This window comes from Schistocerca cancellata, chromosome 1, assembly GCF_023864275.1.
Source record: "Schistocerca cancellata isolate TAMUIC-IGC-003103 chromosome 1, iqSchCanc2.1, whole genome shotgun sequence".
Lineage (NCBI taxonomy): Eukaryota > Metazoa > Arthropoda > Insecta > Orthoptera > Acrididae > Schistocerca > Schistocerca cancellata.
The window spans coordinates 880,475,041-880,763,398 of NC_064626.1; the positions used below are offsets into that span (position 1 = coordinate 880,475,041).

The 288,358-nt window shown below is 42.7% G+C and overlaps 3 protein-coding genes and 6 non-coding genes across 9 annotated transcripts; 2 read left to right on the forward strand and 7 right to left on the reverse strand.

Annotated features, from left to right (window-relative positions):
• The first annotated feature begins 53,735 nt into the window (after positions 1–53,735).
• LOC126190496 (phosphopantothenoylcysteine decarboxylase) lies at positions 53,736–64,271 on the forward strand. The gene is made up of 2 exons (XM_049931025.1): positions 53,736–54,228; positions 63,401–64,271. The coding sequence occupies exons 1-2, from the start codon at positions 53,878–53,880 to the stop codon at positions 63,674–63,676; spliced, it is 627 nt and encodes a 208-aa protein (XP_049786982.1). The 5' UTR covers positions 53,736–53,877; the 3' UTR covers positions 63,677–64,271.
• A 15,612-nt stretch (positions 64,272–79,883) lies between these two features.
• LOC126110888 (beta-glucuronidase-like) lies at positions 79,884–217,927 on the reverse strand. The gene is made up of 12 exons (XM_049915002.1): positions 217,736–217,927; positions 188,017–188,199; positions 156,269–156,435; positions 146,005–146,150; positions 126,201–126,394; positions 119,733–119,879; positions 119,325–119,497; positions 119,052–119,195; positions 107,494–107,578; positions 103,432–103,608; positions 89,056–89,194; positions 79,884–84,122 (listed from the first exon to the last, which is right to left on the reverse strand). The coding sequence occupies exons 1-12, from the start codon at positions 217,925–217,927 to the stop codon at positions 83,959–83,961; spliced, it is 1,911 nt and encodes a 636-aa protein (XP_049770959.1). The 3' UTR covers positions 79,884–83,958.
• Positions 217,928–257,187: 39,260 nt separating this feature from the next.
• On the reverse strand, positions 257,188–257,350 carry LOC126095710 (U1 spliceosomal RNA). Its single transcript, XR_007521967.1, has one exon. It is a non-coding gene; the product is annotated as a U1 spliceosomal RNA (small nuclear RNA).
• Positions 257,351–266,959: 9,609 nt separating this feature from the next.
• On the forward strand, positions 266,960–273,909 carry LOC126162583 (uncharacterized). The gene is made up of 2 exons (XM_049919182.1): positions 266,960–267,247; positions 272,819–273,909. Exons 1-2 carry the CDS (start codon positions 267,116–267,118, stop codon positions 273,560–273,562), a joined length of 876 nt encoding a protein of 291 aa, XP_049775139.1. The 5' UTR covers positions 266,960–267,115; the 3' UTR covers positions 273,563–273,909.
• A 4,994-nt stretch (positions 273,910–278,903) lies between these two features.
• On the reverse strand, positions 278,904–279,066 carry LOC126095717 (U1 spliceosomal RNA). The gene has a single exon (XR_007521969.1). It is a non-coding gene; the product is annotated as a U1 spliceosomal RNA (small nuclear RNA).
• Positions 279,067–281,208: 2,142 nt separating this feature from the next.
• LOC126095722 (U1 spliceosomal RNA) lies at positions 281,209–281,371 on the reverse strand. The gene has a single exon (XR_007521970.1). It is a non-coding gene; the product is annotated as a U1 spliceosomal RNA (small nuclear RNA).
• A 2,142-nt stretch (positions 281,372–283,513) lies between these two features.
• LOC126095727 (U1 spliceosomal RNA) lies at positions 283,514–283,676 on the reverse strand. The gene has a single exon (XR_007521972.1). It is a non-coding gene; the product is annotated as a U1 spliceosomal RNA (small nuclear RNA).
• Positions 283,677–285,818: 2,142 nt separating this feature from the next.
• On the reverse strand, positions 285,819–285,981 carry LOC126095729 (U1 spliceosomal RNA). Its single transcript, XR_007521973.1, has one exon. It is a non-coding gene; the product is annotated as a U1 spliceosomal RNA (small nuclear RNA).
• A 2,142-nt stretch (positions 285,982–288,123) lies between these two features.
• Positions 288,124–288,286, reverse strand: LOC126095733 (U1 spliceosomal RNA). Its single transcript, XR_007521974.1, has one exon. It is a non-coding gene; the product is annotated as a U1 spliceosomal RNA (small nuclear RNA).
• Positions 288,287–288,358: the final 72 nt, after the last annotated feature.

The following is a 288,358-nucleotide window of genomic DNA, read 5'->3' on the forward strand; positions in this document are numbered from 1 at the left end:
AAAAGTAGAAAATTCGATTTTTATAGTATTTTTGAAAGGTGTATGTGTCTAGAATGTTACGACAAAAAGGTTTTTTTAATCTGCGCGTTACAAAAGTTCCTACAGCCCATTGTTCGAAGGAGCAGCGTCACGCTCGCCGAGGGACGCTCTCAGCGGAGACGCCCGGTGCAGGTAAAAAACTTGTGCCGTGACGCACGTTCACAAAATGATTTATATTGCATAAAGATTTTTTAAAATTGTGTGCAGCATAAAATAAAAACGGCTGAACCTGTTAGCTCCTACCTTTAACATCCGAAAGGTAAACACTTTTCTTAGGATCTTATATGTATAATATACGAGGGTCACTCCAAAAGAAATAAACACTATTTTTTTAAAACTTATCTCTTATTCTACATGTTTGAAAGTTTTACAGTGTGTAGATACATCCTTTAGGAACAATATTTTCATTTCTCCACATAATTTCCATCCCTATCAACTGCCTTACGCCATCTTGGAACCATCGCCTGTATACTCGCACGGTAAAATTCTGGACCAACCTGTTGGAGCCACTGTTTGGCAGCGTGCACAAGGGAGTCATCATCTTCAAACCTTGTTCCACGAAGAGAGTATTTCAGTTTCCCAAAGAGATGATAGTCACATGGAGCCAGGTCAGGACTATAAGTCGGGTGTTTCAGTGTTGTCCATCCGAGTTTTGAGATCGCTTCCATGGTTTTTTGACTGACATGTGGCCGTGCATTGTCGTACAACAGCAAAACATCCTGCTTTTGCCGATGGGGACGAACACGACTCAATCGAGCTTGAAGTTTCTTCAGTGTCGTCACATATGCATCAGAATTTATGGTGGTTCCACTTGGCATGATGTCCACAAGTAAGAGTCCTTCGGAATCGAGAAACACCGTAGCCATAACTTTTCCAACAGAAGGTGTGGTCTTGAATTTTTTTTCCTTGGGTGAATTTACATGATGCCACTCCATTGATTGCCTCTTCATCTCTGGTGAAAAATGATGGAGCTATGTTTCATCGCCTGTCACAATTCTTCCAAGAAATTCATCTCCACCATTCTTGTACTCTTCCAAAGTTCACTGCATACCTTTTTTCTTGTTTCTTTCTGAGCCACTGTCAACAACCTGGGAACCCACCTGGCACAAACCTTTTATAACGCCAACACTTTCAGTATTCTGCAAATACTTCCTTCCCCTATCCCAACGTAGCGTGACAATTCGTTGACTGTGATGCGTCTGTCAGCAGTCACCAATTCGTTAACTCTCTGCACATTGTCTGGAGTGTGTACAGTACGAGGCCTGCCGCTATGATAACAATCCTCAATATTGTCGTGTCTGCTTTCATCACGTAACGTGCTTGCCCACTGACTAACTGTACTGCGATCGACAGCATCTCCATACACTTTTTTCAACCTCTTGTGGATGTTTCCCACTGTCTCGTTTTCACAGCACAGGAATTCTATGACAGCACGTTGCTTCTGACGAACGCCAAGTGTAGCAGCCATTTTGAAGACATGCTGCGACGGCGCTACTCACGGAAACAGGTTGAACTAAGTTTGAAAACAAGCAGGAAGAATGCATCTACACACTGTAAAACTTTCGCACATGCAGAATGAAAACCGTATTTTTACAAAAATAATGTGCATTTCTTTTGGAGTGACCCTTGTATGAAATTTGTTAATATCAACTGTTTTTTGTAAAGCCATAAAGAATGAAAAAACCCAAAAAATCGAACTCAAAGTTCGAGTTAGCACCATATCGTGGAATTTAAGGTTATTTCGTTGTGGTTAGGCATACGCTCCCATAAATTTAATGTAGTATCGACTGATGTTATCCATTTTTGATTTCATGTAACTGCTGAGGGGCTAAACTGCACGCAGTCTGCGTACTACAGGCTCGCAGTCCTTCGATCGAACCATAATTATGGGCGCCATTTTGATTTGTCTGTTTTGTAAATCTAAAATGAAGTTCAAAGCATGATTAAACATATTCCCCAAACAGTTTGTTTGTATGTCTTTTCATCGTGTCAAAAAATTTCCTAACTTTGCCTATTTTTTGCTCGTTTGAATGAGAATCTGGCCTTAAAGCCAAACTTCACATCACTCTCCAAACAGGTACGTTCGTAGTACATCCCACATTGATTTTTGCGGTTATTTCACGCAGTGTCGCTTGCCTGTTAGCACTGATGACGCTACACAAATGCCGTTGTTGTCGGTCGTTAAGTGAAGGCCGTTGGCCACTGACTTTTCCATGGTGAGAGGTAATGTCTGAAATCTGGTATTCTAGGCACACTCTTGATACTGTGTATTGGGATATTGAATCCCGTAACGTTATCCGAAATGGAATTCCCCATGCGTCTAGCTCTAACTATAATTCCGCGTTCAAAGTCTGTTCATTCACGTTGGACATCTTTTCACACAAATTACCTGAGTACAAATGACAGCTCCGCCAATACACTGCCCTTTGGTCCTTGTGTACGCGATACTATCACCACCTGCATATTTGTACATCGCTATCCAAACAGTTGAAAGCAGAGGAGTGCGTGATTTTTCGTACTTCTGCGTAAGGGCGGATTCAAGGGGTCCCCTACAATAGTTTGTAGGGGTTGGGTAGCTAGACCTGGGAATATAGAGTATTTCTAATATTTCGGAAGACAATGGCGATTTGTAATTAGCTGTTACTAAGTTCCAGTTCCGACTTTGTCAAAAACCTACGTAATACCGACTTCTAAATAATTTTTTTCAAAGAAAACCGCCCGACTACACTATATTTTCCTTACCCCTGAGAGCTACGCCCTTGGGCGAGTTGACTGCAATCTCCACATCACTGTGAAATGCTCCAGCGCTTTGAAAATACTCTTGAAACAACCCGTACACTTCAGAGAATGCAATTCAGTACAGAGTGTATTTTGCATAGCATTCAGGCAAGGTCGCAGGCTGAAAAGTTATTCAGAGAGCTGTAAATGTCAGACATAAAAACACGAATGAAACTTGAATGGGCCTGAGTTACGCAGTGGTACACAAAAAAACTATGTAAGCGGCTCTGGGTGATGGTGAACAGGCAAAACGCAGTTCTTATTGGTCTGGCACGCCCATATATGCAAATGCTGACCTCACTGCTCATGTGGGATACCTAACATGTGTGGCAGTTACAAACGGCGTCTTTCGAGGTCAGCGAGAGTTTGTACTCGGAAGATAATTCGAAACGGTGTCACGAAACAGCTGCCACATTCCATGCACAACAAAATATCGCTATATACTGGCAGGAAAGGAAGTTACTCACGGGCATCTTGACTTAACACTTCCAAACTGATGGTCCATTCTTTCCGAGTCGGCGGGGTGCATTGATTAAAGTTTTATCCTCATGTGAACTTATTTGCAGTACAGAGAAAAACCTATTCCTGCAAAAGAAGAATGCTGTGAGTGCATGATGACTATTGGTTGCGTTTAAAGTTACTGGAACTTTTCAGATGGGCTTTTAAGAGGATGTGCAAGTAAACCTAGTCGCCGTCTTTCAGACTTTATGAAACGTCGATCCATTGTCGTGAGCGACACGGGCTATGGACATGTTTATCGTCATTATATATAGAAATTTTTAAATGATAGTGTAATGAGAGGCAAAGCTATCACAACCCATGCGTTACGTATTCATTTATTTGCAAGCCCGGTAACACTAATGTATAGTTCTAGTTTTACGTATGCCACATCAATCGATACGTTAAAATAGTCAACCATTATTAGTCGAATTTTCACTTGTTAGAAAAATGGTTCTGGATGAAAATAAATTTAATGTCACTGTCTTAAAACACATATAATAGTTATTTTTGTTGTGAACAATGAAGTTCAGTCCTAGATTTTGAATATTATCCAATGCAATCGTAGGCTCGATTCTTGGGCGTTGTCCTTGATTCTCAGTGTCATGGTTCTCTCACATTAACCATGTAATTAGTGACTATCAGGCAGCTTGAAATATTATCCGATCAGTCTCTCGAGTTTGGTGGAGCTCTCCTCCCACCAGTTTATTGAACTTGTACAGACCTCAATTCGATCAATACTTGACTACAGTAGTATGGTGTTCCAACCTGGGCGAAAGGACATCCTGTTGAGATTGGATAAATTTCACTTTATATGTATCCGACAGAGCTTGGGCTCTACCCCTATGAACGTCCTCTTAACTTGAGCCCATGAAATGCCCTTACATATCAGACGGCAATTGCTGACGGACAGATTTTTACTAACTAGGATGTCCTTCTTAAACAATCCCTTGCATTTCAAACTGGAGGCCCTCTTCTTCATTTAGCGCAATAGCGCCTTCTCACTTCTCTCCCCCCCCCCCCCCTCCTTACTGCACTAGTGATTAGCTGTAGAGCATGGAGTCACCTTTCAACAAAATTCCTCAGGCAAGTTCGCTCCCTATCTACACGCACAATTCTTCAGTTCTCTCCCATGAAGTGCATACGCATTTAGGCAACATGTTACTAACGGAAACCATTGATCTGTCGTGATACGAGGGTTGGAACTTAAATAGTGGCAAGTATTTATTTACAGCTCGTACAAAATAGATACGTGTATCAAAGTTTTACTGACTTTCAAAGTACTCAATAGCTTTGTGTATAACCCGTTGCAGCGATGGTCGTAGGATACTCTTAGCAGCGCCAGTTGTGTTGACAGTTCGAGCTGGGCGGTCTATTCAAAAATGGCTCTGAGCACTATAGGACTTAACATCTATGGTCATAAGTCCCCTAGAACTTAGAACTACTTAAACCTAACTAACCTAAGGATATCACACACATCCATGCCCGAGGGAGGATTCGAACCTGCGACCGTAGCGGTCACGCGGTTCCAGACTGAAGCGCCTAGAACCGCACGGCCACACCGGTCGGCCGCGGTCTATTGCCTGACGAATTTGTAGCAGTTCTGAAGCGAATGCCGTGAAGTGTTTCATTCAGTTTAGAAATCGAGTTGAGAAAACGAGGGCGTAAGTCAGGGGAGTGCAGTAGGTGGTATAGCACTTAGCAGCCCCATCAGTCAAACTAATCAGTAACAGCTTGTACTGTACGTACTTGAACATTGTCCTGCAAAATGATGGTCAGGTCCTGCAGAAAGTGTCATCACTTCTGTCTATAAGTTGCTCATAGGTTGTGTTCAAAAAATGAACAGCATAGAGGCAGAAGTGATGACAATTTCTGTAGGACCAGACCATCATTTTGCAGGACAATGCTCAAGAACGTACAGTGCAAGGTGTTACTGACTTGTTTGACTGATGGGCTGCTAAGTGCTGTACCACCTACTGCACTCCCCTGACTTAAGCCCTCGTAAGTTCAACTTGATTTCTAAACTGAAAGAAACACTTCACGGAATTCGCTTCAGAACTGCTACAAATTCGTCGAGCAATAGACCACGCCGCTCGAACTGTCAACACAACTAGCACTGCTAAGAGTATCCTACGACTTCCACATCGCTGGCAACGGGTTATACACAAAGCTGGTGACTACTTTGAAGGTCAGTAAAAGTTTGAAACACGTATCTATTTTGTACGAGCTGTAAATAAATAGTTCCCACTATTAAAGTTCCAACCCTCGTTAATGTGCCTTGTGTACCAGAAATGGTCGGACCTTTTGTACATATATACTTTAAGGTTCCAAATTAAGAAAGAGGGGTGGGGGCGGGAGGAGGGGTAGTGTGGGATGTGCCTTTCTCTGTCCACAAACATATGTCTCAAAATTGTTACAACTGCCGAAGGAAACGTCGATTTTTTTCTGTGGAAGCTGTAGGGATACTACGAGAGCTGTTCAATAAAGAATGATCATAGTTTTTTATGGTCATAATTTCTCGCACGAAAATTTAATCATATTATATTCTGTTAGCTTAATGTGCAACAAACACGCCTTAGTTGTTTCATTGTTGGGACTCCCGGTTCCCGCCTGTGAGAGGCAGGCAAGGTCAGACATGTTCAGTATTGCCTCCCGCTGCAATGAAGGTAACTCACGAGGAACAATATGCGACTTTGAAATTCTGCTTTCGTCTCAACAAATCTTCAGCTGAGGCCTACACAATGTTACAGGAGGCCTATGGAGAGTCTGTTCTTCCCTACAGCACAGCTCGAAGGTGGTTTAAAATGTAAAAGAGGGGAGACAATCAATTTCAAAGGAAGGTGGACCCGGTGCTCCAGTTTCTGCTCTTACGGAAGAAAACATCAACACTGCTTCTGTCATCGACAGAGAGGATCGACAAATTACCTTAAGATCACTTTCTGAAATACTGAACATTTCATTGGGTGCCACCCATACGTTGGAGACAGAAAAATTACACATGACTTGTTTGTGCACGATGGGTTCCATGACTGTTGATTCCCGAACAAAAGGACATTCACGTGCAGGTCTGCATGCAGTTAAAGTTGATGTTACAGAAAGATCCAGAGTTTCTTTCAAATGTAATCACTGCTGATGAAACATGGCTACATCATTTTGATCCTGAGAACAAACAGCAAAGCTCAATGTGGAAATCTCCTTCATCACCAGCCTCCAAAGAAGCAAAAATGGTTGCTTTTGCTGGGAAAGTTATGGTCATCTTATTCTTTGATATTCATGAAATGGTTTATCAGCATGTTGTACCTGCGCACACATCAGTAACTGGACGATACTACAGGGATGTCCTGAAAACATTGCAAGTCCATATCAGGCGCAAAGACCACATTTCCGTGAAGCAGGATGGATGCTGCGCCACGATAATGCGCGGCCGCATATTGCCAATGTTGTTGCTGAATGTTGTCCTCTCTATAGACCGGATTTAGCCCCATGTAACTTTTTTCTGTTCCCTAACACGCAGAAACGTCTTCGTCGGAGTCATTATCAATTATCAGAAGCAGTGGTGAAGGCTGCGGAGGCTATTTTGAAGGACCTCTCAAAAATGGTTTCCAGCATGTATTTGAAGACAGGCAGAAACTCTGGGACAAGTGCATCGCATTCATGGGAGACTACTTTGAAAAGGACCATCAAAATTATCAGGATGTGTAAAGGTATGTTGTCAAAAAAATTATGATCATTCTTTATAGAATAGCCCTCATAGAAGCCATAAAATATATCAGCTGCCTTTATGTTACCAATCTCTTCATTTTATCTGATTCTACGTCCGTTTCACAATGTCTAAGGTATAAGAAGGAGAATTCTAAAACCAGAAAGCTCTTCTTGGCAATGCATCCTGTGTGAAATCTATAGACAGACGGTAGAATTCCTTCGGGTTAAACCTCACTGCGACATAATTCGTAACGATGAAGTCGATAATATTGCTAAAAAAAAAAAGCCACAGACCTTAGAGATTTCATCGGACCTCAAGCTTTGGCCCTCTGAACTGTCCTGTCTGACCACACAGAATGCCTTTCAACAACGGCAAGAGGACTGTAACGTATCTCAACTACTCTTGGGAGGATATTACGCCTGTATTCAGCCTGATATCCCACGTAGACCCTGGTTCCGCTATGTTCGCTCACCCAGATGGCTGATATCTACAGTCTTCAGTATGAGATTCAACCACAAAAACCGATGTATCTCTATCGCTCCAATCCCGCTCTGTGACTATAATGACACTACAGAAGATGACACGAATCGCAGATCCTCTTTGCATGTGCAAAATGGGAGAGACACAGACAATCCTTTTTGCAACAATTACGTCTGAAAGTAGAGTTTCCTACGAGTGCCACCATTCTACTTTCTTTTAATAGAGCTGCATACAGCGAAGACTTTTCAAATTTTTGTAAGCTGCCAAGATAGCTTCGTAATAATAACCGAGCACTAGGAACTATGTTAACTGTTACATTAATCTGTATCTTATACGTATAGTTATTTTAATTTAGGCTGTGAACAATTGTATTTCTACTGCTCCTATTTTTTTCGCATTATGCGTTAACTTGTGTTATTAATCGGTAATGTTGTTATATTTCTGTCACTGTTATGTTATCAATGTGTGGGTTGTATTAAACGTCTCTTATTTAACGTTTAGCTGGCTGAATGGCCGTTAGCTGCCGGAGGCCAAATAAGTATTACTTTTGCTCTTCGTATTTATGCTAGTCTCAAAAACAAAAGAATCAAGATCCTGACATATTTTGCATATTTCCGCTCAGTAAGGTTTATAGAATAATTTTGAGGTAACTCATCGCTTAGAAAGAACATGCTGATTGCACAAAAGCAATCAAGAAGAATTAGACTTGATGTTCACCCGTGGTCGTCACCTACGTACCTCGTCGAGGAGTTGCACATTTTAACTCCACCTTCGCAATACATATACCATAATGCGACACTAATAATCCATCACAGTTTGAGAAGAGTAGTGATATTCATACATACAACACTACACTGCGTTCATCGTAAGAATAAACCCAATGTAAATACTACAGTATGTACTCCGCGTTTGCTGGAATCTCATTGGATTTCGTTACTTGTGGAGCGGAAGCCCAGCTGTCTCGAGAACAGTCAAATACGATAATAAGAATATTTTTTATGCTGCACGTTACGCAACAATCGACTAAGCGATAATAAGGGACCACAGTTTCACTGGCAGCACAGGCCAGCCAGCTGGTCCGACTGCCCTGCAGTGACGTGAACAATTGCACTTACGACGTAGAAAGAGACGAGCAGAGAAACAATATAGCTTCCAATATCACTTAATTCTTCAACAGTATGAAATAATTTATGGCAAAATTACGGCAATATGCTTCTTAGATAACCAGTCGGAAAACATAGCATGCTCTTGCACTTAGCTAACATAGTAATGCAATAAAAAACAAGTCTGATGAAAATCCTAACTTCAGCACAAGGTAATTTTTCTGCGTGCGACATAAAGCGTATTGCAAGGATTTCACAATATAGTTGAATACTGAAGCCACTGAAAGTACAGGTGTTAGAGTTAGTCGTTGGTAATCTCTGAGCTCCTCTCCTATCCGACTCCAAGTAATGCATTGAATTACTGGAACTGTCATCTCCTACATCGGTAACGAGACGATTAACAATAGAAGCCATCCAAAAACCGACATTTTTTCCGTCTTCTTTTATGACATGTTGGTCTGCAATTCGCTAGCATTCGGCAGTGACGTACATTAGTTCCAGTACGTCTGGCAGCTTAGATGTATTGTTATTTCTTGCGATAGATCCATATCAATTTCATCGGTTTCAGATTGCAGTGCTGCGGGGTCAAGAGTATAACATACATCTTTTGTTCGCCATTTTTAATGGTGTGCCGCGTGTGTTTCGCTACGAGGCAGAAAGGAGTGTGAGCCATTTTCACAGTACATATCAACTGCGCGACAACCAGAGACAAGTAACGTTTACAGAGACGCGATTTATGAAACAAAAACAACGTAACTAATGAACGATTAAGAAAAACGTTGATGACTGTTAACATTTCAGAATATCTTAAAGTTTCATTTACAGAGACGTAATAATGAGATATCAGATACATAATTCTTCCCGCAGTGTAACAACACTAGTGTTAAGTGTGACGGCGGTTGACCAATCATGGCGTTTCTGTTTGTTTACATGACATTTATTACTTAATATTTAAGCTGTCAATGGATCAGATGGAGTTCAATATGCAGCAACAAAAATTTGCCCAGTACCATAAAATGTTTCACTGATAGCAAAGCAAGTTTTAAATCTAACATAAAATCATTTCTCTTAGACACCAATTATTCTTTAAGTGTGGTGGCATGAATAGGACTAATAACTTATGTCTTCATCTTTACCTGTAAATTGACTGGTCCCATATCATTTCGATAAAGTAATCCTCAAATATTCTATGGAACATGTAACTAACTTAGTTAAGTAAAAGCACGAACCTGGTTCTCGATTTTATGTTGACGGTACGTCGTACGTGTAAAGTCAGAGTTAGCAGATGAATGAAATTACGTTCCAGTATGAAACTTGCGATAACGGCCAGAAAAAACACATTTCCCGGTGTCGTACGAATTCTCAAATCCTGTCGGTATTTACTGTTTCATCCAAAGAAGAAAATAGACTAATTTGTGACTAAGAGCGTGAAAAAATGAGTAGTTCAGATTAACTGAAGATTGGATGGACATCATTAAAACAAAGACGTTTTTCGCTGCGGAGCAATCTTCTCAGGAAATTCCAATCACCATCTTTCTCCTTCGAATGCTAAAATATTTTGTTCACGCCGGCCTACAGAGGGAGAGACGATCACCATGATAAAACAAGGAAAATCAGAGCTCGTACGGAAAGATGTGGGTTTTCGTTCTTTCTGCGCGCTGTACGAGATTGGAATAATAGAGAATTATTTCGATGAACCCTCTGCCAGACACTTAAATGTGATAGGCAGAGTATCGATGTAAATCTAGGTGAACTTATGGTTAGTTACTGACAGTGCCCTGTAAGAAGCTTGGACACCGTCATTCCGCATCTTCTTGCCTTTTGCCCATCGGTTAACAAAGGCCTCATGACTCAATCTCGGATGAAAGAGTAAAATTAATTATTTAATCTTACATCTCGATTTGGTTCATGATTAAGTCTCAGGAGAAAGTGACTATTTCATCTTCCTACAGCTAGATATATGAATACATTTACAAACAGGGGCGGATTCAGAATATTTTTCTGGGGGAGCGAGGGGGAGGGGCACAAGCTTTCACGTTAATAATTATCCATGTCGCAGCGAAGCACATTGTAGGGTATTTACACTGACGAGCCAAAACGTTGTGACCACCAGCTTTATAGCTTTTTGGCCCATCTTTTGAACGCAATACAGCGCCAATTCTGTGTACCATCGATTCTACAATTTGTTGGTGGGTTATGTAATTTATGTAATTCCCGCAATTGATAGCTCCCGACAGCGGCCCAGAAGGGTTCCATCGGATTCACGTAAGGCGAATTTGGTGGCCAAGACATCAAAGTGATTTCACTCTCATACTCTATACTCTTCAAACCAGTGTAGCATGGTTGTGGCTTCTTGAACACGGACGGCTATACTGTTGAAAGATGACATCGCCGTCAGGGAAGACATCAAGCACGAAGGGCTGCAAGTCGTCCGCAGCTGAAATGATGTCTCCGACTGTTACCCCAGATTCCATGCAAGCGCAGGAGAATGTTTTCCATAACATAATACTTCTCCCAGCAGCCTGCGCCCATGGCGAGGTGTATGTTTGGAGCCGCCGTTTACTTCGATCACGGCATTTGTCGAGACGACAATCGACCTGGTGTAACAACAAACATGATTCATCCGAAACGCTGACACGTTTCCAGTGATCAACATCGAATCCTGATGGTCCCGTGTCCACTGCAGTTCTAAATGTCGATGTCGCTGGGTCAACATGGATATACGTAGGAGTCGTCTGCTGCGGAGTTCCACGTTCAACAATGTACGATGAACAGTGTGTGCTCCGAAACACTTGTGCGTGCCACAGCATTGTGCTCTTTCGACAGAGATACCACAGATAATTATTTATCCTACTTTACAGAGCAGACAAGCCTCCGAATCCCACGTTCTGTGAAGAGTCCTGGACGTCCACCCATTTCACTGTTCGGGTACCACTTTCATAGATGCTCACGACAGTAGCACGTGAACATTCGACCAGCTTCGCCGTTTTCGATAGACTCATTCACAGGCTCTACGTGATAATAATCTGCCCTTTGTCAGAGTCGCTTATCTCAGTGTATTTCGCCATTTGCAGCCCGTATCTTTGCTAGAGTGATCCCCCATCTGACTCTAGTCGTATTAAATGAGATGACGCTAATAGAATTAGCTGAGTGTTGCTATATGGGCAGCAAAATAACTAATGATGGCCGAAGTAGAGAAGACATAAAAAACGCCCTGAGAATAGTGTTTCTGAAAGAGACAGTTGTTAACAACGAATTTAAATTGAAGAGCTAGGAAGTCTTTTCGCAGGGTATTCGTATCAATGTGTCCTTGTACGGAAGTGAAACGTGGACAATAAACATTTCAGACAATAAGAGAATAGAAGCTAAAAATGGTTCAAATGGCTCTGAGCACTATGGGACTTAACTTCTGAGGTCATCAGTCCCCTAGAACTTAGAACTACTTAAATCTAATTAACCTAAGGACATTACACACACCCATGCCCGAGGCAGGATACAAACCTTTGACCGTAGCGATCGCGCGGTTCGAGACTGATGCGCCTAGAACCGCTAGGCCACACCGGCCGGCGGGCTCAGCATACACGATACTTTTGAGATGGCCCCACAATCAGAAATCGCACAGGTTGAGATGCGGTGAACGAGCAGGCCATGGAAGTGGACCCCACCTCGTCCGATCCATGGACCAGAGAAGAACGATTGAGATACGTCCGGACGTTAACGGTGAAGTGGGCTGGAACATCATCATATAGCAGCCACATAACCTTTCGAATAGTCAGTGGCACTTCTTCCAGCAGGGGAGCCAAAGTCACCCTCAAGAAACGCCGATAGTTCCGGCCTGTTAGGCGACCTGGAAGGAAGACTGGTCCCAAAATACGGGCGCCAATTATCCCGGCCCACACATTCCGGTTGAACTGATGCTAATGTTGTGCTGGCACAATACCAGGGGCGTTCTGCATACTCTCCCCCAGATGACTCTTATGAAGGCTGAAGACATCACTTGGCATAGAGGAGGCCTGATTTGTCAATAGGATAGATGACACAACTCCCGGAATCGTGGTTGCCTTGTAAAGAAGCCAGTGACAAAACTGCTCCCGAAGTGGAAAGTGTGTCGCTAGGAAGCGCTGCAGGCGCTCTCAGTGATACGGGTAGTAACAGTTATGGAGAATGTTCCACACGGTCGTCTGGGCCGGCCGCGGTGGCCGTGCGGTTCTGGCGCTGCAGTCCGGAACCGCGGGACTGCTACGGTCGCAGGTTCGAAACCTGCCTCGGGCGTGGGTGTTTGTGATGTCCTTAGGTTAGTTAGGTTTAAGTAGTTCTAAGTTCTAGGGGACTTATGACCTAAGATGTTGAGTCCCATAGTGCTCAGAGCCATTTAAACGGTCGTCTGGCTTACTCTGTAGTGGCGGGTCAACTTCCTCAACTTCCTGGTACTGACACTACGGTCGCCTTCCACAGTGTTCACCACATTTACCTCCAAGTCTAGTGTCCGAACATTTCTGGTACGTTCTTCATGATTTCCTGCTTCATGGAACGACCCTGTCTCAAACGACGAAACACTATTACAAACATTGAATACTGTGGTTGTTGTCGGCGCGAATAGGTCTCCTGATACAACCTTGTTACCCGCCGCCCGTTGCCATTTGCCTTTCCGTAAGTAGACACCATGTCGCCAAGCTCTCGATTCGAATACGGAACCATTGTGTACAATGCAGTATGACGTACACTACAAGGTGAGTCAGCAAGAGAAGTGTATCGGACACAACATTACCAATTAATGTGGCAGGAGATGGCAGTAGGGTATGACGTATGAGGAACAGTACCACCCTGTGGGAGAAAATCACGCACACTGCAACTGTGGCAGCGTGGTACAGCACGTATTAGACAGCAGACTCTGTGGCAATATATGATTCAATAAATGATCTAGCATGGAACCATGTATTTCGGACGTTAGTTAGACTTTTTTGGTCCGTATCCTCTCATCGATCAATCCCTAGAGTTTGTACACGATGTAAAAAATCACCATGTATAGTTACATCATAAGATACCCTCTGTGAAATAATGCACTCTCAAAAATACTGCAAGTTCACTCTTCTCTTAAATTTTCGACAGAAGACTTCCAGCACTTTTTCTGCTATAAATTTAATGTTCCTGTCAATGCGCATCGAAGCTAAGCCCTCCAGTCGGTTTTCTGCCATGGTGGTACGAAGTTAGGATTTTATGCATCGCAGCGGAGAAAATTATCTTTCTACGGTGCTAGTAATGACGGGCAGGATCGGTAGGAGCTGATGGAGGACTGCGATGTTTGGAGCACATGTCTCTGCTGGAGAGGTTGGCTTGTGGTCTCGCTTTTTCCACAACTGATTCCAGATCATCAGTTCCCCTTCCAAAGTCGCGGAACATGGCGAATAATTTTTGCGTATTTCAGCGCATTTCAACTCTTCCTCAGCGTACACGTCAAAAATGTATTTTGGTAATAGCTTCTTCAAATGACTATCGGCTTCATGGAGTGCTTTGGGGAATCTATAGGCCAGTTCATTACACAGAAAACCTAGAAAAAGAATCCAGATTGCCAGTGTAAACAATTCCTCGTGTGACTCAACTCGGGCATCCGTTGGATTCTTCTGTAGGGTAGTTGTCCTAGGAGTTTTTATTTCAGTGCCAAACATCTCAGCGAGTTCCTCTGCCGCGCGGGACTAGCCGAGCGGTCTTAGGCGCTCGTGTGTGTGTTTGTCCTTAGGATAATTTAGGTTAAGTAGTGTGTAAGCTTAGGGACTGATGACCTCAGTTGCATGGAACAGATCAATTTCCTTGTCTTGTCGAGCAAGTGGCAATGTTAAGCCAAGCACTTTGGCAAGTACACATGAACTTACAATAAATTCTGATGACTGCATAGCATGAAGTAAGGAAAATGCTGTCGTTGCATTACTGCTTCCACTGCGAATGTTATATAGTTTCTGCAGCGCTATAGTTAGGATAGGAGCGATGTCTCGAAAATGTAGGAAGCACCATGCCTCTCTACCCAATGTGTTTCACGGTTTCTTAATTTTGTGAAACTTTTCTGCTGGGAGAGATGACTCCGTTTCTTCCTCCAGTAAGTGTCGTCGTTGAGCAGATTCCCTGGTGAAGTTCGGCACTGAATCAATTATACCCATAGCACTTAGTCCACTGCTTAGAGTACAGGCTTTACTTTGTGTAAGATTGAGCCTGTGACTAGCACGGTGACTGTAAATTGCTAATGGCTGTTCCTGTGATGAAACTGCTTGAACTCCTTTATATTTACCACTCACATTCGCGCCTCTCTCATAGGATTGTCATCGGCAATAAGCACATCGACGTCATTGGCTACATCAGTGCCATCCCGCAGGATGGTGTTTGCTAAGTTTTCACACGTCAGGTCAGTAACAGCAATGAATTTAGAAATTCTTCCCTTGCAGTGCTACTCTCAACATCAAAGAAACGTTGTTGTTGTGGTCTTCAGTCCTGAGACTGGTTTGATGCAGCTCTCCATGTTACTCTATCAAGTGCAAGCTTCATCTCCCAGTACTCACTGCAACCTACATCCTTCTGAATTTTCTTAGTGTATTCATCTCTTGGTCTCCCTCTACGATTTTTACCCTCCACGCTGCCCTCCAATGCTAAATTTGTGATCCCTTGATGCCTCAGAACATGTCCTACCAATCGATCCCTTCTTCTTGTCAAGTTGTGCCACAAACTCCTCTTCTCCCCAATTCTATTCAGTACCTCCTCATTAGTTATGTGATCTACCCATCTAATCTTCAGCATTCTTCTGTAGCACCACATTTCGAAAGCTTCTATTCTCTTCTTGTCCAAACTATTTATCGTCCATGTTTCACTGCCCTACATGGCTACACTCCATACTTTCAGAAACGACTTCCTGACACTTAAATCAATACTCGATGTTAACAAATTTCTCTTCTTCAGAAACGCTGTCCTTGCCATTGCCAGTCTACATTTTATATCCTCTCTACTTCGGCCATCATCAGTTATTTTGCTCCCCAAATAGCAAAACTCCTTTACTACTTTAAGTGTCTCATTTCCTAATCTAATTCCCTCAGCATCACCCGACTTAATTCGACTACATTCCATTATCCTTGTTTTGCTTTTGTTGATGTTCATCTTATATCCTTCTGTCAAGACACTGTCCATTCCGTTCAACTGCTCTTCCAAGTCCTTTGCTGTCTCTGACAGAATTACAATGTCATCGGCGACCCTCAAAGTTTTTATTCCTTCTCTATGGATTTTAATTCCTACTCCGAATTTTTCTTTTGTTTCCTTTACTGCTTGCTCAATATACAGATTGAATAACATCGGGGACAGGCTACAACCCTGTCTCACTCCCATCCCAACCACTGCTTCCCTTTTATGCCACTTCACTCTTATAACTGCCATCTGGTTTCTGTACAAATTGTAAATAGCCTTTTGCTCCCTGCATTTTACCGCTGCCACCTTCAGAATTTGAAAGAGAGTATTCCAGTCAACATTGTCAAAAGCTTTCTCTAAGTCTACAAATGGTAGAAACGTAGGTTTGCTTTTCCATGTTAGGTACTATCTTCTTTTTAAACTCCTTGTATAAGATTTCGCAGAATAGTCTTGAAAGCTGTACGTTTCACTCCTATGGACAAACATTTTTCAAAATGAAGAGTGAAATATGCCTCGTGAAATCACCACAATGAAAATTTTGAGAACTTACAGCTAAACAAAGGTTTACCAACAATCATTTGTCCCAAGTGCTACTCGCGAATGAAACAGGGAAGGAGGACATTCAGATAGTGGAACCAGAAGTACCTTCCGCCAAACACCGAAAATTCGCTTGCGAAGTATAGATATGGATATAGGTGTGGTTCGATGCAGGCGGACATGTAAATTATCTGTAATGGTAACATCTTGTAGATAACTTAGCTGACCCAATGGCCTCGACATCTACATAAAACCATCTCTTGAAAAGCACCCAGACATCCTTGTGTGACGCGGAATTGACCACTACATCTCATGAGAGGCTGATCTGCCAGTGTAAAAGGTAGTGAGAAGTTCTGTGTTGTCAGTAGAGAAGCAGTAGCAGGATGAGTCTGTCAGGTGAGCTCAGGGACGTCGAACGTGGCTGGATGTCACCTGAGTATCAAATCCATCGGGGGCATTTCAACCCTACTAAAGCTGTTTTAATCGACTGGTTGATGGTGTGACTGAAGTGGAAATGCGAACGGACAATGACAGCTAAACCCAGACCAAGTACTCCTCAAGTACTGACAGAGAGGGACGCCGAGCATTGCGGAGGGTTGCAAAAAGTCGCATGAAATCTACGAAAGGAATCTTTCGTGAGTTCCAAAGTGTTCCAGCTGTTCAGCTTCAACAATGTCAACCACGTTTCTGAAGCCAGTCGCAAGCGGCGCTTGAGGTGGTGTAAAGAGCGATGCCCATGGCTAGTTAAGGACTGGAAACAAGTGATAAATCACGCTATGCCCTGTGGCAATCGGATGGAAGTGTTTGGGTTTGCGAATGCTTGAAGAACTTCTGCCATCATGTGTAGTGCCAACAGTGAAGTATGGAGGAAGTGGTGATACAGTAGGGGGGTGGGGGGGGGGGGTGGGGGGGTGGGGTTCCGTGGCTAGGGTGTGCTCACCTTATCGTGCTTAGGAAAATTCTAAATATGGAAGGATATGAATTACGTTTTACAGCGTTATAGACTGTTTACAGTACATGAACAGTTCTGAGATGATGATTATTTGTATCATCTCCATGATTATGCAACAAGAGATAGACTCAACTTACATTTACCAAGGAAAAATAAACATAAAACTCAAAACAGCATTTTCTATTAAGGAATAAAACTGTACAATAAATTACCAAAAGAGATTAAATAAATTGCCAAAATACACTTATTTAAAAAGGCAGCTAAAAAGTACCTGTTATGCAATACTTTTTATATGTTGAAGGATTACTTGGCTAAAACAGAGTAGGGGCTTGATAAAACAAGTTATACAAATAAATAATAATAATAATGATTATAAAATATCCAACATTCCACATACCACCTTAACTTCATGTTTTTTTCCTTCTTTTTTCCTTTCTAGAAATACTTACCCCCAAGTTAATGCATAGCACAATACTAATACCTCTTCCTCTTTCAGAGCTCAACATCTCACTGATTATGGAGGGATGCTGACTCAGTTTTTTCAGGATAGCCAATGTGAAGTTGCGGTACAGAAAATGGCCCCGAGATCACCAGTGTGTGTGTGTGTGTGTGTGTGTGTGTGTGTGTGTAGTGAGTGAAGTGTTATGAAACAATGTGTGTATAGTGTGTGCAGTGACTGATTGTGAGATACGAGTGAACAATGTAGCATTACATTATTTAATAAATTATTTGTAAAAAAAGTATTGTATACCAGGAGTAAATCTAATGATTGTCTCTAACTAGAAGTCTGTAAATATATGTGTATACGAATTAGCTTATTTTCAATTGATCTAATTATTGCAAATACTTTGACATGTCCTATATCCTTCTAAAAAGAGATCTACGGATGAATAAAGCTACTACTACTACTATCAGCATGACAATGCTCTCAGTCGTAAAGCAGAGGCAATACTTTGTGGTTTTGTGGGCGATAACATTACTGAAAGGACCTGACCTGCCCAAGGTCCAGAGTTAAACCCAATTTATACCTTTGGGAAAGTTATTACGTTGACTTCACTCCAGGCCCCAGCATCCAACATCACTGCCTTCTCTGGTTCAGTTCTTGAGGAATAATGGACTTCTCTCCATCCACCGACATTCAGATACCTCACTGAAACTGTCCCCAACAGAGTTCACGCCGTCATAAAAGTGAAGGGTGGACACACTTCATGTCAATGCCCGCTAATATGTGTCCATGTTTTTTTGATCAGACAGTTTAGGTACTTCACAAGCCACAGTACAATGCATGGCAGAGGGTATTTCGTACCAGTATTACTGACTTTCATTCCTACCCCATTACGACGTATAATGAGGGGAAAATCATAGCAACACATCTCTGAATTCATTCGATGTCTGTTGCGATGCCTAGTTGATAGGGACTCCAAATGCTGGAGCATTACTTTAAAACTGCATGCACTAGCGTCTTGTATGAGGTTTCATTTACAGATGCACTTAGTTTCCCAGGACCTTACCAACAAATCAAAGCCTTCCATACTCCTGGTTTTAAATGTTCGTCCCATTTCATATTGCTCCTTAGTATTACCCATAAATATTTAAATATTATGGCTGACTTCAAAATTTAGCACTGATCTAATTATGTTTTGATAGTTTATACATATAAACAGAAGCAATATCTTACTACTTGTTTAGTTAATACTCCAATTAGCTATTTTGATCTTTGCCATGTACAGAAAAACGCGAGTTACGCAGACGCCATTCTTGTGATGTTATCTACTATTGTTGTCCTACTCATATTCCAGAGTTAATAAAGAATATATATTACTTCCGTAGCGGAATTGACCTCGGAACACAGCACTCATCAATACCCTGCGGGTCGGTGCAGGAACCTAGCACTGCAACCTGCTAAAATTTCAGTGTTTTTCCTTTTTTTTTTAATTCTCCGATCTGATAAAGAAGTGTCAGGTGTGAAACTATGTGGCGTGGTGGACGTCGACAGCGCGTGCTAGTTCAATGTTTTGTTACGACCGAGTGGCTTAGGATGATGAGAAATGGACCAGTGCTGACAGAAAGAAAGAAAGCGGTCATCAGGCGTGTCGTGATGAATAGGGTGCCCCAGAAATGTTGTGACAAAATTCGAGGGCTTGTAGATGGTGTCTTGAGGAACAAATCGAGGATAGAATCCGGTGTCCGGAAACGTCATCCAACTACGCTACAGAGCGTCTTTTACAGGCGTCGGCACCTGTCACTAGGCAGCAAACAAGTGGAACGTCGCATTGTTTGTTATTCAGTGACCGCGACTGGCTGACACAGTCGCCAGCGGAGAAGATGGCACTGGCTGCTGCGTAGAAAGGCCTTGTCTCCTATGAATGGGATCCTCTGTTGCCTCAGTGGATGACGGTTTTGGACATGCGTTTCCATCCGAAATTTATTTTTCTTTCTCCTCAAACCCGTAAAATCTCTGAAGTTTTTCGGTGTACAGGAGAAAAATAAACTGAAGATTGAAACCCGTGTCCGAAACCGTCATCCACCAAGGAGGCAACAGAGCATCGCATTCATGAGAGATAAGAACTGTCTATGCAGCTTCTAGCACCATCTTCTCCGCTGGCAATCGTGGCAATCAGTCGCGATCACTGAATAACGAACAAAAGTGCGAGACCTTCCACCAACAGTCTCTCAATGTACTGAGTCACGTTTTCTGCCGAAGGGGTGGCCTAGCTGCAGGCGCTGATGCCTGTAACTTCGACTGCACTCAAGTGGCGCAACATTTCTGGGACACACTGTATACTCAAGACACAGAAACGGGGAGTGGGGTGGGTGACAGGGGGAGAGTTTCAGCCACTCTAATTTGGAAGTACATTCAGGAGACTTGTGTACTTTAATGTGCAGGGTGTTTTGGAAAGATACACCCAAGATTGCATCTGCTACATCAATTTTAACTTACACATAAGACTACAAAGTTTTTACTTTCGAAAGAACTAACCGATTTTAAAAGGGTATATCTTCCTCATGCATGCACACACAACCTTAAAGTACCTTCTGCGATGATGTTTAGTATCAAAGTTAACTATTAAAAACCTAGGTACATGGTACTAATGTTCCAACATAATATTTATAGTTTGTTGTGAACTAGCTTTCGGCTTTGTTGTCCATCATCAAACAATGCAAGACTATATAGATAATTCACAGAACATCACTGAGAGTTTATATCTGTACACAGATTGTTTCTCTAAAGATATGTGACTCCAGTTATTATTTCCATATCTTCTCTGATTCAATGGGCACCCGTCTATGTTCTTATTGTGGAATCTGCCCTGGCTGTTAAAATGTCGTTTGGACTACAAGTTATTTGTCCGATAGGGTTGGTATGCGAATTCTTGTCTATTACTTTCCTGACGTGACCATTAAATTGTCGCTGCACTTCCAGTTATTTGACTGAACAGGCTATGGTCGGAATTCTTGTCTGTTATTGTCCTGATTGTTGTTCCTTGGTGGGAGATCAATTTTGTCAATTCAAGTTCTTGTAAAAGTATTTGAAAAGCTTCAGTGTCATACTACGACTATATATCCATACGAAAAACACAAGCGCAATGAAATACACAAAGAATCTGTGAACAAATAAACCTATTACATTATAGGCATAGATTAAAAGTATAAGCATGTACAAGACAAAACAGTGAATACTGGCAAAGACTACCACATTATATGAAAATGCTAGCTTGTGAATGTGATGCACAGGCAAAAAAGGGTGGGGGCGGGAGGAGGGAGAGGGGAGAGGCGAGAAAGGAGTCAATGGAATGTGGCTGAGGAACAGCTATATTATTTACAACAATTTGTTATGGCGAGAAAAATATTAACTGACTTCTGCTAGTTTACCAAGGTTGAGTAGTGGACCTGTATTTGATCATTAAGAATTAAGTCACGATTCTTTGATTACCTATTAATAAACACAACGAAGACACAGAAATTGTTGTTTCACTACAATCACAGTTTTGTATCAGTAGTCGTTTGGCTGTGGATCAAAGCACACAACAATGACTTCGAAAATCGTTGCTCCCACCAGTTACAAAATGGCTACTGGAATTAAATTATTTTAGTGTTAAAGAATATACCACCAGGTGATCAAAAAGTCAGCATAAATTTGAAAACTTAATAAACCATGGAATAACGTAGATAGAGAGGTAAGAATTGACACACATGCTTGCAATGACATGGGGTTTTATTAGAACAAAAAAAAGTTCACAAAATGTCCGACGGATGGCGCTGGATAGCAAAACTACTACCGTGACGGGTGAGAGGTACGCCGATATGTTACAGAATCGCATCATCCCCAGCCTGCTGGACCGTACGATGTTTATGCAGGATGGCGCTCCACGCCATATTGCTAGACGCGTGAAAGACCTCTTGCGCGCGTCGTTTGGTGATGATTGTGTGCTCAGCCGCCACTTTCGTCATGCTTGGCTCCCCAGGTCCCCAGACTGAGATCCATACGATTATTGGCTTTGGCGTTACCTGACGTCGCAAGTGTATCGTGATCGACCGACATTTCTAGGGATGCTGAAAGACAACATCCGACGCCAATGCCTCACCATAACTCCGGACTTGCTCTGCACTGCTGTTCAAAACATTATTCCTCTACTACAGCTATTGTTGAGGAATGATGGTGGACATATTGAGCATTGCCTGTAAAGAACATCATCTTTGCTTTGTCTTACTTTGTTATGCTAATTATTGCTATTCTGATCAGATGAAGCGCCACCCGTCGGACATTTTTTGAACTTTTGTATTTTTTTTGTTCTAATAAAACCCCATGTCATTCCAAGCATGTGTGTCAATTTGTACCTCTGTATCTACATTATTCCGTGATTTATTCAGTTTTCAAATTTATACTGACTTTTTCATCACCCGGTACATACGTTCAGATTCATTAGGAGTTGACCTAGTTTATGGTCATGTAGTAGTAAACGCAGGAGACGTTAAACAATAGCGTCAAGATTTCAAAAGTGGCCGTAAGAATGAGCATGGGGAAGAGGTGCAGTGGCAGGCTCAGTTTCAAGGCCAATCAAATCGTGCACAAAGTGAAGTGAAAACCGTAATCTGAAAGTTGATTACTGATTAATGCTCTAACTGCCTCATGTTGGACGCACCACTATTTTAATGATTGCCGCGGAAAGGCTCAGGTATCACAAATTTTGCGCAAAGTGGGATTCGACAATCCTTACCGACAAACACAAAGAGCAGAGAATGTCAACTGGCCGAGCGCTTTTCGACACATATCACGAAAAGCTTAACACATACCTGGCATTTAAAACCGACGGTGTGGCAACTGTAGTCCTGAGTAGCCTGTCTCCCTGACAATGCAGCGCTAAGGCAATTCTTCCCGCACTCGGCGTCAGGGGTAGTAGGTGAAGTGGCACTTCATTTATATCTTTATCTTGCCACACTTAAAAAAAAAAGTTTACTTAACTTACCACGTATACTGGTTTTTACTGCTGAGAACTTTCTTACAGAAGTAAGGGCGTGATTCTGACCAGGAGGAGTGAAGTAGCCTTCTTTTCTTGCAGGTCAGCCTCAGCCAGTGGGCGGAGCTACGGGTTAAGCATAACCGCTATAGTAACCGTCATGTCACCCGCGTGAGTTTGTCACAGTTGTTCGCGACTGGTCTGAAGGACATTCTGGACAATTCGAGTGAAAGATTTGGCCACCCAGATCGCGCGACATGAATCCAATCGGACATTTGTAGGACATAATCGAGAAATCGGTTTGCACACAAAATGCTGCAACGGCAACACCTTCCCAATTATGGACGGCTATAGAGGCAACGTGGCTCAGTATTTCTGCATGGGACTTCCAACGACTTGAATCCATACCACATCGAGCTGCTACGCTACGCCGGGCGAAAGGCGGTCCGTCGCGTTATTGGGAGGTATCCCATGACTTTTATCACCTCAGTACAAGTTGCAGACTATAAAGCACTGGTTGTCGTTTGCGTGGAGCACACATAGTGCGTTTAGTGTTGCATGTTTTAAATATGAATCCCACTCATGATATAGTGTATATTTTATCAGAAACACCCTTTTCACGTTAGAGAGACGGAAACAGGAAAGATAAGCCTTGTATTACGGAATTCTAGATCACTTATCGATCGAAATTTCAAAATAGATTGTTTGCCTTGCCCATACCACGGCAGTTAAAGAATACCACACACGTTTTGCTTCTAGCGCACTTGCAAAAGTTGTCTGGGCCAGTTTTCTCCAAAAAGCCGATGGAAAGTGCATAAATATTTGGTTCAAAATGGTTCAAATGGCTCTGAGCACTATGGGACTTAACATCTGTGGTCATCAGTCCCCTAGAACTTAGAACTACTTAAACCTAACTAACCTAAGGACAACACACACATCCATGCCCGAGGCAGGATTCGAACCTGCGACCGTAGCAGTCGCGACAGAAATATTTCCATCGTAACGATGTTAGTAATGCTTATTCAAGGTAAGGACATTTTTACGGATGCTTATAAACTGTTCTTCCTTACTCTGTACATCTCTTCTGCTCCAGCATCTGTGAAACGAAGCTTTTCTCAGCTGAAACGTGTAAAAACATACCTGATGAACGCAATTTCAGAAGGAACTTCTAGCGCAATTAATAAAAACACAGCCATTCAGTGAAGACATCACCGGCCCATTTGCAGCCTTGAAGGACCGAAGGATTGACTTGGTGTACGAGAAACAGGTAGGTTCAGTTATTAAGATAAGATAGTGTAAATATAGGTATATTTTTCTTTCCTACTAGCTCCTCACCTAACTTCCCAGCCACGAGCCGCCACTGCTCAACGTATCTGTTGCACTCTATTTGATAAACCATTTTACGGTTCCTATCTCTCAATCAACGACTATTTCCTTTTCTTGCACTTGAAACAATGGCTTCATGGACAATAGTTTGAAGACGACGAAGAACTCACAACTTCGTCCAGACACTCGTTGCCCCTAGTTTTAGTGTATATCTGTGTGATTAGAGGTACGTCACTGGGAATTTTCAGAAGTTTACGCTTTTCGTGTATAGTGTGGTTCGTAGTAAATCGACGGTTCTGAGTAACAGCTGTGTATTCTATACTCTTTGGCAGCCTCATCTTATTCGTAAAATCGTTTACCTATAATCACAGCAGACAATTACGTGGTTAGTAAAAAACTTCCACTTTTTCTCACTCGTTGGCCAGTTTATTCTAAGGAAGTGTTCGATAGAAGTGTTAGATAGAAGTAAACATATTTAATACTAAATCGACTGCTGTGACGTAACGTTATGGTTGTGCATATTATAACTGTCATACCATGTAACAGTTAATTTTGTTTATTAAGGGTAGTGTGTATTGTCTGCATTTGTCGTAAAATTCTCGTACTTACAGATTTGTTAAGCGAGTCTGTTAATGAGCATAACCTCGACAAAACAAAATTTCCAGACATAAACTTTCAAATTGCCTTAGAGTATCAGTAAACTTTATCCCAGGTTCTTCTCCCGTTACGAAATGAACCACGCTCTTGAGTGTTGATGTTTCGATTTTTAAATAGAAATTTTAGTCCCTGTTAACAGATCCCGCAGTTAAAAAGTAATTAACAAGACTAATTTCAAATTCAGAATGCAGTCGCATTGTGAACACTGTTCTCGGGCTACTGTTTGTAAGCAGTAGACTCGGCCACTGTTTCTATGTTTCGATACAGTGTATCGATACGTGGAACTGTTTCAGTGTTTCAGAACGGCTGTGGTTCACTGTTTCGAAATAGTGGTGTTTCATTCCGTCCCTGTCTTGGATAACCGAACCAGATTCGATCTCGAGCCAGACACAGAAACTGTATCGTTGTTTCAAAATAAGGCTGTTTCAGTCCACCTGTGCTTGGAACGGACTAATTGTATCGAAACAGTGATGTTTCTATTCCGCTCTGTGTCGGGCGAGGTTCGAGCTCGCCACAGGTACTGGAACACAACATACCACTTCGTGAAACACTTTCAAGAGTGTCGAAATCTTTTTGACAAGCAATAGCATGAACCTTAAGATATCCGAAAATAAAGCTTCGTTTCTAGCTGACTGTCCTATGCCGAAATGGCGTAACATCTGCTTTATAAACACTAACCAAACAATAAAACAACGCATACTATTCACATTCAAAATAATAAATAGGTGAAAATCATTCAGTTAAATTACACTTTTTTTATAACATACGCTTCTCTGTTCATGTACAGTAATCATAGTAAGAAACGCAAGTAAGCCTACAACATTTCGAATAAAAAAGGCGTAGAGTGACAGTTATTAGACATATACATAAATTTGATATAGGTATAATTGCAAGCAATCTGTTTGACATATCACTGATAGTGTAATGGTGAACGGGAAGGGCTGGCAAGCATGGTGAATTTATAGTAACGGTTCGAAACACCTTGAAAGACAAAATTTTTTCTATTATATTTTGTTGTTTATTCGAATTTTTTGGCATTATTTGTGAGACTATAGTCACTGTGCCTATTATCCACAATGATTCCCTTAGAGTGCATGGAAATTATCAGGATAGGTATATTACCCATACTAACGGAAAGTGGGAATCCCAGTAGCATATCCGTTGTGTCTGCAGTTTGCTCCCACCTCCAGTTCCGTTCGTGGTGGTTCTTCTGTCTTAGGCTATGGCTGTCCTCAGCCAATTGAAAAGTATGAAAGTCACACGACACGAAAGCAGCGCATTTGCTGCAGGAAATACGAAACTGCCAAGACGCCTAAGTGATAGTTTCATACTTTCTGCGATATGATTAGCTCTCTCGCACCTCATTTGTGTTTATATGGACAAACTTATACAGTAGACATTCAAGATGATAAAATGTGTAGGTTTATTAGATAACAAAACACAAACTGTTTCACTGTTTCGAAACAGCGTATCGAAACATTACATTGTACTGTTTCATTTGTTTCGAAACAGTTACGTCAGTTTGCCCATCTCTAGTAAGCAGTTGGTTTGATGCGGCCCAGCACGAATTCCTCTCTTGTGCCAACATTTTCGTCTCAGAGTAGCACTTGCAACATATGTCCTCAATTATTTGCTGGATGTACGAGGCCTGTTCAAAAAATTCCGGAAATTTGTCCACAAAATTTTTCTACGCTACCTTTTACTTATTGTGCATGGTCTTCTTTGAAATGCCCTCCTCCACAATTGATACACCGCTCCCAACGCCGTTTCCACTTCCTGAAGAAGCCTTGGTACGGCTCTATCGGATAGCGCGAATTTTCTTGTATCTTGTATGTCGTTACAAATCTACGTCCTTTCAGCGGGGTTTTCAACTTTGGAAATAAAAAAGAAGTCTTCAGGGGCTAGGACTGAAGAGTACAGAGGCTGAGGCAGCACAGTGATTTCGTTTATTGCGCAATAGTCTCGCACAAACATGGATAAATGTGCGGGTGCGTCATCATGACGCAAGAGTCATGAGTTGTTCCGCCACATTTCAGGGCGTTTCCTTCTCATATATTCTCGCAGGCGTCCCGATAACACCATCGATTAACGGTTTGTCCCTGTGGCACGAATTCATGATGAACTAAAGCTTCAGAGTCAAAGAAGCTTGGCTTTGGCAGTTCACCTGACGTGACGAGCTTTTTTTAGTCTTGGACAACCTTACTCGACTAATTGTAAAGACTGAACCTTGGTCTCAGCATCAAAACCGTAGACGCACGTCTCACACCTGTTACGATTCTCTTAAGAAATATCTCGTTCTCATTCGCGCGATGCAAAAGCTCTTCAAAATGTATGAGGCGAAGGTCATTCTGGTCTTGACTCAAGGGCCGTGGGACGAACTGCATTCCAAGATGCTGTTTCAGGATTTCATGACATGATCCAGCCGAAATGTTACATTCTTCTGTAATCTCTTGGGCAGTCAGTCTTAGACTGGCACACATAATTTCATTGATGTTCCTGGCATGAGCGTCGTCGGATAGAAATCGAAGGCCGTCCAGATCGAGGGTCACTGTTAACTTCCGTCTACCCATTTTTAAGCCGTTTGAACCATTCGGAACACCGAACATGGCTTAAACATTCACATCTCTAGGCTGCCTTCGTCATTTGGTGTGTCTCTGTAACGGTTTCCCTGAGTTTCACGCACGCACAATTTAATGCCGGCGCGTTGTTCCTCTAACTCCGCCATCTCAATATTCGCGAACTGTGCGACACAACGTTCTACTCGATACAGCACTGAACAATAACTAACAGACAAACAACAATGAAACTTCCGGAAGTTACACATTAAACACAGGCGTGTGCAGCGATACCAACCGCATTCCGTTCCATCACACTATTGGCGCGAAATTACGAATGTTCCGGAATTGGGTCTTCCCCTACAGTTTTTACTCGTGAACAAGCAGGACCTATCACTGCTCAACAACTAGAGAGTGACTGGCGAGTCAGTAGTAGCTCTACTGGTGCAGTACAGGGAAGACAGCAGGTACTGCACTCATCCTCCCTACCAACATGCCTGTGATTTCTGTTTCCAGCTGAAACTCAAACTGTGACACTGTGATACACTTCACCTGTTGGGAAGTCTGCAGGGTTAATGTCAGGGGCAAGCAGACACCAAAGGGTAGGAGGACTGGCAATCATCGGCACTTCAAAGGTACTGTATGGCGAATAACAGTACCCCTCAGGACAGAGACAGATAAGAAAAAATCTTGTGCACTCAGTCACTGGGAGAGCAGTATACAACCAGCTGAAGGTAATGGCACACATTGGAACTAAAAATTCATGTTGTCTTAGTTCTGAGGCCATACTTGAACCATTCCAACAACTGGTAAATAAAGTTGAGAAGACAAGCCCTGCTCATGGAAATTCAACGAAGCACACAAACTGCGACATTATGAAACTTCCTGGCAAATTAAAACTGTGTGCCCGACTCGAGTCTCGGGCGGGCACACAGTTTTAATCTGCCAGGAAGTTTCAATCAGCGCACACTCCGCTGCAGAGTGAAAATCTCATTCTGGAAACATCCCCCAGGCTGTGGCTAAGCCATGTCTCCGCAGTATCCTTTCTTTCAGGAGTGCTAGTTCTGCAAGGTTCACAGGAGAGCTTCTGTAAAGTTTGGAGGGTAGGAGACGAGATACTGGCAGAAGTAAAGCTGTGAGACCGGGCGTGAGTCGTGCTTTGGTAGCTCAGATGGTAGAGCACTTGCCCGCGAAAGGCAAAGGTCCCGAGCTCGAGTCTCGGTCGGGCAGACAGTTTTAATCTGCCAGGAAGTTTCATATCAGCGCACACTCCGCTGGAGAGTGAAAATCTCATTCTGGAAACTGCAACCTGCAACATTGTCCCCAAACCTGAAAGTGGAACGCTCGTTGTAAGTAGTGTGGAAGTCTTGCACCAGAGACTATGTGACAAGCTAGGCTGTGAGTTCATTGATTTGCGTCGAGGAATTAGGAATTGTAGGGCCCTCTATATGGGTTAGGGGAGCAGTACACAGCAGAGGCTGACACCCAGCTGACTATGTGTGGGTTACACACAAGGGGTCTTTAGGTAGGCAACTTTTCATCCTGTGCAGACAATGACCATGAAGTGTTGGTGTAAGACCGAAAGAAACGCCCCTTACACATATCCATGTAATACAGAGTTCCAGGGTTTGAAGCGGTCATAAAAAAAGTGGAGCTCAGACAATACTGGATATAGACACCATTATGATTTTTGGAGTAAATCTTACTGTCTGTCGAAAGCGTAGGCTAATGGTAAATGGAAGTGTCATATTTCTCTCAGTAGATAAGAAAATCAAATCCACTGAAATAGAAATTGGAGCTACTTGCAGTACCTGTATTGCTTGGGCAGCACTCAGTATCAAGGTAAGACGTAAATTTAGAGTAGAGCCCTCCTACTGACCTAGATCTCACTCCCAACCGTAAATGAAAACATTAACCACTGTCTCAACTCGCAGCTACGTATGCTCCCCTTTATACTGGTAACAGTGGTGGAGACTTTAACCATCCAACAATCGAGTGGAATAATTACAAGTTCATACATAATGGGAGTGACAAAACATCCTGTGAAACAATACTAATTATTTCTCTGAAAATCAATTGAAACAGATAGTTCGGAATCCTCCTCATGAAGGGAAAATAATAGGTCTGACGGCAATAGATAACCCTCAACTCTTTGAAGAAGTTCACATTGAAAGTCGTGGGTCAAGGCACTTCAGCGCGAATAGTAAGTCTTGCCAAATGCATTTGACCCACTACCACCCCAAAGCTTATCATAAAAAAATGCAATTATGTGGGGTATCAGACGAAATTTGTGGCCTAATTTCTTGGTAGGAAGCGTGTTAACTTGGGTGGAGAGTCATAGACAGATAAAGAACTAGGTTCATTTGTTACTGTCGGGTCGAAAACATACAAAGGGTCGGGAGCAACAGTAAATGAGGTACAGCTTTGGTTGCAAAGTGCAGTTTCTCTAGGTGTTTCAGGTGGAGATATGAGCAGAGGAGAATTTACATGGATGCTACAAAGATCGCAGCATCTGCGTTCTTTCAAGCAACCAAACAGCTCTGAAAGCCCTGTCAGCCCATGCTGTGAGATCAAAGTTCGTTGCAGAATTGCATGGATGTATTTGCTGTGAGGCTATGGCAAAGCAACCGAGTGTACTTGCAGTGGGTTGCTGGCCACTCAATAATATGTGGTATTGAACAAGCTGATGGGCTGGTCAGGTCAGGTGCGATGATTCCATTTTTTGGACGGTAATCTGTTTTAGCTATCGCTAAGGTGACGGGTAAAATCTAAACCACATGGCCTACATAAAACTGAAATGTGTATGATAAATTGTTCAGGAAAGAAGAGAATAAAAGCTTTTGGAATGTGGGACTACAGAAGAATGTTGAAGATTATATAGGTAAATCAAATGACTAATGAGGAGGTACCTAAAGAAATTGAGCAAAAAAAGAAATTTAAGGAACTACTTGACGAAAAGAGGGAATTGGTTGACAGGACACACACTGAAGCGTGTATATGGTAATGCAGGGAATTGTGGAGGGTAAAAATTGTAGATGGAGGACGAAGCCTGAGTATAGTAACCAGGTTCAAATAGATGTACACTGTAGTAGCTATCCAGGGATGAAGTGATTTGTGTAGTATGAAGTTGCATAGAGAGCTGCATCAAACCAATTTTCAGACAAAAATAACAGCAGACAACAAAAACAACAACAACCACCTTCCATCATATGAAAGCAGCTGTACACTTTTGTTTATCCAGACCATTTGGCATTCTTATATCATGCTGCAACATGATACCTTTTTCCTTTTATTCCAAGATTTCTATGATAACCATTGGCCTCATATTCTGCGTTTTCATTAGGAAACAACTGTTAAATTTGTGTGAAAATTAACTTTGAAATGCATTAAATTTATACTTTGTAAACACAGCCTTTCATTATTTTCTCCAACTGATACTTTCTTTGTTTGTCCTGAGGAACTTTGAGTTGTCATATTCTCTCTCATTTCTAATTGACCATCAACAGCTGAGAACATGCTGAAAAATTGGATTAATATTAACTTTGTTGACTATGTGCTTACATATAATATTATAATATGTTAAGGTCCACTGTCACATGCAACACTGGTGAGAAATTGCACAACAGAGCTTGGACTGAACGTTTTAATTAATGTTTACATGCAATGTTTTTCTCAGATGCATTAAAAATTAATATTAAAAACATTAAAAATTACTGTTTCCCTTTTTATCTACTATGTGACAATGGTTCTTCAAATTTTTCTATAACCTTGAAAGATTCCCATTTTAGATATGAAAAGTGTAATGATTATAACTGTGGTGTTAAATGCCATCACTTCATATGAAAGTGCTTCTATATGTTGTTCTGTAAACAATCCTTGTCTCTGTTGTTTCAAATTTATAACTGTTTTTTACAATGTGATGACTCCCCTTTCTTCTAAATTCTTATGCACTGGAAAGCCATTAATTTAAGTCTGAAACATCAGACAGTTCTATTCCTGTTTTTAAATTCTGCTCAAATACAATACTTCCACTTCTTACGTCTTATAAAGAAACAATAGGCATATTTACTTCTTATTTTCAGATACAAATATTTTGGAGTGTGACACTTAATACATTCTTCTATTTGTCCTTCTTTACTGCATTCCAAACATAGATTAATTTAATCTCCCCCAGTGCAGTCTTCAGACTCCAGCAATTGTGTTTAAGATTAGATGGATAGATCAGACAAATAATGAGATGCTATTCAATCAAAGTATGAGGAGGAAGAAATTTGTGGTATACCCTAACTAGAAGACAGTTCACCATTTGCTGCAGCTTATCAAGGGTATTACATATTCTTCGCTAGATAAAGTAGAATGTTGTCACAAGTGTACTACAGCACTGCTCCTCTTATTTTACAGTTTATGACTGTGTTCTTTTTAAAGAGTTGTGACTTTTGTCACGATTTGTGATTAATCTAATCTGAAGATGATAATTAAATCTAATCAAATCTAGTTCTCAAATGTGACTAACTGCAACTGTGACCATTACAATAATTAGTTTAAAAATTTGCAAACTTGTGGTATATATCATGACAGTATGTCGCCCATTATTAATAAAGCTTCAGCCCGTCCTATCAACTCCATGGAACATCTCAATAAAAGTGATTTGTGAAGCATCCAGCATATCCACTCCTGAGTGAAGCTCCATGTATAAACTTAATAAGGTTTTTTTTAAGTTTCTTCAAAGACTTACAGCAAGCCATTTATTTTATTCTTTGCTTATTTGGATTGAGCAGATAGGGCCTTAGGGCTCCCTCTTACATCAGATCAGGAATGACTTATGCAAAAGGATTACAAAATATTTCCAATAATAATAATAATAAAGGGCATTAAGAATGGTATAGACTAGTTTAGCATATCTGAAGTGATGTCTAATGTTATCAGAAGTGGAAGGGATACAGAAAGAGTTGAAGACTGGAGTGACGATGGCTGCTACGAAAGAACAGAATCTAAACAGTTCTTGTGATATAAGGTGAATCATTAGCTGTCTTTTGTAGATTGGAAGGGATTTAGTTTCTGATATTTTGAGGAATATTGTTCCAAAGTCCGTTTCCTGATACAGAAAATAATTTGGAGAACATGGCAGTATTGTGTAATTGTACACAGAGGATTTTGTTTTGCTATGCTTTTCAGATAGTAGTATAAGAGTTGAAAATAAATATGAGAGAATGTAATGATTGAGAAGACGATAGAGCAAACATAAAGCATGATAGTCCGCACTTACCAGCACATAGCCATGGTAACTGTTCATAACCGAGAGTGATTTGGACGAAGTAGTGAACATCACAAATGTATCATACACAATAGTTTATCGACAGCTCCAGCCAGTGTGAGCTTATGTACTAAAAACCTTGGAAAATAGGAGCACCACAATCAAATATGGGGATATTAGTGACTCTATGAAATTCTTTTTAAGCTCACAAGGAAATAATTTCTTATATGTGAAATTTAAGACTTTGCCAGTATACCGATTGTTGTATGAAATTTCAGGAGAAATGTCGAATGTCTGTAGCTTGCTAGTACGATATTTCAGCGCAGATTCTTCTGGCCTTTTTACGATGAATACTGACGAGCAGTACACTGGGCTCCCCTGTTTAGGTGAAAGCTCGCCTCTTTGATATCAAAACGATTGTAAGGTCGCAAGAGCACGAAGTTTTTCTGTGATCGGATTCCGTGTAGAATTTTACTGGAAACCACAGTCTCGATTCATAAGGAATTCGACAGTTGTATTTCCACTGATTCGTTGATGATCGAGCTCCAAAAGTCTGACATATGGTCCACAATTTTTGTTTCATTGTATTTAACCAAATGACCAGTGTAACCATTTTACAGCACTTGAAGAAAAACTGTGACCTGTGATTTTAGCAAGCAGAATGTCAAAGTCGACAGTATCGAAAGGTTTGCTGGGACCCAAGAAGTAAATAACAGTCGCCTCTTGTTTTTTCATAGCTTGTTACAGTTCATTTGTCACTTTTATAAGAGTTGGCAGTGTGCTACAATTTTTCTAGAATCCAGGCTGGTATTCATCTATTATTTGATGTTAAATAATAAGTAAGCTGTTCATAATGTATCGTCAAACCTTAGATAACGATGGTAGAATGCAAATGGACCTTTAGTCGGAAGATCGTTAGGCAAATTCCTCCTTGTGTACTGGTTCTATAATTACCTGCCTCCAGGCTGATGAGAAGATGCTGGAGAATAGTTACAAATGTCCGTTATGTTTGACAGTAGTAGAACGATGAGAAAATTGATCATTTGTACTGTTATATTATCGTGTCCTGCAGCTACCAAGCGAATTCCCGCAGGTGACTTCCTGGCCGTGTTAGAGCTTACTGGCTGCAGCAAAAATTTTTGTTTGTACCAGCCAGTGATTCTATAAGGGAATCGATGGCTTGCAGCCTTGTGTGTTGGTCAAATAGAGATGTCGCCATAGTGATACTCCAATTTAGATCCTTAATAGGAACTAGAGGTTCAGCCGCAGATTTGACTTTGTCTATTCCTATTCTTCATAGATTTTTACGGACAATGGCAGGTCTCTGAATGCCCTCAATTAGCGAGTGGCTCATATTTGAGTTTTGGATTTCTCACAGATTGACTAACTCGGTTATGTAGTTGCCTGTAGGTGAGATGATTACCAGAAGTTGGGTGACGTTTATATTTCCTGTGTGCTGCATCTCTGATGCTCATAACATATTTGAGTTGGTCTGTAAGCCATGATACTGGTTTTCTCCTTCCTCTTACTATTTTCAGAAGAGTGTGTTTATCATATAGCCTCTAAGAAGGCTTATTTACTTCATTATTTATGTCAAAGTTATTTCTCACTCTTATCACAGATGTCAGCTGTAAGGTCAAACATATACATACCCTTAAAATCTCTGAAAGTCGTCACTTGCAGTTTGTTCTTTGGGCAGTGCAAGGCACCAACAACCATTTCTGTTGCATTGACAAAGTTCATCTGGCCAAACATACCAGTTAGCATATTCCAGTAAATACGGGTACTTGCAATGGGGGGGGGGGCTATGGGGGCATCTGCCTCTAATGAGAATTCATTTGGTTTACAAATGAGAAAGAGAACCTGTAAACAAAGGGAGCAGATTCTTGTGACCTGAAATATTTGGAAAATTATCACTAAAATAATCTGAAAATAACGATACAAATGACTTAAAAAGGCCGCCAACAGACCATCGCATCGCGCCATGTCACATCAAGGATTCTTGGGAAGAAAGATTTGATGGCGGCATTTTCTGTTAACGTTGGAAGTTAACCTATTTTCTTCATGCTCACTCTTTTGTAGTAGTCGGTATTGTACCTTTGTGTTTTCTTAATCTTTATTACTGTGCAAATGTTCCATCGTGACTTGGATATTTTTTTCCGTTGAGTTTTCTTCCGCAAGATGGTCTGATATGTAAAAGCGAAAAATTATTTAGGTTTGACAATAACAGAACAAAGCTGTATGCAGGTTGTTTGTGTAAGAGCATGCAAAAATTTAACATGACAAAGAGGTTGCTCCACTGAACAATTTGAGATAGACGACCTGGGTTCGGAGAAGCCTGCTTTAGGAGATAACAGGAATAAAATCACATTAGTGTGTACCTTTTCATTTACATTAGTTACAGTTAACTGCAAATACCGTCAGTGACACAATAAAGTACCATTTGTACTGTATCTTACAAAATGTGCTGAAATTAGCAGCCATCAACATCAATACAAGCATGACATAGGTGAGCAAGATACTGACACTCTCTGAGTAATATCTGCCGTGTGTTTCGATTCAAATCACATGCAGATACAATTCTGGCAACTACTTCCATCTCCTTATCCACTGGGGTCTAATACACAAGTGCCTTTAGGTACCCTCTTGGAAATGATCAAGGGGATTCAGGTCAGGTGATCTTGCAGGCTGTGGAATAGGACCTTTCCTTCCAATCCAGCGACCAGGAAATATAGCATTGAGGTGGTTGTGGACAACCACACTCAAGTGAGATGGTGCACCATCATGCTTCTCATGAACAGAAAAGGGTATGTTCTCCAACAACTCAGTTAGAACTCTTTGCGCAAACCTCAAGTAGGGTGGTCATTCAGATGGCATCATGACTTCTTAGTAATCAGACTCATCCTGCTTGTTTCTTTGCAGGAAATAAAGAATGTACATGTAAATAAACAGAACAGTACGTGTAAACTTTTACCCATGTTGGCTGTAATCAGCTGGAAAACAGTAATGCTAGACATTATGGTAGTTTACTTCCATATCTCCTTAAAATGGATTCTCTGCCCAACGTCCCCTACCTCAAACTGTTCACTTGAGCACTCTCTATGTCATGTTACATTTTTGTACGGTCTTACGGAAACACCCTGTGTAAACAAGAACATAAGTTGGTGAAGCAGCTTCCATTAAACAGCATTTTAACCGAAAAAGTCAGCTTTAATGAAGAAGATAAATACAGTTGTCTATGACGTTATTAGTTACAGTAGAAAAATATTATATGGGTGAGCAATGCTGTTTAACCTCAAAGCACTTTACCACACTAAACTGATAAACATCATATGTTATGAAGTTCACTCAATTCTGATACTATAGTCCTTCTTTTTCAATTATGGATGGTAATCCATAACCTCACTGTCACCATTCAGTACAGGGCTCAGCAGATTGAAGTGACACGATGCAGTGGCCAGTGTGAACACAACCTGACCTGACACTGCTGTGTCGTGATGTGACATGAAGGGACAGAAATTGCAAACTGGGCTTATTGTTGTGTATGACAGTAAGCATGCAGACATTCTCAAAAGTAAAGGAACGTCTGTTAGCAGATAACACATGCTTGTAGCAAGAAAATTTTTAAATATTTGCAAAAACAACTAGAATATGCACTTTGACTTTTTTTAGTTTCAAAAAAGGACTAAAAGATTACAAATACTGATGTTTCACAAATGCCCATTATCAATGGTATGATATCGACTAGAAAGAGATAGATAACGTAAACAGGCTCTACTTATTCCCTAATAAATATTTTTTGATATGTTTGTGTGTTTATATCTTCTCTAGCAAATAACTCTTGGTATTTTGAAATGCTGTCTCACTTCTCAGCGCTTTACCACACAAAACTGACAAAATAATAGGTTATAAAGTTAGTGTGGGCCATTAATAAACTTTATGATTGATAGTTCCTCAATTCTGATAGTATAATCCAATTTTTTGTATCACAGATGATAACTCATAACTTTACTTTCACAGTTCAGTACTGGGCTAAAAGAACTTATCTAATGTGACAAAAAGTTTGAAAACACCCTGACCTGAAAGTGTCATGACGTGATGTGATGGCCAGTGTGAACTGACCTTATTGTTGTGTATGAAAGGCAGCATGCAGAGGTTCTCAAAAGTAAGGGAACATCCGTTGATGTATAACACATGCTTGTAGATAGAAAACCGTTTAACCTTTGCTGAAACAGCTAGAGTGCGCACTTTGACATTTTTCTCTAGCTTCAAAAAATAATCCAAAAAATTGACACTCGAATATGATATTTCACAAATTTTCTTTACGTATGGTATGATACTGACATGAGATATCAATATTTTTGCTCCAATACCCTAGGCTAGGTCTTTTCGGTTATTTGTGGCTTAAGAATATCGATTAATTGTATCATAATGATCGTTATTTGGTTAATTCTTATAGCCAGGTTTCTACAGGTATGAATTACTTACATCGGCATCCAACAATCACTCCTATAAGTCAACTTACACAGCGTTATGCCAGTTTATGTATACATTACAAAAGACGAAAGATATTTTACTTCCTTGCGTGATGTTGCTTCTCCCACTATCACTTTTGAGCGATAGGCACTGCTGATAGGTGGATGTATGTGGAAAGTTAGCATCATGCCAAAATAATGAGCTTAGTCTTCAAATAAGCAAAGGAAGACTTTCTAAAGTGGCAAAAAGTTCTTGAAGAGTGCAATAGGAAAATCATTCTAGCATTTAGCGATTCTGTATAATCACTTATTTGTAACAGAGTAACACATCTTTTTCGGAACAACAAAATTGAGAGCTGCGCAGGATTAGCCAAGCGGTCTAAGGCGTTGCAGTCATGGACTGTGTGGCTGGCCCAGCGGATGTTCGAGTCCTCCCTCAGGCTTGGGTATGTGTGTTCGTCCTTAGGATACTTTAGGTTAAGTAGTGTGTAAGCTTAGGGAATGATGACCTTAGCAGTTAAGTCCCATAAGATTTCACACACATTTGAACATTTTTTGAGAAAATTGAGTAAAAAGTATTGGAACTGAGAGTGTGAAGTTGTTGAGACTAATAGAAGATACTAAAAGAAGTACTGAAAAGGTATTTTAATTTCAATATAATGATAGTAACATTCCACTACTGTCTTTCTGTGTAAATATTACCATGAAACTCTTGACTCTCATTAAAATGTTTTGCAAAGACAACAGTGTTCATATTGGCGCCTTCATTGGTTAGTGACTGTCTTGACAACAGCACAATGTTTGGTTACTAAGTTAGGTATCATACCATTAAAAGAAACGTATGTTTAAGACACCTGTGACCTAACTCTGAAAATAAAAACAAAGTTGCATTCTTGAGACAAACATTTCACTTTCTGATGTACCTTCAGTGTAGTATAGATAACATAAAAATTTAGAAATAAAATTCTTCAGAATGCAATACATATATTGCAGTGACTCAATTTACCATATGTTAATTGTAATTTAATGCGAGTTGGCATAGGATCTCACATATGTGTGTTAGACGTTTGTACAGAGCCATAAATACGGCTGAGACTGATTTCAATTTTTTTTTACTCGTTCGTCCTTGTCAGATAATTCTTTTGTTACTCTATTTATATTTGCAGACGACTCCTACAAGATACCCATTCCCATATGCCACACCTGGGGATCAATTTTCTCTTCTTCAGCGTCACTATAAACTCTTTGGCTGAAAGCTGCACAACTTCATTACAAATAATTTCACTTATCGTCATCTTGAAAGTGGCGTAAGTAGTGTTTCCGTCTCAGGCACGTGGAAATTTTAACATGCATGAAGGATAGAGGTGGGGGGATACACATGTGAGATATACATGCATGTGGAAACCTGGCTTACGTTACAAATTCTTTTTAGGCCTATGACGCATTCCCATAAAATTATTTTTATAGTAAAATAGTTTGGTTCACAAACAACAAAGTGATGCTGCCATACTTACATTTCTATTTGTGTAAGCAACAATGCATGCTCTGTTTCAGGAAATGCACTGAAGCCTCAAAGAAATTGGTATAGCCATGCGTATTCGAATACAAAGATATGTAAACAGGCAGAATACGGCGCTGCGGTCGGCAACACCTATATAAACAACAAGTGTCTGACACAGTTGTTCGATCGGTTGCTGATGCTATGACGGTAGGTTATCAAGATTTAAGTGAGTTTGAACGTGGTGTTATAGTCGGCGCTCGAGCGATGGGACACAGCATCTCCGAGGTAGCAATGAAATGTGGATTTTCCTGCATAGCTACTTCACGAGTGGACCGTGAATATCAAATCTCCGACATTGTTGTGGCCGGAAAAAAATTCTACAAGAATGGGACAAATGACGACTGAAGAGAATCGTTCAGAGTGACAGAAGTGCAACCAAGCCGCAAATTGCTGCAGATTTCAGTGCTGGGCCATCAACAAGTGACACCATGCAAACAGTTCATCGAATCATCATCGATATGGGCTTCTGGAGCTGAAGGCCCACTTGTGTACCATTGATGACTGCATGGCACAAAGCTTTACACCTTGCCTGGGCCTGTCATTGGACTGTTGATGACTGAAACTATCTTGCCTGGTCAGACGAGTCTCCTTTCAAATTGCATTGAGCGGATGGACGTGTATGGATATGGAGACAACCTCATGAATCCATGGACCCTGCATGTCAGCTGTGGACTGTTCAAACTAGTGGAGGCTCTGTAATGCTGTGGGGTGTGTTCAGCTGGAGTGATATGGAACCCCTATTACATTTAGATACGACTCTGACAGTTGACACGTATGTAAGCATGCTGTCTAATCATCTGCATGCATTTATGTCCTTTGTGCATTCTGACGGTCTTGAGCAATTCTAGCAGGACAATGCAACACACCACAAGTCCAGAATTACTACAGAGTGGCTCCTGCAACACTCTTCTGAGTTTAAACACTTTCGCTGGTCACCGAACTCCCCAGACATGAACATTATTGAGCATATCTCGGATGCTGTGTAACATGCTGTTCAGAAGACATCTCCAGCTCCTTGTACTCTTACGGATTTATGGAGAGCCCTGCAGGAATCATGGTGTCAATTCCCTCCAGCAGTACGTCAGACATTAACTGAGTCCATGTCATGTTGTGTTGCGGCACTTCTGCATGCTTGCGAGGCCCTACATGACATTAGGAAGGTGTACCAGTTTCTTTGGCTCACTAGCGTATAGTTGTTTTCTGTTTAGCAGAATGTATACCTATTTAACATTAATTATCAAACCTAATTAATATTGTTGTTTGTGACACAGGTACTATAGTGAACATGCTGACAAGCACCAACATTTTTCTGGAAGTGAACTGAGGAATACTAATGGGTTCACGCACATTGTATCCATCTACAGCTGTATTATAAATTACGACAAAATTAATCAAATTTAGTCAAAGAATATTAAAGAGATGAGCATGTTCAGACACACTTATTACATTATTTATTTCTCTCTTGACACACACAACACAAGACTTTGGCATGCTACATAACTGCCATTCCACATGGACCTATCTATCTGCGCTGGTACCTTTGGATCACCGTAGATCTCATACATTCATATGACACAGTTCCAAACTACTGCTGGCCTAACATCTGTCAGTATACGAAAGAACTTTCAGAGGTATGCAGCTACTGTTTTGCAAAGGATGTTTCGAATATCTCTTGATATTGACCACTTTCATATACAAACAAAAAAATTTAACAGTTATGGTAACAATGTCCAGTCATGACAACATTTTTATTAAATGCAGTCAGCAAGATAAGATTTTCTTTGTTTGCTTGAAAAGTGCAAAACATCCCTGCCTACACCAGAGGTTATGTTGTTCCTACCTCACTGAACATTAGCATCTTCACAGAGACCACCTCTGAATTTATAGAGCGCTCAATTAATTCAGGTTGGGGCATGCCAAAATTCTCAGGGATGAATTCAAGAACCACCTATATCAAGGCACGAGTCATAAAGAGGCAGGGAGTGGATGTTTTACCAAGTAGGCACACTGCCACTGACTGAACACTTGTCAGCCTACAGACTATATTATAGAAGCCTCTTGTCATAGTGGATACATCCAGTTGACCTTTGGTGCTGTAAATCATTCAAACCCTGTACATGTTCAAACCTACACTTTGTGAATAATTCTCAAAATATTACCATTACAAATTATCACATAAAGACAGTTTTTACAAGACTTAAAAAAGCAATTTCCACACTAAACTGAAAGAAATATTCACTAAATTTCACGTATTTTAAGAAAAATGGGTTGACACAGTTTCAGCTGCCCATTGACGCCTTGGGTAGCCAAAACGGTTTCATTTCCAATTGAAATGTGTTCTTGTATTTCATTGACCACACTTTTAGATTCAGATTATTTCATATCAGTTCTCACTGAGGATTTTTGACTTGTGGTGAAGGCTGTATTTATCTGTGTAGAACTGTTAACTGCCCCACACACAATGACCTGTCTGCACACAGTACATCTGTACAGCAAGTGGACTGTAGATCACTGCAGATATATCACTTGAAAGATGTTTGAATCCACTGTTTGCTCAGTCTAGTATCTATCGTCATTGCACATACAGAGTATTCTGAAATGACTGATTTACATCAATGCTTTAGTGAGTTGATCACTGACTTTACTGAAATATGTAGGAGCTACATATGTTTGTGTAAAGCTGAGAATAATGATTATAGTGATCAAGACAATAAGGCAACTGCTTGTAATAGAGAAGACAAGACCAGTTATTCCACAGCCAACAGGGAGACTATCATTGAAAGAAAACATAGTTGTGGGCATAACAAGGATTACTAGTTCTGCCTGGTTTGACCATAGAAGTATGCAGATAGATTGTTATGTGTGGACCAGCCATTATGTCGCTGATATTGGCAGCAATCATAAACAGAATGCAGTAAACACAAAACGTTCCAACATGCACCATTATTACACAGTGAATTCCAGGGGACGTTGGATTTATTTCCATAATCAAGCTGTAGACACCAAGTCAGTACTCAGCTGGCTTTAAAATAAAAGAGGTGAAATTGAAATAATTAATCAAAAGTGTAACTGATTATGCAAAATTAATGTACATGAAAGAAATATCAGCATATTCATAATCAGTTACTATAATAATTGTGATTAATCAGTTGGCTGCACTTAATCACCCATCCCTACACACATCTGATGCATGTTAATAACAATAAGTGATGTGATAATGCCAACAAGCAGATGAACCATCAATTTATTTCAACATGTATGAATTCATTCTTAAACAACATTGTAGTTGCATGCACATTGTACACTCTTTCAAACATTAAAATAATTGATTGTTGTCTCATAAATGGATATTTGAACACAAACATATAAAATATGAAGTGATATCTTTGAATTGATATCATCCTTGAAAAATTAAATACGGTACCTGAATGACGAAAAATGGAAAATTAAATTTCTGTAGCCAGAATATTAGAGGTTTTAGTACTTGTGAACAATGCTAAATTTATATTTCTGTTGCCCAAATACTCAGGATTTTATTATCTGTGAACAATGCATATCTCATCAACAAAGAAAGATTACAAGTCAATAAACTCCAAGTATTACTAATAAGCTACAATAAAATAAAATGAAGCTGCCAATCAACAGAGTGACAGAATGTCTACATGTGTACATCATCTCATTAAGAAAGATATCCATGGTGAGCATTCCATCTCGGAAGTCACACTCCCAGCTCCCGTGTTATCTGAAATCTGAAATGCGTACTGGTGTAGAAAACAGTTGCATTATGAAACACACTCCACAAAAGCTTACTCCTTAAAATTCAAATAATGGTTACCAACTGTATGGCGCTAATTTAAAGTAGGGTGTTGTATTATATTTCTTTTCATCTACTGAACAGATTTTCGTTTGTACTGTGTGGCCACTGATTAGCACTTGTCAGTAGAAGTAGGAAGTTGTCATCATTGAAACTACAGTACTACCAGACTATGTGATCTAACAGTGATTGGCCCTCATTGTGTAATTATTGGTTATTGTCTTCATTTAATTAATTTCATAATCACTATTGCATCACATTTGAGCATGAACATATCTATAATGCCCTTTCACAAAACCTAGCTGATCAGTGCAGCACAAGAATGTTGTTAGCAGTGAATAAAGTTCTCTCTCATTTTTTCTGTAGTTAACACTTTTTAGTAAGTGAACAGTGGTGCATGAATGTTGTTTACTTGGAATTTTGTGGTGTTATGTGCAAAATCTTAGTGAACACAGCGAAAAAAAGACCAATGTTTTTAAATTTTTTGTAACTCAAATGAACAAAAACCTAAAATAAAATTAAAGTAATCGAAAGTATGCTACTTGCGATCAAATATCACAAGCAAATGGTGAGTCATACTCAAATATCTCTATTAGAAAATTAATTGCACTGATGCCGATCAGCCAACTAATCAGAACAACTTATTTTCACATACATCGATTTGAAATTCCATGCTGAAGCTTGGGGTACTGGTTTAAAAACGTAAATGTAGGAATTGCTATCCACATGAAATCATTAACTGTAGGAAAACAATTAATTGAGACAACAGAGCTTACAGTGGGACTATTAGAAAATTACATAAGTGGGGAGAAACATAAAACCTGGGAGTGCAAAAATAGATTTTGCTGTAATTACACTGTTAGCTTGTTTATGTTTATAACATGGACCAGGTATTAAAAGTACTCTGTCAAAACTATTAGGAGAAAATGATGAGCATATATTAACATCCTCTAAATTTTTGAACTGGGGAAAATGTTTTATCCCCACTGATATGAAAATCTGTGCACATCCCTACTGTGTCAATAGCTTGGTGCAATCTGAATTGTTATATTATTCTGAAATACTGCGAGTCACTATTGTGGTGTTCATTGAATGGGTGTGCTAAGACATCAGCATGACATGATGTGTTTTATATTTATAGTAGTTTATATTTCACATGCTGATGTTCCTTGCTATCTTTTATTGTTAAACAATGCAGTATCACTACATAACTTGTAAGTTAGTGAAGCTCATGAACTTCTGTTAATATGTTGCAAAATCCAATAATGACATCAAATATCTTTGGAAACTGGTAATGAATAAAATCTTGGTATGCATGAAATTTCAGAATGATATAAAATGAATAAATGTGGTATATATTTGACATTAAGCAAATGGGTGTGCTAGGACATCAGCATGACATGATGTCTTTTATATTTATAGTATTTTATGTTTGACATGCTGATGTTCCTTGCTATCTTTTATTGTGAAACAATGCAGTATCGCTACATGACTTGTAAGTTTGTGAAGTTTATGAACTTCTGTTAATATGTTACAAAATCCAATAATGATATCACATATCTGAGGATCCTGGTAACCAATAAAAAGATTTACAAGTGATCTTGGTATGCATGACATTTCAGAACGATGTAAAATGAATTAGTGTGGTTTATATTTGATGTTAAGCGAGTCAGCAGGAAAAAGTTTAGAAAAGGTTTGAAATTTTGGTTAAAGTTTGTAGGAAGTCGCTTAGTACTCCCACCATCAAACGCTGGATGAATATAGTTTAAGTAACTTGTGATATGTTTTCAGTAAAAGCTAGTTCTTTCTGTTTATGGCAGCATATCTCCGGAAGTATGCGTTGTGCAACGATCTAATTTTGGAAATACATTCAGTGCTATATGTGGATGCTCTCTGCAAAATATGTTGCAAACAGTGTTAGTAGTAAAGAACTAATAAATCAAAATTTTTACTGTTACCAATCAGGTTTCTCTGAAACTGACATATAAGGTTTTAACAATGACAGAGAACCGATAGTTCTGTAGTGACAAGTTGCTCTGTAACTCCAATATATGGTATTTTGGCATTTAATTCCAAAATTTCTTTTTGTAAACTAAGATATTTCTATCACTAACTGTATCTCTCTTGTTAACTATATTTTTAAACTTTGTATAACAGATCAGTAGATGGGCAGCTAGCCTGAAACCGGTCATTGAAAATAAAAAATAGCGATCAAAAGACTGAAATGCCATATTTTTATTTAATGAACGATCGCGGAAATCCCATGGAGACAATCATGTCTAGTTTTGATAAAGTAATATTAACACCACCCCATTGGTGACAAAAATTAATAATTAATGAGCAAATACCAACACAAAATGAAATGGGTAAAGAAATGTAACTTACTGTGCTGTTCATGATAATATTTGACAGTCATCATTTCCTTGTATTACTAATTTTGGCTGTGACATTTGCAGTTACTTATTGTTGGAGAGAAGTTTAATGAGAAATACGTATATAAAATACAAAGACGTAAATAAATGCTAAATGTATAGATTACAACATAGTGTTTGCTTTCTACCTGATATATGACTAAGGCTACAAAGACCTCTTACCGTATTTTGAGATTTTAATTGTATATTGTACTTCATGTAAAAATGGTAGATCATAGTATCAACAGATAAATCACAATTCAAAGCGACAGTGGCAAATGTGTTTGTCGTTTCATATAGGATTTTCGTTTATAAACGTCAGTTTGTGCAACAGGCAGAGATACATCTACATCTACATACATACTCCGCAATCCTCCATACGGTGTGTGGCGGAGGGTACCTTGTACCGCAAATAGCATCTTCTCTCCCTGTTCCACTCCCAAACAGAACGAGGGAAAAAGACTGCCTATATGCCTCTGTAAGAGCCCTAATCTCTCTTATCTTCCCTTTGTGGTCTTTCCGCGAAATATAACTTGGTGGCAGTAAAATTGTACTGCAGTCAGGCTCAAATACTGGTTCTCTAAATTTCCTCAGTAGCGATTCACGAAAAGAACGCCTCCTTTCCTCCAGAGACTCCCACCCGAGTTCCTGAAGCATTTCCGTAACACTCGCGTGATGATCAAACCTACCACTAACAAATCTAGCAGCCCGCCTCTGAATTGCTTCTATGTCCTGCCTCAATCCGACCTGATATGGGTCCCAAACGCTCGAGCAGTACTCAAGAATAGGTCGTATTAGTGTTTTATAAGTGGTCTCCTTTACAGATGAACCACATCTTCCCAAAATTCTACAAATGAACCGAAGACGACTATCCGCCTTCCCCACAACTGCCATTACATGCTTGTCCCACTTCATATCGCTCTGCAGTGTTACGCCCAAATATTTAATTGACGTGACTGTGTCAAGTGCTACACTGCTAATGGAGTATTCAAACATTATGGGATTCTTTTTTCTATTCATCTGCATTACTTTACATTTATCTATATTTAGAGTTAGATGCCATTCTTTACACCAATCACAAATCCTGTCCAAGTCATCTTGTATCCTCCTACAGTCACTCAACGACGACATCTTCCCGTACACCACAGCATCATCAGCAAACAGCCGCACATTGCTATCCACGCTATCCATAAGATCATTTATGTAGATAGAAAACAACAATGGACCTACCACACTTCCCTGGGGCACTCCAGATGATACCCTATCTCTGATGAACACTCACCATTGAGGACAACGTACTGGGTTCTCTTACTGAAGAAGTCTTTGAGCCACTCACATATTATGGAACCAATCCCATATGCTCGTACCTTAGTTAGGAGTCTGCAGTGGGGCACCGAGTCAAACGCTTTCCAGAAGCCAAGGAATATGGCATCCGTTTGATACCCTCCATCTATGGTTCGCAAAATATCATGTAAAAAAAGGGCGAGTTGCGTTTCGCAGGAGCGACGCTTTCTAAAGCCATGCTGATGCACGGACATCAACTTCTCTGTCTCAAGCAAATTCATTATATTCGAACTGAGAATATGTTCGAGAATCCTGAAACAAACCGATGTTAAGGATATTTGTCTGTAATTTTGAGGATCCGTCCTTCTACCCTTCTTATATACAGGCGTCATCTGTGCTTTTTTCCAGTCGCTCGGGACTTTACGTTGGGCAAGAGATAAATGCAACCTAAGTAAGAAGCCAATGCAGTAGAGTACTCTCTGTAAAACCGAATTGGAATCCCATCAGGACCTGGTGATTTATTTATTTTCAACCCATTCAGTTGCTTCACAACCCCAGGGATGTCTATCACTATGTCCCCCATACGGGAATCTGTACGAGACTCTAACGCCGGTATGTTTGTATGGTCCTCCTGCGTGAAAGATATCTCAAACGCTAAATTTAAAATTTCAGCTTTCGTTTTGATGTCTCCCATTGCCAGGCCAGACTGATCAGTGAGTGACTGGATGGATGGCTTCGACCCGCTTACCGATTTTACGTAAGACCAGAATTTCCTTGGGTTTTCAGCAAGATCTTTTGCTAAGGTTTGACGGTGGTAGTGGTTGTATGCTTCGCGCATCCCTCTTTTTACAGCAGCACCAATATAATCCATTATTGCAGTGGTCATAGCTGTGAGCTATGGCAATGCTGTATACAAATCATGCAGTTAATAAATACTTTAAAACAAATAAAATGGTATTTTTAATAAGGTAATACGAAAAGGAAATCTCTTATTGGTGATTAATAACTTAGCTTTGTAAAAAATGTAGATACGAAGCTTGGCATCCATGATGTCCTTTTGCCTTGCTTATGATACTTAAAAGTCTCTTTTACTTTAAGATTGCACACAAATAGTAAGTTTTAGCTCAAAATTGGTATGCAATTTCAAAAGCCAGTTAAAAACTTTTCTAACAATACCTAATTTGCCCTTGTATGATAAGTGTGTGTTAAGAAAAAGGGATGTAGACATAAGAAATAATATATATGATTGGTCTGGTAGCAATATGAAACTTCATGGCAAATTAATTTCTCAAGCCACTTTACTTCCTGCACTATTGCTGCAGACTATGGCTAGTAATAATAAGAAAAAAATGCAAAATGTTAGGTGTTTGTGGGTCACTTCTCCATTGTGCAAACTGTAGAGATCAAAGGTTTCGGTTCTTGTGATGACAGATACTTTTATGTGAGATCTGTTCAACACATTAAGCCTTCTATATTAGTAAACAATAACATTGGCATGCCTCTCACTGCTGTAGCCTCTTATTGAAGTGTTTATTTTAGATTCCTCTCAATATAAGAACACATTGCTTTTTTCGCTTTATTCTTATTTCAGGCCAACGCTTTGGTGCATGCTGGCAATGCTTCATACCTTCTCTCTAGCCATAGGTAAATTCATTACTTCGTGGCTAAACAGGCAAGTATAAACGACAATTACAAAAGCATGTGTGTCAATCCTATAGGAGCAACCAAGATCGTCAGGTACTGTCTGATGCTGTGTTGGTGTCAGCTGTCAAAGAGTTCGCGCACCAGCTGCCAGAGCCGCTTGGTTTTGGTTATTTTGTTCTCTGTGTACAGCCTGACATTCCAGGAATGTTACATAGGGCAATAATTTCTTGCCAGTTATGGACAGTTCTTGTGAAATTCTTCTCTAGCACTAACTTGTCTCAGGTCTTCCCAAGTATCTTTTCTATGTTTTTGGTTACTTAAGGTTTATTCGTTCCTGGTACTCTGAGTTTCATATTTTGTATAACTGGCTGACTAACTCAGAACTTGCAATTATAGTTGTTTGGGCAGCTAACACCTAGTTATGCCAACATTGGTGGCCCTGATGTGATCTCAGCCTAAGTAGTCAGTACATGTAACCACAAGAGCCAAGATGTACTCTGAACAGTGGATAAAGAATTTTCATGAAATGCAAGACACACTGGTCCTTGGAGTACCCTCAATATCGCGATTTGCTGTGAGATACCCTCCATCCTAGCCTCATAATCTTGCATTATATTTCACACAGGTTGAAGTAAGCTTTCATTATACCATAATAACTATGGATTCGACAAAATTTGTCTTGGTGATCAGGCATCATTACGTGACTGGAGATGAAGATGTAACAACTGCACCTCTTCAGCGAAATTCCTATGACAAACTCAAGGCCGAATTAATGCACAGGAATTCTGCTCCATCTGATCATCACATTTCACAAATCCTAATGCAAGAACACATCGGTGATAGAAAACCCTCACAATATCTCACACACTTAAGCAGTCAAGTAAATGCAAATACTGTACCTGATACCTTACTATTTACACAGTGTAGCAGCTGTCTTCCAGCCAAAGTGAAAGCTATAATAGCCGCCACAATCCTGGCTGAAATGATACAAGATGCAATAATCCTGACTTCGATCAATGAAGTGACAGCACCACGAAACAGTACCCCGTCATCGCAATGATATGCACAGATTACAATTGCGTTCCAGATAAGATTGAAGCTCTGCTAAACGGATCAGTGAAATGTTGTCTCGTCGCAACTTCAGCAACTATGGATGCTATCGCAAGGAATCGTGTCGTTGTTCTTCTACAACCTCCTTGGCCCAGAGTGGAGCAGAGCAGCCCTTTCTCTTTGTTGTATCACAGAAAGTTAGAAAAAGATGAGCTGCGCAACTGTACCTCACTTTGTGCTTGCCCAGTTGCCAGCAGCAGTCGGACATAGGCACATCCGATTGCGATGTCAGTGTCTCTTTATGAGTGACTGGAAGATGCGTCAAAAACATCTTGTGAAAGCTGGTGTATTTGTCCACATACTTTACTGTATAACTCCCAGTCACCAGCTTCGTTCTGCCTCTCCTCAGACAATAATTCATCGGTAGCGATTTACGGCACTCAGCATACTGTGTTGCACTTGGGTCTGTGCTGTGTCTTTGCCTGGAATTTCGCCACTGCTGACACTACAGAACAGTAATCAGAGCAGACTACCTGATGGGTTTCACGTGCCACTGGATGTGGTGAAAATAAGACCCATCAACAGCGTCACTGGCCTTACAACTGCCAGACTCTGACGCAGTGCAGTGGTACACAGCGGCAATATCGGCCACGTGGCAGGCTGTTAATACGCATAGCTACTTTAACAATTTCCAGCTGTATCGCGATCTCCAGGCGCTCTGAGACAGGTATGTCACAATACCGTGCATCACGTTAAAACGATAGATGGACCACCAGTTTTGTGCAGACTAGGTGATTAGCTCCTGACAGACTGGCTATCGCAAAAGCAGAATTCGACTTAATGCTCAGGGAAGGTATATCTGTCTTTCTACAGCTAACAGTCCATGGTTTCACCTTTGCACCCAGTACCCAAAAAGTGTGAGGCATGGCTTCTGCATGGTGGTTATAGTACACTTAATGCAAGGACGATGTCATGCACGTATCAAGTTCCTCTATTAAGAGATTAACTATGCTCTGCATCGTGCAGCAGTGTTTAGTGTGCCATCATGTAAATTCCTGTAGCAGATGAGGATATCCGAAAAACAGCCTGAATCAAGCCATTCAGTTTGTTCAAAAGTCTCTTCATAACATTTGGTCTATGAAATACTGCACAGTCTTGGCAAAGATTTATTGACACGCTGCTGCAAGGGCTGTCTTCCTGTTTTGCCTACCTAGATGACATCCTCGTTTTTTTGGCCATTGCAGAATAGCACCAGCAACACATGGACGTCTTTAGATGCTTAGAGCAACATGTTTTGGTACTGAATACTGCTAAGTGTGTTTTTGGCGAACAACAGATTACCTTCTTAGGCCATTTGATTTCGTCAGCAGGGTCACTACTGCATCATGAGATGGCAGAAGCCATAATGAAGATTTCATAGCCTGAAACCATCAAGGAACTAAGGCTTTGTTAAGAATACTAAATTTTCACCGGTGTCATCTGCCCCACTTTTCTGAGCTGCAAGAACTGTGTCACTTTCCAGACCTAAAACTAAGGGAAATTTTCTGATCCAAGGACAGACGCAACGAGCTCTGCCTTTGAAGCAGAAAAGCAAAGCATACCGAATGCTGCACTCCTGGCACACCCCATTCGGACGCACCTCTCGCATTGGTGGTAGACACTAGCCAGTCTGCTGTAGCATTAGAAAAGATAGTCGATGATGTTTTGGTAACCACTCATCTCGTTTTCACACAAGCTCTCATCTCGAAGCAAAAAAACGGAATCGTTACGATCATGAACTTCTGACATTTATGAATCGATCGAGTACTTTTGCCCCCAGTTGTAAACCAGAGTTCACAATTTTTACCAATCACAAGCTGCTTGCTTACACCTTTAGACAGAACAACAACAAATGCTCATCATGTCAGTACAATCATTTGGAGTTCATTACCCAATGCAGCACTAACATCTGTCATATTTCAAGCATTTGCAACATGGTACCTGTCTGTCTGCCTCAAGTTAGGAGTGTAACGAATGCTATTGATGTGGCACAGCTTGCAAAGCTTAGGAGTCCGAGCAGGATCTCCTAAATCTACTGAAAGATGCATCGTCCACCCTACAGTTACAACTGGTCAACGTTCCTAGCGCAGACATGAAGCTATACCGAGATATTTCTGGTGGAAAACCTCAGTCCTTTCTGCCACCCACACTCTGCAGACGTGCTTTTGACACTGTGCACAATCTGTGTCTCCCTGGCGTTAGATCAACTCGTCTAGGTTAAGAACGTTCTTTATGACATTGCATGAATTCATTGCGACCGTAGCAAGACATCCCATCATGTGCATGCATTCGCGCCAAATTTTCCAGGTAAGACAACATGATTTGCACCTATAAACATCAGTGTAGTAGCTCGGCTACCTCTGTCACATAGTCAGCGTTACTTGTTAACGGGAATCGATCGTTTCACACGTTGGTCAGAAAGAATACCAGTTGACAATATTTCGACACAAGCCCTAAACTTCGTGTTTGTGTCGAATGAGACTTTGCGCTTTGGTTGTCAGCTGCACAGTCACCACAGACTCTTGATGACAGTTTGAATAAGAGCTATTTACTCAGCTAGCAAATTTTATAGTTTCTCATAGGACATCAAGCTACCACACAGAGACAAATGCAATGATTGAACGTTGGCAGTGTTCTTTGCAAGGTGTTGATGTGTCATGACACTTATTGGACTAACTGGACAACAGCCTTACCCATGGTTCTGCTTGGTCTTTGGAACACATATAAACTGGACTTAGATTCTTCGTTGACGTGGCTCACATAGGGTAAAGCACTGTGAGTCTCTGGCGAATTCATTGAGCCAAGTCCACGCAGATTCCTGTCCATGACTAAAAGACTTCATTTGTCTCCTGAAGGAACATGTTGCTTGCATTCTTGCTCATCAAGCATCCAGACACAGCAGAAGACCAGCCTATGTACATCACAGTTTACAAACATGTACACAATTCACATTGTGCACAGATGGCGTCAAATTAGCGCTATAATCACCTTACACAGACCAGCATCGTGTCTTCGAAAGGGCTGGCAACTCTACCACAATCTAGATTGACAGAGGGAATCGAGTTTACGTTTTTCCAGGAGTACCACTAGCATGCAGACCGTAGAAATAGTCTTAGCCTCATCCTCAAGCATAGCTGCATACCCCGAAAGCACACCCTCTATCTGACTCTAGAACATGCTCCAGATGTTGATTGCACTTCCCAGTAAGATTTTCAGATGACGAACTACTTCCCTGTGGGGGCTCATGTGGCAACCAAGATCGCCAGTTACCATCCGCTGCTGTGTTTTAATCAGCTGTCAAAGAGTTCTTGCACAAACTGGCAAACGCTCTGTGTGTGGTGCGACGTTTCATGAACATAAGACGATAATTTCTTCGCAATTAGAGACAGATCTTGAGAAGTTCTTCTCTAGCGCGAACTAGTCTCAGCTTATCAAGTATATTTTCTGTGCTTACTAATTGATTGATGTTTATTCGTTCCTGGTACTCGGGACTTCATGTTTTGTATAATATGCTGAGTATCTCAGAACGCGCGATTGTAGCTGCTGAGGCGACTAACACCTAGTTGCACAGACACTGGGTCAGTCCTATGGCTTTTTCTGACATGTGTCTCTTCTGTCAACTCTGGCAATGATCTGCATATGATATGTAGAACAACTATCTTAAGTTGTGGGTTCCCTATAACAAACTACGTCATTTCAGACGTCAGAGGAAGATGAACGCATACATGTGCAATAATACAATGTCTACTAAATCGCTGAGGTGTTCAAGGCAAACTTCTGGCAGAGGACAGCTTTATAGTACCTAAAGATGATCCATAAAAATAAAGAAGTTTGCAATTTAAAATTTATATGTATGCGTCAGGATAAGTATGAGAGATTTTGTTGTACTGGAAGATCTTACCACTAATTGTACTGTAAGGATGCAATTACTATTACTTCTACTTTTACTAATTTTATAAACATCAATTAGGTGCTAAATGTTTTGTGCTGTTGAAGTTGTTGCTAGTAGTTAATATTGCAGACAGTTGATTATCCCAAACAATGACAACGACCCAGCATAATGAGCAATAACAAATAATGGACTTGATGGAGATCTTGTTTTTATGTAATTATTAATAATGTTCCTAAAATTGGTCATTCCTATTACTCACATTATGAATACGGTATACGATTTTATCATTCTATAAACCAAGTTTATCCCATATGACCGTTACGCTTATATTAACCACGATATTCTAAAACAAAATGAATCAACAGTAGCAAAAGCATAGACTCAACAGTTTCTAGATGATCTATTCAGATCTCTATTTCTGTAGGAATTTATGCTTCCAGAGGTAGCAAAGCTATTGGGCAAAGCTATTAATTTCAGACTTTTTTTGTTTAATTATGCAAATGATATTCGCATCCCTCTCGAGCTAGCTTTTGGTGATAGCAAGTACACATCGCTATGAGCGACTATACTCATCCTTGCACCCTATCACTTATGTCTGCACCTGTGACTATAAGATAAGATGAACTCTGTTTTTTATGTAAGAAAGTGAAGAAGTAGAAATCTTACAACATGGAAGAGAAATAATTTATGTCGCCAGCCATGGTACACATGGAATTGGCGCCGCTAAGATGTACCTAGTGTGGATTAAATGTTGACTTTGGAGAACAGAATGTGCACCTTTGGTTTGTTTACACAATATCTTTGAGAAACGAACGATTCAAAATAAATAACAGCTGTTTCCTAGCAGTTGATTTACGAAGACTTCCTATTTCAACAAGGTTTTAAAATCTTTCTGATATGTCAGCTGTGACGTTCGGTAAAAAGACATTTACTCCTACGCCTCCAGATAAGGGCAGCTTTCCACTTGATCATGACGGTGTGTGTAAGACGTCTATGCTAAAATATATGATATGCCTACGCGAGAACAAAAATGACAATTCAAAGTGCCGGAAGGAAGCAAAAGATTATTTAGGATGTAGGATGGATCATAATTTGATGACTAAAGAGGAGTGGTCAAAGCTAGGCCTTGGTGACGTCGATGTAGAGTCGAAGAAATAGACTGTAACGGACTGCAATATTGCGTAACAAAGTGCTTTTGAGGAACGATGCCGAACACAGATTTTAAAAGAACTCCCGGTGATGATGGCACATTGCAACAGAAGAAACACATTTTGATAGGTTGTACAGGGAGTGTTGCTACTATTAAACTGCCGAACCTTGTTGCATTTTTGAACCAAAAATATGATGTAGATGTTCGTATAATTGTGACGAATCATGCACAGCATTTTTATTCGCCTGAAGATATACCCTCCAGTATATCAGTTTACACGGACGACGACGAGTGGAGCATGTGGTCCAAACGAGGTGATCCTGTGCTCCACATCGAACTGGCAAAGTGGGCCGATATTTTTGTTATTGCGCCTCTTGATGCCAATACTTTAGCTAAACTATCGCATGTAAGTATACCAGTTTATTAATTTTAATGCACATTGTAGACTACACATTTATATGGGGAAACCACACTGCTGTCTGTTTATGGTTTACCTATTGTTTCATGGGATATTTTTGGAGCGGAATTACAGTCGTGTGTACTCTGGTCTTCGTGTGTTCTAGAGGTGATCAGAAATGAGCGAAAAGAGAATAACTGCTAATGCCTCATATTTAGACCGTTACAGCTTGTAAAATAGATAGTGCATACAGTTTTCATTAGACACGAAACGTTGACTACTTGTATTGAACTTTTCTTTCCCAAGCAAATACGAACCATCTTCATTGGCACACTCATGGTTGTAAGTTATTCTCAACAATACTCATGTTAATTTATCCCAGAATGCAATTCCTTGTTGCATATTTTCCTTTCTTATTGATTCCAAAATTTATTATTATTCACAATTTATTATGCCAGCATCGACTAATTTACTTCCAAATTATTTTGTTTGCTATACAGGAAACGGGACGAACACATGAGGAGCAATATTCATGTTATTGTATATGCATTTTGTGATCGTACAGGTCTCGTGTATCATGATGATTTGTCACAAACACCACTTGCAGTAATTAGTTAACGAGTTGTGACAGTGACCAAAGTGATAAGCTAGAACTGACTGGTTTCTCAGCATTTGGAATTAGTGCCTTGGGCCCTATTGTATAATTCAGTAGTTCTTACTACAAATATCACCCCTGCTTGGTTCTATTTTCTCGTTTAATTCCTTGCCATTCAGTTTTCTGGGCCTTTTTTCCTATACAACATTAACAGTAGTCAGTGTAAGGTTTCATTTTTCCTCATGTCACCATTAACCTCTTTGACTTTGGTATCAGCAGGCCCTCATAACGAAATAAACAAATGCCCCTTCATTTAACAGTTTTACAATATAATGTATAAAGTTCTTTGTACATATCACCTATGTCAGCTAAGTGACAATTGTCTGGTGACACATTTTGAACTGAATTAAATTATAGTCTAATAACTGGCTATTTGGGTCGATTCTTGGTGTGAATGAAGAAAATTCTCATCACAGTGTTAGTTTATAACATAAAGTAGTTATGACCCTCAAGAAACAACCAATGGATGATGGTGATAACTGAAGATTCCAGTACCACTGGTCGCTTTTTATCTGTGACGTCACAAAGAGGGCGGAGACTCCTTTTCAACCTTCAATATGATAGCTGTGATGCTGTGCATTACATTCACAAACGGATGCAAATAGTACAGAAACAGTGTGAAACTAATGGGAAAGCTGCAGGAATTACGTCATTTTGAGTTGGGAGAAACTAAATATATGACAGTCCCAATAATGAAAACATTCAATAAAAGTTGCTCTTGCTAAAATGAAATCCTCAACAATAAGCAAAACCTGAAGACAAGAACCTGGAAAAAACTGGTATTGGAAATTTCGCTAATGTACAAAGATCAAACAATCTTGCTACCGTGAACCTACACAAAGGTGCAAAAATCAGTACTGAAAATTTCACTTGACCTATATAGCTCTAACAAAATCCATGATACCACAAAAATACACTCAACTAATCTGGTATCTAACCCTTCACTTGACCAATATAACTAAAATGAAGCCCGCAGTAACACAAAACCAAAGCACGCTTATACAGGGTGAAAAGTATTTAAACCAACGAACTCTGGGAGGTTGTAGGGGACATCAAAACAAATATTTTTCCCTAATGTCATTTTTTCCTATGAGGAGTATTTAAACTGGTAGAGGAAGATTTATCTGGCAGCAAATTAATTAAACCAACAAACACTTTTCCATTTTTTATGACCAGGAGACAACACATTAACACAACCCAATTTCAGTTACCGTAGATTTTCAAAAATGCCTCCATTGACATGTAAACAAAGGTTACACCATCAGATCATGTTCTGTCTGACATGGGCAAAAACCCCAGGAGTATCCTGAATTGTTCCTGATGCTATTCCTATCCGGGCAACCAGATCCTCTTCTGATGCAACAGGATTTGCGTAAACAAGGTTGCGCATCCCTCCCCACACAAAAAAGTCCAGAGGGGACATATCTAGGGATCGAGCAGGCCATGGTACAGGACCATGTTTCTGGGAACTGTCGGTCCAGGAATCGACGCACACAACGTATGAAATGTGCCGGCGCCCCATCATGTTGGAACCACATGTGTTATTGTGTAGGGAGCGGGACGTCTTCCAACAATTCTGGCAATGCTCTGGTAAGAAAATTGTAGTAGTACCTCCCATTTAATGGCCTAGGTAACAAATATGGCCCAATTAAAAAACAGTTCCCAGCCACAACTACCCACACGTTAATGAAGAACCGCACTTGATGAAGTAGTATGTTGGTTATCCTCACTCCACACATGCGAATTGTGCATGTTGAAGACTCCATCATGCCTGAACGTTGCTTCATCAGTAAACAACACTGAGGATGCAAATGTAGGATGCCATTCACACTGTTCCAGGTACCACCGCGCAAACTGTGCTCTGGGTGGATAATCAACTGGGTACAGGTTGTGGACACACTGTAAGTGAAATGGACATAACAATTGCTCTTGAAGGACTGTTCTTACATTCGTCTGATTTGTCCCCGTGTTACGTGCTGGTTGAAGGATCCCACTCCACATGCTGCAAGACAGCTTCCTCAAGTTGCAGCGTTCTTACTGTGTGACGGCGTTCCTGTACAGGTAATCTGCTAAATGACCCGGTCTCACGCAGACGTTGGTACACAGCAGCAAAGGTCATATGATGCGGGATACAGTGATTAGGATGTTGTTGATAAACATCACTCCAGGTGTATCGCTCCATTAGTAAACAGAGACAATGCACTACTATTCTGGTGGACAGCAGTTGCCTTCAACTGAAGAGCGTAATACGCCCTCTAACAACTGAAGATCATAGTATGGCCTCTAACAACTGAAGAGCGTAGTACGGCCTCCGCCGGTTTAAATAATCCTCATAGGAAAAATTGACATAAGGGAAAAATATTTGTTCTGGTGTCCCGTACAACCACCCAGAGTTTGTCGGTTTAAATACTTTTCACCCTGTATAACTAATATAGAAAACCCAGCATCATCAATGTAGGTGAAAGAAACTTCATGGTACATACCAATCACAATCCAGTATTGTCACGAACCGATGTAAGTCAGCTAACACAAAAATCTACCAATTTAGTGATACCAAAATGTTGTCATCAGCATGTCCACATTGGCCAGCTTAGGCTTCTGAAACCAGGATATCATTTGGATGAATGCCATATTGTCCAGCCAACAGTGCTATGTACATGGGTTCCTGGTCTCAGATGCAGCGCCTCTGGTCCATCTCACACCTTTTCCACAAACATAACACTTCAGGTACTTGGCAATTATACAAAATAACTATAGGAATTTATCTGTGTCAACATGTGATCTGCCATTGTGGCACGTTGGTTCCTACTCATAAATTTCATTCTCATGTTCATCACTAACAAATAGGAAACAAAGTTAGATCTCCAACCATAAAGCGCACATCACACTAACCCGAAAATGAATCTATTCCCTGTAACTGCCAATATCCAAATAACTCTTCAGCCGTCACAAACTCTTCCAATACTATTCTCATCAATAGCAGTTCAGAAGTCCAATGAACCATTAATGTCACTTACTAAATATGAAAATATAAACATCCCACACTAGATAGAACCACCGCACCCTGCAACACAATCTCCGCAAACACTATCCATTTGAAGTATTCTTTACTACCATGACGCCGCACAACACAACAGAATTAGGTCATTTGTCAAAGGAGACAGGTGGTACTGCAAACTTCAGTTGACCCAGATGAAAGCATTAGAAAAACAAAAAACAAGACACTTTAATAGTATCTTGGTGGGAATAGAGTTTTGTGGGGTGTCCTTGTTTTTATTAGTGCGGTTTTATTCATGGTCATTGCATTTATATTATAGAACTACCTTAATCAATGTCCCTGTCTCCCATTCAAACATATTAAAGATATTGGACTAGGCTTTTGTTTTTGAACATTTTGGTTGAAATTCGTGTGATGAGCTATTTCCATATGTGCTGCTTTACTGTGTTCAAATTCCAACTGGAAGTTCTGAAGCTACGTCATTGTTTTTATATATTTTGGAGTAACTGAAGCCCTGACACCTCTTTGCAAACTTGCAATCGAACTTTCACCTTTCAATCTAACCTGTTGCCACAACTAAGATTTCAATTCACATTCAGTGGCATGTCAGCTCAGCCAAATTGTAACCTTTCAATCTAACCTATACATTATGCTACACTACATATCAGTTTGTCATCATAACCTACATTTCAAGAAATAGTGTATATGCAAAAACAAGTCAGTTTTGTTTTCTCTTTGCAAGCATTTGACATCATAATACGACAACATGATTACATCAAGGCATGGAACTGACATCCAATGTAGATAGATTCAGTTACCCCAAATTTTGGCCTCTTTTGTAAAAGATATGTATAATTTTAAATTACGTTTGTAGTTTTTAATAATTGTGTTACAAAGATGTACATGTTGCCATACACATTACATTCACTAACAGCACAGAGGCCGTACTGGTGAAATTGTTTTCCTTGTACGATGTTGAACAGTCTTTGTAAGTTGGATGTTATGGAGCAGCATGTGACATGATATTCTGTGTGTAAGTCTGCATACCTTGGCTTATGGTAAAATCGTCTGAGTCATTAGGTTGCGTGACATTCCTATTCAAAGTTCAGTTCTCAACATTTTGATCCCTGTGCTGGCATATTGATCTTCAAATTCTACTAGTGTCCTTCAACGGCTGGACTGTCAAAAGACAGTATCATGTTCGGCTATAAGGACTATTTTCCTGCAGTTGAAATATCAAAGAAAGAATACAATTTCAGCAAAGAAGACAGCTACAGATTTCCCTCCCTCTTCGAGGCTACTTGCTATCATGGGAGCAAACACCAAGCCGCGGCAAGCAAAGCATATAAGCAACTGAGGCAGTACAACAGTAGTATTTTTAATTCAGCCCATCTTTCAATACCTGCTTTCATTATTTACTCAATAATGATGGCTCATCAATTGCAGACTGAAGATTTTTACCCAGTAACTCCATTTCTCTGGAAAAGTGTGAAGCCAGTCTTTTTATAATTGAATGCGGCACTATCTATTGATAGTGTTCAGCCATCCAGGGTCACCACTGAAATCATGAAGAATACTCCGTTAGCGGGATTGAAATGTCGAGTACTGAAGTAGTTTGAAGAGGTGTATGATGTGGATCACAACACTCTATGTTGATTTCAGTACGCAGACTTATGTTCTTCACTGTTACCCCATGTAGCAGTTCGCTATTTTTTCACATTTTGTCTTTTATCCCAAATTTAATCCCACTGAAATGATGATGGGGGTTCTTCTGAAACATGTCATGGGATTATAAATGATGATATTTTGGTTGTTGGTGTAACTTTCTTTGCACACTTTGTCGTTCTTTAGTGGATAAAAACAGTAATAAATTGCCAACAGCAGCATGCAATGGAAGAGACGTGGACTCTGTAAGTTCACTTTAGCTGATATTTTAATATGTTGCCAAGTGGCTACATCATTTACTATTAGCCATCAGGCAAAAATCAAACAACCAAAAAATCCAGGATGGAATTATGACGAGGAAAGTTGCTAATCACCATATAGATGCTGAGTCACAGACACAACAAAAAGACTAGCTCACAATTAAAGCTTTTAGCCATTAAGGCCTTCGTCAAAACACACACACACACACACACACACACACACACACACACACACACACAGAGAGAGAGAGAGAGAGAGAGAGAGAGAGAGAGAGCTGCAGTCGTTGTTATCAGTTTGTTATTTTGTAATGTATTTTTGCAACTAGAAATTTGTTAATTCTACTTGTGGTGAATGTCCAGTTTCAAGCCTTTATGAGAGAGTTTCATAAAAAAAATTAGTTACACTTTTAATTTAGCTTCTTTCATTCACTGAAGAGCCAAAGAAACTGGTACACTTGCCTATTATCGTGTAGGGCCCCCGTGATCACACAGAAGTGCTCCAACACGATGTGGCATAGACTCAACTAATGTCTGAAGTAGTGCTGGAGGGAATTGACACCATGCTTCTTGCAGGGCTGTCCATAAATCGGTAAGAGCACGATGGGGTGGAGATCTCTTATGAACAGCCCGTTGCAGGGCTAAATAATGTTCACGTCTGAGGAGTTTGGTGGCCAGTGGGAGTGTTTAAACTTGGAAGAGTGTTCCTGGAGCCACTGTGTAGCAATTCTGGACATGTGGGGTCTGGCACTCTGGCACTGTTCTGCTGAAATTGCAATGCACAATGGACATGAATGGATGCAGGTGATCGGACAGGATGCTTACGTATGTGTCACCTGTCAGAGTCATATCTAGACATATCAGGGGCCTCATATCACTCCAACTGCGCATGCCACACACAATTAAAGATTGTTCACCAGCTTGAACAGTCCCCTGCTGACATGCTGCGTCCGTGGATTCATGAGGTTGTCTCCATAGTACACGTCCATTTGCTCGATACAGTTTGAGACAAAACTTGTACGACCAGGCAAAAGGTTTTCAGTCGTCAACAGTCCAACATCGGCGTTGACGGGCTCAGGCGAGACGTAAAGCTTTGTGTCATGCAGTCATCAAGGGTACACAAGTGGGCCTTTGGCTCCGAAAACCATATCGATGATGTTTTGTTCAACGGTTTGCATGCTGACACTTATTGATAGCCCAGCATTGAAACCTGCAGCAATTTACAGAAGGGTTGCACTTCTGTCATGTTGAATGATTCTCTTCAGTCATCGTTGGTTCCATTCTTGTAGGATCTGTTTCCGGCTGCAGCAGTGTCAGAGGTTTGATGGGAAATCCCCACTTCATTACTACTTCGGAGATGTTGTGTCCCATCGGTCGTGTGCCGACTATAACACCACATTCAAACTCACTTAAATCTTGATAACCTACCATTGTTGCAGCAGTAACTGATCTAACAACTGTGCCAGACACTTGTGTTATATAGGTGTTGCCGACCACAGTGCCATATTCTGCGTGTTTACAGGTCTCTGTATTTGAATACACATGTCTATACCAGTTTCTTTGGTGCTTCAGTGTAAAATCCACTTTCCTATGATAAACATTCAAATTCTAAAGAACCTGCTGCCATTCAGTCTTGGACACAGTAATAAGTTGTTTTGGTGGTGGTGGGCCAACCAGAATTTGTGATACCATCTATCTGCTTTGATCTGTGATGCAACTGTGCTGTGTTATGTGACATCCTGCTATCATGGCATATTACAAATCAATCATGTTTTCAGAGGGCATGTTGAATTAGGCATTGGTGCTTTCTAGTGTGGGGTGTAATTGATTCATTGGACTGCTTGAATGCTGTTTGTAATAATGATATTGGAGGTGTGTGTGGCAGCTTGCTAGTGAATTATTTTGATGTTGACAGTTCCGGGTAACAGTTCTTTTGGGTTTCGATTTATTAGCGCAATGTGTTGTTGTTTATGGTTGGAGATTTAATTAAATGTTTAGTTTTTAGATATAGATATGACAACATAGTTCATGAGTGGGTTGCTGATACCACAATGGGGCATGGCCTGTTGACCTTGATTAAGTTCTGACAGTTGTCCAGTTTAATTGCTGAATATGTGAAGTGTCATGTTGGTGGAGAAGCTATGAGAGTGACTGAAATTATTGGGCCTATACTATTGTGTAGGGTACATATATTTAGTAAGTAGGTTATGTATGTGTTTCTTGTATTCCGAATTGGTATTACTGCAGTTTTTATAAAGTTTGTGCTTGTGTTGTTAATTTGGGTAATTATGTTGGACTATGGTTGGTAAGTTAAGTTTTCAGTACTACATATATTAGTGAGCTCTGGTGATGTGGTACCACAGACTTCATTTTAGCTATAGGTCAAATTAAGTGTTTTTTGACCTTGGGATGGTTTTATGATATTGTGCATTTCATTTAAGCTTATAGATCAAGTGACATTCCTGCTATCCATTTTTGGAACTGTGTGTGGGTTTGTGGAATTATAGAGCTCACTTGAGCTATGTAGGTCAAGTGAAATTTCCAGTACCAGCTTCTTTTCTTGGGGGGTTCTTTTATTGCGACTTTGTTGATTGTTGAGGATTTTATTTGCTTGATTTTTGCATAAATATTTGTTTTGGTGTATCTTCATTATTAGGATTTCCATTCTTTAGTTTGTCCTTGCCCAAAATGCCCTAATTTTTGTGGTTGTTCTAAAAGCTTCATGTTATTTCTGCAATTAAATATTTTTCATATTTTTTGTCTGTTTGCGTGCATAATGTGTGATGTTATGATTGCTGTATTGTACGAGCTTAAAAGAGGGAAGTCTGCCATCTTCATGAAGTCACGGGTGAAAGCTAGTGGGTAGTAACAACAACAACAACAACAACAATAATAATAGTAATGATGATGATAATAATAGTAATCCTTCCTGAACTTTTCATTATTATAGTTTTGTTTCAGTGATCATTTTATTTGCTCTTTTGCTGTACTATCTATTGTAGAAATTGAATGATTTCCACTGTTTTTATTTGGCTCTGTCTTTCCTGTGATGTTTCTCTTGATAGGTGGGAACAACATTTTGTCAATTAGTTCTTTATCCATTTTATTTTATCTTTAGATGGAGCTTTCAGTTACTCAATCTTGAGGCTTTTTTCTTTGTAATTTAGATAATTTTTTGCTGCTATCACAGTATATTTCAGTAAATAATGCCTTCTTGTGTATGTTTGTGTCAATCTGGGCATTAGAAACAATACATAAGACTAATCTCGATAATACTATTCACTGTTTTGGATGACCATGCAGTGGTTAGAAATCATGTGGTAATTTAATTGAAGACAAGCTGGAAAAGAAAGGGTGTGTTGTATGTGTCTGACATCAGTGGTAGTAACATAAAAATAATAAAAGTAACCAGTTATGTTTTCATATTTGCAAGCACTTTTATTGCTGTTATCTGAGGTTTTGCACATGGCAAACTGTTCATAATATAGTAGTTGCCAAGAAGACTTATGGTTGTACTGGTACAGAACGTCATTTTTCTTGGTGTGCTCTGCTCTACTATTATGTTTAGAGGAAAAATGCCTTTCAGTGTTTAATATTTGATTTCAGGGTATGTGTGATAATCTGTTGACATGTGTTGCAAGAGCCTGGGAAATTAAGAAGCCACTGCTCTTCTGTCCAGCTATGAACACAAAGATGTGGGAACATCCAATCACAGCCAAACAAATTGAGTCACTGAAAGAATGGGGCTACTGTGAAGTTCCCTGCATCTCAAAAACTTTGATGTGTGGTGATACTGGTTTGGGAGCAATGGCTGAGATAGATACAATTGTTGCAGAGATCATGGGCAAACTAAATAAGCCACATGAGTCTATGGCACACTGATTACTGATTTTATATTTTTCATGTGTATGTAACTTGTTATACATAAAAAATTATGTCCACAAACAGTGATAACTTTGGTGGAAGTCAAATTAGTCAGTTATGTAGCAACTTAAAATTTAATACTTGTTATGTACTCCTCACTGCCATCATAACATGCATGAGCTATGGTATTTATTGATTTATTGTTATATTACTCCTTCCTTTTCCCATTCTCTGTAATCATATTCTAAAACGAACATCCAGTTTTTCAGGGATCAAGTTTGGCTAGGCTATATGTAGTTTTGTATATCATTGTATAACTACGTAACATAACTTATTTTAACGTGGGTATATTTTTTCAACTTTATTGAGTAAAGCCTTTTGTCAAATGCAGTGAGTCTTTGAGGAACACATTACCCTAAACCACATCTTAAAAAAAAGAAAAGAAGTAGTTTTAGAAAAAATTACTCTACTGCTGTGTACAATAATTAGCAAATGGTCTTCCATGTGTTTTAATATAAAACAGAAAAAAAGGGGACGATATTGAAGTGGACAGCTCAATGTTAAACCACTGCAATTTTAATAAATTGAATCATATTTCATTTTTAAATTTAAATCCACACTAGTTCAGTTATTCATTTACTCCATAATTTTCACAAGATATTTCAATTCACATCAACCAATACATCTTTCAAGAGACATCAATACAGAATGAGGTGTATTCAAAAAATTTGGCCATAAAAATACCGTTATAAAAAGTTTTTATTGGTAGTTATAGTTTCTTACAACTCTGATTCACTTTTCCACATAACTGCCATTCACTTCTGTGCACTTTTTGTTACATTGTTCATATACCTTCATTCCATTACATAGAAGTTCTCCTCCTAGAAATCAGACCATGTGGCAGCAGCAGTCTCGAGTTCTTTGTTATCTTGTCCACAAAGCTATTGTTTCAGAAGGAAGAAAAAGAATGGCCACTGGGTACAAGGTTGAGATTATTGAGTGGGTTGTGAAAAAGTTCCCAACAGAAATAATGATTCTTAACTTTATTGTGAGAAGGATGGTTGTGTTACTCACCCCCCCCCCCCCCCCCACACACACACACACAAGTGCAACTCCCACAACATGACCACAGTCTCTGGCTGCTGGGGCCAGTTTGTGAGCAGAGCACATGAGGGGGGAGGCAACCAGATGGTGAGGGTAAGGAGGAAATGGACAGGGGGAAGGAGGGATAGCAGGGTAGAAGTAGGGGACAATAAAGTACTAAGTTACTGCTTGTGCGAGTGTACAGGGATGAGGTGGAGAAAGGGTAGGGCATCTAGGTGCAGCTGGGAGGTTAGATGGAAATTGGTGGGGGGGGGAGGGGGGGGGGTAGCAAAAAGGAGAGAAGTAAAAAGACTGTGGGTGCATTGGTGGAATAAGAATTGAGGGCTGTGTAGTGCCGGAACGGGAACAAGGAAGGAGCTAGATGAGTAAGGACAATTACTGATGAAGGTTGGGGGCAAAAGGGAACATAGGATGTATTGCAGGGGGAGTTGCCACCTGCACAATTCAGGAAAGCTGGTGTTGATGGGGATCCAGATGACACAAGCTGTGAGGCAGTCATTGAAATGAAGAATGTCGTGTTGGGCAACATGCTCAGCAACTGGGTGATCCAGCTGTTTCTTGACCACAGTTTATCGGTCGCCATGACAGACTGCTTGTTGGCTGTCATGCCCAAATAGAATGCAGAACAGTTGTTATAGCTTAGCTTGTAGATCAAATGACTGATTTCACAGATAGCCTTGCCAGTGATGTGATAGATGATGCTTGTGACCTGACTGGAGTATGTTGTGGTGGTGCAAGGATGTATGGAACAGGTCTTGCATCTAGGTCTATTACAGGGATATGAGGCAAGGAGTTGGGAGCAAGTGTTGAGTAGGGATGGAAGAGGATATTGTGTAGGTTTAGTGGGTGGCTGAGTACCCCTGTGTGTGGGTGGGGGGGGGGGGGGGGGAGGAAGGATAGTGCGTTAGGATGTTCCTCATTTCAAGGCACAACGAGAGGTTATCGAAACCCTGACAGACAATGTGATTCACTGGTTCCAGTCCTGGGTGGTACTGAGTCATGAGGGGAATGCTTCACTGGCAGCTGAATGGTGGGACTTAGGGAGGTGATGGGTGACTGGAGAGATAAGGTATGGGAGATATGTTTTTGTACAGGGTCTGTGAAGGCCTCAGTGACACCCTCGGTATATTTTGAGAGGGACCGCCCATCACTGCAGATGCTACAGCCACGGATGGGTAGGCTGTATAGAATAGACTTATTGTTGTGTAATGGGTGGCAGCTGTCTAAGTGGAGGTATTGCCGTTGATTGGTAGGTTTGATATGGATGAAGGTACTGATGTAGCTATATTTGAGCTGAAGGTCAACATAGAGAAAAGTGGCTTGTTGGGTTGAGTAGGACCAGGTGAAGCGAATGGGGGAGAAGGTGTTGAGGTTCTGGAGGAATGTGGATATTGTGACCTCACCCTCGATTCAGATCACGAAGATGTCATCAATGAATCTAAACCGCTTACATCTACATCTACATGGATACTCTGCAATTCACACTTAATTGCCTGGCAGAGGGTTCATCGAACCACCTTCACAATAATTCTCTATTATTCCACTCTCAGACAGTGCGCAGAAAAAACAAACTCCTATATCTTTCCATGCTAGCTGTGATTCTGCTTATTTTTTTATGATGATTATTTCTCCCTATGTACGTTGATGTCAACAACATATTTTCTCATTAGGAGGAGAAAGATGGAGATTGAAATTTTGTGAGAAGATTATGCTGCAACGAAAAATGCCTTTGTTTTAGTGGTGTCCATCCCAAATTGTGTATCAAATTCATGACACACTCTCCCCTATTTCACGATAATACAAAACATGCTGCTCTTTTTTGATGTACTCTGTTAATCCTAACTCGTAAGAATTCCAGACTGCTCAGCAGTACTCCAAAAAGAGGATGGACAAGCATAGTGTAGGCAGTCTCTTTATTAAATCTGTTACATTTTCTAAGTGTTCTGCCTATAAAATGCAGTCTTTGGTTTGCCTTCCCCACAACATTATTTAGGGTTAATTGCCAATTTTTGCATCATTCAGATATCTTTTCTAAACCATTTTGCAATTTGTTTTGATCTTCTGATGAATTTACTGGATGATAAACAACAGCATCATTTGCAGCAGTTTCCTAAATTGTTTATATAGATAAGGAACAGCAGAAGGCTTATAACACTATCTTGGGGAATGCCAAAAATCACTTCTGTTTTACTTAATGACTTTTCATAATTTACTACGAACTGTGACTTCTCTGACTGGAAATCACGAATCCTGTAATACAACTGAGACAACATTCCATAAGCACGTAGTTTCGCTACAGGCTGCTTGTGTGGTACAATGTCAAAAGCCTTTTGGAAATCTAGAAATATGGAATCAATTTGAACTCCCTTATCATAGCACTCAACACTTGTGTGGGTAAAGAGCTAGCTGTGTTTCACAAGAAAGATGTGTTCTAAGTCCATGTTGACTGTGTGTCAGTAGACCATTCTCTTTGAGGTATTCATAATGTTCAAATACAATATATATGTTCCAGAATCCTGCTTTTAAGTTGCTTTACTACTCTGAGGATGTCTACTTCTAAGTTACTCTTGATTCGAATTCTGGAATATTTACTTCTTCTTCTTTGGTGAAGGAATTTCAAAAGGTAGTAACTCTAGATGGCTCATGAATAGGTTGCATACGATGATGCCATGCTGGTGCCCATAGCTGTACCCCAGATTTGTTTGTAGGTAATGCCTTCAAAGGAGAAATGATTGTGGGTGAGGATATAGTTTGGTCATAGTGACTAGAAAGGAGGTTGTAAGTTTGGAATCAGTTGGGTATTGAGAAAGGTGGTGTTCAGTAGTGATAAGGCCATAGGCATTAGAGATGATAGTGTTAAGGGAGATGATATCAGTAGTGACAAGCAGGGTATCGTGGTAAAGGAACAGGAACTGTGGAGAGTCAGTGGAGAAAATGGTTGGTATCTTATATATAGGTTGGTATGTTGTGAGTAATAGGCTGAAGGTGTTGGTCCACAAGAGCAGTGGTGGCACAGTAACCGGCCAGAATGGGGCATCCCGGGTGGTTGGGTTTGTGGACTTGGAAGCATGTAGAAGGTAGGGGTATGGGGAGTGGTAGGGGTGAGGAGAGAGATGGACTCTGAGGAGAGGTTCTGGGGTCAGCCTAAGGATTCGAGGAGATACTGGATTTCTGGAATGGGGCAACTGTGGCAGGGTTTGTAGGTGGATGAATCTGACGTCTGGCAGAGTCCTTCTCCTGATAATCCTTATATATCAAAACAACAGTGACGGAGCCTTTATCAGCAGGTAGGATTATACATTGGGATCAGTTTTTAGGTGGTGGATTATGGTTCTTTCTGTGGATGTAAGATTAGTGTGCATATTGAGGGATTTGGGAAATGATGGTGAGGCAAGGTTTGAGGGTAAGGAATTCTGGAAAATTAATAGGGGGTGATTTGGGAGCAGTGGAGGAGGATCACAGTTGGATGGAAAAGTGAACTGAGATATGCAGTTTTCAATATTGGTCTTTGGTTGAGTCTGATCGTTATGGTTGTAGGCGAAAAAGTGTTTCTACTGTAGGGACCAGGAGAAGGAGAGAAGGTCTGCAACAAGTTGTGCATGATTGAACTTGGGAATGGGGCAAAAGGTGAGGCATTGGAAAGGACTGATACTTCTATTGGTTTACAGATAGGCACAACAATGTTGCAGCCGAGATTTTACATCATGTAAGATTTGATGTAAGTCACATAAATGGTGTAGCTATACTTATCATTAAGCGACTTGCTTGAAATGCAGACTATATCCATGCATGTTATCTCTGTGTACCAGTGAAGTCCCCTTAACCTTAGAGCACTAAAGCATCAGATTGATAGAATGGACATACAGAACATTCCATCACAAGAATCAAATCTACGCAACTCACCACTACAAATGTCCATATACCTCACCAAAGAGGTGCAGCTCATCTGACTGAGGATCGACACAGGTGTATCAGTGGCACCATTTAACCCCAGCACTTACCACTAGCTGGAATTTCCAACCTTTTTGCAGCCCATAAAAGAGCTACTAGGATATGGCAACCATCACATTCCATAGAAGGGCACTCACTCTCAGCAGATGTTACAAATTAATGCATTGCATTTAAAAATGGTGGTAGCGAATTACCTCTCTGTAGAAAACATCTTAGAGCTGAACAGCTTAACAGATTTTGGATTCACTGTTGCAGATACTTTCTAGTCTCGGAATCCATTTCTTTTCATCATTTGGCTCTCTACAACAGAATTTGCCACTACGTACTCAGTAGAACTCAGCTGTGCAACAAACCCACATTAAGATGAAACTGGCAAGTTTGATGGGTCAAATGACACTGGCAGAAAAGCAACATGACATTATTGCTGAGGATGGATTTGTACCACCTGTGTTGTTCTCTTCATGTCTTTGCTTGCTGCCAGCGAGATTTAAAAAGACTGGACAATACACAAGACTAGTCCAGTGTAGGATTTGGAAGTTTTAGTGCTTCTGTTTGGACCTAATTGTATGGTGAAACTTAAGTTGCACTAGAACTTCATGACTTCCTACTTATAGCATGCTTCTTTTAATGTGTTGTACAATTCTTCAGGTAGTCGTAAAATTGCATCTTGCAATGAAGATATTTCTTATATCAGCAAAATAGGTCAGGCTTACTCCAAAACAAGGAAAAGCTTATTGGAGCTCTGCTTTTTCAACCTTAGAAGCAATCAGCACTGGTTCAAAGAACAAACTGTTTGTTTAAAGAAAGTCTGCTGGCAGAAAATAATGCTATTATTTAGTTACTTCATTAATGAAAATTCACTCACTGAAAAGAAAAAGAAAAAGCTCCAACATGAATACCTGAAGTTAGGCTGCTGGCCACACATTCCAACAATAACAGGAAACCATGTACAATAACAAGCAGAAAGCATACCCTGGGCACCACCTACTGTGCAAATGTAAGTTATCCCATCTATTGCACATGCAAGGATTTACAGGGGTTTAGAACTCCTGTCTATTTCCATGTGCGGATAATGCACCTGCTAATGCTCTTAGTTCCACTTGTTCTGCCACCAGATGGCTGTTGTGTTACTATGAGGTGTCCCAGGAGGAATGGTCAGTATTCAGTGATATGAGAACACCACCACATATGTCCTATTGTAGATGGTTTCTGAATGAGAATACATTTAATGTTCATTTGTTTTTGGGCTCATGGTGTACACAAATGTGTTTTACCTTCCCAACCTCTTTGACATATTATTGTAGTCCAACCTACTTCGTTGCTTTCAATCTCTTTGCTTGGGAAATCTTTTTGTCATTAAAATAGCCCATTGAACAGAGAGTTGTCCATGGTGTGTTGTGAATGAAATTGTGTGAGGGACTGAGAGTATATCAGACAGATTAAAATGCCATACGTCTACACAAGTTAAGAATATGCAGATATGGTGTATGTTTACGGCTTCTGCATTGGAGTGCTCCTGCTACTGTCGAAGAAGACCGTCCTTTCAATGTGTTGAATAAACAGAAGAATAATAACAATGGGTGTTAAATATGTTCTGTCTAGGAAACCATTCGAAATAGGGCATATATCCATATGAAGTTTTTTTCTTCAAATGATCATTTCTGTCATATCACTGAATATTGAACATTCCTCCATTGACACACTGGTCCAGGAACACAACTAATATAAAGGCAGCATATCAGGCCTCGGAGGAACTGAAGGTAAGTTGATTTATGCTACAAATCCAAAGAGCACCAGAATATGCAATTATAGCAAGAAGGGAATTTCTTTCATGCTGACGGCGAGCTCTCCTTCCTGGGACTTAGTGCCGATTAGGATGAAGCAGCAAAACAAAGATGGCAAGAAGGAAATTGTACTGACCCCAGCTTACCTTCCTTGCTAGGGCAGTGCTCCTCATTCCCAGAAAATGAGGAGACTAGTAGGCAGTTCTTCACAGCTGAATGAAAAACTGTTTGTTGGTTCTGATGCGATTGTCCATAACCTGGTGTGGGAAAGCAGTGACATTAACAGTGATGTGTCTATCTTCTTGAATATTTACTCAAGAATAAGCGGGATATCCTCGATCAGGAACATAACCTACATTCAGGAACACAAGAAGGGAAGAAGTAATTGACCTAACTTTTGAGTCCATCTTGATGGGTAGTTAGGTCTGACAATGGCATGTGACATTGGAGCCACCCTTATCTGATCACATTTATATCAAGTTCTAGATTTAAATGGGCGCTAATCAGACCATGGCAAATAGAAATCCTAAGAAAAAAGACTGGGACACACATAGGAAAGACTTGAACTCATACCTATTTGATGTCAGAACTTCAATAAGTAATCCAGTAGATCTGGAGGAGATGACAGATGAAGCGACATCTATGATTATGACCTTGTACTTTGAAAACTTTCCTATCAACAAGAAGTGTGGAAACAGGAATGTACCTTGATAAAACAATAACCTGTAATTCCAAAGGAAGCAGGTAAGAAGACTCTACAAAACTGTAAGAAGAGAAGGCAATGGGCAAAATATTGGGAGGCCTTTGCCAAATACCAACTTGCAATTAAGCAAGCGAAACTATCATCCTGAAGAGTAATTCGTAAAATTCTCACAAGAATACCAACCAATCCAGGAGGCAGAGAGCCAAAACAAGGATTCAAGGCCATTCTTCCAATACATAAAAAATTGGAATCGTGGATTTCAGAGCCCAACTTTTTTCATTAGAGATAAGAATGGCAACTTGATAAATGACAAGAAAAGAATTGTAGAAAGATGGAAAGAGTACTTCTAAGAACTGTTGAATCGCCCAGACCAAGATGAGGTATTACCTGCAAACACTACGGAGGAAAGGAAAGATGAAGAAGAATGAGAAGTAAGTGAAGAAGACGTGAAAATCGCAATCAAAGGACATAGAAACAACAAAGCCCCAGGGAAGGACGGAATAATATCAGAATTAATCAAGGAGGGAGGTGAGAGCTTACACTTAGAGATATATAAACTGATCCAGTTGATGTGGGAGAAGGAGACACTGCCAGAAGAATGGAAATTGGCTGTAATATGCCCAATGTAAAAGAAGGGAAGCAAAATGGAATGCGGTAACTACAGAGGAATCTGATTGTTGAATGTAACGTATAACGTGCTGTCCATCATTATCCTCAGAAAATTGCAACCATTCATAGAGAACAACATACAGGAGTACCAAGCTGGCTTTTGACCAAACAGATCGACAGTAGATCACATTTTCACACTAAAACAATTGTTTGAAAAACATTGGGAATATGATAAAGATATCTAAAGCCTGTTCGTCGATTTTCAATGTGCATATGACAGCATTCACAGGAATAGCCTATACAATGGAATGCGGGGCTTCAGAATCCCTGAGAAGCTAGTGAGAATGGTGCAAGCTTGTACGGAAGGGTCAAAGGCAGCAGTATGTTTCTGAGGAGCCACATAAGAAACATTTGAGATTGAGACAGGCCTCAGACAAGGGGATGCTCTCTCATGTGTTCTGTTCAATGTCATCTTAGAGAAAGTAATAAAAGAGTGTAGGCAACAGGAGTGGGCTGGAGTAGAGATGGACGGTAACTTCAGTTGTCTCGGATATGCAGATGACATAGTACTATTTAGTGAATCAAAGCACGAGTTGAAATAAATGTACCAGAAAATGTACAATTATGCACAGAAGGTAGGGCTCAAAGTGAATCGAGACAAAACAGAGTTCATGCAATTAGGAAGAAGACAAGAGCAGATAGAATTTCTTGAGATAGATGGCAAGCAGTTCAAGAGAGTAGACCAGTTCAAATACTTGGGATCGTGGTTTACCACGGACAACAACATAAAAATGAACATCAAGGAAATAATAGCAGTGGGAACGAAATTCATGCATACCCTCAGAGAGACGCTTGGCTCTAAATCAATCTCAGTGAACACAAAGATGAAAATCTACAACACAGTGATATGCCCAGCAGTAATATACGGTTGAGAAACATGGAGCACGACTAAGCTAGAAAGGGAAAAACTATTAATATTTGAAAGAAGAGTAATGAGGAAGATGTGGGGACCAGTTTTAGTTAATGGAGAATGGAGGAGGAGGAAAAACGAGGAAATCTACCTTCTGATGCGATAACCAACTAGCCTACAGAAGATAAAGAGCAAAAGAATACAATGGGTGAGCCCTGTAGCCCGTATGCCAGATGGAAGACAGGCGAAGATGGCACTAGTGGGGAAACCAAACGCCCCATTGGAAGACCAAGGCAGTGCTGGATGGACGACCTGGCGGAGGACCTAGTAGGCCTGGGAAGTGAAGACACCTGTAGGAACCGGGCACAAAACAAGAAGGAATGGAGGCAGTTTGTGGAAGCAGTGTGTGGTCTGCAGGGCCTGTGATTGCTGAATATCTATCTAAATATTAAATTAAATAGGTGAATAAAAGAAAAATTGGTCCATTTACAATTTGCTGTTTTTCCAATAAGTGATAAGTGGTTGAATACAACAAAAGAACATCAGTATGCTCCTGGTGATGCTAATTCCTTGAAAATATGCTCAAAAATGGTGATGTAGTCGAGGATCATACTACTATTTGGGCATTACAAAGAATGCTAAAGGGTGAAAACAAAAGTAGAGATCTTCACTTTTCATATTAATTCAACTGTTTTCAAGAGCTACAAGCAGATAAAGGCATATGTGTAGACACAGGCAACAGACCAGCCACTTTCTATTTTTATTGTATACTGCAGATGAATTGTTAAGTCTGTAATTTATTACCGTGACCATAATTTCTTTTTTCATTTATTATTTCATAGAAATGGCAGGTAAATCTTTAATCCTATGAAGCATTGTACTTCATTGCCATCTCACTTTGTAAAAATAATTTAATGCTAGGGTTGGTGCCATTCTGCAATGAACAGATGTCCAGCGACGACAGCAAGAAACTACTGTATTGACCAGGTGGGAAAAGTCTTGCACACAGCATGTACACACATACCTTAAGCCATGACAAAGCAAGAGCAGGATTATTGTATCAACATTGCTGAACTTTTGTTGCTTGTTTCTGTCAGTATTGTTATTAAAATAGCACTGACCAGTTTTCCCATATTCTACAACACCACAATATTTCAAACCAATGAAAATTTTAGCATTGCTGCTGTGGCTAATTGGTATTTCCATGGTGTCTACAGATTTTCAGAGGATCAATTCAAGACCTTTTCATTACTTTTTCATTACCTCTTTAGTTATATACATGACCTCTTGAGAATATACATGGTACAATGATGAAAAAACTTCTTTTGTGAGCCCAAAAGCTGGTTGAAATGAAAGCTGAATGTGAGAATTCTTACATCACTTAAGCTGTATGTCAGCATGAATAGTGTAACTATATAGGACTTGTAGTATACCATTCATCAGATACTATAAAAACATTAAACTCTCACATAGGATGGGGTATGACTGTTTTCAGACATATTTATTATCACATGAAGTAAAATACAAACTATTTTAACATAGTAATCTAGTGAAAACTACCGTTTTCCCTAAGAAATTGTAACAATTTTGAAGATACAAAATTTATGTCAAATCTTAAGCTTCACAGTAAAAGACTCGGTGTTTAAGTTTCTTTCTAAACCTGAAATTTCAACTTCTAAAACTTTAACTTGTTCTTTTACCTTTTTTATAATAATTCCTCTTTTTTTTTTTATTTTTGAGCCCTCTTATTTCTTGAACGGTTTTTCTTTTAAGACTCGCCACTTCATTTCCATCAGATTTCTTGTTTTTCAAGAGTTCTACTCTTTTTGATGAAGCAATCTTTGCAGCTAGTATCACTGATTTTGTAGTATCCACATTCAGTTGTTTCTCACTATTAAGTAAACTGCCTAACAGTTGTATTGCATTGTAAACATTTCTTCAACTAAAACTTCTTTGTTAGCAGAAAAGCCTCTTTCAAGTGCAGCATTTCCATGAAAAATGCCTAACAGCTTTTTTACGAACTCGATGAAGTCATAGTTCGCACTTTGCAGTTAATTCAACAAAAAGTGATCAAGTATGTCCTCCTTAGGATTGGGTTGTTTTTTCATTTTTCAGAATGTTCACAAAATTTAAAGAATTCTCTCTTCACTACGGCAGCTGTTGATGGAGTTACATGTTCTTTTTTTTACATACATTTTTCCAATGCAGTTGACATTCAAGAATTTCTTAATATGGAGCTTGTCATAGTAATGAACATGAAGCACCTTTTATTATCTTTAATTTCAGTGGACTCTTCTCAGCAGTTTTTGGATACAGGCTATGCAAAATACCTGTGCACTTATTTCTGGAAATAAGGATACCCTTTTCTGGGTAGTTCTTGCTAGCAGCAGTGGCACCAAATCCAACATCTACATAATGACTTGTTTTATGATTACATGCTTCGGTAACATCAATAGCAAGTAATTTGCTAGGACTGGTCACCATTTTGATAACCCTTTTTCTTATCAACCAAGAAGCAATCCCATACATTAAAATGAACAAATCTTTGTACAAAAAGTGGAAGAGAGAGTCATTTTATTGATACTTAGTTAAATTGACAATAGTGTAAGAAATTCAAGTTTTGCACAGAGGAATTTGTCTTCTAAGTCATGTCAAATTTTTTTGAAGTTTTTACTTTCAGGTGGCCTTTTATGTCCTTCAGCAACATAAAACTTCAAATGTGGACTAAGTTCAAGTGCTCTCTTCATGTCTTTAGCATTTCCAACCCCTCTTACAGAACAAAATTTGAGAGGAAACTTGGAAAAACCCAGTGATATTTAAGAAGTTTGCCTTCCTTGAAAGAAAATCCTTCATAAAGTACCATATCACCCTAAGAAATTCATGTGCATTCCAACCACTTTTATTGTGAGCAATTTTTAAAGCTCCATTCACTACATGAAGTGAGCAAGTATCACAATTAAACATTTGTGGCTGATTATCTTCTTCACTGATTACAAATGCATGCAAATCATGCAACATCTTAAAGTTCACATTTGGCGCATCGTTTGAAATTTGAGTTACAGTCTTAGGTGACAAATTCAAACCATTCACACCATCCAGGAATGTTGACTGTAAATCAGAAAATGTGGCAGGATCAAAAACATAGAAGTTAAATTTTTTATAGATACAGACTGATTTTGTTCATCCCAGAAATAAACCACCAAATCCATGTGTCCCTTTTGGACAACTTTGTTTAAACTTCCCACTAGTCTACCGCATGTCAGCACAGTAACAAGTTTCTGCTGAACAGAATTTGAATGGCAGTAACAAACTAACATCACTTGCTCCTGCTACAACCTCTAGAACTTACACTGAAGAGAGTTCCAAAACAAACATTTTTAGTTACCAATGAGGTACTAAAATCTGAAATTAATTGGCCTATGAACAGAGTCTTCGCTCCTCAACACTTACTTCCAAATTCACTTCACCTAGTCCTTCTTAACTCAACAAGCCATCTTTCTAGATGTCAACCTCCACCTCTCAAATGGCTCCGTAGCTATGCCTGTTCATATCAAGTGCATCAGCCACCAACAGTACCTCCACTTTGATAGCTGTCACTCATTCCTTGTCAAAAAGTTTCTTCATTATAGCCTCATAACCCATGGACATTGCATCTGTTGTGATAAACAGATGATGTCAAAATATACTGACAATCTTATCAGAGCTTTTATTGACAGACAATATCCTACTCAGCTCATCCGTGAACAGCTCTCCTGTGCCATCTCCTCCTCTGACACTGGTAAACCCATTAACCAAACCATTCTTCAGACTGAAGACCACAACAACATGTTCCAAAGCAAAATGTGCTACTATGTGCACTAGAAAGGCCAGTGGTAAAAACTTGAGCATGTACTGGATATCCACCACTACAATAAGACCTATCATAAGTTACAGGACTACAGAATGGTGGAATAAATTACAACAGAAGGTGGCTACTAAGGAGCTTACCAAGGTGCAGAGATTGGCCTGCTTAGCCATACTAGGTGGAATTGGCAGCGCACCCACTACTGAGAGGGAGACCATGCTGGACATGCCCCTATTACACCTTTGGGTTACAAAGGAGGCAGCTATAGCAGCAGGAGCATACAGGTTAAAAACTGGAAATAACTGCAAACCTAGTCCAGAATCCCACAGCAGTATAGTGAATTTGGTAAATAAATGAATGTTCAGGGAAATTCCAGCTGATTATTTAACAATTTCCACATATTTCAATAAAACTTTCAAGGTAATAATTGGAAATAGGGAGCAGTGGAAGAATGGACTTTGATACTCTTCAGGAGAAGTGATCTGGTTTAACCTGAATCAACACAGGTGAAGGCACTGGGACTGGAGCATACAAGGTACACCCCAGACTAGAGAGAGTGGGAAGATCATTGCAGAATGACTTGAAGCTCTTGCAAAGCTAGGGAAAAGGAGCAGGGTAAATCTGCTTTGGGTCCCTGGTCTCTCAGGAATCAATGGCACTGAATAAGCTGATGGGCTGGTCAGGACAAGCACTATGACTCCATTTATTGGACCAGATCCTGTCCTAGCCATCACTAAGATGGTGATAATAACAAAACTATGTAGTTGGATTGAGAGGCAACATGTAGAATATTGGACTAAGAGCAAGCTAATGATGCCGAAGCCATGTTTCAAGAGAAGTTCTGTAATCCTGGGCTCAAACAGGAGACAGGTTAAACTTATAGTAGGACTGGTGACTGGCCATGGGAATGTTAAAAAACACCTACACATGATGGGTATAGATAAAAAAGTCCCCAAGTGCAGACTATACTATGAGGGGGATGCAACTGCACCATATTTTAATCATTGAATGCAAAAGCTAAATTTGGGTCACTAATTTCTGAAGAAATTGTGTCTAATAAAGATCTAGCAAAAGGCTTCCCACTACTCTTTAATGATACTGGCTGGTTTTACATTAATTACAGGTACTTACTCAGTTTTGGCGCAGGCAATGGTGGACTAAGACCCTGTCGTTTAGTCTCCCTGCATAAATCAATATATCAGTGCCAGTATAAAAAAAATAAACAACACATTTTTTTGTTGTGCCAAATTCTATGAAATACATGGTGTCCTCTGTTTAGTCACTTAGTCTGTGTTCATCTGGCTGCATATTCCTAGACTCTGTGGAGTTACTGCATTGTTTGGAAGTATCCAACATAATATGCACCATGTAAAACTACATCTGTTAACAGAATGCCTTGCTTTTTGTTTTGATTGGGAATTATAACCAATTTTCTTTCTTTGCATTATTTACAAATATTGCCAACTCACCATTTGTGTGGAAAGTTTTGAACCCATTGTTCACGTACTCATCTTTCAGATAAATTGTGAAGTTTCTGATTTTTGCTAGCCGATGAATCTAGGAGTTACTCTACATGTAATATAAACCTACTCTCTTCATACCCATTGTAATATCATTACAGTAATCACTTCAAGAACTGACAGTTGACCGTGTTACTTGAGGAAAGACAACATTCCACCACACTGTATTTTAAAATACTTTATTTAGCACTACTAGTTTTGGACGTGACACATTTTGAAATGCATCTACAGTATAACAGGTGTGTGGATACATCATCTTCATCTCATCATGTGTGTATTTGTGTAAAGCATGGCCATCGATGTTCATTATCTAAAATATAAGTTGTACAAAATGATAATGATTGTGAGAACAGTGCATTATCACACTTTTAAAATGGGACATCTAACCAGTAACAGGAAGAAGACAAACGTCATTATGCCAGCTGCAAATCCCACATAATATTAACACAGAATAAACTTTTGGGTTCATTAGTGGATGATTTCCTTGTGGATTAATACTTTATACTCATGACTCTACTTTCACAAGCTATCAGACTACACAAGGCAAATAGTTACTTAAAATAAGGGAAAGGCAACTAACCATCTAGAGTGGACTGAAGTGCGGAGCGTAGAAATGTGACAGGAAACACTATGCAGACTAGCTTCTAAACTCTTGCTCTTTTTGCAGTAAAAGTACACCTATTCTCACACACACACACACACACACACACACACACACACACACACACACACACACACTCCCATGGCCATGGTGAGATTGATTATTGATTATCAATTATTGAAAGCAGTTGCCTGGGTTGAGGGATATGGAGACGGAGTAGGGAAGGACACAAGGGAGTAGGGGGAAAGAGGCAGGTCTTTCAACAGATAAAACAGTGGTTGCACAAGATGGAAGGAGTACAGGGCACAGACCATAAAAGAGATATAGAAAGAGGGAAGGGGGGGGGGGAGATTGAGGAAAAAGGAGAGAAAGGTGGAAATGAAGAGGGAGACAGGGAGAGGAGAGAAAAAAAGTAGTAGTGCAAAAGTGGGGGGGGGGGGGTAGGGGGGGGCGACAGTAGATGATCTGGGTGGAGAAGGAGTGGTGTCAACAGAAGAGAGAAGAGAAAATGTAAGATGAGGCATTGGGAAATGGGTTAGTGGAGTTTTATTCTAGAGCAATTGGAAAAGTGCAGGATATGCTGGAGAGAGAATTCCCACAAATGTAGTTCAGCAAAACTTGTTCTGGAAGGTTATATCCAAATGGCCTGTGGAGTGAAGCAACTGTGTAACTCATTTGTATTACAGTTTGCAGCATGTTGAGCAACTCAGTTGTCAAATCTGCCTCAGTTAGGCACAGGCCTTTAATGTGAGTAGGCAGTTGGTTACATGACATGCCACATAGAGTGCTGTATAATAATTGCAGCATAGCTGATATGTATCATGGCTGCTTTAATAAGTAGCCTTGCCTTTTATTGGGTAGGAAATGCCTGTGATGAGAAGAGGTAGTGAGGGGTAGGTGGGGGTCTTGAATCTGGGCCGACCACTAGGAAATGACCCTTTGGGTGCAGGATTGATAACAGGGTTGGAATAGGGATGGTAAATGATAGTTTATAAGGTGGGTTGGCGGTGGAACGCTACTTTGAGTGATGTGGGTAGGATATCCATCTCAGTGCACAATGAAAGGTAGTTGAAACCCTGGTGAAGGATGTGGTTGACCATTTCAAGGCCAGGGTGGTACTGGATGATCAGAGGAGTGCTGGTTGGTGGTGGTTAATGGGTTTACCAGTGTCAGAGGAGGAGATGGCACAGGAGAGCTGTTCATGGATGAGCTGAGTAGGATATTGTCTGTCAATAAAAGCTCTGATAAGATTGTCAGTATATTTTGACATCTTCTGCTTATCACAACAGATGCAGTGTCCATGGGTTATGAGGCTATAATGAAGAAACTTTTTGACAAGGAATGAGTGACAGCTATCAAAGTGGAGGTACTGTTGGTGGCTGATGCACTTGATATGAACAGGCATAGCTACGGAGCCATCTGAGAGGTGGAGGTTGACATCTAGAAAGATGGCTTGTTGAGTTAAGAAGGACTAGGTGAAGTGAATTTGGAAGTAAGTGTTGAGGAGTGAAGGTTGCCCTTGTCATGAGTCCACATCATGAAAATGTCATCTGTGAATCTGAACCACATGAGGGGTTTTAGCTATTGACTAGATAGAAAGGATTCTTTCAGATGGCCCAGAAATAAGTTGGTAGAAGATGGTGCCATGAGAGTACACATTAAAGTACTATGGATTTGTTTATGGATTTGGCCTTCGAAGTGAAATAATTGTGTGTCAGGAAGTGATTGGCTTGGAGAATTAGGAGAGAGGTGATGGGCTTCGTATCAGGAAGATGTTGGCAAAGATGGCATTGAGGATGTTGGTGTATAAGGCTGTCACTTCCACAGTGACCAGGACAGAGTCTGGTGCTAATGGTTCAGGAACTATGGAGAGGCGAATAAGGAAGTGAGCAGTGTATTGAATGCACGGTGGGAGGTTATGGACAACAGCTTGGAGGTACTGGTCAACAAATGTAGATGTTCTTTCTATGGGAGTAGGCACAATAGGATGACTGGTAGGGAGACCTGTTGGTTTGGGTTGGTGGAGTTTGGGGATTACATAAAACTAGGAGCATAGGGGGTTGCTAGTGTGAGGAAGGAGTTGGATTCAGGTGTTACGTTGTGGTGTGGACCTAAGGCCTTGACCTAAGGCTGCTGAATGTCATGTTGAACTTCTGGGATGGGATCATGGTAGTAAGGTTTGTATGCAGAGGTGTTGGAAAGTTAGTAGAGACCCTTAGGCACATAGTCACTATAATTAATGACCACTGTGGTGGAGCCTTTATCTCTGGGAGGGATGATAGAGTAGGATTGGTTTTCAGGTTACAGATAGCTGTGAATTCCAAAGGATTAATGTTCAACTCACTGACGAGGAATAGGAAATGAAGAAGAAACCAGGTTAGAAGTAAGGAATTCCTGAAAGATTACCAGGGATGACTGGATGAAAGGTAAGGAGTATCACAGTTGGAGGGAGGTTGGAACTGTTTTAAACAAGGCTATATGTGGGGGTTTTGGTTGGCTGTTGACAGTGGGGTGTATGGTGAAGAAATGTTTCTGTGGCAGAGAATGAGTAAAGGAATGAGGGGTCCTTTATAAGTCCAGCATCATGAACTTCATACAAGGCTAGAGGCGGGTCTTTAGAAAGTACTGTGACTTCTGGAGGGATCATAGTTTTAGCAGAAAGGTTGACAACAGTGTTATGGGAGGGATGTTTAAGAGCAGTGTGTTTCATGGATGGTGGAGGGAGTTTCTGGGAATATGGAAGGTGGAATAAATCAGCAAGGTGTGGTGGGTAGCTATGAAGGGCCGACAGAGGAGGAGGCAAGAGAAGTGAGAGCAGTAAGCTTTTTCCTTGGTTATAAATCCCATATGGCACAAGGCAGGAGTAGCCGGGACAGTTTCCTCAGTGGTACTGGGAATGCTGTTTCAGTCGTCGAAGGTCAAGAGTTCCTACTGCAGTGTTGGCATCCAGGAGATTGAGGTCATAGAGTAAAAGGATTTTGTAAAAGGAGTAGAGGCTGTCAAGTATGTGCTTGACCATGGACTGTACGTTTATGAAAGACCAGATTGGTGGAACTGGAAAAGGTGAAGTTTCTTGCAATGATTGTCTATCAGTCAGGCTGGACAGCAGGAGTCGATAGTATAGTGTATGTTGTAAATAGCATGAAAATTAAATGTTTGAAAAGGGGCTATTGCCATGAGAGCAGGGAGATTTAGTATGGCACTAGGAGAAGAAGGTGGAGATGAAGAGGGAGACATGGAACATGGAGAGAAAGGGATGGTTCTGCAGAAGGGGGGAGGGAGATGTCTGCATGGGGAGGGCAGAGTAGTGGGAGAAAACAGGGCATGATATTTATGGAGAAGGAGGGGTGTGGCCAGAAGGGAGAATAGAACAGGTAAGGTGATGCATTGGGAAACAAGTTAGTGGTTGTTTAGGCCAGGGCCATTGTGAGAGTGCAGGATATGCTGGTGAGACAAGTCTCACCTCCCTAGTTCAGAGAAACTTGTTCTGGAAGGTAATATGCAAATGGCCTACGTAGTGAAGCAGCTTATGAAATCATTTGTGTTGTGATGTGCAGCACTTTTGGTAAAATGGATGGACTCATAACCCATGAATGATTTGTTGTGATGATATTTAGCATTATCAACATTCATTATCAATGTTGTCATTGTCATGTCTAGATATTTGGAAACGAGAGAAATTCTTTCAGTACCATAAATATCATTACCCTGTCCTGGCAAAACTACTTTTTAGTGCTGTATTTAGAAGCACCACAAGCATGAAAAATTATGGTGGAAATCAAACAATGGCAAATCTACGATGGAACTGGATAGATTGCTGCTCACCACATAGAGGAGATATTGTGTGGCACATAGATGCATTTAAAAGTACATTTAAAGATTGCAAACATGCTCACTCACATGCACATGGTCACTGTCATCTACATTCCAGATTATTTGTGAATGAAGGAGTAAATGATGATCTCTCTTCCCTTTGTACTAGACTTTTAAAAAACAAACACAAATGAACTATTACAATAAAAAAAATACCACTGAGAAATATAACTCCATGTAACTGAAGGTGAAGCGGGGAAAAAGTGAAGGAAAGATAAGGAACTAGTGATATCAGCTGCATTGGAACATAATGTGGAATCTGCAGCAGCAGATGAAAAAGTGTGCCGGAATGGGGCTCAAACCTGAGATCTCCAACTTACTAGGCAGTTGTATTAGCCACTGCACCATCTGGACACAATCTGTATCATAAATGTGTGGACTATCTCTTCACACTCCCTGGCTTACATTTCCACCTATCCTATTGAGATACGTCTGAAAGAAGACAGACAGCATCCATTCACATAAAAATAACTCTGTTGACATTTGAAGTCAGAGAAGCAATTAATTCTTTGATACTTCAAGAAACTGTGTGGTATGTGGTATTTAGCTGCATCCTAGACTGGGTTAAAAAAACATCTACTTATCTCTAAATTTTATTGCAACTCTGTTTATGATAATACAGAGAGGTACCTATATAGTTGAATGTGGAATAAATAAATTTATATCATTGATGATTGCTGCTATTCTGTTTAATGCAAAAATTTTCAGTTATTTTAATTTAATATTATTTGTGAAACCAAGAACTTATTCTAGAATTTTCTGAGTGTCATAAATTAAATGCTCATGGTCCATGCTTAAAGAACACAGTACTTCAATCTCATACTGGATACATAATCCTCAGCACACAACAGAGGGTTCTGTATTGCAGGAAAGAGGTCATCTGACAAGATAATGCAGCTTGGACTGACTCACATTTTCACTGTACAAGCTTCATTTTATATTCCAGTTTTGTTACAAAATAAAAAAAAAACTACATTCTTTACAAACTGTAAGATTAAATCACTGTTAATAAGAATAACAGTGCACGGTATTTTTGACTGCACAGTGTCTTCTAGTGTGGAATTAACAAAATTTAATACAGTTACATGCATGTTACACAACATATAAAATATTACTTAAATCAACATTTTTATCATTACCTACAATATATTTTCAGAAGTGTTAGTAGAAACATGGCAGTTGGATTTCTTCACTTGTTCTAGAACTTCTGTTCTCAAGTATGTATATGGATCTGCAGCTAGCAGTAGACAAAATAATTCCGTGTATCTGTTCTTTTTTGTGTATAAAACTTCTATTTAAAAGAAAATCTTGGGTTCTTAATAAATAGGTGTAGTATAGACCAAGTGATGTGCTGATGTCTGGTACAGATGGTGGATGCAGTACTGCACATTTTCCCCAATTTCAGCAAGTACTGCAAACATAGGGGTTAAGATCTTCAGGAAGTGTTACATTATAATCTTCTTTGGCAAGGGACCAATACCGTTGTCTCACCATATGTGCTGTCATTTTGGGCTGCCGTGCTCTTGTAAAGATTCCCTTCTTATTTCCTGCAGCACGTTTGGAATCTGCAATTAATCAGTGAACATTAAATTAATTGTTGAAAAAATTATATAGTTATATCTAAAAACAAAGATGATGTGACTTACCAAACGAAAGCGCTGGCAGGTCGATAGACACACAAACAAACACAAATATACACACAAAATTCAAGCTTTCGCAACCAACGGTTGCTTCGTCAGGAAAGAGGGAAGGAGAGGAAAAGACGAAAGGATGTGGGTTTTAAGGGAGAGGGTAAGGAGTCATTCCAATCCCGGTAGCGGAAAGACTTACCTTAGGGGGAAAAAAGGACAGGTATACACTCGCACACACACCCATATCCAACCGCACATACACAGACACAGTTATTATATAGTTAGTTATAAATTATATAGTTAGTTATGCTCTTGGCCTGTTTTCTGTCTCCAATAAGTGTCTGAGTGTGACAGTGGAAGGATTAAGCTACTAGACCGTTGTGAGGCACTATCATCTGGTGCACAAATTTCTATTATGCAAGAATGTGACTTATTATTTTGAGTAGGAAGTGGTTTAATGTGTCAAGAAAGTTTTTAAAAATCATTGGATCATCCCCAGGTACACAAAGTTGGCGTACTCACTGTAGGACATACATCCATACAAGGTTTTTCACCAAAAATGTAACTTCTGCCATACTGTTTTGAAAATTTTTATCTGTTATTGGACAAGTATGGGAGGCTTGTTTTTTAGATTAAAGGTATGTAAATGTATGAAACACTATAATCAGTATTGCAAATAACATATCAAATTGTTATGCAAATCATTCCTGATTTGTGTAAAAATGTGATGTAGTGTATACACTGATGATTCTAGTAGTTCAAACTTGAATTTGCTCTTTTAGCATGGCAAATCATGCACAACTTGACACACAATAGTTGAATGTACAACACAATACAGTAAATATTCAGTTTTTTAATGTTGAAGCCAGTGTACATTCTTTAAATCTGTTTAGTTTGTCAACTTTGTATACGTCAGAATGGTTTACTGAACCGTTGAAACTGGTTTTCCAGCAAAGAATGCGGACACACATTGAGTGACTTTTACAGCCTGATGGTTAAAAAACACATCACATTATTATTTCTTTCCTTTCTCAGACGTTATGTCTGGTTAAAAATGGAAAGTGTTGCGGACCTTGATCAAGTGTGACTTCCTTTTAACTGTACGGTATATGTTACATTGCATTTAGGAACTTTCGGGTAATTGAACATGTATCAATAATTACGGATTTCTGTAGTTGTATATATACGTTTGGATGTAGCTGTATTGCGTTGATGTACTGGTGGATATTGTGTGATATGACTCCTGTAGTTCACAGTACAATTGGTATAATGGCAACTTTATCCTGATGCCACATGTCCTTGACTTCCTCGGCCAGTTGGATGTATTTTTCAATTTTTTTCTCCTGTTTTCTCCTGTTTTCTTCTGTATATTTGTTGTATTGGGTATGGCTATTTCGATTACTTGTGATAATTTCCTCTTTTTATTGGTGAGTATGACGTCAGGTTTCTTATGTGGTGTTGTTTTATTTGTAATAATGGTTCTGTTCCAGTATAATTTGTATTCATCATTCCCCAGTACATTTTGTGGTGCATACTTGTATGTGGGAACGTGTTGTTTTATTAGTTTATGTTGTATGACAAGTTGTTGATGTATTATTTTTGCTACATTGTCATGTCTTCTGGGGTATTCTGTGATTGCTAGTATTGTAAATCCGATTGTGATGTGATCTACTGTTTCGATTTGTTGTTTGCAAAGTCTGCATTTATCTGTTGTGGTATTGGGATCTTTAATAATATGCTTGCTGTAATATCTGATGTTTATTGTTTGATCCTGTATTGCAATCATGAATCCTTCCGTCTCACTGTATATATTGCCTTTTCTTAGCCATGTGTTGGATGCGTCTTTATCGATGTGTGGCTGTGTTAGATGATACGGGTGCTTGCCATGTAGTGTTTTCTTTTTCCAATTTACTTTCTTCATGTCTGTTGATGTTATGTGATCTAAAGAGTTGTAGAAGTGGTAATGAAATTGCAATGGTGTAGCCGATGTATTTATATAAGTGATTGCTTTGTGTATTTTGCTAGTTTCTGCTTGTTCTATAAAGAATTTTCTTAAATTGTCTACCTGTCCATAATGTAGGTTTTTTATGTCGATAAATCCCCTTCCTCCTTCCTTTCTGCTTAATGTGAATCTTTCTGTTGCTGAATGTATGTGATGTATTCTATATATGTGGCATTGTGATCGTGTAAGTGTATTGAATGCTTCTAGGTCTGTGTTACTCCATTTCACTACTCCAAATGAGTAGGTTAATATTGGTATAGCATAAGTATTTATAGTTTTTGTCTTGTTTCTTGCTGTCAATTCTGTTTTCAGTATTTTTGTTAGTCTTTGTCTAAATTTTTCTTTTAGTTCTTCTTTAATATTTGTATTATCTATTCCTATTTTATGTCTGTATCCTAGATATTTATATGCATCTGTTTTTTCCATCGCTTCTATGCAGTCACTGTGTTTATCCAAGATGTAATCTTCTTGTTTAGTGTGTTTTCCCTTGACTATGCTATTTTTCTTACATTTGTCTGTTCCGAAAGCCATATTTATATCAATGCTGAATACTTCTGTTATCTTTAGTAATTGGTTGAGTTGTTGATTTGTTGCTGCCAGTAGTTTTAGATCATCCATGTATAGCAAATGTGTGATTTTGTGTTGGTATGTTCCAGTAATATTATTTAGCATGTTGGGTAGTGGGTTCAGAGCAAGGCAGAACCAGAAAGGACTTAATGAGTCTCCTTGGTATATTCCACGCTTAATCTGTATTGGCTGTGATGTGATATTATTTGAATTTGCTTGGATATTAAGTGTGGTTTTCCAATTTTTCATTACTATGTTTAGGAACTGTATCAATTTAGGATCTACTTTGTATATTTCCAATATTTGTAGTAACCATGAGTGGGGTACACTATCAAAAGCTTTTTGGTTATCAATGTATGCATAATGTAGTGACCTTTGTTTAGTTTTAGCTTGATATGTCACCTCTGCATCTATTATCAGTTGCTCTTTACATCCTCGTGCTCCTTTGCAGCAGCCTTTTTGTTCTTCATTTATAATTTTGTTCTGTGCTGTATGTGTCATTAATTTCTGTGTAATGACTGAAGTTAATATTTTGTATATTGTTGGTAGGCATGTTATGGGGTGATATTTTGCTGGGTTTGCTGTGTCTGCTTGATCTTTAGGTTTCAGATAAGTTATTCCTTGTGTAAGTGTATCTGGGAATGTGTATGGGTCTCCATTGTAACTGTTAAATAATTTAGTTAGATGTGAATGTGTTGAGGTGAACTTCTTTAACCAGAAATTTGCTATTTTATCTTTTCCAGGGGCTTTCCAATTGTGCGTAGAATTAATTGCTCGGGTGACTTCATGTTGCAAAATTATCACTTCAGGCATTTGTGGTATCATCTTGTATGTGTCTGTTTCTGCTTGTATCCACCGTGCATGTCTGTTATGTTGTACCGGGTTTGACCATACGTTGCTCCAGAAGTGTTCGATGTCTGTTATGTTTGGTGGATTGTCTATTTTAATGTGTGTGTTATCTATTGTCTGGTAAAATTTCTTTTGGTTTGTGTTGAATGTGTGGTTTTGTTTCCTTCTATTTTCACTTTTTTTGTATCTTCTAAGTCGTTTGGCCAATGCTTGTAATTTCTGCTTCTTTTCAGCTAATTGCTCTATCGCTTCTTGTTGCGAGATTTTACCTAACCTTTTTCGTTTTATGTCTGATATTTCATTTCTTATAAACTGTGTTAGCTGTCCGATGTCTTTTCTCAGTTTTTCTATTCTGATCTGTAGCCTGTGTTGCCATGCTGGTTTTGTGGATTTCTTCTGTGTGTTGGTTGGTTCTGATCTCTGCCTAGTGTGTATATTTAGTGTAGTGAGTGCTCCTATATAAACCAGTAGTTGTAACTCTTCCGTAGTTGTATTTTCATTTATTTTGTTGTGTATGATTGTGTTGATAGTTGTTATTGTTGTTTCGACTTGTGGGTTATTTGGTGGTCTATGCAAGAATGGTTCAATGTCTGTATTTGTATCTTTGTATTCTATATATGTCAGCTGAAATTTTTCTTCTATATCTAACACGTGTGTCACTTCATGTTCTATTTGTGCTTGTTCTGGTGGCTGTCTTAAGATTTTGTTTTCCTCTGATTGTTTAATTGATGCGTGTTGTTCTTTGTTTGTTTGCTCTGGGATGCTTGAGTCCATTACTGTATTTTCTTCTTCTTCTGATTGCACATTATTTTGTTCCAGTATTTGTTGTACTTGTTATTTGATGTTTTCTAATTCTGACTGGGGTATCCTGTTACTTTTGATTATTACACGGATCTGATCACCTAGTCGTTGTTCTGTTAAAAATTTTAATTTCGGGTATCTGGTAATAAATGTTGTGTATACTTGTGATCTGTATCCAGTTGTGTTGGTTCCTAAGTTTGTTGCTTGGTAATAACAGAACATGAGGTGTCGGTTAACTTCATCTGACCATCTCATCCTCTGTCTTTGTTTTCCTTCTAGGTTGGTTGCAGGAAGCATATCCTGCAAAACACCTCTATTTGGATTTAAATCATTTTCCGTGTGGCTAGCAGTGTCGTTACCATTGTGGACAGGCACAGGGTTCAAGCGCTTGTCCGAGGCTTCATTAGTTCTGTCCTGAACCAACTAATCACACTAAAAGGGGAGTTAGCCCTATTAGTGGTTTTTTCTTTTCGTCGCCTTTTACGACTGGCAGAACATACCAGAGGCCTATTCTTCTTATTATTATTGTTACTACAGTCAAGTAGCAAAAGGCCAGGCACTGGTGTCAGGTATGGGGCTTTGCTGTGACCAGTGGCAGCCTCTTGGCAATCAGTGCCTTAAATCATTATGCTGCTGTTGATTACTTACTCTGAGCAGTTTGGAAATCTGCAAAGTTCCATATCATTTCCCCAACAAAGTAATCTCTTTCTCGAAGTTTGTCAAAAGCTTTGAAGAATGCAGAAAATAAAGCTCCTTGGTACTCCTCTGACCACATGAATTCAGGTTGCTGCATTAAAGAAAAGATTTAGTTATGATTTGCAATATTGTTACTATATATTTCTAATCATCAATAGATAAAAAAAATCTCTGTTAAAATAATAAAAATTATATAAAATAACTATTTTCATGTAAAAATGTTGGCCAGATGAAAGTAGGACTCACACTCTGGGCATTCCATACAAACTTAATTATATATACAGACAGTTCAGGTCAGTGGTGGGTACAGAAAAACCTCAAGGAGGTGACGCTAGATATACCTTGGGCCACCTTTACTTTTACCATAATAAAAAATAATCAAGTCACTTGCAAAGTTTAAGAAATTTTTATTTAAACTGATTATACACATATACAGTAGAGTCTCGATTATGCGACCTAAACTGGCCGTGGCAAGGTCGGATAAGCGGGAAGGTCAGATAACATGGAAAATAATACAAAAAAAAACACAAAAATTAAACTAAAGTAGGCCAATGAGTTAAACATTCAATACAATACAAATCAAATTAGACTGAATAGATATTTACTGTGCGAAGAAGTTAGTAATTGTCTTTTGTTTGCCTGCTGTTTGCCGTTTTTTTGCCGCTAAATCACGTAGTCTCTTAAGAAGTAAAACCTCAGTATAAGATGTTTCCTCCAGTTGCTCTACATATTTTAAAGCAGTTTCTAAGGCCTTGTGTCCTTCGTTGTGAGGAATCTTGGGCACACTTTCCTCCACTACATCCGCTTCTTTGTCTTCCTATTTTTCGTTTACTGTTGACTATTTCTTCATCTGTTACTTCAAATTCTTCATCCTGGACAATCCATTCATTTATGTCATCTTCCGTGGTGTCAGCACATTCCAGAACTTTTCGTAACAATGAAAGCAGTGTAGTATTTTCTGTTTCGGTTTGCTGCTGTAGATTTTCATCATCTGGAGAATTTTCTTGATTTTCCTGTAACATTTTGTAATTGAGACCAGTCTTGTCGCAGTTAAAAATTTGATCGCCTGTTAAATTTTCTTTGTCCAATACCTTGTGAAGTTTATTCCTAAACAATTGAACAGCTTCAAAATTTGCTGAAAGATTTTCACCACAGACATTAAGTTGCCGAGTTCCGTATCTTTCCTTCCATCTATCGAGCCAGTCTACACTAGCTGTGTGAAATCAGGTTTACCTTCGTTTAGTTCGTTACGAAACTTTAAGGCTTTTTCCTGCAAAATAGGTTCCAACATGGGTACACCTTTATCTCTATGTTGAGTAAACCATAGGAACAAAGTGTCACTTACTTTTTCATAATCACATTTTTGATGGTTTTCCAATTTTCGAAAACAGCCGAGGTTGCTCGCTGAGAACACCACTTCTCAATTTCATTGCGGTTCCTTTTCCAGTCTCCAACTGTTGTTTTCCCGAGGTTATAATCTTGCGCCACTTTTAATAAAGTTTCACCGTTGTCTATTCTTTTTAAAGCTTTAAGTTTTTCTTCCATTGAAACGACCACCTTTTTCCATTTTGCAGCCATCACCACAAATTTTTACAGTAAACAAAGCGCAACACGTCCACTCCACTACAGATCTAAGTTAGCACTGAGGAGTGAGGAGTAGCAGATTGTGACAATGAACTGAGTATCAACAAACAACATGTTAGTCACTGACCTGTCATCGGCTGGCGCAAGGCTGGAGTGGTGAAAGGGTCATATAACACAGAAGGTTGGATAACCGAAGATCAGATAATTGAGACTCTACTTTACAAGACAATACCATCTTATGATATAAAAAAGTTACAATTGTGGTTTCTCTTCGTTAAATGATGAATGCTACGTGCCTGTTTTTTGTGGCAAATTGCTTAATTACATCGTCAATAGGACAATCAATATCAGGATGAGTGTTCAACAGAACTAAGCCGTTAAGTTGATCCCTATGTGACAGACAGAAACTTACAAAATACAAATACTCAATTCGGTTGAGTGGACTGACGAAAGAAAGGAACGAATAGTGTGCGAGCTGACTGGTGGGGGCGATGCGGGTGACAATGTGGGTGGCCCACATATGTATCTGCTACTGATTCAGATATCCTGAGAATTGAGAATCGCAATGATTTTTGCCTGTTACTGACACTGATACTACGATGTTGGTCCCGGAAATTCCAAGACCTTCAAGAAGGTTTCAATTTCAAGTTTGAAGTTGGATAACAAATGACAAAGGAAATATTTTTGTGTCATATGAATACAAATTAACAATTTTCTGATTTTTTTCCCTGTACTTTTACTGTGAAAGCTTGCTACTTGCCAAATTTCATGTTTCTAGGTCGGTGGGAAGTACCCTGCAGATTTTGATGAGTGACTTTGTGAGTATCAAATATGCCAAATAAATAACCATATGCAGTTACTACACTGTCAAGGGACTATAGACCTTGGAATTTGACAAACTTCAACTTGGTATGTGTGTCCATTCATGAGGAAAATGGGGCCTCAACAGATGGATGGACAGACAGACCGACAGAAAGAAAGTCAGACAGATTCCAAAGAGAATTCTCGTCACTGCAGGTAAGTATCCACAGGTGGCCAAACTGTATGGCAGTGATTTTTTTGTTGTGGTAGGGTGACAGCTGTCAAAATACAGGCATTGTTGGTTTAATATGGATATAAGTGTGGGTGGAGCCATCAGAGAGGTGGAGATCAGCATCCAAGAAGATGGCATGTTGGGTGTTGAGGAGGATCAAGTGGAGTGGGTGAGGGAGAAAGTGTTGGGGTTGTGGAGGAATGAGGTTAGCATGTCTTACCATGTGTCCAGATAATGAAAATATCATCAATGAATCTGAACCAGACAGGCAGGTTTCCTCTAGGTAGCCGTAAGAGGATGCCATACAGGTGCCCATAGCTGTTCTTTGGATTTATGTATGTACCTCTCCCGCAAACAAGAAGTAGTGTGTGTTATCGCGTAGTTGGTAAAGTGCATGAGGAATGAGGTAGTGGGTTTGAAGTCAGAAAGAAGTCTGGGGAGGTAGTGTTCAGTAGTGGAAAGGCCACAGGCATGAAGGATGTTGCTGTTTAGGGAGGTGGCATCAACAGTAATGAGTAGGGGTCCAGATGATAATGGAGATGGTGGAGAGTTAGTGAAGGAAGTTGTTGGTATCTTTGATGTGAGACAGTAGGCTTCAAGGGATTGGTTGGAGGTATTGGTCAACAGGAGTGGAACTTCTTTCAGTGGAAGCACAATAACCAGTTACAATAGGGCATCCGGGAATGTTAGGTCTATGGGTTCTGGGAAGCATGTAGAACAGTTCTGGGAAGCATGTAGAATGTGGGTGTGCAGGGGTTCATTGGGCTGAGATAGATGAACTTGGGAGAGATTCTGGGGTGGGCATAAGGATTTCAGCATGGATTGGAGGTTATGTTGGATTTCTGAGTTGGGGTCACTATGGCAGAGCTTGTAGCTGAAGGAGTCAGGCCATTGGCAGAAGCCATCCATCAAGTAGTCACTGTGATTCATAATGACAGTGCTGGAGCCTTTGTTTGTAGTGAGGATGATTAAATCAGGGCCTGTTTTGAGATTGTGGCCCTTCTTCTGTTGAGAGGTTTGTGTTATTGGGAAGGGACCTGGGGAAGAATGGCGAGGCCAAGTTCAAGGTAGGGAAGGTGACCAGGGGTGATAAGGTGGGAAGGGTGGGGGGGTCATGGTTGGATGGTGGAATGAACTGTGAGGGGAAATGTTCAATGTTGGGTTTAAGTTAGCTATGGTTGGAGGGATTGGTAGCAAAGAAGTGTTTCCACTGTAATGATCAGGAGATGAGAGTAGGTCTTTGATGAGTCCATCATTGTTAACCTTGCCTGTGGTGCTTTAAGTGATGCCTTTGGACAGGGCTGAAACTTCTGTGGAATTGATGTTTTTGGTGGAACAAGCTTTTGAGTTTGTTTGGGTTCTGGGTTTCATCAAGTGTTGAGAGGGAGTTTGGAGACTATGACAAGTTGAAAAGGTCAGCTACTTAGAGTATGGGTGCTATTAGGGGTTGACGTGAGGTTCGCTGTGGGTAGAACAAGTGTTGATGGATAGTGGTGCTCCGAGGTAGGAGTAGGATGTTAACAAGTTTGATAATTTGTGGATCTGGTGTCTGAAGTGCTGCTCCAGGTATTTGGTAGCAAGGGTTTCAACTTTTCGAGATGTGCTGTATATAGTTGGGATTAAACTGTAATAATATCTTGTAGAGAGAGCAGAGCTGGTTGCTTGCACCAGGGAGATGTGTTTTGCAGTACCAGGATTGTAACTGGTGGAATGTAGTTGGTACCACTACTGATATTGAGGACATTTATATTACTGGTGTTACTGATGTTACTACTGCTGATTTTACTGATGCCACTCTTGTTGTTGATGCAGCTAGTGACTCTTCCTCTACTTGGGTCAGTGACCAGTGGTTGAAAGCATGGGGTGTGGGAGTCACGGCACTGGCTGGTAGGCACAAGTCACCTTAGGTAACAGAAAGGTCAATGGACCCCAGAATTCGTTAGCTGCTGTGGAAAGGTAACTTGACTAGTACTACATTCAATGAGGGTGCAAAACTGCAATGGTGGGCTTCCTGTCAAATTAGGAATATATCCCATACTAACATTGCAGAAATCTAGTCACGTTATGTCAAGGAGACAAATTAGCTAATAGTTATGCTCTGAGGATTAAGAAACTTGTGTCAGTGTGTATAAATCAGTAGACCTACTTATAAAAAAAAAATACAAAAATTCTTAACCTACAGATACCAAATGCATATAGTCACAGACAAGATATTAAACAATAGCTGAAGAAATCAATTGTCAACACTGATCACCGTGTGTCATGGTCTCAAGTGCAATCAGTATTACAGCTTATTTTAATTACATATGGTTACACAAATGTGTCATATGTGCAGATTTAAGATGTATTTAGTAGTCAATTATATAATTAATCATTTGGTCATTAATGTAGACATATGTCACCAAAACAGTTCTGAGCACACCACTGAATAGGGTACATGAAGACACTCAATACAAACAGTTCATGTTTGTTTATATTTCCTGATGTATCTGGAAAGAGAGAGAGAGAGAGAGAGAGAGAGAGAGAGAGAGAGAGAGAGAGAGTGTGTTTTATAACAAAATACTTTTGCAAGTGTTACATTCTGAGCAGCAGTTGTGATTTAGAATTATTTTTAGTGGACTCAGGAGAGATTGAAAGACTTCAACGTTTTGAGTGTGAGTTGTAGGACAATAATGTGAGATCTTAAACTGTATCTTTTTTATCAGATAGACTACTGAACTTTTGTGAAGGTGAGGCATTTCAGAACTTTGCACTTACACATCAGTTAAATAAGTTGTTACTTATGGAATCTGCTATCACATGTTGTCATTTATGCAAGCTTTAACTGCACTGGCTAAATTTCACAAGTTTCATTAGAACTCCAGTTACATCTGTTTTGTTTGTATTACTGTAAGGCCACTATTCATAAGTTTGATTGTTGTGAATAAAAATTAATTAATTTATTTATTGTATGTTTTTTAATAGAATATTAGAGATAGCACGAACAATAACCCATGTAATTTACAGACAGACATCTAAATTTTTAATATAACCAATTGCATCATTCACTACCATCAGGAAATAGTTGAAAGTTCCACAGTAGACCTCGTTGCAACATTCTTTAACAATATGACAAACGATTTGCTAGGCTGCTCGACTGTCCTATACATGAAAAGAGTCTATTCTTCTGCCATGACTGGTGCATATTATGCCAAATGTTGTCCATGTTCTATGTGATTGGTCAAAGGCATGGGGTTTCTTTCTAATGCAGGGCAAATTTTGGCAATGTGGAGGACAAAGTCTTTGTCCAGTCTTTTTCCCAAGAGTCTGTTAAGGTGAATTACGACGTGTACTGTTCCATGGCTATTTTCTTGATCAAATCTGGTTTCATTCTAGGATAACCGCATCTTTATGGATATGGAGATTCTAGTTGCCTTGTGTATGTTTCAACTCCTGGTGCAGAGCTGTTTCTCGTCAGTGTCCAGGGGGCAGAATGTGGCACAGTGTGGACAACCATTTGATGGGGATCGATCTTATTGTGCCATCGATAATCCTCATCATTTTGTTCAGTTGTGCCTCGAGAGAGTTTGCGTGGGTGCACTATTGAGCCGTGCAGAAGCTCCATATTCTTCAGCAGAGTAACTTGTCCAAGTACTGAAGTGTGCAGAGTTTCAGCAGAAGAACTCCAAGTTGTTCTGCATAGCTCATGGGATATTGTTCCTAGTTCATATCATTGCAGCAGTGTTTTCCAGATGCTTCTTGCAGGACAGGGTCCAGTCCAATGTAGCCTCTAGATATTTTGCCTGCTGATTGCAGTGAAGTAGTCTGTCACCAAAATAGACCTAGAGTTGTATGTTGCTGCTCTGTTGCACAAATGATGGTGTTTGGTTACAGTCTCCATTTCTGAAAGTATGTTCCCATTGTTGCCAGATCAGTTGTTAAGGTGGCTTCCATTTATCCAAAAATTCCAGCGTCTCACTGCAGCACCCAGTCACTGATGTATCCGAACTTATGAGATCAAGTTTCAGGCATATCGGATATGTATAGATTAAACAGGAGTGGGGTGAGAGCAGATCCCTGAGGCAGTCCTAAAAGAGCTGTTGCCAGTATGGCTTGGAACGACCTTCCAGCAAGCATGCTATTAATAAGTTCAACTGTTTTTCTGCATGGAACTATTTGAGTGACTTTGCAGAGAAGACTGTGTCTTCATACTGTGTCATAAGCTCTCGAAAGATCCGTAAATGCATTGAATGTTTTAAAATTCTTTTGAAAGCCTGCTTCTGTATAGGTCATGAGTGACATTATCTGGCCTGTAAAGCTTTTTTCTGGCTGAAAGCCAGCTTGTTCAATCTGAATTTTCTCAAGTATTGTAGCCGAGATTCTTTTGTAGATTACTCTTTCAAGAACTAAGAACTTTCAAGAGCTAAGAATGGCTGTTGGGTGGTAGCATTGTGGCTTGTTGCTTGGTTTCACTGGCTTAAGTATAGTGATGACATTAGACATTTTCATTCTGTTCAGGATTCTCCCTCTCATCATGATATCACTAAAGAACTGTGCCAGCCATCTTTGGTATATTTACCACAGTTAAGGGGGAATTCAGGATACATTGCATAGGCCCTGGTACCTTTCCTGTTTTAACTTCTTTGAGTGCCATTGTTATTTCCTCAACACCAAAAGGCTGGGAAAAATCAGTAAGGTTGGTGCTAGATGTTTTCAGAGCTGTAAATTCATGTTCGATATGGGTGGTGTGTGCTTTTGTCCTGTAGGGTTCTTGAATAAATCACATCATCATTTCCAGTTCCGCCTGAGTATGAGGCCACTTTGCCTCTTGCATCCTTAGGACTTCTGCCTAGTTTCTTTAAAAGTGCCTACACTTCTCTGCTAGGTATTTTGAAGGCCATGTTCAGGACTGTTTCTGTCTATTTCTCACATCCAGCCATGTCTAGTGTGAGTAGCAGATGATTAAATCTCTCTCTGTCCCCTCCTTGGAGGAACTCCTTGTGTAGTTCTTCACACTGAACATTCCATCCTGGTATGAACTACTTGCAGTATCATCTAGGGACGGTCCTCTTTGCTGTTTCAGTCACGATTCTTGTGAATCTTTGGGAGCTTCCGGTAGTGGGTGGAATCCAACCTAAGCATTTGCCAAGGTGGCTGGAGAAGTTCTTCCAGTCTGCCTTCTTAAAATTTCATCTGAGTGGGAATAGGACCTGATCAGGGGGATGGTTATTCCTATTTCAATTAGAGCTGATCAGTGTTTGCTATGTGGGAAGTCTTGAAGTATTCTGCAGGTTGCTTGCAGCAGTATGTTCTTATCGTCTTTGCTCACAAAGCACAAATCAGGGTTGTATTATAGGTTCCAGGCTGCTGATTTATAAGATCCCTTTTGCATCAAATAGCAGAAGTAGATTGATATCATTGGTTCAGCTATTGTTGCTATCATTGTTCTTATATTTCTGTTGCATATGATGGCTGTTAAAAGTCCCCAACATAGACTACTTGGTGGGGCAGTAGAGGCAAGATTTCAGGCATGTGGGGGATTTACATACACAGCTATTTTGACAAAGGCAGTACCTGTGGTCTTATTGCATAATTTTAGATCTTTGTTTTCAATGTATGCAACAACTAATGTCATTTGCCATCTATTGGCTCCTCCTACTCCCCAAGAAAGAAGTGAGCAGTGGTATGACAAGGTTTGCTAGTGAGATATGCAGATTATCACTTGTGGACATTGTATTCAACCAAGCACATACAGTGAACATTTTAATGCAGTACAAGTTGCAAGGGCAGTCTGTTTCATCCAAGAAGGATGGAATTTCTGCTGTGTCACTACATATGCCAATTTTTCTACATCTGCCTTCCATAGATTCTGGACACACTATGGGGAGAAAAGTGTGTACACAAGGTGTGTTGAACAAAATTGCCAATGCTTTACAACCTCACTTGAAGACTCGTATTTGGCCATCTCTGCATTGTAGTGTCATATGACTACTGCCAGAGCACTATAGAACCTTTTCATAAAGGCCATTGGAGCTGTTATGTCCAGTCAGACAGTAAGAAACAGGTTATGAGAAATCACCTTATGACCCAGACATGCCGTTTGAGTACTCCACTTGACATGAAAGTGTCTGGCAGCTCACCTACAGTTCAACCATTCCTGTCTCAACTGACAACTTCATCATTGGCAAAATATGTTATTCACAGATGAGTCCAGATTTTCTCTCTTCCAAGGTAATGCCTATGTCCTTGTGTGGTGAGCAGTAGCTGCCAAATTTTTTTCCAAGAAGTCAACAGATTTTGCAGGGTTCTGTGATGGTGTTGGGTGGTTTCAGTGTTAACAGCCATTTGGATCTCGACATTGTGCGTGGTCGCCTTACCGCCAGCAAGTACACTGAACAGATTGTGTTGGACCAAGTGGTGGTTGCTGCATATGGTAGTGGCCCTGAATTCATTCTCAAGTTTGATAATTCCAGAATCCATGTGGCAGTAGGTGCCAGGGATGTCTCTTAATGCCAGGACATTGAAGTAAAGGAATGGCCAGTAGTGAGCCCTGACCTAAATCCCATCAAGAATGTGTGGGACATGCTTAACAGACATGTTCGTGGTCATCCAGTAGTGAGCCCTGACCTAAATCCCATCAGGAATGTGTGGGACATGCTTGACAGACATGTTCGTGGTCATCCTATTTCACCACAGACTTTCTGAGAACTCTCAAGTCCTCTCATTAAAGAATGGGCATGAATACAACAGGGTGACATCTGCAACCTACATGGAGCATGCCACATAGGTGTTGGGCAGTGATGATGCTTATGGAGGGCATATACATTATTGCAGCTCTCACCGTCCAATGAAAAGCACCCAGGATAAAGGAATGAATGATTATTCCCACTTTGTTTTAGATGCTTCTCAGGCACTTCAGTTCTTGTTATATAAATGAATGAGGGTATAATGATGTTTTTTTGTGTACATAATTTCTGAAAGATGATGGTATAATTTGGCAATGTACCCACTCCTCAATTATTACTCACTAGAGTATGGCAGTGCCCAAAGTCATGTTTTCATAATTCTTTTGAACAGTGTGTATTACTGATGGTTATTTCTCCCTGTTTGATGATGACCTCGTGAGTGTTGTTGGTGATGGATATTGTAACAAGGTGGGTATGTTCCACGGAGGAGCAAACATATGTAGTGACTCTGTAAGTGAATAGAAAATAAACACCTAATTTAATTTGTCCACACATGTTTGTTTTTGGCTACCAAAGTTAAGTCTTCTAGATTACAGCCTTTCAGTTATTATTTAAATTTGCAAACTTGCCTGGTTTGGATTGTTTCAACTGAATAATCATTTTAATAGCTGTTTTATTTGTACTGAGGACATCTGCAGGAAAAGTTTGTAGGAGTATGAAATTCACAATGACATTATACATGAGGTATTGGAATTCAGGATTACTTTCTACCCAAAACCACTGTACCAGATTGCTGTTTGCTCTCAACAACAGGAGCAAATACTCTACTGGCCATTAAAATTGCTACACCAAGAAGAAATGCAGATGATAAACGGGTATTCATTGGACAAATATATTATACTAGAACTGACGTGATAACATTTTCACGCAAATTGGGTGCATAGATCCTGAGAAATCAGTACCCAGAACAACCACCTCTGGCTGTAATAACAGCCTTGATACGCCTGGGCATTGAGTCAAAGAGAGCTTGGATGGCGTGTACAGGTACAGCTGCCCATGCAGCTTCAACATGGTACCACAGTTCATCAAGAGTAGTGACTGGCGTATTGTGACGAGCCAGTTGCTCGGCCGCCATTGACCAGACGTTTTCAATTGGTGAGAGATCTGGAGAATGTGCTGGCCAGGGCAGCAGTCGAACATTTTCTGTATCCAGAAAGGCCCATACATGACCTGCAACATGCGGTCTTGCAATATCCTGCTGAAATGTAGGGTTTTGTAGGGATCGAATTGAAGTTAGAGCCACAGGTCGTAACACATCTGAAATGTAATGTCCACTGTTCAAAGTGCCGTCAATGCGAACAAGAGGTGACCGAGACGTGTAACCAGTGGCACCCCATACCATCATGCCGGGTGATACTTCAGTATGGCAATGACGAATACACGCTTCCAATGTGCGTTCACCGCAATGCCGCCAAACACGGATGCAACAATCATGATGCTGTAAACAGAACCTGGATTCATCCGAGAAAATTACGTTTTGCCATTCGTCTACCCAGGTTATATCATTGACTACATAATTGCAGGCGCTCCTGTCTGTGATTCAGCGTCAAGGGTAACCTCACCCATGATCTCTGAGCTGATAGTCCATGCTGCTGCAAACCTCGTCGAACTGTTCATGCAGGTGGTTGTTGTCTTGCAAACGTCCCAATCTGTTGACTCAGGGATTGAAACGTGGCTGCATGATCTGTTACAGCCATGCAGATAAGATGCCTGTCATCTCGACTGCTAGTGTTATGAGGCCGTTGTGATCCAGCACGGCATTCCATATTACCCTTCTGAACCCACCGATTCCATATTCTGCTAACAGTCATTGGATCTCGACCAATGCGAGCAGCAATGTCGCGATACGATACACCGCAATCATGATAGGCTACAATCCGACCTTTATCAAAGTCGAAATGTGATGGTACGCATTTCTCCTCCTTACACGAGGCATCACAACAATGTTTCACAGGGCAACGCTGGTCAACTGTTGTTTGTGTATGAGAAATCGGTTGGAAACTTTCCTCATATCAGCACGTTGTAGGTGTCGCCACCAGCCCCAACCTTGTGTGAATGCTCTGAAAAGCTAATCATTTGCATATCACAGCATCTTATTCATGTCGGTTAAATTTTGCGTCTTTAGCACATCATTTTCATGGTGTAGCAATTTTAATGGCCGGTAGTGTAGGTTAGTACTTAACAAGATGCAGATTTTGTTGGCCAAACTTCCATGCTATTAGTGCTGTTTCTGACTCATCTAGTAGTGCAGACTTTGGATTAATAATCAATGGCAGATTATTTTCATATATATGAGATTCTGCTGCTAGTAATAGAACAGAGTAGAATACATAGATTGAAAATCTAGTTTTCCTGAAAGCACTGAGTTTGCTTCATTCAAATATAAAAGCACTCTTCATATGCAAGTTTATTCCATGTCTTGTGAAATGCAGACAGAAACAGGGCATATGTAAAAGACAGAAGAATAACTTTTTTAAATAAATTATATTGACATAACATGCTTTAGGAGTAAAGGCAACCATTCACTGAGCAGAAGTCTTGTGTTGTCAACAGGCACATGCAAAAAGGACAAAAACACGCACATGCTAGTGCCCCTACATAGTGCTGGCTGGATGTACAGTGCCAGGAGAGTAGGTTGGCAGACAGACTGAGGTGGGCTTGGGGTTGTATTGGGTGATGTGCAATGGGTAGAGTGAAAGAAAGGTGGGAGGAAAGAAGAGGGCTTGAGGCTGGATAGCTAGTGGCTTGGAGGGAGGCAGTCAGTTTGCTGGCAAGGAATGAGGGAGGGACGGGTAGCAAATGCACAGGCTAGACATGCATGTGACATCGAGAGGTGTGTTGGGAGGGGGATGACAGTACAGAGGGAGATGAAGCTGTTGGGGAGGGTGTGGGGCAATCAGTTAACAGAGATTGAGGCCAGGATGGTTCTGGGAGTGAAGGATATGTTGTAGGAATAACTTCTGCTTAGTACTGAAAAGCTGGTGGTGGAGGAAAAGATCAATATGACATGGTTTGTGAAGCAGCCATTGAAATCGAGCATGTTGCCAATGGGTGGTCAACATTGTTCTTGGCCAGTTTAACAGTGGCCATTCATTCTGGTGGAGAGCTGGTTAGTTGTTATACCACCATAAAAAAGCTGTGCAATGATTGCAGCAGAGTTGGCACAGACAAAAACCGTCATATGTCAACTCTGCTACAATCACTGCACATATTTTTATGTTGGTATGGTGACCAACCAGCTGACCACAAGAACAAATGTCACCACAAAACTGTGGCCAAGAACAAATTAGACAACCTGATGTCTTAACATGTAGCTGAGCACCACATGCTCTATTTCAATGGCTGCTCCATGACACTAGTGGTGGAGGAAAGGATCAAGATGGCCATCTTGATTCTTTCCTCCACCACTAGTGTTTCTGACCTACACAGATGGGAGTTGTCCTTGCAACACATCCTTCATTTCTGGAACTGTCCTGTCCTTAATCTCCATTAACTGACTGTCCTCATATCCTCCACCTCTTTCTCTGTCCCATCCTACCTCCCACTTTATTTTTCCATGTCACGTTCATCATGCGTTGCTCCCCACCAGCTCCAACACCAGTGCATTACGTGCCTAACCCAGCACCTGCCACCCCCTAGCCAGTAAACTGACTTCCTCCCTCCAAGCCACTTGCTAGTCACTTCCAGTACCTCTATTTGCTCCCGCCTCCCACTCCCTATACCCACCCCACCAAATTTAACTCCCCACCACACCTCAGTCCACCTGCCGAATTGAAGTCGTGGCATTGTGCATACAGTTGGCTCTACATATGGGCATAGGTGTGTGTGTGTGTGTGTGTGTGTGTGTGTGTGTGTGTGTGTGTGTGTGTGTGTGTGTACACGAGCATGGGAAAAGAACTAACTCTGAAAACTAGTAACTTTTCTCTCTTTTTTTCTTGTGTGCCTCTTGACGATTCCATGCTCCTACTTTTCAGTCAGTGGCCTCATTTACTCCTAAAGTATTTATACTCTCACCAGTATAATTGACACTGCTTAGATATGAAGAGCACAAGAGATCATCTCTTTGAGGAAAGTCTGTCTCAGTCACATTTTAATTTAATGTAAACTGAATCTCAAAGTTAGATTTGTTGTGTTTTTTAAGTTCATTCCTGTATAAATCATTTGTGCACTCAAATATTACAGAAGCATTGATTGCACAGTGTATTGTTAGTTTTATTACATTTCTTTTCAAATTTCATGCAAGTGAGTACTCAGTTTCACAGACTGGCTTGTTTCAGTTCTTTGTGGCATCAAAAAGCTTCCACAGTTCGTTTTCTATGACTCTCCAGAAGATGATACTACTGGATGGAATACCAACAATGGAAAGAGTAAAGGTAATGACTCAGCAAATGGCTGAGGCCTTGAGCACTCTGTGTCTGTCCAAGACTCAACTATATGCTGGGTACTTACCTTTACTTTTTTTGTCATTTTATTGTGGTTTTGAGGTAAATAGTGCATCATTTCATAAACAGGATGCATTATTTGAGGAAATGTGAAGGTTTGGGTAACAAAATAGCATGAATGGTGACTAAAGCACAAAGACAGCGATAACAAAAGTTTCATACTTCATGTAAATTTAAATGCCATGCTTTTCACTTTATAAAATGAGGCTTTCTGACAACTGTGTCTGTAAATGTTCTTATCCGAAAAACAGAAATCTCTTTCATTCTTAGTTTGCACATTATTAAATATGTGAAATCTATGCTTTAATAGTACACTACTTAAGAAACAAAAAAAAACTGGATTGGAGGTGTAGTTTCTTAGCAAGTTCTATAAAAGAAGAAAAAAACGTAAATTCATATGCTACTGTAAGAGTTAGATTCTGCTGATTTATTCAGTTTTTTTGGGTACTGGAAGCATACAAACTGATAATGTCATGTAAAATTTGTCACTATCAAATACTTTGTCAGATAAACATAATGCAATTACTAATCTATTTTTCCTTACCGAGTGCAGCCCAACAATGTTTTCAGCTCCATATTCTGTAATTATTATTGGTTTGTTGTACTTTTCTCTCCACATATCAATTTCCATTATGAACTGTGGTTCAATTGTTTCAAGAAGCCCTCCATTCTCATACCATCCAAGGTAACGGTTCACTCCAATAATATCCAAGAACTGACTCTGCAGAGAGAAACGTGATTGAAACACTGTACTGCTACTACAGTTATATGATTTGTGGCTGTTAGAGGAACATACACAGTACTTTACTTGTATTTGGGAAGAAAACCTTATTTCCTGTAGTCTAATGTCAAATTGATATTTTGTAAAATGACTACCAGTTTCAGTACCAGGTTCCATCATCAGACCATCCTACATTCAAAAACATCACAGTGCACAAATGAAATACTCTCTGAGAAACATTTAACTTTCCCATGAATAGCCAAAGGTCCCGAGTTCTAGTCTCGGTCCAGCACACATTTTTAATCTGCCAGGAAGTTTCATTTATATGTAATATTTTCCTATATGGTACCAATGAATATCAAAAAACCAAGGAAGCTAAAAAAAGCAGGAAGATATGTGTGTTCAGCAATTAGACAGAGATAAAATAGTGCCATACCTCAATGAGGAACTTGAAACTTTTAGCTCCGGACAGGAGTGTGTAGAGAAACTATGGATCAAGTTTCAAAGAATAGTTGACCAAGCACTGGACTGATATGTACCCAGTAGGAAAGTTCATAATGGAAAAGACACTCCACGGTATACAGTCACTGCAGAGAAATTTCCAAAGAAGCAGAGACTACTACTTGATAGTTATAAGGCAAAGCATGGGGCTATAGATAGAGAAATGCTGAATGAAATGCATCTTGCAGTCAAGAGAGCAATGTGTAAAGCTTTCAGTGACTATCACTGCAGGATATTATCAAATTATCTTTCACAAAAACCAAAGTAATACTGCTCATATATAAAGGCTGTTAGTGGCACTAAAGTTAATATCCAGTCACAAGACAAGAACTGAAATTGAGAGTAGCAAAGCAAACTCGGAAATGCATAATTCTGTTTTCAAATATTCCTTTACAAAAGAAAACCCAGGAGTATTGCACCACTTTAATTCTCATATCACTGAAGAAATGAGTGAAATAGAAATTAGTGTCAGTGATGTTGATAAACAACTGAAATTGTTAAAACTAAATGAAGCCTTGGGGCCCATTGGAATCCATTTCAGTTTCTATACACAATTTTCAGCTGAGTTAGCCCCTTTGTCAACTATAATCTACCATAGATCCCTCAAACAGAAAACTGTGGCTATTACTGGACGAAAGCAGAGGTCACACCTGTCTCCAAGAGGATAGCAGAAGTGATCCATAGAACTACCATCCAGTATCCTTGACATACATTTGTTTATCCCATGTTCCTGTAACCCTCCTGGCCTCAAACTTCATTAGTCATTGTCGTTACCCATCTACACCCTTCCCTGTTCCCATTCCAGCACTTCACAGCACTCTGTTCTACCAACGCATCCAGTCTTTTTTACTTTTCGCCTTTTCTGTTACCCCCCCCCCCCCCTCTTGCTCACTCACCGTCTAACTTCCCAACTGCACCTAGCTCCTCTACCCTCCCTCCATCTTGTCCCTGCATGCTCCCACTAGCAGTAATTTACTGTCCCCCCACCTCTCCCTTGCTATCCCTTCTCCTCTCCAACCCAGCCTCCTCCTTATCCCCACCAGTTGCCTATCCTTTTCATAATATGGAGTATATTGAATTAATAACACAGTACTGTAGGATTGAAAACCTTAGGTAGAGTAACATTGTGGTTTTTGGATCACTGAAAAGAGTTGTATTTTGGTGTCTGAGGAGTGGAGATAAATGTCAACTGGAAAAAGCATGAACTCTGAAAAATTGAATATATGTAGAGGATGATTATAATTAAAGTTCCAGTTACAAAATTCTGTAAGAAAAGAATTGCTGCTGAGAATAACATCAAATTTTAATAGAATATTATCAAAGAAGGGGGAAACATTACGGAAACAAAAAAAATTAATGAACATAAGTGGCAGAATATGCCAAGTAAAAGTTTGCACCTATGAAGCTCAACATGTCTTTCTCAGTGCAGTATTGTGCTTTGTTGGTCTTTTACAAGAATGTCAACTGTGCATCAGTAGCTCTGCAGAAGTTCTGGACACTGAAGGGTATAAAGAAAGGCAGTGGTTTGAGGTCTGCTAAGGGTCTGGAGGAAACGGTTACTAAATTCATATAAGACAGGTTCTTTTGAAGTGCAGTGTGGTGCAGGGAGGAAAAAAATTGACCCGACATCAGTAAAAAGATGTGGCCTCAGCATTGCAGTAAGGGTATGCAAATGTGCAGTGCATGGAGACTTGCCCATACTTTGGGCACACCTGCGAGCAGGGTGCATAAAATTGTATGAAACATTTTGCATTTTTATTCACACAAAATTACCCATTTTCAGGAATTGCTTCATGTTAACCTGCCAGTAAGATAAATGTTTGCTCTAAAATTTCTTGCTGGCATGGTAGTGGACAATGAATGGCCATGGGGACATTCTGTGAACAGATGAAGCCCATTTCCATTTCCAAGGACAAGTCAATACAAAGAATTGCAGTATATGGGCAACAGAAAATCTGCTTGTTAATCAGCCAGTAGTGTTTCATTTTGCAGAAGTAACTTGTGTTCTGTAGGTTGATGGATCATTTACCGTAGTTCCATATTTTTCCTGCAGATTCTCCCACCTGTACCGTCATTGCTAAATGCAATGTGGGTCTTTTGCACAGCAATGTCATTCCAAACCTTCAACAGTGTGGATGTCTTGGTTAGCATCATTTTTATGCAAGATGGCACTCCTCTGCACATTACAGCTGATGCAGAGGCATTTTGGAAATGCTAGAATTATCAGCCATCATTTCTCTACAGCCTGATCATCTAGATCACCTGATCTTAATCTGTTTGACTTCTGACTTTGGGGTTATCTGAAAGGTACTATGTTCAGTGCTCTGATTGTAAAAATTGAAGGCACACATTGCACAGAACATTTTCAATGTGACCCCTCAGACACTCCAGTCTGTTGTGCAACATGTTGTTTCTCAATTTCAACTTGTGACAGTAAATGTTGGGTAACATATTGAACATGTCTTCCACCAGTCTCACACCAATTAAAAACCAATGTCATTGCAGCTTTTTATGTAGTTTTAGGCCTCAGGAGAGTTAAAAACTGATTCTTGAATTGCAACCTAGAGCGGTCATGCGAATTATGCAGTGCACTTGGTTTTATGTGCAACTCACACCATAGCCATCATATTGCAGTTCATCTGTCATATGCAGCCAAACTTATTTATGTTATTATGAAGCTTACAGCACCATCTAGTGGGAAAATTTTCATTAAATTTTTTTGTTTGCATAACCCTTCTCCCTTCTTTGACAATGCTCTATTCTCTGTATCATATAACACAATTCTTTCTTATTTTGTATTGGTATATCAAAGATAATTAAAGTTTATTTTTCTGTAATTAACTTCACATCAGCTCCCCAAATTGTTTTGACCGGTATAATGTGAATTCAGATCGTTATGTATCTTACAGCCCTTATGTGACCTGTTTTGATTTTCTCTTAGTTTCAGCTTCAGGTAAATATAATAATCTGCCCCTGACTGTAATTATCATTAGAGTGAATGCACACCAGTTTTATTATCCCAGAAGATTGGTGTCAGGGTGGCAGCAGTCTTGTAAAATAATATAAATATTAATCTGGGGCCTTGATGCTTTGATTGAAAGAGAGTTGCTATAAAATAGAAATTACTGTAACCTGAACTGAAATATATAATGAAATAGTTTGTACTGCATAATCAAATTTCATGTAGACGGTTTGTCCAGGTGAAATTGGGAACATTCTTATCAGACACCAACATAAATTATTTTTTGATAATATGTGATATCAAATAGCAGAACTTTTTGTTTGTCATGTAACAATTTGTGATGAATGTAAGTACTGTTATTCTACAGTAATTTAATGTGAAATTAAGAAGTGGTAAAAAACCAAAATGTTATTTACACTTACTGCCTGATCTTTAGACCAGCTTTCTGACTGAGCAATTGTAGTAGGACGAGTTGTGTCGAGGCTTTTCACATGATTGATAATTTCCCTGAAATATAAACAAAACTACATTAATGTGATACAACTGTGTATTCTGTGCAATGATAGAACATGTAGGCTATATGTGAAAATAAACTTCGAGTGAGTAGCCTACACAGTGCAGTCATGTGAGGAGCAGATACTGTAGGCAGCATACACACAGGAAATAATGTAGACAGACCATTTTCATGGTCTAGATTCTTAGCTTAGTAAGTTATATGTAGATAGCACATGAATTTTGCGATAATATAACCAGAATGAAGTTGAAAATCTGAAAGCAGGGTTTACAATTAAATACAACACTTTTCACTGAAGGCATGTTTATTACAAACACCAATGTACAGCCAGAACAGAACTGATCTCTTGAATGAAGAGGGCTACTATTTAGACAAACATAAAATATTCCAGAACACACAAGCATTAGAAAGATAAGAACTTCACAAAATCTCCCAGAAATGGTTAATGCTAAATAATCAAACAATGTAAACTCCAGGTAGGAATATCAACAATGTAGGAAAAGACAGATTGCTACTTACCGTAAAGAAGACATGTCAATATGCAGACAGGCACAATTAAAAGACACTTACATAAAGCTTTCGGCCACAGACTTCATCAGTAAAAGAGAGGCACACACACCATTCACACGCACATAAGCAAGCACACCTCACACACACACACACACACACACACACACACACACACACACACACACGACCACCAGCTCCGGCATTCTGGCTAGTTCCATTGTCCTTATGGCCTTGTGACTGTGGAGCAGAAGGAACAGTGTGAAGCCTGTAGCAACTTGCTTTGGTCTGTTGAATTCAAGTATCATGGTGGGGAGTATTGCATGCCAGTCTCTCTGTTTGACATCAACATACATTGAGAGGTTACTTGGCAACAACTTATTAATGCATCCTGTGAGGCCATTCGTCAGTGGTTGGTAGGCAGTTGGCATCCTGTGGGCAATGTCACAGTGTGAAATTACCTTTGCTACTAGTCTCAACTGGGAAACTTTCCATGATCAGAGATCCCCACACATGGTACTCCATGCTTCAAAATGATGTCTTTGATAAGGAACCTTGCAATTTACAGAGCTTCAGCTGTCATAAAAGCTTTGGTGACAGTGTAGTAGGTGAGGCAGTCAGTGCAGACTATTATCCACTGATTCCCATTTGTCAACTTTGAGAACCTCCCCAAGATGTTGATTTCAATGTGATGAAATGGTGTTGCTGCAGGTGGAATTGGTACCAGATGTTTCAGAGATTATTTTGGTCCCTCTCCCATCACTGGCATTCCTTACAGTAGCTCACATCATGTCTAATAGATGGTAGATCCAAGCCGGTGATACCTGTGTCTGATTCTGTCTGGAGTCTTCACGAATCCCAGGTGACTAGACATCTGACTGTCATGGAAATATTTCAGTACAGCTAACCATGTATGAGCCAAGATGACAAGCAACCATTTCCACCCCATTGGATCATAGTTCCTCTTATATAATGTTCCATTCATTAAATGGAACTCTACTTTGGTTGGTTTCTCCCCCTTCAAGGCATCTGTAGTTCCCAACAGTGCTGGATCCTCCCTCTGTTCAGCAACAGCATCGTTTAATCCAGTGATGACTGAGATTTCATCCATGCTGATGTGTTCTGCCAAAGGATTTTTTAAAGGCAATCATGTTTGCATGTGCTATTTTATACAGTTGTGACATTGAAGAGCCCATCTTGCCAGTTGGTCTGACAAATCCTTCAAACTAGTCAGCCAAAACAGAGAATGGTGGCCAATCACAAGGGTGAATAGTTTGCCAGATAAATACAGTCAGAACTTGTTGATGACTCAAAGAACTCTGTTGTAGAGTAGTTCATCCTGGATTTTGCGAGTCTCTGGAATCATCATCTTTTCAGCACCTTCCTGAAATTGCATGTCTACCTCAAATGCTAACATCAGGATTGGAGAAGATGTTAGTACCTCCTTAAGAACAAGGAAAGACCCTTCCTGTACCTCAGTTCAGAAAAATTTCGCATCACCCTACATTAGTTATTGCAGAGGACACAAGTTAGTACAGAAGTCCTTTACGAATCACAGGTATTATGAGCATATTACAAGAAAACTTCACGTGGCACAAATGTGCTGAGCCAGAAAATCTGTGACTGCTCTTACTTCCTCTGGACCTTGGTGCCCAAGATTTTTATTTAGATTCAGGCAGAGGTCTGCAGTATGAACAAACTTAAACACAGTTGTCAGGTGACTTAGATGTTCTTCAAATATCTTAAAAAATGAGAATGCCATCCAGATAGCAAAGACATGTCATCCATTTAAAATACTGAACCAGGTTGACCATCATATGTTTGAAGGTGCCTGGAGTACAAAGGGCATAACTCTGAATCCATAGAGGCTGTCAGGTGTTATGAAGGCAGTCATTCCCTTATCAGCTCCTCAGCCTTTATTTGCCAGTAGCTTGGCATAAAGTCTGTAGTTGAGAAATTCTTATGTCTTTTAAAACAGTTTAGGACTTAAACAATGTGCAGCAATGAGTAGATGTTTATTTTCATGATTTTGTTCAGTCATTGGTAGTCAACACAGAAATGCCAATTGCTATCCTTCTTCTCCACAAGAACAAGGACCCTCTGCAGATCCAATAATGTCATCTTGCAGCATATATACAAGTGCTGGCTAACTGCTGGGTGATCTCCAGTGTTGATACTGTATTTTATTATGGACCCCTCAGTCTGACTATTCTTAACTCTGGATTTGAAAGCATCCAAAAATTGGTGCAGAACAGCTAATACTCACTGACTCTTCCTTGGTCAGGCCAAAGCCTACTGACACTTTGATAACAACTTCCCCCAGTGCATTATCCGTAGTGATGGCACTGAGCTGCCCATTCTGGACTTATTCATCTGTTCCTATACACATATATTTGTGAATTAGTTGTTGCAGCTCATGACAATTGATAATTAAAAGTTCTCATTGACCACCAGCAATGCTTATGATTCTCCCGGTATGTAGATTTCTTTTGTGAACCCGTGTAACTTTTTGCAATCAAAAAGAGCTTCACAGTTTAACTGAGGATCTAGAATGATAACTGAACCTATCTTGTTGATGTCGGTGAGATAAAAGTATCTTTGTCAGTAAACAGCTGCCCAGAGCAATCTTTGTTGTGTGTGCTTGTTGAATAGCTTCTCTGATCTGGAGCTTTTATGTTCTGTGGTGCTTCTGAGGCCTGCAATAAGTTCCATCCAATAATAACACTATGACTAAATTTTGTTAAAACAAAAAATTCAAAGGGCTGTGTTGTGTGACTGATAGTTATTCTTGCAACACATCTTCCTGTTTGCTGAAAGTATTTCCCCTTTTATGATCTTCAGTACAATTGCTTTCATATGATGAAAAATAATCTTGTTTAGTTGAGAATGATAAGCATTTGACACTATGGAAAAAGTAGCCACTGAGTTGACTAGTGCCCTTAGAAGCTAGCTGTCAAGGAGATTTCCTGACATCTTGTTAACCTTTTCCACAGAGGAATTTCATCTGTGATGGCCTTGACCACATACGTTGTCACCATGCATATTTTTCTTGAATTCAGTGGTTGGGTAAGTGGCTGGTACCTTCATACAGAGATGAGAAAAGACTACTGTTCACTGAGTAGTGACTTCATCCAGAGTAAGGTGATAGGCTTCATCCCACTGGTAGATTATAATCATTTGCAATTGACTGATGTGAAAAGGACTGTTATGATGATTGCTGTCTTTTGGCTTAATAGCCACCAAACAGTTATCTTCTTTCTCTACTAGTGGACTTAATAGTCACCAAACACTTATCTTCTTTTTCTACACTAGTGTACAATATGTCCAGGGCATCCATAGTGGAAACACATCAGCATACTTTCCTCCATCTTTTAGATGTCTTTTCTTGTGCAGGGCATTATACTTGGTGGAGGAGTTCATTGTACCTGTGTTGTTTGGATGCTGGGGTTTTGTTTGCCACTGTGGCATAAGTCCAAGTTGGCCAAGCTCATTCTTCATGGGGCATTCAACTGGCATCAGAGATTTGTGTTAAAGATTGATCATCTCTTCTTCAACATTGTCTATTACATCCTGACATGGGTTCAACATCTGCGGCTGCTATGTCTTGTGTACTTGGTCTGACATTTCTGGCTGCCATAAACTGCTTCATGTCTTCTCTTACTACCTGGCTTGTGACAGAGGTGAGGTCTTGGTGGTCTACCACAAGTGCCATAGGGACCACATTCAGGAGTTGGTCATACCTCATTTGCCAACTTTCTCTTTTGTTTTCTGTATGTATGCAGACTGATGTATGAATGAAAATCTGTACCTAGGCTGGGATTCGAACCCAGGTCTCCTGCTCACTAGGCAGATGCATTAACAACTTCACTATCCTGGCCCACTGGCTTTGCACAACTTTGGGACTACCCTAGCACACCTTCCTCAGTCCAAATTCCCATTCACACTTCAGTACACTTCGTATTCCCATATCCATAAACTCGAACAGCAGTGCTCATGCTCTCCAACTGTATTGGAATAGTCCTGCCTGAAACCCAGGCAGAGCTGCTTTAATCAGATGAAGCTATGTGGTTCCAGAGACCTTTTTCAAATCTCAAAAGACTGAAGCTATGAATGAAAATATTTTACAATTTATGTCTTCAGTGTGCATATATACATCATACATGTTTGAGACTTGAAAATGTCTGTGGAACCATATAGTTTCTTTTTTCTGTTTCATTTTTATGATGTACTGGTACAATTTTATAAATTCTTCTGTTGTTGTGACATCATTTACCAGAAGAACTTGGTCTGCTGTGGCTCCTTTCTTCAGATGTGACAATATATCAGTTTCTGTCATATTCAGATTCACAATGTGGCATAGAGCCAAACATTCTGTATGAAAGATTCCCTGTGATGTTGGGCTCTGTTCTTCTTCACCAAATGGACTTGCTACTGATGATCATCAAATGTATTCTTCAGAGCAACATGGAATTTGTCTCAGCTATTGAACTTCATTTAATTGTTCTTGAATCATTGCCGGGCTATGCCATCCATGTAAAAGTACACATTTGCCAAACACATCATGTTGTCCCACTTGGTGTATTTGATGATTAGATTGAAACCTTCCAGGCATTTTGTTGGGTCCTGACCAGCATCTCTAGAAAACACTGAAGTATACCTGACATGCAGATGATTACTGGTGTTTTGGACTGCATCTGTCTCCTGAATATACATACCTCACTGATTGCATTTCTGTTCCTCTCCATGTAGGCAGTAGCTTTTACCTGGAGTTTCCACCAAACAGCACCCTGTCATAGCCACAGTCAAGGCCAAATGTAAACACAGGGTCCTCAATAAAGTACAGCACTTTACACTGGAAACAGGTTTATTGTGGACATCACTGCACAGACAGAACAGAACTACACCTTGGATGGAGAGTGCTGTTATTTATACAAACATTGAATATTCCACATTACAGACATAAGAAATTTTGAGAATTTTCTAGAAATGATAAATACTAAATATCAAACACTTGTCGGTGATTGGATTAGAACTGGTAATGCTCAGGACACCGGCCAGCAACACTAACCATTACTCCACATTGCATGCAGCACAGCTCATGGCAGTATTTTTTTTTATTACCTTTCATGTAAAGTGGTCTTACAATAGCATATTTCTGACTGTTTGGAAAACCCCAAAATTTTATCTGATCAAAAGTATCCGGACACAGAATAGTGGACAATAATATGAGGTATGTCCACGCTTTGCCTTATGACAGCTTGAATTCTGCTGGGGACATTTTCAGTTAGGTGTATGAATGGCTCTGGAGGAACGGCAGCCCATTGTTCCTCAAGAACCAAAAGCAGAGGAGGCAGTGGCGTTGGAAAGTGGGGTCTGGAGCAAAGGTGATGTTCTAACTCATCCCATAGAGGTACTGTTGTGTTCACCTCAAGACTGTCGGCTGGCCAGTCCATTTCAGGAATGTTATTGTCCACAAGCCTTTGCCTCAAAGAAGCTGCTTTATGACATGGTGCACTATCATGCTGATATGAACAATCATCATCTCCAACTCTTCCTCTACAGTATGAAGTATACAATGCTGTAAAATGTGTTCATAGCCTTCGACATTAAGCATTTTCTTAAGTGCAGTAAAGTGCTGTTCTCAAACGTTTTTGGCAACAGATCTTTTTTGGAGTATGAAATATTCTATGGAGTCCAAAAATAAGAAAAACCTGGTTTTATGTTCATTCTTTAGTTATAACCATTTAATGAAAATCATACAAAAATAGGTACTTTGTACATTACTGACTTCTACAACAATATATAAAACAACACACAATAATACAATACACAAAATAACACTGGTTGACTCCTCTGTACATTTATAAAATTGTTTACATTCTGTGGCAGTTATGAGGTTGCTTTTTAATTTTTGAGCAACTCTTTAATGTCAGGCTTGTTCGAAGAGAGTTAAAGAGGCATGTCAGGTTCAGGTTTGTAGATGCATGTGATGAGAATCCCATTTACACAAGTATGTTGCTAGGATCGAGGAGAACAACAGTCAGAGCCTTTGTGGCAAGTTGTGAATACTCGTCATGAACCCTGCACCAAAAATCATGTAACATTGTTTTGAACAATGATTCCATAATTGAATCTGATGTCATTTCTAAACATGATTTACAGGTTCTTTCATTTGACATATTTTCTGGCTTCTGCAATTTCAGATTTCATTCTCAGAGTAGCATTCTGTCCTTCAGGGAAATATGACGCAAAAGATATGTGGATATGGAGACAATGGACCAGTTCTTCTAATATTTCATATGGTAATTCAGCTGTCTCACTGAAGAACACATTCAGTGTTAAAAAGTTTTCTAGTTCCTTCTTGGCAACACAAATGATCGAAAAATATACATTTTTTAAACACTGTTATTTTTTATTGGTACTGAAAACTGTTGTCTGTTTCCATGTAGAGACTGATTTAATTAACTAAACAAACACAATTTTTGGCCTTGTTTCACAATTTTATTATTAATGTTATTGCACAACCTAGGTAAGCCCATTTTCAAGTACATTACTGATTCCCAAAGATGATTAAGCAGAGATAAACATGATGACAAGGCAAATATAATCTCAACTTCTTAAGGTATCAGTCTATAGCTTAATGCACAATTATGCCAATGACCATTTTTAACAAATTACATACATTATTACACATTCAGCAATTACACTACAATGACTGGGCTAACATAATGCATCAGCCAAGAGCTTCTTAACTAAGATGGACTGGGGCCCAAAGTTTTGCCTCTATTCTCGCGTTGTGATCTCATCTAAAATAATTGAATAATAATATGTGTGGGGATATACACATCTGTCTTTTAATTTCTAACATTTCTAATTGGTTGATTTTGGCCCCCTTTTCCTCTGTGTGTAGGACTTGTACATCAATTGTGTATTTGAAGTTATTGTTCAGGCAATGTTCTGTGAAGGCTGAATCAGGCTTCTTCAGTCTCCAGCTTCTGTGGTGTTCTTTATGGCATGTGCTTGTCAGTGCAAGATACAATGACTGGAACTACAGTTTGGTGCTTCTTTTTTGTGATATTGCTTTCTGTTTTACCAGACATTGCCTTGGGCCTGACTGTTGAAATATCAACACATTCATTCAGTCTGAGATGTGTTTTTTTTTTTTTTTTTTTTTTTTTTTTTTTAAATTGTTAAGTATGTCAAAATTTGTCTTCTGGTGGTGTTAGTTGTCAGTGACATGTATATAAGCAAGTATTCTATGAGTGAATGTTTACATGCATACCATACAATTATCAACAAGATGGCCAGTCCAGCACATCAGTCAGCTCAACCATTTGCAAAATGAATTTGTTTATATTGATGGTGACCAACTAGTCTGCATGATATAACCAGCAAGACTGTTAATTCGATGCAAAATGGTGTCATTTGAAAGCAGCTCTGTAGAAAGATGCTTTGCAGATTTCTCATCGAGTATACATTATGTTACGTCTGCCATACACGTATTTATTAAATTCTTAGTAATAGTGTGCACTTTGCCCACATGTGCAATGTGATTGCTGGCCAAATATGAAGCCTCTGTGGGTTTTTCATTCGGTTTGGTCACATACTTCATAGTTTTTAGACTTTTTAATAATTGTCCTTTCTCACGTCTTTGCAATTGCAGGGTCTAGTTTCTAAATGTTGGTACATCTTAGGTACCTTGGAACTATTGAGAAGTGTAGAGAGGTGAGCTGCTGGAATCAACAAACCTGAGACTGATGCAAGATTTGTTAGTCTTTCTTTTTTCAACTTTAGTGAGTCATTAGATTTCTTACAACTTGAAACCATGGAGCTTGAAGTCATTACATCACCTTCTTGAATCTCATTGTCTTTATTGGAAATCTTTGAGGTTAGCCACATCTTATGGGTGAACAACCCTTGAACTTTTGATGCAAGATTTTGTTGAAACACCTTTAAGACAGTGCTTCATTCTAAGCCAATGCTTCATTCTATCTTTTAACACAGCAGTTAAATTTTACAATATGATGAACACAAAATAATATTCACACAAAATTTTGAAACTGTAGTCAGTAGCAAATATGATTTAAATGTACTGCAGTCTGAGAGCTGTGCAGGGACTAACCATGCCAAATTGGACTGTGCATCGCTTTTGCAAACTCAAGCAGAAACTTTACTCTGTAGTTTTTGATTGTAGCATTATTGTAGATTTGTTGTGCTGCTTGTCACCTCATTTTTGGCCATGTAGTTTTTGATTATAGCATTATTGTTATCATTTGGGCAGAACTGTTGCTGAGGCCTTGCGGAGCCCATGGTGTACACTTTGAGTATTGTTTAATTAAGGGAACTACTTCCTAACTGCAAAAAGCACCCCAATATTATAACACTACCTCCTCTGTACTTCACTGTTGGCACTACACATGAGGGTAGGTAACATTCTTGAGGTATTTGCCAAATTCAAACGCTTCCATAAGACTGCAACAGGATACAGGGTGGTCCAGTACTCCAAATTACTCATTTTTAGCCATCCACAGTCCAGCTGCATTACACCACCTTAATTGTCTCTCAGCTTTGACTATAGATATGTGTAGGTTATGAGGAGCTGTACCTCATTCTTCTTTATCTCCCTGTGGACAGTCATTGTGCTAGCTGGACTTCTCATAACACTTTTGAACTAATGAGTGATTCCTTATACTGCTTTCATGTGCTTTTTTTACAATCACCCTCCGCAATGTTTGACAGCCCATATCCATCAGTACATTATGTCTACTTGCTCTCAGTTTAGCTGTGGTTGTTTCATTGCATTTCCACTTCAGAATCACATTACCAACAATCAATTTGGCAACTTTAGAAGAGTTGAGATGTCCCTGATGGATTTGTTACTCAAGTGACATCTGATGACTAGTCCATGTTCAAAGCTGTTCAAAGCTACTGAGCTCTCCTATATGACTAATTCTGCTGTTACTGCTTCTCTACTGACAACACAATACTTCCTGCCTCCTTTTATACTGGCAGGTCCACCCCCAGTGACATCAAGTGGTCAATTCCCTGTCACATGGGGTTGTCCAGATACTTACAATACACAGAGTACAGATTTTTAAATAAAAAAGCACAAAATGGCAACAACTCACCTGTAGCTGATTGATGCACTGTGCACAGATACATGCCAAAGGACATAGACTTTACAAGCTATCAAGTTTTATAATTAAAAGTGCTTGATATCTCGTGTAACTGTGTTATGGTACAGTTGGTTGACTGAGGAGTTATTTTGCAAATGTTTATACTGAATGAGATGGAACCCTAGCGGCATCCACTGGCAAATGATACCACAACCTGTTGACAGTACTTATCCACTCTTTTGAATGCCTACAGCCGTGTTTGAGACCCTTGCATTCAACATGACAATGACAATCCATCAGTCCCCAGTTACATCAGAATGGTTTTTTGAGACGCAATATCCATGACGGTTCTTGCCCAGGTTTTAAGGATACTGATCCAAATCCTACTGAAAACGTATGATGTGCTTTCAAGAGGAATGTGCATATCTGGGATCTTAATACAGTGAATCTCAAAAAGCTGTAGATGGTTATCGAGCAGTGATGCTTCAGTCTCCCTTTCCAATGCTTTTGGTGTTTTGTGGATACCATGTCAGTTCTTGTCTTTATCTGAGGGAATAGTGCTATAATGTACCCTGAAGAGTTTTTAATCAAGTTGCTCTTTAGTGTATCAGCACTTCATCAGAAATGTTCTGAGCATGCTGAAAAAGCTACAACAGCATTTGTGATTTTTTGCTGCAATGCACTTGATTTCTCAGTTCCTGTTACTTTTACTAAGTTGTTTTTGTGCAGCAGAGCAGAGAATGGAAATAACAGCAGCTATAATTGCCTATTAATATAGTAGGTTACATCTTTCAGAACAAAGCATGCAGAGTAAATGTTTGTTCATTCCATTTAATCAGACTGGCCAATAAAGATAACTAGAAATTTTATATGTGGAGTCTTATTAATTTCCTCTTAATTAACCTCATTCCAGGACATTACAGCAGGGTTTCCCAAACTGAGGACACTATAACAGGGTTTCCCAAACTGTGTTCTGTGGAACTTTGAAGTTTTGCAAGAAGTGAATAAGTGCTCCACAAAAAACTATTAATAAAATAGCATTTTTTTAGACATTTAGTTGTTACTAATTATGTTTTAAAAATTATGTTATGATATAAGTTAAAATCAAAGTAATCACTAAATAAAACAAGTTTTTCTGATTTTTAAAGAAAATGATACCCTTCAAAATGACAATTGGTGTTCTCTCAAAGTACCACGATTCTCAAAATGTTCTGCTTGAGGAAGACTTTGGGAACCCTTGCATTATAGGCTATATCTTCACTCCGCGGAAAAACTTATGTTCCTATATTTAACTTACAATTGTCAGTCACGAACTGCATAACCAATGTTGTAGCTGTGCCCTGTATTACAAAGTTCAGACTCTCAATAGTATAAATGTGATGAATGAATGAAAAGGATGTGCGTTTGATTAGCTGTTGTTTCACTACATAAGCAAGCTTTCATTAAGTGCAAATATGTTCTGTCCCATCATCTAACAAATTTAAAACAGCCCCATCTATGACATAAGTCATGGTGATGCTATTTTCAATCTACAGTGACAAGCTTCTGCCAATTATCTTATGAGAGGAAGGACAGGAACTTTTGCTAGTTATTGCAGCACATTAGGGCAGTTACTGGAGACTGTGTACATAATTACTGAATAATCTTTTAAAATTTTGAAAATAAATAATTTTTTTTGCCTTGGCAATAAAATATTTAGAAGATAAAAATCTGATTTTTTGTAATAATTCATCCCAAGAAGATATCAACATGACCTTCAGCCCAACTTCAGTGAACATGAGGTTCTTTTTTGCACTGTAAAATTAACTACAATAACAACAGTTTAGTGAAATTGCTTGCTTACCTATAATAATCCTCTGTTCCATTTAGTTCAGTAAGAGGCTCATTAGCTACTGACCAAATGATAGCACTAGGTCTATTTTTATCTCTGTTGATTAGCTCAGTCAGTGAGCGTTTGTGATTTTCAAGTAGATCTTCCGAATAGTTTCTAAAACAAGACCACATTGAGTACATACTTTGAAATTCTTTACATGTTATGTAATAATTCGTTTTGAATTGATTGATGCATCTGTGTGATTTATTGTCATTTTACTGTTCATAAATGTTTGACACTTACGCAATGTTCACTGCTGAACACTCATCAATTATGATGAAGCCTTCCTTATCAGCAAAGTCCATTATTTCTTCTGCATAAGGATAATGTGATGTCCTATAAGAATTTGCTCCCACCCACTTTAACAAGTTATGATCACGAGTCACCAAAGGAAGATCAAGACCTTTCCCACGAATCTGAAAATACAAGAGGGACGATGATGTTTTATCTGATTTTTATTTTGAATTAAGGGAGATCTCAGTCTTTTTCACAGGAAGACAGGTGTGTGTGTGTGTGTGTGTGTGTGTGTGTGTGTGTGTGTGTGTGTGTGTGTGTGCGCGCGCTTGTGTGTAGCATCATTTTAGTAAACAAAAAAGAAAAGAGAAGATTACTGTTTTACATCCCATAATCTTTGAAGATGAAAATACTTACATCAGAATCTTCATGTCTGCCAAAACCTCTTATGTAAATGGGTTTGTCATTGATAAGGAATGATGAGCTATTCCAGGTGAGACGCCGTATTCCAACAGGAAGCCTGTAAATATCATCTGATGCCCCATCTGGAGATATCACATGAACCTGTTAAAATGTGCAGAATGAGTTAGTTGTACAGGAATGTCAAAGGGTATAATTAAATATTATTTTAAATGAATGTTTACTGTTCAGTCCAAGAGAAAGTGATTGTGTTCAAATAAAATGAAGTAGAGAGAACAAAGGTAGAGACGTACTTTGTGCTGGATTAGACATAAAGTTCTCGTTTTCACTGAATAAAAACGCCAATGACCTTTTCTCATCGTTGCAAACTAATTAAGTCTTTGTGGTATGATTAGAAATATGGAGAAGCAAAACCTTAACAGACAGACAAGCAAGATTCAGAGGACTATTTAGTTTATCTTTCCAGAAAAAAATTTGGTTGTTCGAGGAAATATGTTGAAATATCAACAATAATATGAGAAGGATAGATTGTTACTCACCACTGAGTTGCATATAGGCATTATAAAAAGACTGTTGCACATTGACCTTTCAGCCAAGCCTTCTTCAGGATGGAAAACACACACACACACACACACACACACACACACACACACACACACACACACACACATTCACACAAGCAAGCATACCTCATGCACACATGAAAGCTATCTCCAGTCACTCCAGCCAGACTGTAATGGTGTTGCATCAAATGATAGTAGAATTCTGGAATGGGGCAGGGAAGAGGGAGGGATAGCAGGGTATTACTGCCCAATGTGTGAGTATGCAACATACATTGCCAGTGTTCAGTGATCATTAAATAGTGAACTACTACTCACACAATGCACCTCAGTGTACTGTATGATCACCAGCTTAATTTTATACACACCTATCACTACCATTTTCCACAGCCATTGCTGTACCACCTGTGCAGGTCAATCATGCTCCTGTATCTTCTGCATTGCGGCTACTTGCTCACTCCATGGGGGCCTCAGGCGACACAGCACACAATGCTCTCTCACCTCACAAATGCACACCACTGTTGCAACCAATCACCTTGATCATCGTTGCTGCATCAGTTGATCACAACACCGTCATGACTTGCACATAGTGTCTTATGTGTGGACATCACCACCACCCTGCAATGATGACCTCAGGAAATGCAGCTCTGCAGCATCAGCCCTTATATGCAGTGCTTAATCAAGACTTCACCAACCACAGCTCTTTGTCACTACCAAGGGTTCTTGGTCCCCTGATTTGGTATCCATAGCATCATGGATGACGATCTATATTTCATTTGTCTCATCAGTCATTTGCACAACCACACTGATCTCATCATGATTTGGCCCTCTGCCCACCTGATCATTGTAAGTACTCTGTTAAGGTTTCTATCATTGAATGCCTGTTGTGCCCACTGCATGAAGTCATTCATCACATTTTTCATGATGAAAGCATTGATTTTCAGACTCTGTCACTGTCTGTGAGCTCTGATAGATGCCAAGTTTATGCCTGATATTGCACTATAGACTCTGTGGCTGATTAAACCACCATATGAATTGCAACTACAACTGCTATCACATGCTTCAAGACCAAGCTTAATCTCAAAGATCAAGCCTTTTAGACTTCTTTTTACCTATCCCGGCATCCGCTCTGATGATTAAGTTGGTAACTGTGACAGCCTTCGCCCCCCCCCCCCCCCTTCACTGCCCCCCTCCAGCTTGGCCAGCCTGCAGGGGATGTCCAAGAGCCCATATAGGATCACAGGAACACATGCAGCCATCTGGTGGCAGCCTTCACGCATTACCTGTGCTGGATCCACGATCCCCTCTGGCCACTGCCAAAGGCACACCCGAAAACTCTGTTGACTCCACATGGAACTCAACAGATTGTGTGCACATGGTACAGACCACTCCACACCCTGCATACCCTCTCTGTTGGTTCTACACTATGTTTGGAGATGTAGCATGGAACTGCCGCACTCCCTGTGCATATCCAAAATCTGCCTGCGGGCCGGTTTAGGTATCCTGGTTCATGATAACCACACACCATACCTTATTATGCAACAGTCAGCAAACGCGATATCCACCACCTGGTGGATACCTCTACAATTTGGATCACACAATAAATTTAAGATCCCTGATCGATATAGGTACAGTGGCTGGTATCATCCCTATAGCTTCGGCACCTGCTTGCACATCCCAAGCTATGCTCACATTATGTGCAGCTAACAAGTCTAACATCAATATACTCAGCACAGCATAACTCCAAGTGCAGCTCACTTCTGGTCTGGACTTTATCTGGACAGTCCACATCACTAATGTCAAAGAATCTGTGCTTGGTATTGACTTTCTTAAACATTTTGGTTTACACCAAACATTCAATCCGCCTCTTTATTCCACTATGCCTATGGTTCTCTCACTCCATGCTCATTCAGCTCTGTGACCCCTCTATTACATACATATGACACCTCTCCCTCATTCTCTCTCTCATGTTCTACACTGATGGCTCGCCTCATTGCGTCATTGCTTGAGCTTATGCTCGAGCACTCACAACACTGAACTTCATCAACTGATCGACGCAGCTACCAAGCAACTGTCACAGGATCATCATTTGCTATGCCAACTCACTGATGCGCAGCCATTGTACACAGTCGAAATGCCTGCAGTCACATTCTTGTCCCCTTCAGTGTCACTCCCTCTAAGGACACTAAGGTCAGTGACATTTCGCTCCTCAGTGTTTCTCTTCAGCGCACTCTCTTTTGCACCTCAACCGTACCCCACCTTCCTTGAGTATGCATGATATGGATGCAGTGATTATGAACAGTACTTTTCACAAGACCAGTACTATGACAGTGCCAGCCATACACCATATGGCTCACCCACCGCCTCATCCCTAAGAAACTGCATCACACAAAAGCAGCTGTCAAGGAGCTACTAGACTTAGGCATTATCAACCCCTAAGACAGCGACTGGTCTTCCCCCCATGGACTTCATCCTTGTAAAAGATGGTTAATTTCATTTCTGTGGGAGATACAGAGCTCTGAATGCTCACATCATTATGGACAACTGCCTGTCCCCACATATACAGAGCTTCACTCAACTACTCAATGGTGCACAACTGTTCACTGTACGTGATTGTTGCAGAGCTTACCATCAAATTCCCATGTTCAAATAAGACATACCTAAGACTGCACTCATCACCCCTTTTGGACTTTTTGAATATTGTTTGATGCCTTATGGCTTCAAGAATGTGTCCCAAACATGGCAATGATTTATTGATTCTTTATCATACAGCCTTCCATTTTCATATGCCTACCTTGATGACATCCTGATCTCCCACTCTCTGTCACAGAATGTGAACAACATCTGGCCCATGTCCAGTCCACACTCCATGACAATGGTACCAAAGTCAGTCATGAAAAGTCACAACTAACTTGTGACAGTATTACTTTCCTACACTATACTGTTTTTTTGAATGCTTCTGACTGGCATCTGACTGTGTCAAGTTTATTCATAATCTCCCACTGCCTTCTGGCTACTGTAAACTATGAAGATTTCTCAGTATTATAAACTTCTATCACTGACATTTGCCTCACACTAACACCATTCAGGTCCCACTTACGAATGCTCTGGCTGGCAAAAATACCTCTGGCCTGAGGAGAGTACTGTGGACAGATGAAAGACATTGATTCTTTTGATGCTCTTAAGAAGGCTGTAGCCCATGCTGTTATGCTGCCACATATCGTACCCAACATATGCATCTCAGTCACTGTCAACCTGAGTGGTGTGTTGATAGGTGTGGTCCTGCAGCAACACATCACCAATACCACTGAGCCCCTCAGATTTTTCTCCATAAAACTATCAACTTTGAAGAGCAAGTGGTCAACTTTCGACCATGAGCTCCTTGTGATCTATGGGGCAGGCAGGCACTTCCATGACAGTATCATAGGGCATGAGTTTACCATCTTTACTGACCAGTAGCCATTTGCAGATGCCACCCAGAAACCAGGCAAACACATTACCCGTAGACAACTCAGGCAAATGGACTTAATTAGTCAAAACTCCATATATATCCACTACATATGCAGAGCTGATAACATCATCACTGATTATTTGTCATGAGTGAACATCATCACCTCTCCCTTCGACATGAATGAACTGACTCTCTTACAAAAAGATGACACTGAACTTGCAAACATGCAAAAGGATCCCAGATGTGCATTGACTTTTGAATAGTGTATACTGCCAGTCTCCTCCCTGCCAATCATTTGTGATACTTCAACGGGTTCTCTGTGCCCAGTCATACCTCCTTCACTCTGACAAGCAGCGTTCACAACCCTTTGTAACCTTGCTCACCCAAGCATCGAAGCCTCTACATGACTTGTTACTGAAGGCTTCATCTGGCCTGGAGTCAGAGCCTGTGATTGCATCTATTGGACATGTGTAAAAATCCCTTGTCAGAAAAGCAAAGTTGGACGACATGCACAACCATCTTTTGGTCAGTTTAATGTCCCCAAGGGTCACCTATGACATGTAAACAATGACATCCTTGGTCCTCTCCCTTCTTATAAAGGTTTTTGAGACATATTCATGATCGTCAGTTGAGTCACAATGTGGGTGGAGGCAGTCCCACTATCTGATATTACGGTTAACTCAGTTGCTCATACTTTCATCAACTGCTGGATCTCCCACTTTGGTTGCCCTTTCTCCATCACCACTGGCCAGGGCTGCCTATTTGAGTCTTGCTTTTTTGCCAAGCTATTTGAGATGTGCTGTGTTGACAAGTTGCACACACCGCTTATCACTCTCAAAACAATGGATTTGTCAAACACTGGCACTACACTCTCAAGGCAGCTCTCATGTGCCATTGTGGATCCTTCTTGGCACCTGTTCTGCACACAAAGAGGACCTACAAGAATCATTCACTGATATTCTATATAGTGAACTGCTCATTCTGCTAGCTGAGTTTGTAGAGAGATCTGACCTCCCAACTCAAGGTAGCTCCCTGCTCTAGTTAAACAAGTATGCTCTCATATTTCTCACATTTTTACTCTCCAATTGAAGCCACACACCCTGCAATGAACTTTCATTCATAAAGAACTCTCTAACTGTGAATATGTCATGCTTTGTGATGACTCAGTTTGGGCATCTCTCGAGCTGTAGTACTTGGGCCTTTACAAATTCCTTAGCTAATGACAGTACACAATTATCAAACTGTTTAGCAGCAGACACCAAACTGTCTCAGTGAACAGGGTAAAAATGGCCTGGCTATAGCTGATAACCCCTGCCTAATTGAACCCTACGACGCTCCTGCCACTATCTCTGAGAGTGTAAACAGTGCCTCTTTACAGGATGCAGTGCATGAAGTGTGAAATGGCATCATGTAAACAATGCCTCTTTACAGGATACAGTGCATGAAGTGTGCAATGACATCATGCAAAAAATGTCTCTTTACAGGATACAGTGTGCAGTGGTGCAATGACATCAAGCCCCTGTATGACACTTCTCTTTCTGTCTGATATCCCATCTACAGTGTTTACATCTGACATTGTGGGCCTTAACTTAGATGAACTCTCCATTGAGATACAAGACAGCAAAATAGTAGACTTCCTTGTCTCTCTGACAGGGCAGCCTGACACATTCACAACCCACATTCAATTGCTAGACATCTTCCAGCTGTTGGCAGATGAGGACCAAGTCATGGCCCAAATCTCAAGTGCTGGTGTATTCTTTATTATTGTCCCTGTATGCCTGCCATCCATGGCATATGCCTTGGTCAACAAACCTCCTCGCTCTCACAGAGGACTTCACCTTTGCCCTCCTACATCGCTACAGGACTTTGGTGAGTCCAGCTCTCCTGCCCAGCTTCTCCCCCATGTTCCACACTAGTAGGGGAGGGTTGTTTCTGTGGTGACTACTGACCACTCAAACAGCACCTTTGTGCTATCACTGAAAAAATTCTTTGGTTGAATTTCACTTTCATTTTTGCATACTGGCTAGTTCACACGCTGTGTTTTTGTGTATTCAGTTTTTGAGAGTGAAATTGTGTTCAATAAATTAATATGTGTTGGTGCTACTGTTCCCTCATCTGCTGCAAGTGGACAGAAGTTGCCACAATGTCATAGGCTCAATTTTTTTTCCTTATATTAAATGTAAGTAAGACTTCAGAATTTGCTTGATTGCTGTGATTAGATAGAGTATGATCAGTAAATGTTTTTGTTTGTATCCTATCCTTTCTTTTGACTTTATCTTCCATCTTTCACCTCTTAGTTTTTGGCAATTCATTATTAAATCTCTTGAATTTGAACCTCAGATTTTAGTTCATTGTTACTTCTGAGTGGTGAACAGTTGTGTGGTACATATTCTTCTAAAAATACCATCAGATAAATGGGTACCAAAGATGCAACAAATTAAAAGGAATACTTACCTCAAGAGTGTAGAGATATCCTGGTACAGGGTTCATAAGATATGGCCACCAAGCATTGGCATTTGCGACAGTCAACTCTCCAGAGAAACCTGTACTGTTGGCTACAACCTGGCCTTCTGCATCCAGAAGGGACACAGCACAGGAAACAAGATCAGCAGACTGACCATCTACTGTCACATTATATTGCACAGAGCCTGCAAATGATAAACCATACAGAAAACAACACTGTAAATGACTCTTAGCAGTAATTTTTTAATGGTGCAATACAGAAAGGGAAAATATGTCAGATAATCGAGTAATGCAGACGAGGAATAATTATAATAAAATTTAGCTTTTATTCTAGATAAATAAAAGTTATCTATGTATGCCGTTGTAAGTAAGAGTTCACAAACTTGTTTGCTTTGCACCTATAGGTAAGTCTGTGAAAGGATGTAAATGATTTCAAATGGTAAATTTACAGCCATTCACTATTTCAATACTTTGGAAACTTCTTAAGCGATGAAACTTCCTGGCAGATTAAAACTGTGTGCCAGACTGGGATTGGAACCTACAAACTTTGTCTTTTGTAGGTAAGTGCTCTATCAATTGAGCTACCCAAGCATGGCTCACAACCCATCCTCACAGCCTTACTTCCACCAGCATCTCATCTCCTATCTTCCAAACTACTTGGCTGTAGGATTTTATGTCTCTTATAAAATATTTCATAGGAATGCTACACTACATAATACTATACTCATATATAGTGAAAAATGTCACCATTTGCCTGTCTTATGAATACTCTAGGTGGTACAGTTACACATACACAATTGTAGAGAATTTGGTATCATAATCATTAATCTTTGTAAATATGAAAGTTTCATTTTTATTGAACTATAATGTCATGACAGGGAGCTGATCAAATATCATAGTATTGGTAATTCCAAAGTATGAATTAGCAAGCCTGCTGCTGAATGACATGAATGTATTTTAACATGGAGCAATTAGCAGTACATCCTGATAATGCTGAGCAGTCCCCTGATAATGCCAAGCACATAAGACAATGCTACAGTTTCATTTCTGAAGAGATAAATCTCCAGGGGCCTGCAGGAGTACTATTGAATAAAGACTAATAATTTTCACTTTTTATGTAGTTTCTCTTAGAAAGGTAGAAATCTAGCCCAAGTATTCCATGTAATCATATTTAGCTGTGCATTGTTTATGTGGCTTCATAGCTGAATTTAGTATCAGTGTATGATGCTTGAAAGCCAATGGCCTTGCCACAGTGGTAACACCAGTTCCCTGCTGGATCTGTGAGGATAGTAGCACCAGTGAAAACGTTTTGTGTGGTTTCAATCTGCAAACAAGTCGGATCATGCCCATATTTAAGCGGGTGCAACACATGCAGTTCCACAGGGCAGCAAATTTTGGGGATGGCAAAATGCTGCCATTGAAAAACTTCTTTTAATTATAATTAATGTGTTCAATAATTTACTGGCAAAGTGTTGACAAATATTTATACCCATCATTAAACTCTCATTTTACAACTTGTTTACCTGTATAACATTTTCCATGCACCAGTGCATTAAGGCTCTGTCAAACATGATGCATGCCACCTGCATGGGCACCCAGTGCTGTCTCTGTGTTGGACACTATGGTGCCGTCCCAGTCAAACAGAAGGCAGATGTGCATGCTAGGCCACTCTTGCCTGCAATTTGCATCTGTGATTTTATACAGAGTCCATGGCATGCTAGTTTGCACTAGATGGTGGCAGAAACAGGAAGACTGATTGAACTGATATACGCAAACGTACTTTTGTACAATATATGACACTGTGATTATAAAAGCTTGATGAAAAAGGTGGCAATGAGGAAGAAAACTGATGCAAGTGTATATCAAACACGTCTTCTTTGTTTATAAATAAATGTGCAGGTGCATGACATAGTACCAGATGAATATTGTAGTGTACAATAGAGTTCAGCTGAAACAATAATGTGCTCCCAAAAACTACTGGTGGCACTCTAGTACAGTTTAAGCTACAAATATGCTGCTTTTACAACAGCTTCTTCAACGTGGATCATAAGTTTATAGGATTTAAAATGACTTATCACCTCAGAGTGAGTGTACCAAAAGCATTTTCTACCAAACAACAGCCCCTACACATTTGTTTATTGAAAATTGCTTTCGAAGGATCTTCCAAAGCTGATGAAGGGGTATCAGACAAGTCTGTAACTTAAACCCTTCATCACGAGGCAAAATACATTTTCCTCATAAAAATTCATGGACAAATGCAGTTTTCAAAACTTGTGCTGTCACAGTGTCTACCATAGATGCCCACTTGATAACCATGGAGTTGTAATTGTGATCAATAACTGCAAACAGGAGAACTGAAAATAAGCTTTTGTAACAAAAATAATATGAGCCACTGTTTTTAGCACACTTCATTCTAACATGTTCCCATTTATATTGCCAGACCAGTTAGAAAATTGCCACTGTTCCATTAACTTCATCTTACTTTTCTTCCAGATTTCCTCCATTGGTTGAGGAAAATACAGTGGCCATAAAACACTGTACAGTTCTTAACGCACATATTTGACTAATCTGGAGAAAGTTCTCCTCCCCATGCAGAATTAAAAAGTGATGGTATGGTGTGAATCACCAGTGGCCAAATATCTGCAACAAAATGTACTATTTGTTAGTAATAAATGCATCACATGAAATAAAATAATTTGATTGTGACTTGACTGACAGGTGAGGCTGTTTGACCCAAATGGGAGAATCTACAAGACTGCTACAGCAAATACCTAAAATTCCTAAAGAGAGGAACAGGTTCAGCCAAAAAGTATCAGAATTGGCCATGGGCAGATAATTTGGAGTTTCTTCCTGACACACTGTCACTATGTCATACATCATGTATGTCATACACTGTCAAATGCTGAAGTGTCAGAGGGACCATTTCCAGACAATGGAGATCAAGAGGAAGAAGCATACTTGACTGTATCATGTGAGTTCATCCAGTGAAAAAGCCATAATAAAAAGAAATAAATGAAGATGTAGCTGTAGTCACAAATTATCAACTCACCAGAGACAGTAGTAGGAGAGAGAAGGGTGAGCTCAACAGTATGGCACCTTGTTTTTAAGTTATGCACACTTGTTCAAGACATTCCCAGCTCAAACACAAACTCATTTAAAAATACAGCTGGCACAGTATTTGGAGAGACTGAACCTGCAATATTAAACAATGAAACACCACCATATCTATTCTCCACAGTCCTTGCACCACTCAGCTCAGTAGTGCCACAATGTAGTGCTGATACTATATCATAAAATGATGTCATCTGTATAATTTAGGAGCCAGAGGAATCTTACAATGACTTTTGTAGCACCAGAGAAATGTATGAGAAGGCAAAAGTTTGTTTCAGTGTTCATGACTGACCTGTAGCTCACATTTGCTCCTACACAGTGTAGATAGTATTTTTCAGTTTATATTTTAAGTTCCATGTTTTGTGGTTATTACTGTTTTTGAAAATATACAGTCCCACATAAATAATAAAATAAAGTAAGTGGGTTCTACCATAAATAATGTTCTGTCATAAGTAATGTTCTACCAAGCATTGACAGAAGAATCAATTAACATCATAAATAATGTGCTTGCCTCAAACAAACTGACAAGTCTTTCTTATGAACCTACGGGCTTTCTCTAGTTCATTTCAGTTTTTGAGATTTTTGGTTAAATGAGTGTGTGTAACATTTCAAATTCTTCACAAGACATTTGAAAAAAAAACTGAAGAAGCAGTCTTCACAAGACCACAGTACTGGGTAAAGATAGTGAAATTCCCTGTTATCATTTAGTGTTAATTTCATATTTCCATTTGATTCATTTCCTCAAAGTGAGTGCAAATAAAGGCAACAGTTTATTGTCATTAGAACTGATACTCATGTTTACTGGCCAGCAGCTAACTCACTCACAATCAGAACGATTCGACAATGGGATCACTGTGTCCTACCCATGCTCTGTTTGATCACAGCTGACCAAGCAGGCAATAGAATGTTCTGAGTGCTCAAGCAGCCCATTCTCTGGTTGACACAGACTTACTCTCCATGTAAAGATGTAGCCTATGAGATCTTGCATGTGGCATGTTGTTCAATTCTTCACCCGTTCATGATTATGTTGCTGTCAGATCAATGCAATGTTTCATGTGGTTCTCAACTTAAAATTAAGGTATGTAATTTGAGTTCTAACTGGTCATAGTGAAGTTGGTTCTTTTTTACAGTGGACTCTTGATTATCTGGCTCATGATTACCCAGCCTTCATACTATTCAGCCTGAGGATTATCCAACCTACTTAATTAATATCATAAAAATACTTCCCCATAATACTATGAGGGTTCTGACTTTCAAAGTTCGGGAAGGATGTCAAGAATCTACATGTTCTAAAGCAGAGGATTTTCCTGTTCTCATTAATGACCCATTTTATTCAGAAAACAGTGACCAGACACTGGAGTAATTTGTTAAAAATTGTATTAATCAAAACAGAAATGCAGATTTTTCTATGTCCTCACAGCAATGTGCCAATGAATCTCAGCACTTTTGAAGCAAAAAGTAGTTTCTGATGGTTTTGGCAAATGAGGAAATTGTCAACCATAGATGTTTTGTATATTGTCCTAGCAAAGGATCATTGTTCTGTGTATATAGTAAATTATTTGGTTGTGCATCTCAGTTTTCAGCATCTGGCTTCAGTGAATGTAGCAATGCTGGAATATGAATAGATGAACAAGAAAATTCTCCCTCTCACAGAGACATCTTACAAAAGTGAAAAACAGGGAAAACAAGATGAAAAGAACTGGCAAATGGTTGCTAATTCGTTGTGAACATGAAGTTACATATTAGAGAGAAAAAAAAGAGTTGTTTCTGTAGTTCTGAAGCTAGCTTCCAGGGATCTAGCATTTCGTGAAGATGAAGAGGTGTTTTGCTCTGTGAAAAATGAAAATTTCGTGATGTGTCTGGAATTAATTGCAGAGTATGATTCTTTTTTGTCTGACGATATAACTACATTTGCTAACACTGGAAAAGGATTCACTTCATGCTTGTCACCAGCAACTTATGAAGATTTAATATGTCTTATGGGAAGGTCAGTGACCCAAAAAATATGTAATGAAGTTATTTCTTCTAAATATTTCTCAGCCATAGTAGATTCTACATCAGATATATCCCATAATGACCAGTTAATTATAATAATTAGATACGTAAAAGAAGATAGTCTCTCAGTTCAAAAATTCCTATGTTTATGGATAGAAGCATTCTGAATTCTTTAGAACTACATGCAGCCAACATGTCTAGCACATATTCAGGATTGCAAGCAAGATTCAAGTACCAAAACACTCTGTCTTCACTTCATGTTGGGATCACTCACTAAATGTAGTTGACCCATGAGCTGCACAGCTTCAGTATGGTTTTTTGAGTTAATTCAGGGTTTATAAAACTTCTTTGCGGATTTTACAGGCAGATGGTACATCTTGTAAACATATTTTTAATCCAGAAGTATGACACTGAAGTCACTGTCTACAACATGATGCTGTACATGTGAGGATGTTTGTAAGAGTCTGAACACAGGATGGAAATATTTGTTTTTTTTTTTCCCTTAAGAACAATATCAGAAAATGAGAGTGTTAAAGTTAGAAGTGAAGCTGACGGTCTTCTTAGAAAGTTAAGAAATATTGAGATAGGTTTCATGATATTGATGAGGGATTGTATTCTGTTATAGTTTAGCAAAACAATGATGAAACTGCAAGCTGTTGTAGACAGGTTTAGTTATCACTTTCGTGCAATGCACATGAATTCAGCTGAAAAGAAGCTTATGGAGATCAGGAATTTGGAATAAGTTCAATGTCCTACAGATGCTGAGAATCAAAGAAAGAAATGCCACATTAAATGCAAGAGATTCTTTGATGATTCATCTGACTCAGAAGATGAACACAAATGTCCTGAAGAAGAAACAGGGTTAGATAGTTTTGAGATCTGGAAAAGAATGAAAATGTCATATTGGGAAATTATACAAGTTCTTCAGGATGAAGCACAGAAGGGAGTTAATATTTACAAAAGACATAACTTAAGATTCTCATCTCTCTCTAATATCACCAAACTAGAAACAGTTCAAATTTATGATGCTGCAGAAAAACTTAGAGCCATCTGTAGTTCTGACATAGAGAAGAATGTATACATTTTAAAAGCTATCTGTTGTCTATGAAAAAAAAAAAAAAAAAAAAAATACGGTGGCAACTTGTTCTGTCTTCCATTTCACTGTAGAATGTGTTAAAAAAAAGTAGTGATGTCTGTCTAAATGACTACACAGCACTCAAAGCTTACAGTTGAACTCCAGCAACAAAATGTTCAGTTGAAAGGTCCTTTTTTTGTTTTAAAATGGATTAAGAACTGCCTATGGACATCCGAAAATCAAAAATGATTGGTCAATCTTGGAGTACTAGCCATAGAATCAGGCATGGCAGTCACTCTGGATTTTCAGGAAGTGAATGGATTCACAAGTACAAAAGTAAGAAGGAAATAATTTCTCTAAGTTCTGTGTTTTGGAAAAGGTCAGTTAAACGGGATTGTACCATTATTTGGGACTGGCCAAATGTCACATTTAAATGATGTAATTTTGGTATAATGTACTAAACTATAATGATTTTCTTTGCATCTTTACTATATATTGTGTCCAGGTTTGATGTTTCTGTGGTAAATTTTCAGTCAAAGGAGCTATTGACCTGTAGTAGTTATTTTATTATTTTTGAATATTTAACTTCCACATATGCTTTGTGTTATATGTTACTTAAATACTTTTATAATTTATAATACATTTATAATTGGAGTTAATGACTGTGCAGTTTTATTGTTGGTAGTCTGCAAATGAATAGTAATGCTGAAGTTTAGGAATCTGACGGGTAACGTATGCCCTGGGACATTGCAAACAGCAGTTCTGATGTGATCCTTTAACTCAGGAATGGTGGCACAATGTGTTTGGAACACTTCCTGCTTCAGGTAGCCCCAAAGGAAAAAGGCTGCACATGAAAGTTCAGGTGAGCGAAGCAGCCAGGAAATGTCACCAAAATGGGAAATTACTCTACCGGGAAATGTCTGTCACAAGAAATCCATGCAAATTCTGGCTGTATGCAAGGTCGCTCCATCTTGTTGAAACCATAATTGTTCCACATCCACATCAACCATACCTAATTGGGGAATCCACTGGTGACAGTTAGAGCCACACTGCTGTCATTCTCAAAGAAGTAAGGGCCAATAATCCCAAAGAAAGCAACTCCACACCACGCTGTGACATGAGAACTGTGCAAGGGTTTGATGTGCAGTTCATGCAGGTTGACATCACTCCAATAACGCATATTCTGTATATTCACTGAACCACATAACTCGAAATGAGCTTCATCTAACATCAGGATGGTGTGTAACATTTGTGGATTTTGGTGAAGGAGATCATGCATGGTTAAGCAGAATGTTTCGTGCGAAACCTAATCGTGAAGCCTAATTTTCTGAACAATCTGCAGCTTATATGGGTGAAAATGGAGATCTTTGTGCAATATTCTCCTGAATGAGCAATCGGACATATGCACAGTTTGTGCATGATGACAAGCAGATATTTTTGGGCTATGCAATGGTGCAGCACGAATATTTTCCATGGCTTCTGGTGTCTGCACAGTTCTGTCACTTCTTTCCAGTTTGCCATTGCAAACAGAACCTGTTGTTTGAAGTGCACGTACCCACGTCACAATGGTCCGTCCACCTGGAACTTCCCCATGAAATCCCAAGTTGAAATGTTGCTGAAATAGATGCTGGGTAGCAACAACAGAGTCGTTATTCTTGAAATAACTTTCAATAGCAAAAGCATGATGCTGTGCATTCCACTGCTCCATATCACCATCACACTTGAAATGGCAGCTCATTAGTACATGAATGCGGCATGAGCTGGCATGCTTTCCTGCAGTACGTCATTGTATTGTTGTTGTTGATGTGGTCTTCAGTCCTAAGACTGGTTTGATGCAGCTCTCCATGCTACTCTACCCTGTGCCAGCTGCTTCATCTCCCAGTACATACTGCAGCCTACATCCTTCTGAATCTGCTTAGTGTATTCATCTCTTGGTCTCCTTCTATGATTTTTACCCTCCACGCTGCCCTCCAATACTAAATTGGTGATCCCTTGATGCCTCAGAACATGTCCTACCAACCGATCGCTTCTTCTAGTCAAGTTGTGCCACAAACTCCTCTTCTCCCCAGTTCTATTCAATACCTCCTCATTAGTTATCTGATCTACCCATCTAATCTTCAGCATTCTTCTGTAGCACCACATTTCGATTGTACTACGCAAATCAAATTATGCTATGAATGCTGCCGCACCTTCTATGACATACCATATAGATTTAAAGTACTGTATGTAGAAGTATTGTGTAAAAATCTGAAGGAAATCAGTGAAGAACATTTTGAGATTTATTTTAACAACCTTCCCCTAATTATAATTATGGAGCATATATCCATCTGTAAGTTAATTAGAGTAGCATGTAAAAATTTGAAGTAAATATGTCAAGAATTTTTCAACCTTTCCCATTTACATAGTACATATATACTTACGTATTATAAATATTTAAAAATGTGTAGCCTATGTGTGTCTGAAAGTTTATTAGAATATTGTGTAAAAATTTGAAGTAAATCAGTTAATAACATTTTGAGACTTTTGGTAACAACCTGTATACACACACACACACACACACACACACACACACACACACACACAGATATATATATATGTTGTTGTTCACCTGTCTTTCAACAACATCTTTGCCTCTTTACTACCGCCTCAACTGACATCTCTGCCGAAACTCTTTGCCTTTACAAATGTCTGCTTGTGTCTGTGTGTGTGCGGATGGATGTGTGTGTGTGTGTGTGTGTGTGTGTGTGTGTGTGTGTGTGTGTGTGTGTGTGCGAGTGTATACCTGTCCTTTTTTCCCCCTGAGGTAAGTCTTTCTGCTCCCGGGATTGGAAAGACTCCTTACCCTCTCCCTTAAAACCCACATCTTTTCGTCTTTCCCTCTCCTTCCCTCTTTCCTGATGAAGCAACTGTTTGTTGCGAAAGCTTGAATTTTGTGTGTATGTTTGTGTGTCTATCGACCTGCCAGCGCTTTTGTTTGGTAAGTCTCAAAATCTTTGTTTTATATATATATATATATATATATATATATAAAAACAAAGACGATGTGACTTACCAAATGAAAGTGCTGGCAGGTCAACAGACACACAAACGAACACAAACATACACACAAAATTCAAGCTTTCGCAACAAACTGTTGCCTCATCAGGAAAGAGGGAAAGAGAGGGAAAGACGAAAGGATGTGGGTTTTAAGGGAGAGGGTAAGGAGTCATTCCAGTCCCGGGAGCGGAAAGACTTACCTTAAGGGGAAAAAAGGACGGGAATACACTCGCACACACACACACATATCCATCCACACATATACAGACACAAGCAGACATATTTAAAGACAAAGAGTTTGGGCAGAGATGTCAGTCGAGGCAGAAGTGCAGAGGCAAAGATGTTGATGAATGCAGGTGAGGTATGAGTGGAGGAAATTTGAAATTAGCGGAGATTGAGGCCTGGTGGATAACGGGAAGAGAGGATATATTGAAGAGCAAGTTCCCATCTCCGGAGTTCGGATAGGTTGGTGTTAGTAGGAAGTATCCAGATAACCCGGACGGTGTAACACTGCGCCAAGATGTGCTGGTCGTGCACCAAGGCATGTTTAGCCACAGGGTGATCCTCATTACCAACAAACACTGTCTGCCTGTGTCCATTCATGCGAATGGACAGTTTGTTGCTGGTCATTCCCACATAGAATGCATCACAGTGTAGGCAGGTCAGTTGGTAGATCACGTGGGTGCTTTCACACGTGGCTCTGCCTTTGATTGTGTACACCTTCCGGGTTACAGGACTGGAGTAGGTGGTGGTGGGAGGGTGCATGGGACAGGTTTTACACCGGGGGCGGTTACAAGGGTAGGAGCCAGAGGGTAGGGAAGGTGGTTTGGGGATTTCATAGGGATGAACTAAGAGGTTACGAAGGTTAGGTGGACGGCGGAAAGACACTCTTGGTGGAGTGGGGAGGATTTCATGAAGGATGGATCTCATTTCAGGGCAGGATTTGAGGAAGTCGTATCCCTGCTGGAGAGCCACATTCAGAATCTGATCCAGTCCCGGAAAGTATCCTGTCACAAGTGGGGCACTTTTGTGGTTCTTCTGTGAGAGGTTCTGGGTTTGAGAGGATGAGGAAGTGGCTCTGGTTATTTGCTTCTGTACCAGGTCGGGAGGGTAGTTGCGGGATGCGAAAGCTGTTGTCAGGTTGTTGGTGTAATGCTTCAGGGATTCCGGACTGGAGCAGATTCGTTTGCCACGAAGACCTAGGCTGTAGGGAAGGGACCGTTTGATGTGGAATGGGTGGCAGCTGTCGTAATGGAGGTACTGTTGCTTGTTGGTGGGTTTGATGTGGACGGACGTGTGAAGCTGGCCATTGGACAGGTGAAGGTCAACATCAAGGAAAGTGGCATGGGATTTGGAGTAGGACCAGGTGAATCTGATGGAACCAAAGGAGTTGAGGTTGGAGAGGAAATTCTGGAGTTCTTCTTCACTGTGAGTCCAGATCATGAAGATGTCATCAATAAATCGGTACCAAACTTTGGGTTGGCAGGCCTGGGTAACCAAGAAGGCTTCCTCTAAGCGACCCATGAATAGGTTGGTGTACGAGGGGGCCATCCTGGTACCCATGGCTGTTCCCTTTAATTGTTGGTATGTCTGGTTTTCAAAAGTGAAGAAGTTGTGGGTCAGGATGAAGCTGGCTAAGGTAATGAGGAAAGATGTTTTAGGTAGGGTGGCAGGTGATCGGCGTGAAAGGAAGTGCTCCATCGCAGCGAGGCCCTGGACGTGCGGGATATTTGTGTATAAGGAAGTGGCATCAATGGTTACAAGGATGGTTTCTGGGGGTAACGGATTGGGTAAGGATTCCAGGCGTTCTAGAAAGTGGTTGGTGTCTTTGATGAAGGATGGGAGACTGCATGTAATGGGTTGAAGGTGTTGATCTACGTAGGCAGAGATACGTTCTGTGGGGGCTTGGTAACCAGCTACAATGGGGCGGCCGGGATGATTGGGTTTGTGAATTTTAGGAAGAAGGTAGAAGGTAGGGGTGCGGGGTGTCGGTGGGGTCAGGAGGTTGATGGAGTCAGGTGAAAGGTTTTGTAGGGGGCCTAAGGTTCTGAGGATTCTTTGAAGCTCTGCCTGGACATCAGGAATGGGATTACCTTGGCAAACTTTGTATGTGGTGTTGTCTGAAAGCTGACGCAGTCCCTCAGCCACATACTCCTGACGATCAAGTACCACGGTCGTGGAACCCTTGTCCGCCGGAAGAATGACGATGGACCGGTCAGCCTTCAGATCACGGATAGCCTGGGCTTCAGCAGTGGTGATGTTGGGAGTAGGATTAAGGTTTTTTAAGAAGGATTGAGAGGCAAGGCTGGAAGTCAGAAATTCCTGGAAGGTTTGGAGAGGGTGATTTTGAGGAAGAGGAGGTGGGTCCCGCTGTGACGGAGGACGGAACTGTTCCAGGCAGGGTTCAATTTGGATAGTGTCTTGGGGAGTTGGATCATTAGGGGTAGGATTAGGATCATTTTTCTTCGTGGCAAAGTGATACTTCCAGCAGAGAGTACGAGTGTAGGACAGTAAATCTTTGACGAGGGCTGTTTGGTTGAATCTGGGAGTGGGGCTGAAGGTGAGGCCTTTGGATAGGACAGAGGTTTCGGATTGGGAGAGAGGTTTGGAGGAAAGGTTAACTACTGAATTAGGGTGTTGTGGTGCCAGATTGTGTTGATCGGAATTTTGAGGTTTTGGAGGGAGTGGAGCTGGAAGTGGGAGATTGAGTAGATGGGAGAGACTGGGTTTGTGTGCAATGAGAGGTGGTTGAGGTTTGCTGGAAAGGTTGTGAAGGGTGAGTGAGTTGCCTTTCCGGAGGTGGGAAACCAGGAGATTGGATAGTTTTTTGAGGTGAAGGGTTGCATGCTGTTCTAATTGGCGGTTGGCCTGTAGGAGGATGCTCTGAATAGCCGGTGTGGATGTGGGAGAGGAAAGATTGAGGACTTTTATTAAGGATAGGAGTTGACGGGTGTGTTCATTGGCTGAGTTGATGTGTAGGTGAAGGATTAGGTGGGTGAGGGCAATGGATTGTTCAGTTTGGAACTGGTGTAGGGACTGATGGAAAGAAGGGTTGCAGCCAGAGATGGGAACTTTAAGTGTGAGGCCTTTGGGGGTTATGCCAAATTTCAGACAAGCCTGAGAAAATAAAATATGTGAGCGTAATCTGGCTAGGGTGAAGGCATGTTTGCGGAGGGAATGTAAATAAAACTTAATGGGGTCATTGTGGGGGTGTTGTGAGGGTGACATGGTATTAGAAGGTGGAAAGTTTAACATGAGGTTGAAATGAAAAAGAAAGATAGAAATATATGGGGAGAGATAAAGGTGAACTAGAAAGCAATTGGAGATCTGGTACGAAAAAAGACGAAAAAGTGTTGGTTAAGTTGATCCTGTGGTGAAATTGGGTTGGTAGACAGCGATGTGCAAAAAGGTTAGGTGGTTGTGTTGCCGCTAAATCACGTTAAAGGACGGAGAAATTCGGGAAAATTTCGAGAAAACGTATTAAAGGAGTGGTGTTGTGGTGAAAGATTACGAAAATGGGGCTAACAATTGTAGAAATAATGACGTTAAAACCTGTGGGGAGCGGCTAAAATGATCAGTGAAGTGCGAAAAACGGAAGTGGAAATAAAGTTAAAGTTATTAGAACTGGCCGAAATGGTTGTTAAATACGTGAAAGCAGCTGTTATTGAACTAGAAACGGTGGATTTTATAGCAGCGGTAGTGCTGAAGGCGGAAAATAAAATATTTTGGTTATGGTTGGGAAGTGGGTTACGTATTGTTGAGCATATATAGGCGGGATAAAATTGTATAGTAGATTACGGTAAAAGGGGAAGGTGAATACAAAGTGAAACTACTGGTAAAAACAGAAAGAGAAAATAAAGAGAAAAAAGAGAAATAAGACGACAGGAAAGATTTCGAAATGCAAAGGCGACAATAACAAACGTAATTGTTGATTTCAAATTAATGATATGGTTATAATAGAAGGAAACATTCCACGAAGGAAAAATATACCTAAAAACAAAGACGATGTGACTTACCAAATGAAAGTGCTGGCAGGTCGACAGACACACAAACGAACACAAACATACACACAAAATTCAAGCTTTCGCAACAAACTGTTGCCTTATCAGGAAAGAGGGAAGGAGAGGGAAAGACGAAAGGATGTGGGTTTTAAGGGAGAGGGTAAGGAGTCATTCCAGTCCCGGGAGCGGAAAGACTTACCTTAAGGGGAAAAAAGGACGGGTATACACTCGCACACACACACACACATATCCATCCACACATATACAGACACAAGCAGACATATTTAAAGACAAAGAGTTTGGGCAGAGATGTCAGTCGAGGCAGAAGTGCAGAGGCAAAGATGTTGATGAATGACAGGTGAGGTATGAGTGGAGGAAATTTGAAATTAGCGGAGATTGAGGTCTGGTGGATAACGGGAAGAGAGGATATATTGAAGAGCAAGTTCCCATCTCCGGAGTTCGGATAGGTTGGTGTTAGTAGGAAGTATCCATATAACCCGGACGGTGTAACACTGCGCCAAGATGTGCTGGTCGTGCACCAAGGCATGTTTAGCCACAGGGTGATCCTCATTACCAACAAACACTGTCTGCCTGTGTCCATTCATGCGAATGGACAGTTTGTTGCTGGTCATTCCCACATAGAACGCTTCACAGTGTAGGCAGGTCAGTTGGTAGATCACGTGGGTGCTTTCACACGTGGCTCTGCCTTTGATTGTGTACACCTTCCGGGTTACAGGACTGGAGTAGGTGGTGGTGGGAGGGTGCATGGGACAGGTTTTACACCGGGGGCGGTTACAAGGGTAGGAGCCAGAGGGTAGGGAAGGTGGTTTGGGGATTTCATAGGGATGAACTAAGAGGTTACGAAGGTTAGGTGGACGGCGGAAAGACACTCTTGGTGGAGTGGGGAGGATTTCATGAAGGATGGATCTCATTTCAGGGCAGGATTTGAGGAAGTCGTATCCCTGCTGGAGAGCCACATTCAGAATCTGATCCAGTCCCGGAAAGTATCCTGTCACAAGTGGGGCACTTTTGTGGTTCTTCTGTGAGAGGTTCTGGGTTTGAGAGGATGAGGAAGTGGCTCTGGTTATTTGCTTCTGTACCAGGTCGGGAGGGTAGTTGCGGGATGCGAAAGCTGTTGTCAGGTTGTTGGTGTAATGCTTCAGGGATTCCGGACTGGAGCAGATTCGTTTGCCACGAAGACCTAGGCTGTAGGGAAGGGACCGTTTGATGTGGAATGGGTGGCAGCTGTCGTAATGGAGGTACTGTTGCTTGTTGGTGGGTTTGATGTGGACGGACGTGTGAAGCTGGCCATTGGACAGGTGAAGGTCAACATCAAGGAAAGTGGCATGGGATTTGGAGTAGGACCAGGTGAATCTGATGGAACCAAAGGAGTTGAGGTTGGAGAGGAAATTCTGGAGTTCTTCTTCACTGTGAGTCCAGATCATGAAGATGTCATCAATAAATCGGTACCAAACTTTGGGTTGGCAGGCCTGGGTAACCAAGAAGGCTTCCTCTAAGCGACCCATGAATAGGTTGGTGTACGAGGGGGCCATCCTGGTACCCATGGCTGTTCCCTTTAATTGTTGGTATGTCTGGTTTTCAAAAGTGAAGAAGTTGTGGGTCAGGATGAAGCTGGCTAAGGTAATGAGGAAAGATGTTTTAGGTAGGGTGGCAGGTGATCGGCGTGAAAGGAAGTGCTCCATCGCAGCGAGGCCCTGGACGTGCGGGATATTTGTGTATAAGGAAGTGGCATCAATGGTTACAAGGATGGTTTCTGGGGGTAACGGATTGGGTAAGGATTCCAGGCGTTCTAGAAAGTGGTTGGTGTCTTTGATGAAGGATGGGAGACTGCATGTAATGGGTTGAAGGTGTTGATCTACGTAGGCAGAGATACGTTCTGTGGGGGCTTGGTAACCAGCTACAATGGGGCGGCCGGGATGATTGGGTTTGTGAATTTTAGGAAGAAGGTAGAAGGTAGGGGTGCGGGGTGTCGGTGGGGTCAGGAGGTTGATGGAGTCAGGTGAAAGGTTTTGTAGGGGGCCTAAGGTTCTGAGGATTCTTTGAAGCTCTGCCTGGACATCAGGAATGGGATTACCTTGGCAAACTTTGTATGTGGTGTTGTCTGAAAGCTGACGCAGTCCCTCAGCCACATACTCCTGACGATCAAGTACCACGGTCGTGGAACCCTTGTCCGCCGGAAGAATGACGATGGACCGGTCAGCCTTCAGATCACGGATAGCCTGGGCTTCAGCAGTGGTGATGTTGGGAGTAGGATTAAGGTTTTTTAAGAAGGATTGAGAGGCAAGGCTGGAAGTCAGAAATTCCTGGAAGGTTTGGAGAGGGTGATTTTGAGGAAGAGGAGGTGGGTCCCGCTGTGACGGAGGACGGAACTGTTCCAGGCAGGGTTCAATTTGGATAGTGTCTTGGGGAGTTGGATCATTAGGGGTAGGATTAGGATCATTTTTCTTCGTGGCAAAGTGATACTTCCAGCAGAGAGTACGAGTGTAGGACAGTAAATCTTTGACGAGGGCTGTTTGGTTGAATCTGGGAGTGGGGCTGAAGGTGAGGCCTTTGGATAGGACAGAGGTTTCGGATTGGGAGAGAGGTTTGGAGGAAAGGTTAACTACTGAATTAGGGTGTTGTGGTGCCAGATTGTGTTGATCGGAATTTTGAGGTTTTGGAGGGAGTGGAGCTGGAAGTGGGAGATTGAGTAGATGGGAGAGACTGGGTTTGTGTGCAATGAGAGGTGGTTGAGGTTTGCTGGAAAGGTTGTGAAGGGTGAGTGAGTTGCCTTTCCGGAGGTGGGAAACCAGGAGATTGGATAGTTTTTTGAGGTGAAGGGTGGCATGCTGTTCTAATTGGCGGTTGGCCTGTAGGAGGATGCTCTGAATAGCCGGTGTGGATGTGGGAGAGGAAAGATTGAGGACTTTTATTAAGGATAGGAGTTGACGGGTGTGTTCATTGGCTGAGTTGATGTGTAGGTGAAGGATTAGGTGGGTGAGGGCAATGGATTGTTCAGTTTGGAACTGGTATAGGGACTGATGGAAAGAAGGGTTGCAGCCAGAGATGGGAACTTTAAGTGTGAGGCCTTTGGGGGTTATGCCAAATTTCAGACAAGCCTGAGAAAATAAAATATGTGAGCGTAATCTGGCTAGGGTGAAGGCATGTTTGCGGAGGGAATGTAAATAAAACTTAATGGGGTCATTGTGGGGGTGTTGTGAGGGTGACATGGTATTAGAAGGTGGAAAGTTTAACATGAGGTTGAAATGAAAAAGAAAGATAGAAATATATGGGGAGAGATAAAGGTGAACTAGAAAGCAATTGGAGATCTGGTACGAAAAAAGACGAAAAAGTGTTGGTTAAGTTGATCCTGTGGTGAAATTGGGTTGGTAGACAGCGATGTGCAAAAAGGTTAGGTGGTTGTGTTGCCGCTAAATCACGTTAAAGGACGGAGAAATTCGGGAAAATTTCGAGAAAACGTATTAAAGGAGTGGTGTTGTGGTGAAAGATTACGAAAATGGGGCTAACAATTGTAGAAATAATGACGTTAAAACCTGTGGGGAGCGGCTAAAATGATCAGTGAAGTGCGAAAAACGGAAGTGGAAATAAAGTTAAAGTTATTAGAACTGGCCGAAATGGTTGTTAAATACGTGAAAGCAGCTGTTATTGAACTAGAAACGGTGGATTTTATAGCAGCGGTAGTGCTGAAGGCGGAAAATAAAATATTTTGGTTATGGTTGGGAAGTGGGTTACGTATTGTTGAGCATATATAGGCGGGATAAAATTGTATAGTAGATTACGGTAAAAGGGGAAGGTGAATACAAAGTGAAACTACTGGTAAAAACAGAAAGAGAAAATAAAGAGAAAAAAGAGAAATAAGACGACAGGAAAGATTTCGAAATGCAAAGGCGACAATAACAAACGTAATTGTTGATTTCAAATTAATGATATGGTTATAATAGAAGGAAACATTCCACGAAGGAAAAATATACCTAAAAACAAAGACGATGTGACTTACCAAATGAAAGTGCTGGCAGGTCGACAGACACACAAACGAACACAAACATACACACAAAATTCAAGCTTTCGCAACAAACTGTTGCCTTATCAGGAAAGAGGGAAGGAGAGGGAAAGACGAAAGGATGTGGGTTTTAAGGGAGAGGGTAAGGAGTCATTCCAGTCCCGGGAGCGGAAAGACTTACCTTAAGGGGAAAAAAGGACGGGAATACACTCGCACACACACACACATATCCATCCACACATATACAGACACAAGCAGACATATTTAAAGACAAAGAGTTTGGGCAGAGATGTCAGTCGAGGCAGAAGTGCAGAGGCAAAGATGTTGATGAATGCAGGTGAGGTATGAGTGGAGGAAATTTGAAATTAGCGGAGATTGAGGCCTGGTGGATAACGGGAAGAGAGGATATATTGAAGAGCAAGTTCCCATCTCCGGAGTTCGGATAGGTTGGTGTTAGTAGGAAGTATCCAGATAACCCGGACGGTGTAACACTGCGCCAAGATGTGCTGGTCGTGCACCAAGGCATGTTTAGCCACAGGGTGATCCTCATTACCAACAAACACTGTCTGCCTGTGTCCATTCATGCGAATGGACAGTTTGTTGCTGGTCATTCCCACATAGAATGCATCACAGTGTAGGCAGGTCAGTTGGTAGATCACGTGGGTGCTTTCACACGTGGCTCTGCCTTTGATTGTGTACACCTTCCGGGTTACAGGACTGGAGTAGGTGGTGGTGGGAGGGTGCATGGGACAGGTTTTACACCGGGGGCGGTTACAAGGGTAGGAGCCAGAGGGTAGGGAAGGTGTTTTTTCGGATTGGGAGAGAGGTTTGGAGGAAAGGTTAACTACTGAATTAGGGTGTTGTGGTGCCAGATTGTGTTGATCGGAATTTTGAGGTTTTGGAGGGAGTGGAGCTGGAAGTGGGAGATTGAGTAGATGGGAGAGACTGGGTTTGTGTGCAATGAGAGGTGGTTGAGGTTTGCTGGAAAGGTTGTGAAGGGTGAGTGAGTTGCCTTTCCGGAGGTGGGAAACCAGGAGATTGGATATATATATATATATAAAATAGAGGGAAACATTCCACGTGGGAAAAATATATCTAAAAAGAAAGATGATTGAAAAATGGCATCCACGTCTCATCCATTGTCACAACCGATGAAAAGAAAGTCCCATTCATGCTGTCATTGCACGTCAACATTGCTTGGCAACATGCCACACGGGCAGCCATGTGGTCGTCCATCAGCATTCGTGGCACCCACCTGGATGACACTTTTCGCAATTTCAGGTCGTCATGCAGGATTGTGTGCACAGAACCCACAGAAATGCCAACTCTGGAGGCGATCTGCTCAACAGTCATTCGGCGATCCCCCAAAACAATTATCTCCACTTTCTCGCTCATGTCGTCAGACCGGCTTGTGCGTGCCCGAGGTTGTTTCGGTTTGTTGTCACATGATGTTCTGCCTTCATTAAACTGTCGCACCCACGAACGCACTTTTGACACATGCATAACTCCATCACCACATGTCTCCTTCAACTGTCGATGAATTTCAACTGGTTTCACACCATGCAAATTCAGAAAACGAATGATTGCACGTTGTTCAAGTAAGGAAAACGGCGTCATTTTAAGTATTTAAAACAGTTCTCACTCTCGCCGCTGGCGGTAAAATCCCTTCTGCCGTACGGTGCTGCCATCTCTGGGACGTATTGACAATGAACGCGGCCTCATTTTAAAACAATGCGCATGTTTCTATCTCTTTCCAGTCCGGAGAAAAAAAATCGGAGGCCTTGGAACCTCGTAATTGTATATATGTGGTGTCTGTTCATTTGGACAGCCAAGATTTGCAATTCCTTTGCATTTGCCGGATTGAATATATAGCATTTAATAAAAACTTTCATCCCCTAATTCACCCCCTCGGGATTAAATTTCCAGAAATGCTGAAACACTTATTTTTTACGTATGACTGAGGAACCAAATATTAATTTTCGTAGCTCTAGCTTCAAAATAGCCTTAATAGTGACATATTTTCAGAAATTCTTTATTCACTATTTCATCACTTTCAAAAAATTCCTTCTTAAATGATGCCAACAGTATAAGATCAACCCTCTCCAAATTTTTAGTTTCTATCCGTAGTGGTTTGGCTGGGCAATAATGAGTCAGTCAGGACATTACCTTTTATATGTAGAGATATGAATCAGTATAGTTTAGGTAGTCATTTAACATGAAAAAAAGATCAGCTGTTTTTCTTGCTTTTGAAAATTTTTGAAATATCTTTATAGTAAGTTACCTAATAATAATCTTTTATACCAGCACATTGCCTTCAAAATGAACAAAACTTGTTGCATGTTCCAAGGTTGTTAAATCCAATGTACTAGTTTCATACATAAATAATAATTTCTAAAGATTATTTTCGTGTAATTCTGAAAAAAAAATCCTGCAGTTTCACCAGTTTTTGCAGAAAAATGATGTGGCCTATAGTAATTTAATAATGTATATGTTAGAAACTATCAATTTACATCACTTGAATTACAGTGTCTAAATGGTCTCTGATTCATATTTTACCTGTCCCATCAGGTAAGTAGTCAGTTGTAATGCTGATATCATCAATGCAGATCCCTGGTGTGGTGTAGAGATAAACAGGCCCGTCAATGCCCGCATAATTAAAGAAATCAAATGTATAGCTCTGGTATGTCTTGGTGCCATTTGTACTGTACAACAAAAACAGTTCATAAAATATTTTTTTACCTCTTTAAACAAATATACTTGGTGTGTTTCAGTTACATTATTATTGTGCATTCATATCAATCTGGCATTTGTGTATAAAATGGCAAAACTTGAAAACAGATGAAATAATGGATGAATCAATAAAATCAATAAATCAATAAAATATTGGGGCATGTCACTCAGATCCTTGGATTCACCTTATGAGAGGACAAGGGGAGTGCACAGTTTCCCCTGGTCATCATCTCAGGTGAATCCCTCTCATCCCAGGGTCTAAGTGATCTGCCCCTCCTTTACAGCTTTCCCCATTCCGTCCCTCTATCCTTCCTGAGGATGAACCTAAAAATTCCAAAAGCAAGGAATATTGCTTTTGCTTTTAAATATGCCTGTCAGCAGTTCAGGAATTTTGCCTCCTGAATGTACACTGAGATGACAAAAGTCAGTCTCCTAATATTGTGTTGGACCTGCTTATGACTGACGTAGTGCAGCAACTAGCAGGGGCATGGAAAAGTCATTGGAAGTGCCCTGCAGAAATACTGATCCATGCTGCCCTTGTAGCGATCCACAATTGTGGAAGTGTTGCCAGTGCAGGATTTTATGCATAAATTGACCCCTTGATTATCTCCCAGAATTGTTCAATGGAATTCATGTCAGGTGAACTGTGTGATCAAATCATTTGCTAGAACTATCTAGAATGTTTCTTTAGCTAATTGTGAATAACTGTGATCTGGTAACATGGTGCATTGTCGTCCATAAAAATTACATTGTTGTTTTGGAACATAAAGTCTGTGAATGGCTGAAACTTGTCTGCAGGTAATCAAACATAACCAGTTCCAGTCAATCTTTGGTTCAGTTGGACTAGAGGACCCAGTCCATTCCATGTAAACACAGTCCACATCATTATGGAACCACCACCAGCTTGCACATTGTCTTGTTGACGCTCTGGGTTCATGGCTTCATGGGGCACACAACACTCGAACCCCACCATCAGCCCTTAGCAACTGAAATTGGGACTCATCTGACCAGACCACAAGTTTCCAGCCATTTGTGGTCCAACCAGTTTGGTCACGAGCCCAGGAGAGGTGCTGCAGGTGATGTCATTCTGTTAGCAAAGGTACTCACATAAGTTATCTGCTGCAATAGCACAGTAATGCCACATTTTACTGCACTGTCCTAACAGAGAGGTTCATCATACATCTCACACTGATTTATATGACTATTTTATGCAATGTTGCTTGACTGTTAGCACTGACAATTTTATGCACATGGCGCTGCTCTCAGTTGGTAAGTGATGGTCATTGGCCACTGCATTCTCCGTGGTGAGAGGTAATGCCTGAAAGCTGTATTCTTGCAAACTCTTCACACCATGGATCTCAAAATATTGATTTCCATAACAATTTCCAAAATGTAATGTTACATGCATCTAGCTGCAACTACCATTTCCCTTTCATAATCTGTTAATTCCCATTGTGTGGCCACAATCACATTGGTCATCTTGTCACATGAATCACTCAAGTACAAATTACAGCTTCACCAATGCACTGGCCTTTTATATCTTGTGTACATGATACTTCAACAACCTGTAAAAATTCATATTGCTATCCAATGACTCTTGTCACCTCAATGTAAGTCTGTCTCTTTGGAGTTCTATATATTTTCCTCTCGGGATTTATCTTTTGATGCAAAAGATGTAAAATGACAGATAAGTCACAACAGTTTTTGTCAAGAAATTCCAGATGAAATCAGAAGCAAATTTACACAAAAGCACCTATTATAGTGAGACAATTAATCCAATAATAATTTTAAAAAATCAATGTAAAAACAATGTAGTAACTTATCAAACACACATAAAAATAACTTACAAATATTAGGCCTCTCCTTGACTATAATGAAGAAGATGATGATCATGATAATACTGGTAATGAACACAGGTATAAAACAATAATTAAACTCAAATATATGAAGCAGTGGTCTCACACTCTTTAAGGAACCTGAATAAAACACTACAAAACATAATGCATGGAGCATCAAATATTTACTAATAGTAAGATACAAAAGTAGAGAAGTTAATGAGGTTTTATTCATTAAGTCACTCATTCAAAATTATTTTCTGTAGTTTATAACATGAAAGAGGACTTACAGTATTTGCAGTACATCAGAACACATGTTAGTTTGGAAACATTATTCTTAAAAGACTGCCGAACTTTCAGATGTATTCTTCATTATAAATAAAGACACACACACACACACACACACATTGGCTAGGATAAGAGGTCATGTTGGGTAGGTGGATGAGAGGAGAAAGAAGGCCAGGAGCACAGGAGTAGAAGTGAAGGTTGAAGGGAAGGATGACTGACAGCTGGGAAAGAGAGGCATCAAGCATGTGGAACAGGAATGTGACTCTGGTGATGTTGCTCTGGTGCAAGTAAGGGAAGTTGAATGCAGCACATAATGACATGGGGGAGTGGGCTGGGATGGGAAGTCATAACAGAAAAAGAGTGAGTCTGCAGGAAGGAGGCTGTAACAGCAGAATGAGTGAAGTAAGGTTCATGAGGAAAGAGTTGGATATGGATGTGGGACAAAGGCAAGTGGATATTGAGGCCGGGAGGATTATAGGCTTGAAGAAAGTGTTGCAGGGATGATTTCCAGATATTCAGAGAATTACATAGAAGGCTACAGGCTGTTGAACAACCACTGAAATTGAGCACGATGTGCACAGTACCATATTCACCACTGATTGGTCAACTCAACTTTTCGCCACAGTTTGGTGATTGATTTATTTATTGATCAATTCATTTATTGATCCATCTTTAAGCATTTTTCATGCAGTTGATGTTGTCATTTTACATACATTATATAATTACAAAATAAGTCATACATTTTTAACATTCTGATTGGGTAAATATGTTTTATACTGCACATGTTTAGTAGTCATTAAACATAAATGTGACATGCAGAATGACAAAAGGAGATACTGGTGTGTGTAACACAATACACATGCTAAGAAAAACATTTTAACAAATATAAATGAGACAGGCTTAATACATGTTAACCATTGGGGAAAATGCATTATGTAAATAAAGCACAACAGTATGGTACAATAACATTTTCAGAAGAACTTATGTAGTAGGGTGATCATGTCATACAGCAGTTAACTATTGAGTAAAAATACATTATGTAAATAAAGCACAACCGCATGATACAATAACATTTTCAGAAGTGCTCATGTAGTGTGGTGGTCATGTCATATAGCAGTTTTAATAGATTAGATCATTTTTATTACATACTTTAAATTCTTCTATTGTATAGAATGCTTTTTGTCCAAGCCACCTTTTTGTAATATTTTTGAAGACATTCAGTGATACACTGTGTGCTGTAGGTAGTAGCATGTTAAATAATTGTATCCCTGGGTATGTGTAAACTCTTTTTTTTTTTTTTTTTTTTTTTCTTGGTTTTCCTTTATGTGCACTAAGCAACTGAGAATAAACAGTATTTTAAGTGTCATTATTTTTAACTCTTTGAAATATTCTCTACATGATACATGGTTTCTCACGCCAGCAATACACCTAATGGCCTTTTTCTGCCAATGAAAAATTCTTTTTGCCCCAGAGGCCTTGCCCCATAAGAGCACTGCATATGTGAGGTGACTATGAAAAAAGGCATTATAGGAATTTAGCAGTAGCTCGTCCGTCACGCAAGTCTTGAGCGTAGTTAGCAGATAGGTGACTTGGGATAACTTTTTGCATACATAATTGGTGTGAGTTTCCCAGGTTAACTATGGGTCCAGATGAATACCAAGAAGCTTAACTGAGGAACTACAGTTGTCATTGTTACATAGGCTGAAAAATGTTTACTGTGAGTGGGCTGTTGGTTGTTGGTCATGCACACATAAAATGCTGTTACAAGTTGAAGCAAAGCTTGCATTTGACATAAGCACTTCCACAGATGATCCTGCCTCTAGTACATATCAATAGGATATGCTGGGCGGACACACAGGCGGTTATCACACCTTTCACAGGAGTATTACGCATGTGGCAAAGAGTTGGAGGTAGATATGGAATACGGATGAATTAGACCATCTTGTAGATTAGGTGGGTGGCAGAATACTACTTTGGGAAGGGTGAGAAGGATTGGAAGTAGGATGTTCCTCATTTGCGAGCACTGTGATAAATAGTAGGAGCCATACTCTAGGAAGCTTAGTTGTGGAAGATATTGCATGACATAATGTGTTTCAGACTAGTAGGTGAATCATCACCTGTGCTATTTGAATTCTCACCACCAACACAAGTTCTTCTGAAGAGAACATTTGGGAACTCTTCCTCAATGTAAAGAGCATTAATGAACAACCACTGATGTATTGAGAAAAAGGAACAAATAACTGCATGCAAAACATATCAGAATTTGAGAATCACAGAATTTGGTTTCTTGCTTTCTACAGCTACATGACTACCCTGCAATACGTAATGAAGTGCCTGGCAGACGGTTTGTCTAACTACCTTCTACCTACACCCCTACTGTTCCACTCTCACAATGCACACTGGAAGAAAAAACTTTTAAATCCTCCTGTGCAAGCTCTGATTTCTCTTATTTTGTTATGATGATCATTTCTCCCTATGTATGTGGGCTCCAATAAAATATTTTCACACTCCAAGGAGAAAGTCTGTGATTGAAATTTCATGATAACATCCTGCCAAAGTAAAAAACACCCTTGTTTTAATGATTGCCATCTCAGTTCATGTGTAATATCCATGGCACTCTCTACCTTATTTTCTGATAATACAGAACAAGTTGCCATTCTTTGAATTTTATCAGCATCCTACATCAATGTTATCTGATGTGGCTCCCACACTGCACAGCAATATTCTAGAAGAGGGTGGACAAGCACAGTGTATGCAGTCTCTAACATTTTCTACGAATTCTGCCAAAAAATCAAAGTCTTTGATTTGCTTTCCCTACAGTATTATCTATGTGATTGCTCCAACTTAGGTTATTTGTAATTGTAATCCTTAAGTATTTAGTCGAGTTTACAGCCTTTTGTGGGATTTATCATCTAACCAAAATGTAGTGGTTCCTTTTACTACTCATGTGGATGACTTCACACTTTTCATTATTTAGACTCAATTGCCACTTTTTGCACCATACAGATATCTTCTCTAAATCATTTTTCAATTTATTTTGATCATCTGATGATTTTATGAGACAGTAAATGACAGTGTCATCTGCAAACAATCTAACAGGCCTGTTCAGATTGTCTCCTAAATCATTTATGTATATCAGGAACAGCAGAGGGCCTACAACATTTCCTTGGGGATGCCAGATATTACTTATGTTTAGCTCAGTGATTTTCAATCGGTTGTTATGAACTGTAAGCTTTCTGACAGGAAACCATGAATCCAGTCGCACAACGCAGATGATACACCATAGGCATGCAATTTGATTAGAAGTCACTTGTGATGAATGCTGTCAAAAGTGTTCTGGAAATCTAAAAGTATGGACTCAATTTGACATCCTCTGTTGACAGCACTCACTGCTTCGTGAGAATAAAGGGCTAGTTGTGTTTCAGGAATGATATTTTCTTAAGCCATGATAGCTATTTGTCAGTAAATAATGTTCTTCAAGGTAATTCATAATGTGCGAACACAGTATATGTTTCAAAATACTACTGGAAATCGATGTTAGTGATAGGCATCTGTAATACAGCAGATTACTCCTATTTCCTTTCTTGGGTGTTGGTGTGACTTGTACAACTTTCCATTCTTTGGATATGGATCTTTCTACCAGTGAGTGGTTGTATGTGATTGATAAGTAAGGAGCTATTGTATCAGCATACTCTGAAAGAAACCAGACTGGTATATAATCTGGACTGGATACCTTGTCTTCTTAAGTGTTTTAAGCTGCTTACCTACGCCAAGGATAAGTACTTCTTAAGTTACTCATATTGGCAGTTATTCTTGATTCTAATTCTGGAATATTTATTTCATCTTCTTCTGTGAAGGAATTTTGGAAAACCATGTTTAACAACTCTACTTTAATGGCACTCTCATCAACAACATCACCATTGCTATCACACAGTGAAGGTAGTAATTGAATCTTGCCACTGGTGTACTTTTCATACAACCGAAATCTCTCTGGGTTTTCCCGCAGATTTCAAGACAGAGTTTCATTGTGAAAACTATTAACAGCATCTTGCAATGAAGTCTCTGCTAAATTTCAAGCTTCAGTAAAACTTCACCAATCTTGAGGATTTTGTGTTTTAAATTTGGTAAGCCTTTTTTTTTCCAACATTATTCTGACCTATTTTGTGTGTCATGGGGGATCAGTACCATCTCTTATTACTGTATTTTGTATTTGGTACAGACCCTCTCAATTGCCACCAATACTATTTCTCTGAATTTGAACCACATCTGGTCTATGCTTACATAGTCAGACTGGTAGGAGTGTAAACTGTCTCTTAGGCAGGTAGCAAGAAAATTTTTTTATCTGCTTTCTTAATAGATGTATTTTGTGCTTTTTTTTGGTGGGTTTGGTTGTTATGGTATTCAGTTTAGCTACAAGAACCTTGTACCCAATACCTGTCATAATGCTCCCTATTTGGTCAGAATTATTTGTTGCTAAGAGGTAAACTATGTTTTTGCAATCATTTACAACTTAAGTTGGCTACTGAACTAACTGTTCAAAATAATTTTCTGGGAAGGCATTAAGTTCGATTTAAGATGATGTTTTTTGCCTACCATTGACTTTAAACTTGTATTCTCACCACATATCAAGGATTGCTTGAAGTCACTGTCAACTATAGTTGTAGGAATGGGGTACCCACTGGAAATGAGACTCAAGTTTTTTTTTTAACTACTCAGCAACTGTGTCATCTGTGTCAGAGGGTAAAAAAAGGAACCAATTATTAGTTTATTCTGGTTGTCAAGTATAACCTCTACCCATAATCACCCACATGAACCACCTACTTCAGATTTCAATACAAGGTATGCTACTTTTAACAGCAGTAAACACTCCACCACCAACTGTATTTAATCCTTTCTGAATGCAGATAGACCCTTTGTAAAAATTTTGGCTGAAATTGTTTCCAGCTTTAGCCAGCTTTCCATACCCATAAAACTTGAGATTCAGTGCTTTCTATTAGCACTTTGAGCTCTGGTTCTTATACAAGAGAGCTACGACAGTTTACAACTGCAATACTGATTGTTACTATGTCTACCCTCATCCTGCGATCGTCCTGCACACTCTGAAACTGAAGCCCTTTCTTCACTTTCCCAAGACCCTCTAATCTACCCCCCCCCCCCCCCCACACACACACACACAGCCCCCACTACCTGTGGAGCCACTGCCTGCGTGTAGTGGATCCCTGATGTAATAAGTGGAATATGAAAACCCATCACACTAAGGTACAAGTCAAGGAATCTACCATCTACAAAGTTGCAGAACCATTTGAGTCTCTGATTCAGACATTCCATTCAACTCTGTACTGAAGGACCACGGTCAGTTCAGTCAATAATGCTACAGATGCTGAGTTCTACCTGCATCTTGCAATTGAGATTGGCAGTTTTTACTGCTTCAGTTAGCAGCCCAAAACCAAAGAGAATTTGTTGTGATACAACGTGAAACACATCATTAGTACCAACATGAGGCATCACCTGCAGTTGGCTGTATCCTGTGCTCTTCACGGCATCTGGAAGCACCCATTCCACATCTGGAATGACTCCTCCTGGTATGCACACAGAGAGCACATTGGATTCCATCCTCTCCTTTGCAGCCATATCCGTAATGGGCCCCATTAAATGCCTAATGTTGGAGCTTTCAGTAATCCCGCCCTCTGTGAATGGCCAGACCTTTTGGGCTAAGAGGCATCCTGTGTGACAGAGTGAGCAACTTCATTTGACTGCATGTAGTGTAATCAGTGCAGTAATAATGGTGTACGTCTACATCTACATCCATATTTTGCAAACCACCACAAAGTGCAGTACAGCTTTACAGCAGAGGTGGCTACAGCAGAATGGTATTGCTCTCATACAGTGGGTGAATGTCTTTGGCTTTTCCATGGTGTAGTGGGTTCTGACACTGTCTCCATAGATATTGCTCCTGCCAGCAGAAGAGACTGAGTTTCTGAGATACTGGGTGTGAAGATTTTGCCTAAACCTGATGGCCTGCACATTCTATGAAATTGTATTCTATAAAGAATATGTGGGATGCTTCTTAAGAGATGTGCTTTGTAGATGATATTACAACAACTGACCCTTAAGAAACTGCATATCAGATTGGTGTAGCACTTGAACAATGTGACCAAAAATGTGGAGTAGCCTATAGGAAAGCATCACAAGCAGATGTCGACCATGAATTACTGTACATGATGGAAGCATTCAATACTAATCTCTTGTCATATGTTAGGTAATAATATTTTCTGTCATTTCAGGTTTTTGTTGTCCTGTATCCATCTCTGGTGGTAATATCCTGCTTCATTAAGTAATTTAAAAATATTCTGCAGGCATATATTTGGTTTTTAAGCTATTATTTTATTTGTCAACACACATTTTGAAGCACCGCTTCATCATCAGGCCTTCATCTGACTACTAAAGGGCTTTCACTGTAGTGTCAACCATAGATGAACCTGTACACATGGAAGGTTGTAATGAATTTTAATTGAAGAAATACACAAAATAATAATAGAGGGAAGAAAACATAAATATTTTAGATATCCTTTAGCAGCTATTATCAATGAACTGAAAGTATCTACAGATACAGAAACCAGTAAAATTTTTAGAGGAGGAGATACTAAGACAGATACAAAAATGGATTTCAGGTGGTTCCAAGTTTCTTCCCTAATGGCTGCTGGAAACTTGCTTGAGACTGTTGTACCAAAATAAAGAATCTTAAACTGGAATTTTATTTTTGTACAGTAATTGTCTTCATTTTTCATACACTTACTAGTTGTTCATGGCCATGTGTTGCTATGGCTTAGTATGGTTAAATCTAAAAGAAATAAAAGAGAAAACACACATTTGTAATATGAATAGGAACTGGATATACAACCTAATCTCCTTCTCCCTCTTGTCTCTGTCCATCTCCTCTTTTCCACTTTCTGTGTTCATTTCCATCCAACCCTCTATCCATCTACTATTCCTCATTCTCTCTGACACCAATCATTGTTAATTGTTATTACAAATTCAGATTTTGGAGATTTAAGATTTTAACAAATGAACAATTACATATTTATTTATGTAGATGCATGTGTTCATTTGTTTAAAATATTAACTCTCTCTAAGATTCTCACTGACAGCTTTGAAATTTTGACACAAAATTGCATTCAAATAAGCATATGTTTTTGTATGGTGGTGCCATACGGCGTGTGTGTGTGTGTTTTGTTCTTCTAAATATTTAACTATTTGTAACAGATAATCAGCAGCTGTTTCAAATAGCTAATGAAGCAGCAGTTTTTTCTCTTTTTCCCCAGAAACAATGTTACATTCATTTATACTACTTTATGTGTAAGCACAAACAGGATACAGCAGTTTTGTTCTAGCTGACTGTTAATACACCATAATGAAATAGCTTGTTACAGATAAGTCTCTGTGATAATGTAGCCTATTTGCTCAGAGTTATGCTTTATACTTTTAGAATTGTTACTGGTAGGTTCAAACAACATGCACATGTTATGGAGATGCTTCAAGAACTCAAATTGAAATCACTGGAGGGAAGACAACTGAGAAAATTTAGAGAACTAGCATTTGAAGTTGACTGAAGAACAATCTTACTGCCGTCAACATAAAGTCTGTGTAAGGACAAATTAGGATAAGATTCAAGAAATGATGACTCATATGGAGACATATAAACTGTCATTTTTCCGTCACTCTATCTGCAAGCGGTGCAGGAAAGGAAATTAATAGTAGTGGTATGGGGTACCGTTTGCTATGCATTATACAGTGGCTTGTGAAGTATGTGTGTAGATGCAGAAAGTTCTTGAAAATTCATATCTATGATGAAATATACAGAACAGAAGGAATCATTTAATGTGTGTAGTTGCCATTTAAATATAAATTAAATGTGAGTTTTGACTGAAGATAATGTTCTATTTATTTTTACAGGCTTGTGTACTTACGTCTCCAGTGTTGTAAATGAGCCTTGTGGAATAGTTACATTATTAAGCAAATTGCTCACTGCAACTGTAACTAGATTGTTTCCTCCATAGATAATGACAGATGTGACTTCAGATTGGAATGGTAGATGGCCAATATCATGTTCCATCACCTTGTTGCCATTCACCCACTACATGAAAAGAGAAAAATACAAATATATACTCTGACAATTACTTAATAACTGCAAGTAAAATTTATTGCCTAGAATATATTGTATGAATGGCAGCAGATAATTCTGAGGGTGTGGAGTTAAATGGAAATATTAAGATATTAGGATATGCAGATGATCTAAACATCACTAGCGATAGCAAAGAATCTGTAACAGCAAATGCGAATGCGTTAATCAAGGTTAGTGAAGATGTAGGTCTAAGGATAAGTGAAGACAAAACTAAATACCTGGTTACTACTAGAATGCCAACAGCAGTAGATCAGGAAATGTTAAGAGTTGGAGACATGCAGTTTGAAAAAGTGAACACATTTAAGTATCTAGGAGTGGACATCACTTCGAGACATGAGAATGAATCCAAACTGAAGAAGAGATTACGGGCGGGAAATGTGTGCTACTTCTCACTGAATAGATTACTTTCATCACGGATATTGTCTAGGAATTTAAAGATTAGAATATACAAAACTATTATTCTACCAGTTATGCTGTATGAGTGTGAGACTTGGTCTCTCACTGTGCAAAATGAAAAGCCGTTTCGAGTATTTTAAAACAAAATTTTGAGGAAAATTTTCGGAGCAAAAAGGGATGACATTAGCAGAAAGTGGCGAAAACTGCATAATGAAGAGGTTCACGAACTCTATTCAAGCCCTGACATAATCAGTATTATTAAATCACGTAGGCTGCGATGGGCGGGTCACGTAGCTCGAATGGACGAGGACAGGGCAGCACGCAGGGTACTGGTAACCTAGAAGGAAAACGTCCTGTGGGGAGACCGAGGTGTAGATGGGAGGACAATGTGAAGGCTGATTTGAAAAACCTAGGTATTGAAGGTCAATGGAAGGAAATAGCCCAAGACAGGGAGAGATGGCGAAAATATGTTGCTGTGGTAATGGACTCTTCGAGTAAGTAAGTAAAATTTATTTGAAAATTTATATATTTCAGCTTTTAAATACAATGGTGGATTAGTTTAAACACTTAGGAAGTGTCACTTACTCAAATAACAATTTCTTAGCAGTCCTAGAACATAACCAATCAATATTTAATTATAGTGACAGTTTCTTCTCGGACTTTATATGGTATCATCACATGTAAGAAAATCTGAGCTTATGAAAAATTATATCACAAGTACTATGCACTATTAAGAGGTTATTGTTTCATTTGGATTAAATATGTGAATAAAATCATAACACATGTATTGTATGTAGATTTTAGCAACTTCCTTAATGTTGAACATTTACTAGACTTTTAAAGATTTTGATTTTATTGAGAAATATAATTTATGCATCTAATAATATCACTAGCTAATCATTGGACTTAAGATATATCAAGATGTATGTCCTGATATTCATAATTAGAGAAATATCAGTGATTCATGACATTGCACAAGGCATAGTAATAATGTTTGCACTAAATACACCATGTTAAAATTGTGATATGTGGCATTGTGATGTGGATATGAGATACACTAAAAAACTGGATAGGGGTGGGACTTACTGTGTGTGATGTACCTCTGCCACTGGCACAGACAACATTATTGCACGGTGTGATCCTGTTACACGGTAGTGTGATATGCAGAGTGTTTTCCCATGCTATGGACTGAGAAATTCTACATGGTGTTCAGAAATCTATTCTACTGCAGGACAAGTGCCTGCTGGATGTCGGTTATGGTCAATTATGCCAATGTCTGAATTTTAATCCACTGGTCCAGTGCATACCAAACACATTCATTTATGGTGAACTGGCCTTTCTATATGCATGGTGTCCTCATTTTGCAGGCACTCACCTAGCAGGCCAGCCACATGTGACTAGGTATTATCACTGATTAGATGGAACCCAGATCTAGATGTAGTTTTCCGTGGTGCTGAAACAGATCTAAAGCTGTGCATCTACTTTGCTATTATAGTCATGTGTTTTGAAACTGTGCTGTTAGCTTTCCGCCTTTTGATCTAGATCTATATTACATCTTTACTCTTCAAACTACTGTGTAACACATAGCAAAGAGTACGTCTGATTTCACCATGTATTAAGGTTTCTTGCCTATTCATTTATGTATGGAGTATAAAACGAATGCCTGCTGAAGTGCCTCTGCGTGTGCTGTAATTAGCCTATCTTATCACTAGACCACGGATTTTTAGGTCGTAAAAAAGTGTGTTTTAGGCACCTAAAATAGGCTCTTTCAGTAGTTCATTTAGGCTATATAAAACCTGAAATAGGCTCCAATAAAAATGATGCAAAGAAAATAAAAATAAATTAAAATACGCAGTGTTCACAGTATGAACATCTTTTTAGTCATTAAAACAAGGAGAATGAATATTTACACCGTTACAGAGCACAGCAATCTACAACATTAATGTTGAACATAACTCCAAATTTTTTTAGTTCCTGCAAGATAAATATCTCCGTAAAAAAGATGTGGCAATGGTTTAATTAATAAATTCGTTTTTTCACACATTCTGACCATAGTTGGCTTCACAATAAATAACCAAAATCTTTTCTAGGTTTTCTAGTGAAAAACTGTGGCGCTTGACAGTCAGAATCTATTTATACGCTGAAAAAGAATGTTTTACATAAACAGATGTGGCAGGGGCGTCCTTCATTTTCGGCTCATGTTGGACAGGAATGCTTCAGTCAGGAGTGCTGGATTTTCCACTAAGTATGTCGGCAGCTGCACACAACTCCTTCAGGCCAGTGTTCTTCTGCAAAACCGTTTGCATTTTTGCCCGTACTTTTTCCCCTACTTCACCTGGCGCTTCAATTTTCATTTTGACTTCTTCAAGCAAAGAAATATTGTCGTAGATAGATCTCCCTGAGCCTTCCAATTGTGAAATTATTCTTGCCATAAATGTGTAGTGGGCCCTAATGTAAGATAAGTCCCGTTTTAAAGAAGAATCTTTGAGTAACTCCATTGCTCCTCCGGTATATTTTAAACCGCCTTCTGGACAGTTGAGAGATGCGTACTATAGTATTCTGCTGCTATCAGCCACGTGCCCCAGTGGGTGACAACAGGCTCTGGCGGCAATTGGACATCTGGAAGCTGTTCTTTCAATGCCTGTATTCTTGATGGTGCCTTAACAAAAATTTTCTTCACCATAGATATTACTTTATTTACTTTAGGAAATTGTAGCCTTACTTGCTCTGCTATGCGGTTGATCCCATGCACTACACAAGTTACGTGCAGCATAAGTGGGTAGAACACTTTTAATAGTACGTTTCTATCATATATGCAGCAGCATCAGTGATGGCCAGAAGCACCTTATTCTCATCCACTCCGTTTGGGTACAGCACCTTAAGCCCATTGTTCACAAACTGTGCTATTGTTTGTTGGTTAGTTTTTGCAAGCTGTTTTGAGTAATCAAATGAGCCCTGGATGGAGCATCTGGATCTAGCTTGCCAATAATCAGGTTTGCAATGTAACGGCCAAGACTGTCAGTAGTTCATCCACAGAAATCCATATACAAGATTATCCAACATCTTCTCGGATTCTGTGCAATGCAGCATTGTAAGCTGAATCCACATAATTCTTACGTAAAGTTGACTCTGCAGGAATAGACTGATGGCAGTACTGCTCAAGAAAACCTCTGAAAATAGGGTTTTCTAGTTTCCGAAAGGGGATGTTTGCTGCCACAAGTGCATGACACAAAGCACTGCAGAACTTGTTTTTTTTTCGGAGGATTCACCAGAGTTATTGGTTAAAAGAGTTTGCTTCAATTTTGACTTTCGTTCAACATTAGCTTTATGTGCGATTCCATCTGCATGCTGAGTTAAGTGAGATTTCTTAACACTCGAAACCTAATACGAGAGAAAAGGGAAATGCAATTTAGAATCGCATATAAAGAGTATTTCGTATTACTAATGGATAGCGATAAAAAAGAATCCTAAGTGACAGGAAAATAAGATGTCTCAGAAAAACATCAACTAACCTCCTAGTTGCATGCTTGGCAGAAAATAATTTTCCCATTTGTTGTATAATGCAGAAAATCTTGCAGCCACTGCCTTATATAAGTAGACTTTGAACTAGCTCTTTTCGGCATGGCGTAGTATTCTCACACAGAAGCTAGAATTTATTTTGCACTTAGAACGTCAGTAACATTTAACACGTCGGTCACTACACAATGTACTGATTTGTTTTCGTTGGGAAAAAGTGTTCGGGACTGCTGCGGTCGCAGGTTCGAATCCTGCCTCGGGCATGGGTGTGTGTGATGTCCTTAGGTTAGTTAGGTTTAATTAGTTCTAAGTTCTAGGGGACTTATGACCTAAGATGTTGAGTCCCATAGTGCTCAGAGCCATCTGAACCATCTGAAAAAGTGAACGATGACTTGCTTTTTTTTTCTTTTACTGCGTTGCATGAAAGCGGGAGGGGAAGTACGTACTCGTTGCTGGACATATGTCACCTGACAGATGGCTGCCCCTTCTGAACAAGCGAATGGAATCTACCGGTGCTTCAGATGAAAACATCTCACTACTGGCAAATTATTTTTGGAACCGGAAAATTCACGTATAATACCTTTCACGAAACAGAGTAGTTTGATAGGACTACCTGTAGATAGCAGCGAGAAAATGCGCGAAGGGCAGTAATTTAGCTACAGAGGGCGTCTACGATTAACATTGTGATTTTTTAATCCGTGCTCAGCTTAAGGCCTATGAAACCATTTCTTTGCAAAAATACACAGCTAGCCAGAATCCTACGAACGAAATATTTTCAAATATAACATTTAGTACTCTCACGTTCGATTCTAATGTGTAACTCAAATCTTTGACCGGTTGCCATTCGCTTACCGAAGTTAAGCACTGTTGCGCTCGGCGCGTACTTGGATGGATGACCATTCAACCGTGCCGAGTGCTGTTGGTAGTAAGGCAAGCAAAGTATTTGTAAACAGTCTCTAACGACCTTCGCCTTCGACGAGACGTAAAGCCCTAAGTTTACTTCCTTCTTCTAATCTTTGAAAACACAAGAACTCTATGTCAGATTAACGGAATAGGTACTTTTTAGGATTTAGGTGCCGAAATAGGCAACATTAGGCGTCGACGTCGAAATACGCAATTTTAGGTCCAATAGAACTAACGGTATTCAGTTTAGTTAGTCACGAAACGCTTAACTACCAACTTATATGCAAATTGGAGCTTAGGAAAAAAATAGGTTTTAACCTAAAGATTCGTGATCTATTTTTTACATAAGAATAATAAAACACCTATAAAGAGTATTTGGTATTAACAGGGATAGCGATATACAAAAATAAAAAGAGACCGAAGTGTTAGGCAAATACGAAGCATGAGCGCATATCAACTAGCCTCCTTGCTGCACGCTGGGCAGAAAATATATTTTCCATCTGTCGTATTGCGTGGAAAAACTTGGAGCCACTGTCTTATATGATGAAATAGGCACTTTTTAGGATATTAAAGCCGAAATAGGCAAAAATAGGCACTAACGTCGAAATAGGCTTTTTTAGGTCCTATAGAATTAACGCTATTAAGTGTAAATAGTCATGAAACGCATAAGCACAAATTTTTATGCAAATAGGAACTCAGGAACAACATAGATTTTTACCTAAAATCCGCGGTCTACTTATCACTGCAGTCCCTGTAGGAGTCATGCCACATGTAAGAGGCAGTGGTATATTCCTTGATTTCTCACTTAATACTGGTTTTTGAAACATTGTTGGTAGGCTTTTGTGGCATGGTTGACATCTGTCTACATCTATACTCTTCAAACCACTGAAGGGCATGCAGAGGGTATGTCCCATTATACCAATTATTAGGACTTCTCCCCTTTCCATTCACATATGGAGCACAGGAAAAATGACCATTTAAGGGCATCTAAGCATGCTATAAGTCAGGGCTTAACAACTGGCCGGTTTTGAGCGCGAGTACTCACGTCTGCTCAGGCACGTGCTCGCGAGCAGGTGCAAGGTCGCGGAGTAGGGAGGGAGGGGGAATGCGCGCGCACGTTTGAATAGGGCCGCAGCGTGCCTACTGAATTCGCGCCGACTGTGTAACGTTTAAAGTACTAAGATCAGCTCTAACAGTCACTTCGCTGGTTAAGAATCATGCCAAGTCGCCGTTGTGTAAGCCCAACCATGCTTTCGCAGTTCAACCCCCATTGGGAGGAAATGTATCTGTTTACAGAAAAAGATGGTGTTGCAAAATGTTTAGTACGTCACAAAACGCTGAATTCTTTTAGGAAATTTAATTCGCAGCGACATTATATGTCGTACCACGCGAAAGACTACGGAAGTGGAAAATGTGATGGACCACATCGTGCACAGGAAGTTATTAAACTTAAAAGGAAGCATCTGAAGAAGATCTGGACGACGAAGAAAAATCAACTGAGGCAGCTCTCAGAGTGAGTTACAAAATTGCTTTGCTTTTAGCAAAATCCCTGCGCCCCTTCACTGATGGCGATTTAATAAAAGAATGTTTGGTAGTTGCAGCGGAACATTTGTGTCCATCTCAAGTTGAACAGTTTCGAATTGTGCCATTATCTAACATGACCATTATGCGACGCATACGGGACATGGAAGACGACGTCCAGAGCCAGCTTGCAAATATCTGTAAAGATTTTATGGCGTATTCTCTAGCTCTGGACGAAAGTGTTGATATTACTGGAACAGCGCAGCTTGCCATATTTATTAGAGATGTTAATAGAGATCTTCAGGTGAGGGAGGAGCTCCTCGATGTAGTAGCCATGAAGCACACTATAACCGGAGGTGATATTTGAAGTAGTGTTGAAGAAAGTGTTGAAAATATAGGATTGTCGTGGAATTCTTTAGTTTCAGTGTCTACAGACGGTGCGCCAGCGATGACAGGGAAAAAATCAGGTTTCATTGCGCTGTTGAAGGAGAAAACGCAAAAACTGACCGTGCCGAATGAAATAAGGGGTGTTCACTGTGTGATCCACCAGGAAAACTTATGTGCAAAGAGTATCACACTAGAAAATGTGATGAGTGTTGTTATTCGTACAACCAATTATAAAGGAAGCATGGGACAGAACACAGACAATTGAAAAGCTTTCTTGAGGATGTAGAAAGCCAGTATGGTAGCCTGCCTTATTACAGCGAGGTCCGCTGGCTTAGTCGTGGCGAATTATTAAATCGATTTTTTTGCCTATTAGGTGAGATAAATATGTTCATGGAAATAAATAACTTAACTAGCCATCTGAATGCCTTGAACATTTCACTACAAGGTAAAGATCTGCTAATTACTCATTTCATAGATTGAATACGAGCTTTTAAAATGAAATTGACACTTTGGGTGAGTATGCTGGAAACAGGAAATCTAGCTCATTTTCCTAAATTATCATCCATGCAAGATGTTCACAAAGACTGTGAACGTTATTCACATAGTTTAGTTGCCCTTAAGGAAGAATTTGATCAACGCTTTCAAGATCTAACAGCACTAGACAGTGATTTTGATCTGTTCTCCTTTCCATATTCAGCGAATATTGAAGAGATTCGTCCTGAGCTGCAACTAGAAATTATTGACCTGCCGTGTGACAGAGAATACAGAGACAAATTTCAGAACAAGAAAAACATTTTGGAATTCTACAGACACTTCCCTCAGGATAGATTTCCTCGTTTGCACAAACTGGCGGCTAGAATAATATCAATGTTCGGTTCCACGTATGTTTGTGAACAACTGTTCTCTGCAATGAAATGTAAGAAGACGCGCCTGAGAAACGCATTGCCTGATCGAAATTTAAACTGCACGTTGCGCTTACAATGCACAAGAACAATTACTCTGAACATAGGCGCAATTGTAAAGGGCAAAAAGCACAAGATAACCGAGAATCCCACACTTCAGTGACACCTTTTCTTGTGTAACAGTTCACAAATTAATACGAATGTAGAGGCATACACTAAGCTAATAAAATTATGTGGCACGTGTACAATCTCCTTTATTTGTTTCATTTGTCGCAGTAATAACTCGTGAGTGATACCCCAGCAGGTAGCCGCGGATTTACATTGACTGGCGGCAGTGTTGCCAACTCTAAAAATCCCGAGTCGCTAGATTAAATATCAAAAGTCGTTAGAAAGTCGCTAAAACTGATTTTACTAAGAGTGTACTGAAAATTTCGTGCTGTGAATGGTTCAATAAGCCAGTGGGGGAGGGGGGGGGAGGCTAATAAAATATTAATAAAAATTGTCTCGTACGTAATTGCTATATTGTCTTAATTAAATGACGCATCGCTTGCAACAGCATACATATAAAATACGCTAACGTTTAATTATACATGTTATCATAACTGACGCAACACATAAATTGTTGTTTCAATCGCAGTAGTCAAATATACTAGAAATATACAACTATATTTGTAACAAAAGAAAGCAAGAACTCATATTAGGTTACAAAATATATACATAACGGTATGTGAGCTATTCATCGTCGTCACTCAGAAGATCGAATAACTCTTCTGTTTCATGCTCTGATAGAACTGTAGTTGATGTAGAGGGTTGAACGTCACTCAAAAGATGAAGTTGCAGTTCGACTGGTTTTGTCGCAAAAGAGTAAATTTTGTTCGTTCCAATAAGCTCCAATACGTCTGACAGTATGTCAAAAGATGCACAATCTTTATTTTGTTTCTTCAGCTGGTGTCTCAATATGATCAAAGCATTAATTGTTTTTAATGATAATCTGTTATGTTGTTTAGTTTTTATAATGTTCATAGAACTGAATATTCTTTCCACTTCTGCATTTGAATGCGGTGGGCATAGACCAGTCATTGCTAGCTGTGAAATCAAAGAAAAAGGATTCTCCCCTGCGGCATTTTTATACTGCAAAACCTCACTCCAAAGTCGAACATGTTAGTAGTGTTATTCCACTTATGAAGTTGATATTACGCCAATCTTGCAGTATACCGTCTATGAAATCGCCACTAATACCCAATTCTTTGGCTACATCCGCTACAGCATTATTTTTATTCACTTTTAGTGTTTCTTCAACATTCAGCGTTGACATTTTTTTCAGGATCGTAACATTACTTGGCAGTCTTTGTTGAATTTCTTTTATGAGTTCCAGACTAAACTGAATGCATGTCTTCTTCAAATAAACTTTATTTTCTTCAGGCAAACTTGACTCAGACAATATCTGTTCAAACATAAAGCCACGGTTCGGATTTGCGTCCATACATTCGCTTGGAACTGGTGTTGTCAACAAATCAACAGTTGGAATAACTATGTTTTGTCCGAGTGACTGCATGAGAAATACAAGTGTATCTAATAATTTAGTGGGGCCATTGTCTTCTCCTTCCAAAGCTTTTATTGCTATTTGTACGTCTTTTAAAGCATGTTTAAGGTAAAACATGTAAAGATGATTTGAGTCGTCACAATACATCTTGTACAAAAGATCGGCAGTGTAACAATTGCCTTGAACCATGGCAAAGTGAAAAATGTAGCTTTAGTTCTTCCCACTTCTCCAGAATTCTTCGTATTGCTGGTTCAATTGAAAGCCAACGTGTTGCACAGACCTTCAAAATTTTTAGTGGCTGTTTTCCGCAATTTATTGTCTCATAAACCTTTTTATATTCCTCTTGTCTTTTGGGTGAAATGGAGAACCAATTGTAGGTTTCCTGTACAAGAAACTCTATGTTTCCAGGTATGGTATTCACTGAGGCGTGGGAAACTGCAAGCTGAAGAGAGTTACAAATGCAACGGATCAATACCAAATGCTTCAAACCGTATTCTCTCTTGAGTTTTTCGAAAATCCCATTGTTTATTCCAACCGTTGCAGAAGAATTATCTGTGCCAATTCCTACCATATTAGCGATTGGAAGTTTGAGATCTTTCAAAGAATTCACAAGAACAGCAGCCAGATTTCTTGCATCTGCAGTTTCTACAACAGCGAGTTTGAGAAATGCTGATCTAATGGTATGGTTGTTTACCTTTTATGATCCTAAATGATCTACAGCTAAAATAGAACAATGTTCGGCAATAAATAAAGAAAGGGTGCCTTCCGCTCTGCTTGCTATTCTAACTGTAGTTTTCGGAACAATTTTCACAAGTAAGGTGGTTTGTGTGTTTTTTTTTTTTAAATCAATTTTTTGTTTATGCTTAATAGTTTTCGAATGCTTTCTAATATCACACAATTTAGCATAAAACTCTGTTGCACATACTTGGCATCTTGCCTTGGACAAGTCTCCAACGACTGGTTTCAGCCACTCATCTTGCCTTGGACAAGTCTCCAACGACTGGTTTCAGCCACTCATTGAATTCAGGTTCTGCTTCCCATGCATCCCGATATTTTTGAGCGTGCTGCTTCTGCTTCTGCAGTAAATCCATTATGTAAGCCACCACAACATAAGTTTCACCAATTTATAATCACTGAAAATACATTAAAATTCAGGCGAACTAGAGGTTGTGAAACAATCTACTCACTCGGTAACTCGATATCAGTCCTATTGTTCACTGTTTAAAACGTAATAATGTCTGAGATACCCCCACCGAATTGTTCTTGCGTTACCACTGTGCATGTGGTAATAATTTGACTGCGAGTTAACATTTCGAAAAATTAGAGGTTGCTGAACAGAAATGTATTTTATTATACTTAATATTACGGATGTTTTTTGTCAATTCGGAAAATAAAGGGAGTTCTAAAGTTGAAGAATTATAGATCGATACGCTATCGACGATAACAGGCTAGTGGGTAATGAATAATGAATTGTTCTATAGTCAAGGTTTTCTTACTCTGTAGGCAATTCCCACATTCAAGTTTACTAAATGCCGAACAGTGCTACATGATCTGCTAAGAACTTAATTTAACTTAGTAAATCTAGAACAAAGTCAGTGTAGTACCCATTCTATAGTTAAAATCTTAGTTTTGTTAGTGAAAATACTGGCCCAAAATATTTTTGATTTGTACTTCCAAAGTCGTCAAAACTCCAAAAGCCGCCAGATAAGTCGCTAAATAATTTTCGTCGCTAAAAAGTTTTTTTTTTTGTCACTAAGACGAAGGCAAAAGTCGCAATCTCTAGCGACAAATTGGCAACACTGACTGGCGGCAGCTGTTGTGTGCCCCACGTGACTCTCCCCACCCTCCACTCTGGTCCGGTAGTGGGGGTAGCGTACTCACGCTGCTGCATACTCGCGCATTGCTGCTCACAGCTTGCTCCGCGAGCACGTATGTTGTGAAGCCCTGCTGTAAGTAATCTAATCTCCTCATCACAATCCCTAAGTGAGCAATACATAGAAAGTTGCAGTATGTTCCTGGAGTCATCATTTAAGCCAGTTCCTGAATCTTTATAAGTAGGCTTTCTGGGTGTAGTTTATGTCTATCTTCAAGAGTCTGCCAACTCAGTTTCTTCAGTATTTCTGTTACACTCTCCCATGTGTAAAAAAAATTACAACCATTCATGCTGCTGTTCTCTGTATATGTTCAACATCCCCTGTTAGTCCTATTTGATATAGATCTCACACACTTGAGAAAAATAGCACTCTCCCACACCCAGGTATTAGCGTGAGTTTACAGATTCTAATTATGACTCAATGATATTATATTTATAGAACATTATATTTTCATTTTGGTAAGTGCACAGTTTTGCAGTAGAGGTGGGCCAAACGGTTATTCTGGAGTAACCGTTATCACAGTTCCAGTTATTCTTTGATAACCGTTATCGTTAACCGTTATTAATAACTGCCAAGTTATTTTTCGCTAGCGAATACCGATAACTCCGACAGTTAAATAACGACATAGTTGGAATGATTCCGGAATCCATCTGTTTAGTTATCAGTATAACTGCGAGTAGTGTGAAATAGCAGGAATGTCGTATGAATCGTGTCATAACCTTAGCTTATTAACTCCGGGTACATTTTAGTTGATGTTAGAACGATTATTAGTGTTTCATATTATATGTTTGTAGGTTATCGGTCGCTATTAGAAATATTATCTTCGCAGCTGCGACAGAAAGTACGCGGAACTTCGCCAAAGCACTGTCTAAGTAAAATGTTAACAACGTGCATTTTTAAGTATGAAGTAATATGTAAACTGAGTACTGTAAGTTAAATTCGAAGCATAATTTCTTGTGCTGCTCACATAATAGAATAAAGTGTACAGCCTTATAATACAACAAAAAATATACGTAATGTGACAGATTCGTTTACTCCTGTGCTGTAAAAGCTAGTCCTATTGGGGAAAGTGTGAGTACGTTAATCCAAGTTTTATGTCAGATTTGCAAACTGCTCGATTTCTCCAGCGACAGCATGTTTATAACATATGAAGACATGCAGATCGAAAAGGTTGACAGTGTTACATTTCTGGGACTACAACTCGATAATAAATTCAGTTGGGAAGGGCATACCACATTTTTTCATTCTGTTATTTCATAAGGAAGCATATTCTGTGGGAACTTATCAAACGTAGCAAAAGTTTTTCGCATGTAAAAGCGTGTAATAAAAATCGTTTGTGGTATCAATTCAAGAACATCATGTAGGAACCTGTTCAAGGAACTTTGTATTCTAACCACTGCTTCCTAATATATTTATTCCTTTATGAAATTTGTTACAAGTATTTCCAACCAATAGCTTAATACATAATATCAGTACTAGAAATGGGAACAGCAATCTACATAAAGACCTAAAATTACTTACCTTGGTCCAAAAGGGGTCCAATATTCAGGAACATGCATTTTCAAAACTGCCAGCAAGTCAGCAACCATTAAAAACTTGGTTTCAGATAAGGCACGGTTTACAGTGTGTTTGAAAGACTATTTGATACAGAAGTGTCTGATTCCACCCGTCGTCAACATGCCGGAAATGGCTATTTTAAGTGTGTCTATGACGTCACTACATACACATGGCAACAAACAGGAAGATACATATAAATAATACAATAACATTTCCCACCAAAAATACAATCAAACCAATGGGACAACTGCGGGAAGTTGGGGGTTTTAGGGTGAGGACAAGCTAGTAAAAAAAACACACCATGATCCCAAAACACAAAATGAAGAACAAAAAGAAAAAAAAATTACAGCATTCTGCTACACCAACAAAAATCTGCAGGGACCGGACACTTCCCTTGAACAATATAGGTCAACTATAGGTGACCATACCAAAACACCAATACCCACAACTAAAAGTAAGAAAATTGGAATCAGACTATTTCCCTTGACCTATATAGGTCAACCTCAGATGACGATACTAAAACATCAACACACACAACTATGAAAATGGGAATCGGTCATTTCCGGTGACCTATATAGATCCACCACAGCTACTGATGCCAAAAAACCAACACCTACAACTGCGAAAAATAAAACCACAATCCCAAAAGTCTACAAATCAATCATCCCTACATAAATTAAATCACATTCAATACATCATAAATACACAAAACATCACAGCTAGAAAAAAAAAAAAAAAAGAATTAGTTACCACCAGCAAATTCCGGCACTGCAACCTAGATCGACAGCCCCCCCCACCACACACACACACAAACCAACTCATGAACACCGTGCCGTAATGACATTCACACACCACAACACCTTTACGTCGAAGCAGACGGGTGGAATCAGACGCTTCCATCGACCCCTCCTTCTACTCTGTAGATGAATATCGTAACAGAGACTGATAGACCAGCTTAGGTAAAAATTCTGCTATATTTCAGTTTTGACAGCACTTGGTTGCAACAGTTAAGATCGGGTATTCTGTGTACGATAAATTTATTAATAGTACGTAACTGTGTTTTATTCTGTCAGTGTACCAATTCTGTAAATATTAGCAATTACTGTGATATATTCACATATTTTGACAATCTCCTGACAAATGATGAGGATAATAATTATTAATTTCCACTGTATTATGTTATATTTTCTGACATGTTATTTGTCATTCGCGATGGCCAGCGGCTATTTCCGTAGCAGTACGAAAATATTTGTTCGCTCCAGTTACTATCCTCTCTGGAAATATCACCTGGAACTACGACCTTTAACTGGAGTCACCGAGTCAGGAACGTCTAGACACACAGTTATTCCGTTACCAGCTTCCAGGTTATCTGTGGTGGTAGCCCGATAACTACCAGAGAACTAGAACTACGAGCCAATAACGATAACTGCCAGAGGAGAATACCGGTCTCTGACAGTTATTTCCATAGTCGCTCGAATTCCTAAGTAACTTTCCTTCTACTACCCGTCCAAGCTAAATTAACACGTAAGGCGGTGGCTTAAGTGAACGACCGTACTTGTTAATGCCAGTACTGCAGCTCCTATCAGCCACGGCTCGGACATTAACTTTATTTAATTGTTTATGCTAAAAGTAACGAAGGCCCACGAAATAGTATACAGTTCTTATCAACAGATGGCGCGCAGTCTCACAGTTATTCCCATGGTCTATAGAACGCCTTCCAAATGCGCAGTACGATCTTCGGTCAACAGATGGCGCGAGGCACTGTTGACACTAAACAGTTATTGAAATAACTGCCAGAATCAGAGGAACGGTTATCGCAGTAACCGTTACTTCTCAGTAACCGGTTATTTCTATCAGTTACGTTATTTTTTGCCACCTCTACTCGCGCATTGCTGCTCACAGCTTGCTCCGCGAGCACGTATGTTGTGAAGCCCTGCTGTAAGTAATCTAATCTCCTCATCACAATCCCTAAGTGAGCAATACATAGAAAGTTGCAGTATGTTCCTGGAGTCATCATTTAAGCCAGTTCCTGAATCTTTATAAGTAGGCTTTCTGGGTGTAGTTTATGTCTATCTTCAAGAGTCTGCCAACTCAGTTTCTTCAGTATTTCTGTTACACTCTCCCATGTGTAAAAAAAATTACAACCATTCATGCTGCTGTTCTCTGTATATGTTCAACATCCCCTGTTAGTCCTATTTGATATAGATCTCACACACTTGAGAAAAATAGCACTCTCCCACACCCAGGTATTAGCGTGAGTTTACAGATTCTAATTATGACTCAATGATATTATATTTATAGAACATTATATTTTCATTTTGGTAAGTGCACAGTTTTACATTTCTGGACATTTAAAGCAAGTTGACAATATTTGCACTACTCAAAAATCTTATCAAGATCTGAATTAATATTTAAGCAGCTTCTCTCAGACACTATTTCATTACAGATAACTGCATCATACACAAAAACTCTGAGATTTCTATTAACGTTGTCTGCAAGGCCATTAATATACAACATGGACAGGAAGGGTCCCAGCACACTTCCCTGAGGCACATGTGGAGTCACTTCTGCATCTGACAATGACTCTCCATCCAAAATGACATGATACAGCCTCCCTACCAAAAAATCCTCAATCCAGTCACCAATTACACTTGATACCCCATATGATGGTACTTTTGACAATAAGCGTATATATGGTACTGAGTCAAATGCTAATCAGAAATCAGACAATACTGCGTCTATCTGACTGCCTTGATACAAAGCTTTCAGTATCTCACATTTGTAAATGTGAGTTCTTCTTTTAAATGGACATGACTTGTGCTTTCTTCCAACTATTGGGCACTGTTTTTGTTCAAGCGATCTGTGATAGACTGTACTTAAAAGATAAGGCTAATTCAGCTACAAATTCACTATGTAATCTGACAGGAAGTTCATTGTATCTTGGAGCTTTGTTCAATTTTAATGATTTCAGCTGTTTGCCAACACAACTGACACTAATACTTACACTGAGGTGACCAATTCATGGGATACCTGCTATCCTCGTGTCAGATCTCCTTTTGCCCACCATAGTGCAGCAAATCAACATAGCATGGACTCAACAAGTCGCTGGAAGCCCCTGCACAAATACTGAGCCGTGCTGCCCCTATAGCCATCCATAGGCCGTAACTGTGAAAGTGTTGCTGGTGTAGGATGTTGTGCACGAACTGATCTCTCTATTACATCCCATTAATGTTCGATGGTATTCATGTTGGGTGATCTGGGTAGCTAAATTATTCGCTGAATTCCAGAATGAGATTTTCACTCTGCAGCAGAGTGTGTGCTGATATGAAACTTCCTGGCAGATTAAAACTGTGTGTCGGACCGAGATTTGAACTCAGGACCTTTGCCTTTTGTGGGCAAGTACTCTATCAACTGAGCTACCCAAGCACCATTCATGACCCGTCTTCACACCACTTGCCTGCGAAAGGCAAAGGTCCCGATTTCAAGTCTCAGTCCAGCACACAGTTTTAATCTGCCAGGAAGTTTTATGTTTGCTGAATTGACCAGTATGTTCCTCAAACCATGATGAACAATTCTGGGCCAGTGACATGACATCATAGTTTGTGAACATGAAGTCCATGAATGGCTGCAAATGGTCTCCAAGTATCTGAACATAACAATTTCCAATCAATGATTGGAATCCAGTCCATTCCATGAAAACGCACACCACACCATTATGGAGCCACCACCAGCTTGTATAGTGCCATGTTGACAACTTGGTTCCATGGCTACATGGAGTCTGCATTACACTCAAACCCTGCCATCAGCTCTTACCAACTGAAATCGGGACTCGTCTGACCAGCCATGGTTTTCCAGTCATCTAGGGTCCAAGCAATATTGTCACAACCCCTTCAAAGGTGCTGTGGGTGATGTTATGCTGTTAGAAAAGGCATCCATGTGGGTCATCTGCTACCATACCCATTAATGCCACATTTCACTGCACTGTCCATACGGATACATTCATTTGTGTCCCACATTGATTTCTGCAGTTATTTTATGCAGTGTTGCTTATCTGTTAGCACTGATGACTGTACACAAATGCTGCTGCTCTTAGTCATTAAGTGAAGGCTGTCGGCCACTGCATTGTCCATTTTGAGAAGTAATACCTGAAATTTGCTATTCTCAGTACACTCTTGACACTGTGGATCTCAGAATACTGAATTCCCTAAAGATTTCCAAAATGGAATGTCTCCTGTGTCTAGCTCCAACTACCATTCCATATTCTAAGTCTGTTAATTCCCACTGAGTGGCGATAATCACATTGGAAACATTTTCACACGAGTCACATGAGTAAAAATGACAGCTCCACCAATACACAGCCCTTTTATACCTTGTGTACATGTCATCACTGCCCTCTGTATATGTGCATATCAGTATCCTATGACTTTTGCCATCTCACTATATTTCATCAACTTTTAAGTGGTACATGTATTAAACTGGAACAATTCTCCTGGTTTTTGTTTGTAAAGGAACATTTGCAAATGGAGTTAAGCATTTCAGGATTTGCTTTGCTACTCTCAGTTTCAGTTCTTGTCTCATTCATGATTGACTGGACACTAACTTTGGTGCCACTAACAGCCTTTACATGTGAATGGAATTTCTTTGGGTTTGGTGAAAAATCGTTTGACAGTACTCTGCTACAGTACTCATTGAAGGCTTCATGCATTGCTCTCTCAACAGCCGGATACATTTCTTTTAGTTTCTCTCTTTGTATAGCCGTATTCGTAGTTTTACACTTATTGTGCAGTGGTCTCTGTTTCTTTAGAAATTTCTTTACGGTGACTGTGTACCATGGAGAGCTGCCTCCCCCCCCCCCCCCCGCCCCTCCTTCAAATTGCTAACTTTGTTACTGGGGATAATCTGTCTAGTGCATGGTCAACTATTCTTTTAAACTTGAGCCGTAGTTCCTCTACATGCTCCTGTTCTGTGCTGAAAGTTTCAAGATCCTTGAAGAGTGTTGCAGTTTAGGTTTTTCAGCAATTTCATGATGCTGCCCCAAGTGTCAAACATACTTGTGACCATTTGTACTGCCCTTCTTTGTATAAAATCCTTGAATCACTCATAAGTAGGGCAGACAGTGATAACTTATTACTGAAGACAGAAGGAAAATAATTCAGAGATCCAAATGAAATCAGTTATCTTCTTAATCAGCATTATGTTGAGATAGTAGACAAGTCCATAAATCCTAGCAAATGTATAGGAAAAATATCATCCCCTGTCTGACTGGATGTCTTTTCATGTTCCCAGCAAATTAAACACAAATAACAATAATATCGCATAATCTGAGTGACTAGATAATATATTTACTATGATAATTAAGCAGGGTTGATGTGATCACTGACATTTATTGAGAATTCAGCTATGGAAGAATGAATATTCCCTGAACACCTAAAAAGAAGTAAGATAGTGCCTGTATGTAAAGGTGGAGATGGGGAAGCTCTCAAGAATAAGCGAACATGGTTTAGGAAGTGAAAATAATGACAATAGCAATGGACAACTTTGTATTTCTACATTCTTAATGTTCTGTAGATCCCATCAAGAAGAAGAACATTCAAGTATGTGGAGTGACTCAAAGTGTACATTGATAAAATTGCAGAAACTTTATCTGTGTGCTGTATTAACAGTAAACTGTCACTATACTGCTTCATGTTAATCACACTTGTGCTGGCTAAATTTAATCTGGTTAGTTAGAAAGGAAGCTGAGAAAAGCTGCTGGAATCTGAGTTGTACTAAAAAGTTACTATAGTCCAGTTGACAAAGGTAAATGATGGGACAAATATGTGTAGATGCAAATTTTTGTACAATGGTAGTGGGGAGTGTAATGAATGTCATACTAAAAATCCTGATAAGTGGTGTGTGAGTTTTTCTTGACTATCTCAAAAATTGTGACTTCTAGCAAAACTGTTTCCCAGTACAAAATTAAACTACATTAAATTTCCTACAAAAAGATCCTACTGATTTTTCCTGCAGGACTAATAGTTTCCATATTGCAGGTGATGGAAAAAATGCCGATTATTAGAAATATTGTTTTAATGGTATAAAATTAATTTATATTGTTAAATAATGTGAGTTAAGAACAAATAGTAAATGTTGTAACACATCTACCTGCAGTAAAACGATATTAAGGGATAATTGTGGTCTGGGGATGTAATAAGGTGGAAAGGTAGAGATGGAGGTTAGAAGCAGGAGGGAAGGTAGGTCACTGGGTTGTGATCATGTGCTCCTCTCCTTCATAGGCCTGCAAAAAGAAGAGTGAGTAGGCAGTGCTCCATTCTTTGTGCAGTACTGCATCACAAAAAGCACTGCAGGGTGTTTCACAAAGTTATAATGGTCCTTCAATAGTTTGCATTATGCATCACTGGCAAAGCAGTGTGCAGAGAGGCCTGGGGGTGTCTAATTTCCACAGAGTGTGTTAATGCTGCATGGAATATTGATATGAATTATTAATAATATGAACACAAGAAATGCATATGTACAAAATCTGCTTTCCTCTCTGCACATTGTTTCACAATGCTAGAGGCAAATTGATTATTATTCATCCTGTATGGCAGCTGTAGCATTCCTCCAGGAAAGGCAACTTCATCAAATGTGAGTGCTGCTCACTTTTCAGTTTAGAGACATATTATATACTTCAGCATTTCCTATCCAATTCTCTTATGTGAGTAGACAAAGTACTTTACTGACTTGTATTTGTACTGTGGAACTATATTCAGTTCATTAAATGATTACTTCTTTGCAGTTGTTAAATGAGATGTTATGGAAAAAAGCTCAACAGCTGCAGCTGTCTACTACACTGAAGAGCCTTCCACAAGTGTAACATGCTGTGAATATATATTTTAGAGTGTTGATTTCATTGTTTCCACTATCAATGGCTGGAATAGTTTTCACAACTTGAGGGTACCAAATGCACCACCCCAACAATAGCTCTCCCAAAGACTGAGGAAGCCCAGAGCCTTAAACTGGCTCCATCTGTAACATAAGTAAGCCACCTAGGTATTGTGGAGCTCTAGATATTTCATCACAAGTCAAGCAATGCATTACAGAAGATTACTTTTCTGTGTGTAAAGATGATCAGTACCATTCCATCAGACATATTGACACCTGCGGTGCTCCAGATTTAGTAAGCAGCACTGTCCTTATTTTATGTTTGAGTGGCATCAGGTAATCCATAACATTATATGCTTTAATTATGTAAATTCATTTATATGATGAGTATACTGAAATGTTGGTGTTTTGTGCCTGTTTCATGTTGCATGGAGGAGATCCTGGCAGACATTCCATTGGTGTTCCACCAATACAGCAAATCGGCAGTGCAGGTCACTAATGATGAGAGTGCTGATGGTCCACGGTGGTGAGAACATCAGATTGGCATTGTCAGCATCACCTTTGTACAATGTTAAAAATTAATGTTTGTAATGAATATATGAAACTGTATCAATTCTATGTAATGTCTTGGGCTTGTGTGACCATTGTAAGTCATCAATGTTTGTAAAATAAACTGAATGTTGTGACTTCTGAAATTTTCCCGGCGTATTTCTTCTTCTAATAATTTCCGGGTATGCAGCCGGATCCCGTCGACATTCTGCGCGAGATTCGGCATAAATACCGCGACTGCACCTGGGCTCTTCAGTAGTTGTGTACTCACCTGATGATGGCCGGACGTCTCTGGGCCGAAATATCGTGGCAGAATGTCGACGGGATCCGGCTGCATACCCGGAAATTATTAGAAGAAAAAAAAAAAAACTGAATGTTAACTACATGTGGGTCAACTGCATCTAATGATTAGCATAGTAATTGTAATGCTGAACTATAATGAAGTTACTGAATTTGGACTTCTTCCAAGATAATCTGTAAAAGGATCTGACTGACGCTATACTGGAAGGATGGATCTACTATAATCTGGTGGTGACTACTGCAACCAATTTTGAAGTTATTAATGAACAAGACAATTTTGTGAATTCATGCACAACTGAACACTGAAAAAGTTGCTTCCAAATTGTGAAAAGTACCTAAATTAGGTTTGGGTACTGTTATGTCACTGAAAACATTAACTTTTTCTAAAGTGATGAATTCTGAACAATGAGGAGAATAGTTTTGTTTGATTACTTGACTTCAGATCTGATCTTGGCTGTCATTCAAGTAATTGATATCTTCACACAGACTTCACCTTGCATACATATCTGTGAGACTTCCCAATTATCATTTTAGATTGAAGAGAAGTTTGATGTTAAAGTGAATGTGGAAATTTAGAACTGTAATAATTCTTGCAATTTCTTGCCACTTATTGATTGACATCTAAATATAAAGTAGTTGAAAGTGATATATTTTAATGTTACACAACATAACTGTTAAAGAATATCTGTGGTTGACTAAATTTTATCAAGTTGATCAGCTATTTGCATTAGGGAAAAAAAACCCCTTACATGCTGAAGACAATTTACTGTAAAATTAAAAGACAGCCCCTTCTCAACTAGGCAGACTAAATGAATATCATATATAAATGCAGCAGAAATGTGAATATAATTCCATCTAAATAAGATATAAAATCATCAATGAAGAAATTTTCATATGAGATGTGGTCTCGTTGGTAAACACAATCATTTATGTTACTGGAAAGAGTCTTTGAAGAAATTTAGTTAACTGTTGGTACTTCTGAAGGAAGGGGTGCAATGTTTTTTCATAACCTGAATACACTAGCTTGGGTTAGTGAAATGTTGAAGACATGGTAAGTAGTTCCACTCAGTGCCGTCTACTCTGTGAGTGCCAGCAGTTCCTGAATGGAAAGGTTTATGAAGTCTACTGGTAACACTATTAATGGGAGAGAAGTACAGTAAGTTTCTGGTCATTAATTAATTCACCACCAAGTGACTACAACATTGTTACGTGACTTTACAATATGCTGTCAATGACAGACAGGAGCAATATGCCACATTTAACAATCTGATCCCTTTCCTGCCAGTGTTACATGTGTCACTGAACAACATCACACTTACTAATTAGGCACTTCTCAACCATTCTTTATAGCAATGTATTTGACATAAAAGCTCACTTAACAACTGCAAATAAGTACTCACTTAATAAATTGAAAATAACTCCACTATAAACACAATCTCAGTGAAGTTATTTTGTCTACTTACATAGGAGAACTGGACAGGAAATATTGGGGAAATATAATCTGTCTATAAACAGAAAAGCAAGCAATGTCATGGTGGAACAAGTCACCTGTCCCAGAAGAAAGCTATGACTGCCATAGAGGATGACTAAGAATCAATTTCCCCTGTAGCAGTGCCAAATAGTGTACACAGATTTACATAGAATCTGTCCATATGCTTATCTTGTTTTTGTATTGTTAGCAACTCATATCTGTATTAAATGTATTGTTAAAACACTCGTGAGAACCCTGTAGCTGCTTTTTGTGACATAGTGCTGTAGAGAGCATTGGGAATCACCTGCTCACTCTTTATTTTACACATCTATGAAGGAGGGAAGTATGCGACCACAATTTGGTGATCTACCTTCCCTCACACTTCTATCCCCAACTTTCCACCCTGTTACAATCCCAGACCACAGTTTATACCCTAGTATCATTGGGTTGTATTTAGATGTGGTATACATATATAATATTTGTTCTTAACTCACTACACTTAACAATAAATGTTAATTTTATATCATTTAAATACTGTTTTTAATAATCTGCAATTTTGCCATCACTGCAATGCAGAAACTCTGTCTTACAGAGAAAATGGATGGGACCTGTTTTTGTAGAAAATTTAATGTATTTTAATTTTGTACTAAGAATTATTTTTGCTAGAAGCTACAGTTTTTGAGACAGTCAAGAAAAACACAAAAAAGTGACATTTGCACACACCATCTATCCATGCTCACAACCCACTGGTCAGAATTTTTAGAATGTTGTTTGTGACACTCCCACCTACTCCTGTACAAAAGTTTGTGAGTACATCAATATTTTTCCCCAGATGACATTTTTTGATCTTTGCTGACTGGGCTATTATGACAAGAGTCATGGGATACCTCCTAATATCATGTTGGACCTCCTTTCATCTGGCATAGTGCAGAAAATTGATGTGCTATGGACTCAACAAGTCATTGGAAATACCTTGCAGAAATATTGAGCTATGATGTCTCTATAGCCATCCATAATTGCAAAAGTCTTGCCAGTGCAGAATTTTCTGCACAAACTGATCTCTCAGTCATGTCCCATAAATATTCGATGAGATTCCTGTCAGATGATCAGGGTGGCCAAATAATTAACTTCAATTGTCCAGAATGTTCTTCAATTCAATTGTGAACAACTGAGACTTGATGACTTGGTACATTGTCATCCATAAAAATTCCTTGTTGACAACTTGGGTCCATGACTTCATTGGGTCTGTGACACACTTGAACCCTACCATCAGCTCTCATTGACTGAAATTGGGACTCATCTAACCAGGCTATGGTTTTCCAGTCATCTAGGGTTTGACCGATATGGTCACGAGCTCAGAAGAGGTGCTGGAGGCAATGTTGTTTTGTTAGCAAGAGCCCTCACATTGATCGCCTGCTGCAATAGCCCATTAATACCAAATTTCACCACACTGTCCTAATGAATAAGCTTGTCATATATCCCATATTGATTTCTGCATTTATTTCAGAGTGTTGCTTGTCTATCAGCACTGACAACTCTATTCAAGCACTGCTGCTCTCTGCCCTTAAGTGAAGGCTGTCAGCCTCTGCATTGTCTGTGGTGAGAGGTAATGCCTGAAATTTGGTAGTCTTGGCACAATCTTTACACTGTGGATCTCAGAATACTGAATTCTGCAAGATGTCTGAAACTGAATGTCCCATGTGTCTAGCTCCTACTACCACACCACATTTAGAGTCTGTTAATTCCTGTCATGTGGCTATAATTACATTGGACACATTTTGATTTGAATCACCTGAGTACAAATAACAGTTCCATCAAGGCCCTGTCCTTTTATACCTTGTGTACACGATACTACTGCCAGCTGTGTGAGTGCGTATTACTGTCCCATGACTTTTGTCACCTCATTGTTTGTTCCATTGCTTTGATAGCTTAGTACTTAGTGAATTACATTGCTTAGGGCATACATTTAATTTTTATTAGTTATTGGGAATTTTAAAAAATTTAGAAAAAGACCTGGGACAATTCAGGAAAGAAACACGACATAAATTTTATTCCCAAAATGTAATGGACATAGACCCCTCCCCCATGAACCATGGGCCTCGCTATGGTGATGTGGCTTGCATACCTCAGTGATACAGACAGCCATACCATGGGTGCAACCATAACATAGTGGTATCTGTTGAGAGGCGAGACAAATGTGTGGTTCCTCAAGAGGGGCTGCAGCCTTTTCAATAATTACAATCTATATAATTGACTGATCTGGCCTTGTAACATCTATCAAAATGGCCTAGCTGTGCTTGTACTAATGCAAGGTGAAATTAAAACCGTAATTTTTCACGAGGGCATGAATCACTACTATATGTTTAAACGCTGATGGTATCCTCTTTGGTAAAAGGCAAAATACTGACATGCATTCTTTACAAAAGAATGGAAAAACTGGCAGAAGCTGGCTGTGGGGAAGACTGCATTGGATCTGTGAGAAATGTATGAACATGTGAGGAAATACTGACTATACAACTTGTTTTAGAAGATGGGTTAAGAAATATGAAAGCTACATTCATAGCATTTGTAGACTTAGAGAAAGCTTTTGACAATGTTGACTGGAATACTCTCTTTGAAATTGTGAAGTTAGCAGAGTTAGAATACAGGGAGCGAAAGGCTATTTACAGGTTGTACAGAAAGCAGACAGCAATTGTAAGAGTGGAGGGGCATGAAAGGGAGGAACTGGTTGAGAAGGGAGAGAGACAGGATTGTAGCATATCCCCACTGTTATTCAATCTATACCTTGAGCAACCAATAAAGGAAACCAAAGAAAAATTTGGTGCAAGAATTAAATTTCAGAGAGAAGAAATAAAACTTTTGAGGTTTGCCAATGTAATGTAATTTTGTCAGAGACTGCAGATAACTAGGAAGAGGAGTTGAATGGAATAGACAGCATCTTCAAAGGAATGAATTTAAAATGGGTGATGCTGAGGAAATTATATTAGGAAATGAGGCACTAAAAGTAGCAGATGAGTTTGCTATTTGGGCAGTAAAATAACTGATGATGGCCGAGATACAAAGGACATAAAATAAAGTATTTCTGAAAAACCTAGAAGACATTAGAGGCTCTTGAAGGATGGTGCTACAGAAGAATGCCAAAGGTCAAATCGCTGGACCATGTAACTAATGAGGAGGTACTGAACAGAGTTGGGAGGGAAGATATCTGTGGCACAACTTAAGTAAAACGTTCTGTGACATCACTGTATCACCAATTTAGTATCGGAGGAAAGTGTGGTGGCTAAAAATGATACAGGAAGACCAAGGGATGAATATGGTAGTTATTCGGAGATGAAGATGCTTGCACAGGATAGAGTAGCATGGAGAGCTGTTGGAAATTAGTCACTGGACTGAAGACCACAACAAAAGCAACAATGGACATGAATGTTTACCTTACTACCATGCACTCAGGTGATCACAAATGACTTTTAACATTTATTCTACTGTACTGTCGATGTACTTTCCACTTTTATATATTTTATCACTAAGTGTGTTTTCCTTTTGACAGTTTGTAATAGAAGTGAGCTTATGATAACTCAGTCAAGTGTGTTTTGACAATCAGCAAGGCATTGACTGTTTCAACTTCCATTCTGGTGTTTCTTTTTTTTCATCTTAATCACAAGTAGTTCAGAAAGTAAAACACACATAATTCTAGAGTTTCTCTGTTACCACTGATAAAACGAAGTTTCCTTTTTTTTTATTTCTGTTAAAATTACATTTTTTATTTTTATCATGATATGACAGTGATTACACAGATTTAAAATTGTTCCACATCCACAATAATATCTTCAGGCCACTTACAAGAATGGAGATGGAAATTCTCCCTATCTAAACCAACCAAATACAATTTAACATGAATCGTTACTACCAACAGTGCAAAACATTAGCAGTCACTAAACAAAGATTATAGAGCAAGTTGTACGAGTGGTACATGCTAATGTATATAGACTCTTAAGGGAAAAATGCACCACCAAGAAATTATCTGAATGGGATGGAAACTGGTAGATGTGCTGTACATGTACAGACACACAGATTATTAGAATTTCAGGAAATAGGTACATTTTGCTCAAGAGAAAGAGCGTCACAAATTGAGCAATCAGTAATGTGTTGGTCCATCTCTGGCCCATATGCAAGCAACTATTGAGTTGGGCATTGATTGAGAGTGTAGTTTGATGTCCTCATGAGGGATATCATGCCAAATTTTGTCAGATTGGAGTGCTAGATTGCCAACATTCCCATCCGCCAGGAGGGTCCTGTTCATAATGCACCAAACGTTCCCAGTTTGAACGAGATCCGGTGATCTTGCAGGCCAAGATAGCGTATGGAAAGCTTGAAGACAAGCAGTAGAAAGTTTTGCCGAGTGTGGGCAGGTGTCATATTGCTGAAATATAAGCCCAGGATGACTTGTCATGAAAGGCAACTAAATGGGACACAGAATATCGTTGAAGTACCACTGTGCTGTAAGAATGCTGCAGATGGCAACCAAAGGGGTCCAGCTATGGAAAGAAATGGCACCCTAGACCATAACTCCTGGTTTTCGGGCCATATGATAGGCGACAGTCATGTTGGTATCCCACTGCCGTCTGGGGCACCTCCAGATATGTCTTCACTGGTCATCAGAGACTCGTCACTGAAGACAATTCTACTCCAGTCGACAAGATTCCAGGCCAACCAAATCCTACCTTGGTCAGCAAGGTCACCAGATCTCTTCCCAGTTGAGAATGGTTGGAGTATTATGGGCTGGGCCTACCAACCATCCCGCGATTTTGACAATCTAACGTACCAGTTGGACAGAATTTGGCACGATATCCCTTAGGAGGACGTCAAACAACTCTGTCAAGCAATACCCAACTGAATAATTGTGTGCACGTGGGCCAGAGGTGGATCAACACGTTGAATTATGTGCATGTGGGCCAGAGATGGACTAATGCGTTATTGGCTCTGGTCCAAATGGCTCTGAGCACTATGGGACTTAACTTCTGAGGTCATCAGTCCCCTAGAACTTAGAACTACTTAAACCTAACTAACCTAAGGACATCACACACATCCATGCCCGAGGCAGGATTCGAACCTGCGACGTAGCGGTCGCGCGGTTCCAGACTGAAGCGCCTAGAACCGCTTGGCCACACCGGCCGGCTAATGCGTTATTGCTTGCTCAATTTGTGAAGCTCTTTCTCTTGGGTAAAACTTATTTTTTTTCTGAAATTGTAATGATTTGGATGTCTGTACATGCGTATCACATCTACCGATTTCCATTCAATGCGGATAATTTTTTCATGATGTGTTGCTTACTTTTTTTTGTCGTCGAGTGAATTTACACAGTAAATTGCTATCGTAAAGTACTTTACCAGTCAGAATCACAAAAAAAACGGGACATTTGAGAGTCTCCAAAAAACTTTCGGAACGGCGGGACATTTTGGAGAAAAACGGGACCATCATGGAAAAACTGGACTAATGGACATCCTAATGTTGCTGTACGTACTGGGTTCTATTAGCAATGCGACTCATCACACATCTTTACAACAAATATTACTTCTTGCCATGTAGTTAACAAAAATTGCCATTCCTTGAATCTAGATATTATAGATAATTTGTAGGGGAATTGGTTGGCTAGTGAGATAAGTTTTTAATTTTTTGAGCTCGTGAAGAATCCCAGTTCATTGCTTTATGTTAGGTAAACACTATACAAGAAGGCAAAATCTACATGAAAATTAAATTCGTGTGTTGTATTGTGATTATGTACATCATAGTTTAGCAGGAACGGGTTTTTACTATCAGCAGTAAAAGCCATTAAAGACTAAATGTATACGGAGTGAGTGTAAGAATTCAAAATCCTTAAAAAGGATTTTGCAAGACATATGGTACTTTACTCAATAACTTACCCACTAGTTCTGCTGACTAAACACTTTATTTACTTCAGGTGCATTGCCCCAGAAAGAAACTCTGTACGACAACAATGAGTGAAAATGTGCAAATTAATTTGATCAACACAGCTTCTCCACTGTAGGCTTACGTCGCACATGCAAGTATTTCCCACTTCATGCTAATACCCGTCTCGTCTGACGTGCATGATGCTCTGTGAATGAGCTGCAGAAGTAGGAGAAGTAGAGACAAAGTTGAAATTCTGAACCTGAATGATGTTACCCCAGCTTGTGAGTGTTCCCAGATCTGTGGATTTGGAATCCATGTACTATGGCTTCTCCTAAGAAATTTGAAGGCCAGCTTTGACGGTGACCTCATAAAACGTTTATAGGGCCTATCAGGCTCCAGTGGTAATTATTGCTAGGTCATGGACAAATCCAAGACGTTTGATGCTAACTGTTTTAGTCTTGTTCCCATATTTATATTCCAAGTATTTCGTTCTGTCATATTTTGATGCTCTTATTCAGCGCCATATTGAAAATGAATGAAGATAACCAGTCATGTTGCCTTATGTCATAAGATGTAGGGGTTTCACCTATGAAATTTAAATTAAGGTTGTATTTGTTGACGTCTGTTTGATTAAGCTAGTTATATTGTTATTGCATTAAACAGAGCGGTGCCAGGCGGCCGGGTTCTAGGCGCTTCAGTCCGGAACCGCGCTGCTGCTACGGTTGCAGGTTCGAATCCTGCCTGGGGCATGGATGTATGTGATGTCCTTATGTTAGTTAGGTTTAAGTAGTTATAAGTCCAGGGGATTGATGACCTCAGATGTTAAGTGCCATAATGCCTAGAGCCATTTGAACCAAGATCGGTGCCGTCAGTAGAATTACAGGATCTTTTACATCTACAAAAGTGGTGACCGTGTGAATCTCGTGGTGGTGCCGCACTATCATCATGAGATTGCAATTCTGTTCTGCTCAAGATTGGCATTCTTGGAAACCCGCTCAGTATTCACCCATCTTCCATTCCATCTGTTACTGTAATCTGGTAAGGGGGCATGATGGAATACTTTGCTGGTGATTGGCAGAGCAGAAATGCCTCGTTAATTTTTTGGATTTGTCCTGTCTCCTTGTGAGTGAACGCAGTTTTTGAATCTCTCATATACTCACAATGGGCTTGTAGTCTGTTAACGAGGAGTTTGTCTCCGATGTTGAGCAATTCAGCAGTTACCGTTTTCCTGGCGCTTTGCTGCTTTTGAGGCGTAACATTTTGATAAAGTATCTCACCATGACAGTGGAAATAAAACTTTGTTTGAGGAAAATCTGTCCAACTTTAGTTTTTATGTAGCAGATTCACAGTTGCATGTTTCCTGTAAAATAGACCTAACGATTCAACATATCAGAATTAGAATTTGTGAATGAATCGAGCGTTCCATATGCATGACGGAAACAAATAACTGGGGAGGGAGGGGGGGAGGGAGGGGGGTAATATAGTTAGATAGGTCTTCCCTAAAAGTCCTGTAGAAATTTCGTGTGTTCTGTTTGAAGTCATTATCAATTTCGTCCAATCTGTTGAAGTGGGACGCGCGCTTAACTCCTCTGTGTTCTATAGATGTCTTCTTCTACATTTCTAAGAAGTTTCACCAGTTCTCTGGACTTTGGTGGCCATTCCAAAGTATCAAGACTCTGAAGCAGAATTCCAGTGTTCTATCACGTTCTGAATTACACCACTTGTGTTTACATTCCCATGGAGGGACGTTGAGTTTGTCTGCTGAGTCTTTGAATGGCTTCATGAAATGCATCCGACTTTTTTTTTTTTTTTTTTTTTTTTTTTTTTTTTTTTGACGACTGAAATACATGAACGTTTCACAGTGGTGTAACTGGTTTCGACCAGACAGTTGTCAGCTTCCGACAGTCAACAGATAATACAAACATTTATTGTACACTCCTGGAAATGGAAAAAAGAACACATTGACACCGGTGTGTCAGACCCACCATACTTGCTCCGGACACTGCGAGAGGGCTGTACAAGCAATGATCACACACACGGCACAGCGGACACACCAGGAACCGCGGTGTTGGCCGTCGAATGGCGCTAGCTGCGCAGCATTTGTGCACCGCCGCCGTCAGTGTCAGCCAGTTTGCCGTGGCATACGGAGCTCCATCGCAGTCTTTAACACTGGTAGCATGCCGCGACAGCGTGGACGTGAACCGTATGTGCAGTTGACGGACTTTGAGCGAGGGCGTATAGTGGGCATGCGGGAGGCCGGGTGGACGTACCGCCGAACTGCTCAACGCGTGGGGCGTGAGGTCTCCACAGTACATCGATGTTGTCGCCAGTGGTCGGCGGAAGGTGCACGTGCCCGTCGACCTGGGACCGGACCGCAGCGACGCACGGATGCACGCCAAGACCGTAGGATCCTACGCAGTGCCGTAGGGGACCGCACCGCCACTTCCCAGCAAATTAGGGACACTGTTGCTCCTGGGGTATCGGCGAGGACCATTCGCAACCGTCTCCATGAAGCTGGGCTACGGTCCCGCACACCGTTAGGCCGTCTTCCGCTCACGCCCCAACATCGTGCAGCCCGCCTCCAGTGGTGTCGCGACAGGCGTGAATGGAGGGACGAATGGAGACGTGTCGTCTTCAGCGATGAGAGTCGCTTCTGCCTTGGTGCCAATGATGGTCGTATGCGTGTTTGGCGCCGTGCAGGTGAGCGCCACAATCAGGACTGCATACGACCGAGGCACACAGGGCCAACACCCGGCATCATGGTGTGGGGAGCGATCTCCTACACTGGCCGTACACCACTGGTGATCGTCGAGGGGACACTGAATAGTGCACGGTACATCCAAACCGTCATCGAACCCATCATTCCTAGACCGGCAAGGGAACTTGCTGTTCCAACAGGACAATGCACGTCCGCATGTATCCCGTGCCACCCAACGTGCTCTAGAAGGTGTAAGTCAACTACCCTGGCCAGCAAGATCTCCGGATCTGTCCCCCATTGAGCATGTTTGGGACTGGATGAAGCGTCGTCTCACGCGGTCTGCACGTCCAGCACGAACGCTGGTCCAACTGAGGCGCCAGGTGGAAATGGCATGGCAAGCCGTTCCACAGGACTACATCCAGCATCTCTACGATCGTCTCCATGGGAGAATAGCAGCCTGCATTGCTGCGAAAGGTGGATATACACTGTACTAGTGCCGACATTGTGCATGCTCTGTTGCCTGTGTCTATGTGCCTGTGGTTCTGTCAGTGTGATCATGTGATGTATCTGACCCCAGGAATGTGTCAATAAAGTTTCCCCTTCCTGGGACAATGAATTCACGGTGTTCGTATTTCAATTTCCAGGAGTGTATAATCTATGAAACTGTGCCAAGTAAATAAAAATGGTTCAAATGGCTCTGAGCACTAAGGGACTTAACATCTGAGGTCATCAGTCCCCTAGAACTTAGAACTACTTAATCCTAACTAACCTAAGGACATCGCACACATCCTTGCCCGGGGCAGGATTCGAGCCTGCGACCGTAGCGGTCGCGTGGTTCCAGACTGAAGCGCCTAGAACCGCTCGGCCACGCCGGCCGGCGCCAGGTAAATACCTACGTAACGATAAAAAAGAGTAAAATCATACCTAAAGAAGCTTACTCAAGAATATACTTTCTATCCTCCCACAATAAAATTGTGGAGGGATTGTTTTTGAACGAGGGAACTGAGTCGTCTTGTACGTTGTTTCCCTCTTGTGAAATTCAGTTACTCCACTCCCCACATACAGAGATGACAGTTCTCCGATAGGCTCCACTAAAGCTGTGTCTGTGAAGCTAGTACATGAAATGTCTTCGAGCTACGCACCACTTCAGCGGCATAGGTTGCACTGCCGAAGCGCAGCCACACGCGAGTGTTTGGCGACTGCCAGGAGCGCGGCACGAAGAAGCGCCGGTCGTACCAGACCAGCCCCACGTGGTCGCGCACCTCCTTCAGCTGCGTCACGTCGTTGTAGCTGGCCGGTACCGGCATCGCCAGCACCTCTCCAGCCTGCAGACATTCAAAATTGGTCAGCTACACCGACAGTACTGAGCAAGGAGTTTAAAATGGCAGCTGTAATACTGCCGAAGTTGTTATTGGGGGTATCACACTGCACTCAGGACTACACTCCTTGCAATTATAACAGTATACTTTTCTATTTTTTCTCAGAATTGAGCGAAAAGAATGTTGCAGATCATGCTGATTAAAGGCTTTGAAAGACTGTTGTTAATTGACTCGATTTAACATTGTCCATAAAGATTCGAACAATGCAAAATATTGTATGGTGTCTATAATTACTTAAATGACGGAAACAGTAGAAGAAGAAAGGTACAATATGATGCCAAGGTATAGCTTACATGTTCCAAAGAGCTTGCCGTCATACTTCAGGTCTCTGATCGGTCTATGGAGTGGTGAGTATGTGATGTGCTGTGGCATGGTTATCAGCACTCTTGCTGAATAAGAAAATATTACTCCAGAATGAAATCTTCATTCTGCAGTGGAGTGTGCGCAGATGTCAAACTTCCTGGTAGATTAAAACTGTGTGCTTGACCCAGACTCGAACTCAGGACCATTGCTTGGGTAGCCTGGTGTAAGGCTAAAGTCCCGAGATCGAGTCTCAGTCCCACACACAGTTTTACTCTATCTGGAAACATCTCCAGGCTGTGGCTAAATCACATCTCTGCAATATTCTTTCCTCTAGGAGTGCTAGTCCAGCAAGTTTCGCTGGAGAACTTCTGTGAAGTTTGGAAGTTACGAGACGAAAGCTGTGAGGACGGGTTGTAAATCGTACTTGGGTTGCTCGGTGTAGAACACTTTCCTGCAAAAGGCGAAGTCCCGAGTTCAAGTTTTGGTTCGGCACACAGTTTTATTTTGCCATGAAGATTCAAGAGTATATGCATTTAGGGAAACAAAGCGCAGCAGTCTCATTCTGTGATTGTGTTACATGGGCACATACCAGCTGCCTTTTAGAGGATATCTGACAGCACCAAAGATTAGGATATTGAAGAAGTCCCTATCCCCAGGACAGATTTGTTGAGAGAGACAACCCCCGCAGCCTCCAGCAATGCCAACATTGTCTCTTCGACTGTAGAGCTGTTAGATGTTGGCATTGATTAAAAGCATTCCCGTCTGTCACTGTGGAGCTAACATTGACGGCAGAGTGCTGTTTTGAGTTACGAAGACAAAGTAAATGAATATGGTATTACGAGAATGGAAAATAACAAAACTGTATGTTTTTGGAAGGAACGAATAAATAAGTTTTTTCCAGTATACCTTCACAAATGAACGAGTCCACTATTAAAATAGATGAAATTAAAACGATCAATTGCATTATACTCAGATTAATAGTTATTAGCAAAGGCAGATTTCACCTGCAGGGCACAGAGCAACCATTGTAATTACTGTACATATAAACCGTCTCAGGTTGCGTATTATTTGATTTGTTTGACTAATAGGTCCCATCAGAAGCGAGCACCAGCATTTTTAAAATTTTTACTTTTTACTGTCTAGCCGCACCAACAGTAGAGACTTCTAGCTTGTGGGTGTTACTAAATATCGAGTTGAGATACACGAACGGAGAATTGTCCCTGTCAGAGCACAGAAATGGCAAATATGTTTCTCTCTAAATGACTGTGACAGAAAAGTGCGGAATCAGCTGGCTCAATCTTCATTCTGAATTCCTCACCAAAGGTTTTGGCATGCGAACACAATCACGCTCTTTTAATACAGAACATTCTAAATCGTTTTACACGGTCTCTCTCTGTAGTTAAGCCTTAAAATTCAGCATCTCACTGTCACTGTCTGTATATGTCGCTCCCACTGCAATATTCTTTCCTCTAGGAGTTAATTTACAGTATGTCCTACTGCCACTGTCTCCTCTCTCGCTTATGCTGTCTTCTTTCGCCTTTCTTTCCTTCCCACTGCCATAGTCTCCACCATACGTAAGCAACTCAAAAATTCTGGTGGTCCAACTTACTTTCCCCCTATACCCACGTGTTTAAAATTTCGGTCCAAAATGCGTCCTTCCCTATATCTACTGTTCAACTTCGTGGCCTTCGACTGTCTGAACCCCCACGCCTATGTATAGTCTCCACTCACCTGTATTTTTCATTTCCACTGTCTCCCTCTCTTTTGCTTACACGACTGCTATCTTCGTCCATCTCTCTTCTTCTTTCACTGCCACTATCTCTCACTGACCGTCACTATCACCTCTCTTTGCTCCCACTGTCATTGCCTTCATTCATCTCTCTTTCTTTTTGACTGCCACTTTCTATCTCTCACCGTCTCTGTCTTCACACTCCCACAGGCATTGTCTCCTCTCTCGTCCCCTGACACTGTCTCTCTGCTACTCTTTTTCAGCACAAATACACTCCCGCTCATAAATTAAGGATAACTACAGAATGTGGTGCCACATAACGTGACACTACACAAAACTGGCGCTAATAGCATAGGCACATAGGGAACACACACGACACAGATCTGTAAGTCCACGGTATTGGTGGTAAGTTGAGACAACCGTCCCGAAACACATGTGCTACAAACCGGAACTGTTTACTGCGCATGTACCCCGACATCAATATGGGATATGATCACCACGCACACATAAACAGGCCGCACAACGGGTTGGTATACTCTGGATCAGGTGGTCGAGCAGCTGCTGGGACGTAGCCTCCCATTCTTTCACCAGTGCATGTCGGAGCTCCTGAAGTGTCCTAGGGGTTTGAAGACGTGCAGCGATACACCGACCGAGAGAATCCCAGACGTTATCGAAGGGGTTTAGGTCTGGAGAACAGGCAGGCCACTCCATTCACCTTATATATTCTGTTTCAAGATACTCCTCCACGATGGCAGCTCGGTGGGGCCGTGCATTATCATCCATCAGGTGGAAGGTGGGACCCACTGCACCCCTGAAAAAGCGGACATGCTGGTGAAAAATGACGTCCTGATACACCTGACCTGTTACAGTTCCTCTGTAAAAGACATGCAGGGGTGTACGTGCACCAGTCATAATCCCACCCCACACCATCAAACTACGACCTCCATGCAGGCCCCTTTCAACGGCATTAAGGGGTTGGTATCTGGTTCCTAGTTCACGCCAGATGAAAACCGGCGAGAATCACTGTTCAGACTATACCTGGACTCGTCCGTGAACATAACCTGGGACCACTGTTCCAATGACCATGTACTGTGTTCTTAACAGAAGGCTTTACGGACTCTCCTGTGACCAGGGGTCAGTGGAATGCACCTTGCAGGTCTCTGGGCAAATTGGGCAAATAAATCATGTCTGTTCAGTCGTCTGTAGACTGTGTGTCTGGAGCTAACTGTTCCAGTGGTTGCGGTAATGTCCTGAGTGAAGCTACCTGTAGTACTCCATGGCCGTCTGCGGGCACTGATGGTGATCTTGTACACTGTGGACGTCCCGCACTGTAGGGCCTGGACACGTTTCCTGTCTGCTGGAATCGTTGCCATAATCTTGAAATCACACTCTGTGGAACTCGGAGGGCCCGTGCGACGACCTGCTGTGTCTGACAAGCCTCCAGTCGCCCTAGTATTCTAACCCTCATAACGTCATAAATACGTGTTCTTTGAGCCATTTTCAACACACAGTCACCATTAGCACGTCTGCAAACGTCTGCACACTTACTCGCTGTACCGTACTCTGACATGCATCAACACACCGATGCGTATGTGAACTGCTGCCAGCGCCACCGTGCGACGACCGCAGGTCAAATGCACCGCATGGTCATACCCCGAGGTGATTTAAACCCGCAAACCGCCAACCAGAACGTTTTTTCAACATGTATCAGCGTTATCCTTAATTTATGAGCATGAGTGTACGTTCGCATGCCAAAATTTTTGGTGAGGAAGGCAGATGAGAACTGAAGCAGCTGGTTCCCCACTTCTCTGTCTTAGTCGTTTAAAGAGAAACATATTTGCCTTTTTATGTTCTAAAAGAAGCATTTTCCTGCTGGTTCCCTTCTTTTACCCATTGCGTTGCTTACATAAAACGTATACAATAGTCAGTAAAGTCTTGACAATTTACTTATAGAGTTCAAACAATTAATTAAAGTTATTCATCTTGACGCATATAGATAACGAATAAATAGGCATAATTTAAAGTTAACACAAAATTGTTTCCTTTACATTTTTTCTGGATACTTTGCTTATTGATCGCAGCTCACTGAAACACCCGGATTATGATTTGCGTCATTAAATAGTAAATTTTTATGAGAAATGTTTTACAGAATTTGCAATCTTTCCAGTTTTACATAATTTTTGGCAGTCATTTTAAGTTCTTTTCAGCCATGTTAAGACCCTATGTAGGCCGATGTTTGTCACTGCTGTATGGTACCACTTTGGGAACATTTACAATCGAGGTGTAAAGTGCCAATTAAACAGAGACAGAGCATCATAAAGCTATATTGGTGAAAAATGCTGACTAAAAACATAATTTGGTGACATCAAAACCCTTGTGATGATCCTAGAACCCTTGCCCAGTCATTTTAAGTTCTTTTCAGCCACGTTAAGACCCTTTTTAGGCCGTTGTTTGTAACTGCCGTACGGTACAACTTTGGGAACATTTACATACGAGATGTAAATTGCCCATTATACAGAGACAGACCATCATAAAGTTACCTTGATGAAAAATGCTGACTAACAACGCAATTTGGCGACATCAAATAAATTGTGATGACCCTAGAAAGCTTGCCATGTGTTCACTACGTCAGTTAAAACCACATTTACGCCTGAAACCGTATATTACGCGCGTAAGTACTGTAACTTGGAACCTCTGGATCTCGGTAAGAAATAATTATATGGGAAAAAATTCCTAGTTGCCCGAGAAAATCATCTTAAGAACATATGGTAAAAATTTCGACGATTTGCCATGAACAGAAATTATAGAAGTGTCCAATCCTCACAATTGGTACTCTGTGTGCCCAAAAATCATGCTTTTTTGGGGTTTTCTCAGGAACCGCCCACGAACAATCGGTGCTTTTACACGCCACCTAAGGCCCACCCTACATCATATGTAATGCAAAAGAACCACCTGGTTTTCTCATTATCCTGGGCTGGAGGAAGTGTGTAATGTTTAAATTTTGATCTAGTACTGTAGGATAGTTATAGCATGACCGTTCTTCCGATATGTATACGAAAGATCGCTAGGCCAAGGGCTATGCAATACACTTGACCCCGTATCTCTGTGATCAGTAGAACCCAAGATATGACCCCCTGAATGATTACATTTTCGTGCGCAGTTTTTGGAATACAGTGCGCGGACCAATATTACGTACACATTTATGGGTAAACTTCACAAAGTTGAAAGACACGCATCAGTAAGTGGTAGCACGAGAAGTATTCACGTAAGTCAAGTTAATTATGCCTATCTAGTCTACGTTCATCCCAAATCTACATCTACATCTACTATACAAACCGCTGTGAAGTGCATGGCAGAGATTACGTCCCATTACACCGGTTATTAGGGCTTTTTCTTCGTTCAATTCATGAGTGGAGCGCGGGAAGAATGATTTCTTAAATGCCTTTGTGTGTGCTGTACGTAGTTTAACCTTGTCTTCGCGATCCCTATGGGAGCAATACGTAGCGGTAGTAGTATATTCCTAGATTCATCACTTAAAGTTGATTCTAGAAACTATCTACGTAGAGTTTTACGGAACACTTCGCTCCTGCCTTAAAGCGTCTGCCAGTTTAGTTCTTTCAGCATTTTCGTGACACTCTCTCTTGTGTCAAACCTGTGACCATCCGTGCTGCCCATCTTTGTATCCATTCAATATCCGCTGTCAGTCCTACTTGACACGGATCCCTCACACTTGAGCAATATTCTAACATGGGTCGTACGAGTGTCTTGTCTGCAGTTGTCATTGTAAACTGATGACACTTCCCTAGTATTCTACCACTGAACCGCTGTCTCCACCTGCATTACCTACGACTGAGCCTCTGTGATCCTTCAATTTCAAATCCTTACAAACAGTATTTTTATGACTTGAGCGATTCCAACAGCGACTCATTCATATTGTCGTCGTAAGATACCATCTTTTTTCGCAGGAGAGGTTCATTGAAGTTTGGAAAGTAGGAGGCGAGGTACTGGCGGAAGTAAAGCTGTGAGGACGGGGTGAGAGTCGTGCTTGGGTAGCTCAGTTGGTAGAGCACTTGCCCGCGAAAGGCGAAGGTCCCGAGTTCGAGTCTCGGTCCGGCACACAGTCTTAATCTGCCAGGAAGTTTCATACCAGCGCACACTCCGCTGCAGAGTGAAAATCTCATTCTGGAAACATCCCCCAGGCTGTGGCTAAGCCATGTCTTCGCAATTTCCTTTCTTCCAGGAGTGCTAGTTCTGCAAGGTTCACAGGAGAGCTTCTGTGAAGTTTGGAAAGTAGGAGACGAGGTACTGGCGGAAGTAAAGCTGTGAGGACGGGGCATGAGTCGTGCTTGAGTAGCTCAATTGGTAGAGTACTTGCCCGCGAAAGGAAGGTGTATATGTACTTAAACACATAGGTGATAGAAGTCAGCCGGCCGAAGTGGCTTCGCGGTTCTGGCGCTGCAGTCTGGAACCGCGAGACCGCTACGGTCGCAGGTTCGAATCCTACCTCGGGCATGGATGTGTGTGATGTCCTTAGGTTAGTTAGGTTTAACTAGTTCTAAGTTCTAGGGGACTAATGACCTCAGCAGTTGAGTCCCATAGTGCTCAGAGCCATTTGAACCATTTTTTGATAGAAGTCATGGGATAGCGACATGCCCATATACAGATGGCGGTAGTATCGCGTGCACGAGGTATAAACGCGGAATGCATTGTCGGAGCTGTCATCTGTACTCAGATGATTAATGTGGAAGGGCTTCCGAAGTTATTGTGACCGCACGACGGGAATTAACAGACTTTGAACGCGCAATGATAGCTGGACGCATGGGACGCTCCAGTTCATAAATCTTTAGGGAATGCAGTATTCCGAGATTCACAGTGTCAAGAGTGTTGGGGTTGGGTTGTTTTGGGGGAGGAGACCACACAGCGAGGTCATCGGTCGCATCGATTAGGAAAGGATGGGGGAGGAAGTCGGCCGTGCCCTTTCGAAGGAACCATCCCGGCGTTTGCCTGGAGGGATTTAGGAAAATGACGGGAAACGTAAATCAGGATGGTCGGACACGGGATTGAACCGTCGTCTTCCCGAATGCGTCAAGAGTGTGACGAGAATACTAAATGTCAGGCATTACCTCTCATCACGGACATCTTGGTGGCCGACGGCCTTCATTTAAGGCTGGATAGCAGTGGCGTTTGCATACAGTTGTCAGTGTTAACAGACAAGCAACAATGTGTGAAACAACCGCAGAAATCGATGTGGGAGGTACGACGAACGTTTGCGTTAGGACAGTGCGGCGGAATCGGGCGTTAATGAGCTATGGCAGCAGATGATCGACCTGAGTGCTTTTGCTAATATCACAACAACGCCTGCAGCCCCTCTCCTGGACTCGTGATCATATCCGTTGGCGCTAGACTACTGGAAAACCGAGGCTTGGTCAAATGCGTCCCGCTTTCAGTTGGTAAGAGCTGATTAGAGGGTTCTAGTGAGGCGTAGACACCACGAATCCATGGCTTCAAGTTGTCAACAAGGAACTGTGCAAGTTGGTGGTGGCTCAATAGTGATGTTGGCTGTTTTTACATGGAATGGACTGGCTCTTTAGGCCCAGCTGAACATGTCATTTACTGGAAATGGCTGTGTCGGCTACTTGGAGACCATCTCCAGCCATTAATGGAGTTCAGGTTCCCAAACAACGATCGAATTTTTATGGATGGCAATGCAACCTGTCACCAGGCCACAAAGTTCGCGAATGACTTGAACATTCTGGACAATTCGAGTGAATGATTTGGCCACCCGTTAAATATTTATAGGACATACTCGAGAGGTCAGTTCGTGTACAAAAGCCCACATAGGCAACTCTTTAACAATTATGGCCGATTATAGAGGCACAATGGCTCAATATTTCCACAGGCGACTACGCCAGGCAAAACGGGGTCATCAAGATGTGATAGAATATTTGTGCAGCTTTCTTTAGACAGTCCTTTATTATACATAGCTGTTGCTTCTGCGAAAAGTTTGAGGTTAGTATTAACATTGTCCTTAAGGTCATGCATATACAACATGAGCAGCAAGGGTTCCAAAACGCTTCCCTGACACACACCTGAAGGTGCTTCTACATCTGTTGATGACTCTCCATCCAAGATAGCATGCAGCGATCTCCCTACCAAAAAAGTTCTCAACCCAATCACAATACTCCACATAATCGAATTTTAGGTAGGCTATAAACGTTGATAAGGTGTTGAGTGAAATGCTTTCCGGAAATGGAGAAATTCTGCGTGTACCTGCGTGCCTTTATCCATGCCTCTCAGTATGTCATGTGACGAACGTGCGAGTTGGGTTTCACATGATGAATGTTTTCGGAATTCGTACTGGTTGGCATTGGCGAGGCCATTCTCTTAGAGATCCTTCATTGTATTTGATCTCTGAATATGTTCTAAGATTTTACACAAATGGATGTCATGGTATAGGAGAGTAGTTTTGTGGATCACTTCTGCTACCCTTCTTCTAGACGGACGTGACCTGTGCTTCCTTCCTACTACTGGGTACGGTTTTTGTTCGAGGAATCTATGGTAGGTTGTGTTTAAAAGAGTGGCTAACTCAGCCACAATTTCACTGTGGAATGTGATTGGAATTCCATCGGACCCTGGAGCTTTGTTTAATTTGAGTGATTTCAGCTGTTTCTCACCACTGATGACACTAAAATCCGTTTTATCCACCTATCAGTGATACAAGAATTGGGGAAATATTCGTGGGTTATCCTCGCAAAAGAACGGAGTTAAGCAGCGTAAATACTTGCCTTTAGTGCGTACTTTGTCCTCGACGTAATAAACCTGGATGGGGCCTTCTATGCACACGATGAACAAGAGATGGGGAGGTAAAATCCCCTGGTCCCAAGCCTCTCAAGGGTTCGAATTCTCCGAGGCGATAAGTTGGCTTATCTCAGACTGCCATGGTAAAATAAATTTTGTACTTCATAACAAAGAAAATAACTTACCCTAGCACCAATCTAGCTCTTTTTTCCATTTCATTTCTTCAGTTTTATGAGTCGTACAGGCCAATTGCATACAGTTGTATTTCGTGTTTAATCTTGAATGCACAGTATTTTCTTTAGACATTGTGAACTAAAACCGCCTTGTGATGGAGTCGAAATCGCACTTTCTTTAAATCCTGCCAAAACATTTCCCCAAGAAATGTACACGGCAACAACTGCGAAACCTGTTTATAATTTGGTAAGTTTGCCAACAAATTTCAAAGACAAGGCACTTCTGACTCCATCACAAGGTGATTTTACTGAAAAACGTGTACCGGTATACAGAAAATATTTAGCCTTCAAGATTAGACATGAAATAAAATATTTCTACTTGTATATAGATGTCCTGGAAGAATCGTAAAACTGAAGAAATGAAATGACATGAAATAGGTACCAGTACGTTGGCCAAGCTGATGCGCGGAATTAAAGAGGTAATGTTGTTCTTTTGTTCATCCGTAGAATAGCCAACTTGCATGGAAGCTCTCACGTTACTTAATGTGACATTATTTGGTCAAAGAGGCTTCAGAGGTTCAACTGAGAAAATTAGATTTCCAAATAGTGGAAATTTCCTCGGAATGCTAAAGGTCTTGAGTCACTATGTTCCGGTTCTTGCAAACCACATTAGCGAGGTCAGAGACCGACAAGCTGGAAAGCGTTTGTAGTGCATTATCCGTCAAGTGATACTCAGAATGAATTTATTTCTAGTTGTGTCCAATACGTCAGGGGTGCCATCTTGGTACCGAGAGAATGTGAGAAGTATTACTGAATTATTATTGATGTACTGATTCAAATCATAGTGAACAAACAACATTCATTTTGCGTTCAAGAACGAAATTGATAAATGTGAAGTAAATGAACGGTTTTTTGAAATCGTAGATTGTAATATGAAAACGGGAGTTGCTATTGAACACTTAAATCGATCAACACTTGTGAAACAAAACACTCAAATCCTATCAGTGAATGCCACGGACGAAGTTATGATAACGAAAATAATACTAGAGGGTCTTACAAAGGAGCTCAGACACGTTTTCTTTAGTGAAATCCTCTTGCAAAACATTCCCTCTGTGCTTGTCAAAGCCTTATGTGGAGTAGGCCTATGTACGTGCAGCTGAGAGCTGTCACGAATAATTCAGCTTTTTTATAACCTGCTTAGTAGCAGTCTACAACGATGGGAAATTCTGAAAGAATGTGTTGGAAGTTCTTTATATTCTATGCCTGATAACTGCTGGAGTACTCTGGTTGACGCTGCAATACCAACTGCAGCTCAACTGGATAAGATTGCCACTGTTGTTGAAATTCTCATTAAATGAAATTTGTCACACGGTGTGTTTTCGATTACGTGATGGCATTCAAGTGTTTAGTCAAGGTACCAATTTAGCTATAGTTATTGGTATCAACTGTCTATAGAAGCAAATTGCTACAAGCTCGAAGTACAACCCTTAATGCTGAGTAAGCCACTTTGGGACTTATTAAATAATTTAAAATATCTTCGCGAAAATTGAGACGCCGTCCTCCGTGGTCTAAAGTTCTTGCAGATGCAGTTAATATAGGTACACACTAAGACGAGCCAGTCATTTCATGATGAAATCAGGAATAAAGTGACATGTGAATTCATAAGGTTTATTCATGATAAATGTATTTTGTATCGTTATTGCCAGTTTATTGTGTAACTTGAAAACCCAATATGAACAGTGATGATTTATGATAAAATATTTGAGTTTTATGAAAATAGTCGAAGATGACTGGCAACCAGGTCACTGAAGCATGTAAGTTGTGTATCAATGGACACCATAATGATATCACAACGGATTTAGAAGAAGAGATTAAATATCTGAAAACAATTTATGCTTCTAACTTTGAATTCATTACTTTGCAACCATTAGAACTCTTGAACAAGATGCACGAGCTTAACAATTTAAGCTTTTTTTGCAAACATACGTAAAGCTATGTGCATTTTTTACGCTCTTCTAGTGGCTGTGGCTGAAGCAGAAAGGTCATTCAGCACTCTGGCTCTCGTTGAAATTTTGCCTCAGATCAACTATGCGGCAACATCTCACAGATTTGACAACCTTGGCAAATGAATATAATTTTACATGGCAACTAGATTTAAGGCTATGATCCAAACACCTCTTAAATGAGATGTTTGCAAAGCGCCTTTGACAGTGTCATAAACAAGTAGCCTTTAATGTGTGGGCACACCAGAGAGCGCATGGAGACAGAACGCCATATCGCGGCGTTATTGGCATCAGATATTTCGTCAATGTAGAAATAAGTATAATACTTAGCCGTTTGTTTTAAAGTGAAGTGACAGTAAATAAAAACAAATTAAAACATAAAATGAAATGGAGCGTACACACATTTTACAGTAATTCATTATTGAGTGGCATATGAATCTGAGTTTGTCAGTCACACTAGTTTTCTACCATGCTGTGTAGGTCATTCTTTACAGACGAATGGAAAAACTAGTAGAAGCCGACCTCGGGGAAGATCAGTTTGGATTCCGTAGAAATACTGGAACACGTGAGGCAATACTGACCTTACGACTTATCTTAGAAGAAAGATTAAGGAAAGGCAAACCTACATTTCTAGCATTTGTAGACTTAGAGAAAGCTTTTGAGAATGTTGACTGGAATACTCTATTTCAAATTCTAAAGGTGGCAGGGGTAAAATACAGGGAGCGAAAGGCTATTTACAATTTGTACAGAAACCAGATGGCAGTTATAAGAGTCGAGGGACATGAAAGGGAAGCAGTGGTTGGGAAGGGAGTAAGACAGGGTTGTAGCCTCTCCCCGATGTTATTCAATCTGTATATTGAGCAAGCAGTAAATGAAACAAAAGAAAAATTTGAAGTAGGTATTAAAATCCATGGAGAAGAAATAAAAACTTTGAGGTTCGCCGATGACATTGTAATTCTGTCAGAGACAGCAAAGGACTTGGAAGAGCAGTTGAACGGAATGGATGGTGTCTTGAAGGGAGGATATAAGATGAACATCAACAAAAGCAAAACGAGGATAATGGAATGTAGTCGAATTAAGTCTGGTGATGCTGAGGGAATTAGATTAGAAAATGAGACACTTAAAGTAGTAAAGGAGTTTTGCTATTTGGGGAGCAAAATAACTGATGATGGTCGAAGTAGAGAGGATATAAAATGTAGACTGGCAATGGCAAGGAAAGTGTTTCTGAAGAAGAAAAATTTGTTAACACCGAGTATAGATTTAAGTGTCAGGAAGTCATTTCTGAAAGTATTTGTGTGGAGTGTAGCCATGTATGGAAGTGAAACATGGACGGTAAATAGTTTAGACAAGAAGAGAATAGAAGCTTTTGAAATGTGGTGCTACAGAAGAATGCTGAAGATTAGATGGGTAGATCACGTAACTAATGAGGAAGTATTGAATAGGATTGGGGAGAAGAGAAGTTTGTGGCACAACTTGACCAGAAGAAGGGATCGGTTGGTAGGACATGTTCTGAGGCATCAAGGGATCACCAATTTAGTATTGGAGGGCAGCGTGGAGGGTAAAAATCGTAGGGGGAGACCAAGAGACGAATACACTAAGCAGATTCAGAAGGATGTAGGTTGCAGTAGGTACTGGGAGATGAAGAAGCTTGCACAGGATAGAGTAGCATGGAGAGCTGCATCAAACCAGTCTCAGGACTGAAGACCACAACAACAACAACAACAACAACGTGTAGGTCATAGTTGACCTATCATCCAGTTCCAGTGGTCTCGGGCTCCTCATAACTGTCTTCCTCACTACTTTTCAAGTCAATTTATTACTAGTCTTTCAGTCTCCTTGTGGCAAATTTTGCCATCATACGTGAATAATTTTGACTATTTATATTTCATGTTTGCCTCACATCTGATCGCATTTTTCAGTGGGGCTTATCGAATTATTAATCATTTATTGGTTGATACTAGGTAGCCTCATAGAATGATTTCAATAGAGTTGCATGCTTTGAGGATAATTTCGTGCTGGCTCTCTAGGGCGGCGGCTAAATAATCCAAACGATTGTTGTGTCGTTATGCAAAGACACTTCAGTTGTCTGTGGATGCTTTACACCTACTTTCGCCGTTTAAAAGAGCCTGAAAAATATTTTTACGATCAGCTAGAAAGAGATGGAGAACATAGTGACCATAATTTCCAGTCTGCAGATCTACATTACGCAGAAAGAAAATGGTCCTACTTCCTATTTATTCGACGGGGTCAGGAACTATGACTATGAATTAAAGTTTGAATTTAACTGACTGAAATATACAGTAAAAGTTCACTTATACAAAATATAAATCTTCATTCTAACTAATATCCCTATCGGAAACAGCACTATTAACAGTTCAGAAGCGACCTCTACTGGAAGTTCCAAGTAAAATGATCTATCGCTGTGACTTCTACTCACCAAATGTTTATTGCTCGCCTTAAAAGTGGCAAATTAATTTCGCCACTTGCCACGCGGTTGTACCAACATTACGGGCGACACACAGACAGTTACTTCCGTGAAATCTAAGCGATCCCGGACGGTATACGTTCCTCGTGAGTTCACTTCCTACTTTTACCGAAAACGCATTCAGGTCTGTTCAGCTCTGACGTCATCCGAGGCATTACACACGCAGGCACTTCACTGACGAACAGACTAGTATCTCGATGCGAAGTGTCTCTTCCAGCTGCGTCTCTGGCAGTATAATACCACATAGATATATGGGTACACCGGACCACCAAACGGAACATCCGCTGTCAACAGCCTTAAGCACAGGTAGCAGCATCTAAATGGCCGTTTTCTCGGACTCGTAATAATTAATATCTTCCTAAATTTTTATATGAACATAGTTAAATTCGCTTTAGTTTGGTATTCTCGGCTCACTCTTGGCGCTGTCGACCTCAGAATATTGAATTTCCTAACGATTTCCGAAGCGGAATGACCCATGCGTGTAGCTCTACTTACCATTCCTCGTTCAGAGTCTGTTAATACCCGCAGCGTGGCCATAATCATGTCGGCAACCATTTCACGTGAATCGCCTGAGTGCAAATTACAAAAAAATGGTTCAAATGGCTTTGAGCACTATGGGGCTTAACATCTGAGGTCATCAGTCCCCTAGAACTACTTAAACCTAACTAACCTAAGGACATCACACACATCCATGCCCGAGGCAGGATTCGAACCTGCGACCGTAGCAGTTTCGCGGTTCCGGACTGAAGCGCTTAGAACCGCACGGCCACCGCGGCCGGCTAATTACAGCTTCGCTTCTTTTTTTTTTTTTTTCTTTATTGAATTTTAATTCCCCCCGAAGGGGGCGGGCTGGCAGCAGCTTAGTATGCCGCTCTTCAGCCTACAGACTTTGTGAGAAAGATCAAGAGAATAAATAATAAAAAAAAAAACAGGCGATAAAATCGGAGACTTAAAGAGTAACATGGCGAAAAGAAATCGTGGAACTTAAAATAAAGAGCAGAGGGATGATGATGCTAATAAAATACATACGAAGCCGACAGGTAAAACAATAGACAGACAATTAAAAGACACGGCGACAGTCTGGATTCTGTTCGCAAAAGACATAAAATTCACACATAGCGACAGCATGGTTTCTGTTCGCAACACGAGAAAGACGAACAACACTGAATAGTCACTGGAACACTGCACTAAAAAGTTGGCAAATGTGACATACCACAGTCGAGAGCAGGTGGGGGGAAACTGGACAGATGATGGGAAAACAAAAAAGGGGGGAAAGGAGAGTAAAAGCGAAGGGGGGAACCGGGAAAGGAGCTGATGGAGGATGGCTCTGAGCACTATGGGACTCAACTGCTGAGGTCAGTAGTCCCCTAGAACTTAGAACTAGTTAAACCTAACTAACCTAAGGACATCACAAACATCCATGCCCGAGGCAGGATTCGAACCTGCGACCGTAGTGGTCTTGCGGTTCCAGACTGCAGCGCCTTTAACCGCACGGCCACTTCGGCCGGCTGATGGAGGATGAGGACCCATAAGAGGGGTGGGGGGCAGACGCGACAGGGAGTGGGGTAGGCAGAGGAGGGGAATACAAAAGGACTTGGGGGGGGGGGAGAAGAGAGGTAGGGAGAGGTTTAGTGGGGAGAAAACAGGACGGAAGAGGGGGAAGAGGGAGCCCAGGGAAAGGACAGAGGAAAGGAGGGGGAGTGAGGATCAGAGTTGATAGGAGGGATAAATGGAGGGAGAGAGGGCATCGTCCGGGAGGAGGAGTTGATGGAAGCCACCTTGGGAAAGGAGAAGTAGGGTGTAGAGATGGAGGGTAGGGGGGACACAACGGTGAAGACGTGGCAGGGGGCGGGGAAGGGAGAGAAGAGGAGCAACCAGGGGGTGAGGGGGTTCAAGACGGCGGGAGGTGTAGAGGATGCGGATATGTTCGAGGAATAGGAGCAGATGGGGGAAAGGAATGAGATCATAGAGGAACTGCGTGGGGGACGGGAGGCGTATACGGAAGGCGAGGTGGAGTGCATGACGCTCAAGGATCTGGAGGGACTTATAGAATTTGGGGGGGGGGGGCAGATATCCAGGCATGACTGGCATACCAGAGGATGGGACGGATTAAGGATTTGTAGGTGTGGAGGATGGTAGAGGGGTGCAACCCCCACGTCCGGCCAGAGAGGAGTTTGAGGAGTCGGTGGCGGTTGTGGGCTTTGGATTGGATGGAGCGGAGATGAGGGATCCAGGTGAGGTGACGGTCAATGGTGAGGCCAAGGTAGGTGAGGGTGGGGGTGAGGCGGACAGGACGTGCGCAGACAGTAAGGGAGAAATCCAGGAGCTGGAAGGAGCGAGTGATACGACCTACGATGATTGCTTGGGTCTTGGAAGGATTTAGTTTCAGGAGCCACTGGTTACACCATGCAGCAAAAAGGTCAAGGTGGTTCTGGAGAAGGCGTTGGGACCGTTGGAGGGTAGGAGCGAGGGCGAGGAATGCGGTGTCATCAGCATATTGCAAGAGGGCAAGAGGTGTACTGGATGGATGGGGGGGGGGGGGGTTGGGGCATATCCGCCGTGTACAGGAGGTAGAGGATAGGGGAGAGGACAGAGCCCTGGGGCACACCGGCAGAGGGGTAGAAGGTACAGCTTGGCCAACGTACCGCCAATTTTTGCATGCGGTACTACCGCCATCTGTATATGTGCATATCGCTATCCTATCATTTCTGTCGCCTCAGTGTATACTCTATCACATGTGGTAACAACAGCAAACACAAACAACCCTGTCGCACTTTTGTGTCCATTTAGTTGTCATAGAAAACTCGAACTCAGATTATTTACACAAATTCCGATGGTATGTAGTTCACAAAGTCATACCTTTCTCTCGTCAGGCAATGTATTTGCACGAGGGATTGCATCTGGCGTTTAAGAATACAGCTACCCATAAACTTAAATACAGGCAGGTCCCCGGACTCGTACACGGTTAGTGAACATTCGCGCGCCGGAGATCAACGCCTCGTGTTTCTGTGTGTGCCGTCGTTTTGTGCTTATGTGGTTCAGTGTTATTCGTTTTGTGCACCTACGTTCACATGTGACAATTTTCGTCTATGTATGTGTCCAAGTGTCTGAACAAATTTTACCTTGGACTCTACGCCCGTGAACGGCTCCATGTATTTTAAAAAGTGTTTGTCTCCGTTTATATGTTCCCCATATGTTTTTTTGTCTAATTGTCTCCACTTGTCGCTTTTGTGTTTCTCTGCGGCCAAAGAGCGGCGTAGTATGCTGCTGCAGGCCTGCCTGTAAACAGGTTTAAAAATAACAATAAAGAAAAAAAAACAAAAAAAAACTTAAATACAAGTTTCATACAGAGAAGCCCAAATCCAGGACCTCAAAACTGCAGAATCAGATAACTGGTAACAGACTCACACCTCATCAAACAAGCATTAAAATTCTTTCAAATTGAACTTAGTGTACGAAACTCATAATTATTTAAGGGATTCTTTTCTTGTCTGTAGGGCATTCAACAGTGAGTCTTTATCTGAGTTACGAATGACTCTCAAGCTGTCCTGACATTCTTCTAAATGATATGCTTAGTTGCCTTTAAACGCTGAAATGATGCCATACGGCATACGATTAGAACGTGGCTTATAATGTTCCTTACAGGGTACACGAAATAATCTTCGCCGTCTAACCGTACTTTAGCGCAGGTTGCTGAAGAAAAGCAAGATTCCCACTGAACCATGGAGGCTCGGTTTGCTGGCCTAACTACCTCTGGCACCAGTATCGATAGTCACCTCCCTTGTGACGTATCTTTGGTTTTCCTGGTTGAGGTGTGGAGGCGGCAATGAGCTTTGAACGTCACGTGACGGGAGGAGGAGGGCTGGAGCACCAGTGCCTGGCGGCAGGGTAGCACAACTATCTGCTAACTTAAAGGGGGTGTGGATTTTCATATTTTACTCCTGCCGCGTTTGTCGTTTTCAGCATACTTAGTTCACCTTAAGTAGTTGTTAGAATACAGTACTCTTCCCAGTGCACTGATTTTTCTTTATTTTCAGGAGGTTCGCCTGCGCCATGAGATCCAGAGCTTGTGCCGGGATTTCCCACCTCAAACGCGGATATCTTCTCTACGAACTGCGAATTCGTGGGCTTCCCGTAAATGGAAGTGTACCCGAGTTAGCAACCCGGCTGCGTGCTGCGGTTAGTTGCCCCCTTTCTCTCTCGGCAGACACCTTTGGCGAAGTAGGTGACTTTCTCTCCAATATTTCCGCTGCGTTGGAGGAACTGTGCCGTAATATTTCATTTCTTGAGGCGAGTCAGCCCACCTCAAAACAAGTGTGTCGGCTGCAAGCACATTTAGCTCACCTGGGGAACCGTCTAACCGATCTTGGATTCATAGATCTTAAAGATTCCGATAGACAGCTTCGGCTGCAGTTATCTGACAAAGTCAGTGCGTTGCAATTCAGGGTAGTGTCCTCGAGCTTAGAGGGGGGCGGTTCATATCCTGAGCAGGAATCTTCACTGAATGATCAGCCGGTCAGTGATGGAGATTCTGAAGATCGAGGAAGCAGTAGTTTCTTGAGTTATTTTGGTAAACTTCCAAAACCCATAATGTGTCTCGTTAGTGGGATTTCGGAATTGGCAGTCGAGAGATTACTTCAGATCCAGCATGTCATTTGGTTGCTGGTACGTTTTAAGGTTCATACTGATGCATTACGCATGCCTCATTCTGTGATTTTGTCCCTGTTATATCCTTTAACGAGGATTTTTTTGAGTATTGTAGCCTCTGAAGTCTTGCAGTAACAGGGCACCTTACAGCAATTAAGGAAGCAGATTCTAAATAGAAAATTATCTGCACCTAAGGAGCGCGAGTTTTATTGGATGGTGCAGGGTTATGGAGAAACGTTACTTTGAACGTGTGCGTACGGCAGTGTCAGCTCTCGATGCGCGCGTGACAGGCGGAGAGCGTTTCCCATATATTAGATGGGATGCGGCCTCAGGATCGCTCTCGCTTGAACTTTTCCCACCAGCCTAGGACTTTTGATCAGTTTCGAGAGTTGATAAACTCTACAGAAGCACTTTCGGTTTTAGACGAACAACGCGAGAGGGAGGTTGGAACGCGGATGTTGCCCTTGAGAAATGAACCCCCTGTGGCGCGAGTGATAAATCGTGTTTCTGATTACAGACGGTGTTATCGTTGTGGAGCACCAGATCATTTTGTGCGTGAGTGCCTGTTAAGAGAAATCCTAGACCTGCCAGTTGACGCCAGAAGAGGCGGGGTCACGAGCGCCTGGGCACCTGGCCTTGATGTAAGACTATAAGTGTTCCTAAGTATGCGACTTCCGTATGTATGTGCCAGAGTCGGACAAGAACCTGTGTGTGCACTCCTTGATTCGGGCAGTTCGGTACCATTGTTAAACTACCAGTGTTATTTGTAATTCCGCCATTTGTGTAAATTCTCTTCCCCGCGTCCTGTCATTCAGTGACGTCGTGTAGCCGATGGGAGGGAGTTGCCTCTAGTGGACAAGGTGCGGGGCAGCTTGTCTGTCGGGAATTTTTCTTGGTTGGTTCCTCTGGTTTTAGTAAAGTATCTTAAATTACCTTTATTATTAGGTTGTGATTTCATACAGCGCTCTGGTCTGGTCCCTGACTATGGGAGTGGTGCTATTTTCTTTAAATTTTCGCCAGCTCAAAAGATCTCCCTTTGTTCTTGTCATCACCCCTCGTGGATTAATTTAGTTAGTAGCGACATCACTGGGTTTGAGTTGAATCATCTACCGCTTAATCAGGCAAGGCAGGTAGTTGAGCTGTTACGAGAATATTCTGACATGTTGTCCGATAAACACCATCCGCTTAGTCGACGATGTACTAGTCCATCAGTCTCCTCACAGATTGTCGCCTCCTAAGATGAGGATCCTGAGGAAAAAGGCTGAAGGTATGTTACAGGACGGGATGATCAGGCCGTCTACTTCCCCCTATGCTTATCCCATATTTCTCGTTCCTAAGGATCAGGGGTAGGATTTTCGAACGGTAATTGACTATTGCCTTCTCTATATGAAGGTTATTATGGAATCAGTCCCATTACATGAGCTCCATAACTGTTTGACTTGGCTTTACAGTGCAACATATTTTACGGTTCTGAATCTCTATCAGGCCTATTACCAGATTCCCCCAGCGGAACAACCCAAGCCCGTGACAGCCTTTTGCACCGATTGGAACTCTTTGAGTACAACCGGGTTCTCTTTGGTCTGGCTACTGGCGCTGCTAGTTTATCCTGTTTAATACATGCGGTTTTGGGATACTTGAAGTTTGTGTGCGTGTATAATTATTTGGACGATGATGTAGTTTACAATTGTTCGTTTACTGAGCACCTCTCCCACCATGGACAAATTTTGTCTACCTTGGTGTTTGCAGCCGCGACTTCTGGGCCGCGACCTTGGTCTAAGTTATTGCTGCGGGAGCGCTTTGCCACGTCGTCTGTCATACCTAGCAAAAGTTGTATAGTAGTCTTGTTCCTTGGAGCTATACCTGGGTTGAGCGACTGCCGCCAGGATTGTAGGCTGTGGAGTTTAGGGATTAACTCATGAACTCTTGTAAATTATAACCAAGCTGTCAACCCTCTTACTGTTCATAAAAGAAAAGTTTTCAAATTCTCTACTAAACTGTTCATCATAAAATCGGCTGTGCTCTGTACTTGGTAAATGTAGTTTCCCTTTAGTGAACGATTAAAGTTTCATTCTTACTGTCCATAAACTCAGATGCCTTGTGTTTATTGAATACTGTTTCCTTTTGATTACATTGCTAAAGTTAAGTACAGTAGTTGGTCACTTTTGTGTCACTATAATTCTGATGGTTTTCATTATCTATTAATCCGGAATTTAATTCAAAAATGTTCAAATGTTTGTGAAATCTTATGGGACTTAACTGCTAAGGTCATCAGTCCATGACTGCAGCGGCTGAGACCGCTCGGCTAATCCCGAGCCGCCGGGATTTAATTGATAAGTATGTTTTTCTTAAATAAATGTTAATTTGGTGAAAACGACGAACTATCTGATTGGCCTCGCTTCCGCGTGTTGATGTTTGATCCTTTCCTATCCTGAACCTGTTATCTGGGCTTCACCCACCGACAGCAAAAATGGCAGATCATTCCTGTTTTCAAGAAGTGTCGTAGAACAGATGCGCATAATTATAGAACTATATCGCTGATGTCAGTTTCTTGTATAATGAATATTTTGAGGACGAAAATTTCCTCTCTAAACGAACAGAGCTGAACACACCACCCTTAACGGAACACAGTCGAGAGACGTAAATGTAGTTTCACTAGCACGCCAAGGCTGGGGTACTAGAAGCTTCATGAGGCTGTCTGCAGACGATGCAGCTGTCAATAGGAAGGTAGCAACGCCAGAGAGGGAGGGAGAAAGAGACAGACAGACAGACAGAGAGAGAAAAGATTCAAGAAAGAGGGTTGCGTTGCCTCACGGGGTCATTTATTCGAAGCGAGAGTGATACGGAGTTACTCAATACACTCCAGTGAGAGGCGCTATAAGAGGGCCGTTGTCATCGAGAGATTTACTGTTGAAACATCGAGAGAGTACGTTTCGTGTAAAGTTGAGTAATACATCACTTCCTCCCACTTACGAGGACGTGTTCGAAATGATGCCTTCGACTTTTTATGTGAAAACTCCTTTTTTTTGGGCCATCAGTCTATCAGTCTTCTGACTGGTTTGATGCGACACCGCCAGGCATTTCTCACTTGTGCCAACCTCTTCATCGCAGAGTAGCACATTCAACCTACGTCCTTAATTATTTGCTCGATGTATTCCAATATCTGTCTTCTTCTACAGTTTTTGCCCTCTACAGCTCCCTGTAGTACCATGGAAGTCATTCCCTCATGTCTTAACAGATGTCCTATCATCCTGTCTCTTCTCCTTGTCAGTGTTTTCCACATATTCCTCTCCTCACCGATTCTGAGCATAACCTCCTCATTCCTTACCTTATCAGTCCACGTAATTTTCAATAATCGCCTGTAGCACCACATCGAAAATGCTTCGATTCTTTTCTGTTCCGGTTTTCCCACAGTCCATGTTTCACTACCATACAGTGCTGGGCTCCAGACGTACATTCTCAGAAATTTCTTCCTCAAATTAATGTCTATGTTTGATGCTAGCAGAGTACTCTTAGCCAGAAATGCCCTTTGTTTCAGGGCTACTCTTCTTTCGATGTCCTTGCTCCGTCCGTCATTGGTTATTTTGCTGTCGAGGTACCAGAGTTCCTTAACTTCATCTACTTCGTGACCATCAATCCTGATGGTAAGTTTCTCACTGTTCTCATTTCTGCTACTTCTCATTACTTTCGTGTTTCTTCGATTTACTCTCAGTCCATATTCTGTATTCATTAGATTGTTCATTCCATTCAGCATATCCTGTAATTCTTCTTCACTTTCACTCAGGATAGTAACGTCATCAGCGAATCGTATCATTGACATCCTTTCACCTTGGATTTTAATTCCACTCCTGAAGCTTTGTTTTATTTCCATAATTGCTTCTTCGATGTGTAGATTGAACAGTAAGGGTGAAAGACTACATCCCTGTCTTACACCCTTTTTATTCCGAGCGCTTCATTCTTGGTCGTCCACTCTTATTATTCCCTCTTGGCTTTTATACATATTTTATATTACCTATCTCACCCTATAGCTCACCCCAATTTTTCTCAGAATTTCGAACATCTTTCATTATTTTACGTTGTCGAACGCTTTTTCCAGGTCGACAAATCCTATGACCGTGTCTTGATTTTTCCACAGTCTTGCTTCCTTTATCAACTGCAACGTCATAATTGCCTCTCTGGTGCCTTTACCTTTTCTAAAGCCAAACTGATTGTCATCTAGCACATCCTCAATTTTCTTTTCCATTCTTAAAGCTTTGTAAATAAAACAAATGTTATTGACATTCTACATCTTTATTCTTGACGTCTACAAATTTGCGCCATCTTACAGAGGGCTCCGAATTGTATCGTATAACATGGCATTGTGTAACGTAATTACACTGAAGACCCAAAGAAACTGGTACATCTGCCTAATATCGCGTGGGGCCCCGCGACCACGCAGAAGTGCCGCAACACGACATAGCATGGATTCTACTAATGTCTGAAGTAGTGCTGGAGGGAACTGACACCATGAATACTGCAGGGCTGTCCATAAATCCGTAAGAGTACGAGGGGGTGGTGATACTTTCTGAACAACACGTTGCAAGGCATCCCACATATGCTTAATAATGTTCATGTCTGGGAGTTTGGTAGCCAGCTGAAGTGTTTAAACTCAGAAGAGTGTTCCTGAAGTCAATCTGTAGCAATTCTGGACGTGTGGGATGTCGCATTGTCCTGCTGGAATTACCCAAGTCCGACGGAATGCACAATGGACATGAATGGATGCAGGTGAAGAGACAGGATGCTTACTCACGTGTCACCTGTCAGAAAGGTATCTAGAAGTTTCAGGGATCCCATATCACTCCAGCTGTACACGCCCCACACCATTACAGAGACTGCACCAGCTTGAACAGTCCACTGCTGACATGCAGGGCATGGATTCATGAGGTTGTCTCCATACCCGTACACGTCCATCCGCTCGATACAATTTGAAACGAGACTCGTCCGACCAGCCAACATGTTTCCAGTCATCAACAATCCAATGTCGGTGTTGACGGGCCAGGCGAGGCGTAAAGCCTTGGCCGCGCAGTCGTCAAGGATACACGAGTGGGCCTTCGGCTCCGAAAGCGCATATCGATGATGTTTTGTTGAATGGTTCGCACGCTGACACGTGTTAATGACCCAGCACTGAAATCTGCAGCAATTTGCGGAAGGGTTGTTGCACTTCAGTCTCGTTAAACGATTCTCTTCAATTGTCGTTGGTCCCGTTTTGTAGGAGCTTTTTTCCGACCTCAGTGACGTCGAAGATTTGATGTTTTACCGGATTCCTGATATTCACGGTACACTCGTGAAATGGTCGTACGGGAAAAGCCCCAATTCATCGCTATCTCGGAGATGCTGTGTCTCATCACTTGTGCGCCGACTATAACACCACGTTCAAACTCACTTAAATCTTGATAACCTGCCATTGTAGCAGCAGTAACCGATCTAACAATTGCACCAGACACTTGTTGTCTTATATAGGCGTTGCCGACCGCAGCGCCATATTCTGACTGTTTACACATCTCTATATTTGAATACGCATGCCCGTACCAGTTTCTCTGGTTTCTCTGCCGCTTCAGTGTACGTCGGCACGTCAGAAACAGCGGTCTGTAATCGAGTTTCTAACTGTAGAAGTGCTCGTCCACATATGGGGTACTCTTTCCTTCATTATAACAGTCCCAGACCATACACGAGCGCTGCGATATCTGCTGCCTTTCGACGCCTGTCGTCGATTATCCTCCATGCAGTCCCGACTTGGCCCCATCTGATTTTCATCTGTTCCCAATACTTAAAGAACACCTTCGAGGACTTCACTTTTGATAGTGATGAAGACTTGCAAGCATAGACGAAATTGTGCATCTGTCAACAAAGTCAAACAATGAAGATATCAACAAACTGGTCTCTCGTTGGGAGAAATGTTTTCGTCGCAAGGGTGACTACGTTGAGAAATAATTATGTAGACATGAAGAATGAAGTTGTAGAATGTTAATAAAGTTGGTTTATTTAAAAAAGGTTTAAGAGTTTTCACATACAAACTTCGGGTGCATCACTTTCCAACACACCCTCGTACATCTCGCGAAACGACAATTAGAAAATCAGAGAAATTAGAGCTCATACGGAGGTTTACCGAGAATCATTCTTCTCTCACACCATTCGCTAATGGAATAGGAAAGGGAGGATTAGTTATGGTACCATAAGTGCCCTCCGCTACACACCATAAGTGTACATGTAGATGTGACATTGGATGACGGACATAAAATTACAGTCAACGACACTTCTGTCCATCACGAAGACTAACGGTTTCTGGGTTAACGTAATTAAAGAATCTATAGAGATCAAAATGTCTTATGACACCACCTGTAATCTCTACAGCTTGCAGCTGAGCACAGCAGGGAATCTAGTTATCACAAGGTTAAAGAAGACGTGGCAGACACGGAACAAAAACATTTCCGTATACGACGAAGAACTGAGCACCAGTGACGTCAGAATCAGCAACACGCCTATTTAAGGACGAGGGCTGCAATCGCACGGCTGTCATTTGTCTCCTGATAACGGTCCAGGAGCACTCGGCCGAAAGGTTGCGGATGTACAGGGTGGATATAATTAAACTTTCGCTACCTGGGAGCGTCCTCAATAAGAAACGAGTGATTGTAGCACAATGAAATTTTCTGCAAATCTTTGTAAGGACTTGCGGAAGAGGAGTAAAAAATAAACCATTGAAGTAAACACATTTTAATTTCCATATGAGAGTGTAACGTTTGTTAATTGTGTACAATATTTACGTTGCAGGCTACAAACGTTGTGGCGACCATTTGCATCCACGACAGCCTGGAACAGCACTACGGATATGATTTCACAATTGTTCGCAGCACGTTTCAAATAGTGGGCCATTCAATGCTCGGCTGTCGTGACACAGCTCCCGCACTGCTTGAAGATGCCACATTGCGTCCAGCATTTTCATCAGTGACAACATTTTCTTCAACAATATGTGCCGCAACTGGCCGTCGGCCTCTCCCAGGAGCAATTACTAAATAACCAGCTAAATTGAACTTGCAAATTATGTTCTTCAACCCCGGTGCGGAAAGAGGACCGCTCCGTATCCTACAATGCGTTGATTCTCCTGAAGAGCAGTCGCACTATTGTTGTTATTTTGAAAAACAGGTTTAAGGATAAAGCCCTGCTCTCCTGGTTCTCACCCATGTTGACTGTCCGCAACTGTAATTGATGCCTGTGTTTCAAATTAACACTACGAACAAAGCAAATACTGAAGTGCGTAGTATGAACATCATCCTTATGAAGTTGTGTACCCATACCGTAAATAGTTTTCCATCTACACTGGCTCATGTAGGGAAAGTTTAATTATTATCAACCTGTATTTGTTAGGCAAGTAGCGTGGAAAATACTAAATCGCGTAAAGAAGAAATAAAGTGAAAGGAGAAGATATATGTACAGTGTCAGTATTGGATAGTGTCTGTAAAGTTCCATACTATGTTCCTTCGGACATGCATACACGTTTAAAGGAACTGACACTGCCGCCGATTTATAGATGTATTACATCAGGAAAAGTACCCAAAAACTGCAAGTACGGAACTACCATAGCTATACAATCTACAGGAAACCTATGAAAATTTGTGCTACAGCTTTACTCGAACCCGGATTTTCCGATTTATGCCAAAGCCAAAGACAAAGACAAGGCAACCTAACGAGAAAACTAAGTAAGTCTCTCTCTGTGTGTGAATCACACCATTGTGTGAGCACTATGGCCAGCAGACACATGGAAGTTTGGATCTGTCTGTGAAGTGTGCTCGGATAGTCAAAGTCACTGGCCTAAAACATGAACAGGTTCGAGTCCCGATCAGGCACAAATTTTCGCCTGTTCCCAGTGAAATGTGTAGCTATGGTGATCCCGTATTCGCAATTTGCGAATACGTTTCCTAAAAAGAAAAATATAAGTGGCGATACACAAATGTTAGATTTTATGCTTCTTCATCGTGAGGGTCTTATGTGTCCAGTACTAGCTCAGTGCAGAAGAGTGGTAGCTGTGATCTGCCAGGATCTAATGAATAAACCATTTCAGTATTCACCTGCAGGAATTTAAGAAAACGATTACTTCGATGTTTTTCGTGTATAATTGTTCCTTACAGCTTACATGACACAATTTTCAAACCAGATAGATATTTTTCACAAACGTCATTGAAATTTTCTTGCAAATATGATTGAGTTGCATTGAGTTTACTGCAGAAGAAAACGCTAGGGAGACATCGAAGGTGGGTACAGCTACTAAGCTTAACACGTCGTAAATGTACCCAAAAACATCTTTTACGATCACTTCATGTCACTGTACGAATATGTCCACAGCAACGCTTTTCGCAGGGCTGAGATTCGTCTGAAACGACGACGTGATAGTTGTCGTTGGGCTCAACACTGTCGGCGAGCTTCCCTGTGCAGCCACATCAAGGGAACCCGCAGCAGTGATTACTGTGCTGACAGTCGTCCCACTGCCCGTGTGGATACTGGTCTTCCAGCACGTAAGCCAATTTCCTAACTCAAGGCGTTTGACATATCTGTACGACCCCCCACCCCCCTCCGCCAGACAAATTGTGTGTCTGTCCTCTCAGGCGCTAGTTTAGTGGGGGCAATGAGATCCTACCGTTAAGATCCTGTATTGCATGGTCTTGTTGAAACCATCAGTTCTATAGTCACGGAATCCTGACCATCACGAGAAGCAACATTGTGGAATTATGAACTGCAATCTTGGTAGGCCACGAATTCCGAAACATGCTGATGGACGTTATCCTTCTTACATGAGGCATGACACTGTCTTTTCAAAACAACATTAAAATGCGGTTTCTGAACAATAAATCCGTAGCACACTGGACTCGCATTCGGGAGGACGACGGTTCAATCCCGTCTCCAGCCATCCTGATTTAGGTTTTCCGTGATTTCCCTAAATCGTTTCAGGCAAATGCCAGGATGTTTCCTTTGAAAGGGCACGGCCGATTTCCTTCTCCATCCTTCCCTAATCTGAGCTTGCGCTCCGTCTCTAATGACCTCGTTGTCGACGGGACGTTAAAACACACTAACCTAACCTAACCCAATAAATCCGTTTCGTAATCTTCCCTTATACACAGAATGTAGATGCCATTAACCCTATCCACTATGTGCTGTTGCACTGTATGCTAGTCATTTGCACAGCAAAGCACAGTAGCATGCCTCATGCCAAGTTTTATGATTATTCCAAGCCGCCTTTATGGTGTTGCAATTCTATTGGCCGGTAGTGTACATAAAGGGTGTCCCGGAAATGCTGCGGCAAACTTCGAGGGTGGTAGAGGGTGTCTCGAGGAACACATAGAGGATGGGAACCTGTATCTGGAAATGTCATCCAACTACGGTAAAGAGCGTTGAAATTACTGGCGCGGCGCGTGCTCCTTGGCCACCACTTCGGCAGTATACGTGACTATGTACGTTGACGGACCGTAGGTGGAATTCTTCGGAACTTGACTGATTGCCACGATCGCCAGTGGAGAAGGTGGAGGGTTGGTGCTGCTTAGAAAGGCGTTGTCTCCTATGAATGCGACGTTTCTGTTGCCTCGGTGGAAGACGGTTTTGGGTACGGATTTCTATCTGCTGTTAATTTTTCTCCTGGAACCCTCTAAAATCCTCAGTCTTTTTAGGTTTACAGGAGAAAAATAAAATGCAAAGCAAATCTGTGTCCGTAACCTTCATCCACCAAGATAACAGAGGATCACATACACAGGAGACGAAGCCTACGTAAGCAGCAGCTACCTCCAACTTCTCCACTAGTGAACGTGGCAATCCGTCGTGATCATTCAATGACAAAAACAACATTGCGAGACGTTCCGCCGGCCGGAGTGGCCGAGCGGTTCTAGGCGCTACAGTCTGGAGCCGCGCGACCACTACGGTCGCAGGTTCGAATCCTGCCTCGGGCATGGATGTGTGTGATGTCCTTAGGTCAGTTAGGTTTAAGTAGTTCTAAGTTCTAGGGGACTGATGACCTCAGAAGTTAAGTCCCATAGTGCTCAGAGCCATTTGAACCATTTTCTTTTTTAGACGTTCCACCTACGGTCCGTCAGCGTACAAGCTCGCGTTTGCTGCCGAAGGGCCGCCCTAGTGACAGACGTCGGCGCATATAACTTCAACACTCTGTAGCGTCGTTAGATGACGTTTCCGGACATGGGTTCCTATCGTCGACTTGTTCTTCAACACACGCTCTACAGCCGCTTCATATTCGCCCCAACGTTTCTGGGACACCCTGCATACATAAGCCGACTTCAGGATCTTTGCAACCGAGTGAGGTGGCGTAGTGGTTAACACACTGGACCAACATTCTGGAGGACGACGGTTCAATCCCGCGTCCGGCCATCCTGATTTAGGTTTTCCGTGATTTCCCTAAATCGCTTCAGGCAAATGACGGGATGGTTCCTTTGAAAGGGCACGGCCGACTTCCTTCCCCATCCTACCCGAATCCGATGAGACGGATGACCTCGCAGTTTGGTCTCCTCCCTCAAATCAACCCAACCCAAGATCTTTACATTCAGCCTTAAGGGTATGTAAGAATGTTAGGACTCTACTATCATTAATGACATTGACGCGTAGTGTAAAGAAACCAATTAAACTTTGGAATTTTGAAGCTCTTGATGTTTATGGCTAACTGGAGGACAACCGACTAGAAATCAGCGAGAACAGCTGACGTGAAGAAATTATATCTTTAGGAATTCATGTTCATCACCACTCCAAATAATAACGAATTTTCAGCAGACAGAGCCCTATGAATGAACTGAGTTGAGAAAACACAACTGTCGCAACCTTTCTAATATCTATAATGATTTTCCTTCTGAATGAAAGAAAGACTGGGTTTGACAGGCTCGACAGTCTTTTTCTCTATTCCGGTGTATTTCGCTCTCGGTTTGTAATAGACATATTACGTACCCAAAATTAAACATGATTGCATAATCTCAGTCCAATAACAACCGTGTTCATAACTTTCAGTGAAAAAATGAAGCCGTGCTGATGTCTGCATCACAATGAACAGGTTTGTGAATGCGCTATATGAGCATAATCCAGTCTGTAAGGAATAACTGTTTAAAAATGACATACATAACCTGTGGCAGATTTACGCACGGTGCCCAATCGCTGTTAAAAGAAGACGCAGCAAATATAGCAAAGGGAAGAAAATTAGAGGGTTAGGAAGACGTACATTGTGGGATGCGGACGACAGAAATAAAGAACGACAGACAGTGCACTTAAGTAGCTCTTGGCTGTCACAGAGTGAGTTCGAGTTCCAGTAGCAGTCTGGAAGGCTACTTACCCTGGCGAGGTCATCGGCGTACCACTGTTGAGCGTGGCCCTCGTCGCCCGGGTCCAGCTTGAAGTTCCAGAGGCCGTCCAGAGACCTCACCTCCCTGGACTCGGACTCCCTGGGATACAGGATACCGGCGTCCACGAGCGGCACCGCTGCCACTGCAGCCGACAGCAGCACGCAGAACCTCCACAACCTCATCATGGCAGTCTGTCAACTAGATGGTCGACGCGATTACAGAAGGAGCATTCCTCAAGCTAATTTACAGAATTTTATGGACTATAAGAAGTATTTTTTTCTTAAAAAAAAAATGCCTCCAAGATTCAGGTGCGTCGTATACTCGAAATTAATACAAGAGTAATCCGAAAACTAAGGCCTCCGATTTTTTTTATAAGTGCCGAACTCTGTTTATGTGGCAGTTGGTCACACTGTTATGAAGAGTGTTTCACGCGCTGTGTGTAAACATGCACACGCCGCGCTGAGGCGCTCAGTCTTGGTTGGCTTGGAGCTGAGAATGGAGCTCCCGTTGGATGTTACCACCAAGTGCGAATTGCGCGCAGTTATTCGGTTTTTGAACGCAAAGGGCACTGCGCCGATTGAAATCCATCGCCAATTGGCGGAAGTGTATGGTGAGTCGTGCATGGATGTCAAAAATGTTCGTAGAGAGTTTGCAGCTGGTCGAACCGAAATTCACGACGAACAAAGGAGCGGGAGACCGTCAATTTCTGAGGAGACAGTGTTGAAGGTTGTGCAAAGCATGCGTGAAGATCGGCGGATCAGCCTGGATGATCTATGCACGTTGGTTCCTGTGGTTTCCCAAAGCACTGCTCACAGAATTTTAACGGAAACATTGAACTACCGGAAGGTGTGCTCAAGATGGGTGCCACGCATGCTGACTGAGGACCACGTGCGGCAACGAGTTGATGCTTTCCGTGCATTTCTTCACCGCCTTGCAGCCGAACAGGAGAGCTTTCTGGACTCAATTGTCACGGGTGACGAAACTTGGGCATACCACTTTACACTAGAGACCAAGCAACAACCATGCCAGTGACGGCATCCTTTTCGCCAAAGCCGCGGAAATTCAAACAAACACAGTCTGTCGGTAAAGTCATGACAACCGTTTTTTGGGATCGTAGAGAGGTATTGTTGGTCGACTTTATGCCCACTGGGACCACAATTAACGCTGACGGGTACTGTGAGACTCTGAAAAAACTCAAAAAAGCAATTCAGAACCGGAAGTAGAGGAATGTTGAGCCAGGTCGTACACATTCTCCATGACAACACTGGCCCACACATCGTTCGGCAAACCGTTGCTCTCCTGCAACAATTTCAGTGGAACATAATCACCCACCCACCCCATAGTCCTGACTTGGCGCCCAGTGACTATCACCTGTTCCCTAAGTTAAAAGAACATTTGGCCGGAAAGCGATTCAGCTCCGACGACGAGGTGAAAGAAGAGGTTCATAAGTTTCTGAACAGCATGGCGGAGAGCTGCTATGACATGGGCGTACAAAAACTGCCACAACGTCTACAAAAATGCGTCTGCAGAAACGGTTATTATGTCGAAAAATAGCTAAATATTCAAGCTGTAAACTGATGTAAACCATTGTAGAAATAAACAGGTCTATGTACTTATTTAAAAAAATAGGAGACCTTCCTTTCGGGATTAACCTCGTATAAAAATGTCAGCGTCTGATTTAAAATTCCCGCCAGTCTTAAAAATGGCCACACATTCGATGCTGTGGAAAACAGTCATTGTCTATAGTGAGAGAAGACATTATTGTTAAACCTTTCAAGAAGTGCGGCATAAGCGACGCTTCCGATGACGATGAAGAGGAAGAAGAAGAAGAAAGTTCAGATAACGATTTTCAGAGATTTTAAAGGTCAGTTCGGTGTTACAAATTAAGAATTTTCTTATTATGGCTTTGCAGTTTAATAATAAAAATGTTATTTTTTTAAGACACTGCTTAAAAATTAAGGTGCATCTTATAGTCCGTAAAATACGGTGGCAATATGACTTTGAAGCAAAGCAAAGTTCGGTGCTCTGGCCTACGTGGGTAAATCGGCACTGACCGACCGCCGTGTTATCCTCTACAAATTGCGTATTCTGGTGCGCTATGGAGGGGCATTTGATCACCACACCGCTCTCTCGATTGTTGTCGGCTTTCTTCTCACTCAAGTATCTCCCAATTGGCATCACGAGGCTGTGTGCACCACTTTCCAGCCTCCCGCCAAGGAAAAATCTCTAGCAGTACTGAGAATCGAACCCAGATTCTCCACGGAGCAGTCAGACACGCTCACCATTTGGCCACAGAAGCGGTCATGGCACGTAAGAGTCCATGTTACTACGATATCTATATGAATAAAAATGTAAATGTTCGTTAGCTGAAAATCTTAACTTTCCGGATGTTCTTCACCGGTTGCTTTGAAATTTTGGCACAACGTTGCATGCGAATACTTGCTTGCTTTCATAAATCTGTTTCTTTTATTACACACGTAACATATAAAAGGAAAAGGTTGTTACCAAAAGTCTCGTAAAGTTCTTGACCGATTTATTTCAAAATTTTTAGACAACGCTCTAGTGAATATTCGTGTGTACTGTACATAAGGCAATGTCCTGACTGGTTGACTGAATGGCTGACTCATCACCACCCAGAAACTTAAATTTAGGAGAAGGTGTGGATCTTATACTGTAGGCGTCGTCCAGGAAGGAATTTTTAGAAATTCCAACCCTAAGGGAGTGAATTAGACGATGAAGGGATTTTAAAAAAAAAATGTCGCTATTAAGACAATTTTGAATCCACATCACGAAAATCGGTATTTGGTTTCTCTGTCAGAAGTAAAAAAATATGTGTTTCAGCGATTTTGGAAATTTAACATTTTGGGGGTGAAATAGTGGATGAATTTTTTTTTGGAACTATATCATTACTAAGCAACTACTAAAGTATTTTAAAGCTATACTCATGAGTATTGGTATTTGACTTCTCGGTTCCAACTAAAAAAATACGGGTTTCAGTGTTTCTTGAAATTGAACCCCTAAGGGAGTGAAATAGGGCATGAGATTTTTTAAGAAAATATTTTATTATGAAAGCATTTTAAAGACAAGTCTACGAAAATTTAAATTTGGCTTCTCAGTTGTAAATAAAAAAAAGTATATGTCTTACTCTTTTTGGAAATGCAACCCCTATGGGGGTGGAATGGGGGATGAAAGTTTTCATGGAAATGTTTAATAGTGTAAATCTAACCTAACCTTACCTGACCTAACCTAAAATAACCTAACGAAGCATTTTTGAAGGTAAATCTATGAAAATTTCAACTTAGCTTCTCTGTTAGAAATAACAAAAAGCTTGGCAATGTTTTTTTTAAAAATTCGACCCGTAAGGGGTTGAAATAGGGGGTGAAACGTTTTATGAAAATATTTCAATGCGAAAGCATTTTCAAAGCTAAATCATTGAACATTCTCGGTTAGAGGAAAAAAAATGTGTTGCACTGTTTTTGGAAATTCAACCCCTGAGTGTGTGAAATAGGGTCAGATTGATTCACTGATTCATCATCGCCCAGGATAGAAACCGCTAAGGACAGAATGGCTCAAATGGCTCTGAACACTATGGGACTTAACTTCTGAGGTCATCAGTCCCCTAGAACTTAGAACTACTTAAACCTAACTAACCTAAGGACATCACACACATCCATGCCCGAGGCAGGATTCGAACCTGCGACCGTAGCGGTCGCGCGGTTCCAGACTGTAGCGCCTAGAACCGCTCGGCCACTCCGTCCGGCGCATCTCTGACAGTTTTCATTTTCCTGCCTCCGATGTTCCTGCTCAAAACGTAAGACAGGAGCTGAAGTAGTTGTGCGCTATTGATTACGATCTTCTGTTGCGGCGCACCTATTACTTGGATCAATGTTTAGACTCTTTAGGTGCTTCTTGGACTGGTCTTTATTGCGCTTCAGAGAAGCACTACGAGGCCTTCTAGCTGTGCTCACTTCACTGTACAATTTGTCGAGGAATCTGTTGTTCCTCATCTGCTGGACGAGCCCAATCCTTTTGAGTTGGCGACTAATTACAGTGGCTTCTGTACTATATATCTTCCCCTTCTCAGGAACCGTAGTGTTTGATACGAAGTCATCCCGTTTGATGTTCATAATGTATCTAAGCTTCTATTGGTTTAACAGTTCTAGTTTCTTAAGACAACGGCGATATACGATGTAGTGTCTAGATTTCGATACCCTGGAGCAGGGCAGAAACAACAATTGCTCGTTACACCATCAGTCTGTTGCATAGTGTCAGATCTTTATTCGGGAAGACCCTGTGTAGGCGACGTGCAAAAGCAACATGTGCAGCATGCATCCTGTTCTCCACGTCCTTTTCTGGTGAGCAATTAATTGATAATATACTTCCTAGACAGAGGAAGTGATCCACTTGTTCCAAAGGTGTGCTGGAAACAGAGATATTGAAATCTGGAAAGTTACAGGAGCTGTTACAGACAGTTGCAGCTCTGGGGGGGGTGGGGGGGGGGGTGGGGGGGGGGGGGGGGGTGAGCTGGAGAAGCACTGTCGTACTGCAGTTCAGTTACCAGGGCGAGACTTATGAACCTTTTAGAGTGCAGTCTGGACTGATTAAATCGCACTCCGTCTAATCTGTATTTAAGTTCTGTTCCTGTGCTGTTTACAGACGAAGTCTCGTAAAGCTTGGCTGATAGGTAAACAGCAAACAACGTTGGTATGAGGTCACATCCTTGTATCGGTTCATTAGTAATAGGGAATATATCAGACGTTTCATTCTGATATAGCACTTGTCCATACATGTCATCGTGGGAAGCCTGAATCAGTTTAACGAAGTATTCGGGGCAGCCAAAACGTTTTAAGACCTTCCACATAGATTCTCTGTGCACTGTGTCAAAGGCCTTTTTTAGGTCATAGAATACAAGGAGCAAAGGCTTATCTTGTACCCTGCACAATTCTCCTACAGTTGTCGTTAACAGAAGATCATATCAACAGTTCCTCTGGAGGGCTGAAATCCGCACTGAGATTCAGGAAGTGCAGTTTGCTCAAATGGTTCAAATGGCTCTGAGCACTATTTGACTTAACATCTGAGGTCATCAGTACCCCAGAAATTAGAACTACTTAAACCTAACTAACCTAAGGACATCATACACATCCATGCCCGAGGCAGGATTCGAACCTGGGACCGTAGCGATCGCGCGGTTTCAGACTGAAGCGCCTAGAACCGCCCGGCCACCACGGCCGGCAGGAAGTGCAGTCTCGGAAAGAGTTTGGAGGCGCTTCGACAGAATTCTAGCAAAGATTTTACCGGCTACGGAGGGCGAGGACATGTCACGGTAGTTACCACGTATGCTTCGGTCACCTTTTTTTTTCTTTTTTTTTTTTTTTAGATTGTGACATATGTGCAGTTCTTCATTTCAACAAATACGTTACAGGCGTCTCACATTAGAAGAAAGAGGGAGAAGAGTCTGTTTTTTAAAGGCAAGCCACCACTTTGAATGACGTTCAGGGGGATGCCATCAGATCCGGGTGCGTTTCTCGGTTTCGTGCTTTCTATAGGCTTGCTGAATTCGTCGGTGGAACTGCCATACAGGGTTGTGTTGGATGTTGTGGGACATTTTCGAAAAAGACGTCAGTGACAGATAGGTCAAAATCAGTCACAGAACAAAGGAAAAAATTGCAATAAAAGACATTTTGAATGCAACAAATTTTCAGCATTGGGTCGCCATATACTTTATTGTGATTATGTCATACTTAATCATGAAAGTGACGCGGTTTTGTCTCCTCTGGGTGCCACTCTTTTTAGAGATGGTGCTTTTCGTAGATGTTGATGTTGAACCTCAGTCACTCACGCCATACGACATTTATTTTTCGGTGCATACCAAAGACATCATAACATGTTTCTACTGCTTTGTAACGTTGTGGAGCTTACCTTGTGATAGGGCCTGCTGTGTGGCGTTCCAGAGGATGTGGGACCAAACACTAACAGGCTGTGCAGTGTGTTACCCGATTTTATTCAGAGTAGTTTCCTCATCTGTTATCGCTGGTCATTTTGTACCTGATAAAGTGTACAAACAATTAATGACCGGGGCACGTGGAATACGTAGCCAGTATAAAGTCGTCGCACACACAAGCGAAACAGTCAAGTGGGCACTCCACTTGGATTGCGGGATTTCACAAGACACTTCTGGCACCATCATCAGTGGCCGTTCTCATCATCACATCACTTTTCACTCAAGTGTTCCACAAGTTGTTCTCTAATTATAATTGGGAGAGGGGGCATATTGTGCCTTATCTGTTTTATGAGTATGACGTTTGCATCACGGGGTGATTCCCCTACGCCATCCGCACCCCCTTGCCCCCTCGCCCCTGCAAGCGATCGCCTGACGTGTGTGCTGACGGAGTGAGATTGCTCAACTTTTAATGTGTGACCAATATTAGAGAGCACCATTGCTCAACCCCTCAACGGCCATCGTCATTTGAATTTTCTTTACTTTTCCTATAACACGTTAATAAGGGCACGGCAACACCTTTCACATTTTATTGTTCATCGCTACCGTAGCTGTGACGCACCACACTGTTAACCATTTTCTGCTTCCGAATGTCAAGCATGTTGTTAAGTCTGTCAAGTGAAACCAACTCTTAACTCGTATATCTCTGGGCTGTCATATTTCATTCAAAAAATGGGGACGTTGTTGCAATATGACGAGAACCTCTCGAAGTTTTTCTGAAGTGCAGGTCTATTTTTGTGCGTTTATTTCTCTTTCTCTCTCTCGTTTCACTCACTTTGCTTGTGTTGCTGTGACACATTTAGCAATTGCTAAAAGTATAAGACATGAAGTGTCTAAATATTTTTTTCTCCTGAGCAAAATACAGTCTGCAGAGTCTCATTATTAGCTATAAGGGAAATGAAAACGATACAGATAGATAAAAAGTAAGTAAACCGGATGTTGTTTCAAAAGTAATCACCATAACCGTTATACATTTATTCCACTGTGAGCAAGACGGCTACTGCTTTCATAGTAAAATGTTTGCGATTGCCTTCGGAACCATGATCATACCCAGACGTGCACATCTTCAGGACTCTAAAAATATGGAAATCGCCTGGGGTACTATCGAGACTGCATGGGGGTTGTGTAAGGGCTTCCCAGTGAAACTTTCTGAACTGTAGTCGAAACAACCTTGGCAATGTGTGGGCAGGCTTTACCGTGCAACAGAATGATGCCGTCCATCAACGTTCATGGGCGTTTGGACTTCATGGCGCGCTTCATATGGATGCTTTGCAAAAATTAAAGAGCGCCATCACGTCCAAACGCCCATGAATGTTATGGACGGCATCATTCTGTTGTAGGATAAAGCCTGCCACACGTTGCCAAAGTTGTTTCGACTACAGTACAGAAGTTTCGCTGGGAAGCCCTCACACATCCCCCGTGCGGTCTCGATAGTTCCCCATGCAAGTTCGATAATTTTAGAGCCCTGAAGAAAGACATCTTGTGACTGTCAATTTGCTTCGCATGTAGAGGCGCACGTCTAGGTACAGTCATGATTCTGTAGGTAATCGTAAACATTTTTCCATGAAGGCACTGGGCATCTTGCCTCACAGTGGGATAAAAGTATTAACGGTTATTTTATTTTATTTATTTATACGCCAAGTCTGTAGGACCAAACTGAGGAGCAAATCTCCAAGGTCATGGAACGTGTCAGTACATGAAATTACAACATAAAAGTAATAACAGATAAAAATAATTGTTTATGAACATAAAAAAAGTCAGTCAATAAGTTTAAGTAAACGAAATCAACAATACAACAAGAATCAGCTTAATTTTCCAAGAAAATCCTGCTGAGTACTGAGTGAAAGCTGCTTTATATATATATATATATATATATATATATATATATATATATATATATATATATATATATATATATATATATATACAGGGACCAATGTCAAAATACCCAGACTCATGTACAGGGATCGACAAGAGGTGCGTGATCTTACAACACTTGTTGCGCGAACCACCAAAAATATCCTTTTAGAATGGGAAGAGTTATCCCAAAATATAATACCATACGACATAAGCGAATGAAAATAAGGAAAGTAGACTAATTTTCGTGTCGAACGATCACTCACTTCAGATACCGTTCGAATAATAAAAATTGCAGCATTAAGTCTTTGAACAAGACCCTGAACGTAGGCTTTCCACGATGGCTTACTATCTATCTGAACGCCTAGAAATTTGAACTATTCAGTTTCACTAATCATATGCCCATTCTGTGAAATTAAAACATCAGGTTTTCTTGAACTGTGTGTTAGAAACTGTAAAAACTGAGTCTTACTCTTAATTTAGTATTAGTTTATTTTCTACAAGCCATTAACTTAGGTCATGAACTGCACTATTTGAAACCGAGCCAATGTTGCACACAACATCCTTTACTACCAAGCTAGTGTCATCAGCAAACAAATATTTTAGAGTTACTCGTAATACTAGAGGGCATATCATTTATATAAATAAGGACCAGGATTGGCCCCAACACTGATCCCTGGGGCACCCCCCACTTGACAGTACCCCACTCAGACCCCACATCACAGCCATTCTCAACATTGTGAATAATGACCTATTGCTGTCAGTTGCTAAAGTAAGAGGTGAACCAGTTGTGAGCTATTCCCCGTATTCCGTAATGGTCCAACTTCTGGAACAATATTTTGTGATCGACACAATGAAACGTCTTAGTTAAATAAAAAAAAAATATGTCTAGCGTTTGAGACTTTTGTTTAATCCATCCAGTACCTCACAGAGGAAAAGAGAATATTGCATTTTCAGTTGTTAAACGACTTCTAAAGCCGAGTTGCACATCTGATAGCAAATCGTGTGATATAAAATGATCACTTATCCTTACATACTCGTACACAGCCGTTTCAGTAACTTCAGCAAATACTGATGACATAGAAATAGGTCTAAAATTATCTACATTATCCCTTTCTCCCTTTTTATAAAGCTGTTTTACTATTGAGTACTTTAATCGTTCAGGAAACTGAAAAATTACAAATATGGCTAAATACAGGTCTAACATGTACAGCCCAGTACCTTAATATTCTGCTAGGCACTGCATCATACATGAGAATCCTTAGTCTTCCGTGATTTAATTATTGACTCAATCTCCCTCTTATCTGTACCACAGAAGAGTATTTCAGACATCAATCTCGGAAAGGCATTTGCTGAGAAAGTTATATGATTCCATGTAGAAACTAAATTTTTATGTAATTCATCAGCAATGCTCAGAAAATGATTTTTACATACTGTACATATATCTGATTTATCAGTAACAGAAATATTTTTACTGGGAACTGAGTTTATATTGTCAACCTTGGGCTGCTGACCAGACACTTCCTTCACAGCTGACCATATGGTTGTAATTTTATCCTGGGCATTAGCTATTCTATTTGCATACCACATACTCTTTGCCTTCCTAACAACATTTTTAAGCGCCTTACAATACTGTTCATAGTGGTCTACTGTAGCTTGATTATGACTACTTCTAACATTTTGATACAATTCCCACTTTGGTCTACATGATATCCTTATCCCACTAGTCAGCCTATTACTGCTAGTACACCGATTAGAACGTTCTAATGGAAAACAACTCTCAAAGAGTATGAGAAACGTGTTAAGAAAAGCGTTATATTTACATCTATATTATTGGCAGTATAAACAGCCTGCTACTCTTGTTCCTTGACAAGGTTTAAAAAACCCTCAATTTGCAATTGGATTAAGTTTCCTACATAGTTTGTAATTATACGTGACATTTTTTGAGTACAAAAGCCTTTTAGTGTTAAAATTTGTGCATCATGGTCTGAAAGACCATTCACCCTTTTACTAATAGAATGCCCATCTAGTAATGAAGAATGAATAAAAATATTGTCTATGGCTGTGTTATAGTTCCCCTTCACCCTAGTTGGAAAAAACACAATCTGCATCAGATCATATGAATTTAGGAGATCTGCCAACATCCTTTTTCTTGCACCATCATATACGAAATTTATATTGAAGTCATCACATGTAACTAATTTCTGGTATTTCCTACAAAGTGAATCAGGAACCTTCTCTAGCTTCAGAAGAAATGCTCTCAAGTCAGAGTTAGGGGACCTATAAACAACAACAATTAGAAGTTTAGTTTCAATAAATGTAACTGCCCCTGCACAACATTCAAATATCTGTTCACTGCAGCGCCGTGACAAGTCTATGGACTCAAATGGAATACCGTTTTTTACATACATAGCCACTTCCACATCCCACAAGGAACTCCTTGAAAAACAGCCAGCTAATCTGTATCCTGGTAAAGGAAGCCTCTAAACTGTCAAATTATTTAAGTGGTGCACTGATATACTAATAATTTCGGAGTCAACAACTATAAGCAGTTCACTAACTTTATCACTAATATCTCTTATATTTTGATGAAATATGCTAATTCCTTCTCTACTTAGAAACATTACATCCTCTGAAAGTGAGCCCTTAGTTACAGGGACTTCCTTTAAGCAGGTGTACCTATCAGCTGACTTCAATCTAAAACAGGGGCTGCTCTAACGTCAATTACTACACGAATTTTTCCATGAGTGATCCCACCACCACCACCCTCTACACTGTCACCTATAAGCTTTGTCAGCATCCCCTTCCCATATCTATTTATGTGTAGGCCACGCCTAGTAAATCCCAATCTACTGATAGACCCAGCTGACACCACTGAGATGTAAGCCAAAGTTACTATCACAGAATATAAAGTGATCCGCTTACTCGCTAGTATAATGGCTACAGGGTGTCGAAGATGCCCTAGAACATTTCAAAGATGACTTTTCCAAGCAGTTGAGGTGAAAATGAACAGCTGTATTTTAGGTCTTCATAACATCTGCATGTAGCCAGAAATCGTAAGGTTGCGACTAGCCTCTCTTCAACACTGATGGTAGCTCTCATGCAGATTTTTTTTCTAATCGGTTTTGCATAATATCAATTCCAACAAATCACAAAATTATCGTTCATACACATGAAGTTTTTTAGTTTATAGGCTCTTGAACTTGGAGGTTTGGCAACCGATTTATGTGAGAAATATTAGATTTATCTTTCAAGCATTTTTTCGTTGCTAAACATTTTTTTCCTTGTCGTCATCCAAAGAGCCACAGCAATATTTCTCTTTTGTTTTGATGACGAACACTGCCATGCTATTAGGCGCATAGCAAGTGGAGTACACCGAGCGGTCGCCAGTTTCGACACACAGCGGACGGCTCACGGCTGTGGAGGGCGTGGATCGTCGCTGCGGTTCACCAGGCCAGTGGAGCTGTGAATGGATACCTCAACGCTGAACGCAAACATGGTGCAGCAGATAAAGGAAGAGAAAACTCGGAAGCTGCTCGAATGTACTAGCTGCGGCGGACTTGTGGTCGAACTGCCAAAAATGTCGCTTTTCGGCTACTGATTATTACTCATAAATTTTACAGGGAAAAAAATTGAAATTGCATCCAATGGACTTACGAAATAAATGACGATATGAAATTGTGCTTCTTGACGTCACGAGTTCAATGGAGCATTGCACGACACAGCGCGAACTCTAGGGCTACATGATGACTGATTTTTATGAACAATAATGCAACAAATACTTGAAATTATACAAGTGGCAAATGCACTGAACACAATGCGACGCCTTTCATCAGCAGTTCATTCATCCCAGGCGCAACACTATTCAAACGCAGCCGTTGGTGTTGTTATGTTAGTGACAATCTACGCATCAGATGGTAATTCCCTAGTCTGGCTGATGCTAGTCTCTGACCAAAGAAGTGGGTTACAACGTGCTTGATGCACAATGCACAGGTTCTCCTTTTTGATAGTCATATGTGATAGACTAGAAACTTGACGAGCAGTATTAGCGCTCTTACATTTGCAAGCAGTTCAGCACTGGCCCACTGTCACATCCGAATCCCAACAAATCTGGATATTGCACAGTTCGACAAGCTGACCAAATGGAGATTAACAATCTCGCTCCTTTCAAAGTGTGTCAGGTGCTGATAATGCTGTCTCATACGAGTAGACGCCGGCTCTGTGATCTTTTCAGTGATCATTCATCCCCCTTTTTATACCCTACCAGACCTGCTAAGAACACTCAAGATGAACGACTGTAATCAGCCCCGGATCTACGATATTTCCGAACCGGGGCAAAAACATGATAGTGGCGCCCCGCCCTCCCCCTCGAGCGTTTGAGACAGACCGTCAAAAATTAAAAAATCGATTTTCAAAAATATTTTTATTTTGTTGCGCACATCCGTCTGAAGAGTTTGACGTATAAAACATACACGTTCGATGAAATGTAAGACATGTTATTTGGTCTTAATTGTGCCAAGGTGTAGTGCCGCGCCTCTTCACACAGCGTTCTTTTATCGCACGTCACTGTATTTCGGTCTGTAAATTTCAAACATGTATATTTTGTAATGGAAGCCATCCAACCTATATTCACGACAGTGGAAATTAAAGTGTCCTGTGGTGCCTCACCTTCTTCCAGTCGGCCTGTTTGTCGTCCTAACCCCCTTACAAAATACTCTCAATGAATACTGGGTGGGATTATTTGTGACCGGAAGAATAAGAACGCTTCAGAAAATTTGCACTCTTTATTGACTATTACCTAATAACTTTCCCTTTTGTGCAACATAAAATTAAATATAGGAAACATAAAACCATTAAAGACAAGAGACAAACAAGACAGCACACATTTCTTCAATACTTAGGTCCCAGCATTTTTTCTCTCTAATCTTGCTACAGCTTTACGTGACGTGCTTTCCTCGCTATGAATCTATTATCTCATCAAAGTTCGTCACGTTTTTTGCTACATGAAAAATCAGAATATCATTATCTAATACTGAAAAAGCTGTTAATACGAATAGTAAGCAAGATTGGTGTGGTTTCTCGATTTGATTACGTTGATTTTGTCACTGTCTGCTAGATAAAACGAAATAGACCTTTCTAATATCGCAGCAATTGTAACACACGCCAAATAAGCGAGACTGTTTTGGCACAAATGATCATTTTTATCTACCTCATTCACAAAACTAACACGACAGAATATAACTCACGAAGTATCAATATCAAATGCCTATTAGGCCTACTACAAGCAAAACGTTTTATGTTAGGAAATAGTTTCATATTTCACTCACACGCTCCAGTTTCGCAACCATGATATCAAAAAGTAATAGTAGTACGAAATTTTTATATAAATTTGGAATCTTCATATTCTTCCATCCTTGTTCTAATAAACAATTATCATCACTAATTCTGTAACTATTCCTACCATTGTGAAAACGTATTCTCCGGTTAACTTCGCTAGCCCTACCAGAATCACCGGTTCAGTTATCCCGCATTTATTCTCCGTTTAGGCGTGATTACGTGTTCGTACAACGCGTTTTCCGCGCTATTCCGTGAACAGAACTTAAGCGGCACCTAACTGGAGACTGTACAACTTTTGACCCTTAGTACTGTAGCGTTCTGGCAATACTTTTCTGTGAAAATTTCGTTTTCTTGAATACTTAGGGAAGATAGTATTCTATCATTCTTCCTGTTGGTTCTTTGTTCCCACTCTGGTACTCTGAATCTATGGATTTCACAAGTAATTATGACAACGCTTATCATTCGCTTACGCAATAAGTCACATAAACAGAGACTGGCAGTCACCCGTCCGGATTTATGCGGCTGAGCTCGTGTAGTGTCGTCCCCTTTCGCCTACAGGAAGTTTTTTATTTCTCTATACGACGGGGATTCCCCTGGCTGAGACGTCAAGTACGCTATGCACGCATTCAAAATAAACTTATGAGTAGTTCAGAAATCAACTTAGAATTTGTTCAAAAATGTTCAAAAAACCCACAGGAATGCGTTTCAAAGTTATATGAATAATCGATAGACCATTGTGTGCTGAATGCTAGGCGCTTTGTGAAACATGGTTTTTTCTTCAAGAATATGAATTTGGCTTCCCTGAAACTGCCGCCTGGGGCAGATAACCCGGTTTGTCCCCCGCCCTCCCACCCCCTGCGTCCTACACCCGGGCCTGACAGTGATGCAACCCGCTGGCTGTTATATCTGTCACAGAGTGTTGCTACTACAATAATTTGCCTATCCGCCAGTGGTGTGCTGATGTACGAAGTTACATTCATATCTTCTTAGTGCTTCTTTTCTTGCCAGACAGTGTATTTCCGTTTCTGTACCAAAATAAACATTATGTTATTCGACTGAAATAGGCCACCAATTAAAGAGATCATAGTTCAGTTTTAGTGGGAGCAGGAAAAAAACCAAGTGCGCCACATAGAAGGGAAGATATTTGCGCTCTGATCCGATATGTTGCACTTGTACTTATATAAATATTAGTTTGTTTTTTGTTGTTTTACGAGTTATGAGTGGTGGCATCATTTTGCGTTATCGTTAATATTCGCTGTAATTTATTAACTAGAATTTTTGTAGGGTCGGAAAGCAGCCAGTATGTGAAGAGGTCATTTTCATTATGTTTATTTGTGTAACGTGATGGACTGTGGAAGACCTTGGATCCAAGAACAGCATACCAGGAAATAGACAATGACGACCATTGGTCGCCGACTGTGTGTTCAACAGCCCAACAGAAGTCGCTGCTCCCTTATCGCCGGACTTCTGCGTATCAGTTCCCTGGGGTCAGCCCTCAGGAAGTATCTATGAGTGTACGGACTGCCACATGCCATCAGCCGCTGGGTCACTGCCTCTATTTCAGAACATTTCCGTAGTGACACAGAAACATGGTCCTCAAGTGAAGTCAGCATCGAGGAAATGTATTTGAACCTCTCCCCAGACCAGTCATTGTCGAGCAGATAGGCAGCAATGTGACTTGAAGCCTGCGTTGTTCAACATCGCATCGATGACGTGGCCATCTCTACCATCACTGGGATTCGAAACTCTGTCCAGTGGCTGAGCATTTTGATGAAGGGACAGTTCAGCATTCTGCCACCTCCACTGAACTACGATATAGGGGATCCAGCTGTCCCCTCCCGTGTCGGGGTATCAACGACGGACTTCCATGTCCTGCACGACTGGACGTGGCGCAGCCTGGCGTAATCAGCGTGGAACCGGAGCCTAACTGCAGATGGACTAGGGAATTACCGTTCCATGGGTAGGGTGCCGTTAACGCCACAACGCGAACAGCTGCATTTGGTGTGATGTCGTAACTGGGAAGGAATGACTGCTGATGAAAGGCGTGGCGTGGTGTTCAGCAATGTACTACGGTTCTGCACTGCCCTAGATGACCATCGTCGGCACGTATGATGGTGAAAATGAGGAAAGGTCTCATTCTTCCAGTGTTTTATGGAGACGTGGAAAGGTTGGTTTTGGCGCCACGGTTTGGGGAGCCATTGGGTATGACTTCAGGTCACTTCAGCGAACTCTGAGGACACAACCGTACATCACAGACATCCTGCGTTCTCTCGTGCGACAGTGTCGTGGTGCCATTTTTCAACACAACAAAGCTCGTCCACACGTGGTACACTTCTCTATGAACTGTCTTTTTGATGTTGAGGTACTCTCGTAGTCTGTCCCTGATTGAAGATATCTGGGACCAGATCGAGTGTCAGCTCAGCCCCAGCGCCACTATTCTGCATACCAAGGACCAGTTACAACAGTTGTAAGCCAGTTTACGTCAGGAGAGGATACAACGGTATGACACCATTCCCCAGAGGGGGTACAACGTCGTACTGATAAGTGGGCTTATACTGCGAAGTTATTTGTAAATTTGAGTCTGCGTTGTAATTACTGAAATAACGTCACATACCATTTCAACCCATAAAGCTTCATTTCGTTTCTTCCTCCCCCTCTGCGTGCTTCACTTTCTTCTTGGCAGTCATTGTACATTAGAAACGTCTTACGAACAGTAGAAGCACAGGCATACATGGCTCTAGAATTGGTATATAGGGTTCCATCTGAGGGCTTGAGCGCCCCTCGCGCCCTCCCAGACCCGCACTGTGCTGTCAAACGCTACAACGTCCAAACTGGCGACAATGGATGCTGCAATCCTCTATGGCTCGTTCCATATTAGTGGAGCAAATGAAAATTACATCCAAAAAGACAATAATACTCGACGACATAGGGATTGTCTGAAGGTCGAATACAATGCAGCGCAGGATGGTGTCGCATAGAGCATCTTTACTATTCTGTCACTAAGTGTGCATGTCTGTGTGGTCAAGGTTCTCAGCAGGCCCTTGCTGTTATGAGAGCAACTCTACAAGGACAATACTTCTGCTTCTTGTCGAGATAATAAACACTGACGTTTTTGGTAGTTTTATTTGTTGCATGTCATACGATCTGAAGTTTGGTTAAGTTTCATTGTATACAACGATTTGAGAATAATTATTTTTGTAATTTTTTGCTGAGCGAAATCTCAAATGTAGCTTGAAAGGTTGCTTTATTTGATTCCGGGGAAAGTAAGTACATTACCAAGGTGAAAGATAGTCATCTGCAGAAACGTAATGAGGTAACGAGCTTGTTGTGTGGATATCTTTTACTAGAGAACGACAGCTCAATACCGTTGCCAGTTTGATCTTTCTTACGATTAAACTGAAACAGTAGCCCAGAAACAGATATAAGCACTCTGCACGACCGCTTGTGGATGGCTATTGAAGTCCGTATCTCTGTTTGCCTACAGCCTATACATTTCTGAAAGTAAAATTTTATCGGTAGGGCACTCAAAAAGGAAATGATAACATTAATGAGATTGAGTGACCTTAATTTGAAGTGGATGTTTTACATAATAATTCTGTTATTCCCTCATTAAGTTGATAAGCAATTATAATTATTCCACACTGATACTTTTCACTTCAATTAAGTTCGTAGATCTTATTTTGAGATCCTATTCATTAGTTCAAACTTGACTGTCGTGTCCAGGTCACATATTTTCGTCGTATACTTGAGAAATAGTTAAGTACGGATCTACATTTTCTACAATATGCTGTGTCGAGCAAATATACTTATCGTGTGAATGACTCATGGGTGTTATGTTAGGTAAATTGAGCTATCGAAATCTAACAATGGATTTCATTTACAATGATGTCCAAATCTCGATTTTCAAGAAAGGAAGTTCTTCTTCCGGCATCTGTTACAGGACAGTTGTAAAAGAAAGATCGGTGTCGTTTCATGAGGAACATGTGATGGTATATAAGAAATGCTTGCTGCTGTCCTAAGACAAGCTTGAGAACAACATCAATTATGGGAAAATAAGTAGTTCGAAACTGTGGCTGGATGGAGTGTTTTCAGTAGCAACGGACTTTTCAAACTATCGAAGATATAAGTATGTCCGTTAAAGGTGTCTTCGTCGATTTTTCAATTTAGAATGGGTCTCTTACACGGTCACACAAAGAAATTAATGGCGATAATAGTACCAGTTCTACTAGTCAGTAAAGACCGTTGATGAACTGACAAAATTTAAGGGATAATAATTTTACGGTAGTCTATGGGAAAGTATGTCGAGGGGCGAAATAAGTAATGCAATACATTTTTCTTCTGAAAGCAGGTTGGTTTTATTCAGTATTCCAATGCAACACATTATTCTCCACGTTATGCACTACATAACTCTATTTTTCGACATAATTTCCGTTCAATGTGACGGCCTTACGCCATCTTACTGGGAGGGCGTATATGCCCGAATGGTACCACTCTACTGGTTGACGTCGGAGCCAACGTCTTGCTGCATCACTAACCTTCCGATCAACCACATACTACTTCCTGCGGGTTGTATCCTTCATTGGGCCAAACAGATGGAAGTCGGAAGATGCGAGTTTCGGGCTGTAGGGTGGAAGAGGAAGAACAGTCCAACCAAGTTTTGTGAGCTCTTGCCGGGTGCGCAGAATTGCGTGGGGCCTTGCGTTGTCACGGAGAAGGGGAAGTTCGTTTGCACTTTTGTGGCAACGAAAACATTGACGTCATTTCTTTAATTCCAGAGTTGATCGTAGAAGCATAAGGTAGGGCATCAAACAGGATAACCCCTTCACAGTGCCAGAAGACCGTCGCCATTACTTTACCGGCTGAGACTCCGGATTTGAAATTTTTCTTCGGAGGAAAGGTAGTGTGGCGCCACTCAATGGACTGCCGTTCTGATTCCGGTTCTAAGTGATGAGCCAATGTTTCATCTCCTGTGACGATGCTCGACAAAAAATTTTCACGATCACCCTCGTAGCGCGCGGGCAATTCCGCACAGACGGTCCTTCGTTGCTTTTTATGGTTTTCTGTTAGGCGGCGAGGAACCCAGCGGTCACACGCCTTTGGGTAGCCCAAATGGTGGAAGAGTGTGTCAGCACTATCAACAGAGACGTCCAGTTGTGCAGCGAGGTGTTTGATTGTGATCCGTCCATCACATCGAATGAGAGTGTCCGCACGTTCCAACATCGCAGGAATCACAGCTGTGTGCGGCCGGCCGGCACTCGTGAGATCAAACGGGTTTGCACGACATTGTTGCGACGATGACAGACGACTTGCCCAACGACTCAACGTGCTTTTTTCACTGCCACGTCTCCGTACGCATCCTTCAAGGGTCTGTGAATTCCTGAGATGGCGTGGTTTTCCGCCAAAAGAAACTCAGTGACACCTTTCTGCTTGAAACGTTCCTCCGTTACAGACGTGCCGGCCGGAGTGGCCGAGTGGTTCTAGGCGCTACAGTCTGGAACCGCGCGACCGCTACAGTCGCATGTTCGAATCCTGCCTCGGGCATGGATGTGTGTGATGTCCTTAGGTTAGGTAGCTTTAAGTAGTTCTAAGTTCTATGGGACTGGTGACCTCAGAGGTTAAGTCCCATAGTGCTCAGAGCCATTTGAACCATTACAGACGTCACTTTGAAGGCTACGTATAGCGCCACCAACTATCAGAACTCCACTACAGGGGCCAAAGCGAGGATATTCCACTACGTTTCACAACAAATCCCGCATTTTTCAACCGAAATCAACTGAGAAAAAAAAGTGCTGCCCCATTACTTAGTGAACGCCCCTCGTAATAATAATGAAAGGATACTTAAAACAACATCTGTTGTGTAAAAAGAATAGTCAAAATGCTTGGAGCTGAAGTTTCCCTTAGGTCATATTCACATTTGTTATCCGTACTTGTACTACACGGAATGTCGGGATGGTTCAGCGCATAAGGCTAGCCCGATACGCTCCCTAACCTCTCGTGGCTGAGTATGCAACAGATTTGAGTCGAGCAATGTTGCGAGGAATGCGGAAGATTCGTTTCAGAAAGCTACTACGAAAGCAAAGAGAGCTTCACGGTAAATTTAAGCGTAGCCAAAGCCTCGTAGACAAACGAAAACTAAACGAAAACAAAATCAGCATGAGAAAAGCCAAGCGTGAAGCATCGATGAATTCGAAAGTAAATTCCTTTCTGCGAACTTAACAGAAAATCCTAAGAAGTTTCGGTTCAAATGGTTCAAATGGCTCTAAGCACTATGGGACTTACCTCAGACTTAGCATCTGAGGCCATCAGTCTCCTAGACTTAGAACTACTTAAACCTAGCTAACCTAAGGACATCACACACATGCATGCCCGAGGCAAGATTCAAACCAGCGAGCGTAGCAGCAGCGCAGTTCCGGACTGAAGCGCCTAGAACCGCTCGGTCACAGCGGCCGACGGGAAGTTTCGGTCTCACATTAAATGAGTAAACAGATCGAAGCCATCAGTCCACTCTGTGATCACAGTGCCATCGAAAAGGAGGATGACAGAGAGAGGGCCGAATTAAAAAACACCTTTTCTCAAAACTGAAACACTGATGAAGATTGTGCTGTACTTCCTCTTTTAAATTGTTGCACTAACGTCAGACTGACAGATGTCGAAATAAGTGACAGCGGGATAGCAAAACAGCTGGTTCTCTCAACGGAGGAAACGCCACTGGACCTGACGAGATACAAATACAATTCTACTTTGAATATGAGAAAGAACTTGTCCCTCTTCTTGCTGCAATATACCGCAAGTCTCTGGTGGAGCAATGCGTTCCCGATGATTGGAAAAAAGAGCAAGTCATCCCCGTTTTCAAGAACTGGCACACAAAACACTGACGCCGTTCCTTATGGAATTTTGGAACACGCTTTATACTCGCTTGTTATGTCCTTTCTCGTGACCGAAAATCTCTGTGGGAATCGACACTAGCTCCGAAAACGCCCATGTGAAACTCAGGTCGCTCTGTTCGTCGACAAGACCCAGAAATAAACGGACATCGGCTTACTGACTGATGCAGTGTTATTTGCCTTCTGGAAGGCATTCGATACGGTTCCTCACTGCAACCTAATGAACAAAATAAGGGCGTTTGCCAGAGTTTTCACAATACAGGGTGTAACAAAAATGTACGGCACAAATTCCAGGACACGTTCTCACACGTAGACAAAGAAATCATGTTACATGCACATGGGTCTGGAAACGCCTTTTTTACAACTCATTTTCTCCAACTCATTAATCATGGAAAATGCACAAGAACAGAACCTTAGAATCATGGCGAACATGCACACTAGGTGACGTCTGGTTACGTTGCGCACCCCCAGTGTTTTGTTTTACATGTCCCTGTTGCCATGAGAGGTACGTCATTGCTTATTTAAAGGTAACATGAACTATTCCAGGTATCAGTACGACCGTTGCAAGCACACGGGTTGCTACGCAGAGTTAATCGCAGATTTGGCTCGTGCAGTGGCAGTGTACACAAATGCAGAGGAGGCAGATGCCCTTGTGACGTATGCATTGGCTGACGAAATCTCTATGGGAATCAACACTAGCTCCGAATACGCCCACCATGTGAAATTCAGGTCGCTCTGTTCGTCCACGAGACCCAGAAATAAATGGACACCGGCTTACTGGCTGATGCCGTGTTATTTGACTTCTGGGAGGTGTACGATACAGTTCCGCACTGCCACCTAATGAACAAAATAATAGCGTACAAAATGTCAGACTTTTCACCATATAGGGTGTAACAAAAATGTACGGCACAAATTGCAGGACAGAGTCCTCACTCGTAGACAAAGAAGTTATGTTAAACATGGGTCTGGAAACGCCTTTTTTACATGTTACAGCTCATTTTCTCCAACTCATTAATCATAGCAAACAAACAAGTACAGAACAGAATCATGGAGAACATGCACTCTTAGTGACGTCTGGGTACGTTGTGCAGCGCCACTGTTTTGTTTTACATGTCCCTGTTGCCGAGAGACGTACGTCATTGCTTGTTTAAAGGTAACATCAATTGTCCCAGCGATCAGTACGACCGTCGTAAGCACGCGGGTTACTACGTAGAGTGAATCACAGACTTAGCTCGTGCAGTGGCAGTGTACACAAATGCAGAGGTGGCAGATCCCCGTTTGATGTATGGATCAACGTTTGTACCGGGAGAGAAAAAAATGGTTCAAATGGCTCTGAGCACTATGGACTTAACAGCTGAGGTCATCACTCCCCTAGAACTTAGAACTACTTAAACCTAACTAACCTAAGGACGTCACACACATACATGCCCGAGGCAGGATTCGAACCTGCGACCGTAGCGGTCACGCGGTTCCAGATTGTAGCGCCTAGAATCGCTCGTCTACCAAGGGCGGCGTAGTGGGAGAGATTTCCAGGACGAAAACGAAAGTGCCCCCACAGGAAAACTTTTGAAGCCATTAATCGTCGTCTTAGGGCACATGGGGCATTTAAGGCTGATACTCGCGACTGCGAGAGGCCTAGAAGGACGAGGACTCCGCAACTGGAGGCGGCGGTTCTTCATGCAGTTGGCGACGACCTTAGTGTCACTACAAGACACGTAGCTAAATGTTGACCACGCGACTATGTGGCGAGTGTTACACGAGGACAGCGTGTGCAGGCCCTGTCAGCAGCTGATTTTCATGCACGGGTACTCTTCTGCGAATGGTTTATTCAACAAAGTGTCAACCCTAATTTTAGTGCAACGATGTTATTCACAGATGAGGTGTCGTTTCAACGAGATCGGATTGTAAATTTTCACAGTCGGCATATATGGGGAAACGTCAGTCCTAACGCAGCTGTTGAAGCAAGTCATCAACAAAAACTTTCTGTCAATGTTTGGACCGGCATTTTTGGTGACTGGCAGGGCCTCACTTTTTCTCCCAGGCTCAACGGGCAAAGTTATCACAATTTCGCAGGGAATTTCCTACCTGATGGGTTAGTAGATGTGCGTACATCTGTGCGACAGAACATGTACTTCATGCATGATGGACTACCTCCTCATTTTAGCGTTAATGTCCGTTGGCCTCTAAATAACAAGAGTCGGTGACAGATGAAAAGGTAGAGATGGACCAACTGCTTGGCATCCACTCTCTCCGGACCTAAACTCACTGGAGTTTTATTTATGGGGGCATTTTCAAATCTTGTGTATGGAGCCTGTAATGGAACTTGAATTACGCAACCATTACGGCACCTCACTTGAACCTCTCGATACCAGTAATATTCTACTGTGTTTCTGTAAAGTAGTTAACGTATTTATGAGACAACATGCAGATTTGATTTCATTTGTGATACATCGATATGTTTATATTGCAATGATATTATTCTTATGTGTATTCTTTCTTTTGTCACTATAATCTTTGATGTACTTGTAACTCTGATTTTTGGGCGCGTAAGCGATTGTTAGTTAGTTGTTGAGTTGTTAGAGAAAGTCTTGGACGTCATGATGGAAAGATGCATATTGTAGTTGGCTTATAAAATGTGAGGAAGATGTTTTCAAGTATGTTTTGTATTGTGAAGTGATGTTTTGTGTTTACGTGATATTGCAATAAAAGCAATTAAAAGGAAGTTTAACTTAATTTCGGAGTGCTGATTATTTTTTTGCATCACCATTGTCCAGCAAAAGTGTAATCTTCAAGGATGGTTTGTGAAGCGCATCTACATAACCTTTGAATATAGCAGAATAAAATCTAGACCTCTTTGCATTCGAGCTTGGAATCATAACCACCTAGATTTTCAACGATTGAGCCATGATTTTACGACGAGACCAGCGTGGAAAACACAAAAAGACGAGTGCCTAGTTTTTTGATTATTACATGAAATGACTTTATTAACTGTGCTCTAATGACACCTGCCACATAATATGACTGTTGTTGCCCGAAAATGCAGTATTTAGCAGCGTGAGCAACACCACAATCGTTATTAAATTTTGCCCTTTGTTGTGGTAGGGTTGTTAGAACGTGGTTGCTCCAGCCGGGATAGGCAGCACCAAATATTCAAAAATTAACTGTAGATGTGTTTTAGGAAAAGTACACAGTGAATCTGTTATGAAAAATATCGACAAAAACCTAACAAACAAAAGGAGACAACCACAGAACGAAAAATGGACGCAAAAAAAACAACAATGGGACGACAAAGGATTTAAAATAAGCACTACGACTGGATTCCGACGGAGAAGACTTCAGCTATAAGTTAAGTAAAAATTCTAACGAATTTTGTTAATTGGTATTGTCATTTATAGTGGTTCATTTTCTGTTAACAGTTAATAATGGATAAAATTAATGAAGGGGAAGAAATAGTAGGGGGGATCCAAAAACTGATAAGTTAGAATTAATTGTGCAGCTTCTGAGTAAGCAGAATGGAAACATAAATAATTTAAGATCTGAAATGAGGGGTGAAATTGACGAAAGGTTAGGGGAGAATTTGAATAAGCAATTAAATGCAATAAAAACTGAGTTAACTGAGGTCAAAAATACACTGGAAGGTAATGTGAAGGTGGTAAAATCGAGGATACACAACGTGGAGAAAAAAGTAATTGTTTTTGAAAATGAATTCATTGCTGAAAATAGTAACAGAGCCAGGGAAATTCAGGAACGTCGAACAGGTATGCACAGGGGAAACAATAGGGATCATGATGGTAATGACAGAGAGAGGGATAGAAATTTTGGAAATAGAAACAGATGGGATGACAGAAACAGGGGGGAACAAAATTGGAGATCAAACAACAGAGAAAACAGGCAGGAAAACTCTAGACCACCTCAATGAGGGTCCGCAGTTTTGGGGCGAGAAAATGTAATCACAATAGGACCTACAATAACAACTGGGGATTTACAGATAGAGGAAGAATGACAAATGTAACTTATTTTTATATTAAAACCAGTGGAAGACAAAACAAATACACACCACAAATAACAGATACTCATGTTCAACACCAAATTAATACTTGAAATTTTGATCAGAAATTTTGGGACACAATAAGAGAAAATAATAATGTTGACAGCAGTAAGGTAACTACTTCTGAGAACAAGCCAGATGAAGATATTGCAATTGTGGCAGAATTTTATAAGTGAGTAGAGAATGATAATCTATGTAATTCTGAAGTATCTGACAAACATTACAGCTCTGATTTGAATAAGTTATTTAATGAAAATGAAAAGTTGTGTGAAGAGAGAGAGGTGGAACTTAATGTGACTGTGGATAAGATGCATGATGAGGAAAGTTTTGATTTTGATTCAAATATGGAAGCTAATGATGTTGTTGAGAGTTGTACGGAGGTAAGTATGGCTATAGTGACGGTCCACGCACCAAAAAATACCAACTTATTACGTTAAGGCACTTTTATTACGGTTCGTTTATTCCAGAAACACAAGAAAAACAAAGCACAATTTCACTACATGTGTACACTCTCCAGACGCAGACAGGAATAATCCAAAGAACCTCGAGTCCCCAAAGACCTTTTACTCTGCGCTTTGCCGGTGAAGTTACTGGCGGTCGACTGTCGCCACAGAGCCCCCCCCCCAGGAGTGCGGAGCACTGGTGGACGGACGTGGGTGTCTTCCTGTGTAGTGGCGTTGTGGGATGCTCGCTGGTTGATAGCAGCGTGCGCTAAGTGTCCATACTGTCTGTGCAGGGTGGACTAGCGCTCGTGTAGTCCGCCATCCAGTGGGGGGGTCGGACTGGTCGACCTGTGCGCGTGAACTGGACGGGCACAGGAGATGTTGTTGCAGTACCGGCGGAGAGAGGGATGCGAATCTTGAGCATCCCGTCAGTGCTGAACGTTGCGGTTATGGCAGCCGTATCCCACCCCATTTGGGATAGGGACTGTGCGCAGGATGGTGATGTGTGACGTGGGTGTGGACCCACGTGAAGTGTCCCCTATGCGGAGGACGAAGATGGATCCCTCATGGAGCTGCAAGGAAAGCTCGTCGCGTTGGCACTCAGAGGCGTTGATTGCGATGCAAATTTCGTCGGCAGTGGATGTAGGGTGCACTAGGGGGGGTGGGGGCGAAAAGTAACGTAGTTCAGGAGAAACCTTGGAACACTCTGTGGAGGTATTGGGTATCAACACTTGGGACGGTGTAATGTCACACGCAACATGAGGTTGAGCCTGAGGTTGTGGATTGTCACACGCCTTGCCTGTTTGGAACGAGGGTAGCATATCATCGTACGCAACCGCTGAGTTGCCCTCGGGTGTAGGCTCGGTGCCATTACGATCGTGGTGTGACGCAGGGGGGTGAGTGGTCTGTGTGGGGTCGGGGTCGTCACCATCTGATGAAAGAACACTAGACTCGGGGGGAGGTGTTACAGATTCTTCGATCGTCCAGGCTGGTTTCACGCGTTGGAGGGAAACTGTCTGCTGGCGACCACTGACAAGAATGGCCATAGTATTGTCCCTGCGAGACACTACTCGATGTGGGCCAGAGTAGGGTGGTTGTAATGCCGGTTTGACCGTGTCATCCCGTAACATAACGAACTCACAAGAGTCCAGTGCCACATGCCTGAACACGCGAGGGCGGGTATGTGGCCGTGGAGGAGGCGTGCGGATCGCGGCTATGTGTGTCCGGACCCGTTCAACTAGCATGGGGAGGTCGGTCAGGTCGGCGATTATTTCGTCGTTGACGAACTCTGCAGGGAGGACTAGGGTCTCGCCATACAGTAACTCTGCGAGCGAAGCCTGGAGGTCTGTCTTGTAAGCCGTGCGTATTCCTAGCATAACCCAGGGAAGGGCATCGCACCACTCACCACCGTGGCACATGAGTGCCGCTTTCAGCGTTCTGTGCCACCGCTCGACCAGTCCATTGCTCTGTGGGTGGTAAGCCGTAGTGCGGAATCTATCCACCCCACAGAGGACGCAGAGTTTGTTAAACAGCAGGGATTCAAACTGTCTTCCCTGGTCGGTGGTGATGGATGTAGGACAGCCAAATCGAGCTATCCAGGAGGATACAAATGCGCGTGCTACGGAATCTGCTGTGATGTCCTGCAGGGGGATTGCCTCCACCCAACGTGTAACGCGATCAATGCCGGACAGGATGTACCTGAAACCATCCGACATGGGTAATGGTCCCACGAGGTCCACATGTACATGACGGAAGCGGCCTTTCGGGATGTCGAATTTACCTAGACTGGGTTGTGTGTGCCTGCCAACTTTGCTGCGCTGGCACTGTAAACAAGCACGGGCCCAAGTACGACAATCCCTCTTCACACCTGGCCACACAAAGCGTTCTGTAACCAGGCGAGTAGTAGCCTTAGCACCAGGGTGTGCCAGGTTATGTAAACTACTGAACACTTGGCGACGTAGCGCAGGGGGAACAATAGGCCGAGAGGTGCCCGTGGAAGTATCACACCACAGTGGCTTCGCCGAGCCCGGTAGGTTGCACGAAACGATCTGAAGGGAAGTATCTGGGTCCTGTCGGAGGTTGTGCAATTCGGTGTCACTGTCCTGTAAGTGGGCCAACTCGTCGAAATTAATGGGGGACGAAATTGCAGTGATACGCGATAGGTAATCAGCCACCACATTTTCTGACCCTCGAATGTAACGGATGTCTGTTGTGTATTGGCAAATTAAGTCCATTTGCCGGAACCTACGTGGGGGAAGGTCAGTAGCGGGGTTACGGATAGCCTCCGCGAGGGGGCGGTGGTCCGTGAAGATTGTTATATTCCGTCCTTCAATGTCTGTGCAGAAATATTTTACAGCTTCGTAAACTGCGAGCAATTCTCTGTCGAATGCTGACCATTTACGTTGGGCTGTAGATAATTTTTTGGAAAAAAAACGGAGCGGTTGAGTCTTGTCATTGACATGCTGTTGTAGGACTGCACCGATTGCAAAATCACTTGCATCCGCTGTAATTGAGATGCAGGCATCTGGCAAAGGATGGGCGAGAGTGACACCATGTGCTAACGCTGATTTAAGGTCTTCAAAAGCTCTCACCATGCTGTCAGACCACGGTACTCGGCGACTGCCTGAGGTTTGTTTTCCAGCCAATGCGTCAGTCAAAGGGGCTTGAATTGCTGCCGCCATCGGCAGGTTACGACGGAAGAAATTGACCGTTCCTAAAAACCGGCGTAATTCGCGAAACGACACTGGGAGAGGTAGCTTACGAATGCAGTCAACCCGCTCCTGCGGGGGGCATATACCATCCGCGGAGACTGTGTACCCCAGAAAAGTGACAGCGGTGCAGCGGAGTTGCGACTTGTCATTATTGATCTCGACTCCGTTACGTGTCAATAAGTCCTGTATCGTGGCCAGGTGGAGTTCATGTTCTCTGTCAGAGGGGGAGAAAATTAGTATGTCATCGAGGTATGCGTAGCAATACGTGCAGTTAAAAAGAAGTGAGTCTATAAAACGCTGCCACGTTTGGGCCGCGTTTTTGAGACCATAAGGCATGTAACAAAATTCGTACAGGCCAAAAGGTGTGATTACTGCTGTCTTTGGAATGTCACTCTGTTCCATTGGTATCTGTAAATATGCCTTGCGGCAGTCCAAGACACTGAAGATGCATGCTCCGCTGAGTACTTGCGCAAAGTCTTGTATGTGAGGTATCGGGTAATTGTCTAATACCGTCCGTGCGTTGAGGCGACGATAGTCGCCGCACAGGCGCACAGTGCCGTCCTTTTTGGGAACTAAATGTATGGGGGAGGACCAGTTACTGTCCGATGGGCGGAAAATGCCTGTCCTTAGAAGTTCCTCCACTGCGGCTTTAGCAAGGCGTAGTTTATGTGGTGGCAGTCGGCGCGCTTTATGGCGTACTGGAGGCCCATCTGTCGTGACAATTTTGTGAGTCGTGCCATTCGTAATAGCGTTCAGCTTGGCTGGCAGACTCATTTGGGGGCCGTCGTGAACGGGGGTCGGTAGCACACGAGAGTCACTAACCTGATGTGCCAGGGAAGCAGTCTGCTTCGGTGTCGACGAGGTTCCACGAGGTGCATCTCCGGTGTCAGGTGGTGGCGGCGTTGGCAGGCGTTGTATGAGGCGTCGTGCCTCGGTGAGGGCTTGCGTAGCCGATGAGCTGGCACAGTTCTGTTCGGCGTTGTGAGGACGAAGATCGTCGACTGCAGGGCGTTCAGGTTGGGGATGGGCGGTAGAAATCGTGAGGCTGTCTGCCGATGAGGAGCACTTGATGGGATCTGTGCCAAGGTCGTCGGGCAGCCGAGTGGGAGGGGGGGCCGAAGAGACGACTGAACATGCAATTTGCGTGGACGAGGCGTGGTGCAATAATGCGGCTGACTGAAGATCTGGAGACAGTCCGAAGTGAAAAAGAAAGTCGATGCCTAATACTGGATCTTCGACATCAGCCACGTAGAAGGACCAAGTGAACTGTTTACCAGGTATGAGTTCAATAGGTAGCTTTGCCAGGCCCTTGACTCGAAGTGTCGACTTATTTGCTGCTTGAAGGGACAGTTTGGTTGATGTCATGTCCTTTACGGAAAATGTGGGAGGTATGACACTAACGTCTGCTCCGGTATCGACGAGAAAATACCGGCGCAAACCTACATCCAAGGCGTACAGACGTCCTCGTGGTGTGGGGGATCTGACAGAATGCAATGTCTGTGGGCGCCCCTGCCTGTATCCGCGGGCCGTGGCGCCTACAGCGGCCCGCGTGCGGCGTTTGGGAACGCGCAGGGCGGACGACAGTTGCGAGCAGCGTCCCTGAAAGTGGTGTGAAACCAGCATATGCGTGAATCGGCTAAACTCGTCCCGCCAGCCGAAGCGTCAGGCGGGGGGAAGGCGGGGCGGGCAGGCGCTAGCCCTGTTGGGGTGGGGAGCGGCTGTTGCCGACCACCCGCTGGCGGTTCCCGGTCTTGGCCGCTAGGTGGCTGCTGTTCCGTGTGCTGTCCGCGATATGCACGCGCCCGGCCTCTACCGCCCGACGGTGGAAGTGTACACACAGGGTTACCAACCTCGGCGGTGTTAGACACTGTGCTGTGTCGAATAATAGCGTATGCCTGATCCGCCAGCCGTAGTTTATCCTCGAGTGACGCTGCGGTATGTGGGAGCAAATGTAACTGTAATTCTTGTGGTAGCTTCACCAACCACAATGCCCAGAGCGCTAAGTTCGGCAGAATCTCGGTACCGACCTGTGCACGCAAGCGTCGCCACAGCTGTGAGGGTGTTCTGTCGCCTAAGGTCTCGTCGTAAATTATATTGTGAATAGTATCGGCCGGCGGACGAGAGAGACGTTCGATAAGTAATGCGCGAGCAGAGGCATATTTGTTGCTCTTAGGAGGATTCAGCAATAAGTCACTGATGAGATCAGGGTGGTCGTGCAGATGGTTCACTAAACACACGAAACGGGTGCTGTCGTCCGCAATACCGTGTATGTCCAACATATTGTCCACCAAGGTAAACCACGTCACTGGGTTGTCCGGTTGTAACGGCGGCAGCTTCGGAAAACGGCCGGGGGTCAGTGTTTGCGGGGCTGTAGGAGGGGCACGAAACGCACAGGGATTCTGCAAGGTGTTCACTGGGTTGCGTTGAACGTCCGTTAACTGTGTAGGCGAGACGTGGTATCCAGTCCATGTAGGCACGGAATCTGTGCGCCCACACGACAAGCACGGCGCGGCAGGCGCGGGCGGAATCTCGAGCAGGGGCGCGAGATCGCGATTGAGCGCCGAGTGACGGGGCGGAACCACAACAGGTGCATCGCCCGAGGTGTGCGAGGGGCGGCAGGACGGGTAGGCGTATAAATGGTCCGGCGCGGTTGGCGCGAGTGTACCTTCGACCGGCGCGAAGCGGGGCACGTTAAACGGCAGCCGTGCATGTGGACCCAGAAACTGGCCGGCCGCGTGGTCCATGCTGTGCGGTAGAAACTCGGGGTTTCCGTGGTCCTGTGCTGGCGGGGCATTCTGTTGAGCGTAGAATGCCGCGGAAGGTGTCTGCGACGATGTGTACAGCGCCCGGTGTGGTATGCCGGCCGAGGTTAGAGTCGTCCGGCCAGGCGAGGCAAACACGGGAGATACGAACATTCCCGGTGTATTAGTGGCACACGGGGTGAAGCGTTGCGCTTCACAGTCGAATGTCCATTCTGTGGTCGCGGCGTCGTGCACTGCCGTAAAAACTGGAGGCTGCGACATTGTCTATTGGCGCGAAACCGGTGATCCACAGCGAGCGACTGCAACGTATTTTCGCGACTCGGGGTCACCAATGTGGGTTTTTATGGCTATAGTGACGGTCCACGCACCAAAAAATACCAACTTATTACGTTAAGGCACTTTTATTACGGTTCGTTTATTCCAGAAACACAAGAAAAACAAAGCACAATTTCACTACATGTGTACACTCTCCAGACGCAGACAGGAATAATCCAAAGAACCTCGAGTCCCCAAAGACCTTTTACTCTGCGCTTTGCCGGTGAAGTTACTGGCGGTCGACTGTCGCCACAACGGAGGTAAGTAATGGTGAGATTAATGCTGTGGGTGAGTATCAAGTATTTGTCGAGATTATTTCAAGTGAAGTAGTGAAGCTATGTGATAATGAAGTTGATAATTGTGAGCATTATGATGAGGTAAGTGTGGTTAGTAATGAGGAAGAAGACACTCATGCATCTGAAGAACAGATAAAGTTAAGTCAATGTAACCAATTTAATGTAGCAGAGGACTGTAATGTTGTGCCAGCTAATAGTATGAAGTATTTAAACCCACATACAAGTTCTGAAGGAAAAGGTGAAAATTTTTTAAAAATATTATGCAACAGTTGCAATTACAAAACAGATAGGGAAGAGTTATGGAACTATTTAGCTAAAATTTGTAGAAGGTTATATCCTCACTGGTGGCAAAGTGTAAAATGTAATGAATATCTGTTGTATGCTCAACCTTTTGTATCCATAGATGATGATAATGAAAGTGTCAATGTGTGTGTGAAGCTATTAAAAGCTGATCAGGAAAATAATGAGGGTAATTTTAGAGAAATTGAAAATGACCTGTTACATGAACCATTAAAAGAAAAAGTAGAAGAATGTGAATTAGGATGTCCATACATTAAAGCTAAAGTAAACAATTGGGAGGGTAAATGTCTCATTGATGCAGGGAGTCCTATTTCAGCTATTTCAGAAAAATTTAGAAATAAATTTAAAGACAGTGTTGATTTTGTTGAGGCCCCTGTGATGGGAGTAAAGACAAGAGGAGCTACAGGCAAACACAGTAAAGTCATCAAAAGTCAAGTATTTTTATCATTTGAAATAGAAGATGTAAAATTTGAGCAGGGTTGCCTTGTTATTCCAAGTTTAGAAGAGAACATATTGTTTGGCATGGACTGGGTGTTAAAGGTAAGTGCTGCATTTAGCTGGAGTGAGATGAAGTTAATTGTGTGTGAACCCAAAAGCAATATTATTGTGTGTACACAACTGTTTATTATACACTGTTGAGAAGGTTGCAATCATGTCAGGAAAATCATAGACTATGAAGAGAATTTGTACTGTTTTGATGACAAATCTGAGCTAAATTTTTCCGCTCAAAATTATGAAAACCTAGTTAAAAGCAAAGTAGAGGAAGCAATTAATTTGGACAGAGATCAAAAGAGACATTTGGAAAATTTATTGTGGGAATTTCAAGATGTTTTCAATGAAAAACCTGGAAGAGTCAAGAATTATCAATGCACTTTACACCTTAAAAATCATCAACCTTTTTTCCTCAAGCCTTATAGTATTTCTTTTTCAAAAAGAAAAGAAGTAGAGAGTGAGATACAAAAAATGGAAGCATGGGGTATAATCGAAAGAGGTAACAGTGATTATAATAATCCTCTGGTGGCGGTTTCCAAACGTGAAGGTGGTGTTAGACTTGTACTTGATTCTAGGCACCTTAACAAATTTTTGAAAAGAGAAAATGACCATCCAGAACACATAGATGAACTGTTACATAAATTTGAATGTGTGAAATTCATGAGCATCTTAGACTTAACTTCAGACTTTCACCAAATTTCTTTAGAAATAAATTCTAGAAAATACACTGCATTTTTGTATGGGGGAAAAAGTTACCATTACTGTGTTGTACCATTTGGACTAATTGTTTCTGTTGCTGAGTTTATTAGAGCATTAGATCTTCTTTTGGGAGATAAACTACTGTGTAAACTTACTGTATACGTAGATGATATTTTGATTTCTGGAAAAACGTGGGAAGAACATTTTGAATTGCTAACACAGGTGTGTACAAAATTAAGGGAAGGGGGTATGACCTTAAAGTAAGAAAAATGTAAATTTGGAATAAGTGAATTGAAATTTTTGGGACACATTATTTCGGAAAAGAGGAATGAACCTGACAGAGAAAAAATTGAAGGTATAGAGAATTTTCCTGTTTCTAAAAATAAAAAACAATTAAAATCTTATTTTGGTCTTGCTGAATTTTACAGAAAGTATGTTAGTACTCAAGCTATGAACGCTTATTGTTTATGTGATCTATTAAAGAAAAATACTGTCTGGGATTGGTCAACTGATTGTCAAAAAGCATTTGATGAGATAAAGAAACAACTTTCACAGAGCAGAATTCTATATAGGCCTGACATGTCTTTACCCTTCTGTTTGGTGACTGACAGCAGTGATACAGGGTTAGGAGCACACTTATTCCAGGAAAAAGTCGTAAGAGATCATATTGAACAACATTCCATTGCATTTGCTAGTAGAGTATTACAAAAGTACGAAAAGACTTACACTGTGACTGAAAAAGAACTTTTGGCTATACATTGGGCTTTCAACAAATTTAAAAACTAATTTCTTGGACACAAAGTAATTGTTTACTCTGACCACAAAGCACTAAGTTACTTACAGGAGTGTAGGCTTTATCATAGTCGAATCACCAGATGGGCATTATTCTTACAACAATTTGATTATGAAATTAAATATATTAAGGGGAAGGAAAATGTTATTGCTGATGCAATTTCTAGGTCACCTATTGTGCTAAATTTTGATAATGAAACAGACATTGATGACAAAATTTTCAAAATTATGTATTTGAAGGGGATAAAAGAGGAAGGAGAAATTTTAAAAATTTGTAATGACATTAGGAGACACCAAAATCATGATGAAAACTGGAAATTGGTAAAAAGTTATTTGGGAGTTAAGGAAAAGGTAGATGATTATTATAAGGTACACAAAGGGATTCTGTTCAGAAGATTAAGACCTGATTTGGATGACTGGAAATTATGTTGGCCTGAGCAGCATGTAGACACATTAGTTAAGTATATACATGAGAGCTTTGGACATTTTGGTTCTATCAAATGCATACAAAAGATTCAGGAAAACATCTATTTTTATAATATTCCCAGAAGAGTGAAGAAAAAATTAGCAGCCTGTGACCAATGCCAAAGAGTAAAGGTGAGTAATCAAACATGCAGAGGGATGAAGCAAAATATTTTGCCCAGCAAAAATTTAGAGCTGACAGCTTGCGACATTTATGGACCCCTTCCCAAGTCAAAAGGAGGTTACAGTTTTATCTTTGTGATTGTTGACATATTCACAAAATTCATCAAATTGTATCCGTTAAGGAAAGCCACAAGTAAACAGATTACATCTAAATTAACCAGTGATTATTTCAATAAGGTAGGTACTCCCCAAGCAATCTTGTCAGACAATGGCTCACAATTTACATAAAAAGTAAGGAAAGATTTTGTTGAAAATGCAAACATAAAACACATTTCGATTTCAGTTTACCACCAGTCCAGTACTCCAGCAGAGAGGTACATGAGAGAGATAGGGAGGTTGTGCAGAACATATTGTAGTAAGAACCATGTAAATTGGATTGAATATGTAAATGATTTCGAAGATATAATGAACAGTTTGCAATATACATCCACTGGCTTTTCACCATTCGAAATTATGTTTAACAAAAGACTCACTAGCTTTATTACTAAACACATAGACTTTCCAGTTTGTCAAATTTTGTCACCTCAGGAGAGAGAACAAATTGTAAAAGACACCATGAAAAAAACAAGCAGATTACAGAAAGAAAAGAGCCAATGCAAAAGGCAGGTTTTCACACTTTAATATTGGTGATTTTGTTTTGGTTAAAATGAAAGAAAAATCTAAACTTATGACTTCAGAATTAAAGAAATTTTTTGACATTTATATAGGACCATTTGAGGTGAAAGAAAATCCTCACCCAAATGCTTACAGATTGATCTATCCAAAGTCTAAGAAATTATTTGGTTTGAGGAATGTAACTGAATTGAAATCTTATAAGTCTGATACCTAGAATGAAATTTGCAAATCTCAGTAACCTGGAATACAAGGAAAATTTTTCACATTTTATATTATTTATGAAGCTATTTTCTTTCCTGTGATATGGAAACTATATATGGTACTGAAGCTTACTCAATGTAATTTCTATTTTGATGACATGTAATATACATACTATTCATTGAGTATATGCCTAGATGTAAGAAAATGTTTTGATGGTTGCCTCTGCATTTTATTTTCTTTGTGTGGTAGGACATGTGCTATTTTAGTTGTAGTTTACTCATGTTAGTTATTAGACATTTTGACATTAATATTTTGTGCTTACTACTATTTTCTTCATGTGCTGATGTCATTTATGCTGAAAACATTTTGTTGCTGTTATTGTATTTTCTAAGCCTGTATGTTGGAAAATACTGAAATTGGAATATGATGAACAGGCTATGCCTTCTTATTTGCCCAGTTGACAGTTGGGATTTATGAAACTGAGGACTTTCCACACTGTGGAATTAAATCATTCTTTTGTGTATTATTGGTGAACCATTCTGGCTGCATATGGAGGCAACACACAGATACTAACAATTGTCATTTTTCTTAATTTTGTCTTTGTATATAACATGTTTAGGATTAGTGTGATACCTTTTGATATTTTGCATATTATGTTGATGAAATTAAGAGGACGCTTGTTGTAAAATCCAACCTCTACTTTTGTCATTTTGGTAATGTTTTTTCTGTTTTTGTAAGACTCAGTGTAGCCCTGAGCGCTTTTCTTCCTTTGTACATGTCATATTGTATGTTTTTATGCTACAGTTAGATTGGATCTGTATTGAAGGAGGGGGGGGGGGGGGCGGTTGAATATTGGGATAGACAATATATATCAGTGATGGGTTTCTTAAGCTACTGTAGGGGGATTATCACAGTCGTCCATTCTGCCATGTCTGCATTGTATTTTATATTGTTGGGCGGCTCTCAGTTATGTTTTTTGAGTTCTCCCCTTTTATTTCTTATCCTACTGCCTGTCACTGATTCTATTCTATTTTTCTTGTTCTGTTGATGAGAGGGGGCTAGGCTGAACTCTCCAGTAGTACCTATTTCTATCTTTCTTTTCCATCCACATATTTTGAGGTATCGCTCCTCCCTTGTTGCAGTGTCTATAAGTGTACCATGTCCTCATGCTCTTCAATACAGATCAACAAGCAATTGTTTTCTTAAATGCTGTCTGGTAATACTTTTCTTTGTTACAAATTTCCATGTTAGTGTAGTAAACTGTATCTGGTTGAATAAATTTGAAATTAATTTCCAAATTTATTTATACACTATCATACCATATTATAGTGGAGTAAAAACTCCAATTACTTTCACATCAGAATGTTGAAGGGAAGAGGGAGTAATCGAACTGGGGATGGAAAATACATTGGACAGGTAGGAGGCAAAGTGATTGGCCTTACTAAGGGCGTCAGGGAAGGGGTGATCATCATAGAGAAGAGGATAGTAGGGGGAGGGTTTAGTTCCGGTAAGGCGATGGAAGGCTGACCAGAACTTGGATGAGTTGATATGTAGGGTAGCATTTAAACGGGTGCATGTCTGTCGCCAGTCCCGGCGTTTCTTAGCTGCGAGCAAATTACGAATGTGCTGCTGGAGTTGCCGGTGGCGTCGTAGTGTGTCCAGGTCACGCGTGTGGAGGAAGGCACGGTAGAGACGGCGGGATTCATGGTAGAGGAGGACGGCCTGTGGGGGTAAGGTAGGACGGTGGGGGTGGATGGCGACAGTAGGGACATGGGCCTCCATGGTCTCAGACAAGGTCTGCTGGAGAAAGGAGGCGGCATGGGTGATATCATCTGGGTAGTGGTAGGGGAAAGGGTGGCTATCGACCTGGGCGGAGAGGGTATCCCAGTAGGCATTCCAGTTGGCACGGGAATAGTCATGGACGTACTTAGGGGGAGGGTCATTACGAGGGTCGGGTCGGGGGCGACGTCCGTCTGAAATGGTGAGGAGGACAGGTAGATGGTCACTACCAATAGGCTCCAGGACAACGACCGTTATGCGACCAAGGAGTTTGGGGGAGGAGAGAATAACATCAGGAGTGGAGTTGGATTCGGGACGGGTGTTCTGGGGGATGGGGATGAGGTCGCCTTGAAGGGAGGAGAGGAACCGATGCCACCGCCGTAACTGGGCGGCAGAACGACTATGGATGTTGAGGTCGGCGGCGATCACGTAGGAGGAGAAGGTACGGTCAATGTGGGAGAGGAAGTCGAAGGGAAGAGGGGCGTTAGGGCGGACATAGATGGTGGCGCAGGTAATGGTAAGGCCAGGGAAGAAAAGACTAAGGATCAGGTGTTCGGTGAGGTCGGGAAGGAGAGGTTGGAGCCGAACGGGGATCTGGCGGTGGTGCCCAATGGCAACTCCGCCACGCGCAATTGGGAGGGGGTTATCGGAGCGGTGGAGGAGATAGGGTGACGTGTGGATGGAGTGGTGGGGTTGGAGGAAGGTTTCATTGAGGAGGAAGGCATCCACGCAGGGGGTGGCAAGGGTGTGCAGGAAGAGGTTCTTGTTGGCGGAGAGGGAGCAGATATTGTTGAAAAGGATACGTTACTGTCGCGCCATGACAGGGATTTAGACGAGGGTATCAAGACGGGAGAAGGTGAAGTGGGCCTGGTTGTTGGAGTAGGTGGCGTACATCTTGAGTTGGAATATGGAACGGGCGGCAAGGTAGATCTGCTGGAGGGTGTGGGGGCGCTGAAAGGGATGAACATTTTGAAGAACGATGGTGAGGAACCTGATGTCCTCAGCGGGGGGGGGGGGGGACGAAGGGAATTTCCAGGAGGGGTGGGGGCGTCCAGGGGACGGACAGGGACGGTGAGTTCAGGAGTGGTCGGAGGGGGTCGGGCTTTACACTTTTGGGAGTAGGTGGGGTGGGGGAGGCTGCAGGTATTACAGGAGGGAGGGGATTGGAGGTTAGGGCACTGCCTGAGGAAGTGCACTTGCCGACAATGCGGGCAGGTGGGGGCCTCGCGGCACTCAGCTGTGGGGTGCGCGTTATAGTGCAGACACCTCTGGCAGCGCAGGGATTGAGGAGGGGAACGAGAGGGGCCAACCTTATAACGCTGGTTAAAAAGGAGGGCACCCTCCTTCAGGAGACGGTCTATGGAGGGGGCATGCTCAGAAAAAACCCGCATAAGGTGGGTGGGGCCGGCAGCGTTATGGATCCAGCGAACCGCACGCACCTCCAGATGGGGATGGGCCTGAAGCTCCGCCAACACCTCCTCCTCCGTGATCACGGGACTGAGACTGTTGGGGTTGGCGGGAGGGAGGTGGCGAGGGAGCAGAGGTGAGAGAGGCATGAGGGCCAAAGCGGGTGACAGGGATGCGGGAAAGGAGGTCTGTGTGGAGAGTAGGGCTGGGGGAGGAGATGAGTACCGAATCACGACGAGGAGTGAGGAGGGAGATGGGGGCACCAGGACAATTCTGGCGAAGGAAGAGGGTGAGGTTCCGGGCTTCAAGGAGGGAGGGATCCGGACGGGAGAGGAAGTAGCAGTAGGAGGAGGGGGTAGAGGAGGAGGAGGAGGGGGCAGGGACGGGCGGGGAGACATCCATGACATCAGGGGTGGGGGAAGGGGGACGAGGTGGAGCCTTTTTTGGAGCAGACAAGGCAGGGGTGCCACCGGGGCGCTTGACGGCGGCGGAGGAGGTGTGGGGGATGGGAACAACTGGAATGTGGCGGGGAGGGGCAGGTCCCGGGGCCGGAGTCGGCGCCGGAGATGGTGACGGTGACGGTGAAGGCGAAGGCGACGGCGACGACGGCGGTGGCGGTGGTGATGGCGAAGGCGAAGGCGACGGGGAGAAATGGGCATGGACAGTGGTCCGACGGGCCACCACCCGAGCCGGAGCTGCAGTGACAGGCTGGGGGAGTGGGGGGAAAGGATCAGATCGAGAGGAAGAAGCTGGAGAGGGGGCGACAAAGAGTGAGGGCGAAGGGAGAGTGAGAAGAGGAGGGATGGAAGGAGGGGGGTGGGACTGGGCACACCATGTGATAGTGGTGGAGGCGGCGGAAGGGGAAGTATAAACTATGGCGGTGGTGGTAGCGGTGGCAGTGGTGGTGGGGGCGGACATGACGGGAGGGAGAAACAATAACGAACAGAACGAATAGGAAAGGACAGAAACAGGGGACAGACAAAGACGAAGACGGATGAAGACAAAGACGGATGAAGACGAAGACGGCCGTAGACCAGGGTCAGGACGGCGGCGACGGCGGCGACCAGGCGGCAACGGCGGCGGCGGCGGCGGCGGCGGCGGCGGCGGCGGCGGCGGGCACCGGCTGGCGGCGGCGGCGAACAGACGGACGGCCACCGGCTGGCGGCGGCGGCGAACAAACGGACGGCGGCGAACAGACGGACGGACGGACAGCAGGCGGCGGCGGCGGCGAACAGACAGACGGCGGCGAACAGACAGACGAACGGACGGACAGCAGGCAGCAGGCAGCAGCGGTAGCGGCGGCGGCGGACAGCGAGCAGGCAGGCGGAAAGACGGACGGACGGACGAACAGCTACAGCAGGAAGCGGCGGGCAGGCAGACAGACAGACAGACACAATCTTCGAAGACGGAGATTACAACCTGAGAGTAGCCCAGGCGTTGCAATCTGACGCCGTCGAATGAGGGGATCCAACACTCTGATGCTAGACGCTTGCTTCCGGCTTCTGGCCGATGGCCCCTGTACGCCTGCTCGCGCCACAGCAGTTACTGTGCTTGCAGGGAATGCCGCGCCGTCGAATAACGTTTGGCGCGCAATCCGTTCATGGACAGAGAATGCTAAAAGGGGCCGTTCGACCGTTAATACGGAAATCATAGCCAAGTTAGATGGCCTGAGCCATCTCGCGGCTGCCGCTGCTATTACGAGCGCGCGTGCCACGCGGTTAAAGAGCAGTGCGCTGGCTCTGGACGCCGTTTCCTAGTGTATTTTGTCACTTCTAGTCGGTTATGAGAAGCTGGCAAATTACTCACGGTCAGTGCTTATCGTCAGACACGAGGAGAAGCTTTGATTGTAATGGAGATTAGCACCGGGACAGCGCGAACGCAGTCCCGACTACCAAAAATTATGCGCCCGAGTTACTCGCATTTGGAGTAATCGCGGGGGTCAGCTCGACCGAAGTGCAATGGACAAGCCTCACCCCGGAGGAACCGCCTTCATGATCACGGTATCCTCTACGCCAGGTAAGTATGCTTCTCCTCGTGTTTTTTTTTTTTTTTTTTTTTTCCTTTATTGTAATTTAAACACCTATACAGGCGGGCTGGCAGCAGCATGGTTCGCTGCCCTTCAGCCATTAGTTGAACAGTAAACATGATAGAGAGGGGATATACAAAAAAGACGGCGGGCAAAAACATGGAGATACAAAAAAAAACAAGAGACAAGAAGCCGTTCACGTTGGACGAAAAAACAATAACACTTGGAAACATGGCGCACAAAACACGGAGAACGGCGACGGCACATGTGAACAGTTGAGTCGGAACTGCACGAAACACAAAACGATGCACACACACTGAACACTGGTGGCGATGGTCTCCGGCGCGCGAATGTTCACTGAGCGTGTACGAGTCCGGGGACCTGTCAAGAGGGGGGTGGAGGAGGAGGAAGGGGAGATGGGAGAGGGGAGAGCAGAGATGCCACGGGCAAAGGAGAGAGGGGGAGGGAGGAAGGGGGAGGGGAAGCCCGGAGGAGAGGGTAGGAGGGAGGGGGAAAGGAAAGAGAAGGGAAGGGAAAGGGGGGGAGGGAGGGTGCCTAAAGGAAAGGACACAGGAGGTGGGGGGGAAGGATCAAAGTTGATAGGAGGGGTAGATGCAGGGGAGGAGGACATCATCAGGGAGGGGGAGCTGGCGGAAGCCACCTTGGGAGAGGGTAAGGAGGGTGGAGAGATGGAGACCAGGTGGGATGTGGGAATACAGGCGCGGCAGCGGGCGGGGGTGGGAGAGGATTGGGGAGACGAGCGGGTGAGGAGGATCGAGTTTACGGGAGGTGTATAGGATGCGTATCCTTTCGAGGAAGAGGAGGAGGTGGGGGAAGGGGATAAGGTCATACAGGATCCGCGTGGGGGAAGGGAGACGGATGCGATAGGCAAGGCGGAGAGCATGGCGTTCAAGGATTTGGAGGGATTTATAAAAGGAAGGGGGGGTGGAGATCCAGGCGGGATGGGCGTAACAGAGGATAGGGCGGATGAGGGACTTATAGGTGTGGAGGATGGTGGAGGGGTCCAGACCCCACGTTCGGCCGGAAAGGAGCTTGAGGAGACGGAGTCGGGAACGTGCCTTGGCTTGGATTGTCTGGAGATGGGGAGTCCAGGAGAGGCGACGGTCGAGGGTGACGCCAAGGTACTTAAGGGTGGGGGTGAGAGCGATGGGACGGCCATAAACGGTGAGATAGAAATCAAGGAGGCGGAAGGAGGGAGTGGTTTTGCCTACAATGATCGCCTGGGTTTTGGAAGGATTGACCTTGAGCAACCACTGGTTGCACCAAGCGGTGAACCGGTCAAGATGGGATTGGAGAAGGTGTTGGGAGCGTCGCAGGGTGGGGGCAAGGGCAAGGAAGGCGGTGTCATCGGCAAACTGGAGAAGGTGGACGGGGGGTGACGGCGGCGGCATGTCCGCCGTGTACAACAAGTACAGAAGGGGGGAGAGGACGGAGCCTTGGGGCACACCGGCGGAGGGGAAAAAGGTGTAGGAATCGGTGTTATGGATGGTGACATGGGAAGGACGGCGGGAGAGAAAGGAACCGATCAGACGAACGTAGTTAATGGGAAGGGCGAAGGTTTGGAGCTTGAAGAGGAGACCGGAGTGCCATACGCGGTCATATGCGCGTTCGAGGTCAAGAGAGAGGAAGATTGCGGAGCGACGGGAATTGAGCTGTTCGGAAAGGAGATGAGTGAGGTGAAGGAGAAGATCGTCGGAAGAGAAGGACGGCCGAAAGCCACACTGGGTAATGGGGAGGAGGCGGTGCTGGCGGAGATGCTGGTGGATGCGGCGGGTGAGGATAGATTCCAGGACCTTGCTGAAGACCGAGGTAAGGCTGATGGGACGGTAGGAGGAGACGGCGGACGGCGGTTTGCCAGGTTTGAGGAACATGAGGATACGGGAGGTTTTCCACAGGTCGGGGTAGTAACCAGTGGACAGGACTACATTGTAGAGCCTGGCCAGGGTGGAGAGAAAAGAGACAGGAGCTTCACGAAGGTGACGGTAGGTGACACGATCGTGACCAGGAGCGGTGTTGCGTTTGGTGCGGAGTGTAGTGATGAGATCCTGTGTGGTGATGGGGGCATTAAGGTCTGTGTGTGGAAGTCCAAGTACTGGAAACCAGGAGCGAGGGGAGGGACAGAGGTGTCAGTTCGATCGCGGATATCTGGGAAGAGGGAGTAATCGAACTGGGGATCATCAGGGATGGAAAACACATCGGACAGGTAGGAGGCAAAGTGATTGGCCTTACTAAGGGCGTCAGGGAAGGGGTGATCATCGTGGAGAAGAGGATAGTAAGGGGAGGGTTTAGTTCCGGTAAGGCGACGGAAGGCGGTCCAGAACTTGGACGAGTTTATAGGGAGGGTAGCATTTAAACGGGTGCATGTCTGTCGCCAGTCCCGGCGTTTCTTAGCCGCGAGCAAATTTCGAACGTGTCGCTGTAGTTGCCGGTGGCGTCGTAGTGTGTCCGGGTCACGCGTGCGGAGGAAGGCACGGTAGAGACGACGGGATTCACGGAGGAGGAGGACGGCCTGTGGCGGTAAGGTAGGACGGTGGGGGTGGATGGCAACAGTAGGGACGTGGGCCTCCACGGCCTCAGACAAGGTCTGCTGGAGAAAGGAGGCGGCATGGGTGACATCATCGGGACGGCGGTAGGCGAGAGGGTGGCTATCGACCTGAGTGGAGAGGGTATCCCGGTAGGCATTCCAGTTGGCACGGGAATAGTCATGGATGTACTTAGGGGGAGGGTCATGACGAGGGTCGGGGCGGGGGTGACGGCCGTCTGAAACGGTGAGGAGGACAGGGAGATGGTCGCTACCAATAGGCTCCAGGACATCCACCGTAATGCGACCAAGGAGGTTGGGGGAGGAGAGAATAACATCGGGAGTGGAGTTGGATTCGGGACGGGTGTGCTGGGGGATGGGGATGAGGTCGCCTTGAAGGGAGGAGAGGAACCGATGCCACCGCCGTAACTGGGCAGCGGAGCGACTATGGATGTTGAGGTCGGCGGCGATCACATAGGAGGAGAAGGTACGGTCGATGTGGGAGAGGAAGTCGAAAGGAAGAGGGGCGTTGGGGCGGACATAGATGGTGGCACAGGTAATGGTAAGGCCGGGGAAGAAGAGACTAAGGATCAGGTGTTCGGTGGGGTCGGGAAGGAGAGGTTGGAGCCGAATGGGGATCTGGCGGTGGTGGCCAATGGCAACTCCGCCACGCGCAACTGGGAGGGGATTATCGGAGCGGTGGAGGAGATAGGGGGAGGTGTGGATGGAGTGGTGGGGTTGGAGGAAGGTTTCATTAAGGAGGAAGGCATCCACACGGTGGGTAGCAAGGGTGTGCAGGAAGAGGTTCTTGTTGGCGGGAAGGGAGCGGATATTGTTGAAAAGGATACGATGCTGTCGCGCCATGATAAGGACTTAAACGAGGGTGTCAAGGCGGGAGAAGGTGAAATGGGCCTGGTTATTGGAAAAGGTGGCGTACATTTTAAGGTGGAATATGGAACGGGCGGCGAGGGAGATCTGTTGTAAGGTGTGGGGGCGCTGAAAGGGATGGACGTTTTGGAGGACAATGGTGAGGAACCTGATGGTGTCCTCAGCAGTGGGGGGGGGGCGAAGGGAATTGCCAGGAGGGGTGGGGGCGTCCAGGGGACGGACAGGTACGGTGAGTTCAGGAGTGGCGGGAGGGGGTCGGGCTTTACACTTTTGGGAGTAGGTGGGGTGGGGGAGGCTGCAGGTATTACAGGAGGGAGGGGATTGGAGGTTGGGGCACTGCCGGAGGAAGTGCGCTTGCCGACAATGCGGGCAGGTTGGGGCCTCGCGGCACTCTGCTGTTGGATGTGCATTGTAGCGCAGACATCTCTGGCAGCGCAGGGATTGAGGGGGGGGAACGGGAGGGGTCAACCTTGTACCGCTGATTGAAGAGGAGGGCACCCTCCTTCAGGAGACGGTCAATGGAGGGGGCGTCCTCTGAGAAAACCCGCATAAGGCGGGTGGGGCCGGTCGCGTTCAAGATGCAGCGGACTGCCCGCACCTCCAGGGTGGGATGGGCCTTCAGCTCCGCCAGCACCTCCTCCTCCGTGATCGACGGGCTAAGCCGAGTGATCACGGCGGTGAGGGTCGGCGGGCGACGCGGGGGTTGGGGTTGGCGGGTAGGAGATGGGGAGGGAGCAGGGGTGAGGGAGGCGTGAGGACCAAAACGGGTGATGGGGAGGCGGGAGAGGATGTCAGTATGGAGGGTTGGGCTGGGGGAGGAGATAAGAACAGAATCCCGTCTGGGAGTAAGGAGAGACATGGGGGCGCCTGGGAAATGTTGGCGGAGGAGGAGGGAGAGATTCCGGGCCTCGAGGAAGGAAGGATCGGGACGGGACAGGAGATATTTGTAGAGACCGGGTGGGGAGGAGGAGGAGGAGGAGGAGGAGGAGGAGGAGGAGGAGGAGGAGGAGGAGGAGGGAGCGGGGCCTGGTGGGGAGACGTCCATGGCATTTTGGGGTGGGGATGGGGGGCGGGGTGGAGCCTTTTTAGGAGCAGAGGAAGTGGAGGCGCCACTAGGGCGTTTGACAGCGGCAGATGGGCGGGTGGTGACAAGAGGGACGGGAACGATGGGGAGGTGGTGGGAAGGGACAGGTCCCGGCACGGACGCAGCAGTCGGCGCCGGAGAAAGTGACTGTGACGGTGCAGGCGAATGTGGCAGTGATGGCGATGGCGACGATGATGATGATGATGATGATGATGACGACGGCGGTGGCGGTGGCGGTGGCGGTGGCGGTGGCGGTGGCGGTGGCGGTGGCGGTGGCGGTGGCGGTGGCGGTGGCGGTGGCGGTGGCGGTGGCGGTGGCGGTGGCGGTGGCGGTGGCGGTGGCGGTGGCGGTGGCGGTGGCGGTGGCGGTGGCGGTGGCGGTGGCGGTGGCGGTGCCGATGGCGATGGCGGTGGCGATGGCGATGGCGATGGCGATGGCGATGGCGATGGCGATGGCGACGGGGAGAGCTGGGCGTGGGCAGTGGCCCGACGGGCCACCACCCTAGCCGGAGCTGCAGTGACAGGCTGGGGGAGTGGGGGGATAGGATCAGAACGAGAGGAGGAAGCGGGAGAGGGGGCGACAAAGAGCGTGGGCGAAGGGATAGAGAGGAGGGGAGGGATGGAAGGAGGGGGGTGGGACTGGGCACACGAAGTGATAGTGGTGGAGGCGGCGGAAGGGGACGTATACACGATGGCGGTGGTGGTGGGGGCGGACATGACGACAAGAAGAAGAAAGAAAAAACACAGCACTAAAATGACAGGACACACACTGGGAGACGGACGGACGGACGGACGGACGGACGGACGGCGACGGCGACGGCGACGGCGAGAGGCAGGGACGCTGCTGCCGCGGACGGGGCCAGGGCGGCGGCGGCTGCTGCTGCTGCTGCTGCTGCTGCTGCTGGACTGCTGCTGCCACCGGAGGGCTGGCTGGCTGGCTGGCTGGCTGGCACCTGTAACCCCTAACACTTCGATTAGCGCGAAAATTGCACTATCGAAGGGCGGTAACCTTTCGGTGTACCGCCGGAGATGCTTCTCCTCGTTTTTTTTTTTTTTTTCCTTTATTGTAATTTCAACACCGATACAGGTGGGCTGGCAGCAGCATGGTTCGCCGCTCTTCAGCCGTAAGTGGAACAAACAACATGATAAAGAGGTGAGATATACAATACAAAAAAACGGCGGGCAAAGACATGGAGATACAAAAAATACAAGAAAACAAGAAGCCGTTCACGTTGGACGAAAAAAACACTAACACTTGGAAACATGGCGCACAAAACACGGAGAACGGCGACGGCACATGTGAACAGTTGAGTCGAAACACAGAACGATGCACACACACTAAACACTGGTGGCGATGGTCTCCGGCGCGCGAATGTTCACTGAGCGTGTACGAGTCCGGGGACCTGCCAAGAGGGGGGGTGGAGGAGGAGGAAGGGGAGATGGGAGAGGGGAGAGCAGAGATGCCACGGGCAAAGGAGAGAGGGGGAGGGAGGAAGGGGGAGGGGAAGGGGGAGGGGAAGCCCGGAGGAGAGGGTAGGAGGGAGGGGGAAAGGAAAGAGAAGGGAAGGGAAAAAGGGGGGGAGGGAGGGTGCCGAAAGGAAAGGACACAGGAGGGGGGGGGAAGGATCAAAGTTGATAGGAGGGGTAGATGCAGGGGAGGAGGACATCATCAGGGAGGGGGAGCTGGCGGAAGCCACCTTGGGAGAGGGTATGGAGGGTGGAGAGATGGAGACCAGGTGGGACATGGGAGTACAGGCGCGGCAGCGGGCGGGGGTGGGAGAGGATCGGGGAGACGAGCGGGTGAGGAGGATCGAGTTTACGGGAGGTGTAGAGGATTCGTATCCTTTCGAGGAAGAGGAGGAGGTGGGGGAAGGGGATAAGGTCATACAGGATCCGCATGGGGGAAGGGAGACGGATGCGATAGGCAAGGCGGAGAGCATGGCGTTCAAGGATTTGGAGGGATTTATAAAAGGAAGGGGGGGCGGAGATCCAAGCGGGATGGGCGTAACAGAGGATAGGGCGGATGAGGGACTTATAGGTGTGGAGGATGGTGGAGGGGTCCAGACCCCACGTTCGGCCGGAAAGGAGCTTGAGGAGACGGAGTCGGGAACGTGCCTTGGCTTGGATTGTCTGGAGATGGGGAGTCCAGGAGAGGCGACGGTCGAGGGTGACGCCAAGGTACTTAAGGGTGGGGGTGAGAGCGATGGGACGGCCATAAACGGTGAGATAGAAATCAAGGAGGCGGAAGGAGGGAGTGGTTTTGCCTACGATGATCGCCTGGGTTTTGGAAGGATTGACCTTGAGCAACCACTGGTCGCACCAAGCGGTGAACCGGTCAAGATGGGATTGGAGAAGGTGTTGGGAGCGTCGCAGGGTGGGGGCAAGGGCAAGGAAGGCGGTGTCATCGGCAAACTGGAGAAGGTGGACGGGGGGTGACGGCGGCGGCATGTCCGCCGTGTACAACAAGTACAGAAGGGGGGAGAGGACGGAGCCTTGGGGCACACCGGCGGAGGGGAAAAAGGTGTAGGAATCGGAGTTATGGATAGTGACATGGGAAGGACGGCGGGAGAGAAAGGAACCGATCAGACGAACGTAGTTAATGGGAAGGGCGAAGGTTTGGAGCTTGAAGAGGAGACCGGAGTGCCATACGCGGTCATAGGCGCGTTCGAGGTCAAGAGAGAGGAAGATGGCGGAGCGACGGGAATTGAGCTGTTCGGAAAGGAGATGAGTGAGGTGAAGGAGAAGATCGTCGGAAGAGAAGGACGGCCGAAAGCCACACTGGGTAACGGGGAGGAGGCGGTGCTGGCGGAGATGCTGGTGGATGCGGCGGGTGAGGATAGATTCCAGGACCTTGCTGAAGACCGAGGTAAGGCTGATGGAACGGTAGGAGGAGACGGCGGACGGCGGTTTGCCAGGTTTGAGGAACATGAGGATACGAGAGGTTTTCCACAGGTCGGGGTAGTAACCAGTGGACAGGACTACATTGTAGAGCCTGGCCAGGGTGGAGAGGAAAGAGACAGGAGCTTCACGAAGGTGACGGTAGGTGACACGATCGTGACCAGGAGCGGTGTTGCGTTTGGTGCGGAGTGTAGTAATGAGATCCTGTGTAGTGATGGGGGCGTTAAGTTCCGTGTGTGGAATGTTGTCCAAGTACTGGAAACCAGGAGCGAGGGGAGGGACAGAGGTGTCAGTTCGATCGCGGATATCTGGGAAGAGGGAGTAATCGAACCGGGGATCATCAGGGATGGAAAACACATCGGACAGGTAGGAGGCAAAGTGGTTGGCCTTACTAAGGGCGTCAGGGAAGGGGTGGTCATCGTGGAGAAGAGGATAGGAGGGAGAGGGCTTAGTTCCGGTAAGGCGACGGAAGGCGGTCCAGAACTTGGACGAGTTGATGGGGAGGGTAGCATTTAAACGGGTGCATGTCTGTCGCCAGTCCCGGCGTTTCTTAGCCGCGAGCAAATTTCGAATGTGTCGCTGTAGTTGCCGGTGGCGTCGTAGGGTGTCCGGGTCACGCGTGCGGAGGAAGGCACGGTAGAGACGACGGGATTCACGGAGGAGGAGGACGGCCTGTGGTGGTAAGGTAGGACGGTGGGGGTGGATGGCAACAGTAGGGACGTGGGCCTCCACGGCCTCAGACAAGGTCTGCTGGAGAAAGGAGGCGGCATGGGAGACATCATCGGGATGGCGGTAGGCGAGAGGGTGGCTGTCGACCTGAGTGGAGAGGGCATCCCGGTAGGCATCCACTTCTCCTCGGTTTTTTTTTTTTTTTTTTTTTTTTCCTTTATTGTAATTTAAACACCTATACAGGTGGGCTGGCAGCAGCATGGTACGCTGCTCTTCAGCCTTTAGTTGCACAATAAACATGATAGAGCGGTGACATACAAAAAAAAGACGGCGGGCAAAAACATGGAGATACAAAAAAAACAAGAGACAAGAAGCCGTTCACGTTGGACGAGAAAACACTAGCACTTGGAAACATGACGCACAAAACACGGCGAACGGCGACGGCACATGTGAACAGTTGAGTCGGAACTGCACGAAACACAAAACGATGCACACACACTGAACACTGGTGGCGATGGTCTCCGGCGCGCGAATGTTCACTGAGCGTGTACGAGTCCGGGGACCTGCCAAGAGGGGGGTGGAGGAGGAGGAAGGGGAGATGGGAGAGGGGAGAGCAGAGATGCCATGGGCAGAGGAGAGAGGGGGAGGGAGGAAGGGGGAGGGGAAGCCCGGAGGAGTGGGTAGGAGGGAGGGGGAAAGGAAAGAGAAGGGAAGGGAAAGGGGGGGAGGGAGGGTGCCGAAAGGAAAGGACACAGGAGGGGGGGGAAGGATCAAAGTTGATAGGAGGGGTAGATGCAGGGGAGGAGGACATCATCAGGGAGGGGGAGCTGGCGGAAGCCACCTTGGGAGAGGGTATGGAGGGTGGAGAGATGGAGACCAGGTGGGACATGGGAGTACAGGCGCGGCAGCGGGCGGGGGTGGGAGAGGATCGGGGAGACGAGCGGGTGAGGAGGATCGAGTTTTCGGGAGGTGTAGAGGATTCGTATCCTTTCGAGGAAGAGGAGGAGGTGGGGGAAGGGGATAAGGTCATACAGGATCCGCGTGGGGGAAGGGAGACGGATGCGATAGGCAAGGCGGAGAGCATGGCGTTCAAGGATTTGGAGGGATTTATAAAAGGAAGGGGGGGCGGAGATCCAGGCGGGATGGGCGTAACAGAGGATAGGGCGGATGAGGGACTTATAGGTGTGGAGGATGGTGGAGGGGTCCAGACCCCACGTCCGGCCGGAAAGGAGCTTGAGGAGACGGAGTCGGGAACGTGCCTTGGCTTGGATTGTCTGGAGATGGGGAGTCCAGGAGAGGCGACGGTCGAGGGTGACGCCAAGGTACTTAAGGGTGGGGGTGAGAGCGATGGGACGGCCATAAACGGTCAGATAGAAATCAAGGAGGCGGAAGGAGGGAGTGGTTTTGCCTACAATGATCGCCTGGGTTTTGGAAGGATTGACCTTGAGCAACCACTGGTTGCACCAAGCGGTGAACCGGTCAAGATGGGATTGGAGAAGGTGTTGGGAGCGTCGCAGGGTGGGGGCAAGGGCAAGGAAGGCGGTGTCATCGGCAAACTGGAGAAGGTGGACGGGGGGTGACGGCGGCGGCATGTCCGCCGTGTACAACAAGTACAGAAGGGGGGAGAGGACGGAGCCTTGGGGCACACCGGCGGAGGGGAAAAAGGTGTAGGAATCGGTGTTATGGATAGTGACATGGGAAGGACGGCGGGAGAGAAAGGAACCGATCAGACGAACGTAGTTAATGGGAAGGGCGAAGGTTTGGAGCTTGAAGAGGAGACCGGAATGCCATACGCGGTCATATGCGCGTTCGAGGTCAAGAGAGAGGAAGATTGCGGAGCGACGGGAATTTAGCTGTTCGGAAAGGAGATGAGTGAGGTGAAGGAGAAGATCGTCGGAAGAGAAGGACGGCCGAAAGCCACACTGGGTAACGGGGAGGAGGCGGTGCTGGCGGAGATGCTGGTGGATGCGGCGGGTGAGGATAGATTCCAGGACCTTGCTGAAGACCGAGGTAAGGCTGATGGGACGGTAGGAGGAAACGGCGGACGGCGGTTTGCCAGGTTTGAGGAACATGAGGATACGGGAGGTTTTCCACAGGTCGGGGTAGTAACCGGTGGACAGGACTACATTGTAGAGCCTGGCCAGGGTGGAGAGAAAAGAGACAGGAGCTTCACGAAGGTGACGGTAGGTGACACGATCGTGACCAGGAGCGGTGTTGCGTTTGGTGCGGAGTGTAGTGAGGACATCCTGTGTGGTGATGGGGGCATTAAGGTCTGTGTGTGGAATGTTGTCCAAGTACTGGAAACCAGGAGCGAGGGGAGGGACAGAGGTGTCAGTTCGATCGCGGATATCTGGGAAGAGGGAGTAATCGAACTGGGGATCATCAGGGATGGAAAACACATCGGACAGGTAGGAGGCAAAGTGATTGGCCTTACTAAGGGCGTCAGGGAAGGGGTGATCATCGTGGAGAAGAGGATAGTAGGGGGAGGGTTTGGTTCCGGTAAGGCGACGGAAGGCGGTCCAGAACTTGGACGAGTTGATAGGGAGGGTAGCATTTAAACGGGTGCATGTCTGTCGCCAGTCCCGGCGTTTCTTAGCCGCGAGCAAATTTCGAATGTGTCGCTGTAGTTGCCGGTGGCGTCGTAGTGTGTCCGGGTCACGCGTGCGGAGGAAGGCACGGTAGAGACGACGGGATTCACGGAGGAGGAGGACGGCCTGTGGCGGTAAGGTAGGACGGTGGGGGTGGATGGCAACAGTAGGGACGTGGGCCTCCACGGCCTCAGACAAGGTCTGCTGGAGAAAGGAGGCGGCATGGGTGACATCATCGGGACGGCGGTAGGCGAGAGGGTGGCTATCGACCTGAGTGGAGAGGGTAGCCCGGTAGGCATTCCAGTTGGCACGGGAATAGTCATGGATGTACTTAGGGGGAGGGTCATGACGAGGGTCGGGGCGGGGGTGACGGCCGTCTGAAACGGTGAGGAGGACAGGGAGATGATCGCTACCAATAGGCTCCAGGACATCCACCGTAATGCGACCAAGGAGGTTGGGGGAGGAGAGAATAACATCGGGAGTGGAGTTGGATTCGGGACGGGTGTGCTGGGGGATGGGGATGATGTCGCCTTGAAGGGAGGAGAGGAACCGATGCCACCGCCGTAACTGGGCAGCGGAGCGACTATGGATGTTGAGGTCGGCGGCGATCACATAGGAGGAGAAGGTACGGTCGATGTGGGAGAGGAAGTCGAAAGGAAGAGGGGCGTCGGGGCGGACGTAGATGGTGGCACAGGTAATGGTAAGGCCGGGGAAGAAGAGACTAAGGATCAGGTGTTCGGTGGGGTCGGGCAGGAGAGGTTGGAGCCGAACAGGGACCTGGCGGTGGTGGCCAATGGCAACTCCGCCACGCGCAACTGGGAGGGGATTATCGGAGCGGTGGAGGAGATAGGGGGAGGTGTGGATTGAGTGGTGGGGTTGGAGGAAGGTTTCATTAAGGAGGAAGGCATCCACACGGTGGGTAGCAAGGGTGTGCAGGAAGAGGTTCTTGTTGGCGGGAAGGGAGCGGATATTGTTGAAAAGGATACGATGCTGTCGCGCCATGATAAGGACTTATACGAGGGTGTCAAGGCGGGAGAAGGTGAAATGGGCCTGGTTATTGGAAAAGGTGGCGTACATTTTAAGGTGGAATATGGAACGGGCGGCGAGGGAGATCTGTTGTAAGGTGTGGGGGCGCTGAAAGGGATGGACGTTTTGGAGGACAATGGTGAGGAACCTGATGATATCCTCAGCAGTGGGGGGGGGACGAAGGGAATTGCCAGGAGGGGTGGGGGCGTCCAGGGGACGGACAGGTACGGTGAGTTCAGGAGTGGCGGGAGGGGGTCGGGCTTTACACTTTTGGGAGTAGGTGGGGTGGGGGAGGCTGCAGGTATTACAGGAGGGAGGGGATTGGAGGTTGGGGCACTGCCGGAGGAAGTGCGCTTGCCGACAATGAGGGCAGGTTGGGGCCTCGCGGCACTCTGCGGTTGGATGTGCATTGTAGCGCAGACATCTCTGGCAGCGCAGGGATTGAGGGGGGGAACGGGAGGGGTCGACCTTGTACCGTTGATTGAAGAGGAGGGCACCCTCCTTCAGGAGACGGTCAATGGAGGGGGCGTCCTCAGAGAAGACCCGCATAAGGCGGGTGGGGCCGGTCGCGTTGAAAATGCGGCGGACTGCCCGCACCTCCAGGGTGGGATGGGCCTTCAGCTCCGCCAGCACCTCCTCCTCCGTGATCGACGGGCTAAGCCGAGTGATCACGGCGGTGAGGGTCGGCGGGCGACGCGGGGGTTGGGGTTGGCGGGTAGGAGATGGGGAGGGAGCAGGGGTGAGGGAGGCGTGAGGACCAAAACGGGTGATGGGGAGGCGGGAGAGGATGTCAGTATGGAGGGTTGGGCTGGGGGAGGAGATAAGAACAGAATCCCGTCTGGGAGTAAGGAGAGAGATGGGGGCGCCTGGGAAATGTTGGCGGAGGAGGAGGGAGAGATTCCGGGCCTCGAGGAAGGAAGGATCGGGACGGGATAGGAGATATTTGTAGAGACCGGGTGGGGAGGAGGAGGAGGAGGAGGAGGAGGGAGCGGGGCCTGGTGGGGAGACGTCCATGGCATTTTGGGGTGGGGATGGGGGGCGGGGTGGAGCCTTTTTAGGAGTAGAGGAAGTGGAGGCGCCACTAGGGCGTTTGACAGCGGCAGATGGGCGGGTGGTGACAGGAGGGACGGGAACGATGGGGAGGTGGTGGGAAGGGACAGGTCCCGGCACGGACGCAGCAGTCGGCGCCGGAGGAAGTGACTGTGACGGTGCAGGCGAATGTGGCAGTGATGGCGATGGCGACGGCGACGGCGACGATGATGATGATGATGATGACGGCGGTGGCGATGGCGATGGCGATGGCGATGGCGATGGCGATGGCGATGGCGATGGCGATGGCGATGGCGATGGCGATGGCGATGGCGATGGCGATGGCGATGGCGATGGCGATGGCGATGGCGATGGGGAGAGCTGGGCGTGGGCAGTGGCCCGACGGGCCACCACCCTAGCCGGAGCTGCAGTGACAGGCTGGGGGAGTGGGGGGAAGGGATCAGAACGAGAGGAGGAAGCGGGAGAGGGGGCGACAAAGAGCGAGGGCGAAGGGATAGAGAGGAGGGGAGGGATGGAAGGAGGGGGGTGGGACTGGGCACACCAAGTGATTGTGGTGGAGGCGGCGGATGGGGACGTATACACGATGGCGGTGGTGGTAGTAGTGACGGTGGTGGTGGGGGCGGACATGACGGCAAGAAGAAGAAAGAAAAAACACAACACTAAAAGAACAGGACACACACCGGGAGACGGCGGACGGACGGACGGACGGACAGACGGACGGACAGACGGCGGCGACGGCGACGGCGGCGGCGACGGCGGCGGCGGCGACAGGCAGGGACGCTGCTGCCGCGGACGGGGCCGGGGCGGCGGCGGCGGCGGCGGCGGCGGCTGCTGCTGCTGCTGGCTGGACTGCGGCTGCCACCGGAGGGCTGGCAGGCTGGCTGGCTGGCCACTGCTGCAGGCCGGGGCCGCGAACTACTACTACTACTACTACTACTACTACTACTGCTGCTGCTGCTGCTGCTGCTGCTGCTGCTGCTGCGGGCTGGCTGGCTGGCACCTGTAACCCCTAACACTTCGATTAGCGCGAAGGTGCACTATCGAAGGGCGGTAACCTTTCGGTGTACCGCCGGAGATCGTTCTCCTCGGTTTTTTTTTTTTTTTTTTTTTTTTTTTTTTTTCCTTTATTGTAATTTAAACACCTATACAGGTGGGCTGGCAGCAGCATAGTTCGCTGCTCTTCAGCCTTTAGTTGAACAATAAACATGATAGAGATGTGATATACAAAAAAAAGACGGCGGGCAAAAACATGGAGATACAAAAAAACAAGAGACAAGAAGCCGTTCACGTTGGACGAAAAAACACTAACACTGGGAAACACGGCGCACAAAACACGGAGAACGGCGATGCCACACGTGAACAGTTGAGTCGGGACTGCACGAAACACAAAACGATGCACACACACTAACACTGGTGGCGATGGTCTCCGGCGCGCGAATGTTCACTGAGCGTGTACGAGTCCGGGGACCTGCCAAGAGGGGGATGGAGGAGGAGGAAGGGGAGATGGGAGAGGGGAGAGCAGAGATGCCATGGGCAAAGGAGAGATGGGGAGGGAGGAAAGGGGGAGGGGAAGCCCGGAGGAGAGGGTAGGAGGGAGGGGGAAAGGAAAGAGAAGGGAAGGGAAAGGGGGGGAGGGAGGGTGCCGAAAGGAAAGGACACAGGAGGGGGGGGGAAGGATCAAAGTTGAAAGGAGGGGTAGATGCAGGGGAGGAGGACATCATCAGGGAGGGGGAGCTGGCGGAAGCCACCTTGGGAGAGGGTATGGAGGGTGGAGAGATGGAGACCAGGTGGGACATGGGAGTACAGGCGCGGCAGCGGGCGGGGGTGGGAGAGGATCGGGGAGACGAGCGGGTGAGGAGGATCGAGTTTACGGGAGGTGTATAGGATTCGTATCCTTTCGAGGAAGAGGAGGAGGTGGGGGAAGGGGATAAGGTCATACAGGATCCGCGTGGGGGAAGGGAGACGGATGCGATAGGCAAGGCGGAGAGCATGGCGTTCAAGGATTTGGAGGGATTTATAAAAGGAAGGGGGGGCGGAGATCCAGGCGGGATGGGCGTAACAGAGGATAGGGCGGATGAGGGACTTATAGGTGTGGAGGATGGTGGAGGGGTCCAGACCCCACGTTCGGCCGGAAAGGAGCTTGAGGAGACGGAGTCGGGAACGTGCCTTGGCTTGGATTGTCTGGAGATGGGGAGTCCAGGAGAGGCGACGGTCGAGGGTGACGCCAAGGTACTTAAGGGTGGGGGTGAGAGCGATGGGACGGCCATAAACGGTGAGATAGAAATCAAGGAGGCGGAAGGAGGGAGTGGTTTTGCCTACAATGATCGCCTGGGTTTTGGAAGGATTGACCTTGAGCAACCACTGGTTGCACCAAGCGGTGAACCGGTCAAGATGGGATTGGAGAAGGTGTTGGGAGCGTCGCAGGGTGGGGGCAAGGGCAAGGAAGGCGGTGTCATCGGCAAACTGGAGAAGGTGGACGGGGGGTGACGGCGGCGGCATGTCCGCCGTGTACAACAAGTACAGAAGGGGGGAGAGGACGGAGCCTTGGGGCACACCGGCGGAGGGGAAAAAGGTGTAGGAATCAGTGTTATGGATGGTGACATGGGAAGGACGGCGGGAGAGAAAGGAACCGATCAGACGAACGTAGTTAATGGGAAGGGCGAAGGTTTGGAGCTTGAAGAGGAGACCGGAATGCCAGACGCGGTCATATGCACGTTCGAGGTCAAGAGAGAGGAAGATTGCGGAGCGACGGGAATTGAGCTGTTCGGAAAGGAGATGAGTGAGGTGAAGGAGAAGATCGTCGGAAGAGAAGGACGGCCGAAAGCCACACTGGGTAACGGGGAGGAGGCGGTGCTGGCGGAGATGCTGGTGGATGCGGCGGGTGAGGATAGATTCCAGGACCTTGCTGAAGACCGAGGTAAGGCTGATGGGACGGTAGGAGGAAACGGCGGACGGCGGTTTGCCAGGTTTGAGGAACATGAGGATACGGGAGGTTTTCCACAGGTCGGGGTAGTAACCAGTGGACAGGACTACATTGTAGAGCCTGGCCAGGGTGGAGAGAAAAGAGACAGGAGCTTCACGAAGGTGACGGTAGGTGACACGATCGTGACCAGGAGCGGTGTTGCGTTTGGTGCGGAGTGTAGTAATGAGATCCTGTGTAGTGATGGGGGCGTTAAGTTCCGTGTGTGGAATGTTGTCCAAGTACTGGAAACCAGGAGCGAGGGGAGGGACAGAGGTGTCAGTTCGATCGCGGATATCTGGGAAGAGGGAGTAATCGAACTGGGGATCATCAGGGATGGAAAACACATCGGACAGGTAGGAGGCGAAGTGATTGGCCTTACTAAGGGCGTCAGGGAAGGGGTGATCATCGTGGAGAAGAGGATAGTAGGGGGAGGGTTTGGTTCCGGTAAGGCGACGGAAGGCGGTCCAGAACTTGGACGAGTTTACAGGGAGGGTAGCATTTAAACGGGTGCATGTCTGTCGCCAGTCCCGGCGTTTCTTAGCCGCGAGCAAATTTCGAATGTGTCGCTGTAGTTGCCGGTGGCGTCGTAGGGTGTCCGGGTCACGCGTGCGGAGGAAGGCACGGTAGAGACGACGGGATTCACGGAGGAGGAGGACGGCCTGTGGTGGTAAGGTAGGACGGTGGGGGTGGATTGCAACAGTAGGGACGTGGGCCTCCACGGCCTCAGACAAGGTCTGCTGGAGAAAGGAGGCGGCATGGGTGACATCATCGGGACGGCGGTAGGCGAGAGGGTGGCTATCGACCTGAGTGGAGAGGGTATCCCGGTAGGCATTCCAGTCGGCACGGGAATAGTCATGGATGTACTTAGGGGGAGGGTCATGACGGGGGTCGGGGCGGGGGTGACGGCCGTCTGAAACGGTGAGGAGGACAGGGAGATGGTCGCTACCAATAGGCTCCAGGACATCCACCGTAATGCGACCAAGGAGGTTGGGGGAGGAGAGAATAACATCGGGAGTGGAGTTGGATTCGGGACGGGTGTGCTGGGGGATGGGGATGAGGTCGCCTTGAAGGGAGGAGAGGAACCGATGCCACCGCCGTAACTGGGCAGCGGAGCGACTATGGATGTTGAGGTCGGCGGCGATCACATAGGAGGAGAAGGTACGGTCGATGTGGGAGAGGAAGTCGAAAGGAAGAGGGGCGTTGGGGCGGACATAGATGGTGGCACAGGTAATGGTAAGGCCGGGGAAGAAGAGACTAAGGATCAGGTGTTCGGTGGGGTCGGGAAGGAGAGGTTGGAGCCGAACGGGGATCTGGCGGTGGTGGCCAATGGCAACTCCGCCACGCGCAACTGGGAGGGGATTATCGGAGCGGTGGAGGAGATAGGGGGAGGTGTGGATGGAGTGGTGGGGTTGGAGGAAGGTTTCATTAAGGAGGAAGGCATCCACACGGTGGGTAGCAAGGGTGTGCAGGAAGAGGTTCTTGTTGGCGGGAAGGGAGCGGATATTGTTGAAAAGGATACGATGCTGTCGCGCCATGATAAGGACTTATACGAGGGTGTCAAGGCGGGAGAAGGTGAAATGGGCCTGGTTATTGGAAAAGGTGGCGTACATTTTAAGGTGGAAGATGGAACGGGCGGCGAGGGAGATCTGTTGTAAGGTGTGGGGGCGCTGAAAGGGATGGACGTTTTGGAGGACAATGGTGAGGAACCTGATGATGTCCTCAGCAGTGGGGGGGGGACGAAGGGAATTGCCAGGAGGGGTGGGGGCGTCCAGGGGACGGACAGGGACGGTGAGTTCAGGAGTGGCGGGAGGGGGTCGGGCTTTACACTTTTGGGAGTAGGTGGGGTGGGGGAGGCTGCAGGTATTACAGGAGGGAGGGGATTGGAGGTTGGGGCACTGCCGGAGGAAGTGCGCTTGCCGACAATGCGGGCAGGTGGGGGCCTCGCGGCACTCTGCTGTTGGATGTGCATTGTAGCGCAGACATCTCTGGCAGCGCAGGGATTGAGGGGGGGAACGGGAGGGGTCGACCTTGTACCGCTGATTGAAGAGGAGGGCACCCTCCTTCAGGAGACGGTCAATGGAGGGGGCGTCCTCAGAAAAAACCCGCATAAGGCGGGTGGGGCCGGTCGCGTTGAAGATGCGGCGGACCGCCCGCACCTCCAGGGTGGGATGGGCCTTCAGCTCCGCCAGCACCTCCTCCTCCGTGATCGACGGACTAAGCCGAGTGATCACGGCGGTGAGGGTCGGCGGGCGACGCGGGGGTTGGGGTTGGCGGGTAGGAGATGGGGAGGGAGCAGGGGTGAGGGAGGCGTGAGGACCAAAACGGGTGATGGGGAGGCGGGAGAGGATGTCAGTATGGAGGGTCGGGCTGGGGGAGGAGATAAGAACAGAATCCCGTCGGGGAGTAAGGAGAGAGATGGGAGCGCCTGGGAAATGTTGGCGGAGGAGGAGGGAGAGATTCCGGGCCTCGAGGAAGGAAGGATCGGGACGGGACAGGAGATATTTGTAGAGACCGGGTGGGGAGGAGGAGGAGGAGGAGGAGGAGGAGGAGGGAGCGGGGCCTGGTGGGGAGACGTCCATGGCATTTTGGGGTGGGGATGGGGGGCGGGGTGGAGCCTTTTTAGGAGTAGAGGAAGTGGAGGCGCCACTAGGGCGTTTGACAGCGGCAGATGGGCGGGTGGTGACAGGAGGGACGGGAACGATGGGGAGGTGGTGGGAAGGGACAGGTCCCGGCACGGACGCAGCAGTCGGCGCCGGAGGAAGTGACTGTGACGGTGCAGGCGAATGTGGCAGTGATGGCGATGGCGACGATGATGAAGACGGCGGTGGCGATGGCGATGGCGATGGCGATGGCGATGGCGACGGGGAGAGCTGGGCGTGGGCAGTGGCCCGACGGGCCACCACCCTAGCCGGAGCTGCAGTGACAGGCTGGGGGAGTGGGGGGAAGGGATCAGAACGAGAGGAGGAAGCGGGAGAGGGGGCAACAAATAGCGAGGGCGAAGGGATAGAGAGGAGGGGAGGGATGGAAGGAGGGGGATGGGACTGGGCACACCAAGTGATTGTGGTGGAGGCGGCTGAAGGGGACGTATACACGATGGCGGTGGTGGTAGTAGTGACGGTGGTGGTGGGGGCGGACATGACGACAAGGAGAAGAAAGAAAAAACACAGCACTAAAAGGACAGGACACACACTGGGAGACGGCGGACGGACGGCGGACGGACGGCGGACGGACGGCGGACGGACGGCGGACGGACGGCGGACGGACGGCGGACGGACGGCGGACGGACGGCGGACGGACGGCGAGGGCGAGGGCGACGGCGACGGCGACGGCGACGGCGACGGCGACGGCGACGGCGACGGCGAGAGGCAGGGACGCTGCTGCCGCGGACAGGGCCGGGGCGGCGGCGGCGGCGGCTGCTGCTGCTGCTGCCGCTGCTGCTGCTGGCTGGACTGCTGCTGCTGGCTGGACTGCTGCTGCCACCGGAGGGCTGGCTGGCTGGCTGGCTGGCTGGCTGACCACTGCTGCAGGCCGGGACCGCGAACTGCTGCTGCTGGCTGGCTGGCTGGCTGGCTGGCTGGCTGGCTGGCTGGCTGGCTGGCTGGCTGGCTGGCTGGCTGGCTGGCACCTGGAAACCCTAACACTTCGATTAGCGCGAAGTGCACTATCGAAGGGCGGTAACCTTTCGGTGTACCGCCGGAGATGCGTTCTCCTCGGCCACAGGCGAATATTTGTAATGCGTCGCGCTATCGTAGTGGAACGAGAACTCTTGACGTTGTCGCATTCGGCGAAGAGCATGGTGCCGTGAATGTACTTGCTTCCTTAGAAACGCGCTGTTGGCCGTCGAGTTAGCAGGCAGACAGGCACAATAACGGCCTTCTGCAGAAAGCGATGCATTTTTCGTGCGGAAGACATCGCGACTCGCGGCGCCGGCCGTTGCTGGGGTTAAGTTACTGCACCCTCCGGGAGATGGCGGGCCATGTCGGGGTTACCGCCTTCGAGCCACCCTCTCCGCCTGAAAGTCGCCCTCTTTCTCGGCCGGTGTCAAAAAACGGCAAATGAGATTTGCTGAATGACTGTTTCTTCCAGCCACAGTGCAAGCCACAAAATCAATTATTGCTCTTACCTTTGCTCCCTCCGTGGGAGCCCTTAGTGCTAGGAAATACGGCAGCATTGTCAATCGCCCTTGTCTGTCGCTGAGCAACCGAAGGACCAGGCTCTGACTATCAGATGTTCTAAGGAAGCTGTATGCACTCGTGGGTGTTGTACACGAGGGACAAACATCACGTCAGCAGGCTCTTAAGGAAAGACAATAATGAGCAAAAACTGCAACTTACCCCATTGGACGCTGATGGAACAGAAGACACTTGAAGGTAAGGTAACACTTCTTCTTTCTGTTCATCTCGAGCACGATCTGGAAAGCTCGAACGAAATTTGTGTTCTCTTTAATTCAGAATGTGGAGATATTTCCTTCACGCATATGAAAGTGTATGAGAAAAATAATGCTTCATTATTTAAGCTAGATGGAAAAGTTTAGGGGAAGTAATTAATTCGTTTAGGCTGCACCACTACTAGGTAGCACTGTGAAAACAATGCCATTGCCACCTAATGGCAACACAGCTTGCTGCAGATTAATTTTGCGGCATTTCATAAATGATTAATATCTTATGACTATGGTGACGCTATGAGTAGTTTTATATGTGCAAACATTTGAAACTGCTGCGGGCATTACATTTACCTCTCTCTGTCTCTTTGCTTGGACATGGAGTAAGTAAGGATAAATTAAATTGCTTGTTTTTGAAGTAGTGACAGTTTTGAAGTGTAAAGAAATGATATTAAACAATAAAGTGTGTGTGTTTTTTTTTTTTTCCGAATGTAGTGATTCAACAACGAATTTATTTAATCCTACCTACCTCTGCAATTAGTGTACGTGAGAATTTCATTGGAATTGTTGCAATCGAAACCGAGCTTAATAATTTCTTGCGGCAGTTTTCAGTCCTCCTCGTGCTTTAATTGCTCATTTCCAAGCGTTATTTTAGGTTGCCTGCAAAGTTGTCAGATGAAACACAACCACTGCGACGAAAGGCCATTCCTTAGAGCAGGTAGACGCCAACTGCGGCGGGAAACTGTCGTGGCCAGGAAGATATTCACTGTGTGTGGAAGTTGAGTGAGGATCCGAAGCTGACTTGCCGGCACACGTTGCAGCATTCACTCGCCAACGGCAACGGGGTAAGAGAAGGGTACAAATACGCCGGTTCTCGTCCGATCACCGAGGTTGGGCTTGGATGGGTGGCCGTCTGGGAGCACAGGGCGCTGTTGGCTAGAATCTATATGTTTCTCGTTTTCGGTGCAGCTCGTCATGTTATTTCCTTCGATTCACGTCCCCACAAGCTCCTCAAGTGCCGCAAGTCTGCAAGTCTCGAGACGCTACGCTAGACGCTTGCTTCCGGCCCCTCATGTACCATGCCACAGGCGCCAAAGCGTTCGGCTGGCCGATGGCCCCTGTACGCCCGCTCGCGCCACAGCAGTTACTGTGCTTGCAGGGAATGCCGCGCCGTCGAATAACGTTTGGCGCGCAATCCGTTCATGGACAGAGAATGCTAAAAGGGGCCGTTCGACCGTTAATACGGAAATCATAGCCAAGTTAGATGGCCTGAGCCATCTCGCGGCTGCCGCTGCTATTACGAGCGCGCGTGCCACGCGGTTAAAGAGCAGTGCGCTGGCTCTGGACGCCGTTTCCTAGTGTATTTTGTCACTTCTAGTCGGTTATGAGAAGCTGGCAAATTACTCACGGTCAGTGCTTATCGTCAGACACGAGGAGAAGCTTTGATTGTAATGGAGATTAGCACCGGGACAGCGCGAACGCAGTCCCGACTACCAAAAATTATGCGCCCGAGTTACTCGCATTTGGAGTAATCGCGGGGGTCAGCTCGACCGAAGTGCAATGGACAAGCCTCACCCCGGAGGAACCGCCTTCATGATCACGGTATCCTCTACGCCAGGTAAGTATGCTTCTCCTCGGCCACAGGCGAATATTTGTAATGCGTCGCGCTATCGTAGTGGAACGAGAACTCTTGACGTTGTCGCATTCGGCGAAGAGCATGGTGCCGTGAATGTACTTGCTTCCTTAGAAACGCGCTGTTGGCCGTCGAGTTAGCAGGCAGACAGGCACAATAACGGCCTTCTGCAGAAAGCGATGCATTTTTCGTGCGGAAGACATCGCGACTCGCGGCGCCGGCCGTTGCTGGGGTTAAGTTACTGCACCCTCCGGGAGATGGCGGGCCATGTCGGGGTTACCGCCTTCGAGCCACCCTCTCCGCCTGAAAGTCGCCCTCTTTCTCGGCCGGTGTCAAAAAACGGCAAATGAGATTTGCTGAATGACTGTTTCTTCCAGCCACAGTGCAAGCCACAAAATCAATTATTGCTCTTACCTTTGCTCCCTCCGTGGGAGCCCTTAGTGCTAGGAAATACGGCAGCATTGTCAATCGCCCTTGTCTGTCGCTGAGCAACCGAAGGACCAGGCTCTGACTATCAGATGTTCTAAGGAAGCTGTATGCACTCGTGGGTGTTGTACACGAGGGACAAACATCACGTCAGCAGGCTCTTAAGGAAAGACAATAATGAGCAAAAACTGCAACTTACCCCATTGGACGCTGATGGAACAGAAGACACTTGAAGGTAAGGTAACACTTCTTCTTTCTGTTCATCTCGAGCACGATCTGGAAAGCTCGAACGAAATTTGTGTTCTCTTTAATTCAGAATGTGGAGATATTTCCTTCACGCATATGAAAGTGTATGAGAAAAATAATGCTTCATTATTTAAGCTAGATGGAAAAGTTTAGGGGAAGTAATTAATTCGTTTAGGCTGCACCACTACTAGGTAGCACTGTGAAAACAATGCCATTGCCACCTAATGGCAACACAGCTTGCTGCAGATTAATTTTGCGGCATTTCATAAATGATTAATATCTTATGACTATGGTGACGCTATGAGTAGTTTTATATGTGCAAACATTTGAAACTGCTGCGGGCATTACATTTACCTCTCTCTGTCTCTTTGCTTGGACATGGAGTAAGTAAGGATAAATTAAATTGCTTGTTTTTGAAGTAGTGACAGTTTTGAAGTGTAAAGAAATGATATTAAACAATAAAGTGTGTGTGTTTTTTTTTTTTTCCGAATGTAGTGATTCAACAACGAATTTATTTAATCCTACCTACCTCTGCAATTAGTGTACGTGAGAATTTCATTGGAATTGTTGCAATCGAAACCGAGCTTAATAATTTCTTGCGGCAGTTTTCAGTCCTCCTCGTGCTTTAATTGCTCATTTCCAAGCGTTATTTTAGGTTGCCTGCAAAGTTGTCAGATGAAACACAACCACTGCGACGAAAGGCCATTCCTTAGAGCAGGTAGACGCCAACTGCGGCGGGAAACTGTCGTGGCCAGGAAGATATTCACTGTGTGTGGAAGTTGAGTGAGGATCCGAAGCTGACTTGCCGGCACACGTTGCAGCATTCACTCGCCAACGGCAACGGGGTAAGAGAAGGGTACAAATACGCCGGTTCTCGTCCGATCACCGAGGTTGGGCTTGGATGGGTGGCCGTCTGGGAGCACAGGGCGCTGTTGGCTAGAATCTATATGTTTCTCGTTTTCGGTGCAGCTCGTCATGTTATTTCCTTCGATTCACGTCCCCACAAGCTCCTCAAGTGCCGCAAGTCTGCAAGTCTCGAGACGCTACGCTAGACGCTTGCTTCCGGCCCCTCATGTACCATGCCACAGGCGCCAAAGCGTTCGGCTGGCCGATGGCCCCTGTACGCCCGCTCGCGCCACAGCAGTTACTGTGCTTGCAGGGAATGCCGCGCCGTCGAATAACGTTTGGCGCGCAATCCGTTCATGGACAGAGAATGCTAAAAGGGGCCGTTCGACCGTTAATACGGAAATCATAGCCAAGTTAGATGGCCTGAGCCATCTCGCGGCTGCCGCTGCTATTACGAGCGCGCGTGCCACGCGGTTAAAGAGCAGTGCGCTGGCTCTGGACGCCGTTTCCTAGTGTATTTTGTCACTTCTAGTCGGTTATGAGAAGCTGGCAAATTACTCACGGTCAGTGCTTATCGTCAGACACGAGGAGAAGCTTTGATTGTAATGGAGATTAGCACCGGGACAGCGCGAACGCAGTCCCGACTACCAAAAATTATGCGCCCGAGTTACTCGCATTTGGAGTAATCGCGGGGGTCAGCTCGACCGAAGTGCAATGGACAAGCCTCACCCCGGAGGAACCGCCTTCATGATCACGGTATCCTCTACGCCAGGTAAGTATGCTTCTCCTCGGCCACAGGCGAATATTTGTAATGCGTCGCGCTATCGTAGTGGAACGAGAACTCTTGACGTTGTCGCATTCGGCGAAGAGCATGGTGCCGTGAATGTACTTGCTTCCTTAGAAACGCGCTGTTGGCCGTCGAGTTAGCAGGCAGACAGGCACAATAACGGCCTTCTGCAGAAAGCGATGCATTTTTCGTGCGGAAGACATCGCGACTCGCGGCGCCGGCCGTTGCTGGGGTTAAGTTACTGCACCCTCCGGGAGATGGCGGGCCATGTCGGGGTTACCGCCTTCGAGCCACCCTCTCCGCCTGAAAGTCGCCCTCTTTCTCGGCCGGTGTCAAAAAACGGCAAATGAGATTTGCTGAATGACTGTTTCTTCCAGCCACAGTGCAAGCCACAAAATCAATTATTGCTCTTACCTTTGCTCCCTCCGTGGGAGCCCTTAGTGCTAGGAAATACGGCAGCATTGTCAATCGCCCTTGTCTGTCGCTGAGCAACCGAAGGACCAGGCTCTGACTATCAGATGTTCTAAGGAAGCTGTATGCACTCGTGGGTGTTGTACACGAGGGACAAACATCACGTCAGCAGGCTCTTAAGGAAAGACAATAATGAGCAAAAACTGCAACTTACCCCATTGGACGCTGATGGAACAGAAGACACTTGAAGGTAAGGTAACACTTCTTCTTTCTGTTCATCTCGAGCACGATCTGGAAAGCTCGAACGAAATTTGTGTTCTCTTTAATTCAGAATGTGGAGATATTTCCTTCACGCATATGAAAGTGTATGAGAAAAATAATGCTTCATTATTTAAGCTAGATGGAAAAGTTTAGGGGAAGTAATTAATTCGTTTAGGCTGCACCACTACTAGGTAGCACTGTGAAAACAATGCCATTGCCACCTAATGGCAACACAGCTTGCTGCAGATTAATTTTGCGGCATTTCATAAATGATTAATATCTTATGACTATGGTGACGCTATGAGTAGTTTTATATGTGCAAACATTTGAAACTGCTGCGGGCATTACATTTACCTCTCTCTGTCTCTTTGCTTGGACATGGAGTAAGTAAGGATAAATTAAATTGCTTGTTTTTGAAGTAGTGACAGTTTTGAAGTGTAAAGAAATGATATTAAACAATAAAGTGTGTGTGTTTTTTTTTTTTTCCGAATGTAGTGATTCAACAACGAATTTATTTAATCCTACCTACCTCTGCAATTAGTGTACGTGAGAATTTCATTGGAATTGTTGCAATCGAAACCGAGCTTAATAATTTCTTGCGGCAGTTTTCAGTCCTCCTCGTGCTTTAATTGCTCATTTCCAAGCGTTATTTTAGGTTGCCTGCAAAGTTGTCAGATGAAACACAACCACTGCGACGAAAGGCCATTCCTTAGAGCAGGTAGACGCCAACTGCGGCGGGAAACTGTCGTGGCCAGGAAGATATTCACTGTGTGTGGAAGTTGAGTGAGGATCCGAAGCTGACTTGCCGGCACACGTTGCAGCATTCACTCGCCAACGGCAACGGGGTAAGAGAAGGGTACAAATACGCCGGTTCTCGTCCGATCACCGAGGTTGGGCTTGGATGGGTGGCCGTCTGGGAGCACAGGGCGCTGTTGGCTAGAATCTATATGTTTCTCGTTTTCGGTGCAGCTCGTCATGTTATTTCCTTCGATTCACGTCCCCACAAGCTCCTCAAGTGCCGCAAGTCTGCAAGTCTCGAGACGCTACGCTAGACGCTTGCTTCCGGCCCCTCATGTACCATGCCACAGGCGCCAAAGCGTTCGGCTGGCCGATGGCCCCTGTACGCCCGCTCGCGCCACAGCAGTTACTGTGCTTGCAGGGAATGCCGCGCCGTCGAATAACGTTTGGCGCGCAATCCGTTCATGGACAGAGAATGCTAAAAGGGGCCGTTCGACCGTTAATACGGAAATCATAGCCAAGTTAGATGGCCTGAGCCATCTCGCGGCTGCCGCTGCTATTACGAGCGCGCGTGCCACGCGGTTAAAGAGCAGTGCGCTGGCTCTGGACGCCGTTTCCTAGTGTATTTTGTCACTTCTAGTCGGTTATGAGAAGCTGGCAAATTACTCACGGTCAGTGCTTATCGTCAGACACGAGGAGAAGCTTTGATTGTAATGGAGATTAGCACCGGGACAGCGCGAACGCAGTCCCGACTACCAAAAATTATGCGCCCGAGTTACTCGCATTTGGAGTAATCGCGGGGGTCAGCTCGACCGAAGTGCAATGGACAAGCCTCACCCCGGAGGAACCGCCTTCATGATCACGGTATCCTCTACGCCAGGTAAGTATGCTTCTCCTCGGCCACAGGCGAATATTTGTAATGCGTCGCGCTATCGTAGTGGAACGAGAACTCTTGACGTTGTCGCATTCGGCGAAGAGCATGGTGCCGTGAATGTACTTGCTTCCTTAGAAACGCGCTGTTGGCCGTCGAGTTAGCAGGCAGACAGGCACAATAACGGCCTTCTGCAGAAAGCGATGCATTTTTCGTGCGGAAGACATCGCGACTCGCGGCGCCGGCCGTTGCTGGGGTTAAGTTACTGCACCCTCCGGGAGATGGCGGGCCATGTCGGGGTTACCGCCTTCGAGCCACCCTCTCCGCCTGAAAGTCGCCCTCTTTCTCGGCCGGTGTCAAAAAACGGCAAATGAGATTTGCTGAATGACTGTTTCTTCCAGCCACAGTGCAAGCCACAAAATCAATTATTGCTCTTACCTTTGCTCCCTCCGTGGGAGCCCTTAGTGCTAGGAAATACGGCAGCATTGTCAATCGCCCTTGTCTGTCGCTGAGCAACCGAAGGACCAGGCTCTGACTATCAGATGTTCTAAGGAAGCTGTATGCACTCGTGGGTGTTGTACACGAGGGACAAACATCACGTCAGCAGGCTCTTAAGGAAAGACAATAATGAGCAAAAACTGCAACTTACCCCATTGGACGCTGATGGAACAGAAGACACTTGAAGGTAAGGTAACACTTCTTCTTTCTGTTCATCTCGAGCACGATCTGGAAAGCTCGAACGAAATTTGTGTTCTCTTTAATTCAGAATGTGGAGATATTTCCTTCACGCATATGAAAGTGTATGAGAAAAATAATGCTTCATTATTTAAGCTAGATGGAAAAGTTTAGGGGAAGTAATTAATTCGTTTAGGCTGCACCACTACTAGGTAGCACTGTGAAAACAATGCCATTGCCACCTAATGGCAACACAGCTTGCTGCAGATTAATTTTGCGGCATTTCATAAATGATTAATATCTTATGACTATGGTGACGCTATGAGTAGTTTTATATGTGCAAACATTTGAAACTGCTGCGGGCATTACATTTACCTCTCTCTGTCTCTTTGCTTGGACATGGAGTAAGTAAGGATAAATTAAATTGCTTGTTTTTGAAGTAGTGACAGTTTTGAAGTGTAAAGAAATGATATTAAACAATAAAGTGTGTGTGTTTTTTTTTTTTTCCGAATGTAGTGATTCAACAACGAATTTATTTAATCCTACCTACCTCTGCAATTAGTGTACGTGAGAATTTCATTGGAATTGTTGCAATCGAAACCGAGCTTAATAATTTCTTGCGGCAGTTTTCAGTCCTCCTCGTGCTTTAATTGCTCATTTCCAAGCGTTATTTTAGGTTGCCTGCAAAGTTGTCAGATGAAACACAACCACTGCGACGAAAGGCCATTCCTTAGAGCAGGTAGACGCCAACTGCGGCGGGAAACTGTCGTGGCCAGGAAGATATTCACTGTGTGTGGAAGTTGAGTGAGGATCCGAAGCTGACTTGCCGGCACACGTTGCAGCATTCACTCGCCAACGGCAACGGGGTAAGAGAAGGGTACAAATACGCCGGTTCTCGTCCGATCACCGAGGTTGGGCTTGGATGGGTGGCCGTCTGGGAGCACAGGGCGCTGTTGGCTAGAATCTATATGTTTCTCGTTTTCGGTGCAGCTCGTCATGTTATTTCCTTCGATTCACGTCCCCACAAGCTCCTCAAGTGCCGCAAGTCTGCAAGTCTCGAGACGCTACGCTAGACGCTTGCTTCCGGCCCCTCATGTACCATGCCACAGGCGCCAAAGCGTTCGGCTGGCCGATGGCCCCTGTACGCCCGCTCGCGCCACAGCAGTTACTGTGCTTGCAGGGAATGCCGCGCCGTCGAATAACGTTTGGCGCGCAATCCGTTCATGGACAGAGAATGCTAAAAGGGGCCGTTCGACCGTTAATACGGAAATCATAGCCAAGTTAGATGGCCTGAGCCATCTCGCGGCTGCCGCTGCTATTACGAGCGCGCGTGCCACGCGGTTAAAGAGCAGTGCGCTGGCTCTGGACGCCGTTTCCTAGTGTATTTTGTCACTTCTAGTCGGTTATGAGAAGCTGGCAAATTACTCACGGTCAGTGCTTATCGTCAGACACGAGGAGAAGCTTTGATTGTAATGGAGATTAGCACCGGGACAGCGCGAACGCAGTCCCGACTACCAAAAATTATGCGCCCGAGTTACTCGCATTTGGAGTAATCGCGGGGGTCAGCTCGACCGAAGTGCAATGGACAAGCCTCACCCCGGAGGAACCGCCTTCATGATCACGGTATCCTCTACGCCAGGTAAGTATGCTTCTCCTCGGCCACAGGCGAATATTTGTAATGCGTCGCGCTATCGTAGTGGAACGAGAACTCTTGACGTTGTCGCATTCGGCGAAGAGCATGGTGCCGTGAATGTACTTGCTTCCTTAGAAACGCGCTGTTGGCCGTCGAGTTAGCAGGCAGACAGGCACAATAACGGCCTTCTGCAGAAAGCGATGCATTTTTCGTGCGGAAGACATCGCGACTCGCGGCGCCGGCCGTTGCTGGGGTTAAGTTACTGCACCCTCCGGGAGATGGCGGGCCATGTCGGGGTTACCGCCTTCGAGCCACCCTCTCCGCCTGAAAGTCGCCCTCTTTCTCGGCCGGTGTCAAAAAACGGCAAATGAGATTTGCTGAATGACTGTTTCTTCCAGCCACAGTGCAAGCCACAAAATCAATTATTGCTCTTACCTTTGCTCCCTCCGTGGGAGCCCTTAGTGCTAGGAAATACGGCAGCATTGTCAATCGCCCTTGTCTGTCGCTGAGCAACCGAAGGACCAGGCTCTGACTATCAGATGTTCTAAGGAAGCTGTATGCACTCGTGGGTGTTGTACACGAGGGACAAACATCACGTCAGCAGGCTCTTAAGGAAAGACAATAATGAGCAAAAACTGCAACTTACCCCATTGGACGCTGATGGAACAGAAGACACTTGAAGGTAAGGTAACACTTCTTCTTTCTGTTCATCTCGAGCACGATCTGGAAAGCTCGAACGAAATTTGTGTTCTCTTTAATTCAGAATGTGGAGATATTTCCTTCACGCATATGAAAGTGTATGAGAAAAATAATGCTTCATTATTTAAGCTAGATGGAAAAGTTTAGGGGAAGTAATTAATTCGTTTAGGCTGCACCACTACTAGGTAGCACTGTGAAAACAATGCCATTGCCACCTAATGGCAACACAGCTTGCTGCAGATTAATTTTGCGGCATTTCATAAATGATTAATATCTTATGACTATGGTGACGCTATGAGTAGTTTTATATGTGCAAACATTTGAAACTGCTGCGGGCATTACATTTACCTCTCTCTGTCTCTTTGCTTGGACATGGAGTAAGTAAGGATAAATTAAATTGCTTGTTTTTGAAGTAGTGACAGTTTTGAAGTGTAAAGAAATGATATTAAACAATAAAGTGTGTGTGTTTTTTTTTTTTTCCGAATGTAGTGATTCAACAACGAATTTATTTAATCCTACCTACCTCTGCAATTAGTGTACGTGAGAATTTCATTGGAATTGTTGCAATCGAAACCGAGCTTAATAATTTCTTGCGGCAGTTTTCAGTCCTCCTCGTGCTTTAATTGCTCATTTCCAAGCGTTATTTTAGGTTGCCTGCAAAGTTGTCAGATGAAACACAACCACTGCGACGAAAGGCCATTCCTTAGAGCAGGTAGACGCCAACTGCGGCGGGAAACTGTCGTGGCCAGGAAGATATTCACTGTGTGTGGAAGTTGAGTGAGGATCCGAAGCTGACTTGCCGGCACACGTTGCAGCATTCACTCGCCAACGGCAACGGGGTAAGAGAAGGGTACAAATACGCCGGTTCTCGTCCGATCACCGAGGTTGGGCTTGGATGGGTGGCCGTCTGGGAGCACAGGGCGCTGTTGGCTAGAATCTATATGTTTCTCGTTTTCGGTGCAGCTCGTCATGTTATTTCCTTCGATTCACGTCCCCACAAGCTCCTCAAGTGCCGCAAGTCTGCAAGTCTCGAGACGCTACGCTAGACGCTTGCTTCCGGCCCCTCATGTACCATGCCACAGGCGCCAAAGCGTTCGGCTGGCCGATGGCCCCTGTACGCCCGCTCGCGCCACAGCAGTTACTGTGCTTGCAGGGAATGCCGCGCCGTCGAATAACGTTTGGCGCGCAATCCGTTCATGGACAGAGAATGCTAAAAGGGGCCGTTCGACCGTTAATACGGAAATCATAGCCAAGTTAGATGGCCTGAGCCATCTCGCGGCTGCCGCTGCTATTACGAGCGCGCGTGCCACGCGGTTAAAGAGCAGTGCGCTGGCTCTGGACGCCGTTTCCTAGTGTATTTTGTCACTTCTAGTCGGTTATGAGAAGCTGGCAAATTACTCACGGTCAGTGCTTATCGTCAGACACGAGGAGAAGCTTTGATTGTAATGGAGATTAGCACCGGGACAGCGCGAACGCAGTCCCGACTACCAAAAATTATGCGCCCGAGTTACTCGCATTTGGAGTAATCGCGGGGGTCAGCTCGACCGAAGTGCAATGGACAAGCCTCACCCCGGAGGAACCGCCTTCATGATCACGGTATCCTCTACGCCAGGTAAGTATGCTTCTCCTCGCCACAGGCGAATATTTGTAATGCGTCGCGCTATCGTAGTGGAACGAGAACTCTTGACGTTG

What these genes read in the sequence shown, in the direction of transcription:
- LOC126190496 (XM_049931025.1), top strand. Translation starts at nt 53,878, where the DNA reads ATGCCGAACACAGATTTTAAAAGAACTCCCGGTGATGATGGCACATTG. An exon ending in CTTTAGCTAAACTATCGCAT is followed by an intron (nt 54,229 to 63,400) that starts GTAAGTATACCA and finishes ATTTGATTTCAG; the next exon opens with GGTATGTGTGATAATCTGTT.
- LOC126110888 (XM_049915002.1), bottom strand. Translation starts at nt 217,927, where the DNA reads ATGAGGTTGTGGAGGTTCTGCGTGCTGCTGTCGGCTGCAGTGGCAGCG. An exon ending in ACATTGTTGGGCTGCACTCG is followed by an intron (nt 89,195 to 103,431) that starts GTAAGGAAAAAT and finishes TCTTTAATGCAG; the next exon opens with CAACCTGAATTCATGTGGTC. An exon ending in AGATTTCCAAACTGCTCAGA is followed by an intron (nt 84,123 to 89,055) that starts GTAAGTAATCAA and finishes GATTAATTGCAG; the next exon opens with ATTCCAAACGTGCTGCAGGA.
- LOC126162583 (XM_049919182.1), top strand. Translation starts at nt 267,116, where the DNA reads ATGGATAGTGACATGGGAAGGACGGCGGGAGAGAAAGGAACCGATCAG. An exon ending in CGGTCATATGCGCGTTCGAG is followed by an intron (nt 267,248 to 272,818) that starts GTCAAGAGAGAG and finishes TGCACGTTCGAG; the next exon opens with GTCAAGAGAGAGGAAGATTG.